This window comes from Vipera berus (genome assembly GCF_964194415.1).
Source record: "Vipera berus genome assembly, chromosome: 6".
In the NCBI taxonomy this organism is placed as follows: domain Eukaryota; kingdom Metazoa; phylum Chordata; class Lepidosauria; order Squamata; family Viperidae; genus Vipera; species Vipera berus.
The window spans coordinates 75,302,828-75,591,185 of NC_138208.1; the positions used below are offsets into that span (position 1 = coordinate 75,302,828).

Genomic DNA, 288,358 nt, shown 5'->3' on the forward strand with positions numbered 1-288,358 from the left:
AGATTTACTTGGAACAGTTTACATACTCTGACAACATCTCTAACATTATCAAACATCAACATCTGCCTATCCCAGGTCCTTGGGAAGCACTTGATAGGTGGATAAAAATGCCAAATCAAAATATCTGGCTGACTGTGCAATGAAGCAAAATGATTACATTCTACAATGTCTGTTTTTCAGCAAATCTGGGTGGGGTTTTGTAATACTTCCAATAAAATGTAATTCTTTACTGCAGGTGTTCCCGACTCTGGGACTCACAAGTCACAATTACTTTTGTATAGGGTGTGAATATTAATCAGATTTTTCCTAGGGGTATGGGGCATATAAAAGGATGGGAACCATTGCTTTGGTGCTTGTAATCCATATTTAAGAGAATGATTTTGGTGTACTGGTTAAGGCACTGGGCTAAAAACTGGGAGACCATACAGAGCCATCTGGGTGACCTTGTGCCAGTCCCTCTCTCTCAGCCCTAGGACGGAAGCAATGGCAAAGCACTTCTGAAATCTTGCCAAGAAAACTGCAGCCTGCAGTCTGGCAGTCATCAGGAGTCAACACTAATTTGAAGGAAACACCAAAAAACCCCAAAATACAATATATCATAGACATTTTGGGAGGGCAGAAAGTTTAATTACTTCTTTGGAAGATGAAAAACCCATCAAGTGACCCAACAATGGAAAGTAATTCTCTCGCTTACATGTTTTTTCCTGTCTGATTTGTGCAGTGTGGAGGAAATCGTAATCTGTTTCCAGCTCAGTGAATGCTGTGATTTTTTTTTCTGCCTTCAAGAAACGTGGAAAAAGAGAAGTGTCTACATCAAGAGATGATTTTCTCAAGGGATCTTTACCAAATGGTATGACTCAGCTTCCCCAAGGAGTCCTTCTGATGGCCTCTTGCGATGCTAAGTGTAAACTGCAAGCAGCACATTTAGTTACTGGAAAGAAATGCAAATACATAAAGTGACGTCAGAGCTAGATGAGATGTTAAAATGCAATACCCTCATTTTCTTTCCTCTCCTTCTCTGCAAGGTAGTTGTAAAGGTTGCGTCAGCACCAGGAGACCCTTTGTGGTCTAGTTCAGGGGTCTCCAACCCCCGGTCCGTGCACCAGTACCGGTCCGTGGCATGCCAGCAACCGGGCCGCACAAACAAGCAAAGCCCCATTCATGAGATGCAGGCACCACACAAAACCACGCACCATCCAGTCCATGGAAAAACCTCTTTCCACAAAACTGGTCCCTGGTGCCCAAAGGTTTGGGGACCTCTGCTCTAGTTGTTGTCTCATCATGTCTGTGCAGATGAAAAGATTGGTGATAAAGTAGCAGTTGTGTGAAAAGTCATTTCCTCATCTCTTCTAGTGGTAACACCTTTCCTGGCCTAAAATGGTGATATTTAACTTGCTCTGCTCTACTTTGAAGACAGATTCCTGTATATGAATCAATACCCCTGAAGGCCAAATCTTCACCTGAACAAATAATATTCCAAGTAAAAAGGAAATAAAGTGAAACTGAACCACAGCTTTCCATCCCTAAATATTAGAGCCAGTGGTAGGATTCAAATATGTGAACAACTGGTTCTCTGTGTGGAGGCCACTTCCGGAAGTCCATTCTAGGCCTCGGCAACAAAAAAATTAGCTACCGGTTCTGCCGAACTGGTGCGAACTGGCTGAATCCCACCACTGATTAGACCCCAAAATATTCCAAATTCCCCACTCTTTGTCTGTCTCCATTACTACATTCCTGGCAAATGGTATTTCCCATTTAGGGATGAATGATTTAGAAGAATTTCCCCCCCCCCAAAAAAAGAGTAAGCCTGTTTTTGAGACTGATCCCTGTAAGTTAGATGCATTAAACTGGTTCAGATATTGCACCAAGCTATAATATGACTTGTTTCCTTTTTGGCTTAATGTGTGACAGTTTCTAAGCCACAGTTAACAGCTTGGCATATGTATGTGTGAATCCCAAAAGTTGTGATTTCTTCAAGAAGGCAAGGCTTAACACCATGTGTGAACCATGTCTTTAAAAAAGACATTCACTACACTTGTAAATAATGCCAGCTGGACAAAATCAGAACAGAATAACAGGGTTGGAAGGGACGTTAGAGGTCTTTTAGTTCAGGAAAGGAAACCCTAAACACATTTCAGGAAAATGTTTGTCCAATCTCTTAAAAAAATTCCAGTGATGGGGCACCCACATCTTCTGGAGGCAAGTCATTCCACTGGTTGTTCTAACTGTCAGGAAATCCCTCCTTAGTTCTAGGTTGCTTCTCTCCTTGATCAGTTTCCATCCGTTGCTTCTTGTCCTGCTTTCAGGTGCTTTGGAGAGTAGCTTGACCCCCTCTTCTTTGTGGCAGCTCCTCAAATATTGGAGCACAAATCATGTCACCCCTCGTCCGTCTCTTCATTAAACTAGACATACCCAATTCCAGCAACTGTTCTTTACATGTTTAAGCCTCCAGTGCCCTAATCATCTTTGTTTCTCTTCAGGGAGTGAGTGACTTATAAATTGACTGACAAATCCTAGGACAGAGGTTAGTGACGAGATTCCCATATTTAGCTGGCAATATCCAAACAGACAATATTGTTTGTAAGTTCAATTGCTATTGTGTCACCTACAGAGCAAAGAAACAAACAAATTGATCACCCCAGGCTTCTTCTCCACTCTACCTGTGGACAGTTTTGAACAGCTACTTCACAGCTACACTGTGCCTAGGTAGGCACAGCCGACAACCAATCACTGTGAGAAAGAGATTGCAGAGAATATTCTTGACAGCTCCGGTGGGAAGCAGAGCTTCAGCACTGTCCTTAGGTCATAAAACACTTAGTGCAGCTTGAATTTTCTTTTTAAGGAAGGGAGTAAGAGCTATGATTGAATCACTGTAGACACAGCTATCCCTCAGAAGTACTGAGCATGAGATTAGTTGGTTCTAATCAGGGAAGGATTAGTAATGGACACCTTGATTTGCCAGAAGGTATCTTGTTGAAGAGGAGACACATCTATATCTACATCTACATCTACATCTACATCTACATCTACATCTACATCTACATCTAATCTATATCTATCTATATCTATATCTATATCTATATCTATATCTATATCTGTCTGTCTGTCTGTCTGTCTGTCTGTCTCTACCTATCTATCTATCTATCTATCTATCTATCTATCTATCTATCTATCTATCTATCTATCTATCTCTATCTATCTATCTATCTATCTATCTATCTATCTATCTATCTATCTATCTATCTATCTATCTATCATCTATCTATCTATCTATATTGTGGGATAAATCTTTCCCATATTACCTCCTGGCTGAGTTTGCATATCATGTTACAGTATGATGCTGTTTGCAATTCAAATATATTTCTTTGATAAGAGCATGAATCCCAGAGGACTATCCAATTAGTACCATACAACTAGAAGAGGGAGAAGGAGGGAGGTGGCTTTGATATTGTTGCAAGGGCCAATCAGTCAGCAATCTAGGCTACGTGCACTGCCTTTTACTAGAAATAGGAGGAAGCAATTGCTGTTCCATAACCTGAAAAAGTTACAGTTTGTTATGCTTTTCTCTCCAAAGCAGAAAGTGCATATAGGTTTGTAGTAGGCCAGTGTTTCTGAAACTTGGCAACATATGTAATCCAAGATATGTGGATTACAATGTCTATGCTGAATGGGGAATTCTGGGTGTTGAAGTTCACTCATCTTAAAGTTGCCATGTTTGACTAATGCTGTGGTAGACCTTTGAATGGTCTACCGAATGATGGAATGGCACAAATACTACTAGACCACATAGATCAGACAACCAAATTTGAGCCTAGTTGGAGTGGTTAGCTTATGACTCAGTTTATTTATTTATATCACTTTTTAAATTTTTTACAAATAGCTCAAGGCAGTGAACAAACTATATCCAACACACCTCCCTCCCTGTATAGTCCCCATAACAAGAACCCTGTGAGGTGGCTTGGGCTGAGAGGGGATGATTGGTCCAAAGTCACCCCACTGGCTTTCATGGCCAAGGCAGGGCTTGAACTCGTGGTGTCTTGTTTTCTAGGTTGGTGTTTTAACCACTAGACCAAACTGGCTCTCCATCCAGTTGCATCACACAAACCCAAAACACTGAAGTAAGTAAACCGTGGTTCAGTTAACCATGAATAATCATGTCATACAAATAGATCAGCAACAATGCACTGGCAAACTCCTTTGAGGGTAACTTCAGAATAATTTATGGGACGCGGTGGCTCAGTGGGTTAGGACGCTGAGCTTGTTGATCAGAAGGTTGGCAGTTTGGCGGGTCGAATCCCGAGTGCCGCGTAACAGAGTGAGCACCTGTTACTCGTCCCAGCTTCTGCCAACCTAGCAGTTCAAAAGCACGTAAAAATGCAAGTAGAAAAATAGGGACCACTACGGTGGGAAGGTAACAGCGTTCCGTGCGCCTTTGGCGTCTAGTCATGCCGGCCACATGACCATGGAGACGTCCTCGGACAAGCGCTGGCTCTTCGGCTTTGAAACGGAGATGAGCACCAGCCCCTAGAGTTGGAAACGACTCGCACGCATGTGCAGGGGAACCTTTACCTTTACCTTTTTACCTCAGAATTATTGCATAAGCAGAATGCTTTGAAGTACCATCTAATGTGATTTTGTTGGGTGACTTTCAAATTTTACAGCTTGAGGATGTGAACAGAGCTGATTATTTGCACGGTGAACCTTTGCAGCTTACCAAATCTAAACACAAGGAGTTATCAGCCCAGCTTCTTTTACAAAAGCCTTCTCTCAACTTTTAGTGAAGAAACATAGGCAGCAACTACACTATTTTATTCTGCTGTGACATTGGCTCACACAAGCCTGTTATAACTCATTCCCCAATTGGTTCTCCTGCACCACTTTTCCGTCCCTGTTTGTTTTGTTTTTATGCGAATGATCACACATTTATTTTTAAACCTGCGTTCCAGCTGTAGAGACTCATTCATTTTCAACAGATCTATAATAATAGTTTTATAAGCTAACTCAATGAAATCCACTTGGGAGACTGAATTCATTCAATTCTGCTGTAGGTTCTTGGGCTAGCGCAGAGGGACTTTAAAGCTTGCACAGCATGGTTTATTACCATGTATACTCACACTATAACTAGCCATGATAAACCATGAGTGACCTTTCTAATTCCTTGTTCTTTTTCTGCAATTGTATTTGTGTGTGGTGCAACCTTGCATTATAAATAAAAAGGATCAAAAATGGGTTTCATTTTTGAAACAACATAAATACAAGTAAAAACACAAATAATAATAAATGCAAAAACCCAAAGCAGAGCCACCTCACACCTTAATTTGGATCACAAACTCACTTACTTAAGGCTTTACTAACAAGCTAGCCCAAAGAGTGAGGAAAGCCAGGTTTTATAGCCTTCTGGACAGGCAGCAGGATCAGAGTGATCTAAAACTCAAGAATGGGAACTGTGGGATTTGCAAAACACTTATTAATATTCAGAAGGCTTACATTTTTCTACAGTGCAGAAAATTCTGGATATTGTGCCATTCCAGGTAGTGTTTTGGAAGTCTCAGAAATAAATCTTGAAAAGAGCCAGTTTGGTCTAGTAGTTAAAGTACCAGCATAGAATCCAGGAGATTGTGAGTTCTAGTCTTGCCTTAGGAATGAAAACCATTTGGGTGTCTTGGGCCAAGTCACTCCCTTTCAGCCCAACCCACCTCCCAGGCTTGTTGTGGGGAAAACAAGAGAAAGTGGTGTTAGATATGTTCATGGTCTTATTTATATATATACAAAATGGAAGTGGCTTCCAAAGCATAGCATTGAGGATGAAACCGTCAACCAGTAATGGTTGAGTGACTTCTAGCACTCTTAAGAAACAGATGATGTAGATCCATTTCAATCAAGTTGTAAGCCTGGAGTGAGATGCAAATTGTTTTAGCTGTTATTTGGAATTGACTTTGCCCATTCCTTTCCCGTAGACCAATGTTTCTCCATCTGAGCAACTTTAAGATGGGTGGACTTCCATTTCAGAATTCCCCAGCATGTCGAAGTTGAGAAACACTACCTTAGACCTTTTAATGTGGCTTGTTTAAGGACACCCTGCCATTTTATTTCACAACTTAATGTAGCTTTCCTACATAGTTACTTAATTTGCTTACAATGGAGATGGTAGGAGTTGGGGTCCAATACATCTGGCAGTATATCTGGATTTGCTTTTAAAAGCTGAAAAATGGAATGCCTTTAGGAAGTACCATCATCACCAACCAGAGTGACAGTAATAGCACTGATCAGGTCAGTGGCAATTGTTAGTCAGCACATTATTTGCTTGTCTACTTCAGGCTGGTGCTCAAAGTGATTCTTCTAAGGATTAGGAACCAACAGAATTGGATGGCTTCTCTTTCCCTTCCAGAGAAAAATTGTTGTTGTTAGCTGCGAAGTTGTGTCCGACCCATCGCGACCCTATGGACAACGTTCCTCCAGGCCTTCCTATCTCTACCATCTTCTGGAGTCCATTTAAGCTCACGCCTACTGCTTCAGTGACTCCATCCAGCCACCTCATTCTCTGTCGTCCCCTTCTTCTTTTGCCCTCAATCTTTCCCAGCATTAGGCTCTTCTCCAGTGAGTCCTTCCTTCTCATTAGGTGGCCAAAGTATTTGAGTTTTAGCTTCAGGATCTGGCCTTCTAAAGAGCAGTCAGGGTTGATCTCCTCTAGGACTGACTGGTTTGATCGCCTTGCAGTCCAAGGGACTTGCAGGAGTCTTCTCCAGCACCATAGTTGCCTCAATTCTTTAGTGCTCAGCCTTTCTTATGGTCCAACTTTCACTGCCATACATTGCAACCAGAGAAAAATAAAAATAAAATAAAGTCAATGCTATCCTTTCAGGAATGAGTGTTTTACAGACTTTCTGGAATGGTTCATGTTGTGTATGTAAATAGTTATTAACAAGGTACTTAACAGATTGCAAACAGATTGCAGCATAGCAGGGTTTAGAGCGGGAAATTAAGGTGCATTCATTGGTTGCAATAACCTAGGAGCGGGAAAATAGACTCCATTGATTGGTTACCGTTCACACACTTCTCATATAAAAGGTTGCAACAATTGACAGTTGGCAGTTGACTTTGTGTATTCAATAAACTCGTTCATTGTTAAACCACTCTGAGTCCTCGTCTATCAGAACCAAACAATTGGCGACGAAGGTGGGATAGACAGAAGACCAGAGAATCGGCGGAATTGTTGCGTAAAGGCGGCAAATTCAGAACGAGTCACAGTCAACCGAGCGGCCGCGGCAGAATAAAAAAAAAAATTCTCCGAATGGCGCAAATCGGGTCATTGAAGGAATTCGACCCAAACTTCCCCGAGGATTGGGAAGAATACATCGGACAAGTCGAAGGGTTCCTGTTAGTGAACGGAATCACAGACGACCGTAAAAAAGCGGCAGCTTTACTAACGATTTGTGGCACACCGGTTTACCGAATCGCTGTCAGACTGTGTCAACCGCAACCGGTCTCAAGTGTGCCTTACGCCGACCTCCTAGCCAAACTAAAGGTCCACTTTACACCCAGGAGATCCGAGCTCTTCTGGCGGCGCATCTTTGAAAAGAGGAACCAGAGACCGGGAGAATCCATACAAAAGTTTGTCGCTGCCGTCAGGGAAGCCGCAGTACGATGTAAATACGATAATTTAGAAATTAGAATTCGGGACCGAGTAGTACTGGGCTTGCGTGATGAGCAGCTGCAAAACAGAATAATCGCCAAACCCACCGGCGATTTACAGGAAGTGATCGACGAACTTTTAACTTACGAGTCAACCGGGTATCGCGACCCCCCCCCGCAGCAGCATGGCAGCAACGTCTGAGATCAACCAAGAGGGCTATGTGGACTGCGGGGAGGTGGACCAGCAGTGGGAGGAAGATATCGCCGAAGTCTCCAGGCGATTCGGAAAATTGGCGCCAAGACAACCCAGAAGCGAAGGGCCTGAACCTGCCCACCGTCAACAAACCGCAACGCCGCAAAGACAAGCGACGGGGGCACAACGACCATGGAGGGACACCGCAACCAAACCGCGAGACATCGACAACCAGAACCGGTGCGGCAGCTGTGGCGGCAACCATCCCCGCGCCTCTTGCCGATTCCGAACCGCAAAGTGCAGGGCATGCGGCAAGACCGGCCACATCCAGGCCATCTGTAGGAGCCGTACTCGCGACAACCGCCTTCACGAAGTCGATGTGTGGCCCGAGGGTAAGGTAACCCCTAAGTTCAGTGGCAAGGAGACCCCTAAACCCCGGGTTAAAGTCCCAAATCTAGGGGAGGTGGCGCGAGTCAACCGGAGGAGACAGGGGAAAAGTCACAATTTTCCAATAGGAAAATTAAAAATTACAGTCCAGCTGCAAGGGGTCCCTTGCAGAATGGAAATTGACTCAGGGGCTTCAGTGTCAATAATTTCCACTGAAACCCTCGAGAGGATTGAACAAATAAGTGGAAGAAGAATTCCACTTAGTTCAACAAATATTCAATTAACTGACTTCCAAAAAAGCCCCATAAAAATAAAAGGGAAGACCAGCCTTAACGTTAAATTTAAGGGATTTAAGGGGGTCTTAGAATTAATTGTTACGGAGGGACATAGGACTAGTTTAATTGGACTTAACTGGTTCCCTGCCCTGGGCATTTGGATTGGGGGGATAAATTCAGTGATTAAGAAGAAGACCCTCGAATCAGTCTGCAATGAATTTGCAGACGTATTCGATGGATCTTTGGGAAAGTACAAAGGGGCCCCAATTAAATTTAACCTAGACCCCTCAGTAAAACCAATCAGGCTTAAGGCCCGAAGGGTACCTTTCGCCTTAAAGGGAAAAATCGAGGCCGAGCTCGACTGGCTTGTAGGCCAAGGGGTATTAGAACCTGTTGAGGGTGGTTTGTGGGAAACGCCGATTGTCACACCCCTAAAACCCAATGGGGATGTGAGAATCTGCGCTGACTACAAAGCCACCCTGAACATTGGAATGAAAAAGCATGCTTACCCGGTCCCGACGGTGAAGCAGGTCCTCGCGACGATCCAGGACGGCGCCATGTTTGCCAAGTTAGACTTGGCGCATGTGTACTTACAGTTGACTGTTTCTGAAGAGGCTGCAGAAGCACAGACGATAGTTACCCACAAGGGGGCGTTCCGGGTCCACAGACTGCAATTTGGTATTGCAGCTGCTCCAGGCATCTTCCAAGAAGTGATGGAGAGGACCTTAAAGGGCATACCTGGTGTATGCCCTTACTTTGATGATGTCCTGATAGCTGGAAAAGATGAAGAAATGTTAGTAGAGCGGCTGGAACAGGTACTGGGCAGATTTAGGAGGGCTGGATTGAAACTAAAAAAGGAAAAATGTAGTATAGGGGTTAAATCCACTGATTTTTTGGGGTTCAGGATTGACAAAAGTGGAATACACCCTACCCCTGACAAAATTAAAGCAATAAAATGGGCCCCAGAACCAAGGAACAAGGCGGAACTACAGGCCTTCCTTGGCTTGGTAAATTTTTACCACACGTTTGTGCCACACAAGGCTGCCATTGCAGAACCCCTCCACAGACTCTTAGATAAGAAGACTCCCTGGCAATGGCTGAACAAACACAAAGTGAGTTTCCAAACGTTAAAAGACATTCTTTCCAGTAAATCAACTGTAACCCACTTTATAGAAAACAAACCAATTTATCTGGCGTGCGATGCTTCGCCTTATGGTGTAGGGGCTGTGATCAGCCACTTAGACAACCAAGGAATACAAAGACCCATTGCATATTATTCCCGGACACTAACCAAGGCAGAGCGGAATTATGCCCAGATAGACAGGGAGGCATTAGCAATAGTGGCAGGAGTAAAAAAGTTCCACGACTACCTTTATGGTAGGAACTTTACCATACTGACTGACCACAAACCCCTGTTGGGACTGTTTACCACGGATAAACAGACTCCCCAAATTATGTCGCCCAGAATGCTGAGGTGGTCCATTTTCCTCTCAGCATACTCATTTTCCCTCCAATACAGACCGGGCAAGGACATGGGACACGCTGACGCCCTTAGCAGATTGCCCCTAAGCATAACAGAGGCGGACCCTGCACCTGTGGGACAAATAATGTCCCTACAGGATATTCCTGATTTACCCCTAACTGCTAAAGACATAGCTGAGGCAACAAATAAGGACCACACCTTAAAGAGAGTATTGGCCTGGGTCATGAGCGGGTGGCCAAATGCCAACCCGGACGAAAAATACAGGCCCTATTTTAGAAGGAAGGATGAATTATCAGTTCATTTGGGATGCTTACTCTGGGGAAATCGTGTGGTTATTCCAGGAATTCACAAATCAGCTATTTTACTAGAATTACATGAAGGACACCCTGGAATAGTACGGATGAAGGCGTTGGCTAGGAGTCACTTGTGGTGGCCAGGACTGGACAACGACATTGAGGAATGTGTGGCCAATTGCCATCTGTGCCAACGTTCTAGGCCTGAACAACAGCACATCCGTACGCATAAGTGGGAGTTAGCTAGGAATCCTTGGTCCAGGATTCATATTGACTTTGCTGGACCTTTCCAAGGGTTAACATTTCTAGTAGTGGTTGACAGCTTCTCTAGATGGCTAGAGGTAGTACCAGTCAGTTCAGTAACTTCAGGAAGAACAATACAGGCATTAAGGGGCCTCTTTGCCACTCATGGGTTGCCGGATTTAATTGTGTCTGATAATGGGCCACAATTCACATCTATTGAATTTCAGGATTTCCTCAAGGCCAACTCGATTAAGCATAAGACATCAGCACCCTTCCACCCATCCACCAACGGCTTGGCTGAACGAAACGTGCGGACCACGAAGGACGCTTTAAAAAGAATCATTCGGGGCGACTGGCATCAGAGACTGGCCGAGTTCTTGTTGGCCTAACACACGACCCCATGTTCTGCTACAGGAAAAAGTCCAGCTGAAATGAGGTGGGGCAGGAAACTGACTACCAAATTGGACAGATTACACCCTGACAGACTTCAATCAAACACTGAATGGGACATTCCTAACAGAACATTTAAAGTGGGGGATTTGATCTGGGCCAGGAACTACGGCCAAGGGGATAAATGGATTCCCGGGGTGGTGACTGAAATCTTAGGTCCCCTATCGTACACTGTTGAGGGGGAAGGGAATAGGATCTGTAAAAGACACATAGATCAGCTGAGGAAGAGATCCAGTGGATGCTTGCCAGTAGAGGGGGACCAAAGCATATCGGGGGGAAACAGTACATCCAGATTCAGGGATAACAACATGCTAGGAAGTGTGGTAGAGGAATGGCAAAACATCTCATCCCCTGGTTCCCAACAACAACAACATCAATTTAGTCAAATTGACTGGGAGGTACCCCTGCGAAGTAGGCCAGTGACCACTGATTTCCAAACACAAACTAATACACAAAACAGCAGCAGAGGAACATCAGAGCCTAGCAACCCAGAGCCCAGGTCCAATAGTGACATGCAGCCAAGCAATCAATCAGGAAGAGAGGTCCCTAGCAGCCAGAATAACAGATACCCTTCTAGAATACATAGGCCACCAAAATATTTAAAGGATTTTGTAAAGAAATAACATCAACTGGGGGGTAAGGGGTGTTGTGTATGTAAATAGTTATTAACAAGGTACTTAACAGATTGCAAACAGATTGCAGCATAGCAGGGTTTAGAGCGGGAAATTAAGGTGCATTCATTGGTTGCAATAACCTAGGAGCGGGAAAATAGACTCCATTGATTGGTTACCGTTCACACACTTCTCATATAAAAGGTTGCAACATTTGACAGTTGGCAGTTGACTTTGTGTATTCAATAAACTCATTCATTGTTAAACCACTCTGAGTCCTCGTCTATCAGAACCAAACAGTTCATTCAATCAATCAGAAGAAAGCTGGAAGAGACCTTGGAGGTCTTCTAGTCCCACCCCCTATTCAAGCAGGAGACCCTACACCGTTTCAGACAAGTGGCTGTCCAGGCTCTTCTTAAAGACCTCCAGTGATGAAGCACCCAAAACTTCTGAAGGCAAGCTGTTTCACTGTTTAATTGTCCTCACTGTTAGGAAGTTTCTCCTTAATTCCAGGTTGCTTCTCTCCTTGGTTAGCTTCCATCGTTTCTTGTCTTGCCTTCTGGTGCTTTGGAACATAAGTTTGACCCCCTCTTCTTTTGGGGCAGACCCTCAAATACTGGAATACTGCTATCACGTCACCCCTATTTCTTCTTTTCTCTAGACTGGCCATACCCAAATCTTGCAACCCTCCTTCATATGTTTTTCATCTCCAGGCCTTTAATCATCTTAGTTGCTCTTCTCTGCACTTTTTCCAAAGTCTCAACACCTTTTTTTCTTTCTTTCTTTTTTTAATAATGCGGCGACCAAAACTGGATCCTTTGGGTTAGAAAAGAGATGCTGACCGCCTGGATTCGATTTCTATCTGCTGGCGGGGAGCGTAGCGTCTGAATCCCGACACCGGAGGGAGAGAGCATCAGTATAAGGTTTCCTGCCTTAGCAGGGGGTTGGACTAGATCAGGGGTGTCAAACTCAATTTCATTGAGGGCCGCATCAGCATTGCGGTTGCCCTCAGGGGGCCGGGTGGGTATGGCCAGGGTGGGCGTGGCCTACTGGGTGGGCGTGGCTAGAATGCGTATGACCTACTGGATGGGCATGTGGCAAAAGGAGGGTCTCTGGGCCAGGGCCAAGACAGTGGGGGCCATTCCCTCACTGTTTCCAGGATGGCTTCGCGGGCCACATGAAACCACTTTACGGGCCTCATCTGGCCCCAGGGCCTTGTGTTTGACATGTCTGGACTAGATGACCTCCAAGGTCCCTTCCAACTTATTATTATTATTATTATTATTATTATTAATTATTATTAATTATTATTATTATTAACATGCTATGGTCAAAGGGGAAAAAGCAGCGAGTCTGAACTTTGAGGGAGAGCGCCGGCCACACCGCCCCTCCCGTCCCAGGTCCCCCTTCCAAGCAAGGGAGGACCGACTCGCGTGCCGCGCGGAGCATGCGCGCTGGGGTAGGAGGGAGGGGAGAGGGACGGAGGCGGGTTGGGGGCGGCCGCTGTTTATTTGCGGCCGGCCAGGCGGAGCGGCGGCAGAGCGCGAGCGAGCGAGCGAGCGAGGGCGGCGGGAGCGGCTGGCGTGTATTTCTCCGGCTATGCAGGCGCGGGGCGAAGATGAGCTCGGGGAACGCTCCGCGGAGCAAGGCGGTTAGCCGGCCGCCGTAGCGGGATGGGGTCGGCGAGCGGGAGCCGCAGCAGCCGAGAACCGCCAGCGCCGCCGCAGCCGCCACAGCCGCGGTGGTTAGCTTGGGCTGGCCGGCTCGGGCGCTGCGGGGCTGCGGCGAGCGCCGCGCTTTTGGCCGCTCTCTGCTACTGGAACTCGCTGCAGGGCGAGTTCGTGCACGACGACGTCTGGGCGATTGTCAACAACCCGGACGTGCGACCGGGAGCCTCCCCGCTGGCCGCCTTCTCCGACGACTTCTGGGGCAAAGGCATGGCCGAGAACACCAGCCACAAGTCTTACCGCCCGCTCTGCGTCCTCACCTTCAGGTAAGCCACCGCCGAGCCTCGCCACCGCGGCAGACCCGGCACTCTCTCGCGCAGGACTGGCCAGGGCGGCTCGCTCGCCTTCGTCCCTGAATCGCGGACCGGAGCCGAGTCTTAGATCAGTGTTTCCCAACCTTAGGAACTTGAAGATGCGTGGACTTCAACTCCCAGAATTCCCCAGCCAGCATAGCTGGCTGGGGAATTCTGGGAGTTAAAGTCCACGCATCTTCAAGTTCCTAAGGTTGGGAAACGCTGTCTTAGATAACCCCTCGGGCTCTTGCGGTTGAAGGTAGTCAACGCTGATCCGAGTATCTGCTCCGGGACTAAATGTCAGCCCTTTTTCCCCTCCTGCGGTTGATCGCTCTTTTCACAGGAAAAGGAAAGGGGCAACGTATTTTGGTTCCAGTTGTCTAGAGTGTAAACTACTTGGTGGGATAAACAGACCCGGTCTCCAACTTTAAAGTCTTTTGGTTTTGGAGGTAGCTGGCATGTGTCGGCATAAAAAAAAACCAACGGTTTGGATTCTGGGAATCGCTGGTTACTGTCTTGCCAACTTCATTCCTAGCAGTCTGCTATGGAGATTCTGAGTCATCCAGGTCATAGTTGTCCCAAAAGTCCTTTTTTCACTTGAGGCAACTGGACTTTTTAAAAAAAAATTCTTTGAAGACGTTTCGCTTCTCATCCAAGAAGCTTCTTCAGCTCTGACTGGATGGTGGGGAAACTCATTCCTCACCATCCAGTTAGATCTGAAGAAGCTTCTTGGATGAGGAGCAAAACGTGGTCCAAGAAAAACAAGAAAGTCCAATTGCCTCGTGAAAAAGCATCTTTGGTTCATTTCTAGCAGTGATTTCTGGAATGTTTGCTGAGAAAGCAGAAGTTCTCTTGAACACTGACCCAGCAAATCAGCGCAAACCTCTCCATCCTTGGTTTTCTCAAGAGAGGTGTTCATTGCACTCTGCACATGGTTAGAGGGCATTATTTTCCTCAGCCTGCTCTGCAAATCTCCTCTCTTCTTTTCCTGCACGAAACCTATCCCTGGAATGGAGCAACTGAAAGGCTTATTGATTTTGCACCAGAGATCAGCTGGCATCAAAGCTGGTTGCACATGTTTAATTTAATTTAATTTAATTTATTACATTTATATACCGCCCTTTCCCGAAGGACTCAGGGCGGTTTACAGGGCATTTTAAAATCACACCAATACAAAATACAAAAGTTAAAAGACAATTAAAAAGATTAAATTATCCCTGAAAATAAAACCCCAGTTAAAATTCTCAGCCTGGGTCAGAGAGCTCAAAGAGCCAAGTCTTCAGGTCCCGGCGGAATGAACGCAGGTCAGGGGCAGTCCTGAGCTCTACGGGCAGCTGGTTCCAGATGGTAGGCGCACCCATAGAGAAGGCCCTCCCCCTGCGTGTTATCCGCCGGCAATCTTTTACCGGTGGCACCCTGAGAATACCCTCCCTGTGCGAGCGCACTGGACGAAGGGAACTTGATGCTGGCAGCAGGTGTTCCCTCAAATATCCCGGACCCAAGCCATTCAGGGCTTTATAGGTCATCACCAGCACCTTGAATCTCACCCGGAGGGCAACTGGAAGCCAATGCAGCTCACGGAGTAGAGGTGTTACATTTAGGTGCCATTGAGAATTTTTTACATAAAATTGGGGTTGGTAGCTATGGATACTCAGATGAGACGGGGAGTGGGATGTATAGAATAATATGTTCTATATAAGTCTAGAAAGCATTGTATACATTTTATACAAATGTGTAGAATAGGTGGGATGGAGTAATGTAAGAAGGCTGTCTCTGCCTGGAATTACTCGAAGAGTAGAAAATGTTGACCAAATGTTGACCACAGAGAATGAAAGGAAGGGCATGGTGTCAGCTTTGTACCCAGGAGCTGGGATCATGAGGGTTGCAGTCTAACCAGCACCCAGAAAAGGATGGCTATTGACTTATTCAGAGAAAATTCTGTCTTGCCTTGAATATAAATCAGGAAAACACCCCGAGTGGCATAGAATATATTATAGATGCTACTGGCACCCATAAAATGAGTTGGGCCAAGGGCAAGCTCTTACTTCCCTGCCTCTCCCTCATGCCTCTTAGTTGACCTTCCTGTAGGTTTAAGGTGCTGCCCCAGCTCTGTTGTCTCTGACCTCCAACTCAGTGCTTGTGTTAGGAGTAGGACCGTTGCTCAGTGAAATCTCTTGGAAGGTTACCCCCCTCCTTTGCTACAGAATAAGCTCAACCGCATGCAGCCTAGTGTGTTGTGTGGTTCCAGTGTACACGTTTAATCCACGCTTTTGTTTGCACAATACTCTAAGCCACAAATTATTCAACCACATTTTAGTCCACGTGCAAAGGTCTATATGTGATGCAGTGTATTGTGCAAACCCAGAAAATTGTATTCGGTGGATATACCGTGGCTGTGTTGGGGATAAGGTGAACATGTTGTCCTGCAAAGGCAGCCTCTGCTTCATCCAGACTTTGAAACTGGATAATAACTGATAGCTTTTTTTTTTTTGCTCCCTCTTTATTCTTTGTTTCTGTCCCAGAGTTGGATAAAGAAGCGTTCTTTTAAGAAATGTGGTGACCTTTTCAGAACTATTGTGCGGCCTCGAATATTTTCCTTTGGGGAGACTTTTCTAAAAGATTAATGTCATTGTTTACTTTTTCTTTGTATAAAGATTCTTATCCATTTCCCCTTCATGCCAAAGGAGCCCTTCCTTTCTCTTAATTTCCATGGCTTTCTGTTTTTGCCTCAGAATGACTGATCTGTTTTCCATTTGTACCTTCTGGAGTCATAGCTTCTGACCATATTATCCTGACCGGTCTTCATTTTTAACAGTTGCCCACATTTGCCTCTATTCTCTAAGGAGCCAGGTAGTTAGTTGTATGTGCATCAGTGTGTTCAGCAAAATAGAATATTTATAAATATAAATGCAAGGCTATGAGTATTAAATAAATTAATATCTTTTTAGTCTTTCTCTAAAGCTGGCATTATTTTAGTTCTTTTCCCCCTGTTGCCTTCCTATTTAATGCACTCAGATTGTTTTGATTTAAGCTGAAAGTTTCTCACTGAGTAGAGTTTTGGATGAAGAAAACTGTTTTGCTTCTGATTATTGTTATTAGGCTAGCTTGACCACTTTTACATTCTCTGATTGACAACAGATATGTAGAGTATCAGACAGAGAAAAGGTTTTCCCATTATTTTTCACCTGTCAGGTGCAAGTTACCAAATCCCCATATGTAGAGTTCAAGCTAACTACTTCATTGCATTCTGCTTATAAGGACCCAGATTGTTGGGGGCAATAAGCTGACTTTGTAATAATGCCGCTTCGGGGGGGCGGCGAAAGCCCTAATAAGCAGGCATATACATAGAATGAAGGCTATTGCTAAGCACATTGGTTTGTGCTTAAATTGTAAGACGCCCTGAGTCTTCGGAGAAGGGCGGGATATAAATGGGATTAAAATAAAAAAAAATACAGGAATCTCCCCAGACTGTTTGCCTTCCCTTAGGAACAGACAGGTAAAGGTTCCATGGAACTTGTTTGTGGGTAGGTTAATTCTGGATCTCTTGCGGCTGTGCAGCAATTCAAAGCTAATTCCCTGCTTGACTTCTCCCTGCCTGGCTGGGCATTTCCCAACTTTACATGGTCTAATTATAAATACAACAAATATGTTGGCTGATAGTGCCAAATGGTTAAGGAAGGTTAAAATAAAAAAAGGAATACAGAGGATAGCTTCTGGTATTATTTTTAATCCCTTTATCAGCAACGGCCATATGTTTGGATGTACATGTACAGAAGCCTTCATTTAGCAACCACAGTTGGGACTGGCAACTTGGTCATTAAGTGAAGCAGTTGCTAAGTGAAGCTACAAGCATCCTTATATTCTTTCTTCAATTTGCCTTTGCTTTACCGACATGCGGAGATCATAAATGTAAAGATTGATTGTAAAGTTATTTTTTTATCACTGTTGGAAAAGGTTGCTAATCAAGGCAGTCAGTAAACAAAAACTTCCTGTGTGTGCGCCTTGCATGCATTCCAGTGTGGATCATAGAACTGGGGAGGAAGAGAATAGAAGGGACCAGTTGTGTATATTTGAACTTTTACCCAAATATCTTGTCCATGGGAATTGTTTAGGATTATTATTTTTTTCTGCACTCTCTGGCCTGATCCAGCTCCACTTCCTTTAAATAAATTTTCCATTATTTTATTGGGTTGGAAAGAATAACACAGAGTATCTTTTTGGTATCTCTTGAAAGCAGGTGAGTGGTCTTCAAATGTAGTTCGGAGGAACCTAATGCAAGGTGAAATGTGTTGGCACAAAAATGCACATTACACCTATACAGTATTCTAATAGAATCTGAGCTGGGAATGAACAGCTAGGAAGGAATCTTGCAATTACCATGGGCAGTTCAATGAAAATATCAATCCAGAGTGTAGCTGCGGTAAAAGGGTCAAATTCCAGGCTTGGAATCAAGAAAGCAATTGAAAATAGATTAAAAGAAAGGATATTACGGAGCTAAAAAAATACAGAGCACAACAAAAATGATTAGGGGACTATCTTATAAGGAAAAGAATGCAGCATTCAGAGCTCTTTAGTCTGGCAAAGAGGAAGGGAAGGGGAGATAGTGGTGTGTAAGTGAATGCATGCCTTAAATAATGAGAGAAGTTATTGTTTTTACAGAGCTTGAGATCATTCACTGCAGGGGAGATCCAGGATAGAAGGAAAGGCTTTTACACACAGCACATGAGAGATGTTCTGCATCTGGGGATTTAGCATCTTTGGTTCTGGATGGAATTGCACTGCCCCGGATGGACCTGGTACATATTCTCAGGATTTTCCTGGACTTACAGCTACTGCTATTGTGAGCGTGTCTTGGACATAGTCAGTGACAGCTTCTTGCAAAATCATCCGCAGAGTGGCAGTTTGCTTTCTTATGCCAGACAGAGAGCTTGCCGTACTTTGGGGAGCGATAGACAGGGCTAGTAAAACATTTTGTAAAAGTGCAGGTAAAGGTTGCATTCACTGGATTGTGGCTGAGGGGGATATGAATCCTTCAATCAACATCTACTTCAATTTCAGCCTATGCATTCTTGTGCTCACCTAGTCTTTTTTCCACCAGTATCTTCTCTCAAGTATAGGTGGGTTCACTTATTAGACGAAGAGAGATACTTTGGATATAGAATCATATTTTCAAAAAATTGTGTGGGTGACTGTTCTTGTCTGTTAGGCTTAGACCAGGGGTAGGCAACCTTGGCTCTTTTATGACTCGTGGACTTCAACTCCCAGAATTCCTGAGCCAGCCTGGCTCAGGAATTCTGGGAGTTGAAGTCTATGAGTCATAAAAGAGCCAAGGTTGCCTACCCCTGACTTAGACCATCTGCTATATATTCCATGGATCAATAGTGGAGCAGATGAACAGGTTTAGCAGCTGATACCTAAACCAGCTTGTTACCTTTCTTCTTGAATTACTAGACACAGTTCTCGAGTTCTAGAACCTGGAGAATTTGATGTGAGTTTAGTGGATGTTTCTGGCTGGCATAGACTTAACCTAGCTCATTTGTTGATATAAGCTGGGAAAATTGTAATCATATAATTTTGCTATTGATTGGGTTTCACAAAATCAAATATCTGTCATCATCTTCTTTGATCTGCGCCGTTCATTCCTTAAGTAGGTTTCCTCCATCTGTTCTTCTCAAGATGTGTATAATCTTATAACCCTCAGTCAACATAATGGCTAAGGATAATGGGAAATTGGCATCCAATAAATGTAAAGGGGATCAGATTGGAGGCAGCTGGTTTAATGCACGGACAACTTGTACTGATGTTGAACGCTAATCTATGGATTTACTTTTGTCCCATTGGTATCCAAGCAAGTCTGTAAATTTGTCTTTGATGGTTAGGATTCAGATTCTCTGTTTAATACATCTCATCTGGTAAATTGCTCTCATTTTGTCTTTTGGACAAGCGTATCCAACGACAAATTGCTGCTTTTGTCACGCTGTTGATAAATGCACAATAAGAGTAAAATCAGATGTAGAACTTTAGTCACAGGCATTCATGGATCAAAATGTGATTCATGATGTCATGACCCAAATTTCACCCCTTACGTATCTGGGTGTGACATCACAAAGCAAGTAAAAAAAAGTGTATTGTGATGTTATCATTGTGACTACCTGCGGAGGCTTCTGGTTTTTAGCACTAGCATAGCAATAGCACTTAGACTTATATATGCCCCATAGTCTTTACAGCACTCTCTGGGCAGTTTACAGAGTCAGCATATTGCTCTGCACAATCTGGGTCCTCGTTTTAGTGACTTTGGAAGGATGGAAGGCTGAGTCAACCTTGAGCAGGTCAGGATCAAACTCCTGGCTGTGGGCAGAGTCAACCTGCAATACTGCATTCCACCCACTGCTTCACCTGAATTTTTACTTAAATAATTGTGTATGCATTAATTATATATTTGAAGACATTTATCTTGTTCCTCCTACTGTTTTGGGAATCACCATCAAACATTACCACTGGAAAAACTATTGCTTCAACCCATCTTAGTTGTCACTGAAATACCCTTGCCTTTCATAATCCTGTTTAAACTTGTCACTAGCTTTATTCCTAGGATTAATTTTTTTAAATTCTTCACTACAGTGCCCATTTTTATTTATTCCTAAACCCAAGTAATTACTGCCTTCAGGGGTTTTGTTTTGTTTTGTTTTCAGCTGAAAATCTAAAAATTAAATGTTCAGGCTAATATCTTTGTTTCTTTAAAACTCAATTGAAGAGGAAGTTTTCTGAGGAGGCTGGCTGTTTAAACGAACCATATCTTAAATTTCCCACAGTTCTCCAGGACAGCAGTAGACATGAGAAAATTAAAATGGTGGCTCTAATAATGAGGCAATACTTCTCAGAGGGCCACTGAGGGGCCTCATCCTTGGCTCCTGGGATATGATGGTGCCTGTCATCAATCCACAGTTGGTGATGCAGTCTTCAGACTTACTGGAGAGGCTATATTGGTGTTCTTGCAGTTAACTGATCATGCCTCTTGAATTCATTTGTTAACAGTATTAGAACCTTACCAGTAGTTGGCAACAGTGTCAAGGATCCATAGAAGAATAAAGGGGAGACAGATATAGGCAGTCCTCGATTTACAACCATTTGTTTAGTGACTGTTCAAAGTTAAAACAGCTCTGAAAAAAGTGACTTAATGACCATTTTTCACCCTTTGTTGTAGCAAAGGAATGTTGTAGCATTCCCATGGTCACATGATCAAAATTTGGATGCTGGGCAACTGGTATGTATTTATGATGGCTACAGTGTCCCAGGGTCATGTGATCTCCTTTTGTGGTCTTCTGATAAGCAAAGTCAATGGGGAAGCCAGATTCACTTTACAACTGTGCTTGTTAACTGCAGTGATTCACAACAATTGTGGAAAGAGAGGGGTCGTAAAAAGGGGCAGAATTCACTTAACAATTGTCTTGCTTAGCAACAAAAATGTTGGGCTCAATTGTCGAGGACTCTGTGTGTGTGTGTGTGTGTGTGTGCGTGTGCATGTGTGTGTGAGAGAGAAAGAGACAGAGAGAGGGAGGGAGAGGGAGGGAGGGAGAGACAGAGAGAGAGAGAGGGAGAGATTTAACTGGAATTTTTCATTTCTCTGATTTATCTTTTTCTTGTGCCCAGGGAATTGACTTTTATTTTGTTTGTTGGCAGGAGAAGGAAGACTATTCCCCCCCCCATACTGTGTACTAATTACTATTTCTCTTTCTTTAAAGGAGAAATGGATTTATATTTTTGGCATCTCATCAGATTTTTTAATCCTGCCAAAAATGCATGCTGTTTTTTTTTTAAAAAAAAACAACAACCCCAAACTACATGACATGCACGTTGAGGTTTCCTTCTGTAGTTTCAGCACCATCAGGATAACATCTGGGCCACTAGAACAAGACTGGGCATTTGTACCAAGGTTCACTTTGTGCAATAAAAAGCAAGAAAGATACCACAGAAGTCTTAGGTCACAAATACGGTGAGGTAAGAGTTCTCTGTTTCTGGTGGGTTATTTGGCAACTGATTCATACAGTGGCAACCTTACCCCCAGGAAGTTTTCTGGAATAAGAAATGATTTTTCTAAGGTATGTCACTGTATGACAAGAGCTTCCACAGAACACAGTATCAGTGTTGCTATATAAATAGAATACTCTTCTGAACGCAGTCTTTACGTTTACAGTCTTAATTAGGAAGGAAGCACCATTAATTTCATTGAAACTCATTTCCTATTTTTTTATCTTAACTGAATTTAAAGTGCAGTTTCCTGGGCTGCCTATTTCTTGTGTCTTTTGAGTTCTTTCCTAGCTACTTCTTTGGTTTGTTTTGATTCTTAGCAGGTTTTTCAACTTCTAGAAGACATTCCAAAGAGTTTGCTACTCTCAAAACACCCCATCCATTTCCTCCTTATTTTCAAGTTCTCCTGTTTCTCTTATGAAGCCAGGTTGCTAAACCTTTCAAATCAGGTTTCCCACATGCGTCTCAGTGAATACTGTTGGTTCTCTCCAAAATATATGGCGAGCAGATGTCTTCTTAAAGGATGTGAGGATTGCCTAAAATGCATGACTCTTCCACAACCCAGTCCATCTTGCTCATTTGTTTTATTTTGTCCAGTATCGCTCACCATTTATCCTCTGTTCCCTTTCCTTCTTCCACTAAAACACAACTAGGAGACGTGGGGGCTTTAATATTATGGTGATAATATTGAACCAAGACAGTAGTGCTAATTGAATAAACAAATGAGTCATGGTTTTGTGTGATGTTTGGATCCAGCCCATTTAGCAATTTTGGATCAAGTTTCTTTCAGTAGTTCCTCTTTATTTCATCATCTGAAAATTTTAAAAAAATCCACTTAATTTCTGCATCATTCCCAAGAAAGAAAAGGAAAAAAAAGAGACTGTATTGGTGTGCAGGAAAGATCTTGTGACACAGGCGAAGAGATGCTGTCTAGGGCAGGGGTAGGCAACCTCGGCTCTTTTATGACTCATGGACTTCAAGTCCCAGAATTCCTGAGCCAGCTGGCTCAGGAATTCTGGGACTTGAAGTCCATGAGTCATAAAAGAGCCGAGGTTGCCTACCCCTGGTCTAGGGGAATGGTCAGATAAGAGGCAACATAGCCTGCAGCTGGATAGTGGTTGGGGAAAGAGGCCCAGAAAGTTCCTCCCTAATTTCTCAGATTGCAAGGAGATTTGTGTGTGTGTGTATGTGTGTGTGTGTGTGTGTGTGTGTGCTTTTCAGATCTGCAAGGTTTTGTCAATGCAGCTTTATAATAAACTAGAGTTAACTTACCAGTCATGTTACCTGTGTAGTCTACCTGGTAAGGGTGACAGAGGTTATGAGTTCTACAAAGCTATTTTGGTAGATCTGTCAGATAAATAAGATTTAATTTCAGTGGTATCTTGGTGCTCTTGGTACTCATTGTTTGTTGGCTACTCAACGGCTAGAACTTGATGTTGGCTGCCTTGTGACTCACTACATTATTCCATACGGGAAACATTTGTTTAGTACTCATTGTTTTTGGTATTCATCGCACCTCCTAGAACCAATTAACGATGAGTACCAAGGTACCACTGTAGTCCAAAATAACAGCATTTTAGAAGAATCTTACGTTTAGCTGCAATTCTCTATCTTCTCACATTATTCATCACATCCATCACATTATTTCTGAGCATAGCAGAAATTAAGAGCCTTTTTCAGTAAGTGCCAGGAGAGACAGATTTCATTCAGTTATCAGACTTTTCAGAAACAGCATGGAACAGCTCCCGGCTGGATTTGGAGGCTAAGCAGGATTGGACCTGGTTAGCACTTGGATGGGAAACCAACAGACAATGCCAGAACTGTGGGTTAGTTGGGAAATGGAAAAGCATCCTAGAAGACGGCACCTGTGATGGTTGGATATGTTCATGAAGTTGTGAGGAGCCTTTAAATATAAATTGTATTCATTCATAATTAGTTTAATTTAAAAAATGTATCAATTATCTCCCATCATTCTACTGCATATAATGATTCCCAATTTATGTCCAACTATATCTTTTAGATAGGGACGTGGTGGCTCAGTGGGTTAGGATGCTGAGCTTGTCGATCAGAAGGTCAGCAGTTTGGCGGGTCAAATCCCGAGTGCCGCGTAACAGAGTGAGCGCCTGTTACTCGTCCCAGCCTCTACCAACCTAGCAGTTCGAAAGCATGTAAAAATGCAAGTAGAAAAATAGGGACCACTACCGTGGGAAGATAACAGCGTTCCGTGCGCCTTTGGCGTCTAGTCATGCCGGCCACATGACCACGGAGACATCCTCGGCCAAACGCTGGCTCTTCGGCTTTGAAATGGAGATGAGCACCGGCCCCTACAGTCGGAAACGACTAGCACACATGTGCGGGGGAACCTTTACCTTTTACTTACCGTATATACTTGAGTATAAGCCGAATTTTTCAGCCCACTTTTTGGGCTGAAAAATTCCACTTCGGCTTATACTCCAGTCAACAAAAAAACTTACCGAGGACTTGTGCGCGGCCGAGGCTTTGGTGCTTCCGGGATCGCGCGCACCTCTCCCAAGCCACCGCAGTCCGAGACCTGCAGGTCTCCGTTCCTCCGCGCCCTGCCTGCCTGCTTCTTTCAGCTGTCTGCCCATCAGCTGTCCATAGGGATGCTGCAAAGCTCTCCTTCTCTAGGCCTTGGACTCCCTCCTGGCTGAAGAGTAGATGAACCAAGCCAGCAAGGAGACAAAATGTTTCTGCAGCTGTTTTTCCTCTGAAGGTTTTTTTTGTTTTTTTTTTTAAAGTAATCTCCGAAGGTTATGCCAGAAAATGGAGGACGCTGGGTCTTTGCAAGCTTTAGCTGTCCGCCTGGCTGCCTGAAGGCCGCCCTTTTCAGGCAGTCTGACAGACAGCTAAAACTTGCAAAGACCCAGCGTCCTCCATTTTCTGGCACAACTTTTAGGGATTTATTATTATTATTCCTACTACTACTATTACTACTACTACTACTTCAGGAGTAAAAAGTTGCAGAAAAAAATTCTCTCCTTACTAGCTTAGTTCCTCTACTCTTCCATCTGGAGCCAAGGTAAGATTTTAAAAAGGGATATTGGTTGGAAGGCAGAGGGAGAGTTTAGTTTTAGCATCTAAAAAAAAGGGGGGGGGGAAATCAGCGAGTACATCCCAACCAGCTTTTTATGTTTTTGTTATTGAAGAAATATGGGGGAGGGGGAGGGGTTCTGGGGTGGGTTGGGGAGGGGATAATATTGTAACTTCAATAAAAATTTTCAATAAAAAAAAAAGAAATATGGCTTTCTGGGGGAAGGTGGGGAGGGCGTTAAGGAAGGAAAGGGTTTTTGGAAGCTCGTCCTGAAGCTGCCTTTTGTGCAAGGGGCCTTTTCTCAAAGCCTAGAGAGGCAGCTTTGTTGCCTCCCCGTAGACAGCTGATGGGCGAACACCAAAAGCTCCAAAAGGCTAGGGAACTAGTCCCAGAACACCTTGGTAGGAGGAAGGGCAGAGGCAGAATTGGGAAAGAGGTAAGACAGGGTTTTCCTTCCCAGATGTTTCTCTTTGGCAAGACAGCCAGCTGTGCTGAAGCCCAGTATCTGGGGGTGGGGGAGACCTGAGGCAGGCGGGCTGGTGCTTGCATTAGGCCTCCCAGGATCCCAGAGGCTTGCAGAGCGCGGATCCAGCCTCCGAGGCATGCAGAACGGCGGATCGGCTTATACTCGAGTCAACAACTTTTCCCAGTTTTTGGGGGTGAAATTGGGGGTCTCGGCTTATACTCGAGTCGGCTTATACTCAAGTATATACGGTATATCTTTTAGGACAAACCCTAATCCTCTTTTGATTATCTTTGAGAAGTTCTGGAGAACTAGGGAAGTGTCAGAACTGGAGAGAAGCAAAAGTGACCCGCTCCATGAAGAAAGGAAAAAAGAGCCCTCTGAGTACCTAATAGTGGACTTATCAATAGCTGGAAAGACGTTAGAGGAAATAATAAAGCAGCCAAATTGCTACTCCTTGTTTGACAAGGATACAATTGTAATGGACAAGTGGAGTGTCTGCATAAAATTTGATTTCAGCAAAGCTTTTCACAGGGTTTCACATGGCATGTTCTCTTAAAAAGGTAAAGGTTCCCCCGCACATGTGTGCTAGTCGTTTCCGACTCTAGGGGCTGGTGCTCATCTCCGTTTCAAAGCCGAAGAGCCATGTGGTCATGTGGCCGGCATGACTAGACGCCAAAGGCGCACGGAGCGCTGTTACCTTCCCACGGTAGTGGTCCCTATTTTTCTACTTGCATTTTTACGTGCTTTCGAACTGCTAGGTTTTGGGTTGCAGTTTGGGCACTCAGTCTCTAAAAAGTTCGTCATCACTGCTCTATAAGAATAAACTTGGGATTTCAGTTTGAAGAAGATTTAGGGACATGGTAGTTTTGTTAAAGTACATAAAGAGAATTACAGGGAAGATGGCAAAGAACTATTTTTGGTGGCCTTAAAAACCAGGACCAGAAATAGGCTTGTATACATTGCAGCTACTTAAATTTCATTTAAATGTAAGAAAAACATCCTGATAATTAGATCAGTACATCAGTGGAACAATCTGTCTATGGAAGGGCTTTTCAACCAGTGGTACGGGTACCACCTGTGGTACATTGGCACCTGGCAGGTGGTACGCGACCATCCTAGAAAAGTGGTAGTTGGGGAGGGGAGTGAGCTGAACTGGTGGCAGCACCGCACAAGTCTGAGTGAGAGATGGCTGGAGCTGCAGGGCTGTCAGGGCTCAGTGGAATCGCCAGGATCAGCGCCAGGCTCTAGCTGCAGCTTGGTGCTGATCCTGGCGTTTCTGAGCCCAGAAGAAGCGCCAATCAGCTGGAATGTTGCAGCATCTCCAGGGTCTTGTGATTTACATTCAGATGCTTGGCAACTGATTCATATTTATGATGGTCACAGTGTCCCAGGGTCATGTGAAGTGACCAAAGCCTGCAGACAGGGGGAATAAAAACCAAACACCCCCCCATCCCACCCCCACTGCCAATCCTCAACAGAAATGCTCACAACAGTGAAAACCTCAGACAGGAGGAAGAGCGCCACTGGGTGGGCAGGCAGGTGTCTTGCTTGGCTGTGGCTTGGGGGGCACTTTTTTCAGTGCCATTGTAACTTCAAACAGTCACTAAGCAAACTGTTGTAAGTCAAGGACTACCTGTACTTCATCACTTTTTTTTTTGGTCATCAAGTTTTTGATACCTTGCTAGGCGACTGGTGGTACTCGGATGTTGCCATATCCTAAAAGTGGGTGAAAAGGTTGAAAAGCCCTGGTCTATGGCACTTGTGGGTTTTCAATTCTTTAAAAAGTAGTTGGACACCCATCTCTTGATGTTGGCCTACTGTATTTGATTTTCATGCACATTGCAGAGGGTTGATGATCTTCACAGTCACTTTCAACTCCACAATCTAGAATTCTATGAATCCTTATATTGAAATATTATACAAACAAGGGTACTTTGAGAATCTTGTTGGACACAATTTGTTGGCCTAGATGAGATTAAGTGGCATTTCAAAGTATTAAATTAAAAGGCAGATTATTTAGTTTGGAATTAGAAGGTTGCCAGTTTTGGCTTATAAATCATGCTCGATGGCTTAGCATGTTGTGCAAATCTATCCAGTTGTGATTTATTCATTAGACTATGGATTAGCATATCCATATCGATTAACAAATAGCACAATATACAAACTGAGAGAATATCAGGTGGTGTGTATTCTGTCTTGGAATCATTCTTGCATTCGAAAAAGATTTTGAACAGACTTCAAGAGTATTAATTGCTTGGCTTTATTTTTCTCCGTAAAAGCTGGTTTGATCCTTGAAAGGAATCTGACAGAATTACTCTTAGTTTCTCGTCATATCATATCTATCTATTGACTTTTACTAAGAATTACAGACTGGGTCGGTCTGGGATGTGCAATTCCATCTATGACCAGATGATAAATCCCAGATGTAGAGGGGGCCCCCTATCCACAGCCACTCCGTTTTACCAGGGTTCAGCTGAATTCTGTTGTCCCTCATCCATGCCACCACAGCTACCAGGCACCACAAGAGAGCATCCATAGCATCACACACACAGTGCACATGGTTTGGAGTAACAAGCTCTGAACTGCATATGAATATAAATGAGATGATGTGTAATTTGCTCACTAGGCAGTTTAATACCTGTCCTATTAACAATTTCTTTGTTTTTAAACTTATTTCCCTATGCAAAGACTCCTGCCCTTTCCAACCATTCTGAGGATAACCGACGAGAATAATAAAGATAGAATTCTTTTCTGTGGTAATGGAAGGCATCTATTGCTTTTACTCTTTCATTCTTTTTGGGACAACTATACAGGTAATCTTCCACTTATGACCGGTGTTCAGAGTTTCAACGGCCTTGGATGGGGTGCTTTATGGCCCATCGTAAAATATTGCACAAACCTCCCTGTGGGTCACAATATTGCATTTCAGATGTTTGGCAATCTTCAGATTTATGATTGGTTGCAGTATTCTGTAGTCACATGACCACAGTGTATTTTGCTGGTTTCTGGTGTCTTTTTGCCAATTTCTGGCAAACCCCCTCATTTATTTAGGAGAAGGGGTTGCACTTATGATTGTGTGATTCACTGTAAAAAATGGTCATAAAATCAGGTCTGGTCATGTGGGGTGCCTTGACTTGCAACCTTCATGACTTAACTCCTGAAATTCTGGTCCTATTTGCAGTTGTAAGTCAAGGACTACCTGTACATTCAAAAAGTATTATATAAGATTTTCCCAAGTTATTGCCCTCCCAAATATACATAATTTCAGTGCCTGTAATTCAGAACTGGAGTACTCTGCTGGATTCTTTAGTGAATTGAGCTAGCTGGATCTATTGATTTTTTTAAAAAAAATTCTCTACAGCTGGAAGGTCTTTAATCAGGGAGATCATGTAAATATTAGCCCCGTTTTGTTTGAATTGTTTTGTTAGTCTCCAGTCAGATGCAAGTTGACATTAGCTGTGTGCCCATATTGCACTAAGCTGCAGTTTGTTTAGCAATAATTTATTTCAGAGATGCTCACACTGAGTTCCAAATGCTGTATGTTTCCCCTTAAAGTCTTAATATTTTAATTTCTAAAGTGACAGAAGAGACTGATTAAGATGGGAATGTAATCATATTGAATATATATTTAAATTTTAATTTTAATAGAATAAAATAAGAATTACTCTTTATTGTTGCCCTATTATTTTGGGGGGGGGGAGGGGCGGGGGAGGCAGCCTTTTGCATGTCAGTCAAATATCTCAAGTATGCCCATTAGCCCAGAAAATCTGGGCACTCCTGGTTTGTTGCATAAATCATAATTGGCTGGCTTCATATACAGGTGAAACTTGAAAAATTAGAATATCGTGCAAAAGTTCATTTATTTCAGTAATGCAACTTAAAAGGGGAAACTAATATATGAGATTGACTCATTACATGCAAAGCAAGATAGTTCAAGCTGTGATTTGTCATAATTGTGATGATTATGGCTTACAGCTCATGAAAACCCCAAATCCACAATCCACAATCTCAGTAAATTAGAATATTGTGAAAAGGTGCAATATTCTAGGCTCAAAGTGTCCCACTCTAATCAGCTAATTAAGCCATAACACCTGCAAAGGGTTCCTGAGCCTTTAAATGGTCTCTCAGTCTGGTTCAGTAGGAATCACAATCATGGGGAAGACTGATGACCTGACAGTTGTGCAGAAAACCATCATTGACACCCTCCATAAGGAGGGAAAGCCTCAAAAGGTAATTGCAAAAGAAGTTGGATGTTCCCAAAGTACTGTATCAAAGCACATTAATAGAAAGTTATGTGGAAGGGAAAAGTGTGGAAGAAAAAGGTGCACAAGCAGCAGGGATGACTGCAGCCTGGAGAGGATTGTCAGGAAAAGGCCATTCAAAAGTGTTGGGGACTTTCACAAGGAGTGGACCGAGGCTGGAGTCAGTGCATCAAGAGCCACCACACATAGACATGGGCTTCAAATGTCGTATTCCTCTTGTCAAGCCACTCCTGAACAACAAACAACGTCAGAAGCGTCTTACCTGGGCTAAAGAAAAACAGACCTGGTCTGTTGCTCAGTGGTCCAAAGTCCTCTTTTCTGATGAGAGCAACTTTTGCATCTCATTTGGAAACCAAGGACCCAGAGTCTGGAGGAAGAATGGAGAGGCACACATTGCAAGATGCTTGAAGTCCAGTGTGAAGTTTCCACAGTCTGTGTTGATTTGGGGAGCCATGTCATCTGCTGGTGTTGGTCCACTGTGCTTCATTAAGTCCAGGGTCAACGCAGCCGTCTACCAGGAGATTTTGGAGCACTTCATGCTTCCTTCAGTAGACGAGCTTAATGGGGATGCTGACTTCATTTTCCAGCAGGACTTGGCACCTGCCTACACTGCCAAAAGCACCAAAACCTGGTTCAATGACCGTGGGATTACCGTGCTTGATTGGCCAGCAAACTCGCCTGACCTGAACCCCATAGAGAATCTATGGGGCATTGCCAAGAGAAAGATGAGAGATATGAGACCAAACAATGCAGAAGAGCTAAAGGCCGCTATTGAAGTATCCTGGTCTTCCATAACACCTCAGCAGTGCCACAGGCTGATAGCTTCCATGCCAGGCCGCATTGAGGCAGTAATTGCTGCAAAAGGGGCCCAAACCAAGTCCTGAGTACATATGCATGCTTATACTTTTCAGAGGTCCAATATTGTTCTAGGTACACTCGTTTTATTGATTGCATGTAATATTCTAATTTTCTGAGATTGTGGATTTGGGGTTTTCATGAGCTGTAAGCCATAATCATCACAATTATGACAAATCACGGCTTGAACTATCTTGCTTTGCATGTAATGAGTCTATCTCATATATTAGTTTCCCCTTTTAAGTTGCATTACTGAAATAAATGAACTTTTGCACGATATTCTAATTTTCCGAGTTTCACCTGTAACATGTTAAGTTGTAGTATCTAAATTACAGCGTCTCTGTTAAAAATCATATTAAACCCAAACCAGACAGACCACACTGTAGCCTAGTGAGATGATTAAGACAGTCATCTCAGCAGCTTAAAGAAGATTCAGGGTGAAACTATCTATTCTTTCTTTTACTGATAGGGCTCCAAAGGGCTCCCTTCCAAAACAGCTTAAACAGAAATCCTTGTGAGCCAGAACTGTCTTGCAATTCCCATCCTTGATCTTGTCATGTCTCATTTATTTATACTTGCAGAGTTCTCCGCCTCTGGAAATACCTTGAAGCAATTCTATAAAATGAGTAGGAGCAAAGATCAACCGATGTGCTGTAGTGGTTAAGAAGTTGGACTGAAGCCAGGGAGAATGAAATTCAAGGCCACCCTCAGTTATGGAAAACATTTGGATGACTTTCGGCCAGCTGTCACCAGCCCACGCACTTCATAAGTAGGGATGACCTATGAGTAGATCTGACACAACCACTTGTTGACAGAAAAGAGTTACATTTTTTCTGGCTTTCTTTCCTGCTATTTGGTGGGGAGTCAGATCTTATATAGACCAATCATAGGCTGATTGTGGAGAAAATTGTACACCACTTGTACCCCTGGACGAAAGGCAGGTTACAGAACTAATGAAGAAATAACACTAAGCCAGAATGCACTGCAGTAAGCCATAATGCAGTTTGCTTGGTTTGAGCTTAGATGTGTTCACTAAACCATGTTCAGAAATGTTAACATTATGTTTCAATCTTCTCAGAGCCTGGGAAAGACCTAATTCCCTTTCTTCTTCAATAAATCTGAACATAGGCATCTTGGTGAAAATTTTGTGTTCTCCTACTGAACGTTTGTTATGACTTTCCAGAGCTAGATGCTTTCATTTTTAGAATCCAGTTTCTTGGAGTGGCTGAGGTAGAGAGTTCTTATTTCTCTTGCTGTCCAACCTTTGATGGACAGGAGAGCTAGTTGGTCCATTTTCCTGATACCAGAGGAATGTGCTGATGTGTAATGCTTGTTTTGTTTTTCAACTTGCCTTCCTTTTTCCCAGGGTTGTTCCAGACCCTTTGGTGCAGCTATCTTCAAACAAAGAAGAGTAAAAAAAAAAATCCTGCCATGGGAAACGGCTAAATAACAGTTCATTAGCACATTCAGTGTAGCACCTTCAATTGGATTTATGTATTTCATCACACTAAATATTTTAATCAGATTACACATCACTGTGATAATTCAGTCACTAATACTCTCCTGTGAATTTCTGCAGTCACTACCATATTTTTATTCCAACATCGTAGTCTAGCCATTTTTGCATTTCGTTTCCCAGTCCTTTTCCTTTTGCAGCCACATGGTTATAGTTGTACTGCCTGGTTAGCAACCATTAAAGATACAACAGAGCATCAAATTGATTAATTAAAGGTAGATTTGGGGGAAAGGAGTTGCAGACAGGGTTGGTGTTTCAACAGCACAGCAGAGATTCAGGGAAGAACTGGACGTCCCCTATCCCATCCCAACTCCTTTTGTCTTATTCTTCAGCAGGAGTATCTCCAGGGAGGTGTCAAAAATTCCCAAAGAGGCCTACAGCCATGTGACCAAACCTCACTCCTTTTTTATCTAGGTCACAACACTCATGTCTTCCATCTTGACTTAGTTGATCTCCCTCAAACACCTTGCTCTTCAGACATTTAGACAAAGACATGAAATCTTTAAGGCAAAGTTGTATGCTTTCTCTTGATTCCATACTCTCCTCCTTCCTCCGAGGAGGCCCTCCTGTCCTCTGGATCCCACCACAGAAAGATGGGTTGCTGGGCTCACTTCCCGAGAGAACTGAATGTGCTGCTTCTTTGGCCTCGTTCTGTTTCATCCACAGAAGTAGAGAAACAAAAGAGTCTTCCCAGGGAAAGTCATATTTATATCATGCTTATTTGTAAATAGTTGCTGCTCTGTTAGCCAGGGTGGAGCTAAAATTAGTTCCATGTAACCAAGGAAAAAAGTACTTGTAAACTGAAAAGGAAATAATTTTTCCTCCGCCTTTCTAATTCAGGCTGAGGATTGGCAGAAGTGATTGACTCGGTGGTAGGGAACAAATAGTTTGGACCTTACAGATCTCTGGAAATCTCCAGCAGTTTTCTACCTAGATCTGACTGACTGGTTGACTAGAGATAGCCCTTGGATAGGCAGAGCAGTATGTGAATCAAGGGAACTTCATATATTTGTAGGTATATGGTGATCAGTCTGTAAATATTTGTAATCAACCCACTGAGTCATTGTTTTAGAGATATTTCCTTAGCTAAACAGAGAAATGGAATAGCCACAAGTGGGAAAAGAACAATTGGAGCAGGAGTAACTTCCAACTTCCTACCAGCTTCCCCATTGACTTCCCTTGTAAGAAGCTGGCAGGGGCCACTAGAAATGATGATCCCATAACTGCAGTTGACTGTACTGGACCAGCCACAACTTTGCCAAATTTAAATCCCTTCGGAATTGTGGGTCCCAGATTTGGATTCATTCTGTAAGTTAGCCCATTTGAGGTACATTGATTCAAAAACTGTGGTCCTGTGGTGCACCGTTTTGCCCACTTCAAGGTTACAAACAAACAGATATGAGAGTTTTAGCAGTATACAGGTTCTCTACATGGATTAATTTGAACTAGTTATGAGTTTATGTAGATCAGGGGTCTTCAAACCTGGCCCTTTCATGACTTGTGGACTGGCTAAGGAATTCTGGGAGTTGAAGTCCACAAGTCATAAAAGGGCCAGGTTTGAAGACCCTTGATGTAGATCAGGGGTGTCAAACTCAATTTCATTGAGGGCCGCATCAGCATTGCGGTTGCCCTCAGGGGGCCGGGTGGGTATGGCCAGGGTGGGCGTGGGCTACTGGGTGGGCGTGGCTAGAGTGCGTATGGCCTACTGGGTGGGCGTGGCCAGCTCTACATCGTTCGCATCAAGGGTGCCTATGGGGGCCTGGGCAGGAGTGGGACAGATCTGAGGGTCTCTGGCAGAAGGAGGGTCTCTGGGCCAGGGCCAAGGCAGTGGGGGCCGTTCCCTCACTGTTTCCAGGATGGCTTCGCGGGCCACATGAAACCACTTCGCGGGCCGGATCCGGGCCCTGGGCCTTGTGTTTGACATGTCTGATGTAGATGGATATTCTGTTTCCTCTAACACTGCATTTTTCCATTCAGTATCTATTACAATTCTGACTTTCAATATCTATTACAATTCTGCTTTCTTACAGGCTGAACATACTGTTGGCTGGGATGAATCCCTTCTACTTCCATGCCTTGAATGTAGTCCTGCATTGCCTTGTGACACTTGTGCTGATGTATACTTGTAACAAAACTGTTTTCAAGGATAGCGGCCTGGCTTTTGTCACAGCTCTATTTTTTGCTGCCCACCCCATTCACACTGAGGCCGTAAGTATGCGAGATCACTTCATGCTACAATTACAATCCAGCTTCATGAAAGTTTAGATCTTCCCAATCACTGACAATCTCTCCTATAAAGATGAGTGTAATGTTGGCTTCATTAAAGACAACTTCATATCTTCTCAATAGTTGTGATAGATCTTTGAGAGCACTTAAGACTTTAGATCTAATCTCATGTAGAGCAAGTTTTCTTAGAAATAAATCCTATGTATTTCAGTGAGACTTATTTCATACGAGTTTGCTTCTGATATGAATAATTTAAATAATTTGAGAATATTTTTAATTAACTGCCTCAATCAATACTGTTTAAAAAAAGGCTAAGTGTTTCATGGAAGAATAATGAGAAGTTTAAAAATCACACAATGTTTTTTAATATACTTTAATATACTGTTTTTTTAATATACTTAGGGTTTTAATATTTATATATATATATTATTGTTTTTATTGTGGGCAATAATTTAATTCTTTTTTAACTTTTGTACTTTTGTAGTTTTAAGATATGCCCTGTTCACCGCCCTGAGTCCTTCGGGAGAAGGGCGGTATAAAAAGTTAATTAAATAAATAAATAAATAAATAAAATAAATGAAGAGGTGCAAAAATTAGTACCATGGGAATAAACTGTTTTGGAAATTCTGAAACTTTCCACCCAATGCTGAATCTGAACCTTGCTGTTCCCAGGAGATGGTTTTGTGGTTTCTGGGAATAAATTATCTGAACCAGAAACAGCTCATAGTGTGTTAGATATAACATTTCAGATAAAAAAGGTCTATTCTGAATCTAGATCTCATTCAGATCATCTTGAATCACATTTGGTTTGGACAATTTACATCTGAAAAATCCTAAATGCCCCAAATGGCATCAATTATCATTTAGTTAGGTTTTGTTTTGGGAGATTAGCTTCATTAAAAGTACCCTGCAAAATGTTGGAAATATTCCTCATTCTGATTGATTTATAAATCTTAATTATTTTTTTAAATCCCATTTATATCCCGCCCTTCTCCGAAGACTCAAGGCAGCTTTACAATTTAAAGCACAAATCAATGTGCTTAGCAATTTTAAAAATGATTTGTCACTACGAGCTTATACAGGTAGTCCTCAATTTACAATGGTTCACTTAGTGATGTTCGCAGTTACAACGGTACTGAAAAAAGTGACTTATGATTTTTCACACTTATGGTCACGTGATTTACTTTGGATGCTTGTTAACTGACTCACATTTATGACGGTTGCAGTGTCCTGGGTCAAGTGGTCCCCTTTTGCAACCTTTTGATAAGCAAAGCTAATGGGGAAGCCAGATTCACTTAACAACCCTGTTACTAATTTAACAGCTGCAGTGATTCACTTCACAAATGTGGCAAGAGAATTCATAAAATGAGGCAAAACTCACTTAACAAATATTTCACTTAGCAACATGAATATTGGACTCAATTGTGATCGCACATTGAGGACTACCGTATTTTCCGGCGTATAAGACGACCCGGCGTATAAGACGACCCCCTACTTTTAAGAAGATTTTCAAGGTTTTGTCTTATACGCCGGAAAATACTTACATGCCCTGCCCGTCGCAGAGGAGGCGAAGGCCCGACTGGCCCCGCCGGCCCTCCCGCTGCTCCCGTGCTTCTGCCGGCCCCCAAGGCGCAACGTTTCCCAGGCGGCAGGCAGCGCTGGAGGGCAGCCGCCACCCCGCCACGGCCGGCGCCCCTCCTGCTTCCCCCCCAGGCCTTGAACCTCTCCCATTGGGCGCAGGGCGGGGCAGCTCCGCCCGCAGCCTCTTTTTTAGAACTCGTGCGCTTCCCTCTCACCGTCGGCCGAGGCGGTCCCTCTTCCCGGCCGGCTTCCCGCCCTGCCCCTCATGGAGCTGGACTGGGCGTGCATTGGAGTTGCAGCGCATTGGAGTAAGCGCCGGCAGAGGCTGCTCTTCGGTCACCCGCCGGGAAACTTGCCAAACCGGGAGAGCGACTGCCGCGCCCACGCCCCTCCTGGGACGCCGCGCCTGCCTGCCTCTTAAAGTGCCCACCCTGCATCCCTCTGGCCAAGGCAAAGGCGGCTGATGAGGACACCGACCTCGCTCCACGGGCGGCGGGAAGAGCTGCCACGTCTGGGGACTCCTCCTCCTCCTTCCCCCCTCCCGCCACCCTCTCGCCTCACGAAACGGCCTCTTAGTCCGGCGCGCAGCTCCGATCCCGGCTGCCTGCTGGCTCATCTCGGTTGCGCTGATGCGCCCGAGCGGCTGCTTCTCCCTCCTCGGCGGCTTGCCTTTCCCCGGCTTGCCCCCCACCCCCCTGAAATTCTCGCCCGCTTTCACAGACTTGTTCTTTTACACCGGCTGCAAGTACCAGGAGCCAAAGGCAGCCTCTCCGAAAGCCTCACACCCAAAGACGCAGGCATGCCCACACCGAGGAACGCCGCCGCTGGCGAGGCTCGCAGACGCCGCCGCTGCCGTTCTTTCTTTCTCGTTCGCGGGAGCGCACGGCGGCGTGCGCATACAGAGGCGTATATAGACCCAGGGAGCCGCCGAGCCTTCCCCCACCCGGAGAGAGAAGCGTTGCTGTGTCGGCGCAGGCACAGATACCCCTCGCTCGCGAGCAGCCTTGCCCTAGCCCGCCGGTCGCGCCCCCCCAGATGTTGCGCCCGGTGCGGCCGGCCCCCCCTGCACCCCCCACGCTACGCCACTGCCTTTTAAATCAAGCTCCCTTTCCTCCCTGCTCCCTGTTTCCCTCCCTGTTTCCCTGCTCCGCCTGCTCTGTGATTGGCCCAGCTTTGCTCCTTTCCCACCAAAGGGGCGCCTCGCCTTATTGTCTCTGAGCTCTCTCGCCTGCTGCGCTGCTGCTCTCAGTTCCGCACTCCAAGCAAGCAATTCTTGTGGTCAGCGCGAGTCAGGCGGTGCCTCGGCGGGAGCAAAGGCTCTCCCTTCCTACGGTCGAGCGGGGCGCCTCTGGGGACCACCTGCCCGTCCTCTCGTCGGGGACCTGACAGCCAAGCATTGGAGGCGCTAGCACGGCCAGTCCTTGAGAGAGCAACGGCAGCCGCTGCAGTAGCCGCCCCAGAAGCTGACGAGACCACGGGTCGCCATCGCCTGCCTCCATTCAGCCCAGGGCTCCAGCTGAGCGGGAGTCGTGTTTCTGCGAAGAGGCAGTGGCCGTGGCGGCGGCAAAGGACTCAAGAAAACTTCCTGTCGCTGGGGAAGGACGACGAAGTCACCCCCGGCAGCGGCTGCTCGAGACAACGGGCGCGGGCTAGTCCCGCTCCTCTCATCAGGGACCTGTCAGCCAGCATTGGAGGCGCTAGCACGGCCAGTCCTTGAGAGAGCAATGGCAGCAGCTGCAGTAGCCGCCCCAGAAGCAGACGAGAGTTTGCCCGTTCGCCGTTCGCCGTCGGCCGCTTAACCACGGGTCGCCATCGCCTGCCTCCATTCACCCAGTGATCCTGCCGCCCAGCAGAAAAAAGATCCGAAGGTGTTTTTTTTCCGGCGTATAAGACGACCCGGCGTATAAGACGACCCCCCAACTTTTGAGGTGATTTTTAGGGGTTCAAAAGTCGTCTTATACGCCGGAAAATACGGTACCTGTATCAAAATATAAGCATACTGAGCAGTTACATAATGATTTTCAAGATTACCTGAAATAAAATCTCCATTAACTCAGCCCTATTTTCCTAAAGGATTCAGAACAAGCCTTACAGTATATACAACAATTCTGTAGAATAGGTTAATATTATTATTGTCGTATAGGAGAAGAAGGAATGAAACTGAAGGAGCATGAAAGTCCACTGGGTGACCTTGGGCCAGTCCCTCCCTCTGAGCCCAACCCACCTCACAGGAGAATAGGAGGAGGAAGGAGCGTTGGATATGTTTGCTGCCTTGAGTTATTTATAAAAATGTTTTTAAAAATGATAATATAAAAAAGGAGAAACATTTGCATAAGGCCATGTCATGAATTCATTTTGGGGATGATATTTAAATCACAAAGTGATTTAAAACAGAGGATTTTATTTAGTACACTAAAACCTTACTAAGATTTTGTTATTTTTATTCAAGGATGACAAGAAAGCGGGGAAGTCAAATTCCAAAATAACCGAATACATTTCTGGGAATTCTGCCACGTTTTTAGGAGAGGGTTTTGTTTTGGGACTTAATCCAGAATTGTCTGTCAGGCCCTTCTGACTTGACCAGAAGCTGTGAATTCGTACATCTATCTCAATGATGGTTGAGCTGAAGAATCTGAGTTTCTCAATTTGTAGCCTAGACAGCAGGCGTCCTTAATTCAAGCAAATACTTGAGCTGTGTTCACAAATTTGGTATCATTTTTTTTAGCAAATTGTACATACACTTAACAATTTCTTTTGTCAACACAAACTGAGTATTGATTCTTCACTTGTGTAAAAAAAAATAAATTAAAGGAGCGTTTCCTCCACTCCTTTGAAAACAAATGGAAGACTTGCAAGATTTCTCCTCTTCTTTTCCAGTGAGGCAATAGGTAAGACACAATTAGACCAGTTGCAATATGCATTGCTCCATAATTAGGAATTCCAACCTAAATATGTCTTCTAGGTCAGGGGTCCCCAACCTTGGAAACTTTAAGACTTGCGGACTTCAATTCCCAGAATTCCTCATGCTGGTTGAGGAATTCTGGGAGTTGAAGTCCACAAGTCTTAAAGTTGCCAAGGTTGGGGACCCCTGTCCTAGGTTGATATAATTCTGGGATAAGAGAGCCGTGGACTTCTAAATGTTGTTGGTCCTCGATTCCCATCAGCCCTAGCTACAATAGAACAGTACCTGTTCTATTCCATTGTTTTCTTCTAACTTTTTCAATTTTCCTCCCAGTACAGGTAGTCCTTGACTTACAACCATTGGGACCAGAATTTCAGTTCCTAAGCAAGGCAGTTGTTAATTGAATTGTACCCAATTTTATGACATTTTCCGCTACAGTTGTTAAGCAAATCACTGCAGTTGTTAAGTGAGTCACACAGTTCTGCGAATCTGGCTTCTCCCATTGTCTTTGCTTATTAGAAAGCAGACTGTGAAGATAGCAACTGGGGATCATAGGACACTGGGATGCTGCAACACTGTAATTACAAGCTGGTTGCTAAGTGCCCAAATGTTGATCGTATGACTGTAGGATGCTGTTACGGTCATTAAGTGTGAGGACCAGTCATAAATCACTTTTCTCAGTGCCACTATAACTTTGAACAGTTGCTAAATGGTTGTGAGTTGAGGACTAAAATTAGAATTAGAATTCCTTGGTGTTGAGCAAATCTGGCACTCATTGGTTGTTTTGAGTGTTTCCTTTCCCATTTTTAACCCCCTTCCTGTAGCATATTGCTAATTTTTATTTCTAAATAGCATAATCTACCCTTGTTTCCTGATGCTGCTGTTTTGGCTTGAAGACCAAGTTCCTTCCACTGGGATTCTGCTAAAACCCCTCAGATAATAATAATAATAATAATAATAATAATAATAATAATAATAATAATAATAATAATAATAATAATAATAATAATAATAATAATAATAATAATAATAATAATTTTATTTGTATACCGCCCTTCTCCCGAAGGACTCAGGGCTGTGAACAGGGCAATAAATACTAAAATACAAAGATACAAAAATTAAGAAAAAATTAAACATAATGCCCAATACAATACAACAACAAATACGTTAAAAGCAATAATAAAACCCAAACCCATCAGACCTGGCCAGCTTGTTCAAACAAGTAGGTCTTTAGATCATGCCGGAAGGAGCGAAGGTGATGATGATGATGATGATGAAGACAACAACAGAGGAAGAGATCTTGGTTGTCCAATCTCTTCTTATGGTTCTATGCTGCCCCAAATAACAGAACCTAAAATACATTTTTGGAGAACAGAAACTTCTTGTATCTGGCTTCTGGTACTTGTATCTGGCTTCTGGTACTTTCTAGCTCTTTTCTGCCCTGACTTCTAAAAACAATGTTTGCCTTTAACTGCTTTGAAGATAATTAGGAGATATTCCTGTAAATTAAAAGGGATGTCTGCACAGCTGTTAATGAAATACTGCAAAAGGCTAATTGATATTTCTGTTTACTGGTGCTTGTTTTGGGATGGTGGGGTGGCAGATGTGGGCTAATTGTAATTGTGGAATGGCTTGAGAATGAGGGATCCCTAGAATGCCTAAAGTTATATAATATTAGGAGGGTGAAATTGAACTTTTCATTACAATGGAGTCTTGAGTTCTCTAAGTACTTCCTGGGATTAATCGAGCAGTTTTTACATTCTCCCACTACTTAAATAGGATTAAATGGATACTTATGTGTATGTCATTAGTTTTGGGGAAAGACTGCAGAGGTGTTTGTTGGAGAATACAACACACTTGGATTTTTTAAAGATAAAAATGAATAGAGTTCAGAGTGAAGATGAATGATCTTTAGCATAAGCCAAGTTTCAAAATAGATAATAATAATAATAATAATAATAATAATAATAATAATAATAATAATAATAATAATAATAATAATAATAATAATAATAATAATAATAATAATAATAATAATAAAAAGTTGGAAGGTACCTTGGAGGTCATCTAGTCCAACCCCCTGCTCAGGCAGGAAACCCTATACCATTTCAGGTGAAGTTATAATGAAGTGAATAAATTGTTACGAAATTTGCCAGTTTGGGGGAATTGACAAAACTCTCAGTGAGTGCATCTTTTGTAGTCATGAACATTTAGGAATTGCTTTGTCTTTCACAGGGAAGCGTCTGCAGAGGCAATGAAAAAAAATCATAATGGCAATCATAACGGTATCTCCTCCTTTTCCATATGTTGGGGGTAAAAAGAGGAGGGTTTTCAAACACAGAGTTGACATTTCCGACTGCCCCTGTAGCTAAGAATTACTGGGTTCACTTAAGTGGTCAATTAAGACCATCTCTGTAGTTATTTATATGTTACATTAGAAGAACATTGATAAATATTCAAGACTTCCCATTATAGTTTATGGATAGTCCTCGATTTACAACAGTTTGTTTAGTGGCCATTCAAAGTTACAACGGCACTGGAAAAAGTGACTTATGACTGTTTTTCACGCAGTTGCAGCCATCCCCATGGTGACACGATCAAAATTCAGATGCTTGGCAACTGACCCATCTCTACGACGGTTGCAGTGTCTCGAGATCTGTGACCTTCTGACAAGCAAAGTCAGTGAGGAAGCCAGCTTCACTTAACTGCGTGGCTAACTTAACAACTGCAGTGATTCATTTAACAGCTGTGGCACAAAAAGGTGGTAAAATGGGGCAAAACAACTGTTCCACTTAGCAACAGAAATTTTGGGCTCAACTGTGGGCATAAGTCAAGGATTACCTGTATTGAAAACAACAAGGGATAGATAAAGCTGTCTGAGGTAAAAACATTTATGAAAGCCTTCTCTAGAAAGCTAGCTGAACAACCTCATTTGTTCTTCTTTTTGATGCCATTCAGAAGAATCCACATTTTTACATGGTTTCAGCATAAAACATTCTACAGATTTTTATCACTATGACCAGACAGCAAGTTCACTAAATATCTTAGGCCAGGGATAGGCAACCTTGGATCTTTTATGACTTGTGGACTTCAACTCCCAGAATTCCTGAGCCAGCATGGCTCAGCTTGGAAATTCTCCTTTTCCCCTCAGCATGGCTGGCTCAGGAATTCTGGCAGTTGAAGTCCACAAGTCATAAAAGAGCCAAGGTTGCCTACCTGTATCTTAGGCAGTACTTATCCTACAGGTGGTCCTTGATTTATGGTCACAACAGGGGCAGAAAATTTGTTGTTAAGTGTTATGATTATTAAGTGAGGCAACAGATGGCTGCATTTGATTTTACAGCCTTTTTTGATGGGGACATTAAGCAAATCACTCTTGGTCATTAGGCGACACAAGAGACAACTGTGGCTTGCAGTCTTCCCTGCTGGCTCCCCATTGACTTTTCTTGTGGAAAGCCAGCTGGGAAGGTAGCAAATGGCAATCTCGAGACTGCAGGACACTGTCATGAGTGTCAGCTGCAAGGCAAATACCTGGATTGTGATTACATGACTGCGATGTCGTTGCAACACTCATAAGTTTGAGGACTGGTTGTAAAGTCACTTTTTTTCATTGCTCTTGTTACTTTGAACGGTTGCTAAATGAATGGTCATAAGTTGAAAACCATCTCTATATACACTTTCTTTGCAGGAGCTTTGACTTTTTGATTGCAACTGGTAACTTATTCTGCCTTTTTCCATTTTTTTTTTTTAGGTAACGGGTATAGTCGGCAGAGCAGATGTTCTGGCCTGTCTGTTATTTCTTTTGGCTTTTCTCTCCTATAATAGGTATCTTTTATCTTAGAATGCTTGTGGTTTTTAAATAAGATATGTGAACCTTTTGGATCTATTTTTTGTTGATAACCCCAACTCCTTCCTTCATAGTCTCCCTTCCCCCCGCTTCTTTTGTAGAATGACTGGGGAATTAAGGAAAACTGAATTATATTACACTGAAACTTTGATTTGATAGGCCCCAGTTTGAGGAACTTTGGATACAATGGACTGAATTTGCGTTTGGAGGTCAGCCTCATAATAATGCACAGGCCCATTGTTTCTGAAGTCTATCTTAGCAAATGCTTCTCTGTGTGTGCTGTAGCATTTTTTCATCTGTGCATTTACTGGCCTTCTTGCTTTAGAGGAGAAAAGGGAAGCATGCACTGCTACAAACCTTATCCATCTTGAACGTGGGAGAAGAGAGCAGCAACATCTGTGGTGGGGTCAAAAAAGTCAACATGGAGGCTGTGGCCATTTTTGAAAGCCTTACCCTTTCTGTACATTTGTTGTGCATTCAATGCATGTAAAAAGGAGGTGGGGCTTAAACCATAGGCCAGGGGTGTCAAACTCAATTTCATTGAGGGCCGCATCAGCATTGCAGTTGCCCTCAGGGGGCCGGGTGGGTGTGGCCAGGGTGGGCGTGGCCTGCTGGGTGGGTGTGGCTAGAGTGCGTGTGGCCTACTGGGTGGGCGTGGCCAGCTCTACATTGTTGGCATCAAGGGTGCCTATGGGGGCCTGGGCAGGAGTGGGACAGATCTGGGGGTCTCTGGGCCAGGGCCAAGGCTGTGGGGGCCGTTCCCTCACTGTTTCCAGGATGGCTTCGTGGGCCGCATGAAACCACTTCGCGGGCCGGATCCGGCCCCCGGGCCTTGTGTTTGACATGTCTGCCATAGGCCATCATCTGAACCTTTTTGTTCCCAACTATCCGCAGCTATCCCTGGGGAGTAGAGATCAGAAGTCAAGCGGCTTCTCTTTATACCACATTCTCTACTTCCTATATATTACTTTTCAATCACTTCCTGCTCCTTATCTATCATCATAAAATCCTCTAGCTCTGTTGCCTACTCTGTTGCCTACTGTTTCTCCACCTCTCTCTTGCGGCTCTCCACTTCTTACCCAGCTTGGCACAGGTAGTTCAAGTGGCTTCTTTGTTCCTCATCCTCCATTGTGTGAGAGTAAACACAAGAATTTTCCTTCTGTTCATCCCAGAAAAAAAAAGTAAAGTCACATGCTCCACTTTTTTATGGCTTTGGATTTAACAGACTCTTACTGTCTCTCCAAAATAATGAGTGACCTTACTGAAGATATATGATACAGCCAAATTTGCATCATAGTTGCCCCTGGTATATTTCTTGACCATCCCAAAAACTTTAAAGTCTACCCCTAGTCAACCAGAGTTATCCTCTTCTCTACATCCTGACAGTCTTTGAATAAAAATTATTGAAAGGAAAGAAAATTCCAGTTTCAATGTGAATGTATTGTAGGATAATAACTTGGCAATAAAGAGGAAATATAATTCTTCTCTGCCTATTTATACTGTGTTCCATATCTAACCCAGCCACTGATTTATTTATTCAATTTATAAAGCTACCTTTTCCTAAACAACTCTGGACAATTATATATATTCTTACAGACAGGAGTTGGTTTCTGGGTTCAAAACCTTTATTTCTGTTTTTTTTTAAATTTAGATTGAGTCTGTCTTAGGGGTTATAGGGTTTAAGAGCCATGGTAGCGCAGAGCTTAGAACACAGTATTGCAGGTAAACTCTGTCCACAGCCTGGAGTTTGATCCTGATGGGCAAAAGGTTGACTCAACCTTTCATCTTTCTAAGGTCGATAAAATGATGGTTGGGGTCAATATGCTGACATTGCAAACCACCCAGAGAGTTCTGTAAAGCGCGGGTCCCCAACCCTCGGTCCTTGGACCAGTACCAGGCCACAGCATGCTAGCAACTGGTCTGTACAAACAAGCAAAGCCCCATCCGTGGGATGCAGGTAGCACACAAAAGCATGCACCCTCCGGTCCGTGGAAAAACCTCTCTCCACGGAACCGGTCCCTGGTACCCAAAAGATTGGGGACCTCTGCTGTAAAGCAGTACGGGGTGATATAAAAGTCTAATTGCTATTGCTAGTACTGTAGGAAAATTTTCATTTCACAATTGGCTTTTCCTTCTGCCTTGCAGGAGTGTGGATCAGCTTTATGTTGGGGAACATTTTCCTCCCACTGCCTCCCCGTCCTTTTTGCTGCTTAGTTTATTTCTTGGGACTTGTGCAATGCTGGTAAAGGAAACGGGGATCACCGTATTTGGCGTCTGCTTAGTGTACGATGGCTTCCTGCTTTCACAAAATGGATCCAGAGAGTGAGTAGAGTGTGTACCTTACTGTTTTGGCCTTTTTATTGCAGAGACAGACTAGCCTGTTCCCAAAACTGTCCAATAGCATGCATGCCCATTTACATGTACGTTATATGTTTTACTTATTAATAGGATTTATGTAGTCATCCATCTTGTACAATAATTTCTGGCAGGTCACAACAATCCATAAAATTAGTACTATCCTTCCCTCAAGCACCAGACCAAACAACTTCCCCACTCAGCTTCCAGCTTAGCTATTTGTTAGATTTATATCACCTTTTTCTTCAAAAGCTTAAGGCAATTCACATGGGTTCCTCCTTCCTTTTATCTCCAGAGCAATCCTTTGAAGTAGGTTGGGGCTGAGAGAGTGTGAGTGGCCCAAGGCCACACAGTGACTTTTCATGGCTACAGGTGGACCTGAACCTAGGTCAGCATTCAGAAATGGGGCCAGAGTGTGGAGTGACCCTGTCTCTCTAAGGGGCACTGCAGCATATTGATTTGTGTCCTCGGTTGCTGGTGGTTTTTTTTCCCTTCGCTCCCTGATTTGCTTTGTGAATTGGGTAGCTGTGCAAGTCAAACGGGGCATGACGGCTCAGTGGTTAAAGACTCTGAGCTTGTCAGCTGGGTTCGAGGCCTGATGTCCGTGCAGTGGGATGAGTTCCAGTTCCTTGCCCCAGCTCCTGCCCACCTAGCAGTTTGAAAGCATGCAAATGTGAGCAGATTAATAGGTACCACTTCAGTGGGAAGGTTACAGAATTCCGTGCACCTTTGGTGTGTATAGTCATGCTGGCCACATGACCATGGAAATTGTTTTCGGACAATGCTAGCTCGGCCAAGAAACAGATACAGGGAAACCATTACCCTTACCTTTACAAGTTGAATGAACAAATAAACAAACAAGCAAAACACCTTAACTTCTACAACATACTGACTGTCTTAGGCATCTCGATAGTGTTGGACATAAAAGAAAACTCATTCTTTTGTGCAACAGTGAACAGATACTTGCTGTTCAAAAGCTTTAACGCTTTTCCATGCATACAATATACATATAATACAAAACAGTATGGCAAATATAAACATTTACAGTCTGGCTTCTAAAAGGTTCTGAATGTAAAAAGATATCACAAATTAGCAAAAGGACAAGAAGAGGGAAGCTAGAAAAGATTTTTCCCTTGTCTTCTTTTTCTTTTACTTGCTATTGCCAACTTTGCTTTGTTGTTTTTCTATTTTTCTCAGCATGCCCAAATAGTAATAAGTAACAATAGGGTAGAGAGCTCAGTATTAAGTATTAAGACAGAAATCTTCATTGTAGAACAGTAGTTCACTGTTTGTTAAAGTTATATTTCAGCTTTGAACATAAAAATGTATTTAATTTTACACTTGTTGGCATTGATTTTCCAAATTATAGTTAACGTTGATATAATATTTTTACTTTTTTCTAGCTTCAAAACTGTCAGTCATCTGAACATTAGATAACTGATAATCTTAATATCTTTCCTTTTTTATCTTTAAAAGTCTCAGTTAAATATTAGAGTATTAATAATCTCTAGTTGATATTGTATAAATATCACTATATCAAAATAATAAAATATCTTATAATTACACCACTTTTAAAAAAGCTTATAGTTAATCCCTACATTTAAAGTATAAGATAATCTAATTACCATCTACCTATGCTTCAGTAAATAATACGCTTCAGTAAATATTTTAAATTTTACCTGGTTTTATTTTTTTTGTTAGAAGAGGTGCTGATAATATTAAGTTCAATGTGTTTGGAATTGTGCTATAGCTTTGCGAGACCCATAGGAACCTAAATCAAAGGCTATCATTTTTAGAACAAGTGCTACACATTAGATTATGGTTGATCTCTGGAGAATTACATATAGCTCTCAAAATGAGAAACTCATTTTCATTTTCATGTTATTCCTTTGGGAAGCAATTCGTATGAAGACATTACCTGATTCTCATTTTTTGGGTCAGTGAAAGGGAAATAGAAGTTAAAGATTCGTTTTTTAATGCCTTTCCTGGTGACTGCCTGGACAAGACCCTGCAGTTTTTTGTTGGCAAGACTTTTTGGAAGTAATTTGCCCTTTCCATCTTCCTAAGTGACTGGCCCCAAGTCACCCAACTGGCTTTGTGTCCTAGGGCAGGATTACAACTTGCTGTCTCTGGGCAACTAACCTGATGCCATAAGCACTGTACAAAACCTTCTCTCAGAAGCTAAAGTAGGGTGGGAATAAGATTGGAGAAACTTTAAAGTCATCCTGAGTAATTAGAAAACTGGGGTGATAAAAATATAATCTATAATTAGTACAACAAGGGAAAATATAATGCTAATGGTATTAGCATTGGGTAGGTAAAGCTAAATGTGTCTAGTGATTTTATGTCCCATGAAGTTGTCATAGCAACAATATGGAGGTGGTTTACACTGTGTTCTTTCAACTTGGATCTAGCTGCGGGATTATAAGGTGATCTCCCATTCAGAGAATAACTAGACCTGATCCTGCTTAGCTTCCAACCTCTGATAAGGTTAGTCACATGCCATCACCTGCTAATAGTTTAGCAAACCCCTAGATAATAATAATTAGATACTAATTATTATGTTTGATTGCTTCAGGAACATATGGTACCCAATATCTGGACAATACAACTTGTAGAAGCCCTGACAAGGTTATCAAGCACAAGAGTTATAATTTATGCAGCTTAATGTCTGCATAAGTCCTTTTTATTTTGGGGTACTGATTTGAAGAGACAGGTTTTCTCACCATTTTTAAACAAGCAACGCTGCTACTATTGTTCTAACAGCTTAGACTAATAATGCAGTACTGTCAGAAACTGCAGCTGTCATCAGGGAGGATCAATGAAATAAGAACAAAAGAAGAGGAACAACAAAATATGAACAAAAGAAGACATCTGGTTGATCAGGACCTACATCCACAGCCGGTGTTCTGTGTCACACAATAGCCAGCCAAAAGCATTTGGGAAGCTCATAAGCTACAATGGAGAATGATAGTTCCTTTCAACTGTTGCTTCCCAAGATCCAGCATTTAGACTGTGTTACTCTAAGATTCAGAAGATAGTAAACAGCCATCAATTTTAGTTTTAACTGCTATTAGGAATAATTAATAGCTGATAGAATTGGCTGTCATCACTACAACTAATATTGCCGTAGCATCACAAAGTGTAATTGTGATCAGGTTCTCGCCAACATTTGCTTGGAGGCACAGATTCCGAGTGGATTAGATGATCAACCAAAATCACTTAGGGCTTAAGAGGTGACAACCAACACTATGAATTGTGCTTGGAAGCCAACCAACAGTCAATGCAGCCCCCATAGTAAGAGTTTTGAACCAGCTGAAGAGCATTGACATGTGGAATGAATTATAGTCACCTAGACAAGAGGTGACAAATTATGAATGACCATCAGTAACACCTCTCATTTAAGAAAAGGCCACACCTGGTGCATAAGTCAGAGATGTGTAAAGACTAATCTGACCAAAGTTTCCATTTGCTCTTCCAACAGGAGCCATGAATCTAGATGCTGATTTTGTCCTCTGCAAAGGAGCCAAATATCAGCTAGAGTCAAAGTGGGACTTCCTCTAAGAGTTAGAAGGCTTCTGAGTGCGCAGCCATTCTACCTGGATGAGATTAAGTCTAAATATGGTTAACTCCATTCAGGCCCTAATAACATCCAGGCCCTGGGGTGGGGCTTTGACTATACAGTATTTCCTGATCAGCTTGAGGTTGAGTTTAGGAATAATCAACATACTGATGATTCTTTACTACATAGTGATAGATGACCTCTCTAGCAGCTTCTTGTAAATATTAAACAGTAAGGGACACAGGGCCAAGTCCTGAGACATCTCGCATCAAAATGCTTGAGAGTTCAGCCTCTTTCCCTGACTTGAATGATCACCAAGGGAGGAGGAGAAACCACTGCAGCACAATGCTCCCAATTCCTGATCGTCATAGATGGTTCAATAAGATACCGTATTTTCCGGCGTATAAGACGACCCGGCGTATAAGACGACCCCCCAGCTTTTGAGGTGATTTTCATGGGTTAAAAAGTCGTCTTATACGCCGGAAAATACGGTACCATGAACAGTGGTACCAAAGGCTCCAGCAGGACCAGGAGGGTCATACTTCTCCTCCACAAAAACAACCAAAGCAATCTCAGCCCCATGCCTGGACCTGAATCCCAATGGAAAAGGATACATTTCATCCCAGAGCCCTCTGTATCTGCTATTTCACTACCTTCTGATCAGTTCTGTTTTCAGTTCCTTTCCTAAGGTTCCAAGCATAGATTGTTAGCAATAGTGGTGAATATCTGTAGCTCGGGTGTAGGATGAGCGTGAAGGTTCTTTCTCCAAGCTTATGGGTTGGTTTCTGAATGTTTCATTACCAGGCTAGGTAACATCTTCAGCGGCGTTTAGGGGATGTCGGTGTCCGTGTTTTTCTGTTTATAAGGGCTTCAGAAGAACACTGAAGAACATGGACACTGACATCCCCTAAATTCCGCTGAGGATGTTACCTAGCCTGGTAACAAAATGTTCAGAAACCAACCCACAAGCTCAGAGAACGAACCGTCACCCTCGTAGATTCTCGTTTTTTTAATCTGCTACATAATGGGTTGACATTTTTATCAAACTGACTGTTGTGATTCCAAAATCCCTTTCCTGATGAATTTTCATTAATGGATCCGTGAAGTTTGCTTTTTTTTGGAGGGGGGGGGCAACATGCATCTCTTTATACTTGCCTACCCTGATCCACCTTTTCCTTTTTTTGAATGCCGGTTCACTCGTTTTTGAGAGATCTTTCTGCAACTCTTCACAATCCTTTTTTTTATTACCTTGAATTGCAGACTCTAGAATGTTCATATACAAGTCAAAGGCACTGGCTCCAATGCCAATCCTTGGGGGTCTTATTTTGTGCATCTTGGTATGAGATCTGCTCTTTTCTTCCCATTTTCTGTTTCCTTGGTAGCTGAGTTTTCTCAGCAGCTTTTCATAGAGGATTTTTGTCAAAGGCTCTTTAAAAACTCAGGTGTACAATATCTACTGAATCATTTTTACCTGCATGACTGTTGACAACCTCAAAAAAATGAGTAAAAATGTGGTCTGACAAGACTTACCTTAGCAGACGTTCCCTTAATTCTTTTTTTTTTTAAGCAAATTTCATTTTTCTATATGTTTGCTTGTTTTTTTATTTAATAATTATTTCAACCAAATGGTTTCAACCAATAATTTCAACCAGTGGAACAGCTTGCATTCAGAAGTTGTGGGTGTCCCATCACTGGAGGCTTTTAAGAAGAGATTAGACAACTATTTGTCTGGAATGATATAGGGTCCCCTGCTTGAGTTGGACTAGAAGACTTCCAAGGTCTCTTCCAACTGTGTTGTTCTGTTATTCTGTTAAATACCTAGATAAAGGTTAGTGTTTGGGGAAATAAATGGAAAGAGAAAATGTGTAACCAAAAAGGGGTTTTTTATGTAACGTGTTACTTCTATTATTTGTTCTTGTTTATCTTCTTTATTTTTTATCATTATTTTTGTGTCATTTTTATGTCATTTCTGTTTAAATAATCTGTCAAAGCACATGCAATTAAACCAATCAACCAGCAAATAAATAACATTGAGCAGGTACATCTTCTAATAGTCTAATTTGCTTCTTAGTATTTATTCATTCTCAATTCTGGGCAGCCAGCTAGGTTGAAAATTAGTCTTTGGGTCAATTTGTGTTACCTCTCACATGGGTAGACTGCTAAATAAATATTGTTGCTAAGCTTTTTCTCCTTGAGAACAAGACAGAGGCAGAATTCTGTCTCACTAATGCAAACTTCTTATTCTTTTGTTAATTAGAAAAAATGGAGCACTACATGTGAAGCTGGTTCGGCAGCCAGCAGCTTCTCTTCAAAGCCCTTTACATTTTCCATCATCCAGCCGGGAGAACGGGAAGCACCACGTGGCTCACAAGGGGACGTGGAACTCCTGCCACCCTGCCTCACCTGAAGAACAACAGGGCAATGGCCTTTCTGTCTTGAGAAAAGCTCCATGGGCTGTACTTAGGTACCAGAGTCACACAATTGTTTAGAATATAAATGCTTACAGAATGGCAAAGAGATGTATAGGTAGGGGTAGGAGGAGAAGCATATACATGAGAGTATGCATCTGAACATATCCTATGTATCTAGTTGGGAATGTGCAGTGATAAGGCAGTAGCATAGGAGATGTCAGCGTGGATTGTATCATTACCTTGCGGGATGTTGTAGAGAATAAGGAAGTTGATCATGGCAAAGATATGCCAGGGTAAAACATATCTGAAATCCACAACAAACAGATGGTATTTAAAAGCAGTTGAGACAAACATCTTAGTAAGCCCTGGTGGTGCAATGGTTAAGTGCAAGATTGTGGGCAAACTCTGCCCACTGTCAGGAGTTCAATCCTGGCAGGGCTCAAGGTTGACTCAGCTTTCCATCCTTCCGAGGTCAGTAAAATGAGGACCCAAATTGTTAGGGGCCATATGCAATAATGCTTCTATACTGTAAGCTACCCAGAGAGTGCTGTAAAGCACTATGGGCCTGGATAGAAGCCTAAATGCTATTGCTATCTCTCTAATCCACTGAAGTACAAGAAGGGAAAAAGGTATAGCACAATCAGAGTTTCAAGATGGATGTCAGCCCCACTAGATAGACCAGACCAAGAAATCAATTCTGCAAGAAGGCTAAACCTACTGTCAGCCCTTCAAGGTAGTCCAGACCAGTGAATCAAAGCCCAGAATATTAATATTAGTTTTATTGTTCGGTCACAGTAACAGAATCTTGTAAATGTGAAAGCGCTTCAGAATGAGATGCCCTGCCTTTACCGTACAGAGAACTAGGCAGATCAATTCTGCGGTGCTATCTCCACTCCCATTCCGGCTTTGGACTCATATTTCTCTTATCAGACTATTGTCTAGGCTGCAGCATTGCCTCCTATCTGTTAAATTTATTTTCATAATCTATTACAATTACTATTACTGAGGTTGGCTATAATAATGGAATCATGCAAGTCTTCATCTCTTTTTCACCATTTAATAAAGATAATATCTTGTTTCTACCTTTTTTTGTCATGCAAGGTTTGTGTTGGTGTATGTGCGAAACACTATCTATTAATATCTTGTTATGGCATTCCTCCAGAGTCTATGAAATGTGTCATAGCTTTAAGAAATTTTCCTCCCATTAAACAGTGAATATGATAACCGTTCCTGTTTATGGAACTAGGTTGCTTTGGTCAAATACAACTAAAACCGGACCCACTTTGTTTTATTGCATTTGGTGACTTGCTTTTTAGAAGTAGGACTAAAGCAGGGGTGTCAAACTCAATTTCATTGAGGGCCGCATCAGCATTGCGGTTGCCCTCAAGGGGCCGGGTGGGTATGGCCAGGGTGGGCGTGGCCTACTGGGTGGGCGTGGCTAGAGTGTGTATGGCCTACTGGGTGGGCGTGGCCAGCTCTACATTGTTCGCATCAAGGGTGCCTATGGGGGCCTGGGCAGGAGTGGGACAGATCTGAGGGTCTCTGGCAGAAGGAGGGTCTCTGGGCCAGGGCCAAGGCAGCGGGGGCCGTTCCCTCACTGTTTCCAGGATGGCTTCGCGGGCCGCATGAAACCACTTCGCAGGCCGCATCCGGCCCCCGGGCCTTGTGTTTGACATGTCTGGACTAAAGGATTGAATGGGGTGAAACACATACACAAGTTGCGTTAAACATGACGATAAGCTATATGGTTGGTTTTTTTGTCTGTGCAATGTTGTGGTTATGCATCCTTTATTCCCGAGAGAAAGATTCAGCATTTCGTAATTTCTTATTGGATTGAGTTTGAATATTTACCCCTAAACACACAGCCATTTAGAAGAACAGGATATTCCTCTTGCAAACTTTAGGTTCTCTTCTTCTTATATTCCTTCCTTGTTTTAAAGCAAAGAATGGTTATTGTATTGTAACATATCCAGTGGATTACATAATAGATCATTCAGATCTAGATCTATGAGAAATGATTTTTTTTGTTTGCTTGTTCTATGCCTTTGGTCAGGATGTTAAATGTTGCAAGGCTGTAAAACTGATGTATTTGTTGTATCATTATTCAGAGACTTGACAATTCCACACTGCATTTGATTTATGCCGGGCATGTTCCTGAGGTCAGATATTGCTTATATTGTGCCTTTTTGTCTTGGGGCTAATAGACATGCAAGACTTTGCTGTTCTTGCTCCTTGGTTAATGCTGGAACCAGTAGAACAAAAGGTTAGGAGCACGAAAGCTGAACACTCTGGGGAAGCCGTAAGACTCTTTGCAATTAAAGCTCCAGGATTTGCCAGTTTCTGCTGCTTGTAATTTGTTAGAGACTCAAAGCCTCTGAAGGATACAAGGACACAGAAGGTCTTTTCAGTGCAATTGTGGCACAGGTAATCCTCCGCTTACAACCGGTCGCTTGGTAAATGTTTAAAGTTACAATAGACCCTGAAAAAAGATTTATGATTTGATTTTGAGGTTCCGATGTCCATCTCCCCCATGGTCATGTGATTATATTTTGGACTTGGCAACTGGACCATATTTGCAGCCATTTGTAGCATCCTGCAGTCATGTGGCCACAATTTATGACATTTTTGCCAGAAACTGGCATTTACTTCGTTTCCTGCAAAAACTGCCCCGTAGTGAACAAAGGGTTCACTTAATAACCATGGTGTTTGCTTAATGATTGCAAGTGCCACGGTGGTGCAGTGGTTAGAATGCAGTATTGCAGACTAATTCACTGCCTATTGCCAGGAGTTCAATCCTCACCGGCTCAAAGTTGATTCAGCCTTCCATCCTTCCAAGGTCAGTAAAAGGAGGACCCAGGTTATTGGGGACAATATACTGACTCTGTAAACTTCTTAGAGAAGGCTGTAAAGCACTGTGAAGCGGTATATATAAGTCTAAGTGCCATTGCTATTTGTTTTACCACCACCGATACAGTGCAAAAAAGGTCATGAAGCCATCACATGATGACCCACTTTAGGAATTTCACAACTTATTACCAAAATTGTGGGCTCAGTTATGATCATAAATTGTGAACTGCCTGCCATGCCATCCTAGCCTTCTCCATGTCTGTTGCCTTTTAGTAGAAATGGAGAACGTAGAGCTTCCTAATATGGCTAGGAGAGGTTATGGATGGTGAGTCACATATAAGATAAGATGAAATGAGATGAAATAACCTTTATTGTCATTTTTTTCTCTGAACATACTGGCACATATTAAAAATGAAATTCTGATGCCCGCTCTCAAAAGAAAAATATATATACGCACACCAATACCCATACACACACACACTTATACATACGTTGTACATATGCATATATGTGCATACAAACATACACATACAGTATATATTAATCACTGACCATTTTGAATGCATAACAAGAAGAGACTTGAGACCTCTTTTTCTTGGTTTATAGTTCTCATTATCCACAGCTGCTTACTGGTATAGAAGCATCTCTATGCTAATGCAGTTTGAAACTCTTGAAAGTTATACTAACCTTCTTTGTCATAGACTTAGTTCATGGATTGCTTACTTAATAATAACTGACTGAATATATTATGATGGCTATAAAATTGATATTGCACAAAACAAAACAATGTTTAAAAGTGGGTAGGTGAAAGGAAATGACAGATCAAGACAGAGGTAGCAGTATAAACAGTTTTTTTTTCTGAGATGTGTTTGGAAATTCTTTTTTTTAGCTTTTCTAAGCAAGAATGTTCTTTGTGTGTTTGTTCATTTAATAACATTTATACATGCTATCTGATTAGCTCTGGGCAGTGTATATAAACAAACCAAGGCAGATTATCCCAACCATTCAATCAATCCAATAAACAATAATATGTGTAATAGGAAATAATAATACCCATGGCTTGGATCATCCTAAGGTCCAAAAACCTATTGAAACAAAACTGTTTTAAAGACTTTCCTGAATATTTTTTAAAATTTTTCATTTGTTAAAATAGTGACACATAAATGGGTGTATATGAAATAGTGAAGGAGAAAGCCCTGAATATGAGGATGTAAAGAAGAGTAGTGCCTCCAAAGTTATAAATTGCCAGTTGATGGAAGCACTGATGCACAAGAAACTCTGATATGTTCTTAACACTTGTTCCTTCAATCCAGTTGATGGTAAATTGTTAGAAGAAACAGTTACGCTGCTATTGTGTGTGTAGTGGAAGCCTGCAGCAATACTTACCAGTGCATTTTTAAGCAATTGCATCATGTTTGGATGTTTGATTGCTGATTTCCACTTGAAAACCATTGCTGAATGCAGATTGTTTATGATAATGATGATGTTGACATGAGTACTGTGCATCACTGGGCCCAAAAATGTAAAATGGTGATGCAGGAGATGACCAGGCTGAGCCCAAAGGAGGGATCAAACACATTATCAGTCTCAAGTCCCTTCACAACCACAAGAGATCTAAGTCAAGCTCACCTTGAATTCCATTGACTTTTATCTACTGCCAATTTGCTTTGACTGTTAGTAGTTCAGATTCTTGTAAAGAGCATTAAACCTATATTCATTTGAACTTCCTGGACTCCTGATTTCCTGTGCTTGACAGATAAACTAGGGAAAAACTGACTGGATGACCTTTGACAGCAGCTGACAGCTTTTTCAGAGAATGGCTGATGAACTGATTTAGACAACTGGAGGATCACCCAAGGAGAAATTTTTGTTATGCTTGGCATAACTGCTAAGCTTGTAAGCCGCCCTGAGTCTTCGGAGAAGGGCGGGATATAAATGGAATTAAAATAAAAAAATAAATAAAATAAATTTTGTAGGCACACAGGGGCTGCAATATTGATATTCTTCCATATCTGAAGGTTTGTGTTAGATAGGTTGCTTGAATGCTGATGGCAAAGATGACAGCTTCAGGAGTTAAAATTTGGCAGCAGTTGGTGTCACGGTACAAAAATAAAGGTGAGGAATTTCTTCCCACATCATGACAGCTGTCGAAACATTGGCTTATAATTATGACCTAGAAATGAAATGGCAGTTCAAAGGATATCATCACACAGCTTCACCTGTGGGGGAAAAAAAAGAATAACAAGAACAGGTTTTGGCAAGAAAATTCATGATGACAGTTTTGAGGGATGCAGATGGTGTTTTTCTTATGAATTTCCTTCAGCTTGGCATTTCTGTCAACTTAGAGCATTACACTGCAATAGTCAACATTTTGAAGCAACTATTAAGTGGAGTTTGGGAGCACAAGAAGGAGTTGCTGCTGCAACATGACAAAGCTGAGACATCTAAGAGGATGTCCATCTAACCTTGAGAAGTTGGATATCGCCATCCTACCCAGATTTGCCCAGTTTCGTTGCCATTCCACGTTTTTTTTCCAAAATTGAAGGAATATGCTCGAGGATCTTTCTATGATGTGGTGGAAAAGACGCTCAGCACCTGATTGTGGAGGCAAAGTAGGGAATTCTCTCTTTTTAATAACTTTATTAAATTTTAAAATAAATAAAAACTAACAAAAAGTAACAATGAAATAGAAGAGAGGGAAAACAAAAGGAAAAGTGCAGAAAGAAAAGGAAAGAAATGGGAAATACAAAGACTTCTGACTTTTTTTTAATAGGTCCTCGTGACTGTAATTGGGCTGGCACTTTTGGTCATAAGTCATGATGATTGTACAATGGGTCACCACATGATTGTGCTTGATTATTATTATTATTATTATTTTGCAGTGGTTGTTAAGCAAATGTGGCAATCCTTAAGCAAATATGGCAGTTGTTAAGTGAAGCCATTTTTTCTCTCTCTCTCTCTCTCTCTTTTTTTTTTGGCCAGAAGCTGGAAGTAAATGCCAGTTTTTGGCAAAAATGGTGTAAAATCACGGTCAAATGACTGCTGGATGCTGCAAATTGCCATAAATGTGGGCTGGATGTTGAGTACCCCAAATTCAGTCATGTGACTGCAGGGGTGCAGACACTGGAATTTTGAATCCGTGTTGTAAGTCCTCTTTCGGGTCCATTATATCTTTGAACAATTGCTAAGTGACTGGTTGTAAGTCAAGGACTACAACATAGATAAGTATATATTAAGCTCTTACTCTAAGTTTGCAACATGACTTTCGTTTTTTCTGTTATCTGTTTTTTCTAATCATCAAATCCAGATATCGTAATTTCATCTTTTTCCAACTTTTTGGGAAAGAGTCCAGAAGAGGCTTTCAATCAGCATTAATGTCATTTCTCTGATTAAAGGTATCTTGCCATCTCATCCAACTCCATCAACTTCACCAAACTTCCATTGTAAATATAGTCAAATCTTTCCGCAGCTGTGGATATAAAAATCTTTCTGCTATTATCATATAGTACAACAAAGTTCCATGAGTCCTCCCCGCCCCACAACTGCTTATCCATCAGTCCCAAAAGGAATATTTCTGGTTTCAATTTCATGTTAGTCTTTAAAAAAAATTGAATTAATGTATGTATTTAAAACTAAAATTACAAAGTGTGGCATTCTTTTATGATTGCTTTTAGAAGCATGTCCATTGTTGGCAGAAGTGCGTAGCATATGGTGGTGATTGATTATGCGTTCATGAAATGATTTCTGGTCGTCAGTACAGTTCAAAGAACATTCAAAGATTGCTTTGAATGTAAACTTTGTTGCTGTAAATAACTTGATATGATTCATCTGTGGGATTACTAGCATATAACAAAAGTGAATCCACAACCATCTGTTCCAACTGTATAAAATGACAGTTTCTGTCTTTTGCTGCAGCCAAAGCACCAATATTTTAGATCCGATAATAAATGCCTTAAATGCATTCTACCATGTTAGAGTATTAATTGATTCCTGATTAATTTTAAAAAGACAGTTTTCCTTCTTAATATAATTCACAGGAAGAGTGTCTTTACACAGAGAAATAATTCAAGAACCACTTGGAATCAACTCACTTATAATTATTCATTTTCCGAGTTAAAGTCATGGGAGCACGATTTGCAATTGCAATAGGGCCTATAGAAGAGTCCATAACTTGATCCACCAAAACAGACGGGGGGAAAAAACCTTATCTAAAACAGTTTTGAGTAATGTATGAAAAAAGAATATGTTCCATGTTTTTAATTTAAAGGATGCCAAATATCTACTAAACAATTATTTCCAGTTTTGAGAAAAGAATTGTTTTGGAGCACTTCTGTCTAATTGAAAATCTTGAGTTTGGTTGAATATGGATAGCAGGCAGAAGACAGTTTTGTGAAACAACCACATATGAAATATTTCAGTGGTTTTTAGTAGGACAATCATAATAGTTTCCCAGTGTCCTTTAATTTTTTTCCTTTGTTTTTCTTTCTTTGTTCTCTCTGCTTTGTATTGCTGTTAGTCCTCAACTTGATTGCTTAGCAACCGTTCAAAATTATGATGAACCTCAAAAAAGGTCTTACATTTTTTAAATTTATAAAATTAGAATAAAACAAAATACCGTATTTTCTGGCGTATAAGATGACTTTTTAACCCATGAAAATCTTCTCAAACGTCAGGGGTCGTCTTATACGCCAGGTGCTGAAACTTTAGGGACAGGGCTGGCTGGAAAACCTGGAGCGGATCTCCCATTTGGTCTGCGCAGGGAAAGCGGGACCAATTGGAGAAGAAGCTGCAGTCTGTGATTTTTACAGGCTGGGGTCTGGGCGTCTTTCCTTCTAAAGTTGAAGAGCAGCTGCAGTCTATCCCAACTTGAAAGGCAGGTGGGGAATGCAGCAGCCAGAGCAGCTGCTTAGCTCTAAGGACACATTTGACTCAGGAACTGGTCGGGCTGGCTGGAAAACCTGGAGCGGATCTCCCATTTGGTCTGCGCAGGGAAAGCTTTAGAGTGAATTAGGAAAAGTTTAATCCACTTGCACTGTTTTATGTTTACATGTTTGATGACAAACAGCCTTATGTTTATAAGTGACAGTTTTCCTACTAAGTACCTGCATGTCATAAGCATTTGAATTAAAATTACCATATTAAAATCAAATCTGATGTTTTTTTAATTTTTATTTGGTGTGCATTGGAAGAGGGGTAGTCTTATACGGCGAGTATAGCCCAAACCCTATAATTTAACAGGAAATGTAGGGGGTCGTCTTATACGCCCAGTCGTCTTATATGCCAGAAAATACGGTAAATAGAATGTTCTAATATCCAGGGCCCCTGCAGTCAATTGACCACATTTTGGGTGCTTAACAATAACATCCCACATTTACCGCCATTTTGCAGCCTCCTGTGATTATGTGACCACGATTTATGATATTTTTCCAGAAATCATTGTTTATTTCCCATTTCTGGCAAAAAATGTCACCTAATGAATAGTGGATTTGCTTAAAAATCACAGTATATACTAAACAACTGTGGTATTCACTTAACACATCACAAAAGTCGTAAAATCTGGCATGGTCATGAGATGATCCGCTTTATAATTATCATGACTTATGACAGAAATTGCAGGCTCCATTATGGCTGTAAATTGAGGACTATTTGTGATTTGTGTTAGTTTATAATGTTTTTTTAAAACTTAGTACATTTTGTTTTAAAAAAATAAGATAGTGTGATTTGCTTCCTTAACTGTAAAAAAATATATTTCATTTGTGTAATGTTTATATTCAACATCCATTTTAAGATTCATAATAATAGCTCTTCTACATTGCTTTATTCAATATCCACTAATATGTTTGTTCATTCCAAGTCCTAGAACTGGCAATAAAACCATTCTTTAGGTAAAATGTGTATTTCTTGCAGCACAGTACAGTAATATAAGATTGCAATTTTTGCAGTTTGTTACAAATATACTGGCTTCTCCTTAGAAAATGTATTTTGCTTTTATTTTTGAGTTTAAATTTAGTAACCAGATGGACATATTACACAAATCTATTGTTTGTTTAGCTGTGATTTGTAAAAATTATGTTTTAGCTGACTTAGTGCAACAGTTTAGTGCATAAACCAAGGTTTGCAAACCACTATAGCTGAGTACATTCAATATGTTCAGTATAATTCACTCAATATAAGAGAATTATGTGGTCATTAAGAGAACTTTGCTTCTCCCTTTAACTTTGCTTGCTGGAAATGGTTGGTAAGGCCACAAATGGCAATTATATGAACCTGGGATACTGCAAGTATTGAAAATGGTTGCCAAGCTTCTGAAGTTTGATCAAGTGATTGTGGGGATGCTATCAAGGACCAGTCGTAAGTCACTTTTTTCAATTCAGTTCAATTGTAACTTCAAACAGTTGCTAAACAAATGGTTTTAAGTTGAGTATAGATGTAGTTAGTATGAGGAATTCATAATTTTCTCTCTGACCTGGGGACTTGTGTTGATTTGCAGGTATCATTAGATCTAAGCTATGGTTTTGCACTCTTGGATCTGTGAAACATTTGATTTTAATTTCTCATGCTTTTTCCCTTGTGTGGATTAATGTAAATTCAGTCATCTCTCCTATTGTTTAACCTGTGCTAAGGATATTCATGAGCCTTGTCAGATGAGTCATTTCTATTCTTGTACCTCAGTGCAAATCTGCATTCCAAATTGTAGCTACTTTGAAATTAGTTTGCTGCTAATGGCTTCTCTCTTTTCTCCCTTTTCCCCAAACTAGAGGAATTATCATTTTGTCAGAGTTGCAAAAGTGTTTTATTAAATGTCTTTTCACAACTTTGTCCTCAGATGTTGTTCTACTATTCTCAGAATATGCGGTGTGAATTTAGTTTCAGGAAGAATTACCGTTTATTGGTAAATGTTCTGTACTTCAGTAATTAAATGGGGAAATTGATACTTTTAAATTGACTTAAAAGATGAGAACTGTAATTTAGATGAGGAATTTTCTCTTCCATATTTATGCAACAGGAAGATGTTTTTATGTTATTTTTATTTATTTATCAAATTTTGAAAACTCCCTCATAGAGGGATTCTGGGCATTATACAAATAAAATATTAAAGCTTTAAAAACTGTATATAAAACTTAAAAAGAGGCAACAATTACTAAGATTCAACATTAAACATGAATTAAAAGATGGGGGGGCTTTGGGGCAGGTCTTCTGTGAGCCCCAAGCAAGACAGTGGAGCCTTGTTTTCAAACTTTTCTTAAAGGCAGGGAATTGGTGGGGGCCATCTCACCTCTGGGGAGGGCAAAGTGTTCGACAAGAGGAGGCAACAGCAGTGAAGTTTCTCTTCCTGGACTCCGCCAGTCAAAATTCTTTAATTGACAGGGTCTGCAACATACCTTCCTTACCTGACCAGGTGGACTGGGCTGTTGCAATGGGATGAAGACGATTCCATAGATAACCAGGCCCCATGTAATGTTGGGCTTTAAAGGTCATAGCCAACACCTTGAATTGGACCTGGAAACAAACGGACATATAATGCAGCTTGTGCAGCGAAGGTGTTGCATGCATTCTTTGGATATTCAAGTTTAAGGTGATCTCCACGGAGAAGAAAAAGAAATTGCTGGTAAAAATGTATGTTTATCTTCTTTTCTGGGTGAATAGATGTTGATCTCTTCTCATTTTAAGATAAATAATATTGGAAGAAAATGTTTCCCCCCCCCCAGGCGAATATGGTCTTTGCTGCACTGAAGATGCATTGGGTTAAAATTTCCATCATATCTAACTATTATACTTATCTAACTATTCTGGCATTTATTATTTATAATATTTTCAGTGTAGAGAAATATATACTACAAAAGACAGTTATGTATATACTGTACTTATTATACCTTGCATATTCAACTATGAAAGTTCTTTTTAAACCAAATGAACTAATAAAAATTTACAGAATAACATCAGAAATAGACTACATTATAATTATGACAACATGACAAGACTAGAGCAAAGAAATAATTAATGCAGCTTTAGAAGTTCTAATCCCTGTGTTAAAGTGATAAATAATAATCAGACTTTGTTTACATAAAGTCTAGTGGATTGTATCTATTTCAGATGTGATAAAATGCAGAAGCAGAACATTGTTTATTAAATCAGATGCCATTGAATTAATATGTCTTACTAACTGATTCTTAACACAGTATTATTGGTTTATAAGAGTTTCCTTAAATCATTTACTGAATCTATGGCATGATAATCGCTTCAAGGTTAGATGAAAGTTTCTTCTTGGACTCTACAAAAGAGAATGTGATATTTAATAGGGACTTGTTTTGACAATTTGGGGCTGTGGATTCATTTAGTTAAAGTCTCTTTTAAAGGTTTGATCCTTCCCTATTTCTGTCTTTCCATTTACCCCTTTATTAATCAGTCAGAATTCTGTGATTCTTAAGGTTGTTCTGTCCTTAAAAAACAAAATAAGATTTTTTTTCTCCTCTAGCTCTTTTGTTTTGTCTGCTTATCTTTTTCTTGCACTGTAATGTGACAGTTTTACTTGACTACACAAGGATACAGGTTGGGAAAATTACTTTTCTTTTAGTATACAACAGGTACAAGCAATACAGAATTGCCTTTATCTCAAGCAACCTTTTAGTGGCCCTCAGAGCATTTCAGAAAAGTTAGGGATGTGGTTAAGAGATAAAATACGATTCCCAAAACAATATATAAAAATACCAAGAAAAAAGAAGGGAAACTTGCTGTTCTTTGTGTACAGAAAGAACACATTACACCCCTCGAGGATAAGAAAAAGACTATGGTTTAAATAAGACATAGTATGCCAGGCATTTTGTTTAATTAACAAGACATAGTATGTCTTATTTAAGGTGCAAGAAACCAGGAGTCAGGATAGATTTCAGAAAGCATTGTGATTATATTCCATACAACCTACCGTATACTCAAGAATCTGACCTACTAACACTCTGATTTATATCATATTTACAAACAACATATGTATGAGGCGCAACATGGTCCTTTCTGGGTGTTTAGAACCATATTAACCCAACCTAAATCTTTTCAATGTAGGACAATGTTGTAATCCATTGTTCTCAAGTTCTTGCCATTCCTAATTGCTGTGCTGTACTAAAAACCCAGCCGAATCAATATGGACAAGAAAATATCTTTCCATGTAGAATACAATAACTGAACCAGATTTCACATATTCCCTATTTAGATATAGATTCCAATTTGATTCTGAAGAAAACAGAATAAATGGAAGGAGCGTGGCTCAGAATGCACTATTCATTTTTTCACATAGAAAGTCGTAACAGCAAAACCTCAGCACCTCAGGCAGCATTAACAACACTTAGTTTGCCAGGGATTGGAAATTTTCTTTAGATGCTTTACTTTATTACAACTAGAAAACTTTCCCAAAGGGGAAAACCCATTCACGGATTTTTTTAAAAAAATTCTTTCCTCAATTTCTTTTAAAAAAATCTTCCCCAAGGTTGTGAATGGGAGCGCACCTGTCATTTAAAAATGAGAGGTGATTCCCAAAATGATTTATAAAAATATCAAGAAAGAAGAAGAAGAAGGGAAACTTGTTAATTATTTTCTTTTAAAATGTTGCTGTGAAGTGCATGCAGGGTGTCTTTCACACTGGTGTGGGAGATCCTGTGAATGCCGAGGGTAGATTAGGTGCTTTTTGTTTCCTGCACAAAAAGAAAAATGGTGCTGTTTCTCTAATGGGATTTGGCACAGATCATTATTCAGCTGTGGATGTTGACATGATGAAATAATTTGTGGACAGAGGCAGAATCTTCATTTTTATCAAAGTTTTTGGCTTCTTCAAGGAGACTACTTAATGCGTGGTTGACAACCAGACAATTAAATGAATTAAAGACAGGAATAAAATGACAGGGAAATATGAAATCATACTCAGTAGTGGGAGATGAAGACCAGACAGCTTGAGAATTGTTTTGAGACAAACTGCAACCCACACCCACCCTGCCCCCGGTGTCAACACTGCAACGATCTTGGCTGAAGCCACTTTTGCTTCGTTTTCGGTTGCCACAGTAATGCGAGGGGGGATGAATAGTTTTAAGGTTAGACTAAACAATAAATTGTCCCGTGGGAACCAAGGTCATTGCTGCCTGACTTTTGGCGGGCTGAGCCTTCCGTTAGAAAGTCCGCCGAAGTATTCTATTGGGGAACGTGGATAATTACATAGTGCTAGTGTGGGAAGTTCAACTTTGTAACATGTAACACTTGGGAGGGAACTCCAGACATGGTTTCACTTTTGACTCTGCCGATATTTTGTAGCCAATAAATATGTTCTTTAAGGAGACCTCTTGCCTTGGAGTTCTGCTTTTACTGGTCTCATCTATTGGAACCATTACACCCGGCTAGATGTCTTCTATGAACCAGGAAGACAGGGTGAAATTTAGATTAACTTTCTTTCCAGCAGCTGGATTCAGAGCTCCTTGTTTCCCTGGGATGTACAGTAGAGGCTTTGCTGAGCATTTACTCTCTCTTTTCAATTTTCACAGGTTCAGGGGTGATACAGAGTAAGAAGGGGATGATAGCATAAGCCTCTCTTCATGCCACATCTAATCACACTCTTTTTTTAAACCCGGTGTTTCTCAGCCGTCGCAACTTTAAGATATGTAGACTGGGAGAGGCAATTCTGGGAGCTGAAGTCCACATATCTTAAAGTTGCCAAGGTTGAGAAACACACTAGGTTTTCCCATTTTTTAAAGGTACCAAATAAATATTTAGGGTGGGATACAGTTGGTTCCCATTCACAGATAGGTCTGCCAATGGTCTGCTATGGGTAGGTTGTAGCGATGGACAAGACTGAACAGCTTCTGTGTATGTAGAAATGGTGTTGAATTGTTTTCCGTCACTTAATAATACTATTTTGGCTTGTACTGACTTTGGACCGGTGCATCATCTAAAATTAAACTCAAGTGTAGCTGGAATAAAGGCTGTTGAAATTGTCTTTCTACTTGCCCTTTGCACTCAGAATTCTTTGGTGTAGGTAAAATCTAAAGTTGACCTTGGGAAATTATGAGGGAGCTGAAAGGCATTTCACTATGAGAATATGATGGACTTATTTAAGCCCATCATCAAGGTTATCTTATGAGATTTCCTGATTTTTAATACACATTTTATGGGAATTAAAGAAGAAAATTTAGAATACCTTGCAATTCCAGTAAAGTATCATTGTAAGTTTAACAGCCAAGGCACACTGTTCAGGCATCATGAACACCCTTGATGTAAACCTATGAAGAACTGGAGCATTGTTAAAATTGTAGTTTGTAAGTTAAGACTTATAAACATTCCTGTGTCCCCAGAAATGTTTTTGTTGTATTAACAAAAGCAAAAATAATTGCTATTTCTTAATCTGAATATGCTTGGATCTCAATAAAAGAAATACAGTCTAGTCCTGTATTGTCTTTTTCTGGTTTGTCCCCAGACTGATCAGGATTCAAGAGATGGTCTTATAAATAGCCCCTGAAAGCGTGTTCATCACCTACCGGTTTGCAGTTCACAAAAATTCAGTAATAAAAGAAAATGAAACAATTCTGCCATAATGTATATTATGAAATGCTGGTTGTTGATAGGAAATAGTTCAATTGTTATAATTATTGTAGCCTTGAGCCTTTCTTTTTAATCTTGCTACAGAGATTCCATAAAAATTGTGCTTGAAAAAGGAATTATTTCCAGTTTTAAATAGATAAGAAGAGCCTGACACCTTGAAACTTAAATGATTGAATTCAGATTCATGCAGAAGTTGGAAATCTAAGTAGATTATACAGGTGGCTATAATTATTCCTGGAGTTCTTTTTCAGGCAACACATGAATTATATGAAAAATTCTACCTGCCTTTTTGTATGTGTATAAAATACACAAAACTGTCCAAAAGTTGGCCTCCAAACAGAATCATGCACCAAAACCTATGGATACCTAAAAGTTTACTGTAGCATGCTCTTTATTTACCAATTATGGATAGGTAAAACTTCTGGTAGCATAGCTCTGGATAACCAGAGCCATTTGTTTAATGGCTACAGTCTACAGTAGGATGTTGCTGGTCCAAGAGAAATGACATTGATTTCTTCTTTATAGCAGGGTCTCCAACCTTGGCAACTTTAAGACTTGTGGCTGGCTAATTCTGGGAGTTGAAGTATACAAATCTTACACTTACCAAGGCTGGAGAGCCCTGCTTTAGAGAACAGTGCACATTAACTAGTTGTGGCTGAATATGACATCCAAGTCTACTTAACATATATTGCTCCCTTTTTATGACTCTGTAATCCCTTAATTTGGGGTAGAATCTGGCAACTGGTGGAAGTTGAGAGCTTACTGGCCAGATGCCCTTCCTGACACCACATGGAGTTCGTAGCAGATATTTTTTTGTTTGCACCCTAAGAGAGAAACATCTGCTGCTACCTAGGATTGAATTCTCAAGCTTCTGAGTGGGAGGTGAGAGTCTTTACCACCAGGCCACCACACTGCTCACTTCACATATATTGCTAATCCCAGATTAAACATGGTGCATTGAACAAGTAATAATGACCTCGTTTGCACATATCATTCAACTCTAACAGATGGCTTCATGCATCTTGCTAAACCACAAACAGAGTGTGGTTTAGCCATCTTGAATTCCCTTGGTCTGCTCCTTATTAATGTGCTAATGTAGCTGGAGTCTTTGTGTTCTGCTTGTAATTCAGAAACCAAATAGCATGGCTTGATTTACAAACACATGAACCATAATTTAGTGTGTTTGGTTTGGAGTTTAGTATTCTGTGGCCCAAGCCACTATGGCTTGTAAATCATGATTTATAATGTGACTTGCTTTGCAAACTCAGCCAATTTTGGTTTATTTAATAAAGCATAGGTAATATGAACAGGCATAGCATGATTTGTGAACTCAGCTAGTATGTGGGGGTAAAATAAAACCACATATCTCTTCAGAGTTGAACACTGGTGAGGAATGAGGTGGAAAGTAATGGTATCTTAACATCATTTTTAATAAAAATGGAAATAATTTTTTTTCTGCTTAGTTCCAAGTGGAGAAAAGTTACTTAAGTTAATTTTGCAATGTTTTCCAAGCCATTTATATGTGTGTACCTGGTATATTTCATTATGAATTCATTTATGGAATGTTTTTTATTGTTAACCACTCTGGAATAGATTTGTATGGAAGACTGTACACAAGTAGCTATAAATAACTGGAATTTCATTATAAGTAAAGGCAAACACACTTGGGGCTTTTTAACTTAGAATTATAGCATAATAGAATTCAAAACCAAGGCTCATTAAGTTTAATGGCATTTACTCCCAGGTAAGAGAATGTTATGAGATACTTTTATATAATTTTAGTGGCTATTAAGATTTCTTTTTTCTTTCTCGTGATAATAGAATTCAGAGTCAACACATCAAATTGTGCAGTATATGCATGTTTATGATATACTGAAAAGTAGGGACATATAACTCCCAATCTTACTCTTTTTTCAAAATTTCATTCCTTGCAAATACATAATGAATATTATTTTTCTTTCTGTAAATATTTCATGTGTATCACAAAATGTGGACAAATGTGAAAACTGAAAGATAACTACATCATGCTTTGCATATTAGTCAAAGAGTAGAAATCATATTTTATTTTAAAATAAAAATCAGAAACACTTTTCAAAATTGCTCCTGAAAAATAACTTGCTCAAAATAAGCTATTAAAAATATTCACACTATTTTTCTTTGAGCTTGAGGTGACAAAACAACCCTTTCCCCCCCACAAAACCCCATGGCATCAAATTAAATTAATACTCCTGTGAAAATTCTCAAATCTCGCAATAAAGCCTGATTGTGAAAATCAGATCTAAGTTGTTTTGTAGACTCCCACAATTTCATCCTGGTTAGGTTCACACATGAGACTATTGTTTTTATCTTGCTGTATTACTTATTCCATGGTTTATGGTTTGCTGTGTTGTGCAAGCCTATCAAATTATTGTTTATTCAAAAAACTATTATTTGGACCATGTGAACAGTACTATCCTCCTTTTGCAGAGCGCTGCTCTTGCTGATTTGGTGACATTTTAAGATCTTTTTCTCACTCTTAGAAGTCTCTTTCTGAAAGTTCAGAGTCTCGTATACTATGCAAAATTCTGTACCTTTATGTTTCCAAAATTACATATAGATTCCAGAATCTTCAGTGTTGTGGTATCACTGTTGCATTCTCTTTCTCTCAGTATCATGTAAATAGAGAATGGATATCTCTCAACCATTATATTTTTCTTGAAGCCCCAGGATTCCTCCAGAATGTTGATTACTTATATTGCTTTTCATAATTTTCTGAATGTAGCACTTACCTTGTGGCCTCGTTGTCTTAACAGATATCAGATTATAAATAGATGATAAAACAGCCCATCTTTTATCCCCCTTTTGAAAATGGAAAAAATTTTTTTGCCTTTTGATCAGCTTGGATTAGTTGTACATAACGTTGTAGATAGAGATTGTATTTTGCTCTGTTTCTTGTGTTAGAATTCAAGGCTGTGATGGCTTAACATCCTACCAAGCTGGTGTTGTCTAGTTTAACCATTGTTAAGCTTTGATCTTTTTTATTTGGCTTGTTTGCAAACTATCTCTAGTTACCATGTTCACAAATTCTGGTTTATAAAGACCGGAGCAGACAGGAATTTGAAGTAGGAGTTCAGGTTCCGGCTTCAAAGAATGAACTGAAGATATAATTTGGCCAGTTTGCTGCTTTTGGAAACCCATGAAATCAGTTATAGGTAGTCCTCGACTTAAAACAGTTCGTTTAGTGACTGTTTGAAGTTACAATGGCAATGAAAAAAGTGACTTATGACAGTTTTTCACACTTATGGCTGTTTGCAGCATCCCCATGGTCACATGATCAAATTCAGATGTTTGGCAATTGACTCATATTTATGATGGTTGCATTGTCCTGGGATCATGTGATCATCTTTTGTGATCTTTTGATAAGCAAAGTCAATGGGGAAGCCAACCATGTTATTAATTTAACAATTGAAGTAATTCACTTAAAAACTGTGACAAAGAAAGTCACAGTAAAATGAAGCAAAACTCACTTAACAAAAGTCTCACTTAGCAACAGAAATTTGGGGCTGATTTGTGGTCGTAAGTCAAGGATTACCTGTACCGTTTTCTCAACTCCCCCCCATGAGTAGCAAGATTTTAAGTTCAGAGTCTGATACTCTCTGACTAATAGGGGTTTGATTGCGACGATCCCACTTTCTTTATAGGCTTCTTACTTTTCATCTTGACAAAGATAAGGTTTCTTTTTGTCCAAGATGCTGATTTACGCAATTCTAGGCAGACCAGAAACTTTTAACACCATTGTAAGATTCAAGACACAAGGTCTTGAATTTTATTTGGCTATCTTCCCGGGTGTCTTTGGTAATAAAATTAGTCCTTGAAGCAATAATCACTACCACCATTTTGGGGTAATCTTTTCAAGAAAGCTACACATCTTCATATATGTCCCCTTGTGTTTGAAATCTCCTTGTTTTTTGTATGTCTCCATGTTTGTCTATGTCTGTGTAATGATTCAAGTGTATCAGAGAAGTTATTGGCTTATTAAGCATCTCTTAGTGATTCTGACAAGGGGTAATTTGTAGAAGTATAAGTTTCTTTTTTTTAACTCTTTTGAAATTCCTTTTTAAGGATTTTTTAAAAGTATTCCTTAATGAATTGTTCATCGTAGAAGTACTTACCATGTTGTTATGAAGACCAATTAAATATTTTTGCAATGCTTATCTGTGAATTAGCTGTGAATTAGAGACACTAAAATACAGCTACAGTAGTCCTTGACTTACAACCTCAGTTGAACCCAAAATTTCTGTTGTTAAGTGAGACATTTGTTAAGTGAGTTTTGCCCCATTTTATGACATTTCTTGCCAAAGTTGTTAAGTGAATCACTTTAACAGTTGATAATTTATTAACCTGGTTGTTAAGAGAATCTGGCTTCCCCATTGACTTTGCCTGTCAGAAGGTTGCGAAAGAGGATCACATGACTCTGGGACGTTGCAATGTTCATAAGTTTGAACAAATTGGAAAGCATCTGAACCACATGATCACATGGGGATGATGCAAAGGTTGTAACACTGAAAAATGGTCATAAATCGCTATTTTCCGTGTCGTTGTAACTTCTAGCAGTCACTAAATGAACAGTTGTAATTCAAGGATTACCTGTATGGGGAGCAGCCTAGGTCTCAGTACTAGAGACTAGATGTCAGAGAGAAAACCAAAATACAGGTAAAATACAAGACGACCAGGATTCTTTGTGTGTATAAAAGGTAAAGGTAAAGGTTCCCCCGCACATGCGTGCTAGTCGTTTCCAACTCTAGGGGCTGGTGCTCATCTCTGTTTCAAAGCCGAAGAGCCAGCGCTTGTCCGAGGACGTCTCCATGGTCATGTGGCCAGCATGACTAGACACCAAAGGCGCATGAAACGCTGTTACCTTCCCACCGTAGTGGTCCCTATTTTTCTACTTGCATTTTTACGTGCTTTCGAACTGCTAGGTTGGCAGAAGCTGGGATGAGTAACAGGTGCTCACTCTGTTACGCGGCACTCGGGATTCGACCCGCCAAACTGCCGACCTTCAGATCGACAAGCTTGGAGTCCTAACCCACTGAGCCACCGCATCCCTTTTGTGTGTATAGTATGACGTAAATCTACCTGACACAGATGCAGTATCTTGCCTGCCTATCACAAAGGCTTGTGCTATACATCCTACTTTTTCCATGAAAGAGACTCAGAGCAAGCTATAAGGGGAAATACTTTCCCAGCCTTCTTTACCTGCTACCTAGACTCCAGTCTAACTCTCTACCTCACACACAATTACTTTTATTACCAAACGTCCATTGGCCCCAGTGGAGATTTTTAACAAGTTCAGTTGCTGCATTTTTTGAAAGTCCGAGATTTCTGAGAAGGATTTTCAAAAGACTTCCTCTGGTTGCTGCTGAGGAGACGGCAGTAAGAAAGCAGCAGTGCTCGTGTGGATCATGCCAGGGATTGACTCACTAAATCTTAAGACACTGGATTTCCATGTGGATGCTCCAGGTTAGTGAAGGCCGGATGTAATTTCCTCTTCAGAGAGACAATCATCTGCCACACTTGATCTCTGCTTCAAGTGCCTGATTCATAGAAAATACTTACATTTTCAAGGAGATAGTGAGCTTCACCTAGTAAATATGCCATTCAAAGTAACCAGGACACTAGGCTGGGTTTCTGGAAACACCCAAGGTATTTATTTGTAGATTGCAAAATCTGTAGGGCAGAGATTGCAAGGTTGTATCCCCCTCTCATGTATTTGTAGAGAACTTAAGGAGCTACCTGGTGCTTAAAAAGGGGACAAGTTTGACAGAAGTGACAGAGAGCATTTCATGGTACATTCTCAACTAGAATAAATGATGCCATTGATGGGGGAGAACATTTTGCAATGTTTCTCATTCACTTTGTTCAATGTCTATGGAGATTCTCAGTCATTCCAGGTCATACATATCCCAAAGGTGCTTTTTCACGAGGCAACTAGACTTTCTTGTTTTTTCTTTGAAGACGTTTTATTCTCGTCCAAGAAGCTTCTTCAGCTCTGACTGGATGGTGGGGAATGGAAGGATTTATATGACACAGATGACACAGATAAACCTCCAGTTGGTCTCAAAGACTCTCTAAAAGAATGCAAATGACCAGCTGTCTGCCAGGAGTATAAATCCTTCCGTTCCCCACCATCCACTCAGAGCTGAAAAAGCTTTTTAGATGAGAAGCGAAACATCTTCAAAGAAAAGAAAGTCCAGTTGCTCATGAAAAAGCACCTTTGGGACTCACTTTGTTCTTTTTCCACCTGCAATTCTGATAGGATAGAGTAGTCCTTGCTGGAATTAGTTCTTGTAAGAGAAAAAGCCTAGAACTAAGGAGAAATTTCCTGACAGTGAGACAATTAACCAGTGGAATAATTTGTCTCCAGAAGTTGTGGGTGTTCCAACACTGGAAATTATTAAGAAGAGATTGGACAGCCAGTCTGTCCAACCCTGTATAGAGTTTCCTGCCTGAGCAGGGGGTTGGACTAGAAGACCTCTAAGACCACTTTCAACTCTATTATTATTCTGGTTGCTTAAGTCATAAAAATGTGTAAGGTTTTACAGAATACAGTTTATTTTGGGTGCCCATTTAAAAAGCACACAGAGGAGAAATGGTGGAGAAGGATCTGTTCAGATTGATTCCTCTAATAATTCTGCACCCAAAATAGTAAGACTTGCTAGAAATAATCTTAAAATGGGAGCTATTGATTGCCTGACAAAAGCAGACTTTTGAATTTTGTACGTTAAGAGCATTTCAGTCTAATGAGATACTTGACAAAGATGCCAGGATCAAATGCAAACATGTACTGTAATATGATGCTTAAATATTGATTCATTGAAAAGGAATCTGAGTGTTTTTATAGAATCAGGAATCATTTGTCCAGCATCAGAATAAATTCACGGTATGCTACCTTATAATTCCAGGAGACTACCAGTAAAATTTAAAAGCTTTATTTTAGCAACATAAACATATTACATTTTTTTCTCTTTATTTCTCTGTCATTCAAATCTCGCATATATTTGAGATTCTTCTTTGGATTGGCCAGGTGACAAAAGGACATGGAAAGTCCCCTGACAGTGCAGTTTGAGAGGAACTTTAATGGAGTGGAAGATGGAACTTTGTTTTTTTATTTCCTTCCAGCATTCTTTTTATACATCATGCTGGATTGCTTCAGTCTGATTGCTAGGTTACCCCATACGTCATGTCATGAGCATTTGGCAGTTGTTCATTGGACCAAGGTGTTCTCTCCCATAACCATTCGGTGGCCAAAGGGAATACAAACACTTTCAAAGAATTCTCGATCCATTCCTGACTTGACCTGGAACATCTCAGATCTTGATAGAGTCTTGTGCACATATAATTTCTTCTCCAGTTCAACAACAAAGATCAGAATTTTGCAAGCCATGGTATTTCCTATGATATTCTTTGTTAGACTTTGAAGAAACAGGATTATTATTTATTTATTGAGCATATGGCATAAAGGGCCAAGGAGTTTACAGTGTTTACTCACTTCTGGGGCCTTCTGGCCCTTCTGAAGAATACACTTCAATTATTTTTTTATAATATATTTTTATTAGTTTATCAAAATATAAAATACAAATTATTGAGTGAAAACATAAATCTAGCCCATGTGATATGCACTGTTGAACTATAGATATTACTTATATGACTGCTGGTTCTGCCTAAAGATTCAGAGATATACTATGAATGCTTAAGAAGTGAGAAGCAAGAGCACTCAGCAATCTGGCTGTTACTAATTGCTGTTTGACTCCTTCATACTTTGAGAATTGTCTTATGTGTTGCTATGATAATGAAGCCTACTTTTTTTTTCTACTTATGTTCCTTGATATTGGCCTGAGAGCCATTATTTTAAACTGTGAATATCTTACATTCGTCAGTGGAAAAACCACTCTATAAATAAATTAGCAAAGTATTAATGTCCACGAATTCTGAAACTTATAAAAATCATAATCTTCTTTTTCTTCTGCTGTGTTTTAGTTACCTGACAGAGAGTAACAAGCAGAAATTCTTATACTCCACAAGACCTTTTTTAAAGAGGGCTGCCTTGGTACTTACCTATGTAAGTATTGCTATAAATCATTTTCTTGCTTCTTGAATGTCTTCAGTTGAATTATGTTCTATTAGTACCTGAGTGTGAAGAATAAACGAATTCAGCAGGACTGTCATAACTCAAAGACATGCTGATTAGAACAGGTTAAGATGAAGATACTTTCAGCATCACAAATCTTTTTTGATTAACGGAAGCTCAGGTAGAAGTTCCTTTTGCTAGCTGATCAAACTTTGCTCCACTCTAGAAACAGCTCATTAATTCACCCAATAAAATATATGTAAGATTACTTGGCAGTTTTTCAATGATTAACCAACCTTCAAATTATTCTCTTCTCCACCCCACCCCACCCCCATTTTTCTATTTTGGAAATAATAAAGAATCGCCATTTAAGTTTGGAATGATAGCTTATCACTTGATACTGGTGATGCAATGGGGTAACCAGTAACAATGAAGTGTTGTAATAGATTTAGGTTTTCTGGCCATATACAATTGGGTTTCTCTCTAATAATCCAAGAATTTACTCTTCTTATCTGAAGGGGATCCTACTTATGTATTTTCGCCTATGGATAATGGGAGGTTCCATGCCAGCCTTTTCAGAGCAGGACAATCCAGCTTCATTCTCACCGTATCTTCTTACAAGGTACTCAATTGGGATTTACTTCTTTTTCAATATAAAACAAATATAAACCAAATGTAGTCTATATGCCTTGTCACTTTTCTCCTCAAAAAGTGGATATATTAAAATGAACTCAGCAGTTCTGTTATTCCTAGGAGTTTAAGCTCATTGCCATTAAATCATCTCAGTGTAAATATTTCAGGAACTCTCCCAAAGGTGACATTTGGAGACTTTTGCATGTGAATAGTGCCAGTTCCAAAATATATCTTGAATGCTTTGAAATTCATAATTACACTAGTATATTTTCATAATGTGTTAAATGTGATTATCAGCCACCTGCTCCTACTGCAATTATCTGTTTGTTTCATTCCAATTTAGCCTTCAAGAATGGGCTGTGTAATCCTCTATATCACATTATTGATTTTATCAATCTTTATTTTGGGGATTCTTGGATGTTTTATATAAATCAGAGATCCCCAAATCTTTTTAGCCTGGTGGTGTTTTAAGAGCATACTCTGAATGTCCTCAGAAAAAGATTTATTAGAAAAGTGGACTTTCTCATTCACAGGAGAATTTAATATGGGGGGGAAAGCCTAGTTCAAAGACTTTGATTATGCAGAATATTTAGTAAGCTTTGCAAAGTACAGATCTGATGTTCAAGGCCATCCAAATATTAATCAGGATCCATCCTGCTTATTTACCAGGATTTGAAAAGACCATCTGGGTGCTGTCCCTGCTAAGTGATACAAGACATATAAGTACTATCAGCTTGGATAAATGCTTAATAAATGCTTTGCTGTATATTGGTGGGATTGTGCACCACCATCTCCCCATGGAATTCAGAGAATAAAAAGCAGAGTTATTTGCCCTCTTCAGAGCAAGCCAGCAAGGCAGTTAAGCTATGATTGCTGCAGCAAGGGAGGAAGCTAGAACATAAACAATTTTTCCCCAAATTTAGGGCAGGCATTTGTAAACTTAAAAGAGGAAGCAATGTATGTCAAAATACCCAAGAGATTTTGGAAATTGGATCTCTTGAGAAGAAGCAACACATCTTTGCAGGTTTTTCCCCCTGATCTTTTCCCTATCTTTTGTTTTCTTTCTTTGCCTCAAATTTGTAGTAGCTTAAGTTCCATTACCACAGGTAACTCTTGCAGCTTCAGAAAATTGCCTAGTGTATTATCCCCAGGTAATAATTCTTCACATTAAAACCATGCAACTGCTGGTTTTGTTAAATACCTGTTAGGATTCCTCTCAAAAGGCTGTTTTAGGGGATGGTCCTATTGGGTCCTTTGTTTAAATTAGGCATTTCTATGAAAGAAGAGGAAAATCCATGCTAAGCTATCATGTTTTAAATTCGCACTCTGTGAAAATGATCACGGGGAAGCCTTTTTCCAGGCTAATCCTGAGAATACAATTGAAGTCCCATCTCTGGAGGACAGAAGGCATTGCAATGCAAACCTTCAGTATTCTGAGTTCTTTGACCTGATTTGAACAGGTTTATCCTGATATCTCCTTCCGAAAAGAAGCAAGGCCTCTTTAAGGAAAAGGTGGAAGAGTCAGGATCAGAATAAGGAAAGAAGGCGAAGTTGTCAGAATACAAGCAAATTTGAGGGCTAATCCACATGGAGCCCCATTTCCATCTGTCCTGTGTGCCATCGTTCACTCCCTAGAGACTAAAATGGACAATGTGAAATTTGAGCGGGCCATGAACAAGAAGCATATATCGGAGGTGGTGACCCTTTGAGAGCTGTATGCAACGAAATTTCATTTTGATGTATGCCGATTGGTGTACATTCAAAGTGACAATAAAGTTATCATCATCATTAAAGATCCACGTGTTTCCTTTCTTAGATAACCAACAGAATCTTAACGCTACCTAACACAGGAAGACTACTGTAATGGCTTTCAGTCAGAATAATATTCTTTGCTACTTAACACTGAGAGCTTTTTTTCCTCAGCGGTGCTTTTATCTTTTGCGTAGGCTCTAAATCAACTGCGTCTGATAAAGCACTTTATAATAAGGTTATAAAGCACTGTGGCTGCAATTGTAACCAAGTTCTGTTATTTATGGGCTTTCTATCTTAGCTGAGTTGGTTTATGTTGAGACACTGCTTAGATAACCCAGCTTTCTCTTCCTTGGTATTGCTGGCATACTTGCCTTGGTCAAATAAATCATTTGCAAAAGTTAATCATCATAGCTTCTCCTGTATGTGTATGTAGATGCGGGTATATCTGCACTGGTATATTGTTCTGTTAATCTGCATATAGGCACACAAACACACAGATGGGATGTGTCAGAGCAGTGCAAACCTTTTGCAAGGGATCCATAATGTACACAGGATCTCTCTTTTTTTTAATCTTACGCTCTTATTGTTTTATCAATGTATAAAATACGAAGAAAAAAAATAGGAAATTAAGGGAAGAAAAAAGAAAAGGGGAAAGAAAATATGAAGTACAAGGGAAGAAAGAAAAAGGCATTGACTTCTGACTCTTTTTAGCACAGTACAAGATAACAACATTACAGCCCCAAGTTTTTACTTTTATACACTAGTATATAACTAGCCATTTCTATAACAAATCTTATCTAATCAGCATAACCAAAGTCAAAGTTTCATTTTTTTAATCACAGGCACAAAATCCAGAAGTGATAACCAAATAAAAAAACATAAATATTGTATATTCTTCTCTTTGAATAGAATAATCAATTTAACCATTTCCATTCTTGAAATAATATTATGCTTAATAATCTTTATAAACTATCATCATTTATATTAACAAAATTCACTGTATTCTTTCAGTTTCCTTTACCTTAAAGGGGAAAAAATACCTTTTTTCACCCATTTTAAAACACTAAGCTTTTCTTTAAAAACATTTCTGAAATCAAAACATTCTAATACATGTCTTTTTTCAAGTGGTTACAATTGTTACCTCTTTTTTCATTTTTGTGTGTCCTTTGTGCGTCCCTTCTGGGACCACAGTTGGGGCCATAATTTCCATAATTGTTAAGTGAGTCAAACTTGATTTTATGATTATTATTTTTTTGCTACAGTTGTTAAGTAAACTACTGTAGCAATCAAGTGAGTGGATCCAGCTTCCCCTGTTGACTTCACTTGTCAGAAACCAGCTAGCAAAGTTGCCAATGGCTGATTGCTTGACGCATTGCCCATTGCCAAGAGCTGAAATTTTGATCATGAGACGATGGGATTTTGCGATGGTTGTAAATGTAAGAACTGATGCTACGTTACCTTTTCAGTGCTGCTGTATAAATGTTCGCTAAAAGAATGATTGAAAGTCGAGGACTCCCTGGAGTCTCTATCAGTACAGATTTCAGGATATTTGTTCAAAGGCTCTAGAAATATTTGGGTAATGTTTTCCAGCCAATAAAGATATTGAGCTTGTCACCTGGAGAGCTGACAGGCTGGGTTCAAGACCCAAGCTCTGTGCAATGGGGTGAGCTCCTGTCCTTCCCTCAGCTTCTGCCCACTTAGCAGCTTGAAAGGATGCAAATGCGAGTAGATTAATAGGTACCACTCCAGTGGGAAAGTAACAGTGTTCCGTGTGCCTTCAGCGTATAGCCATGCTGGCCACATGACCACAGAAGTGTCTTCAGACAATTGCTGGCTCCCTCAGCCAAGAAACCTGGAGATAAGCACCATGCTCTAGAGCAGACATGTCAAACACAAGGCCCGGGGGCCGGATCTGGCCCGCGAAGTGGTTTCATGTGGCCCGTGAAGCCATCCTGGAAACAGTGAGAGAACAGCCCCCACTGCCTTGGCCCTGGCCCAGAGACCCTCCTCCTGCCAGAGACCCTCAGATTGTCCCACTCCTGCCCAGGCCCCCATAGGCACCCTTGATTCGAATGATGTATAGCTGGCCATGCCCATCCAGTAGGCCATACACACTTTAGCCACGCCCACCCAGTAGGCCACGCCCACCCTGGCCATACCCACCCGGCCCCCTGAGGGCAACCGCAATGCTGATGCGGCCCTCAATGAAATTGAGTTTGACACCCCTGCTCTAGAGCCAGGCACGACTTATCTTTTTACAAACAGAAAAAAGCAGCGTCCAATTAGATTAGACCTGCATCTCTGGAATATGTAATCCAGCAGTCAAATTTCTCAAGTATCTGTAGATCATCCCAGGAAAACCGCCTGTGCTGGAAGCTATTATAAAGCTTTTCTCTATATTATTCTCTCTATAGTAATTAGTTTTTTTTGTGTTTCTTGTCCAGAGGCAGGTGGGAGTATGTACAGATTTTATATTCATTTTCAAACATGCATTTGTTATTTTCCATATCCAATTATAGCTCTGTGTCCTTAGCAGACCTCAATTTATTGTGTTTTTTTCCTTAGGTTGCTTATATCAGTGATACCAAATGCATTAGCCATGAAGATATGCTTCAAGTCTTCAATATGTTTTGCAAAGCAATGGAAGAGGCACTAAGGAAAGCCTCATGTAGTAATTCTTAGGGTCTTGGTTCTCTGGCTCTCGGTTTAGTACCCTTGTTGTAGACAATCTTAGATTTTGATCCACCACAATTAAAACAGGAAGGTAGTTCACAAATAGAATTCATGAGTTTTCAAACAGGCTTGCAGTGAATCAATATGAGCTTTCTTTGGTTCCTACTGTAATGTTTGGCAAATAAATTCTAAATTGTTGAAATTTAACAAGAACTTTCATTATTTGGCAAAAAGTAATGTAATCAAGAAATTTCCTGTTGTGATGAGCTGAGACGTGAACCAGACAGTTATGAACAGCGTGTGATGAATGTTTTAGAATCTGGGAAATAAGTCAATCAACAGAAGTTGACAGATGGTATGAGAGGAATTTAAGAGGTCCCAAGACCCAACAAAACAATGAAAAGGCATTGAGTTGATATCTATATTTTTCATGTTTTTATTAAGTACAATTTCTGGGAAGATGTATAAAGTATTGAACAAATCTAATATCACTTTTCACAAACAACGGAAAGAAGAGAAACTCTGGATATCGTGTTTTTATATTTATATGATGAGTACATAAGAACATTTGCAGAACTCAGACACTTGCTGGTTTCACATAATATAGCGCTGTCTCAACTATATTTAAAAGTTTTAATTACATAGGAGACTTTCTCTGATTACCTGGTTCCTGTAATGTTTCCCGTGTGTTGCTGGGATTAACACTGCAATCTTTGCTTCCTCTTCAGTTTGCATATACTATATTACCACACCATATGAAATTGGTTTTTAATATAAAACATAAGTAGCCTAGCTAGCCCATAAGGAAAACATCCAATATTTATGTGCTCTGGCACCATTTCCAGTGCTGAATGGGAAGAAGGAACCCAAGACCTGGGTTGCTGAAGAACTCAAGATACACATGTGTCATGATGAATTGCCTCTCCCACCACTGTCCTGTCTGTCCTGTATGAATGGGGCAAGAGGCCCCCTGTGTAAATATACGGTTTCTATTACCTTAGAATAGCTTTGGATTGTATTGTAATTGTAATTGTGGTATCTATTGTTTATTATTTCTCTGAGATCTCCCCTGTGGTGATTCTTATCCCTATGTTGGCTAATATTTTTATAAAAAAGTATTTTAAAATCACTGTATACCTTAAGTTTTAAATTTAAAGAAAAATAATGTATGAATAATATGTTTTCACACTTTCTTTATGCGCATACCATGTATTTTCTCCAAGAAGCTCAATGTGATGTAGGTCTACAGTATGCTAAGCTGTCATGTGCTTGACTTAGCATAGTATATGAACGCAGGCATTGGGACGGATCCAGTACCCCATGATTAACATTAACTCAGTCAGTATGTGCTTAGAACCTGAACAGTAGGGCTAGGCATTCTTTGGAGCCAGTCTCCTAAAAATTTTGGAACATGCAGGATCCTGAACATACAGTTAATCCTTGATTTGTGACCACTCATTTAGCAACCCTTCAAAGTTAAGACATCGTTGAAAGTGGTGACTTATGAGTGGTCCTTCCGCTTATGACCATTTCAGCGTCCCAACAGTCATGCCATCACTATTTGGGTTCTTGGTAACCAGCATGTATTTATGATGATTGCAGCATCCCGGGATCATGTAGTCATTTGCGACTTTTCCATTGACAAGCAAAGTTAACGGGGGAAGCTGGAGTCACTTAATGACTGTGTGATTTGTTTAATGACTGCAGCAGAAAGATTGTAAAATCATTTGTGGCTCCCTTAATGACTGCTTAGCTTAGTGATGGAAGTTCTGGCCCAATTGTGGCCATCAGATGGGACAATCTGCAGCATCTCTCTGCAACATTTTAAAGCATTTGTGTCTCTTCCCTCCCCTTCCACCCCCCATCAGGTAGTGCATACTTGGAATCAGTTTTGGGGGGCTGAATCTGAAGTATTGCATGGCCCTATTGAACTTTCTGCCTTCCACTGAAGAAACATGCAGATTGTTTAATTGTGTATTTGTTTTTGCAGGTTTCTTACTTATTCCTACCTCCTGGCCTTCAATGCCTGGCTTCTACTAGCCCCGATTACGCTGTGCTATGACTGGCAGGTTGGGAGTATTCCTCTGGTTGAATCAATTTGGGATCTGAGGAATTTTGCTACCCTGATCCTCGCATTTGTGATGTTTGTCCTTTGTCTACATTGTTTTGTAGCATTTAAGGTACATAAACTTTTCTCCACACTGAAGTTTACATTTGCGTTTCAAACACATGTAGTATGTTCTTTTTATGGAAGATTTTGGTTAGACAGACACTTGACTAATGCTAAACCATGCTCGTTCATGCTGCCCTAGTATACTGTATGACTCTAGACCAGGGGTAGGCAACCTTGGCTCTTTTATGACTCGTGGACTTCAACTCCCAGTATTCCTGAGCCAGCCATGCTGAGGGGAAAGGGAGAGGTTTCCAAGCTGAGCCATGCTGGCTCAGGAATTCTGGGAGTTGAAGTCCACGAGTCATAAAAGAGCCAAAGTTGCCTACCCCTGTGCTAGACACTGTGTTTTAAAACCATGATTTATGCCTTAATGGATTACCCCAAATAATTGCAGATTATTCAAGAAATCTTGATAAATTAGGGAGAAGGAACCTCCAACCAGCTCTTCCTTTTTCTGGAATTTAAAGCAAACAAATTAAGTTTTAAGTTAATTTCTCCTCCAAATTTTCTTCAAAATTTGACAGCTGAATTTTGGTGATGTGATTTGGAATCAAAGAGGTTTAATGAGGCGGAAGTGATTATTTATTTATCCATTTAAGTGAACTTTGGCAGAACCCAATTCCACCCTGATGTTGGGTGGCCTACTATGTAAAAATAATCTAAACACAACAAATAAATAGAAATGCAGCAAGAGAAATAAACAACATGGCAATCCAGACAACTAACATCAGTATTAATCCACTCACGTATTGCAAGGGAATTAAACAGTACCTTTCTTCTTTGAAATAAATTGACAGAATTGCTTTGGTAGAAGGTATTTGTATCAGGTATTATGTATCCATGAAATAGGACGCTGTGAATACAACATTTCTGCAAAATCAGTTTTTTTCCTGGACTTCTAGCTGTTGGGTTTTGTGGGGAATATGTTAGAACTTTGCTTGGCAGGACCATTTTTTACTTACTGTTGTTCTTAGCATCTCTCTTGATTACTTAGCTCACTGCAATCTAAATAGAAAACTGGCAAAAGATTAACTTCCTCTTGCTTAGAATCCCTCCGTAACCAAGTTTGATAGGAGGATAAAGAGAGAGGTCCGCAGGGGAAACGAGTGGGTTAAAAAAAGAAGTAAGAGTGATGTATTAGGCTGTGCCCAAGGCTTCTTAACTTATCATTGTGGAAGATTTGGACTTTCTTAGTTCCAGCTATTTCTGATTTCTTTTTTTACTAAAAAAATCTTAATCCTTTTTCTTATAACCTTATTTATGCTCCCCTTAAATGTACTTGCTTAGAGGTCACCTAAGACACAAAGCAAGTGCTCACCAAATGCTTTCCATTGTTAGTAAATGCAAGTTATTTAGAAAACATCTGACAATTTCGCCTACACCTTGAGTGCAAACACAAGCAAAATCCAGTGTTGGCAATGAAACTTGAAAGATGAGCTGTGTGTAAATTTATTCACGAGTACTTTATAATGCTCTAGAGCAGGGATGTCAAACTGCCGGCCCACGGGCCGGACACGTCACGATGAAACTGCGCTCACTCCATTGCCGGCAATTAGGAAAAAGCTCTGATACATCATGGGACGTCAAGTGACGTCGTGAGTTTGACATGTCTGCCCTAGAGATTCAGATTACACAAAGTAATACAACTAGCAGTTAGAAATATTATGAGACTCTACTGTAAGGAGACAAAGGAATTGCTTGTTCTTAGACATGTTTTTTTTTCTCATAAAGCAAAACACTCAGGTGGTTGTTGCTATCTTCTGTGTGAGTGAGTGGGTTTGTATTTCTAAAGTATTTTATATCTTGCTCCAAAGCTGCTATGTTGCCTTATGCTCTATTTGGAGAGGTGCCCATATAAATCAAATAAGGAATAATGTTTGTGCTTTTTTTTAAAAAAAAAGGTAGGCAAATCTATGACACACACACACACACACACACACACACACACTCTGTATTTCACTGAATTAGTGTCATTCATTCTATAGCAGATTTACACATGCAAACCTCCCTCCCCATTAAAAATAAGAATTTGATCAAACCTAAACTGTGTCTGCAGCTGTGCAAGGTCTATAGAGGAGAAGGTATAGTTAGACGTATAACATAACACATTATTTGAACTATATGTTTGAGTTTTTATCAACCCTTGTTCAAACACAACGGAAGCCTTAATCATATTTTGCCATTTTTCCAAGTTAGAGACAAAAAGATGTAGTTTGACTGACAAGTCAGCAACTGCAGTCACACAGATTTAAGTATAAATCACAGTTAATTGGTTTTCACAATGCATTAAGTCATAAATGATGTTTTATGAACCATGGCAGCTGGATTCACACATCACGTGATACCAAAATCAAGGCAATCCCATTATCCCTTGGTGCAATACAGAAGAAAAGATGCATCCCAGTTTGATGATGATGATGTTATCCATTCAGTTGTGTCTGACTCGGCAATTCTATGGGGCAGGTTTTTCCACATCTTCCGATATTGCACTGTTTCTCTGAGTTTCTCTATCCTCTGGCTGGTGTCAGCTTTGATGGTGTCCAGCCATCATGTTCTTTGGCAGCCTGGTTTCCTTTTACTGCTAACTTTTTCCAACATAATTGGTTTCTCTAGTGAGCATCCCACTGAGTACAGATTACACTTAGTCCAAGTAATTTCATACCTATAAAGAAGTCATGGTTATGCACTGTTCTGCTATAGCTCTACTCCAGTTAGGTAAATTAATCATGCAGACTATCCTTATATTTTCATTTAAAGAGACATCTAGGTTTAGTGCTATATAGAGCAAATTTTAAGAGTTTGCCCAACAATTAAATATTTCTTCAGTTGTACACATGAAGGGTTGTTTTCACACATATTTCATCTCTGAAAAGCTGAAATAAAGCTCCATGTGGGATAAATTCCATATTGCCTAGGCCATATCATGTTTAGTGAACTGAGAGTACGTGCATGGAGTGAAGCTGGGGAATCTTAGATTATGTATGAGTTGAAAAACAAATAAGATGCAAATAAGACTCCAGTTGCTGGAACAAATTTGATTTACAGCATTATTTCTCAATCTTGGAACTTTTAAGATGTGTGAACTTCAACTCCCAGAATTCCTTAGCCAGTGCATGCTAGACAGGGAATTCTGGGAGTTGAAGTTCATACGTCTTAAAATTGCAGAGATTGAGAAACACTGCTCTACAGAAATCACTCTATTATCATCTCCTATGTCTCAAAAGTGCACTAATCCTTTCTCCTTCTTGAGGATCCTATATTCAGAGTTCATGTTTTGTGTTTCATTGAGCATTAGATGGGCCGAAGCATTGCAAGGAATAGCCTGCTTCTATGATTCCATTACAAAAAAAAATCATCTGGGTAGCTGTGGTGTAGCTGCCTAATTTTCATTTTGCATGAAGTGGTTTAGTCATGTACTAAAATGAATACAGGAAAAGCAAGAATATGACTCGGGAATGATGAGCGGAACAATTCACATAGTTAAACTGACAAATTGAAAAGTTATTTCAGAGAGTATTCAGTGTGGATGACTACAGCTGGGTAATTGCTAAACCAGATGCATCACTCTGCAAGGAGCAATTCTGTCCATGCTCTTAACTTGTCAGTGTGGCTGTATGAATTTCTCTTAAATCAGAAAGACAGATTCAGGGCATCAGTTTGCCTGTACTTTTCATTTTATTGGTGCCAGTCAGGGCTTCTCTCACAGGAAAACTTAGGTATGGAATCTTTTTATGAGAGAGAAAGGAATAAATCTTCCTACTTATGCAACTTGCCTCTTTTTGATTTGGAATGGGACAACTCACCATGGCCCACTCACTGCAGGACAATTCAACAAATGCAAAGGTTAAATTAATTTCAATGGAAATGTGTCCAATCATAATAAAATAAAGTCAATCCAGAAATAATAATTACAATATTATTTACAATAATTCAATGAAAACCTGGTCACCAATAATAATAAAAATAATTGAATGAAACAATATAGCATTGAATTGTTCCTTGGCGAGTTGTACCTTGGCAAGTTGGCCATGCCTGTTGTTCTGCAATGAGTTGTCTGGGGCGAACTGACCAAAGCAATGTGGCTGTAGTGAGTTGGCCATGGCGATTTGTCCTAGATCCTTTCTGATTAACTCTCCAGAAGCAGCTCCTATTTGAGAGAACGAGGGAGACTCTGTGTTCTGTTTAGTTGCCTGAACTGTTTGGGAACACAAAACATTTTTGAGGGGAGGATATGATTGCCATGAAGCCATTGAAAGGCTGTGTTCACATAGCATTCTAAACCATAATGTGGTTCTATTGGTTTTAGGTTACTATGTTTTGTGAATGGTAATTCACTCAGTAAGCCATGTCTAAAACAAACCAAGGCTGAACTCAGAAATGGGCAACTGCAGGCCTTCTTTAACCTGAAAACTTCCTTTTAGAGGTTCCCAGATTCAAGTCTGACTGTGGTCCATGAAAATTGATAGGTTTCCTGCCATTTTGAAGAGAGAAGCACTAAAAACAATGGCATAACATTTAAAGCAGGCCTAAAATAATTTTAAAAATAAATGTTCATCTCTGGTATTTAAGAAGAAAAAACAGGAGTCATTTACAACATACAGTGTAAGGACTGCACCAGCACTATGTATAACAAACAGGCAGAAGACTGGCAGAGTGCATCCATGAACTAACTAGCAGTCAGAAGACATGATGGAAACTCCTTAGTTTCACAACATGTAGACAGACTTAATCATAGTTTCAGCTGGGAAACTGACCATCCTAGACCAAGCCAAGCCCGAAATGCTAGGGAATTCTTGGAAACCTGGCACTCTGACAAATCAGCCATCAATGGGCACATAGACATAAATGACATCTACATACCATTCAAAAGAGACAATCAACAAGCCAAAAAGGGGAAAAGACCAGCAATCAACACCCAGAGGAGCAGTGATTGACACCAAGATTAACATCAGACCGACAAACAAGAAGTAAACAATACCCCACTAAAGGAACTGCCAAATAAGCTAACAGTAAACGATCCAACCGAAGTACTACCAAACCCATTCCTACCAACGCTGACAGGGCAGACCACCAGAATATGAAATGAGAGCAAACCTCACTCCCTACTAGCACTGATGATCCTACCTAGTTGGATAATGAAACGTCTGCAAGAAAACAAGCAAGCTCAGAGAGCACCAAGGACCCCTCATATAGAATATGTCTACTGGATCGTTTCCTTTCCTATCAACGGGGGTTAAAGTGACACTAATTTCTTGCTCACTGGTAATTTGGATAATTGCATTGTTGGAAAGAGTGCACAGTGTTGAAAAAAAAGACATTTAAGTTATGAAGATGGGTGGTTTCGTTGCTGAACATTTCTGCATTTATATAGATCAGCTATTCTCTCTCCCCCTCCCTCCCTCCCTCTCCTGACTCTCTCATTCTCTGTCTCTCATTTTCTTTTGTTTTTTATGCTGTTATTGGACCGTTTGCTAGAGGAGAGGGAGCCTAGAAGGGAAAAACAGCTTTCCACTATTATTGCTTTGCTTGTTTCAGGAAATTACGGTGCTCTTGTTCTGTAGCTCACTTGTTCTTTCTGATGGCTCTTTTTCTCATAATGAGGGAAATATAACATTCATTTCCCCACAGCCAGCGTAGGCATCCTATGGTATTCCCAGAAGTTCTGTTCCTCCTTGTATATGGGTCACAGTTCTTGAGAATACTGTACGTAATTTCTTTCCAATTCATAAGACGCAAAGAGGAAAAAGAATGACTAGGTTTTTTTTTAATTCCCTACTTTGGTTTCTAAACGTTTTTTAATTAGATAAAAGGTTAACCCCAATATGTAAAATAATTAGAATATTCTGCATAATAATTGTTAGTTAATTCCCTCACCTGGTGCTTAACCAGTAAGTTGACAGATTCTAGTGCAAACTCTGTCTCTTCAGAAGCAAGCTTCCAAGGAATGTGTATCAGATTGCAGCCTAAGTTCAGATGGTATACAGATAGTCCTCGACTTGCAACGATTTCATTCAGTGACCATTCGAAGTTACAGCAGCATTGAAAAAAGTGACTTATTACTGGTTCTTGCACTTACAGCCACTGCAGCCTCCCCACGGTCATGTCTCGGGTCATGGGATGACTACTTCTGACCTTCCCAGCTGACTTCTGAGAGGCAGAGTCAAAGGGGGAAGCCAGATTTGCTTAATGACCGCATGATTCACTAACAACTACAGCGATCTGCTTAATAACTATGGCAAAAGTTTGCAAAAGAGGGTGCAACTCTCTTTGGAAGTCTTCTAGTCCAGAGTTCCCCAACCTTTCCGGCTTGGCAGCCCGGAAGGAAAGGGAGCAGCAGGAAAATGTACGCATGCAGATCTGCGATGCATGCATAAACAGATGTGTGCATGACAGCGGCGCTAGTGTGTGTGTGTGTGTGCGTGCACAAGTGGGCAGCCCACACCCATGGCATGTGTGCTGGTGTACCGCTGGCGCCCATGTGACATTGGTGGTGGACTTAGCTTCCCTGTGCATGTGCAAATGGGGCTGCTAGTACCCAAGCGGCTGTGCTACCTTGAGTGGGGCAGGGCTCGTCAGCTATTCCAGGGGCCTGGTGGCCAACAGGCCATGGCCCGGTACCGGGCTGCAGACCATAGGTTGGGGACCCCTGTTCTAGTCCAACTGCTTGCACTGGCAGGAAACCCTATACCATTTCAGACAAATGGCTGTCCAATCTCTTCTTAAAAACCTCCAGTGTTAGAGCAACCACAATTTCTGGAGGCAAGACTTTCCATTGATTAATTGTTCTAACTGTCAGGAAAAATGGTACTAGTACTTGATCTTTATTCTATCCCTCTGGGATGGATCATCTTGCAAGTCTGAAACTCTCCCCTCCCTTGCTTTACTCTCCTGAAAACTAGGAGACCTTCTGATATGCTTTCATCACCCCCTCCTTTTTAGCCAAATTTTGTTTATTAGACTGTTGCTCCTCCTCCTATCTCCCAGTGTCAGTCCCACATACCATTACATGAAAGACAAAAGTCTCTTATTTTTTCATGGCCCTCCTTCATACAATTAGATTGCAAGCCTCATTAGTTTTAATTGATGAAGAGTTCTGTTTCATGTACCTGTTCTAAGGACTCTGAAAACAGAGGGAGAGTGAGAATTAAAGAGATGGGAATCATGAACTATGTTCAGGGAGCTGTCTTTATTTGGCAAACGTGGATATACTGGCAGAAGAAGAATGGTGGAAAATATCTTCTGTAGACTCTCATTGATTAATTATTATACTTGGGCCATCTCTTCCTCAGATGTCGTGCAGGGTTAATGAATTGGAGCTTGAGCTCCATGAAGTTTGTGGATTCTACAGTTGCACAAACCCAGGTCCAGGTCCCCACTTCAGTCAAATTGTTCTTATCTGGATGCATCAAATTTTGCACTCAAGTCAGAAGCGCCAAGGCACATCCGGGTTGAAAGGATTAGCCGGTAATATCACCACTGCCCTGGGGGAATGTCCCATTGGAGGCTCCTTTCATGTCTTTTGCAGGAGCTGGACTGAAGGATCAGAGCTCATCCCCACCCCACGGCAGCTCTTGGGTCTCAAACACGAGCTTGCTAACCTCCTGCTTAGCATGCCATCCATTTGAATCACGGTGCTGCCGATGCATCAAATGAGCTGCCTGCATTTGTGGAGCTTCCACATTTGACTGTTCAGAAGTAAATTGCATTTTTTTTCCATTTTGTGTGAAAAATCATTTCATTTTTTCATATGAAATCATTTTCATAAAAGATCCATTTTGAATGTTTGACTTATTCAAAGTCCCTTCCTTATGTTGCTGCTAAGGTTAATGTTGTTCAGGGGTTTTGTAATGCTGCTTCTGAATCTGTTGCCTTAGTATTTAATTCTGGATGTAAAATCTTTGGCTGGCTAAAAGGATATTGCTGTTTAAATTATATGTTTGATCTGTTTAATTACCTTAAAAGAGAACAGGAACTACTTAGATAATCTTTTGCCATTGTTAATTGCAACTGGAGAAGATGCAAATCTTCACTGTTGTATATCTTCAGATGGAGTAACAAACCCACAACATTGGATTCAAACAGTTTTCCCCTCTATTATGCTTTCTGCCTTTAATCAGAATTATTTCATATTCATGTACAGCCTCTATTCCATCATTTTCCTTCATCATCTTATGTAGTTTCAAATAAAAAAAATTACAAAAGTAAAATGATTAGGAAAAAAGATTGTCTCTTCAGTGTTTTATCTCAATAAGGCTATTATGTCATCATCCACATTTTGTTCAGCAAGATTGTCAAGTGCAATTAAAACCTGTAAGGATTAAAGTTTAAAACATCAAAGCAATTCTTTGTAGTGCTGCTAAAAACAAAAAAGAGAGTCCACAATCCAAGAATGAAGTTAAGGCTCTGATGAATTGATCCAACATAGATCTTGATGAGAAGCTGATAAAATAATATAGTAGAATATTTTCCTAACTGTTAACAATTTACTGGTGTTTTGACACTGAATGGATAGAAGGACCTGCCTTGTACTAAGGTTTCCACAAAGAAGAGGGGGTCAACTTATTTTCCAAATTACCAGAAAGCAGGACAAGAAGCAATGGATGGAAACTAACCAAGCAGAGAAGCAACTTGGAACTAAGGAGAAATTTCTTGTCAGTGAGAACAATCAACCAGTGAAATGGCTTGCCTTCAAAAGTTGTGAGTGCTCCATCACTGGAGGCTTTTAAGAAGAGACTGGACAGCCATTTGTCTGGAATAGTATAGGGCAGGGGTAGGCAACCTTGGCTCTTTTATGACTCGTGGACTTCAACTCCCAGTATTCCTGAGCCAGCCATGCTGAGGGGAAAGGGAGATGTTTCCAAGCTGAGCCAAGCTGGCTCAGGAATTCTGGGAGTTGAAGTCCACGAGTCGTAAAAGAGCCAAGGTTGTCTACCCCTAGTATAGGGTTTCCTGCTTGAGCAGGGAGTTGGACTAGAAGACCTCCAAGATCCCTTCCAACTCTGATGATTATGATGATAATGATGAGGCCTCTCTATGCCTCACCTATGGCACTCTTGTCAGCCATGATAGAAAATAGATCAAATTCTCAAGGCCTTATAGCTTTTTCTTCAGGATGTCTTTAATTGAGATGGCAGTGCTAGAGCTGGGCTCTTGCACACTATAAACATTGGATGTGCTGTGGCTGGTGAGTTTCTTTGTACTTAGGTTGGACGTAGGATTAGAAAAGATGAAAGTGGAATGCTGGGATTACATGAATAAGTAACCTATGCAGTGTTTAATTTGGAATGTCTGATTTCTACCTCCCCTTAGCATACTAAGAAACTGCAACCAAGACTATACAGATCCTCTACTTACAACTTAATACAGCCTGGAAATTCTGTCATGACTATTGTGAGTTGAGGCACCCATGTGACCGGACCTGATTTTATGACCTTTTTTGCCTCAGTTGTTAAGCAAACGCTGTGGGTTTTAAGCAAACTCTGTGATTGTTAATTGAATCAATGTATTCCTATGGGGGGAAACTGGCAAAAAACATGGTAAATCATGTTCACCTGACTATAGAATGCTGCAACTGGATGTAAAGGTGAGACAGTTGCCAAGCACCTGAAATGCGGTCATGTGACTGTGGAGGGATGAGGTTTCGCAGCCACTGGAAGACCAGAACTGGTTGTAAGTAGCTTTTGGTGGGTCTGTCATAACTTTGAATGGTTGTTAGGTGACTGGTTGTTAAGTGAGGACTACTTGTATAAGTAACTGAAGTTCCAGTGTAAATAAGATGTTGGATATATGCAAGACTGCCTGGGAGACTTTTTTTCTGCCCATCCACCACACCAACCTGGTTAAATTGCTTCTTACTGAAAGTGCTTAATGTTTTGGCTAAACCAGTTTCCCAAATCTGGATAAATAAGGGTGAAATTGGATAAAAATGGTTATTCTTTGGCTAATTACAAACTCATTAACCAGTCATAACAGGAACCTTTAAATAAGTAACTTCAGATTAGCAGTAAAACATATTTACAGATGTGGTTTTTGGGAAACCCTGGGCTAAACTGTCATTTCAAGCTTCACTGCAGTCAGCCTTTTGAGGTTGGCCACGTTAAGAAACAGCATGGAATCTTTTTATTGTTTTATGGCAGGATGGCAGAATCTTGGAATCTTAGAATTTCTGATCTATCATATATATATTTCTCCTCACTTAACTTTTCCTTGTACTCTCCCTTCTTTCTAGTGACAAATCTACATTCATTGACAAGTCCCCAGTCATGGAATGGGACAACTTGCCACGGTCAACTTGCTATGGCCAATTCACTGTGGCCAACTTGCTGCAGCCAACTCACAGCAGGACAACTCACCGTGGGACAATTCAACAAATACAAAAGTTGAATTGATTTTGACAGAACCATGGCCAATAATAATAAAAAAATGAAGAGTGTCAATCCATTAAATACATTACAATAATTTCAACAAAATTGTGATCACCAATAATAAAAGTAACTGAATGAAATGATTAATGCAGCAGTGAATTGTCTTGCAGCACATTATCCTGCAGTAAGTTGGCCATAGTGAGTTGGCCATGGTGATTTGTTCTAGACCCCCCCCTGGACAGGATATGGTCACTTAATTAGTGGAAAAAATGTAGGGTTTAATAAAGTGTAAATCTTAATATAGAGCAGGCATGTCAAACTTGCGACGTCACGTGATGTCGCACAACTTATCAGAGCTTTTTCGCCATTGCCAGCAATGGGGTGGGCGTGGTTTCCCAATGACACGTTTAGCCTGTGGGCCGGCAGTTTGACACCCCTGATATAGAGTAATTAGTTTCAGACCAAAACTATTCTTATGTATTAAAAATTAGGATTGAAAATGACTTTACTTAGCAAAGTGGTTCTCAATGGATAGTCAACCTGTATGAACCTAAATATAAATGAATCTGAACATAAGCGTGAACATAGTTTTCTTAGTGTCAGAATACATTAGAGGGGGATTTTTTTCCACTGCCTTTCTCTATTAAAATATTATTATTATTTCCCAGTCTAAAAATTTAATACTACAGATTTCCTATTAAAATACTAACCAGGACTGACTCTGCTTAGCTTTTTCAAGATCAGCCAGGTTGGTTAGTTGGAGCCATCTTCTGTGATGACTGGTGACTACATGAACAATTTTCACAGCACAGAAGTTGTTGTTGCTTTCTTCTAGGGATAACTTTCAACTTAGTCTAATATCTAGATTTAGATTGGAGATTTGTGTTGCAGTTAAGCTTTTTTATGTATATATTTAATAGATCTGTGAGAGTTAGTACTGTATACCAATGATGAAGTGCGGAAAAATTTATCCTGGGGATTTGAGGGCTATAAAATGCTCTGTAGGCTGAAAAATGCTTATAAAAATAACACTGTGCAGTTTCAGTTTCAAACTGCTTAGTGACGCCTGTCACATCTTAGTTTTATTGGGCATCAAATATAGAAACCTGTGAATAAGTGGTAGAATGGAGTTCTCAAGAGAAAACCTAAATGTTACAAGAAGAAGGTTGATTGCAAGAAGTTGCTAAACTAATACTCAATTACAGTAAGCTTCAACAATCTCAAGGAAGGCCTATTAAGCTGAAAAGTATGAATTTTGGATTGCTGTTAAGGCAGGTAGTAACAAATTTAGCAATGATAATCTTTAAGTCAGCAACTAAACATTCTAGTTCAGTTCTCCATAGGGCAATTCAATTACATTTCCCCCCCAGTATCTTTATTTTATGAATAGGATCACCCAAAAATGCTTTTCCCAAAAGAACTGGACTTTTCTTTGTTTTTTCCTTCAAGGGAAAAAAATTCCAGTTGCCTTTTGAAAAGCACCTTTGGGACAACCATGACCTGGATGACTGGGAATCTCCATAGACATATGAATAGGATGGTAATTTTTAGGAGAAAACTGTTATTATTATTTTAGATGGTTTCTGTGAAATTATGCGAATGTAATTTCAAAGAAATGTAAAATCCAGTACATGCAAACCAAACTCAATTTATTCTTCTGACTGTGGCAATTTATCCCCAGAGTTCAGATTTGCTCACTATTGGACTTTTATGTATTTAATCCAATTGTGTTGATAAGAAAAATCAACACGATTAGATGAAATACAGCTGCCTTGATTTCATAGACAAGACTTTGAGAATCACATAAGGAAGAATATCATTCAAACATAACTTGTAAATGATACGGCCACCTGGTTTTCCATTCCAATCCTTTCTGCTTTTCCCTAGTTATTTGGACATGCTGAATTTCTCAGTTCCTTTAAATAGCATGTGGTGAGGTATAGCAGAAAGAGGCCATTCACACAGAACACCTTTTCTCAATGTTGGCTACTATTGGGACTTTAGCTCCGGGGAATTGAAAATGCTGCCTGGGGAATTCTGGGATTTAAAATGGACAAGGATGAGAAACACTGACTTAGAGTGTACTTTCTATGGAGCTATTCCAGTCTATCACTCTGCACAGAGTTTGGTATCTAGACTCAAAATAAGAGAGGGCCACATATTAAAAATTACAGTTTGATGCTGTCGCGATGCAGATCTAAGTGTCAAACATTAAAAAGAGTAGGAAGACAAATATCTAATTCCATCCAAAATTAGCTGTGTCCCTCACCAAGTGCAGTAATGCTTGTAAATCCAAAATAACGAGTATGTAGTCAACCCGTCCACTTGTGTTGTGCTTCAAATCTCAGAATCCCTGTTTTAAAAACTACATGCGGCACTATATAAAAGCAAACTAAATAAAACTAGATTCAAATTGCTATTTTTAACCAGATAATTACAAGAAACGAATATTTATATACGCAAGGCATAAGGTAGTCCTTGATTTACAACCGTTTATTTAGCAACTGTTCGAAATTACAACAGCACTGGAAAAAGTGACATATGACCAGTTTTCACAATTACGACCGTTGAGGCATCCTCGCATTCATTTTTTAAAAAAAATGTTTCTGTAACATCTCAGGGAAGAAGAAAAAACAAAAACATCAGCCCAATTTGTCTGCTGACAGTGTTCTCTTGTGAAATCTTCTTTTTTTTTTATGCTCTACTCAACATCTTTTTTTCTTTTCCATTGAACACACCAAAATGACTGTTTATCATGCAAGCTAATTTGCTAAATGCCAGCCAGCACGTCTCGCTGCCCCTTTTAGTAATTTCTTACCACATGAACAGTTTTTGGACAGATCGTGATGTCCCTTTTTGAAACGGGTGGAGCAGGGGGCTGTGGCTTATTTTCATGTGATCACAATTTGGGCCCTTAGCAACCAGCACGTATCCACAACAGTTGCAGTGTCCAGGGATAGTGTGATTACCGTTTGCGACCTTCTCAGCTGGTTTCTGACAAACAAAGACAATAGGGGAGACTACATTCACTGAACCACGACATGATTTACTAACCTCACTTAACAATCTTTACAAAAGAAAGAAAAAAGAAAAAAGATTGGGTGTGGGTTACTTAACAATTACCATTGGCTTGCTTAGCAATGGAAATTCTGATCTCAGTACGGGTCGTAAGCTGAGGACTGCCTGTATTTTGGGCTACCATGTCTGTGATGCAAAAATTGAGGCCCCCACCTAGATTCAAAAAATCTTTGCTCCCATTTAGTGGTTGTTCAGATTTTTGCACATGAATAAGCGCAACTATTGTAATCTTGGAACTGGATCTCTGATCTTGCCTGATTTCGGCTAATTCTTTTTCACATGTGTTTCTTGTTGCAGAAACTGGAACACAGAGAAATTCTAGTTGGCCTGTTGTTCCTGATTTTCCCCTTCATACCTGCTAGCAACCTCTTCTTCAGGGTGGGATTTGTTGTAGCAGAACGCATCCTGTATATGCCTAGGTAATTTTCATACATTTTAATTCTTGTACGATGCAATACTCAAGCACGAGTTTTGAAATTATACTCTTTATTACACTGGTTTTCCACAAGCTACCACTTCTGAAATTTCCCAAGATGTAAAAAAAAAGAAAAGAAAAAGGAAGTGGTAAAAACACCCCCAATTTGACATACTTTGTTCTGTTGAGCCCCATCATCTTCAGCCAGGTAGGTCAAAATATTCAAAGGAATTATGGCAGGTTGCCATAATAGTTTTCTTTAGCTGTATGTGGTGATTTCATATAAAGCTGTTCATATATTGCTCCATCTTTTTTAAAAAATAATCTTGGCTCACCAGGGTTAAAATAATCTATAGGTTGAGCTTGAGATGAACATATTCTCTAGGTCTAGGACAGTGATGGCGAACCTTTTAGAGACTGAGTGCCCAAAAACCGCCCCACCCACCCCGCTCCACCCACCCACCCCCACCCTCACCCCATCCACCCTCAGGGCCATCCACGGCGTATCACAGATTGCCCAGGCAGCCCTGCAGCGCCATGGTGGCCATGCCCTCCACCCGTGCCCCGCAGCATCATCTGCTGCCCAGCTGCCATGTGCTTGACTGCGCTGCTCTGTGCAGGCTGCACCCGGGGCAACTCTCCTCTGGGGGGGGCTGCTGGTGAGGAAGGGGCTGTGGGGGGAGGCGGGGCTGGGGTGACAGCATGTGTGCCCACAGAGAGGGCTCCCGAGTGCCGCCTCTGGCACTCGTGCCATAGGTTCGCCACCACTGGTCTAGGACTTTACTGAAATAGGTGCTGCATGGACATTAATTCTCAAATGGCTCAGCTGAGTTTTCAGTTAGTAGAAACCTGATCTAGGTGGGCATTTCTGGATAGACAATTATGTTCTATAAACCAGCCTTCTCTGAAAAGAGTTTAGTATAAGATCAAAGACGTTGCCTTGGGTTGTAATTATTGGCTTAGTGTGTGTGTGTGTGCGCGCTTGCGCATATTTAAGAGAGAAGATTAAAAACCAAACTAATATAAGAAAGAGAAAAAAAGAAAAAAGGAAAGCAAAACAAGTCAGAAAGAAAAAAGTTGAGAAAAATAGGAAAGGAAGAATAGAGACGCAAAGAAGTGGCTTCTGATATTCCTCACAATAATTATAGGTTTTATTGGGGTTTGTTATATTGGAAATGATTTGATAGAATCACCCTGTTTCTTATGGAGTGGACGAGTAAATGGCAGACTTAAGTTTATCAGATTGATCCATGTTTTCCCCAAGAATAACTTTGAAGAGATGTTGAGTTTTACTTAATAAAGCAAAGACATTATGCTAGGGCAGGGGTCGGCAACCTCGGCTCTTTTATGACTCGTGGACTTCAACTCCCAGAATTCCTGAGCCAGCTATGCTGGCTCAGGAATTCTGGGAGTTGAAGTCCACGAGTCATAAAAGAGCCGAGGTTGCCGACCCCTGTGCTAGGGGGTACATCTGTAGATGATGTTAAGAATGAACAATAACGTTAAAAAAAAATCACTCCATTACTATAGGGCAGGCATGTCAAACTGCCGGCCCGCAAGCTGGGTGCATCACGTTGAAACCGCGCCCACCCCATTGCCGGCAATGGGGAAAAAGTTCCAATACGTCACGCGACGTCACGTGACATTGTGAGTTTGACATGCCTGCTATAGGGTGTTTGTTGTTTGTTTGTTTTGATCATTTCCAGTTCAGTTCATCTCTGTCATGAGAGTTTGAGGTAAAAGGTTAAGGTGGCAGGCTAGAAATCAGGAGACGGTGAGTTCTAGTTCTGCCTTAGGCACAAAGCCAGCTTTGGGTGACCTTGGGCTAGTCACTTTCTCTGAAGCGTAGGAAGAAAGCAATGGAGAAACCACTTCTTAAACCTTGCCAAGAAAACTGCAGGGATTAGTCCAGGCAGTCACTAGAAGTCAACACTGACTTGAAGGCACGCACGCACGAACACATGCACATACACACACACACACACACAAATGTCTGTCACAGGATGCTGGTCTGTTTTTGTTTTTGTTTTTTTGTTTTTTTTGAGGGCATGTTCAGTTCATCATGGGAACTGACTTGATCATATAGAAGAGTATTTGTGGACACTACTCATATTTTTCATGGGAGCTTGCCTGACATTTTTGATTTCCTAACTAAAGAACCCATTATAATGTACATTTGTAAAGGAATTTGCTAAAAGAACAAATTTGAAAACAACTTTCTTGTTCAAAAGAGTTCATTATTCAGTAGTGCTTCAGAATTATTTCATTATCTTGTCATCTATAAGCACTATATCTAGGACCATTGATTTAAGTGACTTAATTAGTAGATATTTTAATTGCTTACTGGAAGTGACTGAGATTGCTGAATGTATTTATGTACACTCAGACATTTTTAGCTTTTTTATAAACATGGAATGAGAAAAGAAAATATGATTGAATGAATAATGATTGTATGAATAATGTATGAATAAATATATCATTATTATATTTATTAATAAGAAAAAGCTGATAGAATGGTATCATCCAGGAGATTAATGGGCTTGTGATAACTCCAGATTTTGGAGAAACACAAGAGGAAGAAATCTTATGGGAAAACCCAACATATAGGTAGTCCTCAACTTACAACAATTCATGTAGTGATCTTTCAACCTTATAATGGCACTGGAAAAAAGTAATTTATTACCTTTTTCACACTTACGACATTGCAGAATCCCCATGGTCTCGTGATCAAAATTCGGATGCTTGGCCATTGCTTCATATTTACAGCAATTGCAGTGTCTCAGGTTCATGTGATCAGCTTTTGCAACCTTCTGACAAGCAAAGTGAATTGGAAAACCAAATTCCTTTAACAACCGTGTCACTAGCTTAACAACTGCAGTGATTCACTTAACTACTATGGCAAGAAAGGTTGCAAAATGGGGGAAAACTCACTTAACAAATGTCTCACTTAGCAATAGAAATTTTGGGCTCAATTGTGATTGTACGTCGAAGACAACTTGTATCCCAATGAGAATTTATTTATTTATAGAATATATTAACACCCCCCCCCCATCTTATCATAAGGTAATTCCGGGCAGCTTACAATTATAACTCGACATATTTGTTGGTATGTATGTTCACTGACCTTTCAAAGCCAGAAAATGAAAACAATTGAGATGAGGCAGGGATGGGATCAAGGATGCTGGTCCTGAACAGAAGCAGTTTGCATTATGGGTTCCATGCAGGAGGCTTGAATTTATCACTAATCCCTGTAGAAGTGGTTGCATTATCATATCAATGGTGCTTACTGGGAATCTAGACATCATTGTTTCCCAGTTGTAATCTCAAATGTTTTCTCATTATTTCTTCCATCTTTTTTTCTTTTTGCACGTATGCATCCATGATGTGTGATTCTACAAAGACACATACACAGAATCTACTAAGGAGGAATGGATAGATCTAGGACTCTTTGTCTACCACCCAAAAAAGTGCCAAGTTAATAAAATCCTAGACATGTAATCCTGAAGACGGTGGGACTGACTCTCTTTCATATTTTCTTGCCCAAAGCTTATTAAGCTTTGGTTGTTTGATCTACTAATGAAAGCCTGCAGTCCTGCTTCATAATGTATAGTAAGACTTATGATTTTTCTCATGCTTCATGTTCTGTAATAGTTTTTACTTAGTGACAGAAGTGTAATCCTGGCAATTTGGCAGCATGCTTCAAAACTTCCTACCAATTCATATTCCCTTACCGTTTGGCTCAAAATACCTTGTGATATTACAGAAGAACTTTTAGTTTGAAAGGAGAAAAATACTTTTTCTAGGAGGGGACAGATTATATATTACTGCTAACCAGAAGAGAAGGTTAATTCAGAGGGCCTTCTTGTGGTTGTCAGCCTTCCTTGCTGATAAGCAAGAAACCAAGGAGAGTAAAATGAAAACAAACAATGGCTGCAATCTGAGGTAGGATCTGACAGAAAGGAGTCAGATGCTATCTCAAATTGTAGTTATTGCCTGTTCTTATTTTGTTTAAGATTATCATCTGAAGTATATCTTCCTTAATTTTTTAGCATGCTGCTGGGAGTTTGAAACTCTATATCTTTCCCATTTGAAAATTTGATTCTGAATTTTCAACTATAAAAATTGTGCTATGGTTTCAGTACTGTAATTTAAATCTCAGATGAAAAAGTACAAGATCTAATCTGTAAAATGAGGTAGTCTTGTGATTTTTTTAAAAAAATTCTGAGGCCTCTCTGGTACATATTCTAGTTAAAAAAATTGGAGCATTGAGAAAACTAAATATGACTGCTTTCCAAAATATTAATTACTGCTAAATATTCTGTTGTGTTTTTTAAACAATGGTGTCTTGAATCTTCTATCAAGAAAACTTGAGAATAACAACCTCTCCTCCTCCTCCTTTCCTGAAATTTGGAGGGCTTGAAGTGAGCAACAGTTGAATACTTACATCATTGCCATCTCTGGCCTAAGAAGCACTGGTTCTTGCTTTGTTTCCCACAGTTGATATTGCCTCAATAATTTGAGGTTCAAAAGTAATTTTGAAAAGAAAAATAATAGGTAGTCCTTGACTTGCAACCGTAATGGAGCCTGCCATTATGGTTGTAAGTCCTGAAGGTCGTTTATCAGATCACCTATTTGACCAACCGGATTTTATGACCTTTTTTGCAGTAGTCCTTAAGTGATTGCTACAATCATAAAGTGACTGCTGCGATTGTTAAATGAATCAGTTGTTCACTCTGGCTATTTATACCAATAACTGGATATAAATGTCTGTTTTCAGAAAAACATTTTAAAATGTAGTCAGGTGACAGCAGGATGTGGCAAGTAGCCATAAATGTATGACCAGGGTGGGGTAGTTAAGCAACTGGTCATAAGTCAAGGACTTCCTGTAATTTTTTTAAAAGACAGAAAAGAGGTCTTGTATGTTAGAACAATATAGGTATTTCTGTATCTCCACAGATACTATTGTTTTAGCAACTATGCAGAGATATGTTGTATGTGAGACTGTTTTTATTCTACTGCACAGGTTTTACAATCCTAACCATTTTTATTAAGAATTAAATATCCGTTTTTGAGAACAAGAGGATAATGATCTGGAAATTTTTTTAGGAGCAGATGAGATATTTCCCCAGATGATACACAACGAATGAGAAGTTTCACAATAGAGGATGATAATTATTGGTCACCACTGTATATTTCAAAGCATCAGCAAAATTCATGCATATTATCTGTTATTTCTCAAAAGCATCTGAGGAAATTGCTTAGAAGTCACAGTATATTGTTATGCACCTGGCTAGAAGCCAGGACACTCTTAAATTCTAATCCCAGTTAGGTATGAAAGCTGGCTAGGTAACTTTGGGCCAGTCACTCTCTCTCAGCCTAGGAAGCCGATTGGTCAATTCCTATCCCAAACACGGTTGATTTGAAGGGGGGAAAAGCAGACTCTGCACTTGTGAGAAAAATTAAAGGCTCAAAAGGTTTTTGCTATCATTTTATTTCATCTTGTCAAAAGTGTAGGATTTTGTTTCATTCTCTCTCTGTCTCAGTCTCCTCCACAGCCTAGTATTTATTTCAGAGAAGATATTATTATTCTCTTGCTTTTAGCGTTATTTCCCTTTTTTTAAATTTTCTGTTAATGAACATTATTTGATGCTCTCTTTGCCGGGTTACATTTCATGCTATTTTATTTAATGTATCAATCTTGAAGAATTTCTATTGCTTAGGCATAGCAATTGATAATAATATATAGACAGAACAAAATCCCTATATTTATTAGACTTCATGCCGATACAGCTTCCTTTAGCCATTTGGTTCCTTCTGTGCTCAGTAACCACCTCACAGCAGAATCTTCCTCAGCACAGTTTGATATAAGCTTTATTGCAAACTAGAAGAAGTCATGCTTATGCAAATGATTCATTACGACGGATTGCAGGAAGATAGCCACATTGGTTATATAGTCAATGCTATCAATTTCTCAGCGGTAATGTACGGCTGTGAGAGGTGGACCCTAAGGGGAAGGCTGACCCCCGAAGAATTGATGCTTTCAATCTGTGGTGCTGGAGGAGGCTCTTGAGAGTCCCTTGGACTGCAAGGAGATCAAATCAGTCAATCGTAAAGAATCCAGCCTGACTGTTATTTGGAAGGACGAGGGCTTTTTTTTTTGTCATAGAATGCCCAGAATGGAGTTCCGGCACCATTTTTGGATGGAACCTTGTAGGGTAGGCAAGGCGGGTTGTATGATGTGGTGAGTTCCGGCACCTTTTTTTTTAATTTTTACAAAAAAAGCACTGGGAAGGACAGATACTAAAGCTGGAGCTCAAATACTTTGGCCATCTAATGAGAGGATTCATTGGAAAAGGTCCTGATGTTAAGAAAGATGGAAGGCAAAAGGAGAAGGGGACGGCAGAGGAAAAGATGGTTAGATAGTGTCATCCACTCAACGAACAGGAATTTGGGCAAACTCCGGGAGACAGACGAGAGGGAGCCTAGTGTGCTGTGGTCCATGTGATCGCAAAAAGTCAGATATGACTTAACCACTGAACAACAACAACAAAGTCACATAATGTTTGCATATGTGTCAATTACCAAGGTTTAAATCCCCAATTTCTTTCTTTTTCCCCCCTCCCCAAGTGGTGATAATTGGTTTTCTGCTGTACTTTTGTTAGTTCAGAACTTGGGAACTCCCCTTATATAAACACCTCCTAGTACACCTCCAAGATCCCTTCCCGCTCTGTTCTGTAACCCTTTATCTAATGATCTTGCCTGGACTTTTTCTTCACAGTTTGTCAGTATCGGCCCTCACAATATTAGGAGAAGCTTGTTTGTTTATTTGATTGTTGTTTTTTTCTTATGGCCCTGCAGCTGTGGCTGAATCCAGGACCTACTTCTTTATATGCAATATCAAATTTCTAAGGGATAACTGCTTACATCAGAACAGGATTTGAGAATAGCGAGATTATTATTTATTATTATTATTATTTATTTGACTTATATACCGCCCTATTCCCATAGGACTCAGGGCGGTTTACAGGGCAATTAAAACCATACAATACAAAAGTTAAAATAAATTTCAAACAATTAATTAAATTTAAGCCCAAAAGTTAAAACTTTAAAACCCAATTAAAAACCCCTCAGTCTAGGCCAGACAGCTCGAAGAGCCAAGTTTTTAGGTCCCGGCGAAATGAACGGAGGTCGGGGGCAGTCCTAAGTTCCATAGGAAGTTGGTTCCAAAGGGCAGGCGCACCCACAGAGAATGCCCTCTCTCTGGGAGTCACCCGCCGGCAATCCTTCACCGGCGGTACCCTAAGAAGGCCCTCCCTGTGGGAGCGCACAGGACGATGGGGAGTTAATGTCGGCAGCAGGTGTTCCCTCAGATAATTATCAATGTTCAATACTAGATAGTCTTCAACTTACGACTGTAACTGAGCCCCGAATTATGGCAATAGGTCATGCCATTCATTAAGCAGGTCATCACATGGCTGACCTGATTTTACAACTTTTTTTTGCAGTGGTCGTTAAATAAACCCATTGTCTGCAATGGGTGGGTTTTTTTGCTGGAAACTGGAAGAAAACACCAGCTTCAGGCAAAAAAGTCATAACTCACAGTCACATGACTGTGGCATGCTGCAAATGGCTGTAATTGGATTGAAAATATTTTTGGGGGGTTTGTCATAATATCAGAACATCTCTAAGTGACAGGTCATAAGTCGAGGACACTATCTGTACATATTTCATTTGCAAATGGCCAGGATGCAATTATTTAGGCAAATTGTTCAAATGTAGAGGTTTTCAGTCAACTGACTAACGGAGCTGAAAGGATCAACCTAGTGAGAAAGTAGAACTGAAAAATCTTCCCTTCTCTCTTTTGGGAGGACCGCCTTTATTTATTTATTTGTTTGTTTATTAAATTTGTATAGCCATCAACAAATGTGATTCTGGTATACCTCTGGCATACAATAAAATATACAATTCTGGGTACATCTTTGGTAGACAATAAAAACAGAAACTTATCTTAAAATAACCATAAAACAAGAAACATGCATATAACCCTGAGAGAGTTTACAAACTGAGAAAATAATGGAGCCATCATATGGGCTTCCTGGTCCCAGAGAATCCCCAGGTTGAAAAATGTCTTGAGTGGGGTGGAAGAGATAGTATATAGTATTTGTTTGCCTCCAATGAGACTTGATGTGGGACAATTTCTCACTGAAGGTCCACCATCTCACTTTCTCTGAAGGAGACCTTCCATTGAAGTAAAAGCCAGCAAGCTGATTAGATACATTCCTTCCTATTAAAATCAGTGGGTTTACAATTGCCTAGGTTTTCCAAGATACTGTTGTGGGTAACTGCACTTAGTCTCTTTTGTACATAAAAATTCATTTTACCTTATCATAGAATTTCCAAATAGCTGTTTACAGTAGTTTTAATGGGTCATCTATTCAATATAAAGTGCTATAAAACATTTGTTTATGTAATTTTACACTGCACAGCTCAAAACAGCTCCAGATGGTTTATGTGATTAAATGTACTAGCTGTGATCTAGTCTGCCTTTGAAAATACAGTTTCACTAGCCTATTTGCAAGGGATCTGCCACCTGATCCTTTCAATGGGACATTCCAGGGGTTGAACTTTGGGAACCTCTTCTACAATACTTTCATTTTCTGTGCAACTGCTTTGAGGCAATGAATTTCCATAAGCTATTTTATGGTGCCTGAAAAAGCTGTTTCTCATTGCCATTCCTGAACCTACTGCCAGTCACCTTAATTAGATGATCCTGAATTCAAGTATTGTGTAATTGGCAGAAAGAAATATCGCTCTCCCAATCTTCCATGTCACTTGTAATTATATAAAACTCTCATAGTCTCTCCCCCAGAGGCACTTCTTTTTTAAGCTACCAAGAGACAGTGCCTCAGCCTGCCAGTCATTGTGAAAATTAGATGCAGTATTAACTGTTCAGTACAGGCTACTGCCATAGAGTACTTCTCTCCGAGATGGATTTCCTGCCCCAAGGCAGGGTAAGCTGGGTCTGTGGTTCCATAAGAGGGCAATTCAGCTGCTTAGCAAGGAAGAAATGCCTTTGCTTTCAAGGGATATTTCTCAAGTTCGCTCTGTCTGGCATTTACACGTCCCATCACTGACCAGCAAGGCAAGAACACTTTTGGCTTCATCAAGATTGTTGAGGGGGATTTTTAAGAAGGAGATGTTTTAAGCTACTTCCTGGAGACCGCTGAGATTTGTGGGGAGAAGAGGTTAAAGTGTGTGTGGGGTGTGTGTGTGTTCATGATGCTCTCTGAGCTTGGTTGTTTTCTTGCAGATGTTTCATTACCCAAGCCCAGTGCACAACCAAGCTCAGAGAGCACCAAGGCCCCTTCATTTCAACTCTGAGCTACAAACATTCTCCTTTATAAGTTAAAGACTAGCTCTTGGAGAACTTGGTATAGAATGATGGGAGGAGAAGCTTAATCTTGAATGCTGAGTTTTGCACCAGCTCCCTAGTTAGTACCAGGCCTTTAAGGTTAAAAAGATTATTAATTCCTGCTATTCTACATAGAGCTATAATTAGGTAGTCTAGTGCAAGTGGCTTGGGAGGGGGGCAAGGGAAAGAGACAATGACATGTGTCTTGATAGCAGCACACAAACAACTTACATACTTTCATCAGCTGATAATATCATTATAATCATTTACATGATGTGATATATGGGTTATGATTTTAATGTCATCACAACTTGTTAAGATGTCACTGCAGTAAAGAGAACAGGTAATAGCCTTGTGAAAATCTTAATGATCGGGATGCTACAGAAAATCATCATCAGAAATACATATTCAGGATTATTTTAGGGCTTAAGGAAAATCATAGCATTGTTTTAATTTCAATGCTGGTTTTTTTTGAATTGTAGGTTTTACTAACTCTGCTTTACTAGTTTTTTTCTTTTAAAGCTACTTATGCATTGCCCAGAAGTAAAAAATTTAATACTATAATTTTAAATACTGAGCGTGTTCAATGCCAATAATGGGTCTGAATGCATTTGTGCATCATGCTAAACCTTTGTTTGTTGAACAAATCATAGTTACCTGATTTACTTGTAATGCTAAGTCATAAACTATGATTACAAGCTACAATGGCTAGATTCACACATCACACAAATAAACCAAGCATACTGTTGTGTACTGGGTTCGTTGCGCAGGAATGAAGACGAGGCGAGTGAGTTCAGCAAAGATCACGGTTTATTGCTTGCAGGATCTGAACTAGAGAACTGGGCTGCAGATGCAGCAATTTATACCCTGGCCCCTAGGCGGCGGCCAATAGGTTTGAAGCAACCTATTGCCGCCCTAGGGGCAACCAATAGCAGCACTGGAGACGGGTTGTCTGAGGCGCTGGGAGCCGTTAGCTAGCTCCCTGCTCAAACAGCCTTCCAGCCGTTACCACATGGTGTTACAAAACAAGCACAATACATTACACATACTGTGACAATATAAACCTGTGCTGAGGAGAATAGAATAACCCTGTCTGGAAACCAATAGGGCCTGGTGGTGGAGCCCTCCGGCAAACAGCCTACTTAGAGTAATTGACAGTGGCTTCCCAGTGAAGGTGGTGAATATTTATCCATTTAGATGTGGCATCCACTAAGCATGTCCCTCTGGCAGTTCTTTAAAAAATCTTGTTAAGTACCAAAAACTTTGTGATTAGAGCTGGGCCTTTTCTACCATTTATTATTTAAGGCATAGTCAATTCTTCTCTTCAGCCAGGGGGAGAATAGAAAGATTTAAATTTTCAGTGCATGAGCTCAAAGAAAGTTACGGTACAAGCTGTTGAACTAGTACATGCAGTAATACAGCTGGGGAGATTTCTCTGCTCCAAATGTCCCTCAATAGACAGTAGTATGACCTGGCATAATAAAATGTGGTCTGATGGAGCAGCCATGATTGTTAAAAAAAGACCTGCTGAGTACATTTCTGCCTGACTGTCGGCTACACAGTGTTATATATAAGAGTATTCAAATGTAATTGCATGGAGAATAGAATCCTTCAGGAGATAGCAGTAAAGCAGAATTAATTTGCTCACATTAAAAAAAAGAAGAATAAATTGACATTAGAGCTAAATGTTTCCTTGCTCTGTACCAAGGGTAGGCAACCTTGGCTCTTTTATGACTCGTGGACTTCAACTCCCAGCATGGCTGGCTCAGGAATTCTGGGAGCTGAAGTTCACGAGTCATAAAAGAGCCAAGGTCCTTCCCAAATATGCTATTCTGTAATTTTGACCTCTGTACCTGGAGACTTTGTGCTCATAGTCATGTAGTTTTCTGGACAACAATATAGAAATGGCATCGCTGCCTTTTTTCCAGGATCTTTCTTTGACTTCTTGTCTAGTCTTCTGCACTGATGGTCTCCCATCCTGTACGAATCAGATCTGACCTAATTAGCTTTTTCAGATCAGCTAGAATGTTGCCATTTATCCTGCCTTTAAAACATATTAGGTTATCATTAGAAAGGGTTATTAAGAAGGCACGCTGGTTGTTGTACTGTCTGTAAATTGAAGTATAACATCTTCCCTCACCCTTTTCCCCCCCTCCAGTATGGGCTACTGCATCCTATTGGTCCACGGCTTAAACAGGCTTTGCCTGTGGCTACATAAATGGGGAATCACCGCAGTGTCCTTCTCGGCTTTGCTGCTGCTTCTGTTCTCTTGGAAAACAGTGAAACAGAATGAAATCTGGTTGTCAAGAGAATCTCTTTTCAGGTAGGATGGCTTTAAAAGAGCTAGTGGATGGAAAAGCCATGTTGGCTTTGTATGAGTATTCCAGTGCCTTTCTATTCTGTATGTTTTTGAAACTGAAAAAAGGATTTATTGGATTATGAGCTGGACAACATGTATTTTGATTACTGTATAAGCAGTCACAATAGCTAGTCTGGTACAGTGGTTAAAAGCACCATATTAGAAATCAGTAAATCCCGAGATTCCTTAGCTACAAAGGCAGCTCTGGGACCTTGGGTCTAGGTTAGGCATGTCCAACCCGTGGCACATGGGCCACATATGGCCCTGGACAGCTAGTAATGCCCCTCTTACAAGATTGTGAACTTTTAACATTATTATGTGACTTGTGATGATAGTTACTATATTATATATTTTATATGCAGCCCAAGACAATTCCTCTTCACTCAAAGTGACCCAGGCAAGCCAAAAAGTCCTAGGATCAGGCAAGGACAAACTACTTCTGAAAATCTGGCCAAGAAAACTACAGAGACCAGACCAGGCAGTCACTAGGAGTCAAGACTGACTGACCTAAAGTCACACAATCAGACATACGCGGACACAATCTGTAGCAAGGGAGTAGAAAGAAACTTGAGTGATGCAATCAGACATTTAAAATGCTGCCTTTTAAGTCTGTTCTAGTTTCTCCTTTATTCCTCATTTTTTTCTTTGAGCCAAATGACCCAACTGGGAATGTGACGATCACCCAGTCCCCACTAAGTGTTTTTTTTTACTGTGCTTTTATGCATACATGGCAAACACATTTATTTAATAAGCACCTCATACAAATACTTGAAAAAAATCAATGGCAGGAAATTTAATCAGAGGTTGCATGGGAGACAGTTTGTTATGGTAGAGCACTGTATTAATGTAGATTCTCAAGGCAATCGAGAAAAAATAATTTTTTTTTCTCTTTATGATGTGATTCATACATGATAAATTAGCATTTTGGCTTGTTCCTCTTCAAATAAACCAGCACCACTTAAAATTTCAATTTGTTAAGAAAACATCAAAGACCTTATGGAGAAGCTTCATGGTTGGTTATTGGCTGTCAGGAGGGCATCATCTGAAGCCTCAGGAGATACTCCAAGAGTTTCTACCAAATTATTTTTTTAATGCAATAGAAGTGGAAAACCTAAATATGTGTAGACTAATGACAATAAAAGCAATTTGGTAACTTGAAGGCATGTGTAGTTTTCATGGCAATCGAATGGAAATGATTAATATTTGCTTTCTTCAGGATGTTTTTTGACTTCCCAGTCTAGTCTACAATCTTCCCCTTCTGCCTGCCAAACAGGTCCAATTTAAAGTAATTTCTTTTCATAGCCCCAACTGCTTTTTTCCACCATCCTCCTCCACTTTTCGCAGTGTGCCTATCAACACACCACTCAAAAGCTAAGCGTGCTTCATTTACCTCCATCCCTAATTTAATTTTCCCCCTAGATAGGAGAAGCAAAATCAGGGAATATGTGAATTGTTCATAATAACCTCTAGAACCAAGTGATTTCAGAACTGACCTACTATTTCATCATATAAAGGATCCCACCAAAAAAGGTGCCAAGCTACCACGTCAGCAATGGACAACCCTGAATAGAATTCGCACTTCACATGGCATCTGCCAGGACTCTGTATAAATGGGGCATAGCATCCTCCCCTCTGTGTGACTGCGTGATCCCACGACAAACTGTAGACGACATCATGACCGGCTGTAAACTGGGGGCATATACCAGTCCAGTATCTGATTTTTTAAATATAAACGATGCTGCACTTCAATGGTTAGAAGGCCTAGAGATTGAACATAGATCTTTTTAACATTTATATTTTATTGTGTTCTACTAATCTAGATGAAACGTTAATATATATTGCTAGTCCATGTATGATATGCCATGTGCTAAATAAATAATTTCATCAGGTCTACCTACTTGTTGAAACACTACCACTTCTCTTAGTCCTAAAATGGGAGTTTTATGGGAAGCTGGTAATGTGTATTCTGTGTGGACAATCTGTGTCCTAAAAAATAAACATATTCTTGACCCATAGCAGTTCCATCTCAAGTGGACCGTTTATGCATGGCACTGCATTATAGGTTGGTCTGTGAGAAAGGCCATAGTAACCTATTAGGAAGGAAATCATATTGTTCTCAAACAGTATAATTGTGAGTTTTCCCCCCTTTATTTCCTATTCTCAACTAGTTCAATTGTTATATATTTTCTACAGGGAACAGTATCAGATTTTATTGGGCAAATGTTCATGGAAACTATGAGTTGTATTATTCAACGAGAAATGGAAAACATGTTTCATTATTGTTCCTCACATTTCCCTACCTGGCTATGTTATGCATACTTATTATTTCCTATTTTAATTAGAAAAATGATTTTCCAGGTAAAATCTGGCACCAGATTTCAGGCTTTTCAGGGCAATTTGACAAAATACTTAGAAATTTCCTGAGTATCAAAATGTCAGATTTTGCTTGTGTTGATTACATGAGGAAGACTAGCATCATCCAATTAAATTTAAGCCTGGGATTTTTGAGTTATTATAGCCCTCCCTGAATATAACTTTTGGACAAAAGTCTATTAAACTTTTATTTGGCCCTCACCTCCATCTGAATGGTGTTTATAAGAGTTTCCTTGTTCTTTTCAGTTTCACATGTGCTTTTTGTTGCACGTTCAGAACGGTTTGTGTTAATTGAAGGGAGGAGCTTCTGAGTTTAAGAAAGCTGTGTGGGTACTATTTGGAAAATGTTCTAGAGCAGTGTTTCTTAACCTTGGCACCTTTGAGATATGTGGATTTTATTCCCAGAATTCCCCAGCCAGCATGATGGAGAAATACTGCTCTAAGCAGAGTTCTGCAAAGTACAGACCCAAGCATTAATAAACCTTTCTAATGTGGGAGTATTTTTATTCAACCGCTTTTTGGAAAAGTTGACCCTTATTGTTCTCTCTCGTACTTCAGAAATCTTGGTAGTTGGAGATTCTGCAAAAAGAAACCAAAGGACAGCAAAAGTAGTAGAAGCACCCAAACTCCACCTCTTGTTTTCTACATCAGAGGTCCCCAGCCTTTTGGGCACCAGGGACCCGTTCCGTGGAGAGAGGTTTTTCCGCGGACCAGATAGTGTGTGTGGTTTTGTGTGCTGCCTGCATCCCACAGATGGGGTTTTGCTTGTTTGTGCGGCCCAGTTGCTGGCATGCCACAGACTGGTACTGGCCCAGGGGATCCCTGTTCTACATCACCATCACCACCATCTCCTCATTGTTTATACTTGGCATTGCTTTTTCTCAGACATTTCATAGCTGAGGCAGTCTTGGGCTGTTTTGGGGTTCACTGTCCATTGCCATAGTGATCTGATAGTTGTTCTAAGGCAGCTCTCGTTGAAGAGAACAGGACTACTGAATCAACCAAGGTCATATTACAGTCATATTTATCAGTATTATTAGGGGAAGGTGTGTGTGAGAGAGAGGGGGATAATGGACAATAAAAAAGAAATGGAAAAAATAAGGAGCAAGGAAAAGGAAATACATTTCCTTAGCCACTGAGAGCTGTGTCTATGTCCTTACTAGCTGTATGCCATCTTAGCTACTTTCTCCTTCTGGGAATGGAGCTGACCATCCTGACACTGATGTCCATCCCTATTCCTTGGCTCCAATAAGTCTGTGTCAGAGCAGGGATTTCTTTAGAGACAAAGCTGCAAGCTTGACTTTTTATACAGTGTGTTCTTTTCCCATTATGGTGAAATACCATGAATTTGTCCTTCATTTAGTATTCCCCACATGTACTAGCACTACAAGTCCCAGAATTCTTAGCTAATATGAATCACCAGTATAAAATTCTGCATGATATGATCATTTCATGTATTTATGTTTGAGCAGGCTTCTTTCTCATTTGATGTTCTTTGAGACAGAATAAGAAGTAAGTGAAAAGTCAATAATGTTTAAACCAAGTAATTCACATTGCTGTTCCTGTGTGGTTTGTTTTCCATAGATCAGGAGTCCAAACTCTACCCCATAATGCCAAGGTTCACTACAACTATGCCAATTTTCTGAAAGACCAAGGCCGTGATAGAGAAGCCATCTACCACTACAAAACAGCACTCCAGTAAGTTCTCAGAAATATTCGTAACATTCATTTGTCCTTCTTCCATCATGAAAAAAAATGACTGATGAAAATTTGATAAAGCAAATTAGAAATCAGGGACCAGCACATATTAAACGGATATATCTTGCGTTGATAGAGATCGACTCAGAAACAGAACTTGTTAAGGATTGTATGATAAAATGGGCCCAAAACATCCAGGAAGTTATTACAATGGACACGTGGGAAAAGATCTGGGTGAGGAATGTAAAATTTACACAAGCTCAAAACTTAAGAGAGAATTTTTATAAAATGTTTTATAGATGGCATTTAGATCCTAAAAAGCTTGCAAGTATGTATCCGAATTATCAGCCTAAATGTTGGAGGTGTGGTGATGAAGATGCAACATATTTTCATATATGGTGGACTTGTAAAAAGGTTAAGGCTTTTTGGATAAAAGTCTGGTGGAATATGCAGAAGATTTTTAAACAGAGGATAAAGTTTTGTCCGCAACTTTTTTTGTTGGGAATAATTACTGATGCTACAGTTGTGGACACTAAGTTGATGTTGAATTTAATTACGGCAGCAAGACTTTTGATAGGCCAGTATTGGAAGAAAGAGGAACTGCCGACCATAGAAGAGTGGACTTTAAAGGTTTCCGACCTGGCAGAGATGGCGAAGATTTCGGCCTATTTGAAAGATCATTCGCAAGAACGCTATATTATGGAATGGAGAAAATGGATTGAGTTTATCCAGAACAAGTATAGGGTTAAGAAGTTTTATGTAGCATTCGAATAAGTCTTCTTTCGTTTTTTTTTTCTTCTTTATTCTAGTTTTTTATATATAGTTAATATTGTTAAGGTGTGTCTTATCCTATATAAGCTAGAGAGTAATGGATTTTTGATTTTATAGTGGGTAGTATATGGTTGTTTATGATTGCCTTTTTATAGATATATACCTTGTATTTAGCTCTGGGAAGTCGGGGGGGGAGGGGGGGATGGAGGGAGGGGAGCAGGGAGGGAGGTTGGGGGGAGGTAGGGGGGGGAGCAGGGAGGGGGAAGGGGGGTTTTTTAAAGGAAAACTGTATTTTAAAACTTTTCAATAAAAAAAAAAGAAAAAAACGACAACAGCCTGATAGCTGGGACATAGGGCTGATTTATCCAGGTTGCAAAATTGAAGGGAAGTTTGGGGCTGCATATAACTCTTTAATTTCCACTTTCATGAGGCCTATCTCAAATCTCTAGAGTTGCTTTAGACACACATTTTGAGATCTGAAGTATCAAGCTTAGAAATTTGAATTGAACAAGTTCTAATGAGTACAAAGTTGCAGAAGGGGGTCTAGCTGGGCACCCTAAAAATTTTGTTCTATTGTTTTAGCTTTGAATAATTTGAGTGCTGAAGGATATAGTGTCCACCTCTTGTCTTGAGTAATTTGACAACGGCAGATGAGATACAGATGAATATTTCCTTTAAATTATCCAGTTGATCAATTAATTCCCAGATATTTTTACTTTCTGGATTGGAGTTCATGCATTCCTTTGGAGAGAGTTTAGGATTAATGCACTTCCTTGTCATAATCTCCATGCTTATTGTCAAAGGATGTCAAGTTTACAACTAGCCTGGTAAGAGGATGTTTATGTTTAAATATAACATATTGGCAAGGCTTTGCGGTTCTGGTTGCATAAATACATATATAATGCTATCAACATGCATAATCATTACCAGTGGGTATTTTTATGTTTCTTTAGAGAATGCTTTGTGGGCAAATGAAACGTATGAATGTATTGCATTGGAAACAGAAAACTAACATCAGCACAAAAGAGATTGAGAAAGAAAAGAGGGGGAAACATTTTTCTTTAGTCCATTTACCTATTCAAAGTTGGCTGAAAATAATTTTTCAGCTCCAACAGATCTCTTGCACATGTTGTGAAAAGCTGTAATGTAATTTGATTTTAGCATAGTGGATTATTTTAATACAGCCATTGTGGATTTTGTAAATCATAATTTATGTTTGCGCGCAGGAAGTCCTTGACTTACAATCATGCATTTAACAACCATTTAAATTATAGCAGCACTGGAAAAAGGTACTGACAGTCAGTCCTCACACGTACAACCATTGCAGCATCTCTACAGTCACGTGATCAAAATCTGGGTGCTTAGCTGTTGGCATGTATTTACATCGGTAGCCCTGTCCCAGAAACATGGGATCCCCCTTTGCACCTTCACAGCCAGCTTCCAAGAAGCAGAGTCAGTGGGGAAGCTGGATTCTCCTAATGACCACATGATTCACTTAACTGCAGTGATTTGCTTAACAAACATGGTAAAAAAGATCATAAAATTGGGTGTGATTCACTTAATCATTGGGTGTGATTCACCTTGCTTATTATATGGAAATTCTGGTTCCAGTTGTGGTCCTATGTGGAGGGCTACCTGCACACATCCCCTCTGTGTGTGTGTGTGTGTGTATCTCCTGTCTGTCTGTCTGTCTGTCTGTATATCTATCTATCTATCTATCTATCTATCTATCTATCTATCTATCTATCTATCTATCTATCTATCTATCTATCGTAACTATATCTGTCTATCTGTGTCTATCTGTCTGTCTATCCATCCACTGTAACTATGTCTGTCTGTCTGTCTGTCTGTCTGTCTGTCTGTCTATCTATCTATCTATCTATCTATCTATCTATCTATCTATCTATCTATCTATATCTATCGTAACTATATCTGTCTATCTGTGTCTATCTGTCTGTCTATCTATCCATCCACTGTAACTATGTCTGTCTGTCTGTCTGTCTGTCTGTCTGTCTGTCTGTCTGTCTGTCTGTCTATCTATCTATCTATCTATCTATCTATCTATCTATCTATCTATCTATCTATCTATCTATCTATCTATCTGTTGTGATTCAGTGTCAGCCTGTGCTCCCAGCAGCTGAGTCCAATGAATCTGAGGAGGAGGAGGAGGGGTTTGGAGAGCCTTTGGTATCGGAGGGAGGTTCTGATGCACTGCAGGACTCTCAGCCTGGCCCCTCCAGTCATGTTCCTCATGAGGCCCAGCTGTGTGAGCATGAGGTGTCTGACTTAGAAGAGTCACAGCTGAATCTGTTCAGAGATGCTAGAAGCAGAAGGCAATCCAGCATAGCAGAGCAGAGAAAATCAATGAGGCAACTCAGTGAGAGGAGGAGAAGGCAGTGAGAAGCCACGCCTTGGGACTGATAATAAAAGGGGAAGGTGTGGGTGGGTCTGGTTGCTGAAGGCAACCATTTGAAGACATTCTGAGAGAGTCCTGGCCTGTTCTTGTTACTTCTGTTTAACTCTTATTTGATATTTTGATTCATTTATTCTATTGCTTTTTTGTTTGAACTGTAAATAAATTTGGGTTGGGTTTTTCCAGCCTATTGACTGTAAAAAGGAAAAAGGGGTTGTCCCTGATACACAAACAGGGCCAGTCGTAGGCTGGAACAGAACACTATCTATCTATCTATCTATCTATCTATCTATCTATCTATCTATCTATCTATCTATCTATCTATCTATCTATCCCTATCTGTCTAGCTACTGTAACTCTATCTATTTACTGTAACTATGTCTGTCCGTGCATCCGTCCGTCCGTCCATCCATCCATCCATCCATCCATCCATCCATCCATCCATCCATCCATCTATCTATCTATCTATCTATCTATCTATCTATCTATCTATCTATCTATCTATCTATCTATCATAACCCTATCTACTGTGTCTGTCTGTCTGTCTGTCTGTCTATCTATCTATCTATCTATCTATCTATCTATCTATCTATCTATCTATCTATCTATCTATCTATCTATCTATCTATCTATCTATGTTGTTTCCCATGAAAGCAATGCTAGATAACAAGGACTACCTCTACATGAACCAAGTTATGATTCATGTAATAAACTTTGCATAAGAAAATCTGATTTTCTTTTCTCACATCAAAGCCCAACCACGGAATCTCTACCTTTGCTCTTCTAGGGAAAAAAGCATCTTGAAAAGATTTGACCAACTTGCTCTCTGATGTTTCTGGCAGAGCTTATTGTACCCACAGCCTGGGCCATCTTTCAGCCACCTTTTCAGCATTCCAAAATGCCAAAGTTTTAAACATACACAACAAAAAGGGAAATATGGGACAGACTCACAGGGTCTGAATTTGATTAATGCAAATTGCATTAAAGTAAAACCTACAAGAAACTTAGTCTTGCCCTGCTTCACTGACTTTAGCATGAGGCCCCTGCATGGAATGGGTAGCCACTGCCTTCCCTTGGGGTATTAAGCAGAATGGAACCAATTTGGAGACAGATTGTAACCGAGGGGCAAGGTCTCTGCATAACTGGTTTTGCCACGTGTTATCCTTCTCACCAATTCCTTGTAGCACTCCCTTCTTTGGCATTATAAGCTCCCAAGGACGTAATAAATTCGGAGCTGGCCCTTGGTTATAATACCATTTTTGTCAGCTGTCTTCAGGTAACTTGGTGCATTATGGCATTTATTCTTGTATTTTTACTGACTAGGAGGCAGAGAAATGCACATCAGGATGTTCTACTTTTACCCTTCAAGTTAGACCTGGACATTTAAATTTTGATAAGGAAGCTTGGGAGTCAAACTCCACACATCTTAAATTTGCTAAGGTTGAGAGACATTATTATAGATGTAAGTATGGCCCAATGAGTCAAGGACAACTCACCACAGTCAACTCGCCACAGTCAATTCACCACAGGACAACTCGCTGCAGGGTAATTCAATGCTGTAGTAATCATTTCATTCAGGATCTTTTGTTATTGGTGACCATGTTTTCTTCAAAATTATTTTAACTCTTGTATTTCTGGTTAGACTTTATTTTATGATTATTGGCCACGGTTCTGTCGAAATTCATTTAACTTTTGTATTTGTTGAGTTGTCCCATGTGGTGAGTTGGCCCTGGCATGTTTTCCCATTCCATGGTCCAATATAGACAAAAATAATAACTGGGAGACAGTTAGCAGGTTTTTTTATTGAACTCTTACTCTTGCAGAATGCAATCTCTCTATTATCTCTAGACAGGAAGATGCAGCCCTCTTCAACTGGCACTTAAGTTCAGTCAATTTGTTTGGGAATTAGGCTAAGCACCCAGTAATTGCTGTCAGAGACTTTCTTCTCCCTTTCTCCCCCCTCCCCCAACTCCATAAGCATCAAGTGGCTGGGAAGAGCTTTAATTATAAAGAAGGTTGTTTTTTAGGATTGATTTGCTAGGAGGATTAATTAAGCCTCATTAGGTGTGTAGACTGGAGAGCAAAGCTCTTTTCAGAGCACTTTTGCAGGTATGAAGGACTGGCAGTGAATCTTCTAAAGTTGCTGCTAGCTACACTAAGGGATTTCTGGTTGCTTGGCAACATGAAATTAAGTTGTGATCACATCTGTCATCTTTTCAACTCCAGCAATTCAGGTGGGCAAAACTAGACATGGTTTCATGTTAGGGCATTGCTCTTCTTGCTGCTAAAAAATCTTTGGCACTTGTCTCTTTGATAATAGGCAACTAGATAACCATAAGGTATTTTTAGAAAATGAAAGTGGAGGATAGTTAGCCAGTGCTTTGCTTGGAAATGACCATGTTGTCTTGCCCAGAAAAAAATATAAAGGAAAGCAAGGGTGTATGTGTGTATTGGGGGGGTTCCTACGGGGCAGGAGGCTAAAGAAAGGGGGCATATAACTTTCTGGGGCTTTGCACATGGAGATGTCCCTCATAGCAACCATTTTGGGAAGCCCCTGCTCCAGCCTTTTTATTGGAACACCATGACATGTCTTTAAAATTCCAAATGCATCTCTTGGCCTTGAAAGACTCAGGATCTCAGGCCTATATATTTTCCATGGTGACCAGCACAGAAATAAATTCAGGGAGAAAAATGTAAGGTTGAGACAAATAGGAAAATGGGACATGTTGGTAAATAGTGGTTTGTGACTGGTTATGCTCCCCCTCTAGTTAGATTTTTTTTTGTCAGTGGTGAAGTCCACCCCTAAGAGGTTTTCTATGCATGCCCCTGACATGTTTTTATAATTGCATCTCAGCTCAGAAGCCCAGAAAAATTAGTAACACCTATCTGTGCTGTAGGACAGTTTTTCAAACTTGGCAATTTTAAGATGGGTAGACTTCAACTGGCACGGGAATTCTAGGAGTTGATGTCCATGCATCTTAAAAGCTGCCAAATTTTAAAAAATCGCTACTATATATCAATTCTATGTGGGAGAAAGGGCAGGGAGGTAAGTCATGAAATAATAGGAGAAATGAATTAACTTGATATCCAGAGTGCAGTGCTCTGTGAACAATAAAAAACAAGCTGAGATCATCCTGTAGGTGATACCACTTCCCTTTTTCTGGGTTCTGATAAACAAAAATTTACATGATAAGTAGAAAAAAGTGCAGTTCTTTTATAGAAGCAAAAGCTTGACACTGAATTCCAGTATTATCAAATGCAGAATGGTGGCTACTATAGATTTGGACAGCTCTTAGGGAAGCCTTGTTTAGATAAATTTTCAACGATGACTGAACAAGGCAATGTTGGATGGTGCCATATAAACCTTGTTACCTCTTTACCATAGCCAACACAGTCAATATGCTTTGGTTCCTGTGTGTATAATTTGAGTTTTGGCAGGAATTTTAGACAATGTAAGAGAGGTAGAAGGAAAGATGACATTAACATATTAACATACATTTGTAAAACATTAACATAATTTTTAAAATGTAAACTCTCCCTTGATTTGAGCATGATTTGTCGTACCTCCATGTTATATTTACTTTGTTTACTTGAAAAGAGCATCAAAGTGGTTTGACATCCAAAGGAGATGGACGGTTAAGAATATATAAATATATGTATGTATGTATGTATGTATGTATATGTATATGTATATGTATATTATGTATATGTATATGTATATGTATATGTATATGTATATGCATATGTATATGTATATGTATATGTATATAAAAATGTTTCTTAAATATTTAGATTACCTTGCTAGGCCCCAAACATGGGACAAATCTAATTTCCTGTTTCAGCCTAACCCAAGGCCATCCACAGGCAGTGGTCACAGTAGTGACAGCTCATATTTGTGTATTTTTTTTGGGATTGCTAACAAAGAATTAAAGGGAGACTGATATGCATTTCAAACTTATTTGTTCTCATCAGTCAGCTCATACACAAATATGAGCTGTCACTACTGTGACCACTGCCTGTGGACGGCCTTGGGTTAGGCTGAAACAGGAAATAAGATTTGTCCCATGTTTGGGGCCTAGCAAGGTAATCTAAATACTTAACAAACATTTAACTCATATCTCCCTTGCTTCTCAGCTAACAAGGAGAGAGAGAGCGAGCCTGTGGCCTAGGGGTTAAAACAATTGCCTAATGTGCAATCAGCCCAGGTTTGAATTTCAGAAGGGTGTGGCTGACTGATGAGAACAAATAAGTTTGAAATGCATATCAGTCTCCCTTTAATTCTTTGTTAGCAATCCAAAAAAAATTTACACACACACACACACACACACACACACACACACAGATATATATATATATGAGAGAGAGAGAGAGAATTATAATAGGTATAAAAATTCCATCTTTAAAAAAATCACAGTAAGAATCTTCAAGCTTCCTTCACAGAAGAAAAATCTATTTTGCTCAGCAGTGACTCTCAAGCAGGGTATTTCCAAAGGAAAAAGGTGGGTCCAAAATGATGCGTTGATGCCTATATCAGCCCTATTGTAAATTGCAGCCAGAAAGCTGGCCATTTCCACAGCCAGAAGCCACAGGGGAGGCGGTCATAAGCAAAATAAAATAAACTTCTCTATTTGTCTGGGCAGAAATTCTTTTCTTTGTGCCAAGCACAGATGGAGGACATTAACCTTAGCTTGAAAGGGTCATTCTTTTGGGGAATGCAAACTGAGCGGTATCTAAACCAGAGTTCACAAGCGATTGATATTCTGGAATGGTGATAATGTTTAAAAACCTTTAAGCATACTTGCAGCAAAGCAATAAAGATAAATTGCTACAACAGAGATCTTTGGAAGCGTTCCAATCATGTTGGAGCCAGGGAAAAAAGTCATGCTGTTTGGCAGAAGTGTTTTTAGGGAAATCAACAGAAAAAGTAAGATCCTTGATGTTGCAAGAGACTGGTGATTATGGAGAGTTGACGTTTATCCCCAGATGTTTAATTTTTAAATATTTGCCATTAAAGCAGAATTGTGCTTTCCACGAGACATCTAGCTGGAAGGAATATCAAAGAATGTTAATCTTGCAGGAAATAAAGTACAGCTTATTATTGCTACATGGGTGTATTAATATGTGGGAGCTACAGCAAGAAAATTGGGGTATTTAGTTTCTGGTACTATGCTTAATGGCCTATTAGAGTCTGTCTTATTAAAATGTACACATACGCACTCTTTCTTCTCTTTGATGTTCAGGTTTTCTAGTCCGCAAAATTTATTTTGCTTTCTATTGTTCGCCCTTGCAGAGTCTGTTTCTCTGGTTGTCTGTGGTCTTGCTTTCGTGGTCATTCTTCAGTGCTGGAGATGGACCAAACCCGCGTGTTTTGCATGCAGACATGTCCATAATCAAATCCTAGTTTTATCATTGTTGGCTTTTTCAGGGTAGTTTTTTTTTTTTGGTCAGGCGATGCAAAGAAATCTCTCCATTGATAGGTACAAGCAAGCCACAGGGTGTCATTGTGGACACTACTCCAGTGAGATAATCCAAATTGGATGCAATTGGATTATTTGGGTGAGGATGTCAAGGGGCTCATATGATCCATGCAGATTGTGCCTGGCTAAAGGAGCTAAAAGATTAGGTGCACAGCATTGTGTGCCAAATCATAATGGAGTTGGCTTGCACTGCACATGGCACAAAAGGAGCCATTGATGATGATGATGATAACTTTATTGTCACTTTGAATGTACACCAATCGGCATACATCAAAATGAAATTTCGTTGCATACAGCTCTCAAAGGGTCACCACCTCCGATATATACTCCTTGTTTGGGGCCCGCTCAAATTTCACATTGTCCATTTTAGTCTGTAGGGAGTGAACGATGGCAAACAGGACAGATGGAAATGGGGCTCCATGTGGATTAGCCCTCAAGTTAGCTTGTATTCTGACAACCTCGCCTTCTTTCCTTTTTCTGATCCTGACTCTTCCATCCTTTCCTTAAAGAGGCCTTGCTTCTTTTCGCCCCTGGAGCACGCTGCTGCCGCCGCCACCAACTCCTCCAAAAGCCTCTCTCTCTTCCTCTGGGCCTGCCGACAGCCTCATCCAGTTCCTTCGCCCCATAAGCTCCAGGTCCTCTGCCTCCTCTGGAAACAGCCCTGATTTGCAGTAGAATCCATCACTGGGCCAGCAGTCAGATCTTGCTGCTGGTAGAACAAATTCAAACAGCGCCAACGACTTTTAACGGTCTCACCAACAGTTTCAAAACAACTAGAAACTTGCCAGGCCAGCAAAGATTGTCGGTCGTATGTCATATGTTACCTTAGTTCCACCATGTTGCTCAAACACATTAAAATCTTCCTGATCATGTGGCCTATAGCCCTTACTATCCCTCCCAAAACTATTCACCTTCAAGAGCCAATGCAGCCGCAGCCATTCCAGGCGCCGCCATCTTAGAACATTGTGGTTTATTCAAAAAGCCATGGTTCTATAAGATGTGGTTTGACATATAGGAACAGCAATTATGGTCAAATATTGGATCCTACAGCAATTATGGTGTCTCCCATCTATTCTGGTTCTTTAGCTACAAAGAATAGGCAAAATTTTGGGACCGACTCATGAGGGAGGCCACACCCTGGACCTAGTTTTCTTATCTGGACGGTGGTTAGATGATCTTGGTGGGGGCTCCCCAATTGTTATGCCCCTGTCATGGACCGATCATCATCTCCTGCGGCTGGTCTTCCATTTTGCCACCCCCCACCGTGGGTGTGTGGAACCAATTAAATGGTACCGCCCCAGACGCTTAATGGATCCCCAGAGGTTCCAGGCGGCGCTGGGGTCCCCACCTGCCTCCCTTGCTCACAGCTCGGCAGATGCCTTAGTGGAAGCCTGGGAAAGGGCAGCCACTGAGGCTCTTGACCGAGTTGTACCCCTGCGGCCCCTGACCCAGTGCAGATCCCGCCGAGCTCCATGGTTCTCCGTGGAGCTCCGGGAGATGAAGCGTCGGAGACGGGGCCTAGAGAGCAGTTGGAGATCCAGCCGATCCGAATCCGACCGATTGCGACTAAGAGCCTATACTAGGTCTTATCTCGCTGCGATAAGGGAGGCGAGGTCTAACCACTTTGCCACCCTTATCGCGTCCGCAGATAATCGCCCGGCCGCCCTGTTTAGGGTGACTCGCTCCCTCCTGAATCAAGAGGTAAGGGAAGAACCCTTGCAGGGTCGTGCCGAGGAGTTTAACCAACATCTGTCGGACAAAATCGCTCGGATTCGGACCAGTCTGGACTCTGACTGGGCAGAGTCTGGCAAGCAGGACGCGGGCGGTCTTGTCGATATTACCTGGGAGGAGTTTTATTCTGTGACTCCGGAGGAAGTGGACAGGATCATGGGGAGGCTAAGCTCCACCACATGTTTATTGGACCCGTGCCCTTCCTGGCTGGTTTATGCAGCCCGGGAGAGGACACGCAGCTGGTTCCAGGCAGTTATATCGGCTTCTTTGAACGAGGGTAGCTTCCCCGCCGTCTTGAAAGAGGCGGTGGTGAGGCCTCTCCTCAAGAAGCCTGCCTTGGACCCAGCTGTATTGAACAACTTTCGTCCCGTCTCCAACCTTCGCTTTCTTGCGAAGGTTGTTGAGAGTGTGGTGGCGCATCAGCTCCCTCTGGTCCTGGATGAAGCGGATTATCTAGACCCGTACCAATCGGGTTTCAGGCCCGGGCACAGCACGGAGACGGCATTGGTCGCGCTGGTGAATGATCTCTGGAGGGCTTGGGACAGGGGACATTCCTCTGTTCTAGTCCTATTAGACCTCTCAGCGGCTTTCGATACCATCGACCATGGTATCTTGCTGCGGCGTCTCAGGGGATTGGGAGTGGGAGGCACGGTCTTACAGTGGTTCTCCTCCTATCTCCAGGGACGTTCGCAGTCGGTGTTGGCAGGGGGGCAGAGGTCGACCGCGAGGTCTCTCGTTTGTGGAGTTCCTCAGGGGTCGGTCCTCTCGCCTCTCCTGTTCAACATCTATATGAAACCGCTGGGTGAGATCATTCGTGGTTTTGGAGTTGGGTATCATCAGTATGCTGATGATACCCAACTTTTCCTTTTGACCCCAAACCACCCCAGTGATGCCCTCAACGTGATGTCCCATTGCCTGGAGGCGGTTCGGGTCTGGATGGGGAGGAACAGACTTCAACTCAACCCCGACAAGACTGAGTGGCTTTGCATACCTTCATCCCGGGTTGATTTGGATATTCCACCTCTCTCTATGGGGGGTGAACTATTACCCCCCGTAGATAGGGCTCGCAACTTGGGAGTCCTCCTAGATTCACGGCTCACCTTGGAAGACCACATAGGGGCTGTGACTAGGGGGGCTTTCGCCCAGGTTCGCCTGGTGCGCCAGTTGCGGCCCTATCTAAGCCGGGATGATCTATGCACGGTCACTCACGCGCTCGTGACCTCTCGACTAGACTACTGCAACGCTCTCTACATGGGGCTGCCCTTGAGGACCACCCGGAAGCTCCAACTGGTACAGAATGCAGCCGCGAGAGTTGTGTTGGGAGTCTCCCGATACTCCCATGTCACACCTCTGCTCCGTGAGCTGCATTGGTTACCAGTTGTCTTCCGGGTGAGATTCAAGGTACTAGTACTGGTGTTCAAAGCCCTACATGGCAGGGGGCCGGAGTACCTTAGGGAACACCTGCTGCCGGCATCAACTTCCCTCCGCCCTGTGCGTTCCCACAGAGAGGGTCTCCTCAGGGTGCCACTGGTCAGAGAATGTCGATTGGTGGCCCCCAGGGGGAGATCCTTCTCTGTGGGCGCCCCGGAGCTATGGAATCAGCTACTGGTGGAGCTCCGGACGGCACCCGATCTTTGCTCCTTTCGCCGCGAGCTAAAAACATACCTTTTTGAACAAGCTGGCCTGGCCTGATGAGGGGACTGGGGGGGGTTGTTATTGTCATTTTACTGGGGTTTTAAGATGTATTTTTAGTATATGGGCATGTATTTAATTATTTTTTAACTTTTGTAATCCTGTATTTTTATTCTTGCCCTGTTCACCGCCCTGAGTCCTTCGGGAGAAGGGCGGTATAGAAATATTATTAAATTAAATTAAAATTAAAATTAAAAGTATTTGTGAAGCATATTTTTATTTTTCTAATGCGGTTGGGTTGTTTTTTTTCTTAGAAGTGGTAAGTGTGTGAGTATGATAAATATTAGGAGGAGGATATTTTTTTTAAAAAAAAAACCTATGTCCTATGGCCTTTGTACAAAAGTAATCTGAAACCACTACAGGTAGACCTCAACTTATGACTGGTCACTTAGTGACTGAAATTATGACGAACCCCACTAGGACTGGATTCAAAGTTCTGATGCCTCCCCTCCACACCCATGATCATGTGACTGTACTTTGGGCATTCAGCAGCTGGTTTTCATTTATGGCCATTTGCAGTGCCCTGCATCATGTATTCTCATTTTTGACATTTTTGGCAAAAGAATTGGCAAAAGTTACTTCTGGTTTTTAGCAAAAATGCCCCATAGCAAACAATTGGTTAACAACTGCAAAAATGGTTGTAAAATTGGGTCAGTCACATGGGTGACCCCTTTTACGATTGTCACAACTTATGATCACGATGGACAACTTATGATCGTTAAGGTCGTAACTCAAGGTCTACCTGTACAATTGAATGAAGAAATGCCACTGATCCAATGAAACTTTCCTCCTGAATTTAATTGTAGCTGTGGAGGACAATGTTGTCTTTGGGACTCCAGTACAGAGAATCTGTTTTCAATGCACACTATAATCCTGCTAATTTTTGTTTAGAAAAAAATACTAAACGTGCTAAAGGCAGTCAGGCATTTAACAGCAAACAGCCCAGGTTATTTGGTTTTAAAGGGGAAAACATAATGTAACATGCCCTATCCAACTACCCTAACATGTTCAAATTTACCATTGGAATGGCTTTCCTAATACTGTAAACAGTTAAATAAATGGTCCATGTGAGTCATAACCATGATGAAGCCCAGATATGGTAAACATTGTCAAAAGAATTAATGTACGGTTGTTGGTTTAAATGAGGTTTGTTTTGAATGGCTCAGGCTTGGAATGGCACGTAAAGCAACCCAGGATTGTTTACGGGCTGTTTCCTTTGTTCTTTTACAGCTTTTTAATGCTTTTATATTTGTTAATGGTAATGATGTTAAATACTGTTTTAGTTTTGTTGTATGCTGCCCAGAGTTGCTTGCTTGTGAAATGGGCAACTATATAAATTAGATAAATAAAATACTTTACTTTTGCTTGGAGCACAATGTGATGTTTTAAAGATGCAATTCTAAACTTCATAATGATCTAGAATCATAGAGTCATAGAATTCTATGATTCTAGATCATTATGAGGTCTAGAATTGTAACCTTAAAATATCACTAAGCTAAACCTGGTGAAGGTTTGAAGTAAAGATGTTTGGTTATGCTAATTAAAAATGTATGAAAGAGTATCTTTGTGCAAATGTTGAGATATGGTTTTGCTTATGCAATTTCCACATATTTTCCTTGCTCCAATATACAGCCTTGTTCCAAATAATTGAAGCAGAAGATGATGTATCTCTTCTATCTCTAGCCAAAAAAAAATTGCAATAGCTTGTGGAATTTCATCTCTCTTACATACCTACAGTATATTGATGCAAACACACCAACATTCTGTGTATTTTCAATTCTGGGATAAATGATAGAATTTAGCTATAACTCGTTGGCTCAGGTTATCAGCCATTTACACTCTTCCTGTATAAAGAGCCAAATCTCCCTGGAGTTTGGCTACAGTCACTATAATGCTGTGTCAGGAACATTCGTAGCCATCAATCAATCCAGAAATGAGCAAAAGAGCTGCATTTTCTTAAATAGATACAGCAATAAAGAAAAAGTTCCAGGAGGTAAGCAATTCCATGAGCTTTTGACATAGACCATTTAATGAGCTCCTTAGGGCAGGCCTTCTCTTTGGCTTTGGAGAAACTTGTGATGAACAGAACATTACAGAAATTTCTCATCCTTTTTCTGCTTGTTTCTTTTTTTCCTGTGCATATACTTATAGATTGTAGTTTTTTTTTATCATTCATAGCTTATAACCACAGGTGACTGGTTTCACAGAACACAGGAAGCGAAGTGTATTCACCTACTGCTTAATATAAATCCTGACATGTGTAGATGGGGTTTGTCCATCATATTCAACCATATTATCTTATTTACTTTGGGCTTATGAACAGTGAAACCCCAGCCATTGTAGCATGCAAGTGGTCTAATGTTTTGCTTCATTCAGTTATGATTTATTTAATAAACTATGGTTAAGGAAACTATGGTTTGATAAGTTGGGAACATCTGACATAATATACTTATCTTGGATTTCTTCCTTGTCTTGGAAGGACAGCACAAGACTCCCACTTTCCCACTCTTGCAAATGTTCAACCATTTTAAATGATCTGCTTGACCATATATTTTATAAACGGATACATTGAAATGGGCCTTCATCTTATCCCATTTCTGCAGAAGTGTTTGTACTTTTATGACTTGATAGGACAGTGTTTCTCAAACTTGGCAACTTGATGTGTGGACTTCAGCTCCCAGAATTCCCCAGCCAGGAATTCTGGGAGTTGAAGTCCACACATTTTCAAGCTGCCAAGATTGTGGAATAAATAGGAGAAAAAACTTTATTCTTGCTGACTGGCCATGTGTGATGGGTCAGAAAGAAAAATGATGAGTTTAGTTAGAGTTATTAAGGAACATAGCTTTGCAATACAGTAGTGGTGAATATCTGTTGCTTGGGTGTAGGATGAGGGTGAAGGTTTGTTCTCTGAGCTTGTGGGTTGGTTTCCAAACTGTCTGTGAATATTCTAGATCAGAATTTCTCAACTTTAGCAGCTTGAAGATGTGTGGACTTCAACCCAGAATTCCCCAGCCAGCATATAGCTGGCTGACGAATTCTGGGAGTTGATGTCCACCCATCTTCAAGCTGCCAAGGTTGAGAAACACTGGAGATGTTCGTAGAATCAAAATGCTGATAGGTTGAATTATCATTCAGCATAATGTAACCTGGTGCAATAGGATTCCAACTTTCCACACAGAGTGAACACTATAAACTATAAGCTATTTTGGCAAAGTGTGATGTCAAAATTGTGGCCCTGTTTCTGGGAACATAGAGCAGCCACTGATCACCACAGCTAACTCCTGGAATTCTCGTGCTGTTTACTTTTTTTTAAAAAAATATGCTATATTGCTCATCATAGACAAATTACAGACCAAAAGAAAATGCAGTGTCTGATTCTAGGTTTGTTAGCTAAAAAAATAGAGCCCAAAATACAAACAGGTGGAGATGTTACCTCTCCTTTTTGCTAGTGTGAACAGAATCACACAAGCCATCTGTTGGGAACAGGCAAGCTCTGAACTAATGTTATGATCTCTCCTTTGTTTCTCTCTGAATCTCTTGTCTAGGCTAGTATCTTGGAGGAGAGATTTGGACTATACTGAGGCTCAAAAATTAAACAGTCTCTTTGTGCCCCCCTCTACAAGAACATTTATTTCATGAGGATTGAGAGGGATGACAGGTGGCACCTGTGTGCCCTTTAATAGGAAGACAACAATGTCTGTAAATGCCTTCTGGACCTCTTCCATTTGTAATTTCCTACCTGAGTTGTTGGCACCTGTTAGAACTTTCTACCCCAGCTTATTCTTTCATTCAGTTTGATTTAATTTCTGCACTGATGATTTCTACCAGCTTCAGAGTCCACCTTTAAAAACCTGTTGGACTCTAAAACAGCCTCTGAAACTGATGACCTTGTAAATAACTCTTTTGGATTTTGGTCTCAGCATAGAATCTGGGCTTTAGTCCCCATAGGCCTTGACTTTGCTGATTGTGCAGCCATTTCAATTTACTGAGTTTCCTTGTAAACTGACCTTCTTACTGAAAGACAGAATGTAGCATCAGGTAGAAAATTCCCCCTTCCATTTTTTTTCTCATGTGTTTTTAGTTGTATATTGAATTGTCTTGGTGTCACTCAAATAACTGGGACAACCAGTGAGGCTCAAAGTTCAAGAATATTTATAAAAATGTGTCTCAAAAGAAAAGATTGGTTATATTTCTCTTGAAATCCATTTCTGCCTTCTATTTTTGTATTGAAGCTATAATTAATCTTTTGCAATTCTTTTTAAAAACTCTGATCTTATTATGTCATAGTTGAAGACTTCTTCTAAGCAAGGTGGTTCCTACCAGTTTTGCTGACAGCAGTGTTACTGTAGCTTTTCATAGCTTTCTTTAATTATAGCTCTGATTTTCACAGGATATCTTCCACCCAAGAAGTTAACCATACCTGACTCTGCTTAGCTTCCAAGACCAGACAGGTGTTTCCACTTCCTGAAGACTTTGTTATAGACTCACTAGGAATCAGGATAATCTAATAATATTTCTGGGGAATAGAAGGGAAGGCAGTAAGTTTTCAAAGCCGAGCTATCTAAATGGGTTCTGACTACTGAAGAGGCACTGTTGAAGGAGTTTTTGAATAATTTATCTGATCTCCAAAAAACATCCGGCTTCTTATTTAAACAAAACTCAAAGCCAAACTTAATCTAAAGTATTACGGTACTTCCGTTCTCTCTCTCTCTCTTCCCCCCCCCTCTCTCTCTCCTCCCTTTTTTTGGCAATTGGAATCAGCTTTCAGGTTTTTTATATAACTATGAAGGAAAGGCTATTTTTTGTAAAAATGCCTAGAATTTTGGAAAGATGGTAACAATATATTTTTTTTTAAAAAAATAGAATCTGGCGGCCCTAGTGAGAATTTAATGAAATTCATTTTCTTTCATAAATAATGTAGTAGTTGGCGCTTGATTAGGTGAAGCGAGGAGGACTTGGTGGTTAATGAGATGCATAGCAGAAGAGATATTGCTTGCAGATGGTTGCCATTTCCAACGACACACACACACACACACACACACATATATATATATATATATATATATATATATATATATATATATATATATATATATACTGTATATATATATACTGTATATATATATATATATATATACTGTATATATATATATATTATACTGGTGTGTTTGAACCTACACATGGGCTTTGTAAGAAAGACTGCAAACTGGAAGTCTGTATTTTATTAAAAATCCAAACAAAAAAACCCCCGTAAGATTAAATGCACTCTGTTTAAACGCTGATATTGTTTACGGGAACAAAGACTGTGCTCTTCACATTCATAAGTAAAAAAGGTGAGATGGGACAGGAAGAATGCTTATCACTTCCCTCTGGGAAACTGCAGTCAGAGAAGTGGGGCAGGGTGGGGAGCAGAACCCTATTTTTTCCTCCTGGAGCCTTTCCCCCATGGGTTCCAGATGTTTCCCTTCCTTGATTTGGGGGTACAGTCCAACGAAAGAGGGCTCAGCATCTGTCTGTTCTGCCACCCAGTACAGAATTCTCCCTGCCACACTTTGAGAGGAAGGCAACATTCCATGGATGTGTTTTTTTAACCCACAGGCCATGGGTCAGCCCCACTGATTGATGAAGGCCTTCAAATCAGGGCTTGTTGCTGTTCCCTGATAGTCCCAAGTCTTCAGGAAGAAATGAAAGAATTAAACCATGTCATAGGAAGGTCTAATAAGAAGCAACGAACATGAAATGGTTTGGATTTTTTTTGTATTCAGTAAGATGATCTGATTATATTTTTTTTTGCTCAACAGACTATATCCACGTCATGCAAGTGCCCTCAACAACCTTGGGACGCTGACCAAAGATGTGGCACAAGCAAAGGAATACTACAGTAAAGCTCTCCAGCTGAATCCTCAGCACAATAGAGTCCTCTTCAATCTTGGAAATCTTCTCAAGTAGGTTTCCGGACTCCTTCAAGTATTATACAATTACAGTTGAGATACAGCTATATACAATTTTGCTGCTTTCAAGTCAGTCTGATAACTGCCTAGACAAGTCTCTGCAATTTCTCTGGCAAGATTTCAGAAGTGGTTTGCCCTTTGCCTTCTTCCTAGGACTGAGAGAGACCCCAAGTGTCCCAGCTGGCTACATGCCTAAGGTGGGACTAGAACTCATAGTCTCCTGGTTTCTATCCAGGCACCTTTAACCACTGCACCAAACTGCCATGTATGTGTTTCTCCATGCATGCATTCATATATAGTATATATAATCCACCACACTGGTCCAATTCAGAAAGTTTTTCAATTTCCCAGTCTACAGTAGAGACAGAATAACTGGCCAAAGTCACCCAGCTGGTTTTCAAGGCCAAGGAAATACCAGAACCCTCACCCAACATTTAATTACTATGGCTCTGAGAGAGAGAGAGTGAGGGAGAGAGTGTGTGAGAGAAAGAGAGAACCAATCCAATGGAGGTCTAACTGGGCAACTGTTTAGCTTTTGTAATGCAGAAACTAAGTCCTTCCTTGGTCCCTTCCATTGTTTCAGAGTGCCTTGCTTGAGTTTTTGACTTAATGTTATCTGTATGGCTTAGTGTGAACACAGCCAGTTAGATATTTGGGGCACTGCAGTAAACTATTTTCCATTGTGATGGGTGAGAATCACAACTTACTATTTGATTGAAACAAGTCAACCTACATTATGGATTATGAGATTTAACAATAAACCATTGCTAAGATTAATCTCAGTCCAGTGGCGTAGCGTGGGTTGTCAGCACCCGGGGCAAGGCAAGTAATTTGCGCCCCCTAACCTGTGGATTTTAGCACTCAAGTCTCTTCCACTAGCTCAGGAATTCTGGGAGTTGAAGTCCATGAGTCATAAAAGAGCCAAGGTTGCCTACCCCTGAGTTAGGTTCAAGGCAAAAAAGGGTCTCTGGAGAAGAGGGAAAATGCTAGTTTAAAACTGAAACAAGGCAACTTTAAGGTGCCTCAGCTGTGATTTAGGATGAAACAAAGAGAGGACATGGCGTTGAAAATGGTTAATGGGGCATGTTTGTTCCACTCTTAGTGGACGTCAGGATAAACCCCACGAGAGAATGACCTTACAACAGATGTGAATAGGCTTGGACCACGTTTGTAGATTGAGTGCATACATCACATGGAGCGATGATGGGCTTCATCAAGATTTATGATCCCACAATTGGCTAGTTTTCTCCATCTTGTCCTAAACCCTGGATACCAACCACGGTTTATGGCTTAGCATGTGGCGTGGGGTTGACCCAACATGTTAGGCGACAAACAATGACTTCCAACTTACAATGCCTCAGCTTCCCAAGGTTATTCCAAAGCCGGAAAAGCCAACCAACCCACCCTGCAGCTTTGCCTGCTTAGGCTGAACCCCAGGAATTCATACTTGCTGCGGCGCCCGACCTATTTTCTGCCCAGACGCTGCTTATCCAAGCCAAGCCGCCTCCTTCTCTTTGGCACCTCGCCCCAAAGATTCACCGGCCTGGCTGGAGAATCTCGCTGCTGGCGACGTGTGTCGGGGGGGCGGTCCCGATCGCCTCCTGCAGGGGGAACCGAGTGGCCGCAGAGAGTCAATACGGCAGGAGGAGGAGCAGCAGCAGCAGCAAGCAGCCGCAGGTGCGGCGGCTGCAGTTGTTACCTTTACCTCCGGGAAAGGAGGAGACGGGGGCAGGAGCTGGGTCAGGGGGGCCGGGCTTGCAGGTTGAGAGCCAAGCAGAGGAGAGCCATGGCGGGAGAAAGAGAGGGAGGCAAGATGCCGCCAAGCCTCCCCACCCCCACCCGAGAAAGGAGGCGATCCGCAGCCGCGAGAGGACGGGATCCCGCTCTGGCTGGGCGCAGCGAATGCGGTTGCTTTCTACGCTCCGCCCGCTCGCTCGCTCGCTCCTCCGACCCTCGGCGAAGCGGAATCGTCCCCCTCCGGCGAGCTTAATGGGCGCCCCCCCAGATGTTGCGGCCGGCCCCCCCTGCACCCCCACGCTACGCCACTGTCTCAGTCTAAGGTTTAGCTGTAAGACTAAACTGTAGTTAATCAAGAATTAAAGTGAAAGTGAAATCTCCTTATTGCCACGCCAAGAAGAATGAGAAACAGAATGGAAAGCACGCTAAAGCTTGTTTCAATTAGGATAACTGTAGCTTGAACTTTCTTGTAACATCAAAACTGAGCTAATGTTAGAATTAACTACAGAAGTAAGAGAAAAAGGTATGCAAGTGTATTATTATAATGGTTCTCAGATACAGTAAAGTATTTTATTATGTTTTAATGTTCTATCTTTCTGTCTGTCTATCTATATCTGTCTGTTTGTCTGTCTGTCTATCTATCTATCTATCTATCTATCTATCTATCTATCTATCTATCTATCTAATTGTTCTTGACTTACAACCATTCATTTAATGACTGTCTGAAGTTACAAAGGTACTTAAAGAAGTGACTTATGACCAGCTGTCGGACTCATGACTGTTGCAGCATCCCCACGGTCACGTGATCAAAATGTAGATACTTAGCAACTAGCATGTATTTATGATGGTTGCAGCACCCCGAGGTCATGTAATTGCCATTTGCCAACTTTCCAGATGGCTTCTAACTAGTAAGGTCAATGGGGAAAGTCAGTTTTACTTAATGACCACATGATTTATTTAACAACTGCTTAATGAGCATGGCAAAAAAGGTCATACAATTGGTGTGATTCACTTAACCACCACCTCACTTAACACTGGAAATTCTGGTCCCTATTGTGGTATTATATCAAGTATTACCCCCCCTCTCTCCCTCCCTCCCTCTCTCTGTCTCTCTCTCTCTATCATCTATCTATCATCTATCTATATATCATCTATCTATCTATCTATCTATCTATCTATCTATCTATCTATCGGTATTGTTTCCTATGAACAGCTAGATTATGCTAAATAACAGCAACTTTGTGCAGCTCTCCCTTATTTATCTACTCTTTGATATTGATGTTTTTCTAAAAGATAAATCATCCTTGATACATAGCCTTTAATACAAGGTTCATGTAATAGAGCTATATCATCTAAACTCCAATATCAATTGCTATTAATCATGCTCACCAACTGCTTTGTATACTTGCCTACAATATTTGAGGAGAAATACAATAATATTCAGAAATCCAATTTGAATCATACTGCTTATCCAATAACAGTTTGCTACTTTTTGAAGGCAGCAAATATAATTTGGTTCAAGCCACTCTCTAAACAATAATAGAAAAATGGATCTAAAATACCAGGTAGACTTTAAAAAAATCCAAGTTTGGGGTAGATGCACATGGCACGTTAATTTATTTGTATGGCAGTAATCTGACTACATGAAAATAAATGTTAATATAATAAACATTTCAAATGTCCAGACAGTATAATAACTAGACAACCCTTGCCAGTTGTGTCATCATTTCAGAGCTATTTCCTTACCTAAACAGAAAACCAGAATGGCCACAGATTGGCAAAAAAACAAGTGGGAGCAAGAGAGACTTTTCATTTCCCGCTGGCTTCCCCACTGACTTTCCTTCTGGGAATCTGGCAGGGAGCATCAGAAATCTTCTGTCCCCTCCCCTTTATCTCTCTTCTCCTCCCCTTCCCTCCCCTCCCCACAGGTAAGTGGCCACTGCTGTGTGAGAAACAGAGTAACAAATTATGAGACTGGTTGGGAAACTGTCATGGAACATTAAAAATGAAGATCAGATGACCATAGCAGCAGCATAACTGCAGCCAGTAATACTGAAGCAACCACATTTCCCCCAAATTTCATTGAGCCATGAATCTTGGATTTTGGATACATTTTGTAAGTTAGCCCATTTGAGATACCTTGGTTCAAAAATGGTTACCTTGTGATGTACCAGTTAAAGTTAACAGTCATGACAGTGAGTATTTTAGTAGTATATAGACAGATTACAGTCATAATGTAATATAATGTCCCAAAGGTGCTTTTCAAAAGACAACTGGACTTTTTCCTTGAAGATGTTTTGCTTCTAATCCAAGAAGCTTCTTCAGTTCGGACTGAATGAGGGAGGATGGATTTATATTCATTGCAGTCATATGGTCATTAGCACTCTTTCTGAGAGTCTTTGAGGGCACTTGGAGGTTTATCTGTGCCTTAATAAAGCTTAGAAAGAGTGCTAATAACCAGATAACTGCAAGGAATATAAATTCTTCCATCCTCCACTATTTAGCCAGAACTGTAGAAGTTTCTTGGATGAAAAGCGAAATGCCTTCAAGAAAAAACAAAGTCCGATTGCCTTTTGACAAAAGTATCTTTGGGACAACGATGACCTGGATGACAGAGAACCTTCATAGACAAATGTAATCAGGGATACTCAACAGCTAATTGCTGTTTTTAGCTTTTAAGGCTGCATTGTAAAAATAATGGGCGGAGCCAGAACAAAAGCTGAATTTGATTTCATTTACATTTTATGAATACAGTTGTATTCCATTGCCCTTGTTTTCTTCCTCCCAGATTGCTAAGCACATTGATTTGTGCTTTAGATTGTAAGCCGCCCTGAGTCTTCGGAGAAGGGCGGGATATAAATGGGATTTAAAAAAAAGATTGCAGGCAGCTGTTTCTTCAGATTTGAACTATACAGGAACAACTTAGTTTGCATCTTTTGCACTTCTCAGAAGAACATTTTCTTTTACAAATAAATGGGTGTCATGTTCAAATAGTCTTCTAGTCCAGGGGTCCCTGACCCCTAGTCCGTGGACCAGTACCGGGCTGTGGCATTCCAGCACCCAGTCCACACAAACAAACAAAGCCCCATCTGTGGGATGCAGGCAACACACAAAACTACGTACTCTTAGGTCCGTGGAAAAACCTTTCTCCACGGAACCGGTCCCTAGTGCCCAAAAGGTTCGGGACCTGTGTTCTAGTCTATTTACGATGCATGTGTTTATGATGCTATTTATTTAGTCTAGCCTGTGAATGATGTACCAAATGAAAGGATGATCAGAGAATACATGCAACACACATAGCTATGGTTGCATTTTTGTGGGTGTCCCAAATGTTGTAGCTGTTGCTGTAGGGCAGTGCTTCCCAAACCTGGATAAAGTAACTCAAACTTGGGTAAATGTATTTTTTTAGGGGGGGGGGGGTAATGACCCACAAATCCATTAACCATCACAACAGAGACATTTAAATTGATTTCCATAGATTTCTTTAGATTTCCATGTATACTAACATATATTCAAAAATCTCCCAAAGTATTCCTAATAAAACAAAAATCAATAAAATTACTGATGGTAATTTGTTCAAATGACATAAATATCATTCAGTAATATTGTTTTTAGAATACAGGTAGTCCTCAAGTTATGACAATTTGTTCAATGACCATTCAAGGTTACGAAGATGCTGAAGGAAGGTCCTTGAAGTTTGATAAGACTTTATGATGAGTGGTTTGGGGTAATGAAGGAAAAGGTTTAGGAAGCACTGCTATTAAGTTTAGACAGCTTGAACATTTAGGACTGAGCTGGTGTGTGCTTTTGATTAAATTTTTCATATTCATCCAGATAATAATCTTTCATAATGAAATAAGATTCCAGAGAGAGTTATTCACTGTCATTAGATTTGTTTTTGAGCCCACAAAATAGGATATTTCTTACTTCCTATATTCTTTTAATAAGCAAAGCAACCCCCCCCCCCCAATTCTTCTAGCTTTCTATTTTAGCCAGGGAGTTTTTGATATGATATCATATTTTGATAGGAGACATGTAATGAATATTTGTTTTTTCCCCCAGTTTTGAGATAACATGTGATAATTTTCTGGTTATTTCCCCTCTCTATATAAAAATAAAAATAATGCAGTGAGACATAGAGCTGGTGCAAAATATTATTGTGCTGCATAAAAAACCCCAGGGGTCTTGTAGATGACCTAGCTGAGACCAAAGGTGGGGTCAATTGTGTCATCATTTTGGAGTTGCTATGCTCCCACAGGAGATCTAAGTCCAGCCCCCAGTGAATCCCATTGACTCTTACCTAGTGTCAGGACCCACCCCAAACCACGTCTTAGGAAGACAAAATTCTTGGAGTCAAATCTATTCCAAAAAGAATCTTTACTATGACATGCTTGGTTGTAGGAACGAGACAGGACTTAATATTATTCCACGAAGTAAACCCTTATAAAGAGTTCCCGGTTTAACCCCCCTTAACCCCCATTTGGTCAGTCCCCCATCCTTTCTCTCGTATCATCCATCTCGTGGGAAAAAGGAACTTAGGACTCTTCCTGTTTATTGCTGTCTTCCATGACAAAAACCAGATGCTAGCCCCCCCCCCTTTTGTTTCCCCAGTTCAAAAGGCTTCTCCTATTGCCGGTTCAATACACATGTATTCTCTTCTCTTCGGGAGATGGCAGAATCCATGGGATAATGTTTGAAACATTCCATTTATGAATATGATATAAATGGATTCTGACACCTAGCTCCAATTTGCCTTGGCTCCTCGTACTTTTCTACTTAATCTTGGCTCCTGGTTTCTTGACAACTTGGATTTTTGCATATTTTTCTCTAAGAGCAAATGAGAAATATAAAAATACCAGAGATTGGATATTAGAAGAAATAGCTGTCAAAAGCTCAGTAATATAGGTATATATTGCACCTGAAGGGGCAAATCAATGCCCATTCTCTTCATATTGCTTTTCCTTGAGCTTGATCTATGCAAACAAGCAGAACAATATGGTTAAATGGACTATTGCCATTTGAGAATGTGTATCAGAAAGACAGGCAGGGGTTTAGGAAAAAAATAAATGTTTGTATTGTAGCTGCTTTATTCACAAAGTCTTGAGGAGCAAACTTGAAACTTCCGTCTCTGTTTCAAAATTAATACTTTTTTTTTCTTTTATATACCTAGTTTGGAAAAACTGATTATTTTTCACTGTAGCTAATTTTTATAAATCCATGATCAAAATTATGGCTCATGACCAGGCTTCAGTTTATGCCAGGCAGCAGTAGCATGTGCGAGGAATATGCACAGGTAGTCTTCGACTTACGACCACAACTGAGCCCAAAATTTCTGTTGCTAAGTGAGGTGAGTTGTTAGGTGAGTTTTGCCCCATTTTATGAACTATCCTGCCACAGTTGTTAAGTGAATCACTGCAGTTGTTAAATTAGTAACACGGTTGTTCAGTGAATCTGGCTTCCCCATTGACTTTGCTTATCAGAAGGTCACAAAAGGTGATCACATGACCCCAGGACACTGCAACCATCATAAATATGAATCAGTTGCCAAGCGTCCGAATTTTGATCAGGTGACCATGAGGATGCTGCAACAGTCATAAGTGTGAAAAACAGTCATAAGTCTCTTTGTAACTTTGAACAGATAACAACAACAACAACAACAACAAAAGCAGTTGGAAGGGACCTTGGAGGTCATCTAGTCCAAAGCTCTTCGGCTTTGAAATGGAGATGAGCACCGGCCCCTAGAGTCGGAAACGACTAGCACGCATGTGCAGGGGGAACCTTTACCTTTACTAGCTCCTTAAGTTCTCTACAGATACATGAGAGGGGGATACAACCTTGCAATCTCTGCCCTACCGATTATGCAATCTACAAATACATACCTTGGGTGTTTCCAGAAACCCAGCCTAGTGTCCTGGTTACTTTGCATGGCATATTTACTAGGTGAAGCTCACTATCTCCTTGAAAATGTAAGTATTTTCTATGAATCAGGCACTTGAAGCAGAGATCAAGTGTGGCAGATGATTGTCTCTCTGAAGAGGAAATTACATCCGGCCTTCACTAACCTGGAGCATCCACATGGAAATCCAGTGTCTTAAGATTTAGTGAGTCAATCCCTGGCATGATCCACACGAGCACTGCTGCTTTCTTGCTGCCGTCTCCTCAGTAGCAACCAGAGGAAATCTTTTGAAAATCCTTCTCAGAAATCTCGGACTTTCAAAAAATGCAGCAACTGAACTTGTTAAAAATCTCCACTGGGGCCAATGGACGTTTGGTAATAAAAGTAATTGTGTGTGAGGTAGAGAGTTAGACTGGAGTCTAGGTAGCAGGTAAAGAAGGCTGGGAAAGTATTTCCCCTTATAGCTTGCTCTGAGTCTCTTTCATGGAAAAAAGTAGGATGTGTAGCACAAGCCTTTATGATAGGCAGGCAAGATACCGCATCTGTGTCAGGTAGATTTACGTTGTACTATACACACAAAGAATCCTGGTCGTCTTGTATTTTACCTGTATTTTGGTTTTCTCTCTGACATCTAGTCTCTAGTACTGAGACCTAGGCTGCTCCCCATACAGGTAATCCTTGAATTACAACTGTTCATTTAGTGACTGCTAGAAGTTACAACGGCACGGAAAATAGCAATTTATGACCATTTTTCAGTGTTACAACCTTTGCATCATCCCCATGTGATCATGTGGTCAAAATTCAGATGCTTTCCAATTTGTTCAAACATATGACCATTGCAGCGTCCCAGAGTCATGTGATCCTCTTTCGCAACCTTCTGACAGGCAAAGTCAATGGGGAAGCCAGATTCACTTAACAACCAGGTTCATAAATTATCAACTGTTAAAGTGATTCACTTAACAACTTTGGCAAGAAATGTCATAAAATGGGGCAAAACTCACTTAACAAATGTCTCACTTAACAACAGAAATTTTGGGTTCAACTGAGGTTGTAAGTCAAGGACTACTGTAGTTGTATTTTAGTATCTCTAATTCACAGCTAATTCACAGATAAGCATTGCAAAAATATTTAATTGGTCTTCATAACAACATGGTAAGTACTTCTACGATGAAACATTCATTAAGGAATACTTTTAAAAATCCTTAAAAAGGAATTTCAAAAGAGTTAAAAAAAAGAAACTTATACTTCTACAAATTACCCCTTGTCAGAATCACTAAGAAATGCTTAATAAGCCAATAACTTCTCTGATATAACTGATACAAATTACTTCAGTTGTTAAATTAATAACATGGTTGGCTTCCCCATTGACTTTGCTTATCAAAAGATCACAAAAGGTGATCACATGATCCCGGGACAATGCAACCATCATAAATATGAGTCAATTGCCAAGCATCTGAATTTGATCATGTGACCATGGGGATGCTGCAAACAGCCATAAGTGTGAAAAACAGTCATAAGTCACTTTGTAACTTTGAACAGATAATAATAATAATAACAACAACAACAACAATAAAAGCAGTTGGAAGGGACCTTGGAGGTCATCTAGTCCAACAGTTGTAAATGTGAACAATGGTCATAAGTCACTTTTTCCAGTGCTGTTGTAACTTTGAACGGTTGTATGTCAAGGGCTACCTGCATCACCATCATAATTTTGGCCATTGTCTATCCCCTGCAGGATGAAGGCCTCTTCTGCATGTTTTCAACCAACACAGTCCTGAGCTTTCCTTTGCCAATTGGGCCTGCCATTCTTGCTGATGTCGTCAATCCATGTTGTTTTAGGTCTCTTTCATGGATGCTTTTTGTCAAGTGGAATCCATTCTATGACTGCCTTGGTTCTGGCTATGTGACCAGCCCATTTCCATTTCAATTCTTTTACTCTTTTGATGATCCCATATACTTTTGTTTGTTCTCTAATACATGTGCAGGTCTTTCTATCTTGTCTTGTAATGCCAAGCATCTCTCTTTTCATGCCGAGCATCTCTCTTTCTCTTTGCGCCACTTGTAGCTTTTGTGCCGATTGTGAGGTTAGTGTCCATCTTTCACCGGAATATGTTAGAGCAGGTAGTACACACTGATCGAAAACAGGCATAGGGGGAGGTTGTTCTTGAAAATTATGGTTAGCTTGCCGAATGCCTGCCAACCACATTTAACATGCCATTCAATTTCCTTTATTGTATCACCTTTCATTGAGATCCGTTGGCCAAGGTATATGTAGTGGTCTACTACTTCTAGTTCTTCTCCAGATGTAAACATTTTTTCTTTCTTTGGTGAATTTATTAAACACAACCTGGTTCTTTTTCAGGTATACTACCTGTGTATCTGTCAAAAAGAGGCAAGATGGTGAAGTGGCATGCTGAGGGAAGCTGGGTCCATTTTCTATGATTGCACAAAAGGAGTGAGGTTGACATCACAATGCTGCTCCTGTCATTTGACCTTTCTTGACACATCCACACACTCCCCATTCTGAACATATGAAAAAGCTCTAGTTTATTCCCACCCATTTCTTTCAATGATCTTAGAGTTGATAGGGATCTTGGAGGTCTTCTAGTCTACCCCCCCTCGCCCAGTCCAGCTTCTCTGAAAGAGGAAAGAAAATATAGCACCCTTCCAATCCCTATTATGTCCCGAAACACACAGGTTCAGAGCCTTTCTTTTCTCGATCTGTCTTCCAATCATTACATTGATTGTTGTTTACTGTCTTCATTTTTAACCAAAGAAGTTGATATGATCAATCCTGTCTAATACAGAACCAGGGCCTATCTGGATTAAGGCCAAAATATTCTTCCTTTCATTAGATCAAGTCTCATATACAGTTCAAGATATCATCTACAAAATGTTGTAATCATTTTATTATCCTGACAAAATCTGCGCATTGTTCTCTATTTTTTTTTAAAAAAACAAACTCTTAACAGAAAAAGGGGATAATTCATGCTGTGAATAATGAAGATATTTATTGCTGTTGCTGAGTTGATTTTTAACAAACCTTTTAACTGATACTAGCATTTCCTCTACTCTTCCTGGATCCTGATTGTTTCAGCAGATTTTAGGTTCTAAAAAATAGGTACTAAAATCTTGTATTCAGAAGAAGTTCAAATGTTCTGTAAATTCATACATTAGCTGACCTTTTGCTGCTGAGCAAAGCAGGAGAAAACAGGGATTTATAGTTACGGCTCTTTTATATTAATTAAAGTGTTGGCATTTTTGTCTCCAAAGCAGAACTATTTTTTTCTTCCTGTATGCAGAAAGACATTTTCCAGTTGCATAATAGTCCAATATTTGCTGGGAGCACATTTGTTGAAATCGACAAAGCCACAAGTATAACCTTCCAAATCCCTCATTTTGCCATGCTGCCATGGCACCTCCAATTCCATGTGGAGCTAAAACATCAAATTAATACAGATTTCATGCAATAGCTGCAGCCAGCAGTTTTGATTATGCCCTCTTTAAATGCCAACTTTTCAGATGCGCTTGCATTTTGAAATTCTGCTTTTTAGTGCCAAGTTTATATTCTCTTCTATAACTTTGGAAAAATCCTTTGAATTGTTCAAGGTTCAAACATGCAGCCATTGTCATTTCCTGTTTTAATTGGTGAGAGAGTGTACCTGTGGTTTGCCTTTTTAGGAATGAATGTAAGAAAAAAAATTGGCTCTTCAACTTTGATGCCCACAGGTATATGTCCTGTAATCACACCCAAAATATATAATTTGTGAAAAACCCACTTCAGAAATTAGTTAGCAGGGTTTCATTCGCTTTGCTATTCTGTGGATGAGAATATTCACAGGAAAAAAAACATGAAAAGGAGGAATAATGAAAGCTATACTATTATAAGACTGGGACTTTTGTTTCAGGGTATCTCAAAACAAGATGGAAGCTATTTTGTTGAATGTGATATTGAAATTGGGAGTCGTCTGAACAGTTGGACCCTTTGCCTGATATTCCAGCCTTCACTGAATAATTGGTTTAACCTTTACATGTCTTCTAGCATAAAACTATCTGAATTATCCTTGTGCTCTTTCATCATGAAGTGTTTAAAATGGTGACATGTACATGTAGTCCTTGATTTGCATTCATGGTTGGGACCAGAATTTCCGTATTTAAGCAAGGCAGTTGTGAAGTGAATCAGGTCTGATTTTACAACCATTTTTGCCATAGTTGTTAAGTGAATCATTCAGTCATTCAGTGAATCCACTTCTTCCATTGATTTTGCTTTTCAAAAGCCACCTGGGGAAGTCATATGACCAGGGATGCTGCAACCATTGTAAATACATGTCAGGTGCCTGAATTTTGATCATGTGAGCTTGGTGATGCTGCCATAGTTATAAATACAAGTGCCAAAATCCAGCTCAAGAATCCAGATAAAACTCCAGCAATAATTCTGTTTCCAAAAAATCTTACATTTTATTGAATACACTGCATGGTTATGATGAAGCAAAACTAATTCTGAGGTTCCAACACCAATTCATAGACTTAAACAATAGTTTTCCCAGCCAAACTCCCAACATCTCATGTAATCCATATCAACAAGTCCGCTTTGTTATGGGAACCATCTGCTTCAAATCCACACCTGTTCTGGTGTCCTTGACAAGACTTCAGGCTCCCACATCCACAACTGAATCAAAGAAGGCTTGTTTCGCCATCTACCTACTTAAAAGTAACACTCCCCCCCACCTTTATCTAAAGGCAAGTTGAAATGCGGAGACACGTTGCTGCCAAAGTTTCATCCTTGACATACTGGTTGTAAGTTACTTTTCAGTGCCATTGTAACTTTGAATTGTTGCTAAATGGATGGTTAGAAGTTGAGGACTACCCGTATGTGATGGTATTATTTAATTTAATCTTACTGCTTTTTTCCTATCTGCGTCAAAGTTAGAAAAAAGGACACCCCCCCCCTCTTTTTGGCATACCATGTTCCTGTGTTTTAGTTCTATAATATGAAAATGAAAGAGATGGAAACTACTAATAAGTGACTTTATTTCAAAGAACAAAGTTCCCAGAGGGGAACTATTACCTTAATTAGTGTTTCTAGGAAAGCTTTTCATTAGCCAAACCATCTGCAGTTGCTACAGTTAAGGTCCACCTCTCTCTGAGCTGTTAATATTTCAGTCTTCTCAGGGAGCTTGAAATTCCAAGTCAAATATCATCACTGATTTTTTTTTATGAAGCAAATTTAGAGACAGTAATAATATTTTTACAAAGCAAATTTAGAGACAGTATTAATATGAGTATTGATTAGGTCTGCATAATAGAGCGTGGTCTCCTGGAGAACCTTAAAACAGACTTCAGTCCAAACCCCTGCTCAAGCAGGAGACCCTATACCAGGGGTAGGCAACCTCGGCTCTTTTATGACTCATGGACTTCAACTCCCAGAATTCCTGAGTCAGCTATGCTACCCCTGCCCTATACTATTCCAGACAAGTGATTGTCCAATGTCTTCTTTAAAACCTCCAGTGACAGAGCACCCACAACTTCTGAAGGCAAGTCGTTCCACTGGTTAATTGTTCTCACTGTTAGGAAAGTTCTAGGTTGCTTCTCTCCTTGATTAGTTTCCATCCATTGTTTCTTGTTGTGCCTTCTGGTGCTTTGGAGAATAGCTGGTTTCCCTCTTCTTTGTGGCAGCCCCACAAATATTGGAACACTGCTCTCGTGTCACCCCTGGTCCTTCTTTTTACTAGATTAGACAAGTTCAATTCCTGCAACCGTTCTTCATATGTTTTAGCCTCCAGCCCACTAGTCATCTTTGTGGCTTTTTTTTCTGCACTCTTTTCAGAGTCTGTACACCTACCTTCTACCATCTTGACACTGCACTGCAAATGTTATTCCCAGGTTGCTCCACCTTCATAACTTTTCGTAGACCATCTAAAGGGCACCAAGTTGCAGAAAGTTGACTGTAGAATGAAAACGATACTAGCTGAGTTGATGTTTTAAAGTAAATTATAGTAGGGGTGGGGAACCTGGTCTCTTATGAGCATACACCTGGTCAACATGGCCAGTGGTGAAGGTTGTTCGGGGTATAGTTCAGTAGCATATAAAGAACCACAGATTCGCCATCCTTGCTTTATTTTTAACCATGACTTCCTGCTTCTTGTGCTCTGGCTACTAAAGCAAGAAATGGCACCTGTTGGTGGACTGGGAGGGCAAGAATCAAATGTGAGAGGAATGTCTGTTTACTGTCAAGAGCAACATCAACAAATGTCTTTCTCTCTGTCTGAATTCTTTCTCTCGGCAGTCCTAATGGACATTTCTCCTGTCCTTGAGTTGGCAGATAAGTAGGCCACCCTAAATTGCTTTGCCTTCTTTGTCGAGCTCTATTCTCCTTCAATAGTGAAACCAGGCAGAAGTGTTCTCCTGATATATTAGGCGTGCAGAAGATGAAAGGACATTCAACTCAGCCAGTATTTTTGGAAGTGAGCTTGAAATGGGGGTAAATAATACTGGCTTGGAAACATTTCTCCAGTCTAAAAGATACTTATTTTGAACACTCTTTAGTGCTTGTGATAGTCATTCTTAGTAAGAGGCAACAGTAGTTATGTTGTGCTCTGCATGCTGGGCTGTGTTTTGATTTTTTTATGTAGACTTCTAAAGTAGCTTCTCATTTCCACCCATCTGGTCCAGAAATAATAGAATAACAGAGTTGGAAGGGAAATTGGAGGTCTTCTAGTCCAACCTCCTGCTCAGGCAGAAAACCCTATAATCACTTCAGACAAATGGTTGTCCAATCTTTTCTTAAAAACTTCCAGTGTTAGAGCATCCACAACTTCTGGAGGCAAGTCATTCCACTGATTAATTATTCTAACTGTCAGGAAATTTCTCCTTGATTAGTTTCTCCAAGTTCTCTCCTTGATTAGTTTCCATCCATTGCTTCTTGTCCCTTGGAGAATAGGTTGACTCCCTCTTCTTTGTGGCAACCCCTGACATATGGGAACACTGCTATCATGTCGCCTCTCGTCCTTCTCTTCATTAAACTAGACATACCCAATTCCAGCAATTCATATGTTTCAGCCTACAGTCCCCTGATCATCTTTTTTGCTCTTCTCTTCATTCTTTCTAGAGTTTTAATATCTTTTTTATATTGTGGTGACCAAAACTGCATGCAGTATTCCAAGTGTGGTCTTACCAGTGTGTGATCTTCATTCTATCCCTCTGTTCAAAACAGGTTAAGCGATGGGTCCTGCCTGCCCCTGCCTCAGCAGGTACCAAGGAGGCTGCACAGTGTTGAAAAACTTGGTTGCTAATGTCAGATACGATCAGATGCTGGCTCTCTTACACATATATGCAAAATAATTATTGAATATCATAAAACAAGTGGATGGGAGCTTACATCCTGTGTGACCTTTAATGGTATTTTCTACTCTGCCATTTCAGGATTATATTCCCCTATCTTTTTTTTTTAATCCCATTTATATCCCGCCCTTCTCCGAAGACTCAGGGCGGCTTACAATTTAAGCACAAACCAATGTGCTTAGCAATAGCCTTCATTCTATGTATATGCCTGCTTATTAGGGCTTTCGCCCCCACCCCCCCAAGCGGCATTATTACAAAGACAGCTTATTGCCCCCAACAATCTGGGTCCTCATTTTACCTACCTGGATGGAAGGCTGAGTCAACCTTGAGCCTGATGGGATGTGAACCTGCACTAATTGCAGGCAGCTGGTGTTACTTAAGGAGGCATTAGCCCACTGCTCCACCAAGGCTCTTGTTCTCCAGACCTTCGTTGATTGAAATGGAGATATTTGTAGCAAGTGGCCTAATTCTGTGAAAGAGGGCATAATGTTGGGGCCTAGTTTAAGTAACATGGTGAATAAGGTACATGCAAACTAATCACCTGAGCTTTGTATAGAACAGAGGCCCCCAGCCTTTTGGGCACCAGGGAACGGTTCCGTGGAAAAGAGGTTTCCTGTGGACCGCAGGGAGTGTGGTTTCACATGCTAACTGCAGCCCACAGGTGGGGCTTCACTTGTTTGCATGTCCCAGTTTCTGGCATGCCGTGGACTGATGCCGGTCCACGGACTGGGGGGTTGGGGACCCCTGTTATGGAACACTGTTGCTAAAGTTTTAGATCCTGGCAAGATGATTTAGCTCCTTAATATCCACTGTCTTCTTAGGGTGTGTGACTTAAGCAGAATTCAGAATCCTGAAGACTTTTGAACTTGCTGTTATCTCATAATAAGCTTCATTTAGTACCTCTTGCTTTTAAAATAATAAAAACCTCATTCATTGTAGACTGATATAAGGCTGTATGTGCCTTCAAGTGTCTTAAAGAACAAATAGGTATGTTTGTGGTGAAATTAAAGCAATAGCAATAGCACTTAGACTTATATAAGTGCTTTGCAGCCCTCTATAAGCAGTTTACAGAGGCAGCATATTTCCCCCAACAATCTGGGTCATCAGTTTACTGACCTCGGAAGGATGGAAGCCTGAGTCAACCTTGAGCCCTGTCATGATCGAACTCCTGGCTGTGGGCAGAGTTAGGCTGCAATACTGCATTCTAACCACTGAGCCAGTAGGGTTCCTCCAGCAATTATGGACATTCATGAATTTGATTGTTTTAGTTTGCCATAGTTATTGATTGTGGTTTCAAAAATGTGTTTAGTTATGTAAAATGAATGGAAAGGATACAGCTGTAACAGAGGCAGACGCCTTAAACAACTTTAATTTATCCATCTGTAACTGGGACCAGCTCTGCAAAATATATGGCAAAAAAAAAAAAATCCTATCAGATGTTACTTACTTCTTTTAGCTGGAAATGTCAGGGATTCAGTTCGAAGCACATCTGTAATGTGTTGTAGATTCTTTCTGTGTTAACATTCATCATGCTTTCTTTGCTTAAGAAATACACAGTGGAAACATCTACTTTTTTCACTGATTTGGATTGATTTAGATTGAATGATACCAACTTAGGGGAAAAAATCCTAGAAAAGGAGTAACCTGCAGTTTTTGCTCCACTAGTTGTTTTATATTATAGGAGCTTAAATGTATATTTCTGAAAAATAAACTTGTAAGTATAAAATTAAGTCCATCATCTATCTGACTGTTGTTAACATATGAAATAAACAGTATGAAATTATCTCAAAGTAGTCTTGATGTGCAAAATGCCTGTGACTTATTGCTTTCAATTATTCTGTTCTATTAGCGTCCCAGATGTTAACCTGTCATTATCCATGAAAAACTTATTTTATTAATTTTCAGTGCCTTGTTGTCACAGATTTAGCGTCCATTCATAGAAAGAATTTACTTTATTTTTATTTCATATATTTATCAAATTACTATGCCACCCATCACACTTCTGTGAGACTGTAATTCTGGTATTAAGCAATGCAGTGTATATATTGAGAGAATCTGGATTTGAAAGAAAACAGGTGTGGTTTTAAAACTGGAGGAAGAAACAAAGTAATCGGAACTATGCTGAGGACACTACTTTGACACCTGAATATGCAAATGAAGTGCATATTCATTAACTTTCTAGTGGAAAAATGGGACTCAAATTAAATTTAATAAAGACCATCCTAATAACAACAGTATAACAACCAACTTTAGAACAGACAATGGACATACTGAACTGGAGGTAAATAAATACCTTATAGGGTCAACTGTCACTACTATGGAGGTAGTGACAGATTTTATTTTCCTGTGCTCCAAGATCACCGCAGATGGGGACTGCAGCCAAGAAGTTAAAAGACGCTTGCTCCTGGGGAGGAAAGCCATGGCAAATATAGACAGCACACTAAAAAGCAGAGACATCACCCTGCCAACAAAAGTGCGTATAGTCAAGGCTATGGTCTTCCCAGTTGAAATGTATGGGTGTGAAAGTTGGACCATAAGAAAGGCTGAGCGCCAAAGAATTGAGGCCTTTGAACTATGGTGCTGGAGAAGACTCCTGCGAGTCCCTTGGACTGCAAGGCGATCAAACCAGTCAGTCCTAGAGGAGATCAACCCTGACTGCTCTTTAGAAGGCCAGATCCTGAAGTTGGAACTCAAATACTTTGGCCACCTAATGAGAAGGAAGGGCTCACTGGAGAAGAGCCTAATGCTGGGAAAGGTTGAGGGCAAGAGAAGAAGGGGATGACAGAGAATGAGGTGGCTGGATGGAGTCACTGAAGCAGTAGGCGTGAGCCTAAATGGACTCCAGAAGATGGTAGAGGACAGGAAGGCCTGGAGAAACGTTGTCCATGGGGTCGCGATGGGTCGGACACGACTTCGCAACTAACAACAACAGGGTCAACTATCAACAGCAGTCAAGCAGTCAAGAATTAAGCAGCAGACAAACTCTAGGTAGAACAGCAGTAAACCTTGGGGGGAAAGTATTCAGGTGTTGTGACATGTTTATGTCTAAAGAGATCAGAGTCATGTAGACAATGGTTTTCCTTGTGACTCTGAAAATGAAAAGTTGGACTTTGAGAAAGTAGGAGACAAAGATTACTGTACTGATGCCTTGGAATCTTGGTGTGGTCAATGGACTCAGTTATAGCAGCAATGGTTCACTGTTGAAAACGGAAAGACCCATTGGGAACAGTTCCCCCTGGAGAAAATTTGTCCATGTCAATTTAGGTCCACATAGCTGGAGCTCATGCTCCATTAAACTAAGAATCAACATTGACTTGATGACATGTCATCACCAATGAAAGATATTTTTGCACGATTTGTTTTCTATTCCAGCATAGTTAAATAATGCTGTCTGCAGCATTTTTGAAAGTTAGGAGAATTGCCTTTTCTCTTCTTCTTGAAGTACCAGACAGATTGCTTGAGAACAAAAGATTTAGGTAAATTACTGAACTGAATCGCTCATGCAGTCTTTTCTCCCTCTCCCTTTCCGTTTCCCTCTCTCCATCCCTCCCTCTTTCCCACCCCCTCTCCCCCTCTCCTTTTGTCTCTCTCTCTCTCTCCTTTCCTCCCTCTTCAAATTCCCCTAGTCTTCTGTTTGGACTGAGATTCTCTGGGCAATTCATGTTGCCTGGTTTAATTAAAAAAAAAGCAGGAAAGGGGGATTTTGTGAATATTTCATAGGCCAGTGATGGCAAACCTTTTAGAGTCCGAGTGCCCAGACTGCAACCCCAAACCCTCTTATGTATTGTCGGGTGCCGGGTGGAATTGGCCCATTGGGTGGGTGTGGCCCATTGGGTGGGTGTGGCTGCAGTGGTAACAGCAGACTGGGTGGGACTAAAAAGTTCAATCAATCAATTCCAACTTTGCAAGATCTTTTTTTTACCTGTGAGAAGTTGAGATTGATTGATTGATTGATTGATTGATTGATTGATTGATTGATTGATTGAACCTTTTTTTTTGCATATGGCAGTGGAGGCCTAAATTGAAAAAGTTTTATAAAACCCAGCTGAAGGCCTAGGACTGGGGCGACAGTGCGCGTGCCCACAGAGAGGGCTCTGAGTGCCACCTATGGCATGCGTGCCATAGGTTCGCCACCACGGTCATAGGCTATCCAACAGAAGGGAACAGAAGCATTTGCCAACAGATGTCAAGGCACAAGACATTCACGTATCCAACCACCTCTCCCACTTCCATTCGCCGATTCACCCAGCCAGGATCTAGAATCTAATACTGTCCCACAAGACACTCAATAGAAGAACTTAATTATTTAGCCTTTTCTGAAAACAGGACAGGCTGTTTTGAGTATGTTAACTGTGTGATTTAATCAATAGGCAAGCTGAGTAAATTATTCAAAAAGCTGTCTTTGCCATCTACTCCTTGTTGTTTGACTTTCAGGACCCAAGGGAAGAAAGAGGAAGCGCTTCTCCTCCTGAGAAGTTCCATTCAGTATGGACCAGATTTTGCCGATGCCTATTCTAGTCTCGCTTCACTCTTGGCTGAACAGGTAACTGGAAAAATTCAGAATCATCTATCCCAGCTTTTCCCAATCTGAGCCTTTCTGATATGCTGCATTTCCATTTGGGTTCTGGTGTTTTAGATAATTTTGCACCTTTCATCAGGCTATTTTTTTCATGCCAGAAAATTGGCTTGTCATTCTTGTACACTTCAAAGTAACACTGCAGACTTCTTTTTAAAAATGTTTACTGTCTCCTTCCTCAGAAAAAACTGTTTCCATGGAAATGCTTAGGAGACTAAAATGTTCCAAAGGTAGCAGTTGATTTAGTTGTACATTTGATGTAGCTCATTGTCTTTGTGTCAGATTATGTATACAATAATCACCGACTTACGATCCCAAATGGGATCAGAATTTCTGTGGCTAAGCAAGGAAGTTTTTAAGTGATCCCCAGGTGGTGTGGAAATGTTGTACTCTGTAGTGGCTGCCTGTCTTCCTAGCACCTGACTGTGGCACCAGTCTCACCCACCCATAGCTCTCACTCACTGGCCTGCTTGTCTGGAACACAGTTTCAGTGGTGTAAGCAAACACTTATGGATTTCCATCTCTTTGTACATCGTGGTCATGTGAAGTCCTCACTTAACAACCCACATGATTTTTGCTTAACAATGGCAGTGGAGACTGATGGGGTTGTCAGTGCTAAGTGATGCGGGCACGTGACATTTTCCTTTATGACCGTATCCTTTAGTGATGGAAATTCTAGTCCCAATTATTATTGTAACCTGAGGACTATCCAGAAGCCTTTCTCTTCACCTGTAACTAACAATTAAAGGCACCGTCTTTATTGTGTAGTGGGTTCTGGACCGCATGGAAGACAGCAGGCAGATGAGTACAGCAACAGCTCTTTATTGTGGGTAGGACTGTACTGAACAAAGGGGGCTACCTGTACCCCTTATATACCTTGCCAGGTACGCTCTTAGCCAATCCATTCATCTGAATCTCCCGCCGAAAGCTAACCAGCCAATACGGTAGCAGTACAGCGCCACCTGGTGGTATTTGTTGAGCTGCTGCTTAAACCCCATAGATAACAGTCTTCAAAACACATGCTCTGTTGTTGATAGACAGCATTTCAAATATCACCAGTGTAATGACTGGCGGTGGGTGGGGAGCAGCCTCAAGAAATGCTCTTTGCTTTTTCAAAAGCACCACAAAACAGAGTGGACCCACAAACAGCAAAAAGCCCGATAGGAAGTGTTTGCTTTATGAATTGTGGTTGACAGAGCATTGGAAACGTAATTACAAGGAATGAGGCAGGAACCAACACTAGTTCTGTTATGATAGAGAGAATGTTATGCCAGCATAGGTCAGGTCTTCCAAGGCCATTAGGAGAATGGCCAAATTCCATTATCTTGGAAAGATGGAAGGAAAAATCCTAGGATTTAAATTCAGAAACATAGAGGTGTGTGAGGGCTTTGATTTCTTTCTATATGTGGCTTCATTCTTATTTTCAATAAAGAGAACTAATTTTGCTAAGTTGTGTCAGTGAGCTTTTCACCAAATAAGACAAATAAGACAATCCTTGAATATGGGGTAAAGTATTTGGAGAGCTAAGTTCTACTACTGTGCCTGATGGGAAGCCTGATATTAATTTTTTTTTGTCATTCTGATCATATCATCCTTTTCTTACATACCAGTGTTTCTCATCCTAGGCAACTTTAAGATATGTGGGCTTCAACTCCCAGAATTCCATGCTGGCTGGGGAATTCTGGGAGTTGAAGTCCACAAATCTTAAAATTCCCTAGGTTGAGAAACCCTGGTATATACCTTTACAGGCTTTCTGCCTACTTCCAGAGCATGCACACACTCTTTCTCCATGTTTTCTCTGCTTTGCCTTACCCCTCTGTACTGAAAACCCAAAACGTCGCTGTAATGTATTGGGGTTTTTCTTGTGTGCTGCTGCTAACGGTTGCCTGTGTAACAGCTTGGGGGTTTTAGCCAGACTTAGAGTCTCCTGCTCAGCTATTGGCTGATTTATGCGAGAACTGTAGTACTTTAAACCTGTTGGCTGCCACCTAGTGGCCATCCTGATAAATAGCACTGCGGACAGCTCTCTTCTGTTCCAGCAGCTCAATAAAGCATGTTCCTGTTTTCACCTGCTCGTCTCGCCTCGTGCTTCGAACCAACGCAATACATAACAATTGCCTTTTCTGACCTTCCCCAATTTTAATCATCCCAAAGTCTTCCTATTCCGTGAATTAATCCCTATTGTTCCTCCCAGAATGATGTCTCCAGATAACTGCCTCTCTTGCTTCCCTTTTTGTCTTTTTCTCAATCTCTGTTGTGTGTAGGAAGTCTTTGGCTCACTCTTTAATGCCTTTGCTTTATGATATAAATGTGTAATTGAAATTCTTTTCTCCCTGCGCAGATATGAAAAAGAAAACTGCTGTGATCTTCCTTACTCTCATATATCAGTAGTTCTGTAAAATTTATGATGTCTGCATGTGTGTCACATAGAAATTAATAGGAGAGAGAGGGCCAGAATTCTATTCCAAGCAACCAGCTAGAGTCCTGAAATTGTAATAATGGTAGACTAATGATGTCTGGGGCCCCAGTGCAAGAAGAATTCTCTAGATTACTGGAAACATATGCTTATCTTAGACTACGGTTCTCTGTTGTCAAAGTGCTGGCAACCTTTCTTTTCTGCCATCAGAATTTTGTATCCACTTCAGGCTCCAGCAGATAAAATTCCATTCTTCCAGGGCAATATCTAAGCTGGGTTGGTTGATTTTCCACTTGACTTTTAAGAGATTCTTTTAAGTAACATAAATCAGTAGCAAATTGGCATGCCTCATATTTACATCTAACAATGGAATGCCTAATTCCTGTTTACCAAGCCTTATGAAGGATTCCTTGTCTTCAAAGGATGCCCTGGATGTTAACCCTACTTGAATTTGAATGCACACATTCCCATTAGGGTCTATGATTATTATTATTTTTTGCAAGCCCCAAATACAAATTTGGCCTTGTTTTGTCAAATTTGGGAAGTGTTTGTTTTGAAAAGCTAATTAAATCAATTCAGAATATGTAGCTGTGTAACAGTCTTGGAGATTAACTCACAGAATTCTAAAAAGGCCCTTGCTTCTTGTTTCTTAACAAAAGCGAGAAGATACCGGTAATTCTATACAAATTTACCTGCCGTTAAGTCCCACAGAAAAAAAACAGTTTCACTATAGATAGAGATGGAATTGCCCTATGAAAGGGGCCATCTACTGCAATTGACTCCACATGAGGCTTTGAAGATTACTTAGAAGCTAGACCTGTCCAGAATGCAGAGGTCTGTTTATTGGCTGTTGATGTTGTTGTTGTTAGTTGCAAAGTTGTGTCTGACCCATCGCTACCCCATGGACAACGTTCCTCCAGGCCTTCCTGTCCTCTACCATCTTCTTGATTCCATTTAAGCTCATGCCTACTGCTTCAGTTACTCCATCCAGCCACCTCATTCTCTGTCGTCCCCTTCTTCTCTTGCCCTCAACCTTCCCCAGCTTTAGGCTCTTCTCCAGTGAATTAGGTGGCCAAAGTATTTGAGTTTCCACTTCAGGATCTGGCCTTCGAAAGAGCAGTCAGGGTTGATCTCCTCTAGGACTGACTGGTTTGATCGCCTTGCAGTCCAAGGGACTCGCAGGAGTCTTCTCCAGCACCATAGTTCAAAGGCCTCAATTCTTTGGCGCTCAGCCTTTCTTATGGTCCAACTTTCACACCCATACATTGCAACTGGGAGGACCATAGCCTTGACTATACGCACTTTTGTTGGCAGAGTGATGTCTCTGCTTTTTAGTGTGCTGTCTAGATTTGCCATGGCTTTCCTCCCTAGGAGCAAGCATCTTTTAATTTCTTGGCTGCAGTCCTCATCTGTGGTGATCTTGGAGCCCAGGTAAATAAAATCTTTCACTACCCCCATTTCTTCCCCATCTATTTGCCAGGAATTGAGAGGGCTGGATGACATGATCTTGTTTTTTTTGATGTTTAGTTTCAACCCAACTTTTGCACTCTCCTTCACTCGCAACAAGAGGCTCTTTAGTTCCTCTTCACTTTCTGCCATTAGAGTGGTATCATCTGCATATCTTAGGTTGTTGATATTTCTCCTGGCAATCTTAATGCCAACTTTTGATTCATTTAGCCCTGCCTTTCTCATGATGTGCTCTGCATATAAGTTAAACAGGCAGGGTGACAGTATACAGCCTTGCCAGACTCCTTTCCCAATTTTGAACCAATCAGTGGTTCCGTGTCCACTTCTCACTGTTGCTTCTTGACCCGCATATAGGTTTCTCAAGAGACAAATAAGATGGTCTGGTACTCCCATCTCTTTAAGAACTTCCACAGTTTGTTGTGATCCACACAATCTAATGCTTTAGCATAGTCAATGAAGCAGAAATAGATGTTTTTCTAGAACTCCTTAGCTTTCTCCATGATCCAGCGTATGTTGGCAATTTGATCTCTAGTTCCTCTGCCTCTTCGAAATCCTGCCTGTACTTCTGGTAGTTCTCGATCCACATACTGCTGGTGTCTAGCTTGGCTAGACTTATTGGCTGTGTACCCTGACAATAGCACATTACTATAGTACCCATTAGCAATGATTCAGTTGTTAAAGCCACTGAGCTTGTCAGCTGGAAAGCTGACAGCTTGGGTTCAAGACCAAGTGCCACATGACGGGGTGAGCTCCTGTGACTTGCTCCAGCTCCTGCCAACCTAGCATTCCAAAGCATGCAAATGTGAGTAGATAAATAGGCACCACTTTGGGGGGAAGGTAACAGCATTCCATACACCTCGGTATATAGTCATGCTGGTCACATGACCACGGAAGTGACTTTGAACAACGGTGGCTCTCTCGGCTAAGAACCAGAGATGAACACTGCTCCCTAGAGTCAGACATGACTGGACAGGTGGAAACCTTTATCTTTATAGTACATTATTGTAGCACATTGCTTTGGTTCCTTATCAGCTTCCGGGTATGAATCAAATACAGTATGTTTCCAATAATTTTCAATAATCAATTGTGTTTTTGCTGATAGTCCTCAAAGAACAACTGTAATGAAGCCTGCCTATTACATTCATAAGTTGTGACAGTCGTAAAGTGGCTCACCCAAGTGACTGACCTAATTTTACAACCTTTTTCTGGTGGTCATTAGATGAATCCAGTGTTTAATATGGGGCATTTTTGCCAAAACTCAGAAATAAATGCTGGTTTCTGGTGAAAATGTTGTAAATCACAGTCATGTGACCAGAGGAGGCTGCAAACAGCCATAAAATGAGCTCCTGCCATTGGAACTTCAGAATGTGTCATAAGTTCCTTTTTTGGGGGGGTGGGGGGGTGAGGTTCATCATAACTTTGAATGGTTGTCTAAGTGACTAATCATACGTTGAGGACTATTTGTATAGTACTACTACTACACTTCTTCCAAACAGGTCATATCAGCTTTCAGATATTCCAAAACAATTGATTCTTTGCCATATAGGTTTATTGTAGCTGTCTGTCTAGTTAAGTATTGTGAGAGTGTGCTGCCCCACTCACTCACACATGCATAGTAACTGTGTTGTAGTGCGTTTATTAATATTCCCCAGCAATTCCCTTCACCAAAAACTCAGAACTGTCCCAATTAAGTCCAGCCATCAGCAGGCCAAGATTAGTCCACAGAGCAATGGCCTAATAGTCCACAAAGCAAATAACTCCACCAGGCAAAATTCAAATTCATACACGTGGCAAAAAAAGTTCAGAGTCTTCAAGGCACAATTCAAAACATGGTGTCAATCCAGAGTGAAGAAGAAATCATGGCAATCAAACAAACAGCTAAAAAACCAACTTGTTCCCAGCAATGCCTCCATCTGTGATAAACAGCCAGCTTTCCAGTGCAGTCCGTCAAGACGGGTGGGGTCTTCTCCTCGCAAGTAGTCTGGCTGATCTCAGCTGCTCTGGTCATTTCTCGACCCTGCATGTTCTCAGATCAGGTGTAGGAGGCAATTCCTCCTCCTGTTCACTGGTTGTCTTCCACTGCAAACTTTCCCCAGTTGAAGTCTCCTCTAAATCTCTTTCGGTCTTCAGAGCCATCAATCAACCCAGTTCCATCAATCAACCCAGTTCTTGACGTGCCAGAAATGGTCTCAACCTTCTCTGAACTGACATCTGAGGAGGAATCTGGGGAGTTGCCCAAGGGAGACATCACAGAAAGTTATAGCCAATTGGTTTTTGAGAGTGAGTGGAATAATAAGAAAGTTGGAGTGGAATAAAGGAGAGCCATATTCAAGTCTGTCCTCACCGGCTGACTGTGGGCCAGTGTCTGTCTCTTGACCATACTGACCTTACAGGATGCTGGTTGTGAGGATTTAATTGAAAGAGAGAGTACTATGTGTGTGGCCTTGAGGTTCTGGAGGGAAGGCAAGGATATGATAAAACTAATAAATAAATAAACTTTTGTAAGCTACACATATCTGGAGTCTTCTAGTTTAGGAAAGACAGTCTTAATGGTTTAATTCTGCTTTGTGTCAAAATGTAGAATGTATCATTTAATTTTTGGCTGTTGTCGGGACCTTGTTAAACAGGACCTGATAAATAGACAGCAGTTTGCATAATATCTAGGCCTCCCACATTAAAGGGATTGCAGTTCACCATTTAAAATTTCCCAAAGTGTGTCTTAGTTATCATTTTAGAGGTATGTATTTTAACTGATTCATTTTAACTATGTATTCATATAGTTATATATTAGTTGCATGCCCTAGTTGTCTTCCAGGAGCAAAAGGTGCCATGGACCTGCTGGTTTCTGCTGCCTCAAGGACTTGGAGTAAAGCAACGGCAGCTAATGCCAGTGTTTGTGGTGGATCATAATATGGTCATCTAAATCAGCGTTTCCCAACCTTAGGAACTTGAAGATGCGTGGACTTCAACTCCCAGAATTCCCCAGCCAGCATAGCTGGCTGGGGAATTCTGGGAGTTGAAGTCCACGCATCTTCAAGTTCCTAAGGTTGGGAAACGCTGATCTAAATAGTGGCTGGCCACTGAATAACAGCATTTGCTTCCTTTTTTGCCTTTAGGAACAGTTAAAAGAAGCCGAGGAAGTATATCAGGCTGGCATCGAGAATTGTCCTGAAAGCTCTGATCTGCATAATAACTACGGGGTTTTTTTAGTCGATACTGGTAAGTAAAAACAAGACAAAACCTGAAGGACTAAGAACTAATCTGGACAAATTAAAATGTTACTAGCCCAGCAATTTATCTCAAGTCTGCTCTGGGAAGATTTTTTTCTTATTTTCCAAAAGCTCAGCCCATTCTGTTGCATTATGTGTTGCATCATTTTTATTATTTACTGTTTACTATTTATTATTATTTATTATGCGCATTGTAAAGCTGTTCTTCCTCTCCTAGAACCACATTTGTGGCCCAACACCCTCAACTGCCAAGTGTGGCTTTAGCCCAGGGGTCTCCAAACTTGGCCGCTTTAAGACTTGTGGACTTCAACTCCCAGAATTCCTCAGCCACTAAATTCTGGGAATTGAAGTCCACAAGTCTTAAAGTGGCCAAGTTTGAAAACCTCTACTTTAGCCCTTATATCAGCTTCTCCAAGATGAGGAGCTTTAGCACCCCCTCTGGGCAGCTGCAGCAAAGCAAGGGAAGAGGCTGCAAAACCTGAGGTCCAAATGCATCAGAGTTCAGATGCAAAAATACACACACACCAGAGGCATCCCAGACTGGACTTCAAGGACTTCAATTCCCAGAATTTTTCACAATGGCCATGATGGATTGCGAAATCCTAGAACAAGTCTGTACATCTGGAGGGCACCCAGGTTGTGAGAAGGCTGACAAGAGCATTTAAGCTCAGTTGAAAAGACAGATGTTGCTATTATTACAGGTTTTTCCATTCAAACATTTCTGACAGTAGAATCAGACATTATTTATTTGCGGAATTATCTTAGATGTGTTTATGCAAGTAAGTTCCAGTTCAATGGACATACCGGTAATCCTTGACTTATGACCTTAATGGAGCCTGCGCATCATAGTTGTAAGTTGTGATGGTCATAAATTGGGCCACCCATGTGATTGACCTGATTTTATGACCTTTTTGCAGTGGCTGTTAAGCAAAGGCTGCAGTCATTAAGTGAAACAAGTTTGCTATGGGCCAGTTTTGCCAAACTTTACTGGAAGTAAACGTCAGTTTTCAGCAAAAATGTTATAACACGTAGTTTTGTGACTGCGGGGCACTGAAATGACTGTAAATATGGGCTGGTTGTTGAACATCTGACATGCAGTCACATGACCATGGGTTGGGGGGTGGCTATTGGAACTTCAGAAATGGGGTTGCAAGCCCCTCCCATCGGAAGGTCTGTTGTAACTTTGAATGGTTGCTATGCATCTGGTCATAAGTCAAGAACTGCCAATATTTCCAGGAAAATCTGCATAGGTTTCCAGTTTTGCTTGTCCAGCTAAGTGGCAACATTTAGTTTATTTCAGCTGAGCTTTGAATGGATTTGACTAGGAGGCAACAGCAGCCTGAAGGAGACCTGACTTTAGGCCATGAGCCAGGGATTATTTATCCTGCTTCGTATTAATACATGGTGACCTTGAAAAGATGTTTGTACATTTTGAACCATGTAAACTAGCAACCAGCAAATCTCGTCTCTCCTTGCTTTAAATCTTAAATCAAAATTGTGGTTATTTTTAATCTTTGGTTTTATTTGCATTTCACGTGCAGATTGCTCTACTCTGTTGTGGTGGAATATATGTGATACGGGATATATGTGAATGTGTGACAAGCTGTATAAAATTTATCTTTAAAAGCTGTTTGCTTTCCTGTGCTAGCGATCTGTCACTTTTCTCAAGGATGAAATTAATGTCAACACATTGATTGTTGTTTTTGCTTAACATAAGACACCGACAAATTATCCTACTTAATCAGTTCACACAGCTTGTAGTTCTCACTGCTTTCTTGTAATGGGTTGTTCTGCCACATACCCGTGGAAAATGTAATAGACCAGCTCCATCTTGTGGAAAAAGAAATATCACATTTGCTATTTGGTTTGGTATTGGTTTTAGATTATGCATGGCTCTCCTCCCTTATTTAATGTTAATAGGGTTACTTTAGCTGGGCTGCAAAAATTCTAGATGACTTAATACTGTCCTCTGGATATTTTACAGCATGTGTGTGTGTATGTGTATGTATACATGTATGTATCTGTGTAATATATATAAATATATAACTAATATTAACGCTTTTAATTTTATGCCCGTAAACTGCTGGAAGCATCTTTTAAAACATATGGCATCTATTTTTGAAATTCTAATTAGAATTAATCTTACCTCTGCCATACTGGGAAAATAATTCCCTTCTCCCTAGATTTTCAAAAGTAGATTAGGGAATTCAGTTGTTACTACAGCCCAGTGAAGTCATTTAAAAGAGCCGGTGATGTGCTTAACATTAATTGTGTAGTTTGCACATTGCAAAGTAACCAACTGTTGGTTGATTCTGGGAGTGATTGTTTATATTTTTTATATTTGCAGATATGCCTCCCTTTGAATGAACTTGAGTTCCTCTTGAATGTTCTATATGGGGTTGTCCCTCCTTTTTCCATATGCATTTCTTTTTTCCCCAGATATTTATCTATTAAACTTGTATATCTCCTGACTCCCAACATCTCTCAAGCAGCTCATAAGATACTTTCAGAGATATTAATTTTGAAATGGCTTTGGGTGACCCTGGGCCAGTCACCCTCTCCCAGCCTAACCCTCATCGCTGGCTTGTTGTGATGGAGAAAATAGGAGGAGGAGGGTGTGTTGGATATGTTCACTGCCTTGAGTTATTTGTAAAAATAATAATAGGGTAAAAGGTAAAGGTAAAGGTTCCCCCACACATGCGTGCTAGTCGTTTCCAACTCTAGGGGCCGGTGCTCATCTCCGTTTCAAAGCCAAAGAGCCAGCGCTTGTCCGAGGATGTCTCCGTGGTCATGTGGCTGGCATGACTAGACGCCAAAGGCGCACGGAACGCTGTTACCTTCCCACTGTAGTGGTCCCTATTTTTCTACTTGCATTTTTACGTGCTTTCGAACTGCTAGGTTGGCAGAAGCTGGGACGAGTAACAGGCGCTCACTCTGCTACGCGGCACTCGGGATTCGACCCACCAAACTGCCGACCTTCTGATCGACAAGCTCAGCGTCCTAACCCACTGAGCCACCGCGTCCCTTTAATAATAGGGTACAAACAAACACATTTTGTGAGCCCTCTTAAGAGCAACCCTAACCCAGCCTTCTTTTTTTCCAGGATCTCCAGAGACTGCAGTCTCCCATTATCAGAAAGCCATTGAACTTAGCCCCGGTCATCACGTGGCCATGGTGAATCTGGGCAGACTCTACCGCTCCTTGGGGCAGAACAAGGATGCTGAAATTTGGTACAAGCGGTAAGCATCTGGGCGTCTCATGTTCTTGGCAAGGCTACAAGAAAGCCTTGGCTTTTAGAAGGGAAATAATTTTGAAAGGGTTATGCCAACATTTTATGCCCATTTTGCTCTTGACGTTTAGGAAGAATTTGAATGTTACCTGAATTCCAGGTTCTTTTTAGTAAGGGCTGGGCATAATGGGAGACAGTAGAAGAAAAGATGAGGAACCGTTGGGGAACTTGAAAGAGGTACGGAAAATTATTATTTTATTTTATCCTTTAGGGCACTTAAAGTAGCATGGAAAACTGAAATCCTGTCCCCGCTCGGAGCGTTGTATTATAACACAGGTCGCTATGAAGATGCATTAAAGATTTACAGGGAAGCTGCCTCATTACAGCCATCCAACAAAGAGACTCGGCTGGCTCTGGTCAGTTCAGACTCTTCTGATAGTATCAACTTTGCATGTTTCTTTTTTGCTTGCAGATGTGAGAACATGAGACTGGGCTGTGTGAGAATGTGAGACTATACAGAAGCTGTTTTAAACTAAAATGGAACAGGCATGTAGTCAGGGAGGACAAAAGTCAGGAATCATGACAAAAAGATTTTCAGGAGGTAGTTAAGGAACCAAGTCACGAAGGATCAACCCAGAAACGTTAGCAGAGAATAGGCAAAAGAGACTGACTAGACTAAAGGGCTGTCACAAAGAAGAGGGAGTGAGCTATTCTCCAAAGCACCTGAAGGAAGAACAAGAAGCAATGGATGGAAACTAATCAAGGAGAGAAGCAACCTAGCAACTAAGAAGCTCCTTAGCAACTAAGGAGAAATTTCCTGACAGTTAGAACAATTAATCAGTGGAATGACTTGCCTCCAGAAGTTGTGAATGCTCCAACTTTGGAAGTCTTTACGAAGAGATTGGGCAACCATTTGTCTGAAATGGTATATGGTTTCCTGCCTAAGCAGGGGGTTGGACTAGAAGACCTTCAGGGTCCCTTTCAACTCTGTTATTCTGTTATTCAGACACCCGTGAACCACAATGGGCAATCAATAGTGACCAGATTTGTGAATTAACAAAGTAAGGACTTTGGGGGATAAAAGGGGTTCCGATGGCCACCCACATTGTGGATCTGGATTTGATAGCTTTCATCCCTCTAGCTAGTGCCAGGCAGTCTCCTTAAGAAGGATGTGGCTAAGTGGGGATGAGTGTGTATATGCATATGCATGAGAGTGAGCAAGCGTACATTATAATCAGTAAAGTTTTGCTGCCGCTTTGAATTCATTGGTTCTCCATGTACTGCTTTGCTATAGAGCGTGATTTGCATGTATTTCTAATTATTTCCTAGCTGATGACCAGGGCTATGGATCTTGTGTGCTCTAACCACACCTATCTAGAAAACACAGATAGAGATTAAAGGGGGCGGAGGGGCTGCAAGATCCATGTGCTTTGACAAACTGCATGAGATGAGTGAGTGATGAACTTGGGAGTGCACATAACACAGGTGGAGGTGGCAGAAGGAGTGAGGAAGGAAGAGTCAAGGCGATGAAGTGGTTAAGCAGTTGGACTAAAGGAAGCACACCGATTTTCTAGCTTACTTTTAGCCATGGAAACACTCTCTCAGCCCAACATAGAGCTCCACAGAAGCTTCTGTTTGCTCCTGCATGAAAATAATCAGTAAAAATTAGGAAAAAAATGACTAATTTCAGTACTCCTCGGATTATATCTGTTTCTTCAATGATCTTTCAAAGTTGGGGTAGCGCTGAAAAAAATGGACATAGGATTGGCATTTGACGTTCTGACCATCACAATGTCACCATATTCCCAGGTCATAGCACTGAACTACAAGCTTTTTAATACTTAAGCCAGTAGGATATATGATCCACAGGTAATCATCAGGCTACGATAGCAGTTGGGACTGGGACCAGGTTTCCTGTGGCTAAGTGAAGCAGTAATAAATTGCAATGTCATGTGATCACATTGCTTAGTGATGACAGTCTCTGGAGTCCTGGTTCTTGTCATAAACCAAGGACACACAGGCTGTTAAGTGGGAAGAGGTGGGATCCCAGGTGAGGAATGTAGAGGTGCTGCAGGAGGGCGGGAGAAGTCCTGGGAGGGCAATGCGGGCGGCAGGTGAGTTGGAGGTGGGAGAGCTTGGGAGGCATCTTGTAGGCCACATGTGACCTAGGCATGGACAGTGCTGCCGGGCGTGGGATGAATGTTGCAGTGTGAGTGCGGAAAAGCTGGGATGAATGCTGCAGTAGCGCGCAAGGGCAGGAAGGCCAGGAGGGTGGACAGCAGAGCAGGGCTTGAGGATAGAAGGCTGGATGGACTTGCCAGGGTGACCTGCAACCTTCCCTTGCTGGTCTCCCCATTGACTTGGCTTGTGGGAACTGTCAGGGAAGGTTGCAATGGCAATTCTGTTAGCTCTGGACACTGCATCTGTCATAAGTGCAAGCCAGTTGCCAAGCTTCCAGTTCACAATCGCATAACCACAAAAGATGGCCAGAACTCCAAGGATCTGTTATAAGTTCCACTCATTCAACCTCAAATAGTCGCTGAACAAGTGGTTGATAAATGTATTTCTAAGGCATAAGAAGGAACATGTGAAGTAGACTCCCACAACTGTATTTTCTATTTTTTGTGAATAGGGAATGATGGGAGCAGTAGTCCATCTCATAAGAAGTGACACCTGGTGAGAGAAAGATAAACTGTTTGAAAGACCAGCTGCAAACATCATTGTTCAACGATAAAGCAGAATATTTGTAGCTCAGGGCTGAAATGGGTGTGTGTGTGTGTGTGTGTCCTTGGTGCGCTCTGAGCTTGGTTGATGCTGCTGATGTTACTTATGTTGGGTAATGAACTGCCTGCAAGAAAACAACCAGGTTCGGCAAACATCATGGGCTCTTCATCATCATCATTCAGCCAGATGCTTTCTCTTCTCAGATATGAGATGAGAGGCTATTAAACAAAAAAGCCTTCTTGAGGGAACCACCTCATACAATGCCTTTAGTGTCCTTAGGCTGCTTTACCGAGGGGGACCAACTGAATATTCTCCTGGATTCTAGGGAGGGAGAATTGTTTCCTTTACTTCTTTTTTCTCTTAATAGGCTCAGGTTTTAACAATGATGGGACAAGCAAAGGAAGCAGAGCAAATGTTGAGCCATATTGTGACTGAAGGGGCCGAGTGCCTGGAGTGCTACCGCTTGCTATCTGCCATCTACAGCAAGCAAGAGAACTACAACAAGGTAAAGTTACCACTCTAGTCCAAAAGCCGGCAAGCAGAGCACCTGGTTAAGAGGGACAACTTTAAACAATCTTGAAAGAATGCAGAGAGCAATAAGGCAGAGATCCATCCAGTACTTCCAGGTGAATTTGTGTGGCTGGCTGCCTTGGCTGGATAGTGCTGACCTATTTAAATGTCAGAAATCAATCCCAAATGTGGTTTTTTCCCCAAAAGGCAATTGGAGTTTGTTTGTTTGTTTTTTTAATCCCATTTATATCCCGCCCTTCTCCGAAGACTCAGGGCGGCTTACAATCTAAGCACAAATCAATGTGCTTAGCAATAGCCTTCATTCTATGTATATGCCTGCTTATTAGGGCTTTTGCCCCCCCCCCAAGCGGCATTATTACAAAGTCAGCTTATTGCCCCCAACAATCTGGGTCCTCATTTTACCTACCTCGGAAGGATGGAAGGCTGAGTCAACCTTGAGCCTGGTGGGATGCGAACCTGCACTAATTGCAGGCAGCTGGTGTTACTTAAGGAGGCATTAGCCCACTGCTTCACCAAGGCTCTTTGTTTGTTTTTCCTTGAAGACGTTCTGCTTCTCATCCAAGAAGCTTCTTCAGTTCTTACTGATTGGTGGGGAATGGAAGGATTTATATTCTTTGCAGTCATCTCTGCAGTCATTCAGATGACTGTAAAGAATATAAATCATTCCATCCTCCACCATTCCATCAGAACTGAAGAAACTATTTGGATTAGCAGCAAAACATCTTCAAGGAAAAACAAAGTCCAGTTGCCTTTTGAAAAAGCACTTTTGGGATAACCATGATCTGGATGACTGAGAATTGCCATAGACTTCAGAAATCAGATTCTGATTTTCAGAAGATTCTGAAGTGATGGGTCCTGTTTTGCTGAAACAGTCCCCAGCAGAGACCAATTTCATTTCTCCATCCATAGGTACATTCAGTAACTTGTCAGGGTATTAAAGAACCCTAGTGTCAACTCTACAAATGAGCATGGCTGCAGCCATTGCTCCTACTCATTTTCAGTTGCCACATAGAACGGAGGGAGGGGGGTTGTCCAGGTGCTTCGCTAGTCTAAATAATCTTTTGTCCTGTGGGAACCAAGGTCATCGGCTGCTCCCAAGACTGCAGGCTGGGCGTTGCATAAAAACCCCACCGCGAAGATGTATTGGGGAACGTAGTTGCTTGCATAGTTTTAGGGGTGGGATTTTCTAACTTTGTTTTGGGGAATTGTTACATGTATCTCCAGACATGGTTTCACTTTTGATGTGCTGATAGTTTGTAATTAATAAACATATTCTTTGAGGAATTTGCAAGCCTCAGAGTTCTGCTTTATTTGTCTCTGTCTGTCAGAACTATGACATTTAATTGAGGGCAGGAGTGTCAAACTGCCGGCCTGTGGGCAAGATGTGTCATGCTGAAACTGTGCCCACCCGATTGCCAGCAATGGAAAAAAGTTGCAATACATTGCAACACATCATGTGACGTTGCAAGTTTGATACCCCTGATCTAGGGGAACTTTCTGGGTCTTCTCTGAACATCCAAAATTCCTTGGTAGAAGATCCTTCTGAACTGAATTATTGGCTATATTAGCAAAACATAGATGACAACTGCCCAGTTTCAATCCATTCCTTCTTGTCTGTGCAACTCTTGTGGCATGCAGCCCAATCTATATGTGAGCATCTTTCCACTTCTGATGCACAAAGGAGTAAAAGATGGGCAAGTCTTTTTTTTTCCTAGGAAGCAGATAATTTTTGTGGCCAGAATAAAAATGGTGATGCAAATAAAATGTTGTTTTTCCTAATAATAAAAGGACAAAAAGACAGAGGTATTAGCAAAATATAATGGAAGTTCAGCAAGACATTTTCATTCGTGTCCCCTGTTAACTTAAGGCCTTTCCAAATGTGGCAGATCTTGATGGTTGAAGTATATAAGAATTGAAATCTATCCACATCTGGAAGGCCACAGTTGGAAAAGGCCATGTCAAAATAGCTATTGAGGTGCAGTAAGATTTTTTATTTATTGTGTATGTGCAGGCACTTGAAGCCATAGACAAAGCTTTACAATTGAAACCAAAGGACCCCAAAATCATATCAGAGCTCTTTTTCACCAAAGGAAACCAGCTAAGAGAACAAAACCACCTGGATAAAGCTTTTGAGGTACTCACTTATATATGAACACATAGATTGCTTATTTCATTAAATTTAAGTGATGCTCTTCGAGTTGCTTACTTGAACACATGCATCTGAAAATCACGGAGCAGAAAGGCTGCCACAGGAGAAATTCATTTAGCTGAATGTATATCTATATCAAGGGGTATCTATATCTGAAAGTTCTAGAGAAACAATATTTTGAAACTTAAAATTTAATAGGTGACTATTTGCTTATTTCCAGTAATTATTTTAAAATTTAACAGGTAACCATATGCTAATTTCCAGTAATTATGGATCAATTTCTGTGATGTTGCCAAAGTTCCCAGTTCCTTAATTTGGAACAGCAGTTTCTGTGATCCAAAATACTCAGTTCATATCCAAGAATTCATCTCCACTTGAACTGTATTCCTTTCACTTCCCCTCTCATAAGAACATTTTCATTAGCTGGCTGTCTCCAAGATAACAGCTCTAGTTTCCCCTTTGTTTCTCCTCCCTCCCCCAAAAAACTTTTACAGAGGATAGTCTTTCAAAGTCTTTGCAGAATGGTACCCTTCTCTTGGGAACACATGCCAGTTGTATTAAATATATTAATAGTTCTAAGGAAATTACAATTATTGGAAAACATATCATTAACACACTATCCTGTCCTTCTCAATTTGGGGCTCCTGTTTATGGTTTGGCTACAACCCCCAGCAGTCTTCATCCAGTAAAGCCATGGAATTAGTAATCTGGAACATCTAAAAACCCAAGTGTGGGAAAAGCTATTCCTTGTGTGCATTAAGATCTCCACAATATAGTTTCAGGTCTTCTAATGTTGAGTTTTCATTTTCATGTTAATATAGAGCTATAAAGTGTCTGTAGACTTCAACCCAGAACAAGCACAAGCATGGATGAATATGGGTGGCATTGAACATATCAAGGTAAGAAAATGCAGAAATTATTTCAGTGTTTGTTGTTAAAATATTTTAAAATATTTTTATTTTAATAAAATAAGAGTCACCCGTATGATTTATGATCCTTTACATAATGTGTGGTCACCAGATCATGTTGGATTACATGATGTTGGATTATCTAGGTCCCCTAAGTCTACTTAAAACAATATTTATTATTAAATATTAAATAATTAAATATTAAAAGTCAAAAGATCTTTACATTGTCCAATTAAAAGCATTACAAGCAACATTAGATTTCCCAAGTGGACTTGTTCTATTCTAGTTTAATTAGAGCTGCAACAAAATGTATCTGGTTTTCAATTAAACTTCTTATTATTTTAAGTTATTATTTAAAGAAGCATAGGAAACTGTTGGGCCTCCAGATAACTGAACGGAATGTTCTCTCAGCCTCAGTCAACTCAAATACTTTGGCCACCTAATGAGAAGGAAGGACTCACTGGAGAAGAGCCTAATGCTGGGAAAGATTGAGGGCAATAGAAGAAGGGGACAACAGAGAATGAGGTGGCTGGATGGATCACTGAAGCAGTAGGCGTGAGGTTAAATGGACTCCAGAAGATGGTAGAGGACAGAAAGGCCTGGAGGAACGTTGTCCATAGGGTTGCGATGGGTCGGATACAACTTCGCAGCTAACAACAACAACAAATAGTAGAAGTCTACCTAAATACCATCACAGATGGCCTGTCCCAAAAGGTCCAAAAGGGTCCCAAAAGGCGATCATACGATCCTGGGATTCTGCAGCCTTCATAAATGTGAGACTGTTGCGAACAGTCTGAACTTTGATCATGTGGCCAAAGGAATGTTGCAACGGTCACGTGAAAAATGGGTCATAAATCCCTTTTTTCAGTGCTGTAACCTTGTTGTAAGTCGAGGACTACCTGTACTGCAAAAACAACCATCCATGATGACGTGGAGTTGATAGAATGCTGACATTTAAAAGAAATCTGTAGAACCTACCTGTGAAGTTATGGCTGGCAATACTGTGCAAAATGTGTTTTGATTTGTTTCCCCTCTTGTTCCATGGTCTTATTTTTTGCAGGGTAACTATATCACTGCACGTCAATATTACGAGAAGGCTTTACAGCTGGTTCCAAACAGCAAGCTGCTGAAAGAAAATCTGGCAAAACTGGACCGCTTAGAGAGACGGCTGCAGGAAGGGCGGGGAAGAGGGTAACAGGATTGGCAAGGCAAATCACGCACCTCTTGGTTAATGACTGCCTGTTGTGGAAGCCCCGTCTTTCCCTCAAGAGAAAAGCGAACGGAACAGATTTATGGGGCAGTGGGGACCCGTCTAGGAGGGGATCATAGAGGAGTCGCCAAAGCTTCAGGAGCCCTCCTGGAGGTGTTGTAGGACAGGTGAAATCCTAACCTTAATCCAGAGAGGACGTTGAGGAAATGCTTCAAAAATGGCTAAAATTAAATGCATTGCTGGGATGACTGTTGGAAGGGAGGCAAGGACTTGTTTTAACAAAAATCAGAGAAAGGATTCACCTTGCAAGAGAAATGCTCTTGAAACCAGGTGCCTGATTAGCGAAGAATGTAGCTGCATGAGTCAGTGAGGAAGCGAGAGAAGAGACAGAGAGAGCTGTCACAGAGGGAAATAGCACTCGCCCCAGGCACTTGTAAATTCTTGGTAATAAATCTTGAAGAAGAATTGACTGTTATCTCAATGAAAGTGATGTAGCTCATTCTTCTCTAAACACTTAGATCCTGAGAGTGATTTCAAGAAAAGAAAAAAAGCAAAAACCTCTGAAACATTTGTGACAATTTACACTCGTGTTATCACAGCAGCAGTAGGAATTGAGATAGGGATATGCTTTGGCCAACATGATTCCTCATTTGTTTTTCTGGATTATGAAAACTGGATCATCGGATGAAAAGAGACAGCTTAAAAACAAAAAGCTGAATGGATTTGGGAATATTAAGGGGTCAGAGCTGTTCAGAACAGCTTCTCCCTAAAAGAACAGAACAGTCTCTCCCTAAAAGTTCCCTTCATGCTCGCAGTGGGTTTCTTTTGCAAATATCTCTGATCCTATGTGATCTCAGAGGATGATTTGGGAGGATCTTGACTGCTGATTGTCAGGAATTGGTAGAAGGAGCTGCTAAGTGCCTCAGAATGCCTTCTAAACCCCAGAACCTCCTTGAATGACACATTAATGAATCTTGGCTAAGATACATGATACAGCTACATCTTGCTGGCTCCAAAGCCTTTGGATTTGCTAATGTTTTGAGACCTGGGAAATGAATAATTTCTGAGGCATTTTTTTCCCTAATGGAAGTTTCTAGTAGTTTCACTTCTTCTCCCTCCCCTCTCAGATGAGAAAAAATCAGGTTTATTAAATATGATAGAGGAGAAGAGAACTCGTGTCACAGATAGTGTTTATTTTTGAATATTTGTTTGGCATAACCCAAAAAATAAGTTTATTTTTTTCTGCTTTAGATGGCTTAGACCTGCGCTTCTTATTTTATGAAGCCAAATATGGTAGAATTTCTAGGGACGGGGATAATACTCTAAGGGTAGTGGGTGCCTCTGAGAAGGATTTGAAAATATTCTCTCTCGGAAAAGGAATGTGGACCAACCATGAAACTGAAGTAGAAATAGAATCATAGGGCTGAAAGGGATCTTGTAGGTCTTCTAGCCCAACACCCTGCACACGCCAGGGGTCCTTATTCCATCCTGGACAAATGGTTGTCCAGTCTTTTCTTTAAACCCTCCAGCAATGGGTCACCCTCAATTCCAGGAGGCAAGCTGTTCCATTGACTAAATTGTTCTCACTAAGAAATTTCTTCTTAGTTTGATCACAGCTTAGTTAGAAAGCAGTTTGTATCTGTTTGATTAAGTTCTTAAGGGTAAGCTCTGCTAACACAAATCTGCCTTGGGCTCAGGCCTTATGTGAATTGATGGGGATCATGACGATAAAGAAAGAAACCTGAGCTTTGGAAAAGCAGGAGTAACCCCATGTTGGCTGCAACTGGATAATATGCTATTAACATCTCCAGCTTGGTAATCCAGTTTGATCCTGTCTCTCCCTAGCTTTGGATCTGTGGTTTGGGCTTGCCTTACCATATTCACTGACAGGGGATCTGTCAAGCAGGAGGGAAGATAGTTCATCATTTCCAAAAATGTGGGGAAGAGTAAAGGCTCCTAACCATTTAGCTCAACTAGGATCTCCAAATTTGGCAACTTTAAGACTTGTGGACCTCAACTCCCAAAATTCCTCAGCCAGCCATTAAGTTGCCAAGTTCGGAGAGCCCTGGGCAAGACAATAACTATCCATTACAGTTACTTTGGCAACTGACTGGAGAGATTTATCTGCTGTTGCTATTAGAACAATTTGGGAAAACTTGGATGTACATATCGAATGGGGCAACCCATTCAGGAATCACAAAGAAGCAGATCTAAAGTCTTTGCTTTAGTGGGGCAGTTGTCCATTCACAGAAGCCATCCCATGTTTTCCTATTTGTTCTTATTGGTTAGTTTATCTCACAGCATCCATTAACAAGAGAAAGGCATAACAGCTCCATAGTATGTTTTGCATAGTAGCCTTCAAATCATCTACAGGTATTCCTCAACTTACAACCAATTGTTTAGTGAGCATTTGAAGTTACAATGGCACTGAAAAAAGCGACTTATGACTGTTTTTCACACTTATGACCATTGCAGCATCCCCATGGTCACATGATCAAAATTCAGATGCTTGGCAACTGGTTCATATTTAGGACAGTTGCAGTGTCTTGGGGTCATTTGATCACCTTTTGCGACCTTCTGACAAGTAAAGTCAATGGGGTAGCCAGATTCACTTAACAACCATGTTACTAACTTAACAACTGTAGTGATTCACTGAACAACTGTGGCAAGAAATGTCGTAAAATGGGGCAATGCTCACTTAACAACTGTGTTGCTTAGCAACAGAACTATTGCATTCAATTGTGGTTGTAAGTAAAAAACTACCTGTATCGAAAACTAGAGAGTTTTGAGTTATTTTTTTAACAGGTAGTATAATTCTGAGGTTGTATGGCAGTCTTGGATTCAAGTCCCAATTCTTCCTTGGACTTGTGAAGGCAGTTAATGCCTATCTGTGAAATGGCGTGGTATTTATATTAATGTGATGGAAAGTCAAGATTTTAAATGCTTAATAAGGTAATGAAGCATCAAATGATAGAGTAACAGATCTGACTATACAAATAGCACTTTCTAGATAATAAGCTCTTGTTATCATTCTGAACTTTCAGGATGTGGTAATGCAGAAATCTGAAATTTGGCTGTCAGCTGTTAAAGGTGGGCCCTCAGCAGCTCAGCATGCAAAAATAAGTTAGCTTGTAACAGAAACACATTGTATCTTCCGCATTTTAAATCAAAATTTATTAGCCAGATGTGGATTTTTTGATTTTTTTCCCCCCTGATGGATCAACATGGCTATGATTCAGGGCTTTTTGGTAAAATGTAAGCCCATTGACAATAAATATTTACAATAAATCCATTGTGCCAAATATATGATAATCCACCAGAGTATATACTTTTAGCATACCCAATTGATGTGTTTGGAGGAACATGAAGCAGGCTGACATCCACATCTGGAGATCATCTGATTTGGTAAAGCTATCATAAATAAGCACATTTTTAATCTTGTACCCACCAGTGTGTTCAGCTCTGCACAGCTATGAATATTTCACATACTATTTCCTCATGAATAAATGTATGAAGGATGCCTCAACTGTTTCATCCATAAATATTTCTATCTTTGTTGAAAATAGCATGTTCAGGGTCAGGTTTTATTAATGTCATAGACCATGATTTCCCTTTGCCTCTCAGTTTAATGAAACTGACACAATTTGTTTAAGGGAGGTTCAACTTTTGTCAATTTCATCAATGCTGAAAAAATTCTCTACTAATCCTGACCTGAAGAGGAAATAGAGGGAGTTTCTGATATATTTATTTCCCTTCAAAAAAGTGTGTATGCATAACCGTATTTACTTATTAGTTTTACTGAGGAATAGCAAAGATAATGGTGCAAGAGATTAGACGATATGTGGAGTTATATCTGCATCTAGTTGGAAATCTGCAGAGCAGCCAGAAATAGGAGAGTATTCTCTCTTGCACAAGCTGGAGGAGCTGTGGTGTCATTTATAAGAAGAAAATATTCATTTGTGAATGTTGAAATGTACATCAGCTAAAATGAGGGAAAAACTCTGAAGTTACCTATTTGTTTTAAATGCTTTAAACGTATGTGATTTTGACCTTAGGCATAAATGAGATATACTGAAAAACAATGGAACAATTTATTTATGACCTTTCAAAGGAAATTGATCACAGCCAATTAAGCTGAAACCGCACCTTAGTCCATTAAAGGATATCACAAATTGCAGCTCACTGAATCTCAAGCATGGATATACGATATGGTAAAAATATCTTACAAATTTAATGGCAACATAAATTTGTAAATCGGGTACATGTAGTCATTTAGGTTTGTATATATCATCTTTATGGATCCAAAATGCAGATGCTGAAATTTATTGTTTATTATTCACAATTTAATGAAAAAAAATGTATACTTTCTGGAAAATTAGCCTTTGAACTGAGATGATAACAAGTTATCTGAAAACGCCAATGGTTGAAATACTATCATATTTAAATAGAGTTGCTATTTTTCTTACCAGGAAACTATTTCTTCAAGTATTTACAGATTTATCTTTGCTGGGCATTAAAGGAAGCAATGGGGAATGAAGTCACAACAAGTGGATAGATAAATCAGGTTGGCTGATTTATTGGGCAGATTGAACACAGGGGCATTATTTTCCCATTTTGATTTCTATGTGTTTCAGCTGAAATGTACTCAGAGGAAAGGGTCATGATTGCCTCTATCAGCCATTCTGACTTCCTTTTTTAATAAATTTTGGCTTTTCAATTTGAGGAGCAAAAAGCAGTTCAATTCCAGCTTGGTCAGAACTGGCTCTATTATTTTGTGGTTTTTTTTAAAAAAATAATCCTGTCCTTGAAAATGGGCTGCATTTCAAGCCATGTGTTTTTCCCAGATGGCATCTAAATTTTGAGTTTTGAAATGAAAATAGTTCTTATTCCTTTTTACCTTTACCTTCCCCTCTCAAAAATCTCAAAAATTCAGCATTAGCATGACCATTTCTCTTTCTATGAGCAGCACTTCCTCTGTTGCACACTTGTGCAAATGTACACAATGTGGATCCTTTTCCAGCTGAATTGGGCCCATCTTGGGGAAGACTCAGTTTAGTGATTATGCATATTGATCTAACACCATCCCAGGGCATTTCATTCCTGATTTGATCACTTTTCCTTTTTTTTTGCTGCTTGTAGATTAAATGTAGTTATAAATATCTTAGTTCTCTTCTTCTGGCATATATTAGCCCTGTATGATGAACAACTTTTTTAAAAAATTCCAAGAAAAATAGTGGAACAACTCCTTTTCTGAAAATTTGAGTTGTTTTGTATACAGACCTTTATGAAGAGAGGTCAGCTGAACCTAAAACAAACTGGGTTTTAAGAGCTTCCCCCATTCATTCCAATGGGACCAATGCAAAGGGTTTAACATCTGTGCAAAGGACCCACTCCACTGAAGTGAATGGGAAAGTCCTGAATTGCACGAACTCTAGAAATATTGTTAGGCATGATGATAAGTTATTCTACTTCTGGTAAAAACAAAGACTGTGTTCACATTTTGAATTAAGATATACTTAGCTATATTCTATTTTGATTGCTTTACAAACCACAGTGGCTAGACTCATATAATATACTAAGACAAAGTAACTGAATATAGTTTGCAATTAGCTATTGTCTGTGACTATTTCTATTGACACAATACTATACAATATCATTAAAAATATGTATCTTAGCATCTTTGGCGAACACAGTCAGCTGTAGTTATTCAGCAAACCTTAATTTAACATGAAGCATGAGTGGATTCATTTCCACACAGTGTAAAATTGAGCCCTTGGCCAAATATTTTGTGCATTTGTTTCCTAGTGATCAACAATAACCTTCTTTTAAAGACAGATTTAAAAAAAGTCATTGTATTAAGATGATTTGCTGTCAAACTGCAGAATTCAGTGTACTTTTCAGAGGTTGTTAGAAGCTTTTGAATGGACCTTTGAAATGAAGCTGAGGGAGATGGAGGCGCACCCACAGCTGAGCAATGGGCATTTCCCTAACTCACTTCTAGAAACAGAAAAGGGATTCTCTACATGGTAGAACACCTCCTTTCCATGCTGGACACTTCCATTTTCATCTGAGTTTGATGTTCTGCCTTGGATAGCCACTATAAATCAGAATAGGCAATATTGGGCTAGCTAGACCAAACAAATAAGCTGACTTATCTAAAGCAAGGAAACTTCCCATCTCTCCTTTGCTGTATGGTGGATTTGTGATTCTTTTTAGAAGCAATTTGTGCTGTAGAGTAGAAGTCAACATCTTTTGGTTCCAAGCTGTGTATTTTGCAGTCTCTGGAGCCCCATCTGACCACAATTGCTGAAAATAATGAAATATAGAAATATATGTAATATACTGGAGAATAATGATTCCTTTGTTGAAAGAATGTGGTGAAATGGAGGGAGATGACACTGCTATCAGAATGGCAAAAGTGATTACTTTGTGTTACTTCCCTTGTTTCAAAGACTGTTCATATACTTATATAACCATGTGGCAAGGGCCTCTCCTTCACATGTTAAATAAAAACAGAAAGTATGGATTTTCAGCACTGCTTCAAATATCTACAAGCACTATTTATATGATTATAGGAACCTGATCTTATTCCAGCTAGATCATCAATCTGGGCAGCCCAGTATTGTCCTTTAAGATCCCCAAAATATTAAAAGCCCAATTTATTTCAAATTGTTTTTCACCATCTGTTATCTGATCTTTGCTTTAACCAAAATATGAATCTGGGATCTTTTGCATGTAAAACAGGTATTCTGTCACTGAACTTTAGTCTCTCTAAAAGGGGATATTGACAATCACATACAGTTTAGGATGCCAGCAATGATCAGACTTCTGGGGATTAAGAATAATTAAATATGACCATAAATGAAAATTATAAAGCCTTACCAGACCAGGACTACAGCTGGAGTCATGGAATTGCAATTACATGGTTCAGATGGTTTTCTTAACAGCAGCTCTGATCTTTAATTTGAAAGCCTGCCGATATCCTTGCACACTTAAGCTCCCTTCTTACAGTTGCACTATGTGTTTAGCTTATTGCTTGCACACTTTTCCTTTGTGAAAATCTGGCCCTTTAGGGCTTTTTGCCTAGAGTATGTGCAATAGTTAGCAGCTTGCTTCTACATATACAAGGAGCAACAAGAAAACTTGGTTAAAAAAATGTCAACTTATGGTAATCTCTGCAAATATGTGCCAATGTTCTTTGTGGTGTAGATCTGAGTTCCTTGAAAAATCTTCTTGTGAAGACACTGATGGTAACTGATGACTTCTATGAACATTCAGAATTCTCTTTGCCAAATCTGGATGCTATTGAAATTCTATAAGTTGAGGTTAATTGCATAGATGTGGAATTTTTTGTTTTCACTTTTGCCTTTCTCAGTTTTGGGGTATATAAGTCTAATATATATAAGTCTATATATATATTAGGCGGTATACAAGTCTAATAAAATAAAAAATAAATAAATAAAATATTGCTTTTGTTCATTGGATTTAAATGCACAATTTAGCTGTGAATTGTATGCCACTGGTAACAAGATTTGGAAAGATCCTTTATTTTCATTGTCAAATTAGGGATGGGTTCTGACCTCAGAAATTATTATCAAAGAAGTCTTTGGACAAAACAGATGTATATAAATGTCTATTTTATATAAAAATGATAAAAGTATTGGTGTGGTTTTTTTTCCTGAGTGTTTGCTTTGGAATGTGTGTGGTGCAACTGATTCTTTCATTTTAGTCCGTGTGTTTCTGTGCATTTATGGAGAAGTGTTTCAATCAGCTGAAGGTAACAAATCACAAAATAGAATAACATATTTTTAAATCCCAATAAAATGAAAAATAAACTTCGTAAAAAGAAGGAACTTCTTAAAACAATTTTGACTCCCAAGCAACCATTGTTCCAGAAAAGTTTGTTTTTTAAGCCTTATCAAACAAATCTCGCAAACATTGAATGCATTTTTACAACACAATCATAATTATAAATTAATCAATTTTCCATCTTTGTACCTCATACCTTGAAATTAAGCAGTTGGGTTGATGTCACACAGCATACTAGAATGCTAATAAAGATTAACACCAATAAGCATAGCATGTTGCATAAATGCAGCTGCTGGATTTGTAACTGATTTGATCAAGTGTATTGTGTGAACAAAGACACAAGATGGGGAGGGACATACAAGCTCATCTTTGCCCTAGCAAGCGATAGGCTTTAGAAATGCTTTAGCGAATATCCTCAATGGATATAACTCTCAGGTTGGCAGCATACAGAAGAGAAATAGTCCAGTTTAGCCTTGTTCGTATAATAATGTATACTGTTAACCACCTACCAGATTTATTTATTTATTTTAATTCCATTTATATCCCGCCCTTCTCCGAAGACTCAGGGTGGCTTACAAGATTAGATTAATCCTTTCTCCGAAGACTCAGGGTGGCTTACAAGATTAGATTAATCCTATGTATATATATATATATATATATATATATATATATATATATATATATATATATATATATATATATATATATATATATATATATATATGGCTTAACTAACAAAAGCATTTTCTTTAGTTAACCACAGGAAAACACTATACCAGGGGTCAGCAACCTGAAACAGTGAAAGAGCCACTCGGAACCGGTTCCCTCACAAAAGGAAAAACGGAGCCGCAAAAAAATGTGTGCACATGCGCATACATGCACGCATGCGCAGAACAGGGTTTGACTGAAGAGTGGAGCCAAGGCGAGATATGCACCTACCCTGCATATTTGAATTGATTGGTTGAACTTTTTTAGTCCCACTTTTTTTTTTTGGACTGCACATGGCAGAGGACTGGGAGCCGCATGCGGCTCTGGAGCCGCGGGTTCCAGACCTGTGCATTATACTATATGTATACCCAATTACTTATAGTTTGAATGTGTTCTTATGATGTTGTAAATCTCAATACAGAACATATTGTTACAGTACAGTGATATCTGTACAAATTATTAGCCTAATGTTTACATCACTTGGAGTGTTGATTAAAAAAAGATATATATATATATATATATCAATATTAATGACAATTTAGGATGTCAATAAGGATAAGATTAGGCTCCCCCCCCAGAACTTAATATAACATTAAAAAAACTAGAGATTGGGTCAATGTATTTGTTGTACAATAAAAATTTGCAATTTAAGTTGATCGCTTAGCATAGGGTCTCCATTGTGCTGCTACTTAATGTTTTTTGTATATGTTGATAAAGGAAAAAAGATAAAGCAAGTTTAAGAATAATTAAAAAGAAAACAAAAGAAGGAAAGAAAGAAAGAAAGAAAGAAAGAAAGAAAGAAAGAAAGAAAGAAAGAAAGAAAGAAAGAAATTCTAACTTCCCCCTTTCTGAAAAATCTTATTCACAAAGTTTGTAAGTTTTTTTTAGTTTACATTCAGCAACGTCTCTCTCAATGAGTCTTACCTAATAAATGCTTGCCCATGCCTTTTAAACTACAATTCCCAGATTCCCTTGGAAAAAGGCAGGTATTAAATCGTTAAGGACAAAGTGCTCATTTGTCCTGTTTCTGCCAAGAGGATCTTGACTAATAGAACAGGATGTCAAGAATCTTTTCCTCACTTTTCCTTTTTCTTGATAAATGTGGTGGGTTGTAAAAAAAAAGCCTTTGGAAGCCTATTTTTTGTTTTTATCCTTTCTTAATCTCCCAATTGTTGCTAAAAGGGTTTGGCTGTGATTTACGTGAACCATGCAAATATCACAGTGGTTCCTCTCTCCCATTGTCTGTCTCCATCTACATGGTAAGTTGTTTGAGAACACTCTCCCCTTCCAAAATTGAGTGATTATGTTTGTTTTGAGCAGAGGCGTTGCCTGCTGTGCTATTGTAGTCACAAGGAAGCATCTGATTTGGCTTTCTAAAAATATTCTAGGAAGTGGGAGCTGTTAATGAGAGAAACAGGGTTGTGTCCAAAACGCCTTTCTGAACTTCCAGGTGTATCGTATTGAAAGTGGTCCAGTCTGTTATCTACTTGGTAGTAAGCAATATCAGACCCAGGGGGCTTTACTACTGAGTAACACCCATCTATGGCCCTTTTTGCATTAACTGGCTTTGTTTCAGAAAGGACATCTCCAAACCTGGGAAGCAACTCACAAACAAACCAACTTCCCTCTTTTCCTAACAGTATTCAAGAGGGATTAGTCAGCCTTCCTTAAGGAAATGAAAGAGTCCAGATGGCATGGAACAAAAAGAGTCAAAATATAAAAATTGCATTTTGACTGCCCTTGTATTTAAAATGTCCTTTTTTTCATTAAAACCATAATTACTGCCAAGGGACAGCTCTTGGCTGTAGTTGTTTATAAACTGGCTTGTGAAATATTGATTCTTCTGCATCGCAATGGCTGAAAGGCCTTTCACTTTCCCAGTCTTGAGTTTTCCCCTCTCGAAAGCAAGTCTGAATTTATCCCAGTGGTCCTTCAATTATTGTATTACACCATGTTTCCGATTTAGGTAATTCAAGTAGTAGCATTTGTCTTATTCCCTCCTAAGTGCTTAGCAAAAGCTTTGCAGGTGACTAAACATGACTCTTCTCACCCTCTATAATTCCCTTTCACCCCATGGACTCTCTGGCTAGTTATCAAAAGCATCTCTTACATCTGGAAATCCAAGTCACCTGATGTTTCTGGAGAATAAAGGTAGTTCTCCTTTGGTGATCATATTGAGGCCGGCAACTCAGTCATTAAGCATTGCTGTCATTAAGTGAAACCGTGACTCTGCTTATGATCATACTTCAGCTTTTCTTGGCTTGCCACAGACCTGCGAGGATCATAAATGCAAGAATTGGTTGAAAAGTTACTTTTTCATCACTATCGTTAACTGTGAAGGGTTGCTAAATGATGACCTGTATCTTTAATGACTGCACAAATTTGCCAGTGCATTTTGCTCTGTCCAGTGAAATGTAAAAAGTTCACTAAGCCCCACCTAATTTTTATTTTTTAATTTATTTTAATTTAAAAAATGACTAGGATGTTACCATTTTGGGAATCTAAGCCCTAGCCTCAAGCATAACTTGTTATTTCAACTAAGTTTCTGGGTCTTACATAAACATAAACTTTAGATGTGTTCTTAGAAAACTGAATAGGTAGTCCTCAACTTATGACGACAATTAAGCCCAAAACTTGTTAAGTGAGTTTTTATGACTTTTCTTGCCACAGTAAAGTGAATCATTGCAGTTATTAAGATAGTAACAAGGTTGTTAAGTGAATCTGGTTTCCCCATTGACTTTGCTTGTCAGAAGGGCAAAAAAGGGGATCCACATGGCCCTGGGATACTGCAACCATCATAAATATGAACCAATTGCCAAGCATCTGAATTCTGACCATGTGACCATGGGGATGCTGCAACGGGTGTAAGTGTGAAAAATGGTCATAAGTCTCCTTTTTCAGTGCTGTCGTAACATCGAACGATCACTAAATGAACAACAGCCTAGCCAGATTTGCATGTCTTCTAGTAAATGTATGCTTAGTGATTAGCCACCATGGTCAACATTGTGTGAAATTACCCATAATGTAGTGAATGATTGCTTTATATTCTTATTTTTTGAATCTTTCACTTTTAGTTAAGGCTTAACATTTTCAGTCTTGGAAATAGCATTAGCCTTCCTGGAGAACATTTTTAAATTTTATTTTTTAGATTTTTTTTTAATCTTGCATTTATATTTTTGTGAATAATTTCAAGGTGGCGAACATACTTTCCTCTTTCTATTTTCCCCACCAAAAAAAAGCCAACAGCCCTGTGAGGTGGGTTGCCTCCTTCCTAGGGCCGAGAGAGAGTGACTGGTCCAAGGTCACCTATCTGACTTCATGCCTAATGCAGAACTAGAACTCACAGCCTCCTGGTTTTTAGCTTGGTGCCTTCACCCCTACACCAAACTGACTCTCATCTTTATAATTGTATATGGTATATTCCTAAGGTTGTTTTCTATAAAGGTCATTTTATGATGGCAATTGGGACTAGTATTTCCATCGCTAAGCAATACGGTTGTAAGGCATGACATCATGTGATACATTGCTTAGCAATGGCAATTCCGGCACTCCCGGTTGCCATTGTTAAACGAGGATCATTGGCTATTAAGCAAAGACTTCCTCAAAACTTTCTCTCAGTTTCCAATGAGCAGAGTCAATGGGGAAGCCAGCAGGAAGCCAACAGGGCAGTGAGCAGGTAAATGGCTGCTGACAGGTGGTGGAAGGTGCAGGCGCCATTATGATGTGAGCACAGTGTGACTGGGGGTGACCACCGTTGGGTACATGAGGGTTCATGAGGATGTGCAGGTAGCCAGCATGAGCAGGGTATATGCAGGCAGGTTTCCCACTGACATTGCTTGTGGGAAGCTGGCAGGGAAGGTTGCAATGGATGATCACATGACATGGAACATTGCAACCGTTTAAGTATGAGCCAATTGCTGAGTACCTGGATTGCAATCTTGTGACTGGGGGCGGGGCTGAGATGGCCAGACCTTTGAGGAACAATCATAAATATTCACTCAGTGCCGTTGCAACATTGAATGGTTGCTGAATGAGTGATTATTAACCGAGGACTACATACAATTCAAATCAAACACTCACTATTCCTTCGACAATGTGCGCAATGCTTTTTTTCCCCTGTCACTTTCAGTCTGTCAATCTGAGAATCACACTAGGAAAGTGTGATCTTTACACCCTTCATTTCTTTCCCCTGAGTCCAGTGATTTGGTGTTACCAGAGTCCCCAGCCAGCATAAGGAACGTGGGCACGTCCTATCATCTTCAATTTCAGCTTTTTTTCTTAAGAAGTCCTTTAGTTTTATTGGCCTTTGTGATGAAATGCTTGTTCTAATTGCAAAATGCTTAGCAAGTTTAGCTGGTTCATCCCCATTCACTGTGTGTGCGGTGCTTCCTCTATCATTGCACACTCTCATGGTTTGTCATGGACAATTTATTTGTTTCATTCAATTTCCATTGATCTCATTCATACAATGAGTGGTTTAGAAAGATTAGGAAATTTTCTAAAATGTATTCTATTTTCCTGGCACATTGGTGGTTTATTGTATATCAGAAATTGGGGCACCTACAAATGCCTAGAGAGGAACAAAAAATATGTAGACTCCCATAGTGAAGCTACAGTCATAGTTTTGGAAGTGATCTTAACACTTCAAGCATCTCAGAGTACAAATTGTTTAAGAACCCTCCCTGTCAGTTAGTTGGTCCCAGACTTCCCACAAAAAATTACTTTTGCAGTCTTCTGGAGTTCAGAAATGGACAAGTTAAGTGGATCAGAGGAATGGCAGCCAATATCGTCTCATGAACAGCTGTTTGAGTACTCTGCTCCTTCTAAGCCACTGGACTTTGAGAGGACAGAAAGAGGTAAGATTGTCCTTCTTAATATCTTTTAATATCTATTTATCCAAGCACATCTATGGGTGTGAATGTGCCCAAAAATCAAGATGGAAGTCATAACTGCAATTGAAGTCTATAGGTAGTTCTCAACTTACAGTCATCTGTCTAGTGACTGTGTGAAGTTATAAGAGCACTAAAATAACTGAGATATGACCAGTTGCCACCCTTCCGGCCCCATGGCATCCTCATGGTAATATGGTGAAAACTTGGGTGCTTGGCAACCAGCATGTATTTACAATGGTTGTGGGTGTCCCAGGGGTTATGTGACTGCCATTTGCAACCTTTCCGGCTGGCTTCTGGTAAGCAAAGTCAATGGGGGGAGCTTGATTCACTTAACAATTGTATGATTCACAAAACAACTGCAGTGATTCACTTAAGTACTCTGACAAAAAAGTGGCACAATTGGGTGCAAATGCACTTAACAACTGCCTTGCTTAACAATGGAAATTCTGATCTCATTTGTGGTCATAAGTCAAGGACTACCTGTATTTACTAGACTTCAATGCTGCTCTAATCCAAGACTGACTTTGGGTGGCTTAGAGACCTCAATGCACTAATGATTCAACAACATGGCTGGTGTTCAAAAATGTGTTGGAGCTGCCAAAAAAGCCAATGCAGTCCTGGGCTGCATTAACAGAGGGATAGAATCAAGATCACATGAAGTGTTAATACCACTTTACAATGCTTGGTAAGGCCGCTCTTGGAATACTGCATCCAGTTTTGGTTGCCACAATGTAAAAAAGATGTTGAGACTCTGGATAAAGTACAGAGAAGAGCAACAAAGATGATTAGGTGACTGGAGGCTAAAACATATAAGGAACGTTTGCTGGAATTGGGTATGTCTAGTTCAGTGGTGGCGAACCTTTTAGAGACCGAGTGCCCAAAACCTGCACCACCCCCTGGACTGCCCACCTGCTCTGCCGCCTGCCCCTGCTCCACCCCCTGCTCCACCTCGCCCATTCACAGGGCTGCCCACCACCTCCACGGCCCGCTGATCACCCAGGCAGCCCTGTAGCACCATGGCAGCCACGCCCTCCACCCGCACCCAGCAGCATCATCTGTGCGCTTGGGGGCATGAAGGTAGAGTCTTGTCCCTGCTGCCTGGCTGCCATGTTCTTGGCTGTGCTGCTCCACACAGGCCACGCCCGGGGTTGACTCTCCGGGGGGGGGGCTTCTGGTGATGAGGGGACTGCGGGGGGAGGTGGGGCTGGGGCAATGGCATGCGTGCCCACAGAGAGGGCTCTGAGTGCCTCCTCTGGCATGCGTACCATAGGTTCGCCACCACTGGTCTAGTTTAATGAAGAGAAGGATGAGGGGGTGACATGATAGCAGTGTTCCAATATCTCAGGGGCTGCCACAAAGAAGAGGGAGTCAACCTATTCTTCAAAGCACCTGAAGGCAGGACAAGAAGCAATGGGTGGAAACTAATCAAAGAGAGAAGCAACTTGGAACTAAGGAGACAGTTAGAACAATTAATCAGTGGAACAACTTGCCTCCAGCAGTTATGAATGCTCCAACACTGGAAACAGATTGGACAACCATTTGTCTGAATGGTATAGGGCAGTGATGGCGAACCTTTTAGAGACCGAGTGCCCGAACTGCAACCCAAAACCCACTTATGTATCGTCGGGTGCCGGGTGGGCGTGGCCCACTGGGTGGTTGTGGCCCATTGGGTGGGTGTGGCAATTGCGTGGGCGTGGCCCATTGGGTGGGCATGGCTGCGGTGGTAATGGCAGACTGGGTGGGATTAAAAAGTTCAATCAATCAATTCCAACTTTGTGAGATCTTTTTTTTTCCCATGAGAAGTTGAAATTGATTGAACCTATTTTTTTTTTTTGCACATGGTGGCAGAGGCCTAAAGCGAAAAGGTTTTATAAAACCCAGCCGAAGGCCTAGGACTGGGGCGACAGTACCCGTGCCCACAGAGAGGGCTTTGCATTCTACCTCTGGCACACGTGCCATAGGTTCGCCACCACGGGTATAGGGTTTCCTGCCTGAGTAGGACATTGACTAGAAGACTTCTAAGGTCCCTTCCAACTCTGTTATTCTGCATTCTGTAAATACTAAGGAAGATTCCACTTGCATTCATTCATCCCCTGCAGGAGAGCAAAATGCAAGACATGAGACCCCAAAGTCTTGCTGAAAAGCAAAGTCTCAGTCATCTTATTAAAACCCAGCAGGATTGGGACCAACCTAATATCTGGGAGATGATGTTCCATAGAAAGGGGCAGCTTCTCACCCCAAATGGTACAGCTGCAAAATGCGATATTTGCTTTTTATGCAGCCAGCAAAGGTCAGTTTTGTCATTCATTTCATTACTGCTGTGGAAATTTATTTATTCAAATAAACAGCAGTAAAGAAGTGCTAAATTTGTCCTTGAGTCTTGAAGTGAAGCCTGGGGGCTGCAGGATGCTCACTAGAACATTTCAAGCACTACGAAAAAATTTTTCTTTTTTTTCCAAGTCAACAGCTGGATTTTAAACCATATGTCATATACCATTTCTTTATTAATTAAAGCATTCAGATAGCTGTCCACCTTTCAACCAACTCTGGGCAGCTCCCAATCAAATCATAATTCCCAGTCAATCATAAATCATGGTTTGAAAACTTCAGGTATATGCTAAGCCAATGCCTACCAGTGCTCTGCAGAACCCAAGGTCTTCCAGGACACAGATAGAGGCACTGGCGTATGCTAGTGCAAAATATCCCAATATTACTTGGAAGGCAGTGTTTGGCCTCATGTAAGACTGCAAGAATAGTGGAACCTCAAATTCCCCTGCTTTCTGCTTCTTTAAGGAAGAAAATGTGGATTCCGCTTCATGGATCTGGAGGACGATTTACAACTTGGGTCCTTTTCAAGAATTATTGGAGGAAGAATGTCTGTACCAGGAGGGCAACCCTGGCAGGTATCTGTGGTTTTTTAAAAAAAGTTTGCTTATTGCTATTCCCAGGAACTGTAGTTCATCTTTTTTAAAAAAAACAACAACAAAGTTTAGCATTTATAGGTAACCCTTGTTGAGTGATTGTGGCCATACAGTGACCGTTTTGCAGCTGTGATGGTGACGACAGAACAATTTGGAACCAATTCTTGCATTTTTGACCTTCACGGGTCTGTAAAGCAAAGGCAAGCTGAAGTAAGATTGTAAGCTCAGTTGCGGTTTCACTTACTGACTGAGTTGTGGGCCCCAGCTGTGTTTGGTAAAGAAGGACTAGCTGCATAGCTAAACCAGAAATAGCAGATGTCCCTCAGCAAGTTCTCTAACAACTTCCAAATGCATGTATCAGCTGCACAGTAGAATGGTCAAGGGAAATGTTTTGTAGTCCAGGACTCACTGACTGGTACCTATTGTTGTGATTCAGGGTCAGCCTGTGGGTTCGGGAGTTGGGTCGGACGACTCAGAGGAGGAGGAGGGGGGTGTTGAAGAGCTTGCTGAGGGGATTGGACAGCTTGATGAGAGCCCCCAGCAAGGCCCCTCTCATCTGGTCACGATGCAGACCCAGCTGTGTGAGCCTGACAGCGTGGATGAAGATGACCCACAGCTGGCCCTGTTCAAGGACACCCGACACAGGAGGCAGTCAGTCAGGAGTAAACAGAGGGAGGCAATGGGGCACCTCGGAAGGAGGCACAGAGAGGCCACGCCCTGAACTGTATTTAAGGGGAATGTGTGGGAGGGCTGGTTTGCTGAAGGCAACCGCTTGGATTGTTCCTGCTTCTTAGCTCGTGTTTTATGGTTGGTGTCTTGTCTTGCTTTTGTTTTATGTGAATAAATTTGGCAGGCTTTATTCCAGCCTCTTGCCGTTTGTAAAGGGGTCGTCCCTGCTTTTGCTGCAGGGCCGGTAGCAGGCTGGTACAGAACACCTATATTAAATACCAGTGAAGTTCTAATAATGCTTTGGCAAGACAAACTCGTTTGTATCAGTTCTATGATTGATGTCCCTAGAATACAAGGACAAACTTTTGCTGCTGTTCACAACTCCCTTGTCTAATCAAACTTCTAATTGGCCAGGCTGGCTTATGGCAGCCACTTAAAACAAAATCTGTACATTTGCGAAACTCTTTTTTTTCCCCAGTCATCTGGTTTCTGTCTTCTGCCATCCTCCCTCTCTCCACTTAATAGGTCTCCATCAAGCGAGGCCGGTCTCATTTCTGCGGTGGCAGTTTGATTGGTGATGATGTGGTGGTCACTGCAGCTCACTGCGTCATAGATTTCGATCTGTAAGTTATATTTTATATAAATTGCTTGGAGAGGAACCAAAAGCAATTGAAGAAGATGCCTGGTTACTTGTCTGCTGAGATACGGTGGCAGCTTCTGGAGTAGCATGTGCATAAAGCTTGTGGAATCTGCAGGCAGAATGTAAACTAAGGCTGAAGGGAGGAAGTGTTAGTGCAATATTTATTAACCTTGGCGACTTTGAGATGATGGTCTTCAGTTCCCAAAATTCCCTAGACATCCCAGGGAGTCTGGGAAAGGAATAGAGGAGAGAGAGAGAAAGAGCAGACATAAACAATCAGGAGACAGTAGATTAGTTAGATGTCAACTTATCACATAAATGATAGTTTAATCCAGATGGGGGGAAAATCTGGGGAGAAGCATTTCAAACATTCAAAAAGGTTCTCCCATAATTATCTAATTATAAACAAGAATGAGAAATTTATCCCAACTTTCCAAAATGTCATGACCAGCATTGTACATAACACTGAAATTTTGGTCATTCTTGAATTTTTAATCTTGTCCACTTGTGTGGCAAGATCAAACTAATGCTGTAGGTACCAATGGTGACTAGTCTATTTCTTGGATGCTTACCCAATAGCAATTGCATTTGAAGCAAAATACTGTGGCTGTGAGGCATGAGGGCCCAGTGGTTAAAGACACTGAGCTTGTTGGCTGGAAAGCTGACAGCCCAGGTTCGAGGCCCAAGAGCTGTGCAACGGGATGAGTTCCCGTTCCTTGCTCCAGCTCCTGCCCATCTAGCAGTTTGAAAGCAGGCAAATATTAAGTAGATTAACAGATACCATTTCAGTGGGAAAGTAATAGTGTTCCATGTGCCTTTGGTATATGCTGGCTATGCTGGCCACATGACCACAGAAAATGTCTTTGGAAAATGCTGGCTCCCTCAGCCAAGAAACTGAGATGAGCATCACACCTTAGAGTTGGACACGACTGGACAGGGAAACTTTTATCTTCACTGCATGCTTTGCACATTAAAGTGGCTCTGTCTGGGTGCTTGCCAGGCGTGTTGTGAATTCCAGTTTCTAAGAAGGAAGCCTTGGAATTCTGGGATTCTGGCTAGAAATTCTGGGAGTTGCAAACCCCAGAAAAAGGCTGTTTGTAAGTCCATGAGAGCTGATGATAAAAATGAATTTGCTAATAGGTTTCAGTACATTAATTTGACTACTTTGTTGTAGAATTTGCTGGGTATCACCTCTGCAAGTTTAGGGATTTTTTCTCCTGTGTAGAAGAATCAAGGAATCATAACTTTGGTTTTACTACATTGGATGTCTAATTTGTGCAAAAGCCAACTGGCTGAATAATAATTCTTTCCACTCTTTTTAAGAAAAGTTGTGAAGAATCTGATTGTGACTGTTGGTGAGTTTGATCTTGGCAGTGTGGATGAAGAAGAACAGAGCGTCCCAGTCTCTGAAATTGTTGTCCATCCTGACTTCAACAGATTTGGGTATATGGATTCAGATATAGCACTGCTGTATTTGCAACACCAGGTACAATATGGTAAGAAGAGATTTGAGTGAAGCACTATTAAAGAAAATGGTTGGAATGTATGCCAAAAATGGGGAAGGCTTGAGAGAGGAAGGTTGTAACTCAATCTCCCAACTTTGGGAAAGCCTATGACCTCAGTAGAAGGGGTGTGGCCAAGATTTTTTTTTGTGTGTGCAAAAGTAAAGGAAGTTAAGGATGGGGATAGGAGCAAGAGAGTTTGTAGAGGCAAACTATACTCTGGAACCTAGGAACAAATTTTTGATTTCTCATTGGATTCTTTTTTTAAAAGGGGAGGGGAAAAAACTGGAGATCAAATCTGGAAACTTCTACATGCAGCATTTCTGTATCATTGAGCTATTCTTTGGGCATAAAAATGTAGAAATGAAATCTTCTCTGTGAAATTCATGGGCGTTCATCAAAAGAAAACATTGATTTAAAATTTCCTTCTTTTAGGCTATGAAGTACAGCCTATCTGTCTTCCCCACAAGGAAGATTTATTTGAAGCTGGAACACTTTGTGTTGTGAGTGGATGGGGCAAAACCTCTGAGGGTGAGTATTTTGTCCTGAGCTTCCTAAGGAGAGTGGCATGTGAAGTTTGCTATTGACTTACTTTTTAATTATTCCAGAATGAACCTGCAGAACTACAAAACATAGTGGGACTCACTATTAGCTTTGTTGCCTAGAGCTGCTGAGAGCCATTGTACTGGACCTTATAAAGGCCAGTTTCTCCTCCATACTGGCTCACCATCTTTCTCCTATTATCTCATGGATTTTCCTCACTAATGAATTGAAATGCTTCATATAAAACTCTATCAGCATGGACCATCTCAATGCTACACTCCATCCTGCTTCTAATGCCTCTGTTTGAAGTCACAGTGGTTATCTGGCTTCTCTCTAAGGCAGGGTCTCCCAACTTTGGCAACTTTAAGAGGCATGGACTTCAACTACCCAGATTTCCCAGCAAGGGGAATTCTGAAAGTTGATGTCCACACATCTTAAAGTTGCCAGTTTTACCCTCTGCTCTAGGTAATAGAGGCAAGACCCAACAGATTTTACAGTTTGAAATTACCCCTGGACAGTGTTAGCTGAAGGACAACATAAGACTGACTCACACAGGGTCCAGGGACAAGTTATAGGCAACATTGTGAGACCTTATGGAAAAGAGATTTTGGGGTTATGGATTTGTTCCAAGGTTTAAGTGCAAGTGGGGAAAGACCATCAATCATATTTCATTCTGTGGCATCTTCTGCTCTACATTTCCACCCTCAATATGAGCATTTGGTAGTGACCCAGCCCAACATCTAGTCATCTGGAATGATGAGCACTTAAGGGATTGTATGGCACATCAAAGTAATTGGGAAGAGCATGAACAACCTTGCTACTTGGGCACCCTCCAGAGATATTGGTCTGTATGACAACAATTATGGCCAGTACACTATGAGAGAGGTCATTAATCTTCTTTGAAGGAAAAGCCTTGAAGCTGCTTGGAGCTTTGAAGTTTCCTTGCCAATTACAGTATAAAAGTAGGAAAGATCTATTTTTCTCAGGAAGGCTTGAAAGAGGCAGAGTGGATGTTAAAGGAAACTATAGCTCTATAGACATTGAACACTGAAGAAAGTTCTAGGATTGCATTGGCTGTTTTAACTAGGAGGATGGAGTGATTTTGGCTGGGTAATCTTAACATATCCTACCTTGAGGTGGATGCATAAGTTGCCTAGAATTTTGCACTGAGAGAATCAGCAGATTTGTAAAACACTTTAGGGCAATGTTTTTCAACCTTGGCAACTATGAGATGTCTGGACTTCAACTCCCAGAATTCCCCAGTCAACTGGGGAACTGCCTGGGGAATTCTGGGAGTTTGAAGTCCACACATCTCAGAATTGCCAAGGTTGAAAGCACACCTTTCTTGCCTGCTTCAGGACTAATGGAAAAGTTCATTGAGATCTGTGTTCAAACAGTAGAGAAAATGCCTTAAGATGCATGAACTTGCTGCCTCTTAATTAGCATTTTGAAAAACAGGGATTTTCCTTTTATCATGTGCCATTATTTCTGTTATATACTGGGTTCTTTGCTTGATTGATGAGATGAGGCAAGTGAGCTCAGCAAGAATCATTCTTTATTTGCTTACAGGAGCTGAACTGAGAAACAGGGCTGCAAATAAAACTATTTATACCCTGGCCTCTAGGTGGCAGCCAATAGGTTTAAAGCAACCTATTGCCACCCTAGAAGCAGCCAATGGTGGCGCTGGAGACGGGTTGTCTGAGGAGCTGGGAGCCGTTAGCCAGCTTCCCTGCTTAAACAACCTTCCAGCGATTAACCCCACATGATACTCTTTAGTAAGACAAAACCCAATACATTACAATTTCCATTATTAAAAAAAATCATAATCTAAAATTTATTTTAGGGTGATTATTTCAGGGCATTAAATTTTATATTAAGGTTTTTGTTAAAAAATATTGTTTATATTTTTAATACAAACTGAAAGATGGTTTACTACCTGAATGTTACCACCTGCCCTAGGGCACAGTAGACCCCACAAAATTAGGATGGCTCCAGACATTAGGCCAGGAAGTTGAGGGAGCCGTCTTTATTATCTTTTGCTAAACTTCTATAACCTGGGTAAGACATGTCTTCTCCTTGTTATCTTTTTTTTCCTTTGGAATTTTGTGAGCCACTCAGAGTTGTCTGCGAGGAGGCTGCAGTATAGTCTGAATAAATGAATAGATAAATAAAATTAATGTTCCTTATCACCGTTTCTTTGGGTTTTTAACTGCTGCATTAAGAAGTCATTTGGAATGCCGAGATGTTGTTTGGGGTTTCAACATCACAATAGTTTCACTCGTTTAGTTTTATTTGGCTTATTGTATGAACCCAGCCACTGTGGGAATGTGTGGATTGATCAACAAACCAAGTCAGAGCAAATTAAATCAAAACTTTATGATAGTTATTGACCAAAAATTCAATAAGATAAATGAAATTTGATACATAATGAAATGTATTCAAAAGAGACAATAAAAAAATGAAAAGGAAACAAAAAGACTAAAATACCTCCTCACCAGTCAATTGACACTCAGATAAGAAGATTAACACCAAAGTTAACATTAGACAAACAATCAAGGAATTACCAAACAAGCTAATGATAAACAACAGCCCAATCAAAGAACCACCAAGACCATCCCACCAATACTAACAGAGCAAACCACTAGTTTATAAAATAAGAGTAAACCGCTTCCCTACTAGCACTGATGATGTTACCTAGTTTGGTAATCAAACGTCTGCAGGAAAACAGCCAAGTTCAGAGAGCGCACATAATGAAATATTCAACGTTTTTTTAGAATGTAAGCATGGTTACCAAAGACATCCTGTCCATTAATGGTGACCTTCTCATGGCAAAGTGATGTCACTAAGTAGCAACATTTTGCCATAAGATAAGTGAATTTAGGATTTCTATCAACTATAAAGTAGCTTTCATACAATTCTTCCAATGCAAATAGGACTTTTCTTTAAACCGATGGTTGGAGTAGCTGTCTCTCTCTCTCAAAAAACAGAGGCCCAATCAAATTTTAGTGTGATAGTGAGGATATGCAAACTATTAGCTTGGGTATGCTTTCCTGTTCTGAGATTTCTTGGAAAATACTTTTTTTGGATCCCGAAGATTTGTTTTCTTTTGCAGCTGGGTCCCTGTCAAACATCCTACAGGAAGTGGCACTCCCCCTCGTTGACAGCCTAACCTGCAGTGAACTGTTGAAAGCTTTAAATTTGCCTCCAATACCGAGGTCCATGCTGTGTGCTGGTTTTCCAGATGGTGGAAGAGATGCGTGCAAGGTAGAAACCATACCACAAGGGTTTAAAGCACCCCAGAAAAAGAATTTGCAAGCTGTCCCAAATCAATTTTGTTCTTTCAATGTTAGGACGATCCCCCATGTTTCTCATGGTGTCCTTTATTTTTTTCCCTCTAATTAAGGGCAATGCACCAATACGGTGAAATAATTGCTGGAATTGTACTTCTAGTTTTATTGCCTTGATGAAAATACTGACCCATCTGATAATTTGAATCATAACTTACAAGGGTCCACTCAATGCCAGGATCTTAAACAGTTGTCTCCCATATTTTTTTTAAAGCTAGAAAAGAAGAATAGATGCACAAAATGTGCTTGCAGCCTTGGTTTATGTGATACTCTTTTTTATCTTTGTGATTGAGACAAATTTGAATTTAGTGTATTTGCTGGATTTCTTTTCTTTCAAGATAATACAATACAATCGGGCAATACAGTATTGAAATGGTGTTGATTAGAAAGTAGGACATTTTGGTCTATGCCAGTGTTTTTCAACATTGGCAACTTTAAGAGATATGGACTTCATCCCCCAACCTACTTCACAGGGTTGATATGGGGAGGGGGGAAATGGACGAAGAAATGTTGTATATCCTCCTTGAGCTCCAGAATGGAAGGCAAGCTCTAAATTCAATACATCCAATAAAATAATGTGGAGAGGGCATCACGTTCTTGGCATTTTTCTAAAAATGTGGATTGTGCTACCACTTGCTTATCTGGAAGGGTTCTTCTCATATTATGTTGTATATCAGGGTGATTCTGGAGGCCCTCTGGCATGTAGGAAAGCCAGTGGCATCTGGACATTGGCAGGCATCACCTCATGGGGAATTGGCTGTGGAAAAGGCTGGCTTATGGACAAGAGGATCAATGGCAGTAGAGGTTCTCCAGGCATTTTCTCTAAAGTGGATGAGCTCCTGGATTTCATTACTCAACATATGATCAGTAGTGAGTATTGCTTTGAACTCATCCTTCTTTCACCATTGATAATCCTCTAGGATTACATGATTCTTTGGCCCCATAGCAAAAAGTGGAGGGATGGGGGTGGTTGTTCTCTCTGGAATCTTTCAATTTCTAAGGGTTCTCCCTTTAGTAATCTTTAATACACTCTATGGTGACCAAGTCAGAAAACAGTAGAGTTAATGAAGATGGGATGGGACTGGTGTTTAGTGGCTTTCTTTTTAGACATCTAGGCATTCAAAGGGAGAGTGCTTCTCATGTATTTTTTCCAAATTGAAGAGAGAGAGGTACAGTTCCTTGCTCCCCTATGATCATAGTGTTCATGTGGTCAACCTCTAGATGAAAATATAAAGTGATATTTGGTAAATCAGTGGCAGAAAGTACACAATTACTGGGTCAAGTGATGCTTTGTTCTGAAAACGTTTTACTGTACTCTGCCAATAATAATCTGGAATGAGCACCTGCATTACAGAGGGAGAAATTTTGCCGCTCAGAACTTCCCCAGAAGGAGACCTGGATCAAGAGATTCTGCAGGGGGAAGGGAGAAAAGGGTTCTGGGCAACCACACCCTAGAAGCTGATAAAGAAGAATATTTGTAGCTCAGGGTTGAAATGAGGGGTCCTTGGTGCGCTCTGAGCTTGAAACCAAGCTCAGAGAGGACCAAGTACACCTCATCCTAGAATCTCTCAGAATATATCTAGTAGCTTAGGAAGTTATAGTTTTAGTTTGGCAACATTGATCTTAGGCTCATGCCCAGAGATGAGACTGAGATCCAGTCAAGTGCAATCTTTGTTTGCTTACATCTAATACAGGGCTCCTCAACCCCCGGTCCGTGGACCAATACCGGGCCAAGGAATGCCAGCAACTGGTCCTCACAAACAAGCAAAGCCCCATCCATGGGATGCAGGCAGCACACAAAACCACGCACCCTCCGATCCGTGGAAAAACCTTTCTCTACGGAACCAGTTCCCAGTGCCCAAAAGGTTGGGGACCACTGATCTAATAGACTGAATCTTGCTTTCTGTAACTTTCTAAGGTAATGGATACTTAGAGATTCTAAGATGTAGTTACCCTGAACCTCTTCCCCTTCCCCCCCTCCAGCTCAGGATTGCTCAGTTTCTTGATCTGGGTTTCCTGAGAAAGTTCTGAGTTGGCAAAATCTTCCCCCTCTGCTGCTGCAGGTGCACATTCCATTACATCTTGTTGCTGACAATATTTCACAGGTACCTTTTTGCTTTCTTTGGCTCAGAACCTGGGCCAAGCTTTCTGCCTGCATCCAGCCTAGAAGAATGCAATCCCCATGGAAAGCTGGTGTTTGGGGAAAGTGGCCTTGTTCAGTACCCCCACCTGAGTGAACACAACTACCTTGATAACAGGTATGTATTTATTACAGGTGCTGAGTTTCCTTGAGGGACATTACTAAATGAGCTGCAATGACAGGATTTTGTGAAACCAAAGGAGAGTTGATAGATGCAACAGAATATTAAATTGCACATGCACAGTAAATGTCACCGAGTTAAATAATATTCTGAATGCAATTCCTAACCATAAAGAAATAAATTAAATATAATGTGCTTTGCCATTCTAGTCCTTCACTGCTTCTTTGACAAATAGATAGGGGCGGTAGATTCCTAGGGAACTTGACGCAATCGCTTATCTGTACATAGATGCCTTCTTAGCAGTCAAATGCTAGCAATCCTGCAAATAATGTAATTATTATTTAATTATTCAATAATTATTTGAATTACTTGTTAGCAATTTAATTTCTTATTCAGTGGTTTTGATATATTTGTTAGCCATTCTATAATAAGGCAATTGGCTACACCAAAGATCCTCAGTGTTTTTGGAGTTGGCCTAGTAGTAGTAGAGGTAGTCCTTGTCTTACAACCACAACTGAGCCCAAAATTTCCGTTGTTAAGCAAGACAGTTGTTAAATGAATTTTACCTCATTTTATGACCTTTCTTGCCATCATTGTTAAGTGAATCGCTGCAGTCGTTAACTTAGTAACAGGTTTGTTAAGTGACTCTGGTTTCCCAGGTCGCAAAAGGTATTCACCCCAGGACACTGCAACCGTCATAAATAGAAGTCATAGAGGTGCTGGTTATTACCTATAAAGCCCTACATGGCCTGGGTCCGGGCTATTTGAGGGAACACCTGCTGCCGGCATCAAACGCCCTTCGCCCAGTGCGCTCCCACAGGGAGGGTCTGCTCAGGGTGCCGCCGGTGAGAGATTGCCGGCGGGTGACACCCAGGGATAGGGCCTTCTCAGTGGGAGCGCCTGCCCTCTGGAACCAGCTGCCGGTGGAGCTGAGGACTGCCCCCGACCTCCGATCATTCCGCCGGGGCCTGAAGACCTGGCTCTTTGAGCTCTCGGGCCCAGGCTGAGGAGAAATTTTAATTGGGGTTTTAAGTATACAGGGTCAATTTAATATTTTTTAATTTGGTTTTTTAACTTTTGTATGGTGGATTTTTTAATTTCCTGTAAACCGCCCTGAGTCCTCAGGGAATAGGGCGGTATATAAATGTAACTAAATAAATAAAATAAATAAATAAATTTGCCAAGCAGCTGAATTTTGATCATGTGACCCTGGAGATGCTGCAATGGTGATAAGTCCCTTTTCTTTCACTACTTTGTAACTTTGAACAGTCACTAAATAAATGGTTGTAATTCAAGGACTACCTGTATTCCAGGATCAGGTGTCCAAAAAGTGGGCAGGGGCAAACTAAGATTAGATTAGATTAGATTTAATTTAAATTGCACTCAAATTAAATATAGTTGCCTATTTAATAATTTCCCCATTCTGTTGGAACCCTAGACTTGTTCAATGTAAGGATTGGGTGTGGTACTGCCGATAATCTATTCTAACCCTCCGTTCAATGCAGGAATAAAGATTAAAATTTGGAGGTAACTTTGGAAGAGGAACTGGGGAGGGGGGGCATAGCTTAAGGTACAATAGGGAATAGATTTATTTTTTATTTATTTTAATCCCATTTATATCCCGCCCTTCTCCGAAGACTCAGGGCGGCTTACAATTTAAGCACAACCTAATGTGCTTAGCAATAGCCTTCATTCTATGTATATGCCTGCTTATTAGGGCTTTCACCACCACCACCCAAGCGGCATTATTACAAAGTCAGCTTATTGCCCCCAACAATCTGGGTCCTCATTTTACCTACCTCGGAAGGATGGAAGACTGAGTCAACCTTGAGCCTGGTGGGATGCGAACCTGCAATAATTGCAGGCAGCTGGTGTTACTTAAGGAGGCATTAGCCCACTGCTCCACCAAGACCAGGTCCTCAAATTACATTCCCTTTTGTTACACTTTGAATCAATACCTGTGATTCCTCTTTTATGCCAACTTTTCCACTCAGTGGAAGTGAGTCACTCAGCTAGGAATTTTAAGAGATATAGGATTTATATTTTCCAGAAAAACTCTGTTACGAAGCCAGGAACTTGTAGTGAAGTGTTTTCCAATCTTAGCAACTTTCAAAGGTGTGGACTTCAACCCCTAGAATTCCCCAACCAGCAGTTCTTGTCCACCCCACCCCTCTCTTATCCATGACAGCTCACTGGGAGATCGTGGTCCAGTCTGTCTGTCTCAGTCATCTGAGTCACGCTCTTGCTATTGTCAGGGAATGATGAAGAGGGGGCTTTATATATGCTGTCTTAGGTTTCTAGATAAAAGGCAGGATCTAAAAGCCACAATTACAGATCATTTATGTCAGCGTTCCCCAAACGTTCCGGCTTTGCGGACAGGGGTGGTGGTGTTCCATGTGATCAATGTGCAAGCGTGCGTGCACAAATGGACTGCACGCTTGCCCGCTGCTCACACAACTGCAGCTGCATGCACATGTGTGCTCACTCACCACTTCTGCTGTCTGGTTCCAAATGGGCCACGGCCCAGGGATTGGGGACCCCTGCTTTATGTTTGTATTTTCTCTCTGTGGTTCAATCTGCCCATTCACTTTGTGTGCAAACAAATAAAAGTTGGGGGAGATGAGTTCGTTGCTCTGTTGCTTTGGGAGTACATTTGTAGGCAGTAGAAGAAGACACAGTGCAAGGCATTTTCATCTGAGAAGTCCATGACAGTTCCTGACTTCAGGTGCTCAGCAATATCATGTCTTCTGCCCAAGCCATACTTTAAATGGTCTATTTCCAGCTGGTGCATTTGGAACCTAACTGTGTCTGAAGACAAGATCATTCTGGTAGAATTCATCAAACTAGATGTAGAAGATCAGATTGAATGTGACCATGACTACGTTGCTTTCCATTCAAGCAAGAAGGAATTAATTGGTAGGTTTGAAGGTCTCTCGTGTGATTCCTTGTGAAGTTTCAATCTAAGATTTAGGAAACTGCCCTTGGCTGAGTTGGCCACTTCTCCATTTGGCCAAGTACATTAATTATGATTAGCAGATGCTCTGTGGACTGGTGTTATGTCCCTGGTTACCTAGGCAGAGCCAGGCTTCACTAGAGTCCTTTATTGCTGTGCTAATTGTACAACGAATGGCCCTGCAATGGCCGGTAAAGCTCCACCCCAAACTTTCCTGAAGGCAGCCATCTACATTTCCACAAACAAAGTCAATAGTCACCAGGGCCAAATTGCAAAGGCAGAGAGGAAGTTCAAAAAGAAGGTGCAAATCCACACAGCAAGCTCTGTAAGTCATACACAGGATTCCAGGTCCAGAGGGCAAGGTCAAGAGTCCAGAAGTAAGGGACAAATTCCACAGGTTTTTCCAAGGTCGGGGGAGTGGATGCCAAAGCAAAGCAATTGTTCCTGACAAAGGCTAACTCCCCCAGCCTCTGCTTAAGCCAGGTGTTCCTTGTGAGGAGGAGTGGGGCGACTTTCTCCCGAGCAGCCTCGCAGACCCTCTTTGTGCTTGCCTCTGCTCGACTCTCTGTGCTCTTGGATCTAGTGGGGGAGGCAGCTGTTTTTCATCAGAGTGGATCTGGTGCCTCTCAACACCACTGCCTGTCTGCAGCTGATACTCCACCCATGTCTATGAGGGCAGGCAGATCCCCGTTGTTCACTTCCCCCAATGTTTGAGGGGCTTGGGACAGCATCATTCTCAGCCTCTGGCCTCTCCAAACATTTCCCAGGGAGACGTGCTATCTCCTTCAGATGGTCCTGGTTCCAACTCCTCCTCCTCCTCCAAACTGGGATTGGATGGGGCCAGGACAACTGATGGCTTTTCTGACCTAAAGGAAAATTTTAAGGATTGAATCTGGGAAATGTGTCTAACTGAGCACCATACTAGCTGGGCATTCTGGAAGCGATCATCTTAGTAGAGCTAGATCAGGGGTGTCAAACTGCCAGCCCATGGGCCGGATGCATCATCTGGCGCCCACCCCATTGCCAGCAATGGCAAAACTGTCTTGATATATTGCGCGATGTCACGTGACTTTCAACTTGACTTTCTTCTCTTATAACAGGTAAAATCTGTGGTGATGTCTTGCCTTCCCCCTTGCTGATAGAGTCTGACCAAGCCATTGTTATCTTTGTGTCGGATGGCAGCATTCATGGCAGAGGCTTTGAATTTACCTTCAGTGCTGTGCATCCAGCATCTGAAGCAGGTAACTTCACCTTTGCCTCTGGACCTCTCTGTGGAGGACAGTTGGGGGAAGAGGCAGCTTCTTGCTCTCTACTTATTTTCCAAAAAGCAGGTAGTCATTCTGCCTCCATTTGCATATTTTAAGTATATTGAGGTGGAAAAAGAACTTAATGTTGATTTGCCAGTTAATAAGGTGCAGATGGTGCATAACATCTTTGCTTATTTGCTGCTGCCTCTCTTGCTCTAATGTTGTAGGCTCTGGCTGTGGCAGTGTTGCAATGCTGGTGGAAGAAGGAAAGATTGACACGGCTAATTACCCTGGTTTATATCCCAGCAGCACAAAATGCCACTGGCTCATTGAAGCCCCAGTGGACTGTGTCATCAAGGTAATAAGGAGCAATGACCTAGGTTGGAATACAACCAACTTTTTTGTAATGCCTATGACAGGCAGTCACAAATCACTCTTGAGGCAACACTCTTACTTATCTGTGTTCTCAAAGAACTTAAAATTGCTTCATACAAGAGTCGTAATATTGGCAGAGTAAGGCAGCTGCCTCGAGCTGATGATTTTGGAGGTCAAGAAAATAGGTTATTATTTAATTTGATGTTACTGAATTCTTTTTCGGCCAGACATAGAAAGAGAAGTTGAAAGGATTTCTTGTCTCATGAATCAAAATCATGTCTTGATTTGCTTTACTGGGCTCCTTGATTCAGTTGGGATAGAGTTTTTTTGCTATGGCCTCAGATATGCTGTTTCATTAGATGCCCTTCAGATAAGCTAGGGCAGACACAAGGCCCGGGGGCCAGATCCGGCCCGCGAAGTGGTTTCATGCGGCCCACGAAGCCATCCTGGAAACAGTGAGGGAACGGCCCCCACTGCCTTGGCCCTGGCCCAGAGACCCTCCTTCTGCCAGAGACCCTCAGATCTGTCCCACTCCTGCCCAGGCCCCCATAGGCACCCTTGATGCGAACGATGTAGAGCTGGCCACGCCCACCCAGTAGGCCATACACAATCTAGCCATGCCCACCCAGTAGGCCACGCCCACCCAGGCCATACCCACCCGGCCCCCTAAGGGCAACCTCAATGCTGATGTGGCTCTCAATGAAATTGAGTTTGACACCCCTGAACTAGGGCCACAATTTCTAGAATGTACCATCGAAGGTCCTAGAGGACATAAGAATGGGAATGCTATTATGTAAGTTCTATGGGAGTGAATGCTAATGTTTTCCCTTTCAGTTGGAGTTTGAAGACTTTGCAATTGAAAACAGCCAGGACTGCATTTATGATGCTGTTGTTGTTTATGGTGACATTGAAGAAGAGCAACAGCTAGGTAATAACTGGAAGATTGTAATGGCTGTCTGAACCAAAAAATTGAAAGAGTGCACTTAGTGTCTCAGCAATGGTCTACATACAGCTCTCAAAATTCCTAGGCAATGTGGCATTGACCATGTCCACTTACTCTTGAAGATGGTGTGGATTATATTCTGAAAGGAAGTCAAGCAAATGGGCAGTGGTGGTGGAGAAGAGATAGTAGACCAAACCAAAATGTCTCTGGTTTAAAACATTTGTCCCAAAATCTTGAATAAACTTTCCTGAGGTGATTTAGACTGAGGGAGCTCTTTCCCCTTATTTGGGATATGGCCCCTGTAGAGAAGTACTTGACTGCTGATGGCAGGAGTTGTGTTCTATTTTCCCTTATAGCTCTCCTGTGTGGTTTCTCAATTCCTTCACCTGTGTGGAGCCCAGGGAACATCATGCTGATCCACTTTGAGAGTGATGAAGAAAATAACTTCAGAGGATTCAAGGCCAAGTTTGCTTTTTTATCTTCAGGTTAGCTGGGAATGTTCTCTTCAACATCTCCTTCCACTAAATAAAAGATTCACGTGTCTTTTGTATCCAGAGTCAATGGGAGTGCAGAGAAATTAGAGAGACTCACCTAACTTTAGGGCCTCACCTGAATGTACAAATCAGGCTGGGGAATTTCTTGATGGCATTGGGTTCTACATAGTATCAATTCCAGGCAAAGGTAAAAGGTATGGCTATAAATGTTATACCATTGACATAAATAATTGAAGTAATCTATTGGGGCAGGAGTGTTTTTGTGGTCAAGTACTCATTGTCTTTCAGAGTCATCTGCAACTGGACCATTCTGATCCTTAACAGAGAGTGCTTTGGGATTATCCAGTGTATCTGAGGTTCTAAATTGAATTGTCCTATGGAGTGCAATAAGCATTTAACAGGTCAATTTTCAACCTTTTATCTGTTTCATCCATCATGATCTTTTTTTTTGAAGCCCCTTAGGTCAAACTATGTACAAAGACAAAGACAAAATTTTTTGGATGCAAGAAAACATAGGCTATTCTCAGAAGACATAGTGAATTTTGTTTTGAGTGGTACATGCAGGCCTTGAGCATTGTCTGATCAAGGGCATATGCATATAGCATTAGTACTTAGATTTATATACCAATTCACAGTGCTTTGCAGCCCTTTCTAAGCAGTTTACAGAGTCAGCATATTGCCCCCAACAATCTGGATCCACATTTTACCAACCTCAGAAGAGTGGAAGGCTGAGTCAACTTTCAGCGGGTCAGGATCGAACTCCTGGCAGTGGAATGCAGAATTAGCCTGCAATACTGCATTGTAACCATTGCACCCCCATGGTTCTTCTGAGTTGTGCCGCTATGTTGATTTTGGGATCTTCCACATTCCTATAAAAGATTAATGCATACATCTCATGAGATATAGAGGTTAACTATTTCAGATGACAAAATGTGTTCAGGTGGTCCAATCATAGCTTTCTGTCTGAACGAGAATAGCAGGAAAAATACTTTTGGAGTGGAAAAATAAAAAGGAAAACTTGGACAGGTTCTGTTGTGTACTTTGTAGTGTGTAAAGCACTCTGGTGGCAAAAGATTTTGAAAAAGCAATTTGTTGTTCATTAGACTCATGACAAAAGAGGAGCACAATATCTGCTACTTTCAGACCCTGATCTTAAGGAATATAACTTATTCCCTCTGGAAATGTTAAGAAGGCTAAATGTTTATGATAATGAATAACACTGCAACTGCAGGCTTCAACATTATAGCTGTGAATGTTAGACTTATTTTGTGCATTACCTTGCACACTTTGAGCTATCATTTTATTATTTCTATGTAATTAGTGTGAATTTTTGAAAGTAGAAATTGATCCTTTTATGCAAATTTTTTTTGGAAAGTTGAAGTCATTGGGTGCCTCTGCCTGCCTATCTTCCTCTTAGCATTTTACCTGCCTTCCAGTCACTTTGAATCTGATTTTATTCTCATGAATGAAGACAAATATATGTATTCCAGGATAATGTTGCAGGATCCAATCTGGGTCGGTCACTGGGAAGAGATGTTTTGTCTTCTGAGCTTTTGGACTGGTGCTGGAGCCCATCTTCAGGGAATTTCTCTCTAGCAGAGGGTGTGCTGTTCTGTGTGTGGTATTTTTTAGTGCCTGTTGTAAGTGGCTTTTTAGATGCTGATTGGGATGCGTTAATGGCTGTTTTTGTTGGTTGTTGTTTGCTTGTGTTTCCCAGCCCAGTACTTGATAGGCTGGTGGTAAATCAGCACTCCTGTTGACTGACATGGGGCCTGTTTCCCAGGCTTCAATCACTTCTCTGGCTGTTTTTGTGCTTGCTCATCCAGCAATCTTAGTAGCTGCGAAATTGAATGTATGTTGTTGTTCATTGCAATGTGAGGCTACCAATGAATTCGGGTCTCCTTGTCTGACCACTCACTTGTGCTCTTGCAATCTGGTGGTTAGCTTCTTCCCCATTTGTCCTACTTAGTCACAGAGGCAATCCATGCAGAGGATTCAGTAGATTACATTGGAAGTATCTGTCACCTCCAAAGGATCTTTACAATGCATAATTTGTATGGTAGCCTCTGGGCGGTGTGCAGTGCCCACTTGCAGATCTCAGAAGCTGTGTTCTACAGCTTCCAAAATGTTTTTGATGTATGGCAGGCTGTTTTTATTCTATACTACCCAGCTTTGCAATGCTTATGAAATCTTCACTGATTTTTCTCCCCTGTTAATTCAGTATAACAAGCATGACTTTCCATGCAAGGGAAACTAGTAATACTTCCATTTCAAAATACTTTAGAAGTCAAGAGAGAGCGCATCAGAAAAATAGGAATAAGTTCTATGAGTGGAGCAATGAATACTGAACTGTGTAGATTTGACCCCTTTGTGTCACATGGTTGAGAAATAACTTTTTGCTGAACTAAAGCTTTGTTTCTTCCTTACAGCAACATCTAAAATGGAATATGAAGGGCTGTTTTCTGTATCTGCATTTGAACCAAAAGATATCCCACTGGGTAAGCGAGTTCCTCAGGATTAATAATAGCTCCACTCTCAGATTTCCTAGGAAACAACCTGAATGTGAAAAAGGATTACTAAAACCCAGCAGTCTTACCTTTTATTTGACTTCGGCACTTCCAGACAGTGCTGTTGTTATTGTAACATCACTCTGCCTAATTCATTCATAAAATGATACGGGAATTGGGAAAACTCCAGGTTGTAACACTTCCTCTTCTATCTGTGCTGAATCTTCCTATCATTATTGCTGTCTTCTTTGCATAGAAAGAATCTATTAAGAAAAAGAATAATTAACTTTATGATATCTTTTGTCAGCTAACACCAAAATTGGTCTGTCTGGAAGTATTCCCTTTTGAGCTGTCTGTTCTCTCATGCCTGAAGGTTTATGGATTCCATTGTTGCCCATTATCAACATAAAATGTGCAGTGGCTGTCATGGTTACATTTGAAATGCTTCATTTTTGCATTTGGCAAACACTGCTAGAGAAATTTTAAGATACTCTAACTTTTGTATGGACTAAAGTAGCTAACCATGGATTCTTCAAGTCTGAGGTGTGTTGTTAAATGCAAAATGTGCTTTGGATTTTAGAAGAAATATTAGTTCTAGGAAGATATATACCAGAGAGGCGCATGTATGTTTGCGTGCATGTTCACAGTATCATGTGAACATACACATATGTTCTAGAGCTATGAGAGGAAAAATGATGGTTATAAAATCTTGAAACTTCACTTGCCAAGCAATGAATTATTGAACTCTCCTGGATGTCCTCTAGCATTTGGTTCCTCTCCTCCTCCTCCTCTTGCTGCAGATATCTGTGGTTTCCCCCCCTTTGGTCCTCAGAGGCTGTCAACACTTATCTTTGGGGGAGAAGAAGCTTGTCCTCACTGCTGGCCCTGGCATGTGAGTTTGCACTTTCTGGGTGATTACAGGTGTGGAGGTGCCATCATCAACTTGACTTGGGTGCTCACAGCCGCTCACTGTGTAAAGATGTAAGTACATATGTAAGATGTTAAGCAGGGCAAAGCAGCCTTTTGTAAAAAGGTAAAGGTAAAGGTTCCCCCGCACATGCGTGCTAGTCGTTTCCAACTCTAGGGGGCGGTGCTCATCTCCGTTTCAAAGCCGAAGAGCCAGCGCTTGTCTGAGGACGTCTCCGTGGTCATGTGGCCGGCATGACTAGACGCCAAAGGCGCACGGAACGCTGTTACCTTCCCACCGTAGTGGTCCCTATTTTTCTACTTGCATTTTTACGTGCTTTCGAACTGCTAGGTTGGCAGAAGCTGGGACGAGTAACAGGCGCTCACTCTGTTACGCGGCACTCAGGATTCGATCCGCCAAACTGCCGACCTTCTGATAGACAAGCTCAGCATCCTAACCCACTGAGCCACTGCGTCCCTTAGCCTTTTGTAGACACCGGTTATTTGGAATAAAGTAGGTAAGAGTGATTTTAGACCTGGGAAGAATGCTATCATGCTTCAGTTCCTGCAGGGTCCTGAAACATTTTGAATCATCTCTGCAATTTAATTTATTCTGCAAAGTGGATATGAATATAATGAAGACATTATCAGCTTTCACACAAACATTCCTACGTGTTGTTTTTTTTGCAGGAATGTTAAATAAAACGTTGAATAAGTTAAACTGAAAATTAAAGTATATTTTGTTAACATTTTTCATTTACGTAAAAAACGTGATTTAACAGCAAAGGAACACCTTTTTTTTAGAACAAATAATCCATCATATTGGACTGTTGTTGCTGGAAAACATGACAGAATGCTGAAAGAAGCTGCTGAGCAGGTAGAGACAAACGTAGCTTTATGTTTCTTTTTCCTCACTGGTGGAGCACCTATTTTTATCCCCACGTGGTCCTTGGTTCAGTCCCTCTTCAGCATCTTCAGATATGGCTGGCAAAATTCTTGTAGAACGGAGAGATTACTAAAACTAGTGAGGGGAGGAAAAAAGAAAACTGAAAAAAAAACACCCTTAAGCAATCTCTACTGTGTCTGATCCATTTCTATCTACCACACCCACTTGCAGAGTTGAAGAGATCGAAGAAGGGATTACAAGAGAGTAAGCAGGCAGACAATGGGGAATACACTGAGCTGTTTGCACAGTGCGCTTGCAGTTCCTAACTCTAGTTCCTAGCTGCTGGTACCACCACTTTCTTTTAATGTGTATTCCTGTCAGAATCCATTTATATCACATTTCATAAATGTATAGGTAGAACAATGTGCTTATTCTGGGGATTCTGCCATCTCTCCGAAGGGGGGGGGGAGAGGATAGACTTAAGGTGATCTTCTAACAACAGGGAACATTTGAACTGGGGGAGGGAGGGGGAGAGACAGATCTGGATTGCATCTTCATTTACAACTGAAAAAGGAAAGCAATAACCATAAACCAAGGAGAGTTCCCTTTCCCACGGAAGGGCCTGACACCTAAGCAAATGATGAGAGCCTGACCAAATGGATGAAGGGAGGGGGCTGAAATGGGAATGCTTTATATAGGATTGAAATGTAACTTTGTTAGATTCCGTCTTGTATTGCCACAATCGATTCCATCCTAGTAAACATTTTCCTTTTGGACTAAACTTGCATCCAAGAGTTCTTATTTCCTAAGATGTGGGTTGAGGTGGGTCCTGACAATTCCCCATTGTCTGCCTGCTTACTCTTTTCTAATCCTGTTCTCTCCAGTCTATGCAAATAAAACATTAGTTTCCTTCTTGTTAGTTATATCAGAGAAGTGGTTAGGAGGCAAACCAAAGCGGAAAGTGTAAAGTTGATTACCTTTTTTGAGCCAACTACCCCAGCACCCTGGGGCACTTTATTTTAAAAAATGGGGAGTGAGGAAAGGGAAGCATAGTTGGGGGGTCAAGCGATTTTCCTCTTAATAACTGTTTCACTTAATGACAGGTCCACTGATTCCAATTGTCGTTCTTCAGCCAAAATTATACATAGGTTTGTTTCTACAGAAAGTAAAATTTGATTTCCTATGCTTCCTAAGAGAATCAGTCTCTCCATTATATGAAATTGTATTATAAGACCATAGCAGGGATGAGAGAACTTGTTGAAGATATGTTCTTTTACAAGTAATATTTTAGCAACTGCATATTAACTGTAGGTGTGGAGGGGCAAGTCTAGGACAGGATGACAAGCTGCTACCAAGGCAAGAGTCAGATAAACAGAGATTAAGCCCAGGTTAAGAAACTAGATTCAGAAAACATCTCAGACAACCCCTTCTCTGGTTCACACAAATATAAAGGATATATTCAGCGTTGCAAGATTCTGTTACTATAGCTTTTAAAATAAAGCTATCTTGTAGGCCCGACAATGTCAAGTGCAAAGAACCAGGAACACTTGCTGAGTTCAAAGCACTGAAGAAATTATTATTGCTATCTATATACAAGAACCTGGTCAACTAATGGTCAAAGCTAAACTGATGCAAGATGAGAGTCAATGAAATTCACAGGGGCTGGACTGCATGACGATTCTAGACTGATGACACATTTAATCCCGCCATCCAACCCAGCCTGCTCAGGAACTCTGGAGTGAAGTCATCTGCCAAGATGGCACAAAAAAGCAGAAAGAGGATTGGAATCCTTCTCTCTTTCTTCTTTCTCTATGGCCATTTTGATTACGATGGCATAAATTGTTTTTGCTGAAAGCACAAACATATTGTATCCTGAGCTGATTATTTATCATTGTATTGAAGACTACATGAAGTTGGGATTAAGGGCTGCAGATTAGTCATTCCAGCTCTGAAATCCCCAAAGAAACAAGTCTACCCATGTTTTGTTAATTCATGGGCTTCCATAGCAAAGCACAATTTGAAACAATGGTTTGTTTTAAAAAAATGCTGCTTTGATGCAATCAACTCTTTTTTTTGTTTGTCCTGGATAAATAAACCATGATTTTTATCATTTTTTTGGGTGGCAGGGAAATAAGCCAGGATGAAACTGATTCTAGCATGGGCAACAAATTTGGGTTTAACCAATCTTAGCAGTAAATTAAAAAAACATATACTTCTAAGAGTTCTCTCCAAAAAGGCAGAATGGAAATGTTAATGAAAGTAATGGGCAGATTGTGTGGTATTTATTTATTTATTTATTTATTTATTTATTTATTTATTTATTTATTTGTTTGTTTGTTTGTTTGTTTATTTGTTTGTTTATTTATTTGTTTGTTTGTTTGTTTGTTTTATACACCGCCCTTCTCCCGGAGGACTCAGGGCGGTGTACAGAGCAATAAAGTAAGAATACAATAAAGCAATAAAGTGAGAAAATTTTAAAACCCAAATCCATCAGGCCAGGCCGGCTTGTTGGAATAGATAAGTTTTTAGATCACGCCGGAAGGAGCGAAGGTCGGGGGCCATCCGGATTTCAGCTGGTAAGCGGTTCCAAAGGAATGGAGAATGCTCTCCCCCTGGGGGTCACCAGCCGACATTCTCTGACCGGTGGCACCCTGAGGAGGCCCTCTCTGTGGGAGCGCACAGGACGGAGGGATGTTGACGCTGGCAGTAGGTGCTCCCGTAGGTAATCCGGACCCACGCCATGTAGGGCTTTGTATGTCATCACTAGCACCTTGAATTTCACCCGGAAGGCAACTGGAAGCCAGTGCAGCTCACGGAGCAGAGGTGTAATATGGGAGTATCGGGAGACCCCCAAAAGCACTCGTGCAGCTGCACTCTGCACCAGCTGAACCTTCCGAGTGGTTCTCAAGGGCAGCCCCATGTAAAGAGCGTTGCAGTAGTCAATATATATATATTTGCTCAGAGGGAAATGCTGGCAGGAAGAAGGAATTACATTGCAGCAAGGATGAAAGGGAGTAATTTATATCAAGGGTGGGCTAAAATAAGGACGTTCATAGCTTATCGGACAAAGGCAGCACTACAGTAGTGGCGCTGGCAGCAATTCCTATCTCAGTTCAGCCTTTGCTACAACCTAAAAAAGGATAGAAACAATTCTTGCTGCAGGCACATCTATTGAATAGGGACAGCCCTGAAGAGGAAGTGGCTGATTATTTTGCAAAGAGATGCTGGCTAAAAATGTAATTTGTAGCTAAACTGGTATTTCCCCTCCTCACCCCCTCCTCCTTTTTTCCTCCCAAATGGCTACTACCGAGTGAAAAGGGCTGATGACTGATTCTCTTGCTTTCTCTTGATGCAGGTGAGAAGAGTCAAGGGCATTACAGTGCACCCAGCCTTTGATGTTGCAAGTTATGATTCTGATATTGCCCTTGTCCAGTTGCAAACACCTCTGATCTATAGCGCAGCGGTGAGGCCAGTATGCTTGCCAAGTTCCATGGAGCTGTTGCCGTCCTTTGTGCTTTGTACTGTGACTGGCTGGGCAAGTTTCCAAGAAGGTTAAGTTCATTTTGATCCTCGAACATCATTGACCCCTTTTTAAGGGACTTTCTCCACCTTAGTTAAATCTTAGCAAAAATAGGATAGAACCAATTGAAAACTAAAGAAGAACTTTCCTGACAGTGAGAACAATTAATCGAATGGATTTGCTTGCCTCCAGAAGTTGTAGATGCTCCATCACTGGAGATTTTTAAAAAGAGATTGGACAGCCATTTGTCCGGAATGATGTAGTAAGGTCTCCTGCTTGAGCAGGGCATGAGAGTAGAAGGCATCCAAAGTATGTTCCTATTCTGTTATTCTTATATTTCAGGCTTTGTCCATGGCTAGTTTCTACAGTAATCTAGCCAAATTCTGTCTGGGAGTTTGCTGCAAAATCTAACTAAAGCAATTCAGATTAAAGCATTTAGAGACCTATGATTTACCACCAAACCCTGATATGAAATGTGGCAATCTCCTTTTATTGTTCTCCTCCATTTAGAGCAGTGATTCTTAAACTGGGGATAATTATCCAAGGGAGTAATTTGGAAATATCCTAGGGGGGGGCAGTGGAGCAATTTGTAATTGCTTGTTTGTGAATTTAGGACTGCTGCCGCCAAGATATTTATGTAAAACAAGAAGGGGTGTTTTTTTTAAATGGAAGTAATGACATAATTCAGAAGCAGGAAAAGGAATAATAAGGTCAGTTTTAAGAACTAATAATTTAGAGGGACACACCATGACATTTAATAAAAAGAGAGTTTCTGCAGTTTGAGATCAACGTACAAACTGAACACACATCTTAGGTAAATATAATTAAGGATATGAATATTTGATTTGGGAATTCAATTTGAAAATGCATCAGTTGAATCTCTGAACCAAATTAGATCTTTTAATCAAGTTAGTAAAGTTCATTTATATCAACTTGAATGCATCCAAATCAATTTACATAGCTTTTATACCCATGCAGAAATGTTTATTCTGTAGCACTTCGGAATTCAGAATCAAATGAACCTATTCTTAGATCTAGTTTTTGCTCACGTCCCAGCTCCCTAGAAAGCATTTTCTTTGATAGATGTTGTTTTCTTTTGATTTTTTAAAAATTGTAAGTTGCTCAGAGTCACTGTGGAGTTGGATGGCCCTGAAACTGAAAGAATAAATGTATGTTGAGATAGAAATAGAGAATATGAATTTTGCAAAAGTCACAGTTAATTTTGTGAATTCTTATGACTTGAAATGTAGTATATGAATGGGATTGGATTTTTCATTGGCTACTAATATTTTCTAGCTGGTTTGAGGTAGGTGCTCTTGATGTTCCTCACTAGAAACAACATGCGTGCGCATGAATATCTGTTGCTCATGCGAGTGGGGCCATGAGCACTCATGTGAGTGGGGCTGTGAATGCCCAGGATGCTCATGTGAGTGGCGCCATGAACGCCAGTGACGATGCTCATGCAAGTGTGGCCGTGAACACCCACGACCCCTGTGGTGAAGCTTATGCGAGTGGGGCCACAAACATGTGTGACACTTGTGGCGATGTTCACATGAGTTGGGCCACAACGCCAGCAATGCTCACAGCAGTGCTCATGCGAGTGAGCCTGTGCACACACGCACATGCACACTGGCCAACTATTCACGCAGCCTGGTGGGCAATAGACCGTGGCCGCAGCCCACAGTTTGGGGACCCCTGCTATACAGTATGAATAAGTTTTAAACACTGAGCAAACTGCTTTGTGGTAGCCAGGAAATCGTCCTTGGGAGTGTTGTGAATGGTCAGGTAGATGAGAAAAAAGAATGCTTAAATGTAAAGCTGTTAAGCATCAGGGGCTAAAGGTGAGGATAGGAATCTCTGCACACCAAGATACCTTGATCCTATATCAGGGGTGTCAAACTGCTGGCCCGCGGGCCGGAGCATCACGGAGAAACCACGCCCATCCCATTGCCACCAATGGGAAAAAGTTCCAATACGTCGTGTGACGTCACGTGGCATCACGAGTTTGACATGTCTGTCCTATATTATTTTAGCATTATGAAGCTAGAAGGAACTTGGAGCCAGCTTGTTCTATGCCAGGGGTCTCCAAACGTAGCAATTTTAAGACTTCTGGAATTCAGTTTTCAGAATTCCTCAGCCAGCCATGCTAGATGGGGGATTCTGGGAGTTGAAGTCTACAAGTCTTAAAGTTTTATGCCAGTGTTTCTTAAACTTTTAGGTCTCTCAGAATCCATCCCCACTTTTAAAAATTATACGTAGACGACTTCAAAAGAGCTTTGATTTGTTTATGCGGGTTATACTTATCAATATTTACTATATTAAAAATTAAAAATGATACATTTGTAGAATATTTATTGACTCATAATAGCAATACTAAACCTATTAGGTAAAATATTTTTCATGAAAAACTGTATTTTAAGTGATTAAAAACTAATAATGAGAAGGGTGACATTTTTTAAATGTTTGAAATATTTTCAATATCTGGCCAAAAATTGGATTTCACGTACCCCTAATGGGGTCTTGGGGGAACCCTTGGGTTCTCTGCCATACTTGTTCTATGCTTTAGCATCAGTGATATATCTGGTTTTCAGTTTCTTCTTTTTTATATATAATAGTTTACTGATTTTCTGTTATTACATTTCATTAGTGCTTAATGAACAGCGTGTTGTCTGGGTTGATTTGTTTTGCTTAATAATACAAGTTAAGTTCTTACTCTCTATCCCATTTTTCCAGCCACTGATAAAATAAGTTCCATGTTTGGAAATATTTTGTATCTTCTTTTTCTTTGATCCTCATAGTAAGTCTGTCCATTTCAGCACAGACCTGTATTTTCTTGATTATCTCTTCGTCCAATGGTGTTTCTTCATTTTTCCAGTGCTGAGCAAATACAATCTTCGCTGCTGTTAATACATGTAATGTTAGCTATACACTTTGTTCATCATTTTTTTCTGGAATTATGCCTAATAAAAAAAGTTCAGGTTTCGGATTTCAGTTTCTAATGCAATATTTCTCAACAGTTTAAGATGGGTGACTTTAACCTCCACAATCCCCCAGATAGTTTTGCTGTTTGGGGAATTCTGGGAGTTGAAGTCCACCCATCTCAAACTGCCACTCATCTTAAACTGCCAGTGTTGAGAAAAAACTGTTCTAATGCAAGAAGGATTGCATACCCAAGGAGGTAATAGGGGCCTATCTAAATTTGGGTAGGCAATGTTCTGGAATTCAAATTCTTTCAGTTCCAGCTAGTATAAATAGTGAGAAGGGATTGTGTGCCATTTTGTTCAAAACATCTGGATGCCATCAGGTTGCATATTCTTTATTTGGATCAAAGTATCAATAGAGCCTATTTCTTCTACTGCAGCCTCTTTTTCTGACCTTTTTTTTTAGGCCCAACGCAGATGTAGCCCAAACCTTAGTAATATGTTTTGAGCAAGATTTTCCCCCTAGTCCATCAACGAAATAAAAAACATGCATTACTCTGAAATGTTGTTCTACTGTTTTATAGCTGGAGGCCTTGCTACTCGTCTACAGCAAATGCATGTCCCACTGGTGGCCAATGACCTCTGTGAGCAAAACTACTACTTTAATCACCCTGGAGGGATTACACCTCGGATGCTCTGTGCTGGGTTTGCATCTTTGGAAGGCCACGATTCCTGCCAGGTATCAAGAGAGCAGACAAGAAAAAAACTGCAGCATAGAAGGGTAAACTAGGACAAGGAAAGTATGCTCAAGCTATCAAAAATGGATCATCTGCATCTTGTTTTGTTAAATATTTTACAGTTATAGACCAAAGAGAATCTGTAGCTTATAGGCTGAATTTGGAACTCCTTCACACTTTTACAAGAAGGGAAGAATAATAGATTGGGGGTTGGGTCATCTGTATTCTTCGTGGGGCATAACATGATTCCTTTTGGTCAGGTACTTTACTGGTACCAAGAGAAAAGAATACTCTTCTAGCTCAGGGTTCGACTGTGGTGTTTCTTAGCTTGGTGGGTTTTTCCCCCAGGTGTTTCATTACCAAACTAGGTAACATCATCAGTGCTAAAAGAGACATGGGTTTGCTCTTATTTTTATATAAGGTAAAGGTAAAGTTTCCCCCACACATGCGTGCTAGTCGTTTCCGACTCTAGGGGCCGGTGCTCATCTCCGTTTCAAAGCCGAAGAGCCAGCGCTTGTCCGAGGACATCTCCGTGGTCATGTGGCCGGCATGACTAGACGCCAAAGGCGCACGGAACGCTGTTACCTTCCCACCGTAGTGGTCCCTATTTTTCTACTTGCATTTTTACGTGCTTTCGAACTGCTAGGTTGGCAGAAGCTGGGACGAGTAACAGGCACTCACTCTGTTACGCGGCACTCGGGATTCGACCCATCAAACTGCCGACCTTCCGATCGACAAGCTCAGCGTCCTAACCCACTGAGCCACCGCGTCCCTTTTATTTTTATATACTAGTGGCTTATTCTATCAATGTTATAATAATAATAATAAGTTGGAAGGGACCTTGGAGGTCATCTAGTCCAACCCCCTGCTAAGGCAGGAAACCCTATACCATTTCAGACAAATGGCTGTCCAGCCTCTTCTTAAAAACTTCCAGTATTGGAGCATTCACCACTTCTGGAGGCAGGTTGTTCCACTGATTAATTGTTCTAACTGTCAGGAAATTTCTCCTTGCTTCTCTCCTTGATTAGTTTCCATCCATTGCTTCTTGTCCTGCTCTCAGGTGCTCTGGAGAACAGCCTGGCTCCCTCTTCTTTGTGGCAGCCCATGAGATATTGGAACACTGCTATCATGTCACCCCTCACCCTTCGCTTCATTAAACTACACATACCCAATTCCAGCAACCGTTCCCTATATGTTTTAGCCTCCAGTCCCCCAATCATCTTTGTTGCTCTTCTCTGTACTCTTTCTAGAGTCTCGACATCTTTTTTACATCGTGGTGACCAAAACTGGATGCAGTATTCCAGGTGTGGCCTTACCAAGGCATTGTAAAGTGGTATTCACGTGATCTTGATTCTATCCCTCTGTTAATGCAGCCTAGCACTGTGTTGGCTTTTTTGGCAGCTGCAGCACACTGCTGGCTCATATTTAAGTGATTGTCCACTAGGGCTCCGAGATCCCTCTCAGAGTTACTACTATCGAGCAAGGTACCCCCTATACTATACCTGTGCATTTGATTTTTCCTGCCTAAATGCAGAACCTTACTTTTTTCACCATTGAATTTCATTTTTTTTAGATAGTGCCCAGTGTTCGAGTTGATGGGATTGTTCTTGGTGGTCCCTTGATTAAGCTGTTGTTTACTATTAGCTTGTTTATTTGTGTTGGTAGCTCCTTGATTGGGGTATTGTTTACTTGTTCTATTGTTAACCTTTTGTTAATCTTTGTGCATACAGATGTTGATTATTCACGAGGAGGTGTTTGGGGTTTTTTGTTTTCCTTTTGGGCTTTTTGATTGTCTCTTTTGAGTGGTATGTAGATCACGGAACCACCAAGAACAACACTGACAGGGCAAGCTGCTAGTATATACAGTAAAAATAAGAGCAAATCCCACTCCATTCTAGCAATGATGATCTTACCTACTTTGGTAATGAAACACCTGCAAGAAAACCATCAAGCTCAGAATGCATCAAGGACTCTACTGCTGCTGAAGACCATAACTCTATTACACAGATCACACAGCCATTCTGTTTACTGCCCTTGCTGCAACTCAGCTTATGAAAGAAATTCCATGCCTGCATGGAAAAGTTATGGATTTATTTTTTTTAATTATTATTTTTATTATTAAATTTATATACCGCCCTTCCCGAAGGACTCAGGGCAGTTTACAGGGCATTTAAAACAACCAATACAAAAGTTAAAAACAAATTTAAAAAGATTAAATCATCCCTAGAATTAAAACCCCAGTTAAAAATTGCGAAGGTCGGGGGCAGTCCTAAGCTCCACGGGCAGCTGGTTCCAGAGGGCACCCACAGAGAAGGCCCTTCCCCTGGGTGTTATCCGCCGGCAATCTTTTATCGGCGGCATCCTGAGAAGGCATGTACATTAGAAATATTACTGTAAATATAAAGCTATGTGTTCTTTGTTTACATTTTGCAAACACTGTGACTTTGTGTGCCTGTTTTTTTCAGGGGGATTCAGGTCTGCTGGTTTGCCAAAATGAAAACAAGCCATTTATACTCCACGGAATTGCTAGCTGGGGTGTGGGTTGCGCCCAGCCCAAGAGACCAGGTGTTTATTCAAGAGTGAGCACCTTTTTTGACTGGATTGTATCCGTCATGAAAGGTAAGCATAGTCCTATATCTTGCCCATGGTCTCTCTTTGGTTCTAAACGCTAAGCAATACAGCCTTCTGATATTTGAGTGGCATCGTCTGCTTGGATTAGAGTTCCCAAACGGTGAGGTGATTTGAAGATTTTTATGCCTTTATTAAAAATAGAGTTTCATCATATTAATAAATCTTTATTGTCAAAGTACAACATGTGTACATTGAGATTAGCTGAGCCTCCCCCCCCCCGTGCTCTCACCCCCCAACACACAGTGACAACAAACCCTCCATCCTACCACACCATGTGAACCAACTACACCACACACCGGCCTCCCAAGTCAATTCTGCATAAGTTCACAGAGATTATGTCCCATTTAAAAGCCTAACAGCCCATGGATAAAAGCTATTTTTCAGCCTGTTGGTATGGCTGGCTATATTCCTATATCTCCATTGTTCACTCATTTTCATTTTGATCTTTGGATTGTTAGGGGAGGTAGAAACATAAAGATTACACTAAAGGGAGATCTGATGGCAAGAAGTTTAGGAACTTCTAGATTTGAGCAAAGCAAGCAGCATGTGAATGTATTTTCCAATTCTTTGGAATGTCAGAATTTTTTGCCAACACTCAAGTTACTACAAGTTTACTGTAAAATTGGCACAGTAATTAGCACAAATGTGTGGAAAATATAATTTGGGGAAAGTAGCTTTGATTGTTTGCATTTCAGTATTTTAGCATATTTTTTACCCCTTTCAGCTAAAAGGGCTAGCAGAACAATTGGTGTAAATCATAATCAATACAGGCATTCCTAGAGATTTGTAATATAAAAGACATGAAATCAAAAGGGAGAAGGATGACATAAACAGGGAAACAAGCCAAGTCAGACGCCGCTTTTTAAAAGTTATTTAACTTTGTATAGTATGTTTGCACCTCATTGGGCTTAGCGCAGCTAATTTTATTTCACAGAAGTTGTGGGTGCTCCATCGCTGTAGGTTTTCAAGAAAAGATCGGACAGCCATTTGTATGGGATGCAATAAAATATTTCTCCTTGGGCAGGGAGCTGGACTAGAAAAACTCCAAGGTCCATTCCTGCTCCATGATTCTATGATTACATTTTTTTTCAGTACCTCTTATTGCTCTTTCTCTCTGTCTCCTTCCCTCCCTCCTTCTTCACAATAGAGAAGGGACCAGCGGAGATGCCACTCAGTAACTTTGGTCTTGAAACTTCAGTACGGTCATTGGAGTCACCCATGAACCTCCTCCAAGCTGTTGATGGACAAGGTACATAGCGTCAACAAGCCTGATATCCTAAAAGGGTTGCTATTCCAATTCCTAGAAAGCTGTGCTAACTATTCTGTTAATTACCATACTAATGCATTTGGAAGGTGTCACACAGCAAAGGTTGTCAAGTAGTTATGGACATTTTCTGATCACCACACATAACACTTGAAGAGCTCACTACTCAGAGAGCTGCTTTGATGGCCAATTGTTTTCTGGGTGAAATTCAGAATGATGTTTGTCACCTTTAAATCCCTCCCTGGCTCAGGACTTGGTACCTGAAGATAACCTTCTCCCGAAGATGCTTTTTCACAAGGCAGCTGGACTTTCTTGTTTTTCTTTGTTTTTCACTTCTCATCCAAGATGTTTCTTCAGCTATGACTGGATGGTGGAGAATGTAAGGATTTATACTCCTTGCAGAGAGCTGGCTATTTGCATTGTTTTAGAATTCATCAACTGGTGGAGAATTTTTTAAGGTTATGTGACGAATCGTGGTAGAATTTAGCCACTATCACCTTCTGAAATTTGTAAAGCCATATTTGGATTTGCCTTTGCAAAGGTGGATAACTTATAGGCTCCATATGGTGCACAGTCTTGTTCCAGTGGTGGGATACAAATAAGTAAACAACCGGTTTTCTGTGTGGATGCTGCTTCTGGAAGTCCATTCTGGGCCTGGACAACAAAAAATTAGCTACTGGTTATGTCGACCTGGTGAGAACTGGCTGAATCCCACCACTGCCTTGTTCTATTAGCCTGTGAAAATTCAGTGGCAAAATTACATTTTTCAACGGTGCTGTTTTTCTGTTTAAACAGAATATCTACCCCTAGCTTCTGCATCTACCAATGATCAAGTTGCTTCATCATTGCCTCATTCCTGAAGCCCTTTGAAAACTTTTCTTTTAAATGCAGTTATAGGCTGTGAAAAGGCTGCCTGCCATTGACATCTAGGCTGGTACACTTTACACGTTCAACATGATGACAGGTCATTTATATGCAGTATGTAAATGACCTGAAACAACTGTTATCTTTGCCTAGGTATATACTTTGTATGTATGTTTAAAATAATTACCCTATAAATATGATTTTAGTACCATTTAAATTATAAAGTGATTTTATTTTAACAGTTCTCTTGGAGTTATTTACAACACAAATTGGAGGGAAAAAATATGGTAGGTGCTGCAGGGCCCTTGACAAAAGAGCCACCTATAGCATTTGCTGCTTCCTTTCTTCCCATTATAGAATCTAAGATAGGACGTATCATTAAAGAATCCAGTGACTTGAGCCAGCAATTGTCCTCTTGCAGAGATGTGATCCTTACAGCCCAGGAAGGAATAATCCAGACTCTGAGTTTTCCTAATGGCTGTTCCAATGCCACCAGGTAAGGTTGAAATAAGATTCTGTTGGGGGTCCATTTTGAATATGGCATGCTTTTCCAAGTGGATATTCCCCAACTGGGCTGTTTTGTGTTCATCTTCACAATCTCTTTTCCACACAAATGAATGACTTGTGATAATCACACTATTACTAATTAGGCTTAGCCTTGACCAGCTCTTTAATGAGTTAAGAAATACTTTATTTTTTCTCTTTGCTTTATATTTCATGACTTTATAATGTAATCTTTTTTGTTGCAATAGAATATATGAGTTGGATGGGAGCTTGTAGATCTTCTAGTCCAACCCTCTGCTCAAGCAGGGGACAAATGGCTGTCCAATCTCTTCTTTAAAACCTCCAGTGATGGAGCACCCAAAATGTCTGGAGGTGTCTCTGAATCATTTATACTCCCTAGATCTTGCCAGACTTGGCTTAATAAAGCAACCTGGAATGATTTATCCCTCTTCATGGTTTGATGGTTAATTCACATGTCAAGATTAAACAGCAGTTCCTTGTTCAGAAGATAATGAAAAGCTTGCTTTCTAACTGGGTGATTCTGGCACTGAAGTACAACATCTGGAAGTCCCATATTGGAGAAGGTAGATCTCTATCTACCCTCTCCAATATGAGACTTCCATATGTTGTATTTCAATGCCAGAATCACCCAGTTAGAAAGCAAATGCTAGACTTCCGGTTTTGCACCATAGTGGGACAGCCAAGGGATTGCGGAGCTCCGCATCTCATGGCTGGTTTCGTCCGGCCAGGGGACCCTAAATTGGTCTAAAGTCACCACAGAGAGCCAACAAAGAAAGAGGCCGCCCTGTAGATCACGGAAAGATGGCTGTCGATCCGTTTGATCTGGGGGAAGCCCTCCAACCCAAAAGGAGAAAGGCTAGCTGCACATCAGTGACTAGCCCAAGCTACCAACAGCTGAAGTCCCAAAGCACTAACTAGAACTGTGAACAGCGCACTTGGAAATGGATGAGAATATCGATTGTCTCTCTTCTATTTTGTAATTGATTTCTTAGAAAAGACCCCCAAGAAGAAAAAAAATCCTCCAAAAGTGAGAAGGGAGGGGATCACACCCCCACCCTTCCATAGATGGAATCAGTGATTTAATTTTTATGGGGGACAGAAATATATTGAAATGAGGTTAATAATACTACAGTCTGGATAAATCTGAAAATTATGAAAACTGTTAAGATTTCACATCTGAAAGAGTATTGATGAAATTACAAAAAAAATAATTCATTGTTTTAAAAAGTTAGAAAATGAATAGCTACTGATATCTAGTGGAGGATTAGAGCATAGAACAACAGCTGCATTGACTCAGAAATTGGCAAGGTGCCCAGAAATAAAGAACAACTTGTTTCTTTGAACCTCAGTGATGTCTAGCCAAATAGAGAACAGCTGGGAACAAAAGAAAGAAAATACACTGGGCCACCTATTAAAGATTGAGAACAATATTTGTTTGAAAAACTGCTGACTTTCTGAGATTATAAACACTTATTGCATACCTTTCTAAAAGTGGCAGGAAACCACACCTAATATCTCCTTCTGAAGGCCCCAGCCTGGAACATCAGAGATCTGCAAGAGCAATACTCCAAGACAAGGCAAATATTTTTCAGGAGGAAATGTACAGTATGCAATGCTGCGACAGATTCAAATGACAATGGTTTCAAATCATAATGAAATTAAAAACAACATTGATGACATAAATGAGCATATCTTTAACCTAAGGTAAAGGTAATGGTTCCCCCGCACATGCGTGCTAGTCATTTCCGACTCTAGGGGCCGGTGCTCATCTCCGTTTCAAAGCCGAAGAGCCAGCGCTTGTCTGAGGACGTCTCCGTGGTCATGTGGCCGGCATGACTAGACACCAAAGGCGCACAGAATGCTGTTACCTTCCCACCGGAGTGGTCCCTATTTTTCTACTTGCATTTTTACGTGCTTTCGAACTGCTAGGTTGGCAGAAGCTGGGACGAGTAACAGGTGCTCACTCTGTTACGCGGCACTCGGGATTTGACCTGCCAAACTGCTGACCTTCTGATCGACAAGCTCAGCATCCTAACCTACACCTACAATTAAAAAACTCTCAGAAAATGACAACAAAGAATGAACAAACAAACCAGATAACAGAACATAAACCAGAGGACATTGACCCAAAGTGGGAAGCTACAGATGAAGAGATCTCAGCTTAATACAAACAAAAGAAAACTTGCAAGATTTTGCCACAACAATGGAAATGGAAAAGATATCTTATTTTTCAGGACTTCAAAACAAACTTGAAGATAGGAAAGAAGATCTAACAAAATGGATTATAGAGCAGCCAGGAGAATCATTAGAGTTTGGGAGACAAAAAACGCACACTCTACCTAACTTGTCTTTCCTATTCCCAACAATATTTACAAAAATACAGGAGGAATCCCCTGGCAAGTTGAACACACTGACTTGGAAAGCTACTTGGCAAAAGAAGAAGGCTAGAGTTAGACCCAAGAGATTTGATTTGACTTACCAGATGGAATACTATATGATCAAACACTTATTTGAATATGGTTAAAAGAATAGATAAATTATGGATATAAAGAGGTCCCTACAGTAAAAGGGATAAGATATACAAATAGTATAGTACTTTTTACAATATATGAAATGTAAAAATATTGGGATGGTGTACATGAATGAAAAGTTTAGATATTTAAAGGTAATTAACTTTGAGAAAATTATGACTGATAAGAATGGTATGAATACAGAGGGGAAATTAAGCTTAAATAAGAATCTTGAAAACAGGACATATAGTGATTTAATAAGATGACTTTTATAAATACAATTGAAACAAGCTGATCAGAAAAGATGTTATATGCTGATGTTACTGTTATTTGTACAAACACAAGAAAAATGTTTATATCCAACTTTGTATGAATCGAAAATATTAAGACCTATATTTGTTTGACAAAAGGAGAATACTACTGAAAGAAGAAAAGATCAAAGAAATATATCATTAATTAATATATTGACAATTACTGATTGTTTTTCAAATACATGAACCCAGACAACCTGCTGTTTACTAAGCACTAAAGATTGTTATTTTTAAAAATCAATAAAATATATTTAAAAATTCTGGTTGTGGAAACCATCCATTTTTTAGGGGTTTGAGTGGGAGGCTGGTTTATTAGGATAATGTGAAGGGATGCCATTTTGCAGCACTCCCTTCAAGCCACTCTCGATGCAATGCGATGTTGAATTGGCAGCTTTAGTACATAGAAGAGAAAGAAAAGACAGGAAAATGGTCCAGTGTTTAGGTCTGAAACTTTCCTATTATTGATTTATTGCTCTAGTTGCTGTTGGAGGATTGTTGCCCCATTAAGTGCCATCATTCGATTGGATTTCCTGAACTTTGTGCTTGAGAATTCTGTCCCCAAATGTCATGGTGGACTTACACTTTATGAAGGATTTGGACCTACAAGAGAGATGCTTGGTGAGAGATTTAACATTACAGTGGATTGTTATAAGGATGTGTGATATCCTTCCTGCCCACCCTTGTTCACCCCTATTGCTTTTCATGCAAAAACTATTCAAGGTTGATACATCTGAGATGACAATGTCCTAAGGATCTACAATGAAAATGAAGTTTGGATTGTTGCCATTCTTAAGGAAGCTACCTTTACATAGGTAGACCTCGAATTACAACAGTTCATTTAGTGATGGTTCGAAGTTACAAAAGCACTGAAAAAAGTGACTTGGGACGCTTTTTCACACTTACGACTGTTGCAGCATCCCAACAGTCACAGGGTCAAAATTCAGATGCTTGGCCACTGACTCACATTTATGACCGTTGCAGTATCCCGAGGTCATGCGATCACCTTTTGCGACCTTCTGACAATCAAAGTCAATGGGAAAGCCAGGTTCACGTAACAGCTGTATCACTAATTTAACAACTGCAGTGATTCGCTTAACAAATGTGGAAAGAAAGGTCGTAAAATGGGGTAAAATTCACTTAACAACTGTCTCACATAGCAACAGAAATTGTGGGCTGATTTGTGGTTGTAAGTCGAGGACTACATGTACTGTATACTTTATACTTTGTGCTTTATACTTCTTCTTCTTCTTCTTATTATTATTATTATTATTATTATTATTATTATTATTATTATTATTATTATTATTATTATTATTATTATTATTATTATTATATTTTTATACCGCCCTTCTCCCGAAGGACTCAGGGCGGTGTACAGGGCAATAAATATAAAAACGAAATACAAAAGTTAAAAAACAATTAAATATTATGCCCAGATTTAAAACAGTAATTAAAAGACATATTAAAACCCCAACCCTAACCCATCAAACCAGGTCAGATTGCTCGAATAGATAAGTTTTTAGATCGCGCCGGAAGGAGCGGAGGTCGGGGGCCATCCGGAGCTAAACCGGCAAGCGGTTCCACAGGTCTGGCGCGCCCACAGAGAACGCCCTCCCCCTGGGGGCCACCAATCGGCATTCTTTGATCGGAGGCACCCTGAGGAGGCCCTCTCTGTGGGAGCGCACTGGACGGAGGGAAGTTGACGCCGGAAGTTGACGCCGGCCGCAGGTGTTGCCGTAGGTAATCCGGACCCATGCCATGTAGGGCTTTGTAAGTCATTACCAACACCTTGAATCTCACCCGGAGGGCAACCGGCAGCCAATGCAGCTCGTGGAGCAAAGGGGTAACACGGGAGTATCGGGAGACTCCCAGCACAACTCGCACGGCTGCATTCTGCACCAGTTGGAGCCTCCGAGTGGTCTTCAAGGGCAGCCCCATGTAGAGAGCATTACAGTAGTCCAGACGAGAGGTCACGAGCGCATGAGTGACTGTACGCAAGGCATCCCGGTCCAGATAGGGCCGCAACTGGCGCACCAGGCGAATCTGGGCAAAGGCCCCCCTAGTCACAGCTCCAATATGCTCTTCTAAAGAGAGCTGTGAGTCTAGAAGGACCCCCAAGTTGCGCGCCCTATCTACTTAGAGCATATGTGTACTCATCTAGGTATTGTCTGCACCAGAGGCAAAGGATTTTCAGTGGCTTACAGTTATACCTATCGTTTTCTATCACTACAATGGGTGAAGGCTACTTTAAAAAAAAATAGGAAGGTTTTCTTGGGGGGGGAAGGTAGTTTAATGTGTTAAGCCCATTCTAATTTAATCAATAGTTGTAAATTTATCATTAATTCCTGGGAATCTGGAACCACAAAAAAAAAAGAGTTCACATAGCCTGTGTATCATGAGTGGAAGCTGGCTTCTTTCCCTCTTAGCCATATTCAAGAATCCTTGGTGACTGAATCCACCTTTTTATGCACAAAGCCAGTGGTGGGGTTCAGTCAGTCCACACCAGTTCAGCAGAACCTGTAGCTAATTTTTTGTTGCCCAGGTCCAGAATGGACTTCTGGAAGGCGCAGAAGTCCACACAGAGAACCGGTTGTTCACATATTTGAACCCCACCACTGCACAAAGCATATGCTTTGCCACATAACTACTGTGGCTTCCGTTGTTCAGTGACCTATTTACCCTTTTGTGTGCATAAAAACAGGAAACATGCCGAAGTATGTTCAGATGTTCCGGTCATCATTCAAGCGAACTATGATCGGTGTGTCCAATGTCTTGTCCCATTTTGTTTCATGACTTATTGGGCTTCACACAACTTTGGTTCATGCACCAGTTGCAGACCTGCAGGAAACAGGTGAAAGATGTCTTGGAAATAATGACCCATCCTCTCACCACTATTATTCTGAATTATTGCAATATGCTTCATATGGCATTGCCACTGAAGACTGATCAGATGCTAGTACTGGTGCTAAATGCAGCAGTCCACATGTTAGGTGAGAATTACTGCACATGTAAAATATATACTGTAGATCAGGGTTCCTCAAACTCAGCCCTTTTATGATTCATGGACTTCAACTCCCAGAATTCCTCAGGCAGGCACACTGGCTGAGGAATTCTGGGAGTTGAAGTCCACAAGGGCCAAGTTTGAAGACCCCTGCTGTAGATACTGCATTGGCTTCCAATATGTTTCAGGGTACAGTTTAAGAAGTTGGCTTGAACTTTAAAAGTTCTAGCTAGACTGGCTCTTTGGGGCTGCACATTTCATGTGGAGATGGCCTATGCAATGTCTTCCTTTAAGTCAGGGTACCTTCAGTTCCTATATATTGAAGTGAGAAGAGTGGGGTCCAGAGGCAGTACTTCTCCATGAGACCTCCCTTTACAAGTAGTCCTTGACTTACGACCACAACTGAGCCCAAAATTTGCATTGGTAAGTGAGACATTTGTTAAGTAAGTTTTGCCCCATTTTACAACCTTTCTTGCCACAGTTATTAAGTGAATCACTGCGGTTGTTAAGTTAGTAACACGGTTGTTAAGTGAATCTGGCTTCCCCATTGACTTTGCTTGTCAGACAGTCAGAAAACGCAATACATGACCCCGGGACACTGCAGCGGTCATAAACAGGAACCAGTTGCCAAGCGTCTGAATTTTGATCATGTGATCATGGGGATGCTGCAGTGGTCATAAGTGTGAAAAATGGTCATAAGTCACTTTTTGCCGTTCCGTTGTAACTTCAAAAGGTCAGTAAATGAATAGTTGTAAGTCAGGACTACATAGATATGTCTAGTGGGCATTGTCCTTGAAATCAGGGGTCTTCAAACTTGGCAACTTTAAGACTTGTGGACTTCAACTCCCAGAATTCCTCAGCCAGGTATAATGGTGATTAATGAATGATGCTCTTTTTTGTAAATAGTTTCTTCTTTTTTATGCAATCTGTTTGAATATGTCAACTGTTCTACTATTTTTATAATTTTTATTGAGAATTGGATGTTTATACTGTGGTAGTTCTTGCAACTGTTAGATCTTGTTTGGTTGTAACGATGTATAAACATGAAAAATATTGCTTGTGGCTTTTGAAGGTTCCCTTGCTTTCTCAGAGGGCTTGCTAGAGATCACGAAAAGCAGGTCTTTGAGAAGAAATAAATAAAAAGTGAAAATTAATGAAACCGAAGAGGCAGAATGGTCAAATTTCTTTTTTTATGTATGTCTGAAAGGTAACTTCTGTAATGAAACTCCACATTATCCAATAAAGTCACGCACCTCCATGATGATGCTGAACTTCACTTCTGGCACCGATACAAATATGAAAGGTTTCGCTCTGGCCTACAAAATCCAAGAAACAGAATCAGGTGAGTAGAAGGCTTTGGAGAAAAGGCATAAGTGCAAACTAAACTAAACTAAACTAAACTAAACTAAACTAAACTAAACTAAACTAAACTAAAAGAGAATTGGCCCAAATTAGAAGATGCGTATTTTCTTCTTGATGGGAAATAGAATTCAAATTCGAATGGCCTGCTGTATTTATTTAGTGACCTATTTGTAGTTAGGTTCCCATCTGAAATAAATGAAATAATACAAATAATATATCCACCCAGAACCAAAGAAGAGGCTGTCCAGAAATTTCTGCATGATTTATTGCTTTGGTCGTGTTCCATCCCATCACTGGTCTTGGAGGGCGTGTTTCACTGGGTGTGATGAGAACAGGTTTTCAATTGTCGTTTCTACTGGTTTCCAATGATCAAGGAAAACTGGAGATGTCTAAAACATCTGGAGAAAACCAGTTTGAGGGATATCTAAAGGTAAAAAGAAAGGTTTCCCCCTGTCCAGTCATGTCTGATTGTAGGGGGCGGTGCTCACATCCATTTCTTAGCTGAGGGAGCCAGTGTTGTTCAAAGACGCTTCCGTGGTCATGTGGCCAGCATGACTATATGCTGAAGGTGCACAGAGTGCTGTTACTTTCTCACTAAATTGGTACCTACTCGCATTTGCAAGCTGTTGAACTGCTAGGTTGGCAGGAGCTGCAGCAAGTAACGGGAGCTCACCCCATCACGTGGTGCTTGGGTCTTGAACCTGGGCTGTCAGCTTTCCAGCTGACAAGCTCAGCGTCTTTAACTGCTGAACCATTGTGTCCCCAAGTGATATCAACAGAGGCTACAAAACCAAAATCTCACAGAAGGGCGTCCATTTATCTCTTCTATCACTTCATGAACAACTGCTCTACTCTGGCTACTTTCCAGCTAGAAAATACGCTTAGATTAGTGATGTATGAATAATAAAGAAGTGAGCTCCATTTATCACATACTCAACTTTTCCACCCCCAAATTTGGGGTTATATTTCTCAGTTTTAATTCAGAAAAGCTCTCTTCTTGCCCTAAAAAATAGACTCATCCGGTGAAGCTGAATGATGAAGTAGGACAGATCAAGGGAAGCATTTATTCACTTACCGCATGATTAGAGTTGGAATTTGTTTTTCTTAGGTGCATGAGTATTGACTTAGTTGGTTTTAAAGCAGAATTAGATCAATTCATGGAAGATAAAACAGTTAAAAAGTACTACTCATAAAGATTTGTTTTCCCGAATACCTCCAGTGTCATAGATGAAATGTTTTTAGTACTAGTTAGTTTAATATTCATGCCCCATAAAGTTCTCAGAGGATGTTTGCTTCTTGCAGGAACAGGACACTGAAGGTTGCTGTTGTGTTATTATAGGGAGATACTCTTCACCTAAGCTGATTTTTTCCTGAAAGTCCATTTAATATGTGATGCATTATGTGTGTGCATGTAGAATCCTTAGTTCAGAGTAATGATGGACCCCTTCAAAGCTACTTGCAGTCCAGTTTCAAAGTTTTTACATCAGTTTCCCTCTTGCAGTCACATGACCATATTCTGGGTATTCAACAACTACCCTGCATTTATGGCCCTTTGCAGCACCCTGTAGTCATGTGACTGCAATTTATGATGGTTTTGCTGGAACCCAGTGTTTACTTTGTGGCAAAAACTTGCCTGTAGTAAACAATGGGTTAGTTTAATGATCACGGCATTCACTTAATGACTGCTGTGAAAAATGTCACAAAATTGGGTCTGGTCATGTGGGGACCTGCTTTACAACCATCACAACTTACGGTCATAACTGCTGGGATCCATTATGGTTGTAACTCGAGGACTACCTGTATATGTGTATGCGTGTATAAGTTGTGTGTTAGTAGAGTACAGGAATGAGACAGTTCTCTAGCCAGAGAACAAACAGAATTTATTTTTTTGAAAGATTGGAAACCTTTTGTGGACTTTTTGCTGAAAGATGAAAAAAATGAGGATTAATGGAATTGAAGATTGAGAGCGTTGAAGTTAAATGAGGGAATGAACAGATTTGCAAAATATTTAAGATGAAGAAGGGACAATAAGATTGTAATTATCTGTTGAAAAGAAGGTCAGAAATCAATTATCTTAACTTTAGTAATTTTTTTCTGTTCTTGCACCTTGTTTTTTTCCTTTTAATTGTCTTTTATTATATGGAAATTATTAATAAGTATAAATAATAAAAAAGGAATGAGACAGTTTTAAATTTTACTATTTATACATAAATCTCTACTTGCTGAACCATCAACTACCTTTGTGTTAGCTCAGAAAAATAAAGATGTATCATGATATCCTTTTTTTTCCTTTTTCCAATAAGGTCCTGTACAAGATAGAGATATTCGAAAAGGTATGACAGCTGTGTTTCTGTATGAAAAATGTACTGAAGTAGGAAGGAGTAGGCAGGGAATCAAACCATCAACATGTAGGTAATTTTCTAGGTAGCCTGAACCAAAAGAAATAGTGACATATCAACGTTTAATGCTAGCACAGTTTTGTGCTGTGTTGGAGGAAGACAGTGTCTCCGTGTGCAAACATTTATTGATATCTTATTTATTGATCAATCCATTTTTTACATCTGCCAATCTATCCAGGAGGCTCTAGATCAGGGGTGTCAAACTGCCAGCCCGCAGGCTGGATGCATCAACCGGAAGCCATGCCCACCCCATTGCCAGCAATGGCAAAACCGTCCCGATACGTTGCGTGACGTCACGTGACGTCGCGAGTTTGACATGTCTGCTCTAGAAGGTGAACAAGATAAAAGTAAAGAATTCCATTCAACCAACCAGCCAAATAAAATTGTACTAAAGCCCGGTAAAATCACAAAATTCTAATCACACCTACCCATGCTGGACTCCCTGTGCCAGAGCATCTATTGTGACATCTTGATTACAATCCCTGGGCCCAGCCTTCTTAAAGACCAATAGGACTGTTTGTTCTTCAGGAGTAGGCTGTTTTCTAGGGCAGGTGGCCTAATAGAAATGGCATGATGCCTCGTGCTGCAACTGAAAAAGGCCCAGTTCAAGAATGTATTGAGTTTTTAAAAATACACTTTTAAATACTCTTTCTGCAATCTATTGAAATTACAGTTCCCAGCATTCTAGATCTAGAAGCTTCAAACTGTTGGGTGGAAACTTTGTGCATTGCAGTATAAACTCAACTGCCAGATGTCAAGTTAATGAAGGCTACTCTGGATAACAGAGGGGCTGGTTTGCTTGTTTGTTTCTATTGTATAATGGGCAAAATAAAAAAAAAAATCCAGAAATATAAGAAGCCTTCTTTCCCCTTTCTTCAAGGATGTCCACTCTTGGATTTGATCCCAGTCGGTGTTGCAGAAATAGTTTCTCCAAATTATCCAGACATCTATCCTAATTTGCTAAACTGCACTTGGACAATCTATTCTGCTTCAGGAAGCAAACTAAAAACTGTGATACGAGATGTTGTTATTGAGGATGCTAAAGATTGCATTTGGGATTCCCTGGACTTTTATGATGGACCAGATCAACATTCACAATTGCTTGGTGCGTTGTCCTCTGTTTTTTAGTTCATAGCCCTAAATATTGTTCCCTTTCCTGACTGTGGACTGGAATTACCAAACTGATGATTTAGCCCAGATGGTTGGCAAGCCTACAAATAGGGAAGAAATTGTATTTTTTGTTTGATTAGGCTTAGAAACGCATCAGAGAGTTTCAGAATGGAGCTGTATACTATTAACTGCTGCCTTTCCCTCTATGAATATGTATTCATTTTAGTCATTTCTCACTGAAAATCTGATCCTTTGGTTTGGATGATGGTGGTCTCAGAAAGACAGAGACAAGATATGGGACATTTGCATTGTACTTCTGGGTCCCCATACCAAGGTCCTTGATGGGTAGCTCAAACAATTTTCCTCCAGCTCAGCTACTCAAAAGTTGTAATTGCAAAATATCTGCTTTGTGATTTGATGCTGCTTGTCCATTTATAAGGACTTCCGGCAAGTCCCATCTCCTAAAGCTGCAGGTCTTCCCTTGGCTGCAAAGTCCCATTGTACCATGAAATCCTTTTTCCAGACTAAGGGGTCAAGCCTCTTTCAGATTAACTGCCTTTTATTTTCTTCAGTGTGACCAATGCAGCGTGACAAGGGCAGGTAAGGAGCTGACCAGGCTGTTTGTGATGTCCCCTTGTTGGATAAGCAGAGAAAGGGCCCAGGTTATAATGGTGTGATTAGGACAATCATCACAGGAGTAGGAGTTGCTCTGATGAGCATTTTTGGGGTGGTAACACTGACCATGTGGAAGTGCCTTCACTCTGGTGCAGCAACTAAGAGGCTGACTTATGAAAAGTCCAGTGTTAAAGTCCACACTCTGTCCTGGCAGCTTATTATGGGATATTGAGCAATTACAATCTCTTAACCCGAAGCTATCCCACAGGGTTGTTTCGCAGTACTTAAGTACTTAGAAGATAAGCACTATATATGCCATCTGGAGTTCCTGCAGGAAAGTCAGAAAATAAATCCTGAAAATAAAAAGTTGGATAAATCATAGAGGGGAGACTAGCTACATGGTTAATGTAGGCAGCAACAATTCACATTCTCTGGCTCTTCCCCAACCATATGGTAAATTGAAACCCTTTGGCTTGGCATCTTATTTGTCTTATGGTTTGCAGGAACACTGTGTGGCCACAAAAGGAACCTTCAGCTGTTTTCGAGCAGCAGCTACTTGACAATGCATTTCAGAACAGATGGCTCGGTTGGGGCCAAGGGCTTCAAGATCAGTTTTGAAGAGTTGAATCAAGGAGCGGTTCAGAGAAGCAAGAATGGGATAGAACTCAACAGTCCATGTAATAATTTTAAGCTGGAGAAGGGTGTGTGTGTGTGTGTGTGTGTGTGTGTGTGTGTGTGTGTGAGTCTTTTTCCCAGACTGTAGGCTTCCCAACAGACCTTCCGATTATAGTATTTTTCTCCTATTCATTTAGAAAGTTTATTGGTCACCTTTTTATGATACATCAGAAATCTCAATCTGTTTTACAGATAAAACAAAAATCCAGCATTGGAACAAGAGACATATTTTGAAAACAAATTTAGAAGTCTGTGCAGTGTGCATATGTCTATAGATTTCTGGCCAAGTTGCCTCCTATAAAGAGACATCTTAGGAAAAATTGAGCAATAAATTACTGTACATTTGTTTTAATGTTGTGTGTGGAGGATTTGTTTTTTTTATTTTTATTTTTACCTTCGAGTCAGTCATGACTCCTGGCAACTGCCTGGACTAATCTGTGCTGTTTTTTGGGGTCAATGTTTCTAGATGTGGTTTGCCATTGCCTTCTTCCTAGGGTTGAGAGACAGGGATTGGCCCAAGGTCACTGAGTTGGCTTCATGCCTAAGGTGGGAATGGAACTTACAATCACCTGCCTTTTATAGTTGCCGGGTACCTTAACCACTACATCAAACTGGCTCTCTTTGATATGTTACATATATACAGTATATTTTATTTTGGTAACATCTGAGACAGACTGCTTGGTAAAACTTAATGGAATTGCAGGTTTTCAGGTCTTCATTTGCATGGTATGGCTGCCATCTTGACTTTTTGAATCTCTCCTGCAAACACTTCTGATATGTTGAGCTCTTAAAACATTTCCATGTTCTCATCTGAGAACATCAACTATGGCTTTGGTGATATGTTTAAAAATTTAACTTTAACTGGCAGGTGTTGGAGCTAATTACTGTAAATCAGGGGTAGGTAACCTTGGCTCTTTTATGACTCGTGGACTTCACGCTGGCTCAGGAATTCTGGGAGTTGAAGTCCACAGGTCATAAAAGAGCCAAAGTTGCCTACCCCTGCTGTAAGTGAAATACTTTGCTAAAATAGAAGTGACCAATAATACTAATAGCGTAACAATAACAATGTGAACTTTTAGCTGATACCTGTTTTTCCTTTTGCAGATTCGCCTGATAAACAAATTGCTATTGAAGAAAGTAAATAATATCCCATAAATGCACATTATTGTAAAACTTGGGAGTTGGACAAGGAAAGTTTAGTCATCCAATTTTGGTCAGATTTATACTTTATTAATTAACGTGGAGGTGATATGTTGGGAATGAAACAGCAATTATTTCTTAATACATATTTGTATTGGAGGTTATTCAGAATAGTTCTACTTATTTGCCACTTCTCTCAGCAAATTTAATGCTTATTTTGGAAAAAATATGGTAGTTGGAAGGGGCTTAAAAGAAACATAGTAAAAATATTGTAAGTTTTGCACAAGGTTATGGAATTATCACTTGCATGCTAGAATGTCTAATACAGAATTAATAGTGGATCTTGCTCTGGCACTAGGGAAATGTGGAATTCCAGTGGAAGATCCATTCCCCATGGAGACAATGCCCGCAAACACCTCACTGGAAGGACAGGGCAAAGTGGAAATGTTTAGTGGCAACCTAGCATCTTGGCCATGGCTTGTGAGCCTACAGTTTGAAAACAAGCACTTTTGTGTAGGCATTTTGATTGAGAAAACTTGGGTTCTGACTGCTGGACATTGTAATGTAAGGTAAGCAAATACTGGAATTATTTCTCAAAAGATTGTATCCCTGCCTAGCATCTAACCCTAGTCCTTTACTTACTATCATCATTAAGCATGCAATGATGATTGTAAGTCATGATGGTCATTAAGTGGGTTATCACGTGACTGTGATTTTATGACCTTTTTTACAGCAATCTTTAAGAACACATCATGCTTATTCAGCGAACGTCACCATCATTAAGTGAACCCATTGTTTGCTGGCTTTTTTTTTTTTGCTGAAAGCTGATTTACAGCAAAAATGTCATAAATCATGGTCACGTGACCGTGGGACACTTGCCAGTTGCCGAGTATCCAAAATGCAATCATGTGATGGGGGAAGGGCTGTCATAACTTTGAAAGGTCGCTAAATGACCGATTGTAAATCTAGGACTACATGTACTTCATATATACTTTTATGTATATTACTCAGATATATATTTTCCCTAAATGGACACACATTGTGCGAATTGCTTCCCCTATATTTTTTGTGTGCTTACTATCCTCTGATATATGCATCTGTAGACAAACATTTTGAGCAACAAACTGAAATGCGATATAGTAAATATAGTATTGCTATATAACAGGTGCTCCAGGTGTTGCTAAACTACAATTCCCAGTATTCCTCTGTACTGTTCATATTAGGAGTTGTAGTTCAGCAACTTCCAGTGCACAGATCTGGGAAGTGCACATTGGATGAGTTTACCTTAAACTATGTACTCTATAGATTTTTACTACAGCCATAGGTGTTTCAATTATTAATGGTTTTATAAACTAGCCATACAAATTTGCTAAGTACAATGTATTGTAGAATCCTTCAAGAGCATCAAAAGGCTGTATTATTTATTTATTTTGTCCAATTTATATCTTACTGTCTTCCAGGGGCTCAAGATTGTCTTCATAGCAAAAAGAGGGAGTTAGGGATGTGAGTTTCTGGACTTGGATCCAGGTCTCAGTGTATAGATAATGTGCAACATTGCTCTTTGCAAAAAAGAAACATGCTATTGCCATGACTACATTGTGCATGTTGTGAACTCAGCATGTTGTTTTTTTAGCACTCAAACAGACAAAGCTGTCCTAGGGATCACTGATCTGCTTCCTGGTACAGAAGGTGGCACTCAGATCTCAGTGAAAGCTGTCTACTTTCATACCAACTTCTTCGGTGGTTTCCCTCCCAGCAATGACATCAGTCTGTTAGAACTGGAGATCCCCGTTGAGACAGGTACTATAATGGGGGAAATAACTTTCTTGGTTCAAAACCTTTATCTAGAATTTCATTGCAAAGAAGCTTGACCTGGAATCAACCTGGAGTTGAATTGGAGTTGCTGAATTAAAGAAACTTTATGGACCAGAACCAAGCCAAAGTTCTTGTAACCATGGTCATATTGAGCCCCATTAATTTGTATCTTCTGGGAACTGACCAGTGTGTAAATGGACAAGAAAGTGCTCTTTAGACTGTAAAAATGCTGTTTTGCAGATGATTCATCTTATCAGACTGAAGTAGTCCAGTATTTGTCATGTGTGAATTCATTGCTATCTGCATAAATAGGAGAATAGCAGTAGCAATAGCACTTAGACCTATATACTGTTTCGCGGTGCTTTACAGCCCTCTCTAACTGGTTTACAGAGTCAGCATTTTGACCCCAACAATCTGGGTCCTCATTTTACTAACCTCAGAAGGATGGAAGGCTGAGTCAACTTCCAGGTGGTCAGGATCGAACTGTTGGCAGTCGGCAGAGTTTAGCCTGCAATACTGCATTCTAACCACTGTGCCACCATGGCTTAGAATAACCCTGGCTTAATTTTATTAATTTAAGATGAGACAAAGGGGACAAGCTCTCAAGACTTTGTTGTTTTAACTTAAATCAATAAAGAGTTTTCTCGAAATCCCTGCTGTAACTGTTTCTTAATCTGGCCTACTTTGAAGGAACGATATCAATTTTAAGATCTTTGGATACCTTTCCTAGAATATACCATAATCCAGTTATGCCTTATTTTCTCTTTTTTGAGGAGATAACATAGGACTTATCTGTCTACCAGAACAGGATGAGAAAATAGCCACTGATGCAAACTGCTTGACTGCAGGATGGAACATAACAGGTGAGGGTGATTGCTGCTATATAGCCAGTGTTGTGTTTCTGAAAGTACACATTTATGAAAAATGGCTATGCATTGCCACAAATGAGAGTTGAAAAAAATATTGCAGTATGGAAAGCTGGCATTCAGGATTCCTACAAGTCCATTATTGTGTTCCTTTCTGTATTATGTTTCTCCCCATAATGTAATAGTATATGGAAGTGACTTTTGGAGATGGGGGAAGAGCCACAGCCAGGGGAATGGCTCAATAAGAGCAGCCTAGCCCGTGAAAGGAATGTGAGCATGGCAAACATCTCAGGACCCTTCCTGGTTTGTTGGGCTGCAAAGGTGACAGAGAAAAAAAAAGTACTTTCAGACTTACAAGATTCTGTTAATGTAACCTTACAATAAAGTAGAATTAGTCTATTTATCATGCTTCCTGTCTGGATTACCTTGCTAGGCTGATAGATAGTGGTGCCACTGGGCACAAATCCTCACTTTTATTTGGGATACTTGAATCCTGTCCTGCTGCACTGATTGCTTATGTGCTGTCAAGTTGGTGTTGACTGTTAGTGATCACGTAGATTTTCTGTCAGGCACAAGTAAACAGGAACAGGAGATTAATTCAAAGCACTTCAGGTTTGTTACATGCTACCTATACACAAGAATCTGATCTACTAAGACAGGGGTCCCCAACCTATGGGCTGCGCCCCACTACCAGGCTGTGGCATACTGGCCACCAGGCTGTGGGACAGGCTGGCCAGAGCGTGCATGTGTGTGCACACACTCACCCCCACTCACACTAGCACCCGGGGAACTGTTTGCACATGTGCATGGGGCTAGCAGTGGCACCTAGCGCCTGTGCAAATGGGGCTGCTAGCATATGCAGGGGCTGCACAGCCCACTTGCGCATGCATGTGGTTGCTAGCAACGGTGGCTAGTGCCTGCGTGCCTACACAAATGGGGCTGCTAGCTACATGCAGGTGTGCACAGCCCTGTTCACGCACAGCCCTGCACACGTGCACGCAAATTGCCCAGCTGCTCCCTTTCCCTCCAGGCCACCAGCATGAAAAGGTTAGTGACCTCTGTACTAAGGGCCAAGGGAAATTGGCATTAGATAAGAGTGAACAGGATTCACAGAGGGCGGGATGTAAGTTTCTTGTGGAAGTGTAGTGATTCCAAACTGATGAAGCATTCGACACCACCTTCAGGCTCCATCTGTTAGTATATCTTCTCCATGATGATCTGACCCTTATTTATTCAGCATATGGCATACAATGTCAGGGAAATCTCTACATGCTAGACACAATGTAGTTCTGACAACCTAGGTTGCTAGTTCATTCCATTCAGCGCTTGTGCAGCTACCCTTGGTGCACAGCGGAGGGCGAACTAGCTTTACACCAATTAGCTAGCGTTGCTTGGGTTGCTAGCTCTTCTACGCTCCTCCACCAGTTTCGCCTTGCCTCATGTCACGAAGCCTCATTTCTGGCCATGTCCAGCATCAGGCTCCACTCTCCACATACACACAAAGGCAGCTAGGGGAGGGTTTCCCACCAAAGTGATGCCCATTTATCTTCTTGCAATATTGCCTGCTTTCAAACTGCTGGGTGGGCAGGAGCTAGGGATCGATCGACGGGAACTGACTCTGTCTCACAAAGCTGGGCTCAAACCACTGGAGCACAGACCATGTCTGGCCAGCAGTTCCAGAGTTATTAAGCCTTTGCGTCACTGTGTCCCCTCTGATCTGACCCTATCTTGGTCCTTTAGCTCTTCCAATGGTGCCCCCATTGCCACTGTAACAGAGCCCATCATCTTTGTCTTCTCTTTCATTTTCCCCAGCATTACTCCAGAGAGCTAGGTTCCAGGTGGGTTAGCACTTAGTTTAAGTTCTTTTGTCCCTTAAGAAAAGCTTACATTTTCTACTACATCTGCTGGAACACCTTGAGCACTATAGATCTCATTTTGAGGCTATAAGCAACGGTATGTGAAGTCTGCACACCAAAAACCAAGGATTGTGTAAGGGATCATTTCAGGCCATCAGCGAGGGAAAAGATCTTTCTTCCCTGTAACTTGTTATTCAGTAGAGAGTTAAATTACAGAGAGAAATAGAGGAGGTCAGAGAGGAAAGAAGAAAGGATAGCTATCCATCTACTCCTTTTAAATTCCATCTACTGTTCTGAACAAGTTCTCCTAGGGGAATGAGTTCTCAGTAGGAAAAATGAGGGAAACACCCCCCCCACACACACACACACTCCTAAATAATCTCAGGAAAAGCTTGAGAAGAGTGTTTATAGAAATATGTGCATCTAAGCCTTCCATAAGGATTGTTTGCTTTGAACAAGCATTTGGAGTATGTTTTGCTTGGTGACTCATATTCTTATTTTCACTGACAGAAAGTTATACCTGGGCTGTAGGGAACTGTTTGATAAAAAACAACTTAATCAGTCTTTTTCCACAGTTGCATGTATCAAATAATATTTGTCTGATTGCTTGTTTTCCATCTAGAGGGTTGGTTTTCCAGAAGACTGCAACAAATGCAAATATCACTCCTCACAAATGATGCCTGTGCCAGATTCTGGAGTGAAGACATTAAAAACACTAATATATGTGGAAGTGCTACAGGGACAACTTCATGTGATGTACGTAACGGGTGTGGAATATTGTCATTAAATAGGAGAAGTGTAATCTTACATTTGGGACCAGTTAACTGAAGAGGCTTTGATCATACTGAAATTTCTAATGTCATCAGTAAGTTTATCCATAAAAAAGATGGGCAATGTGATCCCAGGGCTATATTTGACACCAGAAAGCTTTCTGTCTGCATTGCCACAAATCAGCATTGTAGCTGTAGAGAATCAGTGGAGCAATTCCCTGCCATTTTAAAGAAGGAAGCATACAGAATATGTTTCTCCAGAAACAAACAAAATAAGCTTTGCCTACGGATATGATACGGTCCTACTTTTTTTGAATCATTGTCCCCAAATGTTATAAGGACTTAAGACACTCAGCAGTATGGGTACTCTATAACCTATAGGATTATGGATTGATTTTAAGCTATGTATTATTATGGCTGAAAATGCTTATTATTTTACATCCTATTCATTCTGTCCCTTCTTCTGTTTACAGCAAGACTTGGGGAGACCTCTTATATGCAAGATTGATGGACACTATAAGCTTATTGGTCTTGTAAGCTGGGGTAGTGATCATTGTGAACCAGAGTCTCCAACAGTCTACACACAAATCTCTGTTTATAAAAATTGGATTACAACAGTGATTACTGGAAAATTGTGAAAAATGAACTTTAAAAACCACAACTGTAATAAATATTGTGCTTCAGAAGGGCTAATTGCTAATTGCCAAACCTTCATGTATTTTCTTGGAATCAGCTCTGAAGAAACTAATGCAATCATGCTATTGAAGGCATAATGCCCAGGACTGCATATCTTTAAGTAGAAACATATATGTTTTCTAAAATCCTCTGAATGTTAGATACATCTGCTTCTAGCATGTTTCCTAATATTTCTGTATTAAACATATTCTAATATTAAAGAATCAGAGAATGCATGTAGAACATGGATTCTTGAATTTTTGAAACTCCTTACTGAAGAAAGCATTTATATTTTCTTCTGTGCAAGAAAATAACGTCTATGTGTTTATGCTTTCCCCTCATCTTGTATCTGTATGTACTTGTATGCAATGAGAAGCTTAGGGTAACCTGCTTATGTGCGTTGTATCATGCAACAAGGAATCAGCAGGCAACATCTGGATTTATATCTATTGCTTATTCTCAATAAGAGATTTCTGACATAATGGTTTTTAAAATCTATATTAATTTTAATTTCATCTAACTATAGAAAACCATGCCATCCAAACCTCAGTTTGTGCTTTTCTAATTCTAAAATACTGTTTCTCAGTTGCATTCCACTCTTTCATCCAGACCAAATGGGTGGCTACAAAATAGAGTTTTAAATCAGGCAATCCCAGTCCTTCCGGATGCTTTGCATCTTGGAGAATATTATATTCTCTGACAATAGGGACCAGAATTTCCATTGCTAACACAATACACAATACCTTTTTAATCTTGATAACTGCCCTGACTTATTTTGCTTAAGATAGAAATGTATATGATAAATACATTGTGGTCAAGAGGTCTGCTCTGAGAGATATTATAACTTTTCCCCCAAACATACAGGTAGAGACGTGGTGGCGCAGTGCTTAGAATGCAGTATTACAGGCTAATTCTGCTTACTGCCAACAGTTTGATTCTCACTAGTTCAAGGTTGACTCAGCTTCCATTCTTCCGAGGTCAGTAAAATGAGGACCTAGATTGTTGGGGGCATGATGCTGACTCTGAGAGAGGGCTATAAAGCACTGTGAAGCAGTATATAAGTCTAAGTGCTATCACTATTGCTAATAAAAATGAATCGGATGCAAGTAACTTAAACATTTTTCAGAGAACTGCTTTGCTTAAGAATCTGACTTAGGAAAGGCTGGTGCAATGTCTGGCAGTTCATTTCCCACTCATTCATTTGACATATGCCCGTATGCCTAACTCTCTTTCTCTCTCTCTCTCTCTCTCTCTCTCTCTCTCTCTCTCTCCACGCAGATGTAAATGTGTGTACAGAGATCCTTTGATAGAGCCAAAATGCTCTTTCGTGAATGTTTAAAATCCAAGCCTATATGATCTTTATCAAATGAATAGCATTCTATATGAGTGTATGAAAAACTCCATCAATGCTGGCTAAGTACATTGAGAAGTAGTTGCGCTGTGCATATTCATGCCAAACTGACCGGACAACTTTAATGAAATTGCTATTCTTTCCAGTCTCCAAATGTTTTCTGACCACCTCCTTCCCTTCAGCTGGCAGTCATTCAGCAGCAACCACGATGATTGGTTGACTGCAGAAAAATGGAAGGTTTTTTCCACTTCCTGGTCTCTGTGGCCCTTGCAGTTTTGGCTTAGGTGAAGAAGGTCACGGGAAATGAAGTTTTCCAAAGATTCCCACAAGGAAAATAAACTACAGATAGTCCTTAAGACTATTCATTTAACAACCATTCAAAGTTATGACAACACTGAAAAAAAGGTCTTATGACCAGTCTTCATACTTATGACCATCACAGTATCCCCGCATTCATGTGAACAAAACCCAGAGGTTTGGCAACTGGTATGTATTTATCATAATTGAAGCTTCCTGGGGCCACAAGATCATCATTTACGATCTTCCCAGGAGGCTTCTAACAAATAAAGTCAATGGGAAAAGATGGATTCACTTAACAAACACATGATTTACTTATTGATTACTTATTGTCCATGGCATGAAAGGTGATAAAATTGAGCCTGACTCAATGACAGCCTTGCTTAGCAACCTCAGTTCCCATCCCAATTGTGGTCATAAATCAATGACTATCTATACTTGCAGATAACCTCTATGGTGGTGGTGGGGCAGAATTTGCGAACTAACTGTGCTCAGTTCTGCAAAATGTTTCTTTAATGTCCAATCTCAAACTGAAATTAAGAATAAATAATCTGTCCTCCTCTGTTCAGAAATCAGAGAGGGCTTTCAATTAAAGGAAGGCCCAGTTAACAATGAGATTCTTCATTTTAACAGAGATTAAAGTGGGGTCTGAAAGCACCCTCCTTAGTGCAGTTTCAAAGAATTCCAAGTCCCGCAGTCCTTCAAATCTGCAGAGGAAAGTCTTTCTGCTTTGATCCCATCATCTCAAAGGGATAGGGAACATCTTAGAAAGAATTCAGGAATGGAATCAGGTAAACCACAAGCAAGTGTACTGAAAGATCTCATGTAATGGTGCTGCAAGACATCTGGCCATTAGCATCCTGCTTACTGTACAAAAGAGGTGGTCGGCTTATGTGGCTATGTCATCTTTGAAGTTGCTTCTTGGGTACTAATGAAACCGCAGACTTTTGTTTGGCATTTTTCAGGGCAGCCAGCAGTTGCAGAGAGGTGAACTGCAACAGCTGTTTGTTTACATCTTTCCCTTTAGCTATCAACTCTCGCATATTCTGGATCAGCTGTTGCACTCTCTTATCCTGCAGCTGTGATAAGAAGCTCTCCCATTTTGCAGCAGTTGGCGGCTTTGTTTGTAAGAAGAATTTCTCCCATTTTGCAGCAGTTGGCGGCTTTGTTTGTAAGAAGAATTTCTCCCATTTTGCAGCAGTTGGTAAGTTCATTTGGGGTTTAGGAATTATTTTCTTTTGCCAAATATTAGCAGGCCCTGCTCCAAATGGAAGCAGAGAAGAGATGGCAATTGCTTGAGGTTTTGACTTCCTAGGACCAAAGCCAGGAGGAAGGAGAAGAAGCTGCATGACGGAGGTAGGCTGCAAGGGATACTGTCCAAGAACAGCAGAGATTGGGACACCAGGCCATTCAGCAACTCTGGCAGGAGGCAATACATGAGCAGGACTTTTAGGGATGATGGGCTTGGTCAATAACACAGACGTTTTGGAAGCAGTAGAAGATGAGGGAGAAGGGGAAGAAGAACAGGGAGATGTAGATGTGGCAGTGCCAGTGACAACGGAAGTTGGGCTACTGGCTGAGGTAACAGTAGTGGCAGGATTTGTGGGAACAGAACCCACTGATGGTGTAGTGGCTTCAGTGGCAGTGGGACTAGGAGATGCCGAAGTTGGGCTACTGGCTGAGGTAACAGTAGTGGCAGCATTTGTGGGAACAGAACCCACTGATGGTGTAGTGGCTTCAGTGGCAGTGGGACTAGGAGATGCCGAAGTTGGGCTACTGGCTGAGGTAACAGTAGTGGCAGCATTTGTGGGAACAGAACCCACTGATGGTGTAGTGGCTTCAGTGGCAGTGGGACTAGGAGATGCCGAAGTTGGGCTACTGGCTGAGGCAACAGTAATGGTAGGATTTGTAGGAACAGAGCCCACTGGTGTAGTGGCTTCCGTAGGGGTAGGCTTAGATGAGGATTCAGTGCCGATTGATACAGAAGTAACTGGAGTAGCTGTCATAGCATTGGTAGTGGAAGTAAGTGTAGGAACAGGGGTTGGAGAAGGCATATCAAACGTAAGGTGCTGGGAAAAATCTACCTCTGTGTTAGGAGTGGTGGTAAATAATTCAGGAAAACTTTGCTCAGCTATCACTGCATCAAGGCTGGTGAGAAGCTCAAGCAAGGATTCCGAGTCAGTTGTGGCAGGACTGGAAGAGGTGGGCAGATCAAGCAAAGGATTTGAGAAAGGAAGATCAGAAATAATATTGGGAAGTTCAGGAGCAGTTGTGATTGTTTCTCTTGCTGCTGTGGGAGTGTGCGATGCAGAGGTGAGATGTGTAGGAGATGTTGTGATAGGGAGAGTGCTGGTAAGCGGCGTCTCTTGTACGGTAGATGGTGATTCAGTATTTTCTGGTTCTTGATTGGTGTTTTGTGTTGAAGATGTTTCACTGATCTCATCTGGACACTGAATCCGCTACATAGGGGAAATAATGCAAAGCAGAAGTCACACCTTTGGGATGCTATGGTTTTTCTAAGCTATCATTTCTCTCATTTTCTTCTGCATGAGAGAAGACTGTGCTGTGACATCTCTAGAGGTGTTCTAAAGTGTTGTCCAGAAATGTCAAGTGCTTCTGATTGTGCTATTTTTTTCACTCCCATGCTGTCAAGCATTTCCCTTCCTCCACTCAAGAAGCAAACTATTAACTGATTCAGGTCCCCACCTGTTTCCTATAACAACTAAAAGGCAGGTACTCACAAGGTACCATTTATTTCACACAAGGAACCAGTGGCGGATACTTTCCTGACTGAATTACACAGCTTTGCAAAACAGAGGACTTCTGCCAAGGATAAAATGTGGAATAGGAGATAAGGAGATGACCAAGACAGGTTGGGGCTTGCGGTAATTTCTACTGACCTTTTTTTTTTCCTTTTTCCTTTTCCATTTAAAAAACAACAACATTTTTCTGCTTTTGGAATCAAATGAGGTGCGGTAATAATCTCATTAGTCTTTGTGCAATATAATATTTGAAAGAAGAAAATAATGTTTCTCAAGAGGAAAATTTCTGTTAGTGCCCATAAAAGCTCCCCTTCCAATGCAAATTGTAGATGCAGGACAGCTGGTAGGTGTGTATGTGCGGATGGCAAACACCTGTGTAAGATCATAACGGATTAAGGAAAGCTGCTACTAATTTTTCTGAAACTGATGCCAAAGCGAATGCCATAAACAACTTCACCTCTAGCATTCTCCTTAATGGCATTCCAAGACTTATCCTCAAGGCAAATTGCTATCTTGCTTCACTTAATGATATGGCTGACCTCACCCTTCGCTTGTTGGTCCTTCTCCTAGTTCTTCTCTTCATTCTCAAAAAAAATAATAATTCCTTAAACCCTTGTCATTCGTAAAGCTGCTTTACCCTTGGTCATAAATGGGGACTTGGATTTGTTCCCCATGAGCAGAAAGTGATGCTTATGCCTAGCGTGGACAGAATCACCTTGGAAGCCAGTGATGCAGAAACTGACAACTCCTCCTGACTGCAAATATAATGATGCCATGTGGAAACAATGCTGTACAGCTTATAATATTCTGTATGCTTAAAAGTTATATCTGGTTTCTGACATTTTTCAGGAGGACCTAGACTCAGCTTCTCCACACTGGTCCTTCCAAGGAAGAGAGGGTACAATGGCCAGGGATGATGCTGGTCCAGAATTCTCAAACATAAGGTCCCCTATTCATGTAAAGGAGTCTGCAGAGTAAAATGAGGCATAGGGGGCAATGCTCATCTCTGTTCCAAGGTGACTGAGCCAATGCTCTCTGAAAACATTTCTTCGGTCATGTGATCGGCATGACCTCATGGAGCGCTATTACCTTCCCACTCAAGGGATACCTATTTATCTACTCACATTTGCATGCTTTCGAACTGCTAGGTTGGCAGGAGCTGGGGCGAGGACAGGAGCTCATCCTATCACTTGGCGCTCAGGTCTCAAATGTGGGTTGCCAGTTTACCAGCCAGCAAGCCCAGCATCTTAACTGCTGAGTCACCATACTGCCCTCCCTACTCACGTGGAGGGTGGAAAAAACAGCGGGTACCCTCCGGATATATGGTTTTCGACTACAGAATGGTCAGGGCTGAGAATTCTGTGAAGTGGCATCCATGTATTCAGATAGACTGTATTGGTATGTGGGAATGAACCTGGGAGAAAGAAGGAGAGCCATAGCCAGGGGAACAATTGGATAAAAGACAGGTAATCCTCAACAAGAATGCGAGAGGATTCCTCTCTAGTCTCGGGCTGTAAAGATGATAAGGGAGAAGTGCACATTCACACTTGCAAAATTCTTCTAAAGTAACCTTACACTAAAGCAGAAATAGTTTATTTAGGTGTGTTTCTTGTCTGGACTATCTCACAAAGCTGAAAATGATCCAAGTTTAGTAAACGAAGTTGAATCAGAGTAAATAGATATGAGTGAAACAATGTTCTATATTCCTGTTATAATATTATAATATATAATTATAATATATAATTATAATTCTTTATTCAGGGTAGATGGAACTCTGGTGCTATATTAAAATGTGAAATACTTGGAGCATTTTGATGAAGTGGGGTGGTGAGAACTTTCAGCCCCTGCCATAAAGAGTGTTAGATTGCATTGTCATGGCCACGAAAAATAGACTAGACAGGTGTAGGACAGTGATGTTGAAACATGGGGATGAGTGACAAGCAGAGGGAATCTTGCCACTCATGCTATGCAGCCAAAGGAGGAGTTGGAGTGCTGGATACAGGTGGCTGAGGTCTCAATTTAAACAACTCTACTCACTTACATAACTAGCCTGATCCTCTTGGAAATAAAGTAAATACAATGCAATGAAAATCATATTTGCAAATATTCTCAATTAGACCTAGCTGCCTCCATTCCCTTTTCTGTTGGTATTCCTGTGCTGGTTTTTATGGTTATTTTTTGCCTTCAGTAAACCTTTCAGCCCCTTCTACTTCTAACACTAAAAGTGCTGTCTTTCCAGATCACTGGAAAAGAAATACCTCAGACCAATCAACAACGGCTTCTTCCTTTTTCTTAGGTAAAGGTAAAAGGTAAAGGTTCCCCCGCACGTGCGTGCTAGTCGTTTCCAACTCTAGAGGCTGGTGCTCATCTCCGTTTCAAAGCTGAAGAGCCAGCGCTTGTCCGAGGACGTCTCCGTGGTCATGTGGCCGGCATGACTAGATGCCAAAGGCGCACGGAATGCTGTTACCTTCCCACCGTAGTGGTCCCTATTTTTCTACTTGCATTTTTATGTGCTTTTGAACTGCTAGGTTGGCAGAAGCTGGGACGAGTAACAGGTGCTCACTCTGCTACGCGACACTCGGGATTCAACCCACCAAACTGCCGACCATCTGATCGACAAGCTCAGCGTCCTAACCCACTGAGCCACCGCGCCCCTTTCCTTTTTCTTACCTTCACAAAATACTTCTTCAAGGTGCAGCGATAAAAAGTGAGGGTGCAGAAATCAGGAAAGCTGGGCATTTCTGCCAAGTCAGAACATACCCTCCCTAGGAGAGAAGTTGAGGGTTAGAGAAAAAGCACCAAGGCCTTCGGGTTACTTCCATTAATTTTCACTGAGATCCAGTATATCCCATAGAGTTGCTATAATTACTGTTGTACCATTATAGTCTCGGCCGGATTTTGAGAATTCAAAGGAGTGGGCTTTGGTTTCCCACCAAATGGGTTACCAAACATTGCAGCAATTCCATGAAGTCCTGCCAGGTTGCAACTTCAGCATCTGCCACTGGTTACTTCGAACTGTAAAAAATTGTGTTGGAGGAGGATCTTTTGGAAAGAAGCCTTTGGAAGTTCTTGGCACTTTATAACATTTGATTTCTTTACAAACACAGTAGAGGTTTTTTTTTCCCCCAGATCAGTTTGGTCCTCAGGGTTCTCTCTACTTTTGTTTAGGTGAGGCCTAGACTAGAATCAGGACTGGTCATAAGTCACTTTTTTCAGTGTTGTTGTAACTTTAAAGGTCACTAAATGAAAGGTTATAAGTTGAGGTCACTATGTAATTTGCATTTTCTTATCTTCAGTGTCAAACAATACGAATAAATGAATGGAGATAGATGATAGATAGAGAGATAGAGAGAGACCTTTATATAATTATTTTAGAGACTGAGATTATATTCAGTAAATCAGTTCTGAGAAGAAACACATGAACATATATGGGTTGCCTTGAACAGGGATTGGAAACTACCTTTTATCTTACTTACTATATATCAATGAGAATAATAGCAAGAAGAATCTACCAAACGGGTTTGGCAAAAATTATTTTAATTGCCTTGCAAGAGAGCCACAGGTTTGCACGCATGTAAGTAACACTTTCCAAATTGAGCTTTAATGAAGTTTAAAAGAGGAGTAAGAGCAATTCTGTAATTGCAAGTACCGTGATAGACTTTACCTTCTGGGACAATTCCGTGATTTTCGTACAGGTCTAAAGTCTGGACCAAAGCGTTCTGGCAGCCATACATGGATCTCAAGAAGCAAACTGCGCTGACTCGATGTGGACTGTTCAGAGTTTTGAAGAAATGGTTGTATTCGGCATCTGAGAGTGGCATGCCAGCTAGCGATGGATCTTGTATCTGTATGTCTGTTGCAAGAAGCCATTTTGAGAGTGCTGCGTAAAAGAAACAAGAACAAGAATGCAAACTGTGACCGTTTCCAAAAAGGCATATACATTGCAAGGAAAGGGACTTTGTTCTACATGGGTTTTAGGTTGGTTATTTATCAATTGTGCTTATCTGCCAAGAATCTATCTTGTCTCTGCATCATGTGCTGAAACATAACTTTGGCCCTGGAAATGGGATGAATGAAGCATTAAGTTTCGTTTGTTTTCTGAATGGGAAAGGAAAATATATGAGAGAAAAAAATTCAGAATAACCCTGCCTTGATTTGGTTTAATTTAAGATGTGGTAGCAAGAAACTGTTATAACATCCTACAACTTTGAAAATCATTGCTAAATTCACTGCTGTTCCTCTTGACTTCGCCCACTTCAAAAGACTGACACTTGCTTGGAAATAAGTCTCTTCGGACTGTAGGAGTGTAAGAACAACATTCATTTCAGAAAGCAAAGAAACTGGGAAGATAGGCAGGTAGTCCTCGACTTATGACCACAGTTGAGTCCCCAATTTTTGTTGCTAAGTGAGACAGTTGTAAGTTTTGCCCTATTTTATGATCTTTCTTGCCATAGTTGTTAATCACCTCAGTTGCTAGTTAGCAATACGGTTGTAAAGTGAATCTAGCTTTGCCTGTCAGAAGGTCGCAAAAGGGGGTCACATGACTCCAGGACACTGCAACTGTCATAAATACATAACAGTTCCCAAGCACCTGAATTTTGATCACATGACCCATGGGGATGTTGCAACGGTCATGTGAAAAACGGTCATTAGTCACTTTTTTTCAGTGCTGTTGTAACTTTGAGCAGACACTAAATGAAATGTTGTAAGTCGAGGACTACCTGTATCCATTTGACTATTCCTCTTCTTCCCCATTCACTGAGCTGTTGCGTCAAGAGTGCCAAAAGACCAGTTTTACTTCGTTTCTTTTCTAGTATACCTCATTGTTTGTTATAATAAAGATTGGGTAATTTGAAGGATTGGTACCTGATTTTGTTTTCCTTTTCCCTCCTCATCCTCTCTTCATTTTATATATATTTTAGATGATCACCCTACCCTGCAGGCTCTGCCTTGCTTATTATAATTGAGAGCCTACTTAGTTCTTTTCCTTTATGACCAGATAAAATGTTTTTAACACGGCAGCAATAACACAGGAACACAGAGCATAGAAACACATAAAACCCAGCCTCAAAGACCAACAAATGCAGCCTAGTTTAAACCAGGAAATTCTCTCCATTGTTTCTGCCACAACCTTTGCCTCCTCTTTAATCTTTCTGTAAGGAACAAGTTACACAAGATTCATAAAAATGCTGAGCTGTGTAGGTAGCTTTCAGTGCATGTTTTTCTTTTTTCCTTGATTGCATACATACAGTACAATTAACATTTTTGACTTTCCAAGGGCATCTTTTTGTATAAGAGTATTCAAAATTCCTGAAGAGAAAAGGAGATTTCTCTTGTCTTAGCCTAATCCTGGGAGCAGAGGTTTCCATAGATAAGATAGTAAAAAAGTCAACACATTGGCCCTGACAATGAAAGTGAAGTTCCTCTGAAAAAAGAGACCAGAGTAAGGAGGAGGCTACACTAATGTTCTAACTCAGAGGTCCCCAACCTTTTGGGCACCAGGGACTGGTTCAGTGGAGAAAGGTTTTTTCCCATGCACTGGAGACTGTGTGCTTTTGTGTGCTGCCTGCATCCCACGGACACGGATTTGCTTGTTTATGTGGACTGGTTGCGGGCATGCTGCGGCCCAGTACAGGTCCACGGACCGGGGGTTGGGGACCCCTGTTCTAACTTACCACAAATAAGAAGGAGAACAAGAATGGCTGGATGCCCCCTCATTTTCTTGGTGGAGTCGTTGGGCACAGACTTGTTTTAATGGAGAAACCATTAGCAGGTATGCAGATAAAGGTAAGGCCTCAAACTCTTTCAATCTCTACTTTATTCTGCTTGCCAGGTGGCATCTTTGTTCAGACATACTGGAGGGAAAAGAGAAAATAGCATGGGAAGGATGAATGAAGAAGAGCCACCCCAATAGGCTAGGTCACAAGAGATGCTTGTGACATCATTGGGTGGCAAGATTCTTTCCAATATACTTTGCTGAAAACAGAGCAAAATCCTTCCATTATATAATGTAAATCAACTGCTAGAGATAATCCTGGCAATCTGTTGGCTATCCCGTACGAAGTTTTAAGTGATTCCCTTGTGTTAGAAGACAAAGCTCTCTGTGTTAAATTAGGTCATGCGTACATAAATTATATTGCTCTAGTATTATGGAAAACATTACCCAATCATCACTATTGTAATAAAATGCAGCTACTAATCCAGCTGGCTTCTCTGGGGAGATTTCAGTTGTCTCTCAGTTTCATGGCTCTGAATAGCTTTGGAGCTACTTATGGAAGAACCATGGAAGATGGTAATGTATGAATTTAATCTATTTCAAATAGGAAATGATTACTGCTGTGTGTTCCTTTGCATTAAAGGAGGCCTTATTGGATCAAACAATTACAATTTTAATGCAACCTCATTGTTAAAACCCGCAAGGACAATCTTTAATTGGTGGCTGAGAGCCATTCGTTTTCAAACGGCTCAATTATGATATGTTATTGTAACAAGGCATGAAAAATAAAAATATAAAAGGAAATAGGCATGTTTCATTGCCAAAGGGGAGAAAAAAATGAGCTAAGTGGTAGGCATTTATTGCATATAGAATGTTTGTCAGTATCCTAGTTTGAACATTAACTAGATGTTTCTCACTCTGAGCTGTACAAGTTTGTAAAATCTAGTGTCTCATTTTTACAATTGATGTTAATGAAACTCACAGTCCATGTGTCACATATGGCCATCCACACAGTTTTTGTGGCTCACAATACTGCTTTGTAGTCATTAAGACACTGTTCAGTTTAAGATTAATACTGCCAGAAAATCCTACATAAGATTGCCAAACAGTGGATCTGCAAGCACTTAAAAAAACCACAAGATTATGATCAGAAGCCAGCATGGATGCATTAAAAAGAAGTTAAATCGTACTGCTTTCTTTGACAATGCAACTAGATTAGTGAATCAAGGGAATGGTCTATAGTATATTTAGACTTCAATAAAATAGACCATGACCAACTTCTCGATAAATTGGAACAATATGTGATGGATGGTCCCGCCATGAGATGGATTTGCAGTTTTTTTTTTATTATTATTTTAATGCCATTTATATCCCGCCCTTCTCCGAAGACTCAGGGCGGCTTTACAAGCTTAGCAGTAGCCTTCATTCTATGTATATGCCTGCTTATTAGGGCTTTCACACACACACCCAAGCGGCATTATTACAAAGTCAGCTTAATTGCCCCCAACAATCTGGGTCCTCATTTTACCTACCTCGGAAGGATGGAAGGCTGAGTCAACCTTGAGCCTGGTGGGAACTGAACAATTGTTTCCAAACATAAAGTTCTTAATGGTTCTACATCCACATAGACATAGAGGGACATATGCAGTGTGGTACCACAGAGTTCTGTCCTGGGCCAGGTATTCTTTATTTTATATTCAGAAATATCTTGGATGAAAAATAGGAAAGATGCTCATGAAATTTGTGGATGATACAAAGCTGGAGGCATTGTCAATATCTCAGAAGATAGGTTCAAGACTGAAAAGAATCTTAACAGATTTGAATGTTGGGCCTTATCCAACAGTATGTTGCTCAATGGTGAAAAATGTAAGGTTCTCTACATGCAGGCACCAGACAGGTGGTACCCGGCTGAGCAGTAGTACTTGAAGGATCTGGGTGTCCTGGTAGTCCACAGATTAAACATGACTACCAGTGTGCCAAGAGTGCTGTGTGCCAATGCAGTTTTGAGATGAATCAACAGAGGTATATTATCAAGATCATGGGAAGAGATAGTATTGCCTTCTGTTGCACTGCTCAAATTGTATCTTGAATACTGTGTCCAGTTCTGGTAATTACAATACCAACAGGATGCTCAGAAACTGGAAAAAGTGCAGAGAAGAGTGACAAAATGGTAAGGGTCTTGAAGGCTAAAGCTTATGAAAAGCAGTTAAAGGAACGGGTTACATATTTAATCTAAAAAAAAGAGAGAGGAAGGCTTAAGGGAAGAGATTGTATTTTTCCACTGGATGCAGAGATGTCACAGGGCAAAGAGCTGGATTTACACGATTTTTTTTTGGTAATTTATTTATTTATTTATTTATTTATTTATTAATGGGACTTATATCCCGCCCTATCTCCCGAAGGACTCAGGGCGGCTAACAACAATAACATATAATAAGTACAGAAATTAAGATAAAATTAAAATTAAAGTCATCTGTGCAATAAATTTAAATTAAAAATTAAAAATAAATTAAAAATTGTAAACATAATTAAAATGCCTGTCAGTCCAGGTCAGCCAGGTGGAAAAGGAGTGTTTTGAGGCCGCGGCGAAAGGACTGGAGATCTTGGGCCATCCGAAGCTCAGGGGGGAGCTGATTCCATAGGACTGGCGCTCCCACAGAGAAGGCCCTTCCCCTGGGGTTCGCCAGCCGACATTGTCTAGCCGATGGTACCCTGAGGAGGCCTTCTCTGTGTGAGTGTACTGGGCGATGGGAATTCGTTCCCGGTAGCAGATGGTCCTGCAAGTATCCCGGGCCTAAGCCATGTAGGGCTTTAAAGGTAAGTACCAGCACCTTAAATCTCACCCGGAGGGCAACCGGTAACCAATGCAGCTCATGGAGCAGAGGTGTTATATGGGAGTATCGGGGGGCTCCCATCACTACCCGTGCAGCCGCATTCTGCACCAGCTGAAGCCTCCGGGTGGTTTTCAAGGGCAGCCCCATGTAGAGAGCATTGCAGTAGTCTATACGGGAGGTAACGAGTGCGTGGGTGACTGTACGTAGGGCATCTCGGTCCAGAAAGGGGCGCAATTGGTATAGTAGGCGAATCTGGGCAAATGCCCCCCTAGCTACGACTCCAATATGATCTTCAAAACTGAGTCGTGAATCTAGGAGGACGCCCAGATTGCGTGCTCTATCAACGGGAGGTAACATCTCTCCTCCTATAATCAAAGATGGAACCTCTTGGACTAAACGAGATGACGGTACGTAAAGCCACTCAGTCTTGGCCGGGTTGAGCCGAAGCCTGTTCTTTCCCATCCAAATCTGTACCGCTTCCAGGCAATGGGACATCACATCGAGGGCATCACTGGGTTGGTTCGGGGTGGAGATGAAAAGCTGGGTATCATCAGCATATTGATGATACTTCACCCTGAAGCCACGGATGATCTCTCCCAGCGGCTTCATATGGATGTTGAACAGGAAGGGCGAGAGCACTGACCCCTGAGGCACTCCACAACTAAGGGGTCTAGGGCTTGACCTCTGCCCCCCTGCTAACACCGTCTGCGAACGGCCCAAGGGGTAGGAGGAGAACCACCGCAGAACGGTGCCTCCCACTCCCAACCCCTCAAGACGACGCAGTAAGATACCGTGGTCGATGGTATCAAAAGCCGCTGAGAGATCTAATAGGACCAGGACAGAGGAATAACCTCTATCTTGGGCCCGCCAGAGATCATTCACCAGCGCGACCAATGCCGTCTCCGTGCTATACCCGGGTCTGAAACCCGATTGGTACGGATCTAGATACTCAGCTTCCTCCAGGACCAAAGGGAGCTGCCGTGCCACCACGCTCTCAACGACCTTTGCAAGAAAGCGAAGGTTGGAGACAGGATGGAAGTTGTTTAAAATAGCTGGATCCAATGCAGGTTTCTTAAGGAGGGGCCTTACCACCGCCTCTTTCAAGGCGGCAGGGAAGTACCCTTCACTCAGTGAGGCATTGATAACTGCTAGGAGCCAGCCTCGTGTAACCTCCCGAGATGCATAGACCAGCCAGGAGGGACACGGGTCCAACAAACATGTGGCGGCACTTAATTTCCCCATGATCTTGTCCACTTCATCCGGAGTCACAGGATCAAACTCTTCCCAAATGTTCTCGGCCAAATTCATCGTTTTCCTCTCGTCAGATACTGCCCAGTCAGAGTCCAGACCAGCCCGAATCTGAGCAATTTTGTCCACCAGATATTTACTAAATTCCTCAGCCCGTCCTCGTAGGGGGTCCTCTCCCGTCCCTTGATTTAAAAGGGAGCGGACCACTCTAAATAGGGCGGCCAGGCGGTTATCTGCGGACGCAATGAGGGTGGTGAAGTAAGCGCACTTTGCCACCTCCATTGCCACAAGATAAGATCTAGAAAAGGATCTTAACTGTGTTCGGTCAGACTCGGACCGACTAGTTCTCCAAATGCTCTCTAGGCCCCTTCTCCGGCGTTTCATCTCCCGCAGGTCCTTGGAGAACCAAGGAGCGAGTCGGGACCTGCACCGGGTCAGAGGCCGCAAAGGGACAACGCGGTCGAGAGCCTCCGAAGCAGCCTGTTGCCAGGCATTAACTAAGGACTTGACCGGGCTGTGGGAGAGGGAGGTGGGAATCAATCCAAGCGCCATCTGAAATTTATCTGGGTCCATCAGGCGCCTGGGGCAGAACCATCTGGTCGGTTCCGCCTCCTGACAGCGGGGGGTGACGTAACGGAGGCCCAACCGCAGGAGATAATGGTCTGTCCATGAAAGGGGTTGAGATGTTGGAGTAACCCCACCCAGCCCATTAAGCCATTGCCCAGAGATAAAAATAAGATCAGGTATGTTTCCTCCCTCGTGATTCGGGACCTGAATAATTTGGGTCAGGTCCATGGCCGTCATGGAAGCCATGAACTCTCGGGCCACTTCCGATGCACTGCCCAGGGAAGGTAGATTAAAGTCTCCCAGAACCATAAGTATTGGAAATTCAACCGCCAATCCTGAGAGGGCGTCAAGTAGCCTGGGTAGAACCGTTGCTGCGCAGCTTGGAGAGAGGTATACCAGAAATAGGCCCAACTGACCACCAGGACCCCACCTTAAGAGGAGGGATTCACATCTGTCTATCTGAGGGGCAGTGGCCTCCCGTGGATGGAGGGTCTCTCTGATAACGACCGCCACACCACCTCCCCTACCCTGAGCTCGAGGTTGATGCAGCACACGGAAACCTGGAGGGCATAAATCAGTCAGAGGGACCCCTCCCTCCAGGCCCAACCAGGTTTCCGTGATGCACGCCAGGTCTGCGTCTTCCTCCTCGATCAAATCATGGATGAGGGGAGCTTTATTCACAACAGACCTGGCATTAAAATAGATCAGCCTGAGCTCAGGTGTCTGCCCTCCCTCTTCCCCAGGACAGCAGGTGAGAGCCAGAGGGTCGGAGCGCGCCACAGTTCGAAAATAGCGGGGGCGTGATCTCAGATTACGATATGGCCCTCTGCTCATCCATCTGCTGCCATTCCCAATCACCGTGGGGATCGGTATCCCTACCCCATCCCCCTGGGTCCCAAGACTCTCCCCGGCCCCCATATTGCTGAGGGAACAACCACCTGCGGATGAAAAACTTAACAGGGAGAAAACCAAATTTGAAACAAGAAATTTCTTGACTGGGGTAACTATCCAGAATCACGGATGCGCCAGCGGTCAAGTTTTTCAAGCAAAATTTGGACGCTCTTTGAGATGATATGAGGATTCCTCTTCAGGGCATCCATTGCATTAGGCTAGAAGACCTCCAAGGACCCTTCCAACCCTGTGCTTTTAAAAGTTCGGGGCATCAATTGCCTCATATACATGCAAGCCGGCCATAGGAGGCAGTCGAGAAAAAAATGGTGGAACAGCTGCTCCCTGGGCCCCATTCAGCAGGTCTCTTGGCTACAGTGGTACCGAGTGGGCCAGGATGCCAGCACCCACAAGACTTCTCAGACTGAATTGCTCTGCGCTCCCAAACACCTGGCTCTTGTACACTTTGGTGGGTGACGTTTCTGAGGCAATCCTGCGTGAGAGGCCAGCAGGGAGAAATAGCCTCTGCCGGGAAGATGGTTAAATAAGCTGGAGCCACCCAAAGGAAGGAAGAATATACTCAAGAAATATGTGTATTTTTGAACAGTGTAACAAAAATATTCTAATTGTGTAAAACTATTAATAATCAGTGTGGATGTTCCAGGCTCCTATGTGCGTACAAGGACGCTCTAGGCCAGGGGTAGGCAACCTCGTCTCTTTTATGACTCATGGACTTCAACTCCCAGAATTCCTGAGTCAGCATAGCTGACTCAGGAATTCTGGGAGTTGAAGTCCATGAGTCATAAAAGAGCCGAGGTTGCCTACCCCTGCTCTAGGCAAACCTGTCCAAAAACAAGCCTGCACGCAGTAAGGATTAACCCTCGAGTAAATTTAACTTCCTAACCCTCGAGTAAATTTAACTTCAACGCAAAGCCTATTCGAACTACATGGAACTGAAACGCCTGTTGGCAGACGAGCATCCCCCTCCCCAACTCGCCGCACAAAGCCAACCGGAAGCGGGCGTAAGACGCACGCTCGCTCTGGAGAAGGCGTCCTTCGTATTCTTGTCCTCTGATTGGTTACGCGTTGAGCTGCAGCAGGTTGTCTAGCCAATAGCGTTCGGGCGCGCGTTTTTAGCGGAAAGTTCTAAAAACGGGGTGGGGTTGTTTGTGCAGCGAGCTCCCCCACCCTTTTTTTTGCCGACACGAGGGAGAAGCCAGTGACGTCATCTCGAGGAGAGAGAGTTGGGTCGGCAGAAGCGCTTTTCGATCAATTCGAAGTCACTTCGCTTTTAGAGGGGCAGCAGCGACCTAAGGTAGATGACGCTAACGGGGAATTACGGAGAGATCCTGGGAAATGAGAGAACTTTCTATGGTCAGTCGTGGGCATGTTGGAAGCCAAACTCAGTTTATCCCATAAATTTCACCTGGAAATTGCAAAAGATCTAGAAAACGTTTTCCAGCTTGCCTTTTCCCGAGGTACAGGGACTACCTGTCCCAAAATTCCCAGCCAATTTGAACTATGGTCGTCATCGTCAACCATTCAGTCGTGTCTGACCGGCCGCTGTGGACTATAGACTTCTAAATCTGCTATAATTTGGCATTTATTGGAAGTCAGGCAGTGCATAAATGTAATAAATTGAATTAAAATTTTATATATATATATACACACACACACACATATATATATATACACACACACACATGTATACACACACACACACACATATACACACACATATATGTATACACACACACACACACACACACACACACATATACACACACACACACACATATGTGTGTGTGTGTGTGTGTGTGTGTGTGTATATTTCTGTAACCTAGGCTGTCCACTGGCCTAAATTATAGTTGATAATAGTTAATTAGTTGATGCGAACATAGAAAACACTTGTTTAAACAATGAGACTAATGTATAAAGAGCAAGAAAAATGAATAAAGTGAAAAACAATAAAAAAGCTTAGAATTTAGCAGATGTACATATAATTTCCACAAAAGAGGTCCTCTACTGGTTTTGAAGACTAGGTCCTTGCAGGGATTAAAACAATCAGATTTATTGAGAATTGCAGAGAGTCAGTTTGGTTCTCTTTGTGTTTGTTTAATACTTTCTTTTGCAGTTGTGCTAACAATTACATCTGTTTTAGGATTTATTTTTCTTTACATCTTTCCCCCCCCCCCCACCCTTCCAGGCAGGAGATGACAGAAGACACTGAAGAAAAGGTTAGAGTGAACTTTCCCTTTCCTTACACACCATATCCCATTCAAGAGCAATTTATGACTAAACTTTATCAGGTCTTGGAGACGGGAAAGATTGGCATATTTGAGAGCCCAACTGGCACAGTAAGTCTCTTTTTTATTTTAACATACCAACACCTCTAGCCTACAAAAACTGTCAAAAATAACACAAATGTAAATATTAAAATCTTCTAGAATTTTATTTTGAAATGTTAACAGCCTGTTTATGTAATGGTATAAAGATATATCTGAACTTCCTCTTCCCTGTTAGGGTAAATCATTAAGTTTGATTTGTGGTGCTCTCTCGTGGCTCCGGGATTTTGAAGAGAAAAAGAAACTGGAGGAGACCCGGCTATTAGCAAATAACGTTAGTGGAAAAGATGCGGAAGATGAACTCAAAAAAAGCAATACAAAGCCTTTAGCCAGCCAGCTAATGACCAATGAACCAGACTGGATAATGCAATTTGTGCAGGAGAAAAAAGAGCAAGAAATGATACATAGACTGAAGGTAAAAATAGGTTGATTATTGGTCTGTCTTTATTCAATCCTGATGATGTATTCACCGATATAAATAGAAAAGAATGTATTATTGACACTTGCCCCATTGTAACTCCTGTTCTTTTAACTGCAACCATCAAACGCCACTCTTATACCTTTTGCATGTGCTGTATTTTTAATAAAAAGAGCAAAGTCAAAGGAGGAATCACCAGCTATTATACTCTAAGAAGAAAACGGCATCTAAGAAAATAAAATTGATGCTTGATACTTTAAAATTTCACAGATGAACATATTTGGCGGCACACCAGTATTTTATTTAAAAAAAACGTATAATGTATTTTTCGCTCAGATGAACAAAAGACAACGGTGGTATGTGGGCCCTTAAAAAGAGCAAAAGAGTTGCAGTTATAATTTAAAAATGTTTGGTAGATGATTTAATGCTTTTAAATTAGACAAAATCTGGTATTCCTTTGTTTATCTAGAGGCTTGCTAACAGATCTCATTTTACACAGAACATTTTAAAATGAGAAATGTAAAATAACGTCTGCTTAAAACAGAGTTTGGGCCTTTGCCTAGCAAATATTTGACAACATATGAATTGTTCAGAACTTCTGTAAAGACACATTTAATGTTATATGTTGTGAAGTAATTTTACAGCAATATTTTTGACACCAAATTTCAGGATCCAGGTGGTTGAACTTTCCATGTAATTCTCTGATTTCTTTAGGAAGAGCAGGTCAAGAGGAAGAAACGAGAAGCATACCTTGAGCAAATTCGACACAATGTGAAACTGAAATATGTGTCTAAAAGGAAGGTGAGCATTTCCAGTGCTGTGAATAAAAATTAAAATAGTTTTCCCACAAATAAAATTGGAGATTATTGGAATGTAATGAAAGAAGTTGATTGAAAGTTATCTTAAAATGCCTCAAAGAAAACTACATGAAAAATGCATAAGTTGAGGATAATGGATAAAGGAGGAATTTACGAATTGTAAATCTGTAATTAGATAACAATTGCTCTTTTGGAAATGGCTTCTGTGTTGATCGTTATTTGCAATGACTACCCAATACTGTAGGCAAAAAATATTTCGACAAGTATTGAAAAATAAATTATATTTATTATCCCTCTGTCTATCCAGCCATCCATTTCCCTCAGGTCTCCTGCATGAACTAATTCCTCATTGAGAAAGGTGGGGGCTCAAAAGACTTCCTGGGTATGACAGATTAACCTGGCTTGGATTGACAGATGTCTCCTTTGTGCTTATTTCAGCGAACGGAGGAAAAGGAGGCAGAGCACCTGCTTCAGCTCAGTAAGGACAGTTTATCTACCACGGCTAAGCCTGGTTCTTTGGAGCTTTCAGATACGAGTGAGGAAGATCTGATCCTTACAGAGTACGAGAGTGACGAGGAGCAGAAAACAGAAAATAGGTATGAATACTAGTATGACTATAAGAGGTTGAAGTGAGGAATTAAATTCTCTAGGGAAATATGTATCTCTCTTGCAAGTTTTCTAAAAAGGTTGGGTCAGAATCCATGAAAGCCTTTGCTTTAGGTAGGAGCTGAGCTCAGTTCAGACTTGGCAACTGGTATTCCATCAGGTTTTCCTCCCAAGAGGTGACAGAGTCCTCCAGTTATTAAATCCAGAAGCCAAAGTTTGGGTGGGTGCGTATTACTAGTACAATAATGGTGACCCTATGACATGCATGTCGGCGGTGGCGTGCCATGACATTTTGGGTGACACGTCAGCATTCACTAGCACTTGACAACAAATCTCAAAAGAATGCTCCATTCCTAGGTGATTTTTCAGAAGCTGCGGAGTCCTCATGAGAATGAGGTGTGCATTCTGAGTTGCAGGAGGCTGTGGATCTGAAGCAGCTTTAGAGAATGCTCTTCTGCAGCCTCCAAAAATCTTATGAAAGCAAGCCCTGTTTTTGCACGATTTTCAGAGGCTCTGGAGGCTACATGAGCACAGTCCTCTTGCACGACTTCCAAAGATTTCAGAAGCTGTGGAGGCCTCGTGAGAATGGGGGGGTGCTCTCACACAGCTTCCAGAGCCTCTGAAAATCGTGCAAGAACAGGGCTTGATTTCATACGATTTTTGGAGAGCTGCTTCAAGAACAAAGGCCTTGGGCAACCCAGAGCTTCCTTGGATAGGCCATGGGGGCTGTCCATAGAAGGAGCACTGCTTGAAGGTAAGCAGCACACCCGGGGAATCACTCACATGACTGGATTGTATTTTTTGTAAAAATAAAGTAATATATAAAGAATTATGGCTGTGAAAGTTGGACCATAAGAAAGGCTGAGCGCCAAAGAATTGAGGCCTTTGAACTATGGTGCTGGAGAAGACTCCTGCGAGTCCCTTGGACTGCAAGGCGATCAAACCGGTCAGTCCTAGAGGAGATCAACCCTGACTGCTCTTTAGAAGGCCAGATCTTGAAGTGGAAACTCAAATACTTTGGCCACCTAATGAGAAGGAAGGACTCACTGGAGAAGAGCCTAATGCTGGGAAAGATTGAGGGCAATAGAAGAAGGGGACGACAGAGAATGAGGTGGCTGGATGGAGTCACTGAAGCAGTAGGCACGAGCCTAAATGGACTCCAGAAGATGGCAGAGGACAGGAAGGCCTGGAGGAACGTTGTCCATGTGGTCGCGATGGGTGGGACACGACTTCGCAACTAACAACGACAACATAAAGAATTAGTTCTCTTTTATTCAGGGGGTGGGCTCTGTGTATGTGTGTGACACATCTGCAGAGTCAGGTTAGGCGTTTTCTAAATTTTTGATAGACTGAGCCTGAAAGTTTCGCCATCACTGGGCTACAAGAAACTACTGGGCCATCCTGAAATTTGTTGTTTAGAAGATACAGTATCTGATTGGCTAGCGTATGGCAAAAATGTTTCTGAGCATTACTTTTCTGTTTTCGCTCTTTAGGTTAACAGGAGTGGATAGTGATGGTGATGATGATGACCTACAGGAAGAGCATGTTACAAAGGCAAGTTGTAAGGGGTAGATGTTTCTTCCTACAACTGCTTTGCAAACCCATCCATGGGAGTTAATAGTAAACTGTTTGGACACCTCCTTTCTCCCCTCCCGTAGCCTGCCAATTTTCCTTTATCTGTTTTAATCCTTTCCTGTTTCTTCAGTTAAAATTAACGGCTTGTTTCATTTTCAAACAGGTAGTTAAATCAAAAAGCCAATCTTTTTTTTGAAAAGAAGCCCCGAAGCAGCCCAATATCACATTGCCAATATTTGCTGGCAAAATATGGAATTAAGTGATTCAGTATTTGTAATTTTCTTTTCTCACTGTTTAAATGGCGCGCCAGTTGTCAAAACAGGCATTGTCTGAAACAAAAACATCGTTCTAGGCAAGGCATTCATTTTTACCACAGAAATACTGTGATAAAACTAAATGACAGTTTAGTTTTTCCCATCCAAACATGTCTTTTTAATCCTCATTCCATGTCTTAGCTTAATTGTTTTGAAATAGCATAGTTCATCTTTGTAATAATGTTACTCAGATAATAATTTACTTCTTAAAACCCATTTCATTCATCAATTCAGTTTTGATCTGTTTGAATATTTTTGTTAATATCTTCATCTTTGGTTTGTCTGTCTTGAAACCTGCTAAGAAACCAAATTCTTTTAGTTTTCCCATAATTGTTTCAGTTCCCTGTAAAGGATCTTCCAAAAGCAACACCAAGTTATCTGCAAGACCCTTTAACTTTTATCTTAAAATCTTTACTCCAACAATCCTCTCATCTTGTAATCTTTATTCAGTATTTCAAGAATCAAAAAAACAAAAGACAAGAAAGGAGACAGTAGACAAGAAACCACCGATTCTGTATTGCTGTGACAACCAAACTCTCCCAATATCTAGCCAGCCAGCATTCTGACCTGGGAATTCTGGGAGTTGAAGTCCACACATGTTAAAGTTGTCAAGCTTGAGAAGCACTGCTCTTCATAAATAGGATTTTCAGATCTTCTCAAACTCTTTTGCAGATTTATTACTGCAGCCGGACACATTCCCAGCTGGCTCAATTTATCCATGAAGTTCAGAAGAGCCCTTTTAGTAAGGAGACCCGTCTGGTGTCCTTGGGCTCTAGGCAGGTAGGTATTTTTCCTCAAATCCATAGAATGGAATGGAATGGAATACTTTATTTGGCCAAGAGTGATTAGACGCACAAAGAATTTGTCTGGTACAGAAGCTGTCGGCGTACATACAAACCAACAGAATAAAAGCAATAACAGCAACAACAACAACAACATTAATAAAAGGGGGAGTAAAGAATTCTGACATTCCTTCAAGGAGCCACCAAAATTAGCAATTGCCACCAAAATTAGCAATTGCCACCAAAATTAGCAATTGCCACCAAAATTAGCAAGCTTGTGTTTGGTTTCCTTGTGTCGCCTCATATTTTTATTCTCAAGCAGTACGTTTTCCCTTCTGTTATCAGTCTGTAGTGAGGTGGGAATGCATAAAAAGCAAAAGCCTAATGCTTGAACATTAGTATGAAAGAGGAGATAAAAGGAGCTAAATGCTTTGCTGTGGTAGTCCTCTGACTCGAGTTCCAAGATGCCAACTAAAAGAATAATTTGAAAAGTAATTTTAGGAATCCGAATTCAACGTAAAGTATGCAGTAGCCAAACAATGCATCTTATTAGCAGCCTTGGAGACAATGCATTATTTTCATTGTGAATTTATATACTTGTGAATCTTTACAGCTTTTGGGGTTGTTGAAAGAAATTATACTGAAGGGAACATGGGGAAACGTCTTAACTATCGTCTCTCTCCCTCTCCCTCCCCTCCCCTCCCCTTTATTATTTTTATAATAATCCAAGGTGGCAAACCTATGCAACACACCTTCCTCCTATTTTTCCTACAACAACTCTGTAAGGTGAGTTGTGCTGAGAGAAAGTGATTGGCCCAGAGTCACCCAGCTGATTTTCCTGCCTATGGCGGGACTTGAACTCATGGTTTCCCACTTTCTAGCCTAGTGCCTTGACACAGGGGTGCCCAACCTCCAGGCCATGGCCCACCACTGAGCTGTCAGCCATTCGGAAATGAGCTGCAGAAGTGGAGGGTGAACGTGTGCCCATGTGCATCCCCACTTGCCTGAGCAGCAGGCCAAGCGTGTGCACTCCCATTTGTGTGAGCGGCGGGTGAACATGCTGGCCACTCACACAAAAGTAGCTGCATGCGTGCAGGCACTTGCTGGCCGCTCATGCGGAACCATTTGTCTCCCCTCCCCCAGCCCGAAAAGCCAGAAAGATTGGGGAACTCTGCCTTAACCGCTAGAGCCGGGGATAGGCAACCTCGGCTTTTTTATGACTCATGGACTTCAACTCCCAGAATTCCTGAGTCAGGAATTGCCTACCCCTGGCTCTAGCGGTTAGTGGGCCATGGTCTGGAGGTTGGGGACCCCTGTGTCAAAGCACTAGGCTAGAAAGTGGGAAACCATGAGTTCAAGTCCCGCCATAGACAGGAAAATCAGCTGGGTGACTCTGGGCCAATCACTTTCTCTCAGCACAACTCACCTTACAAAGTAGTTGTAGGAAAAATAGGAGGAAGGTGTGTTGCATATGTTTGCCACCTTGGATAATTATAAAAATAATAAAGGGGAGGGGAGGGAGGGAGAGAGAGAGACGATAGACAAGCTATGCTGACTCAGGAATTCTGGGAGTTGAAGTCCTTGAGTCATAAAAGAGCCGAGGTTGCCTACCCCTGCGCTAGACCAAACTGGCTCTCTGGTTTAATAATTGATCTCTGTTTGTACCTGTCAATTTATTTTAGAATTTATGTGTGAACGAGGAAGTACGATGCTTGGGATCTGTCCAGCTCATCAATGATCGTTGTATGGAGATGCAGAAGAATAAACGTGGTATGTCAAGGTATCCTGATGGATCAATGTAATAACTTTGGTAAAGCAAAGTAAATGGAGGCTATGTGTGTTAAAGTGATGGTGGCAACTATCTTGGACCAGAAGGAACTGTAAAATATTTTATAGAGGCAGTCCTTGACTTAGGACCGTAATGGAGCCTGCCAGTTGCAGTCATAAGTTGTGATGGTCGTAAAATGGGTCATCACATCGCCGACCAATTTTACAATCTTTTTCTGTGGCAGTGGTTAAGTTAACTCTCAAAATTTTGGAACCAGGTCATAAGTATCTTTGGAACTTTGTTGACTACTGTAGTCTGGAATGCTGCCACCCAGGGTTCCAACCAGTTAATTTCCTATTTTAGGATATTTCATTTGGTTCTGCTTTCTTGGCTTTCTGTTTGGTTTTTTTTTCAGCCCAACAGTAAACGTTCCGTGCCGTCCATGCACGTGGGACAGATAATGGGGTTTATCCCACTTTAGAAGTTTTTTTCGTGGTAGTTTGCTAATGTTGGGATTCTTCTGTACCTGTGGTTAGGTTTTCTTTTGACGTGCAGACTTATTTGGTGGTTGAAATATTATGGGTGAAACTGCTATTTTGCTTACATTAGAGTTCGATTGGATATCACTGTAAGTAGCAGGCACCAGTGAACAATTAGTGGGTGCTTGCATCCAGTGCGTAAAAGTTTCTCCAAAGTTCCTCTTTGGGTTGTGAAAGTGGCTGTTTTCAGTGTATTTAAAATGCTTTTGAGTATAAAACAAGAGTGTTGTAGTGAAAAAAATCTGTTTGGATGCAAAACTCTTCTAAAATTCTTGGAACAGTCAATTTTTGTACTCAATACAGTAATTTCATGCTTGAAATGAAATGTGTTGTGCTTGAACCAGTTTGAATGGAAGCTTTTGTACACCCTGAGGCACTGGTATTTGATCCCATGCAACGTCAGGAGCACATGAAAATATTTTTTGAAATTACTTTTTTAATTAAAAACCTCAAATCTCATGAAATGTTTATGCAAGCATACCGTTCCTACAGTGTCTCACAATTTTAACTTCTTTCAGTGTTGGGTTGCCCTGATACCCTTATAGAGAGTAGTAATGGTTACATTATATTTAGTCCTTCTCCAAAGGCAATCAGAGTGACATGTGTGTTGATTTTGATTTTATACTTACAATCACCCTCGAAAGCTCAATCAAGAGACTTTGGCTACAGTTGCTAAACAATGGGTTGTTTTAACCTTAGATTTGTAAACAATGGTTTCTGAAAGGTTCAGTCAAATGCATACATGCAAAAACATGACTGCAATTGGAGTCAGAATTTCCCCTACTAAGCAAAACAGTTGTTAACAGAGTGATGTATGATTTTTACAATCTTTTTTGCCTTGGTTGTTAAACAAATCACTGCAGTTATTAAGTGAATCATTTGGTTGTTAAGCAAATCTGGCTTTCCCCCCTCATTGACTTTGTTGGAAGACAGCTGGGAAGGTCGCAAATGGTGATCACATGAACTTGGGATGCTGCAACTGTCATAAATACATGCCGGTTGCCAATTGCTGAATTTTGATCATGTGACTGTGGAGATGTGCTAACAGTCGTAAGTATGAGGACTAGTCATAAGTCCCTTTTTTCTGTGCTGTTATAATTTTGAATGGTCACTAAATGAATGATTGTTAAGTCGAGGACTACGTGTTGCATGGCAGTTCCTGCAGTGAGCAGATCCTCTCTGATGGTTGACTCTGGTCACTTTTGGTGTGAACCAAATATTCCTGCCTATCTCCAGCTACATGTTGGTTCAGGGATGTCTACGTCCTTGTACATTTACAATACAGGTAGTCCTTGACTTACAACCCTTCCTTTAGTTAGGGTTGTTAGAACAATTAACCAGTGGAACAACCTGCCTCCAGAAGCTGTGAATGCTCCAACACTGGAAGTTTTTAAGAAGAGACTGGACAGACGTTTGTCTGAAATGGTATAGGGTTTCCTTCCTGAGCAAGGTCCCTTCCAGCTGTTTTTTTTGTTTTGTTATTATTATCTGTTCAAAGTTACAAAGTGACTTATGACTGTTTTTCACACTTATGACTGTTGCAGCATCCTCATGGTCACCTGATCAAAATTCAGATACTTGGCAACGGGTGTATTTATGACGGTCGCAGTGTCCCGGGGTCGTGTGATCACCTTTTGCGACCTTCTGACAAGCAAAGTCAATGGGGAGGCCAGGTTCACTTAACAACTGTGTTATTAGGAGCCGTCGTGGCACAGTGGTTAGAATGCAGTATTGCAGGCTAACTCTGCTGACTGCCAGAGGTTCAAGGTTGACTCAGCCTTCCATTCTTCCGAGGTCGGTAAAATGAGGACCCAGATTATTGGGGGCAAAATGCTGGCTCTGTAAACGCTTAGAGAGGGCTGAAAAGCTCTGTATATAAGTCAGACATGTCAAACACAAGGCCTGGGGGCCGGATCCGGCCCGCGAAGTGGTTTCATGTGGCCCGCGAAGCCATCCTGGAAACAGTGAGGGAATGGCCCCCACTGCCTTGGCCCTGGCCCAGAGGCCCTCCTTCTTCCAGAGACCCTCAGATCTGTCCCACTCCTGCCCAGGCCCCCATAGGCCCCCTTGATGCGAACGATGTAGAGCTGGCCACGCCCACCCAGTAGGCCATACGCACTCTAGCCACGCCCACCCAGTAGGCCACGCCCTTCCTGGCCAAACCCACCTGGCCCCTTGAGGGCAACCGCAATGCTGATGCGGCCCTCAATGAAATTGAGTTTGACACCCCTGATATAAGTCTTAAGTGCTAATGCTAGTGCTACTAACTAACATCTGCATTGATTCACTTAATATCTGTGGCAAGAAAGGCTGTAAATTGGGGCAAAACCCACTTAATATCTGCCTCGCATAGCAGCACAAATTTTGGGCTTGATTGTGGTCGCAAGCCGAAGACTGTCGATACTGGGAAAAAGGACAAAGAAATAAAAAAGGGGCACATGCTGTCACAGAAACACTCTGAAGCCTGACTGAGGCTGGCGGGATTTGTGGCGTAAAGCATAAAATATCTCTGGGGGGAAAAGGATGGTCCCTGTACACCCATCACAAATCAGTCTTAACGGCAAACTGTTTGGCTCTGAAATTTCCCCCCTCTGATGATTTGCCTTCAGAAAAGAATACAGGAGCAGAGACGGAGGGCAAGAAGAGACGCGTGAGCCGAACGGTGTGTCCTTTTAACTCCTATGAGCCGGTGCAGTTGCTTCGGGACGAAGTGTTAGTCGAAGTGAAAGATATAGAGCAGCTGGTTTCTCTGGGAAAAGAAATGAAGGCCTGTCCTTATTACGGAAGCCGATATGCCATCCCAGCTGCTCAGGTAGATATTTGTGGATCTCCTCTTGAAGCCTTGCTGACGTCTGAAAACAGTTGGCTTCGTTTTCTTTGTGTCTAGCCTTGTATCCTTTTGCTAAATCACACTGGGATGATTAGGCTGGGTGCTTATTCATGCCTCAAAATGTTGACCAACCTCTTGGATAAAGAAAGCATTTTTTCCCCCAGTTTTCCTAGTTTTCCTCCCCTTTTGTAAACACTTCGTCCTTGGGACCATTTACGTATTCCTTGGAATCACCTGGCTTTGTCTGAAGTGACAGACGATAGGAATTTAAATGGTTTCTCAATTTTTGAGGAGCAAATTTCATATTTGCACGGCCAACCAGGTGCAGTGGTGAAGCTGGTGGACTATAGAGACGCTCCACGAGGGAGATGGATGATCTCTAAGTATGATATGATATAAATAAATATAAATATCTGCTCATCTTTTTAATTTCATAGTATTGTACTTCCGCTGTTTATTTTTATTGTGTTATTCCTTTACTATTCTTTTTTAACTTTTTTTTATCACTTTCCCCATTTTATTGTTAAAAGCTGCCCAGAGTATTCCCACAGTGAGATGGGAATTTGATAGACAGACAGACAGGCAGACAATGGATAGACAGATAGAGGTGGACAGACAGATATAAATAGAAGATTTTTAGCTAAGGAAACAGGGTGATTTTGAGCCTGTGATTATTTTCCAGCTCAGCCTATTTTGTAGACTTGGAACATATACGCCCCTTTGAACTTCTAGAAATATAAATCTAACAAGTAAGATTGAATAAATGAGACCCAGCTCACTCATATTCTGCGTGTCAAAAAAAATGTATAAACATTCTCTGGGTTCTCCAACAATCTGTTTTGCAAATAAAGGTCTGAGTGGTGGACTTCCCATTGAATTAATGCCTCTGTCTGTCCCACAGTTGGTGGTGCTGCCATACCAAATGCTTCTGCATGAAGCTACTCGAAATGCATCTGGGATCCAACTGAAGGATCAGGTAGTGATAATTGATGAAGCTCACAATCTGATCGATACCATTGCTTCCATCTACAGCACTCAGGTGACAGGCTCACAGGTGAGTCAGCCTGAGGGCCGCTCTGCTACTACCTACAGCTTTCTTGTGGTCTCTTTACCCACTGCTGTCAGCGTAAAGCTTTTATAAGAGACTGTAAATTACTCTAGTCTCTGAGACAGGTGTTCCAGAATACTGGTTAACATAACACACAGATGGAATTATGTCGCTACCTGTCTTGCTTGTGGGCTTCTCAGAAGCCTTTTTTGGTGATAGCCCTCATTATTGTCTTATGCTTTATTTAGCTCTGCTGTGCCCACTCTCAGCTACTGCAGTATATGGAACGGTATAGGTGAGTGTTTATGATTAGAAATTCTGATGGAATTGGGGGAAATAAGTTGGCCATGTGTGCATACTACGGTAAATTAAGGCTTGCTACAAACTACCTGGCAATTTCTAACTTTCCACTCTTAAATGGAGAGGAGGAGAAAATAGTTTTATGGTCTAGATTGGACCTGCACAACATATAGGTAGTCCTTGACTTATGACGGTAATGGAGCATGCCCGTTGTGGTTGTAAGTCAAGATAGTCCACATGACTGACCCAACTTTATGAAATTTTAGGGGCAGTCATGAAGTGACTGTGGCAGTCATTAAACTAATCAATAGTTAGCTATTTATTTATTTATTTATTTATTTATTTATTTATTTATTTATTTATTTATTTGATTGATTGATTGATTGATTGATTGATTGATTGATTGATTGATTGATTGATTGATTGATTGATTGATTTATATACCGCCCTTCTCCCGAAGGACTCAGGGCGGTGTACAGGGCAATAAAAATAAGAATACAGGATACAAGATTTAAAATTAAATGATTGTGCCCGATGCAGTAAGTTAGTTAAAAACAATGTTAAAACCCCAAACCCATCAGACCAGGCCGGCTTGTTCGAATAGATAAGTTTTTAGATCACTGGCTATGGGCCAGTTTTGCCAAAAACTGTAAGTAAAAGCTGATTTTTGCCAAAACCATAGTCATGTGGCCATACTTGATTGGATCTTTGGAACCAAGTCATAAGTACCCCCAGGAAGTTTTATGATAACTTTGAACGGTTGTTAAGCAACCAGTCCTAAATTGAGGACTATCTATAAAGGCTAGGAATATGAAATATAGGTGTTCCTCATCTTACAACCTTTTGTTTAGCGACCATTCAAAGTTATAACAGCATTGGAAAAAGTTATTTATGACTGTATTTCACATTTATGACCATTGCAGCATCCTCATGCTCATGTAATCCAAATTCAGATGCTTGGAAACTGACTCGTGTTTAAGACCGCTGCAGTGTCTCATGTAATCACCTTTTGGGCACCTTCTGACGAGCAAAGTCATTGGGGAAGCCAGATTCGTTTTACAACTGTGCTACTAACTTAACAACTGAAGTGATTCACTTAACAACAGTGGCAAGAAAGGTTGTAACATGGGGCAAAGCTCTCTTAATAACTGTTTCGTTTAGCAACAGAAATTTTGGGCTGAATTATGGTTGTAAATTGAGAGCTGCCTGTATAAATAATAAATATAGTCCGCGGGTCCATACAGCCTGCAGAATAGCCTTGTGGAGTCTGCCAACGTTTTCTGAAAACTTTGCCACTAATCATGACTGCTGCCACCTAGTTTTGCACAGCCACCTCTGCCCTAAAAACATGCTTGCCAAGTACTTCCAGTGCCTCCAGGTCTCACCAACTCTACCAGCTCCAAGGCTACTGCTATACCACCAGCCACTATTTGGCATGCCAGTTATTCCTTTGTGACCCACCATCATTTTTAAGGTCTCCATGTGTCCATTTTGATCTATGGAGTTGTGCAGCTCTTGTCTAGACAATGGAGAAGTTCTGATGCAAAGCTTATCTTCTTAGGCTGTTCATGGCAGAAAGTTGATTATTGATGCTTTTGCTGAAGAAACTCTATGGCAAAGATACTAAAATGCCAATCATTTCAGTATATGGCTATATATGTTCTTTGTGCCTCATCATTCACGTAATTCCCTCCATGGGCCTTACCAGTTATAGTCTTAAGCTCAGCTTGGCTGTCTTGCATTGTGCTATCCTTCTGCATTCATATATCATCTGATTTGTCTTAGGAAACGCTTGAAGGCCAAGAATTTGATGTATATCAAACAGATTTTGTTTTTGCTGGAGAGGTTTGTGGCTGTTCTAGGAGGTAAGGCCAGGGTTCTGAGTATCATCTTTTCAATACTGGCTACCTTCTGAAGTGGAATGTCCCATCAAGCTCAGTTCCATTGTTTATATCAGGGGTCTTCAAACTTGGCCCTTTTACGACTTGTGGACTTCAACTCCCAGAATTCCTCAGCCTGGCTGTCCACAAGTCATAAAAGGGCCAAGTTTGAAGACTCCTGGTTTATATGCCAGACTTGCATCAAAGAATGTAACATTAATTAATGTGACATTATATGGACTGCATTCTGTCTTTAGGAAATACAATCGATTCTAGAAAAACAAAACGGGGTTTCAGCAACCCTGTTTCATCTCTTTCCCTCTAGCCAATCTTCCTTTGATCATTGCCATCTTTAACTTTTCCAACAGTTCTTTGTCTTTTTTTTTCATTTTTGCTTATCCCAAACAGAATAGATACAAGCACAAAGCAAATGAAGGATGAAAATTTGATTTTTAAGCATTGCTGTAATGGAATTACTGCTTGCCTTCTGATGCATATTTTTCCTCAGGTGTATACTTGTGCTTTAGATAGATGCTTTATAATTGCATTAGTGCTGTATATTTACAGATCTTGCTACCAGCTTAATGTACTCAAAGTCTAAATTGCTTGTTTTAATTTTTCAAAATGCATGTACCAATGCAGTAAATGTAATTACAAGCAAATTGGAAACTATTTGAAGTGGAAGTTTAAATTAACATAGCAGAAAAAGAATACTTCCCTCTTAGGGGATGACGTTATGTTAAAAACAGAACAAAATATAAGACTAAAATGTAAAAGCCAGTCTTGTGCTTGTGTAGTTGCTTATTAGCCAAAAACCTACAGTTGATTTCTGCTATGCGTTCTTTGAATGGATTCATATAACATGCTTAACTAACCCAATTAAAAGACCTAGCGGTTCATTTTTACAAGCTCTTATGTTTTTCTTTGTTTTTGTTTTTTTAAACTTGGCCAATTTGATACTATAGCTTGAGTTGATATACCACAGCTAGTCCTTGAGTTATGACCATTTGTTCAATGACTGTTCGAAATTATGATGGTAGTAACAGAATTGACTTTCAGCTGGGTCTCAAAGTTCTGGCCATTGCAGGACCCCCTCAGTTAGGTGCACAAAATTTGGGTGGTTGGCAGCTAGCTCGCCCTTATGACTGGTTGCAGCATCCCATATTATGTGATTCCATTCCTGACCTTCTCTGCCAACTTCCTAGAAGCAAAGTCAAAGGGGAAGCTGGCAGCGAAGGTCACAAGTTGCTTAGGTAAGTCTCCCCCCCACCATTCCTATGCTTATACACAGGTGTCTACCAGCATTCTTCTTCCCTGCCCCTTCTTGCATTGGTGCACATGTGTGCGCACGCACACACCCACACCCCTTGTGTTTCCCTGGCATGCCTCTGCTCATGTGTACACACACCCTGGGGTGCACCCTCTTTTTTGTGGCATCCCTGAGCTCGTGTTGCACTTCAGCACCCCACCAACTTGAGTGCAGCCTGTGCTGGACCTTCCGAGGACTCCCCCACCCCCCTTCTGTATCCCTGCACTCTTTACTTGGGACTTTTTGCTTCCCACATAACAACCTGTGTATTTTGGGGTCATAATGACAGCCGGGACTCTTTGGCTTGCTGTTGCTAAGCGATACGGTCACATGCCGTTGGCCATGTTGTAACTGGAGGATTAGCTGTATATAAATTTGGAAAATGGATTAGTTCAGCAGCGAGGTTGAAGAGTCGTGTACGAAATTATGGCTTTGGGAATGGAGTGGATGCTATCAGATTACTGTGGGTGTAAACAATGCATTGAATAATCAGCATTGCGCCAGGAAAAACAAAGTCCAGTTGCCTTTTGGAAAAAAAAGCACTTCGAGACAACCATGACTGAGAATCTCCATGGACATGCAGCGTTGCAGTTTCCCTTTTGTTTTTGCTGACATAAGTATAAAATGCATTCAGACCCGTTTCTGATCAAAGCTTTGTAAAGTTCCTGGAGAAAGTAGATTTTTTTTTTAAAAAAAGGAAGTTCCTATGTGGAATATGGGCTACTTGCTAATCAATTAGCTCCAATATTAGTATTCTATATTTTATATAGGATATCCTATAGTACAGGTAGTCCTCGACTTACAGCAGTTCATTTAGTGACTGAAGTTACAATGGCACTGAAAAAGTGACATGACTGCTTTCAGAAGTCCGTTGAAACATCCCCATGATCACATGATGCTTAGCCACTGACTCATATTTATGTGTCCCGGGGTCATGTGATTCCCCTTTAACAACTTAATACCTGGAGTGGTTCACTTAACAACTGTGACAAGAAAGGTCATAAAATGGGGCAAAACTCACTTGATAACTGTCTCACTTAGCAATAGACATTTGGGGGTCAATTGTGGTCGTAAGTCAAGGACTGCCTGTACACTGGTATTGTAGTTTAGCCCATAGTGATAAATTGTATAGTCCATAGTGATTTGTAGCTTAGCCTATTTTATCACATGGAAATAATTTCTTTTTTTTTATTAAAAAGTTTTATAAAAGTTACAATACAAACCCACCCCCAAACCACCCCCCTCCCCCTCCCCCACTTCCCAGAACTGAATACAGGGTTACAAAAATAACAATCAAAATCTAAATAACATTAACAAACTATATATGTAACCAAGTTCCTAACGCACTTTAACTCCCCTTTAACATGAACACAAGCAAGATAAAAGTAAACATAATAATAATAAGAACATAAAAACAAAATAATATCCATATTCTTAAACAATACTAATAAAAATAATAATAAAATATAATAAAAACTAATAAAAATACCATAAAAACATACTAATATTAATATCATTCTATATTGCTAAGCACATTGGTTTGTGCTTAAAATTGCAAGCCGCCCTGAGTCTTCGGAGAAGGGCGGGATATAAATGGGATTAAATAAATAAATAAAATAAATAAATAATTCATTCATAAGCTAGATGAAACTTTTTAGTCCCATATTTGTTCTGAATATAATCTATCCATCTTCTCCAGACCGAAATGTATCTTTCTTGTGAATGATCCTTCAAATAAGCAGAAATCTTAGCCATTTCTGCCAAATTTGACACCTTAAGTGACCAATCTTCTATAGTAGGCAAACTATCTTTCTTCCAATATTGACCTACCAAGAGCCTTGCTGCTGTTATCAAATTCAACATCAAATTTGTTTCTTTAGTATCACAATCTTTAACAATACCCAATAAAAACAATTGTGGAGAAAAATTTATCTTTCTCTTAAAAATCTTTTGAATGTTCCACCAAACATGGAAATAATTTCATAATCACCGTTGTTCTGCTTTTTATGTCCTCTAGGAAATGTAAATCAGAATCCAAATACACAGAGCATACCAGAAGCAGGTAAGTTGTGGGTGTGATTGCAGAAAATAGGTAAATTGGCATGGTTTGGCCAGCATAGGGTTAAGAAGGTGATTGTATTGATCTGAAAAACTTGTCTTTATCTGGTGTAAGCAAACCAGATTTTTTATTGCTTTTCCCCACTTTGTCTCTCTAAGGGGTGCAGCTGAAATCCATCAATGACTTTCTGTTCCAGTGTCAAGTTGACAACATCAATCTCTTCAAGGTAAAGAACTGCCCAACTTGCACCAAAGTCTAGAATTTGGTAGGGAGCCAAAACTTAGGTTGGAGCCTCCAAAGAGGTGTTTACTTTTTCTTTTACGCTCTGACCAGACTTTGCTTGGATTAATTTTTTATTAAATTTTTATTAATAGCTAAGTCGTACTTATATGTATATGCAAAATATCATAGTATTGGAACCAAGGACATCCCTGGAAAGTAATTTGGAAAAAGCAATTTGTCCATTGTGTGAATCCGGGACTGTTGATTAGCACAGGCTCCTTTTCTCAGGATGCAGTACAACCAGGAGAAATTTTCAGTTCCATTAAAACCTCACTCTTAATGAATCTCTTGAAGAAACTTCAGTATTTTTTTAGGCTGGATTAGAAGGCTGAAAATGATGGTAATACTGATGCTAATGAATAGCAGAATTGTGTTGTGATTCAGGGTCAGCCTGTGGGTTTGGCAGTTGGGTCGGACCATTCAGAGGAGGAGGAGGGGGTTGTTGGAGAGGTTGCTGAGGGTGTTGGAGAGCTTGCTGATGAGAGCCCTCAGCCAGGCCCCTCCCATCTGGTTACGACGCAGACCCAGCTGTGTGAGCCTGACAGCGCGGATGAAGATGATCCACAGCTGGCTCTGTTCAAGGACGCCCGACGTAGGAGGCAGTCAATCAGGAGTAAACAGAGGAAGGCAATGGGGCACCTCGGAAGGAGGCAGAGAGAAGCCACGCCCTGAACTGTTTAAAAGGGGAATGCGTGGGAGGGCTGGTTTGCTGAAGGCAACCGTTTGAATAGCTCCTGTTTCATGGTTCGTGTCTTGTTTTGCTCTGTTTTATGTTAATAAATTTGGCAGGCTTAGTTCCAGCCTCTTGCCGTTTGTAAAGGGGTTGTCCCTGCCTTTTCTGCAGGGCCGGTAGTAGGCTGGTACAGAACAAATTGCTCTGGAGCTACTTGAGATCAGTAGCATATGTGTTATTGTGAATACACACACAAACATGGATAACGTTTATATAATATGAATGTAGAATATTCTTAAACTGAACTGAGTTTGTTCAGGGTGACTTAGCTGTAAAGATTAGAGGGCACTATTTCATCCTTGTTGTCTTGGGGCAACAACCCAATACTTCAAGAACTGGGATAGGTTACTTTAAACTCTTCAGTTCCCTGGGATTATGATTCTTGTAATACCAGATATTAGTCATGATATCTATACTTTATGGAAGTTGTAATACAAAATATCCAGAACTTTTTCATCATATGCCTTCTGATTATCTGTACCTAGGACTATTCAAGCTGCAAACTGCCAACAGTCCACCGACTGTTCAAAATTAGGATGGTCCTGAATTAGGGAGACTTGGGGTAGGAGAAAACAGTTACAACGGGTCCTCATAAGTATGGCCGTTGCAGGGTCTCCACAGTCACATGAATTACAACAATTACAATGTCCTGCAGTCACATGATCGCTACTGTCAGCTTTGAACAAGCAAATTAATGGGGAAGCTGGCAGGAAATCACAAGCGGTGATCACGTGACTGCAGGATGTTGCAGCTGCGCGAGATTTACCTAACAGCAATTGGGACTGCCACAACTGCCTTCTTAAGTTAGAGCAGTCATGAGTTACTTAGCAACAAAGTTGCTGATCCATAGTTAAGCAAGAACTAAATTATTTTCAAGTTAGATTTCAGCTTAATTTTGAATATAATTTTAAAAACAATTATTTTCTCTGCACCTGAATAATCAAATCACTGTGGCTTCCTTAATGCAACTTCTATTTCTTATGATCTTCTGGCCTGAAGATCTTTGTTAGCCAAGGCATTGTTAGCCTCCCCTCCCATCGTAGAAATTGCCAATCTATAGGAAATGTACTGATTCCACAGTTTCAGGGTGAGTCTTTGACTGATTGACCAAATAACTAAAAAGTTATCAGATATACTCTGCCCAGTCCAGTTGCAGAACAGGCCTTGAATCGTTGCAGTGGCTTGAAAGCTACCAGTTTGTGTTGAGATGCCTGGGTTATCAGCCAGACATCTTGGATAGAAAGGGAAGAGAAAGGTTAAGCAAAATGATGCAGGGAAGATGGTCCTCTTGTGTAATGTGTGGGAGTTTCTGTAAGGAGTCATGAAGGAGTCCCATCCTAGGACAACTGCATACTCTGCTTCTAAATGGTGTAGTAGATTGAATGATAAATTGTGATAATCTGGCAAAGAAGGCTAAAATTGTAGATAACCTGTTAAGACAATTAGAGCTGGGAACCTTTTATATTGTGCATGTTCTCTCTTTTCAACAGGTTCAGCGGTACTGTGAGAAAAGTTGCATCAGCAAGAAGGTAGGGCATCAACAGAGAAGAATAAAATTCTGGTTCAATGTTCTTTAGGTGTACAAACCATGGCTTTTTGTGTGTTGGGTTCTGTTTTCAGGAATTTTCCATGGGATATGGGAATATAGGAAGTTCCCTTAGACCAGGGGTTCCCAACCAGACGTGCTCGCACCCCCTGGGGGTGCAAGACGATATTCCACACAGGGTGTGAAAACTTGGCTTTTCAAAATTATAGTGTAAATGCATAATTCGTTGGTGTTATTTTGAACTTTTGTAAGGGGTGTGAGAATATATCAGAAGCATTCTAGGGGTGCGGAGGATAGAAAAGGTTGGGAACCGCTGGGTTTGATTGAGTCAGACCAGTTGGATTAATCTGGTTAGCTATTGCCTACACAGACATGCAAGAACAAACAGCGTGGCTTGTGAATGGATGGCATATGGCTGCCCCAAATTTTCAAAAGATGTTACCTTACTGTAACTTACTGTATCGAGTAGAAGTGAATATTTATTAAATCTGTGGTAGGTGAATAATTATACTAAAATTAAAATTAAAGGTAAGCTAAATTAATCAAACTTACAGAGTACAGATTGTCCTCGGCTTGCAACCACAATTGAGCCCCAAATTTATGTTCCTAAGCAAGACCTTTATTAAGTTTTGCTCATTTTACGACCTTTCTTGCCACGCTGGTTAAGTGAACCACTGCAGTTGTTAACTGAATCTAACTTCCCCATTGACTCTGCTTGTCAGAAGTTCGCAAAAGGTGATCACGTGACCCCGGGACACCGGAACTGTCATAAATAGGAACCAGTGGCCAAGCATCTGAATTTTGATCACATGACCATGGTGTCATGGTTCCGACAGATGAAACCCTTCAAAAGAACTTCGAGGCATTGTTAAAGAATGTTTTATTCGGGAAACAAAGTATCAGCACTACATAGCTAGCTGAACCCAAAAACTATATTCCCCTCCCCTGGATACAAACTTAACAAAGTACAATTTCCACCCCCAATAAACAGTCATAAAGCACATCCCCAAATTAGCTTGAAGCACAGGCTTTCTCTTCAGCTCTCTAGCCTGCCAAAACGTTATCATCTCTGGGCCCAGTTTGTCCTTGGATTCCCACGGCAGAGTTATTATTATTATGACTAACTGAACTCTCATTCCAATCCCCCCTGCCAGCACCAACTAATTCTAAAAGCATAGAGAAAATGGCTGCATTTTCATCTGTTGTCAAAGCAAGAACATCCGATGTTAGCAGCGTTGACACATGGGGAGGCTGCAACTATTGTAAGGGTGAAAAATGGTCATAAGTCACTTTTTTCAGTTCCATTGTAACTTTGAATGGTCACTAAATGAGTAGTTGTAAATTGAGGACTACCTGCATGGCCATTAAGAAACCAACTGAGGCTCTTCATGTTCCTGGGGTATGTAATGCTAGATAGATTACCTGCATGTTTTCATCTTTCCCGTCTTTGAGGGAATGATTAATAAGCAGGAAATTTTACGGACAATATTTAAATCATATTTTCTGATCCTTTTTCCTGTCTTGAAGCTATTAGGTTTTGTGGAAAGATACGGAGTTTTCAAAACCAGGAAAGATGAGCAAAAGTTGACTGGTTTGCAGAACTTTCTGCAAACCTTGAGCAAGAGACCAGAAAAAGAAGGTGAGTTTGGCTACAAAGCAATTTTTGGCAGTTTTAAGAATTGGAAGGAGGTGAGTCGGAAGAGGCAGGGCAGTGCAATGTCAGTAGATTTGGAAATGGGGTGTGTGTATGTGTCTATAGAGCTTCCCTGTTTTTGAGTTCTTTCTATTAATTTCAGTGGAAGTAGCGCATCCATGTATTTGCTCCTGTGTTGATCTTGACATTAGATTTCATGTGGAGTTGTGTCTTAGAACAATTATATTGTTTTCCCTTAGAAGAAAAAGTCATTTTTTCTATCTTCAAAATCAATGAAGAATCATAGTTTGGCTTTTCTTGCTACAATAATTCCGTTTTTGCAAGATTGGACAATATATGAGCCATATGTCATAGTTGTCTTGATAAACTGACCTGGAACGAGAATGCAAAAACGTCCTTGGCAAGAATCTTGATTCAGCCTGTTGTTTGCAGCCTTTTTTTTTGTATTAACATACATTTAGACATAGCCCAAGTGAAAATAAATTAGACATGTTCCTTGTTTCATTGTTGAAGTAAGGGATTGGGAGATTATGTTCTGCAGGGGAGCAGTTGGCTTTCCAAATGAGAAATTGATTTTTGATTTTCAGGGGCTTTGCAAAATTCTCCCGGGGAAGCTGAAGATGACCACCCCAAAATGGCATCTCCGCTAATGCACATTGAAAGTTTCTTAGCCGCACTCACAAATGCAAACCAAGACGGGAGAGTCATTCTCAGCAGGCAAGGTATTTAATATTTGCATTTTATTTAAAAATAAGTACATCTATATACATTTAATTATTTAAAGATAATTCTATTACAAGTGGCAATAGCGCTTAGACTTATATACCGCTTCATACTGCTTATGAAGCAGTTTTACAGAGTCAACTGCTTATGAAGCAGTTTTACAGAGTCAACTGCTTATGAAGCAGTTTACAGAGTCAACATATTGCTCCGCACAATCTGGGTCCTCATTTTACTGACCTTGGAAAGCTGGAAGTCTAAGTCAACCTTGAGTCTGTCAGGATCGAACTCTTGGCAGTGGGCAGGGAGTTAGCCTGCAATATTGCATTCTGACCACTGTGCCACCACACAGCAACCACAATTGGGATTGGCAACTCCATCACTAAGCAACAGGATCACTAAATAATCTTTTGCATGATTGCAACAGGCTTACAACATTGCTTCCCATTTGGTCATTAAGCAAGTCACTAGAGGTTGTTAAGTGAGAAATCATGGGACTGTGCTTGTGATTTTACTGCTGACTTCTCTATTGACTCTGTTGGAAGTTGGCTGTGAAGCACATAGATAGCAATTATGTGACCATAGGATGCTAGAGTTGTCATAAATGGGAGGACTGGTTGTAAAGTGTATTTATTTTTATTTATTTAGAAAACTGCCCATCCACCTCACCAAGTATTTTTCTCAGAACTATTGTGATTTGAACAGTTGCTAAACAGGGCAGTCATTATGTGAGGTCTATCTGTATCTCCTCAGGTGCCTTTCTTGAAGGAAACGTCTGAAAACAAACAAAAAAAATGATTTTTATGTAAATGTTTTATGCTTTTTTTCATAGGAGCACATACCTAAACAATTTGATTGCAATTTGAGTCGTGGAAATGTTATTCTCCAGGCATTGCTAAATTACAGCACCTAATTCATTTTGGATCCTGGGATTGTGGCAAGATTAAGGAGGGGATGGGATTTATCGCTACTTACTAAACTACTTTATTAAGTATTGTCATAAGTTAATCAAGTTATGTTACCATATTAGCCCATGGGAACCAACAGCACTTGCATTTGTTGTCATCTTTCTTTAAGAACATTTTGACTGTTTAATTTGAAGTACCCTGCAAATTGACAGTAGCAAGGCCAGGGGTGAGGTGGGATGGAGTGGAAAGCCCCCCTCCATGTTTTTAATTGTTTATTTGCCAATTCTCTCAATGTACTGATTTTTCTAGGTACTTTAACCCACAGCAGCCTCAAGTTCCTTTTGCTCAATCCAGCTGTGCATTTTGCCACAGTGCTGAAAGAATGTCGGGCTGTGGTCATCGCTGGGGGCACCATGCAGCCGGTGAGGAATGAATCAGACATCTTCTTACTTCACTTGGATGATGAGTAACCACTTTTAAATAGCAAATGATTGAGTTTTTGGCTCATTCTGCACCTTCTCCTTGACACCATTTTGTGTTTAGCACACCTGGCAAGCCTATCATAGTGTTTACAGCCATAGTCACATACATTGCTATATATGTGCCTCACAGCCAGCTTCCTACGAGCAGAACAACCTTGGGAACTTTAAGGTGGGTGGTCTTCAATTCCCAGAATTCCCTGACCAACAAGGCTGGCTGGAGAATTCTGGGAGTTGATGTCTACCCATCTTAAAATTCCCAAAGTTGAGAAACATTGATTTTGGAGGTTGAGCTTCTTGGTCTATTTCTTCAATATGCCTGCTGTTTTCCCCTAGAAATGTCCTTTTTGCATTCAATAATAAACAGTTTAGTTTTCCCATAAAGAAACAGGATTTTAGTAACAGGTTAGTGGCAGTTTCCATCACGCTAGACTACTGACATTTAGGCTTGAGTCTGGTGGCATCTGGGTGGTGGCCTAGAGGAAAGGTTATAAAGAGTAACTCTTAGCATACAGATCCAGTGATTTGTTGGCCATGAAAATTCAGGTTGTATCATGAACTTGGGTGGTTTATCCTTTAGCCAGCAATCTTTTTTTCACTGAATAGAGAGAGAGAGAGAGGTACCGTCTTTCTGTAAACCATCTTTTGTCAGGGACGTAATGTGGGAAGTGAGATCAACTTGAATATTTGCTGTCCTTTTTGGGGGGTTATTCACAAAAATCCCAGACTCACTTTGGTTTGTTAACCACATGAAATCAATCAGTACTATTATCCCACAAACGTGGTAGCTTATCAAGAAATAAATTCAGGAGGCAGGATCTGGTCAAGTGGCCTTTGAGAAACACCACACAACATGGTTCCTCCCTTCCATTCCTTTCCCCCCCCTCCCCCGGTAGTTTGAACATTCACTGAGACTTCCTCCCCCCCCCCTTGCCTTCTCTGATTTAAAGCAACCCCTGTAACGGGCATTTCTAATCTACTTTAGTGAGCTCTGTATGTATGGACTAAAACATGTGGCAATCATATGACTGAGGGATGCCGCAATGATTGTGAATGCGATTGTCAAACCTTCAAAACGACTCTGGCTGCAGCCATCTTTGTTTTTCGGTTGCCACAGCAATGGGAGGGGGAGATGCATTCTTTTAGTCTAGTCATAACAATAACTTTCTTGTGGGAACCAAAGTCAAGCCGTCTAAGTCTTTGGTGGGCTGGAGCTACCGTTAATTGGGGATTGTGATTTATGACACACTTGGGGGTGGGGAGTTCAACTTCTACTTTGTAACTTTTGTGTGTGTGTGGGACTTTCAGTCTTGGTTTCACCTTTGTTCGTGCTGATATTATGTAGCCATTAAAATTGTTCTTTGAGGAAAACGAAATGCCTCAGAGTTCTCATTTCTACTGGTCTCATCTATCGGAACCATGACAGAACCATGACTGGTCACAACGTTATTTTTTAGCACTATCATAACTTCAAATGTTTGCTGTCTGAGGCAGTCGGTGGTCCTCACTTGCTGAGTGCCTCATGCAGCAACCATGTGAAAGTATGACAGTACTAAAAAAATAACTTTGTGACCAGCCGTCGCATTCACAATTTTTTTATTTTTTTTATTTTAATTCCATTTAGATCCCGCCCTTCTCCGAAGACTCAGGGCGGCTTACAAGCTTAGCAGTAGCCTTCATTCTATGTATATGCCTGCTTATTAGGGCTTTTCACACACCCCCAAGCGGCATTATTACAAAGTCAGCTTAATTGCCCCCAACAATCTGGGTCCTCATTTTACCTACCTCGGAAGGATGGAAGGCTGAGTCAACCTTGAGCCTGGTGGGATGCGAACCTGCACTAATTGCAGGCAGCTGGTGTTACTTAAGGAGGCATTAGCCCACTGCTCCACCAAGGCTCCCTCAGTCATAGGACTTCCGTGTATTTTAGCCCAACACAACATAGTCCTAGTTGTGGTTGCTAAGTGAAGACTACCTGCATGTGTGTGGAAAAGATTGTGTCTCTTATGTAAGAGATATTTTTGAGTTCAGCTCTCAGGCATGGAACTCTAGAGGTTTTCTGTCCCTGATGGCATATTTGACACTGTGGGACACATCCATAGCTTGGTTGCAAAAATGCTGTTTTCTATGCAGTAGGTTCCAGTGTTAATCACTGCTACATGCAGCTCTGATTATACTGACTCAGCCTGACTTTATCAAAGGCACCTTTCTGTGCCTGTAGAATTTGTCTGTAAATATTTTTGCTTGCATTTTTGTACAACCCTGTTTGAAACCTATGTCTATTAAAATTTCAACCGGGGTAGTTCGGATAGCGGAGAAGTAGCTGTAAAGTTATTACTGTACTGAAGTAAAATGAAAGCATCTAGTGATGCTACTGCCCTTAATTTGTGATGCTTAAAGCAAGGGGTCTTCTTGGAGGGGGAAGGCTAATGAATGAAGTTTATTTTCTCTTTGTGAATAAATGGCAGAAAAGAGATGGAGTCAATTTTCTTCCTCTGCATCTTACACCGAGGTAGGCTTGGGAAAGGATCTTAGCCAGTGGTAAGAGCAGTTCTGTTATGTGCAGAACCTCTCAAGTATACTTGAAATGGTACTTCTAGCTTTGAGATTCAGACTGCAAAGGACTTTCTACCTGAGAAGCTTCTAATACCAAATAGGATGAGTAATGTTGAGTTAAAGGTCCAAATAGTCAGACCTGGCATATGTCGGCATGTTATGGGGTCCCCAGAAAAACAAAGTTGATTCTCTTGCTACAGATCTGAGGCTACAAGGGCAGAATTTGGATCTTTTCCTCCCCAAGAGTTGAACATTGAGCACAGCATACTGTTTAAGCCTTCTAAAGAATGATTTTCACTTTCTGCCTTGCAGGTGGCTGATTTCCGGGAACAGCTGCTTTTGGGTGCCGGTGTTGATGCTGACAGAATCGAGGAATTTTCCTGTGGTGAGTCCTGGGGAGCGGCGGTAACCCCTGATCACTTGATTCTTCCTTGATGTTGATGATGTTGGCATGGTCAAACTTTCAAAATGGAGGACAATATTGGATGTATTAAGTGCAGGTTAACTAGATGCTGTGAAAGTTTTTATCAACATATACCAGACTAAGAAATTAACGCCAAAGAGGTCAGGACTATTTTCATTGTAAGAACTGTAGGACAGAAGTTTGTAAATCTGAATGTGCTTTCCCCTTCCCTCACTTTATTTTCCTGTGAACTAGCGGGGGGAGGGGGGACTTGTCTGAGATGTTTTCTCAAGGTATATTCTTGGCCTTGGCTCAAGTCCTGCCTATTTGACCATTGTCTTGCTAGTGCGTCTCCCTTCTGTCATTTAAGGCTATTCCCTATGCCCTTGCAGTTTCAAATTGCACTGAGTGTTGCTCAGAAGAAGAAACAAGATGATCTCATGGGACCATATTTGTTCAGTCGTTATGGTTGAGTATCTGGTTAGTTGTACAAGAGCCAGGAAGTTTAGCTTTTCAGCTTCTTAAACAGAACAGCAGCTTCTTCATTTCTTCCTTTGATTCTTGTGTTATCAGGTCATGTGATTCCCCCTGACAACATTTTACCCATCATCCTCTGCAGTGGTCCGTCCAATCAGCTGCTGGAATTTACTTATGAAAAAAGAGGCTTGCCACAGTTGGTCAGTGATTTTTCTTTACACTTCGTTGCTTCTTCAGGCAATGGAGTTTCATAGCTTGAGTTCACTGGGTGACCATATCTGGATTGTCCCTTTGCTATTGCCTGGGCCCGTGGTGGCGAACCTATGGCACGTGTGCCACAGGTGGCACACAGAGCCCTCTCTCTGGGCACGCACACTGTTGCCCCAGTCTTAGGCCTTCAGCTAAGGCTTTAGGCCTCCACCGCTGTGTGCAAAAACAAAAAAGGTTGAATCAATCAATCAATTTCAACTTCTCGTGGGGAAAAAAAAGATCTCGCAAAGCTGGAATTGATTGATTGAACTTTTTAATCCCACCCAGTCTGCTGTTACCACCGCAGCCATGCCCACCCAATGGGCCATGCCCACTCAATGGGCCACACCCACCCAATTGGCCACACCCACCCGGCACCCAAAGATACATAAGTGGGTTTTGGGTTGCAGTTTGGGCACTCCGTCTCTAAAAGGTTTGCCATCACTGGCCTAGGCTCTTCCTGCTTGGTTTCTGTCATTTGGTTAGACCAGGGGTTGGCGACCTTAAATACTCAAAGAGCCACTTGGACCTGTTTCCCACAGGAAAAAAAGCACTGGGAGCCGCTGTGCATGAGTTTTCTCTCTCTCTCCTCTCTCTCTCTCCCTCCCTCCCTGTCCCTGTCCCTCTCTTTCTCTCCCTCCCTCTCCCACCCCTGTCCGATCTTCTGCTCACCTGGCAAGCTGGCTTCATGCTGTTCTTGGACAAGCTGACACAGATTCTTATTGGGCTGGCTCTCCTGCCCTTGAGAGCTGCTGCTTCCTGTGGAGACGCAGCAAAAGCAGGAGCCCCCCCCCCAATAAGCTTGTCACCTTCTCGGAGAACAGCATGAGTTTTACACACAGACACAGACACACACAGACACAGAGAGAGAGAGAGAGGAAGCGCAAGTGCCTCTCTCTGTCTCTGTTTCTCTTTGCAAACTAGGAGCCGCAGGAGAAGGCTGAAAGAGCCGCATGTGGCTCCAGAGCCGCGGGTTGCCGACCCGTGGGTTAGACAGTTGCAAAGGAAATGGATCCTCTTTGTGGTTTCTGTTGCAGTTAACCTGTTACTGGACTCCACAGGTAGTTGTGGTGATCTGGTTTACTGCATTTCCATGTCAAGAGAGAAGCCATCGCTAGAGTATTGAAGCATAGATGCTCACAAGTGGGAAAGGTCATTAAGAGGGAATCGGGTGTTGTGTAGTGTGGATTGGGAAAGTACCAAGTTGTCCTTGACTTATGGTCATCTGTTTAATGACAGTTAGAAGTTATGACCTCAGAAAAAGTGATTTACAACATGATGTCAAAGTTATGACTGCTGCATCACTATGGGTGTGTGTGTGTGTGTGTGTATGAGACATGATCACAATTCAGATACTTAGCAACCGGCTCACATTTATGATGGCTGCAGTGTTTTCCAGTTATCTGCAACCTTCCCAGCAAAATTCTGACAAGCCAATTCAATTGGGAAAGTTGGATTCACTTAGTGACTGTGATAGAAATCCTTGTAAACATGAGCCTGGTCATGTGACAGCTTGCTTAATAGGACTGCGTCATTTAGCGGCTGAAATTCCAGTCCCAATTTTGGTCATAAGACCAGGAATACTATACAGGATCTCTCATCTTTGTTTTGACAGTTGGACATGGAGCTTTGAAGCAAGGCAGGCCACCTTTTCTTAGGATTAATTTCAAAAACCTTCTGAAAGAGATCAGCACAGACCTCTTGAGTAGAGGAGATGTCTGCTCCTTCCTAGCAGCCTGTAATTGTGGGAAAGAAGGAATCAAGCAGAAAAAGAGAAGAAAGATGGTGTTAGAAAGTGTAGGATATCCTGTAACATCAGATTCTGGACCTGCTTGCTTCAGATTTGCCTACCCCTGTATCCCCCAACTGATTCTTTCTAAGCATAAGTGTACAGCCTTTGGGTTCATGAACTCCCAGCCCAGCCCAGCCCATTTCACCCCAGGAAGGAAGTTGTGTTCTCAAAGAGAACACAGCCTTCGATAGAAGAAAAAAAATTCTTTTGTGTCTAAAGATAGAAATTGTTTTTCCCCCCTCCATTTTTCAGATAGAGGAGACAGGGCGGATTCTTTCAAACTTGTGCAACATTGTCCCGGGAGGTGTGGTGTGCTTCTTCCCTTCCTATGACTATGAAAACCAGGTATACTTGCACTGGGAAAAGACAGGATTGCTTAACCGGCTGGCTACTAAGAAAAAGGTAATTCTGCAGCCCAGTGCGGCTGGTGAAATCAAACATTGCACAATTATTGGCTGATTCCTCTCCTTTGCTCTTCTGCCTCATACTAATCCTGCTGCCTGCACAGTGAAGTGAGGAGAGGCAATCCTTAGCTGTTAACCTATCCACGATACTTGCTGGATGGCTGATTGTTATACCTGAACCATAAAGATTAAATATTGCTTCATCATTTCCCAAAGCTAAGCGAGTTACGGCTTATTTGTGTAGGAGAGGGGAAGAACTGTACAAGCCAATCTGAAATTTGGCTGGGGACACCACCAAGCCAACCTTGACTGATTAGAAAAAGGGAAGCAGGGTCAGATATAGTTAGTCTTTGGATGGGAGAAATCGCTGGGCTGTAGGCTAGACTGGGAAGTTGAAAAGCATCCAGGAAGGTTACTATTCTCATAGATTTCTAAGAAATTCTAATGAACTTACACCAGCAAGTCAAGACTGACTTAAGAGAGTCTTTATCTTTATCTTACCATCAGGGTTATTCTTTAGAAATTGAAAACCAGCATTCTGTAAACTGGAAAACCTAATCCAGCAATTTCCATTTCTTCTTTTGTAGGCACACCAGTTGTGCCAAGTACCACAATAACTGGGAGCCTGAAGAATCTTTTAGTCTCTTAGTGATCTGCAACGTGGGCTTGTCTGTGATAATATGGTTAAAGTTGTAAGATGAACCCAGCTAGATCTGGCCAATGGCTCCTCAAGGAGCATCCTGTGTCTTCATGTGGCCAGCTAGATACATTTAGGAAGCTCACAACATGGACAGCATGGCAATCAAAAACACTCCTATTCCACCAGGCTGACCTGGACTGACAGGCATTTTAATTAATTATATTTACAATTTTTAATTTATTTTTAGTTTTTAATTTTAATTTATTGCAAAGATGATTTTAATTTTATTTTTATCTTAATTTCTGTACTTATTATATGTTTTGTTGTTAGCCGCCCTGAGTCCTTCGGGAGATAGGGCGGGATATAAATCCCATCAATAAATAAATAAATAAATAATCATCCTTTTCCATTGTGGTTTCCCAGCCACAGTGTTGTGACTCAGGGCCAGCCTGTGGGTCCGGCAGCCGGCTCAGATGTCTCGGATGACTCAGATGAGGGGGAGGAGGTGTGTGTGGAAGACGAACCGGCTGATGATGGTTTGGAGGCTTCGCAGAGCCCCCAGCCGGGGCCCTCTTCTCAGCTGCGTGAGCCCGATAGTGCGGAGGATGATGACCCACAGCTGGCCCTGTTCAAGGACGCCCGACGCAGGAGGCAGTCGAGCAGGACCAAACAGAGAAAGGCTGTGGGACTCCTCGGGAGGAGGCACAGGGAGGCCACGCCCTGATCTCTAAATAAAAGGAGTGTTTGGGGAAGGGCTGGTTGCTGAAAGCAACCCTTCCGTTTGAGGATTCAAGTTCCAGTGTTTTTGTTTCTTGTTCTGTTATTTGAGTAATAAATCTTGGCAGACGCTTTCCAGCCTTAGACGCTCTCCAGTCTCTACTGTTTGAACAGGGGTTTGCCTTATTGCAAGGCCGGTAGCAGGCTGGTTCAGAACACACAGGTATTGATGGCATGCCGCCCATTACTTAGTAAACCTAGAGAAATGGGGAGCATACGTCATCCGTTACTCCTCAGTGTCCGTTAATTCCCAAATGCTTCCCCAAGAAGCTTCTTTTGAGAAGCGAAACGTCTTCAGAGAAAAACAAGAAAGTCCAATTGCCTCTTGAAAAATTCCCTTTGGGACAACCATGACCTGGATGACGGAGAATCTCCATAGACATTTAGAGGGATGTCTGGATGGAAATTCTGTCCACTGTATTCAAAATTTGTTAAATGTTGTTAAATCAGTGTTCTTCAGATTTGGCAACTTTAAGATGTGCGGACTTCAATTCTGCTGCCGGGAACGAATTCCCATCGCCCAATACGCTCACACAGAGAAGGCCTCCTCGGTACCGTCGGCTAGACAATGTCGGCTGGCGACCCCCAGGGGGAGAGCCTTCTCTGTGGGAGCGCCAGCCCTATGGAACCAGCTCCCCCCTGAGATTTGGATGGCGCCAGATCTCCAGTCCTTTCGCCGCGGCCTCAAAGTACTCCTTTTTCACCTGACTGACCTGGACTAACAGGGATCTTAATTATGTTTTTAATTTTTTAACTCTAATTTTTAATTTATTTTAATTTTAATTTATTGTACAGGGGCCTTTAATTTTAATTTTATCTTAACTTCTGTATTTATTGTATGTTATTGTTGTTAGCCGCCCTGAGTCCTTCGGGAGACAGGGCGGCATATAAGTCCCAATAATAAATAAATAAATAAATAAATAAATTTCCAGAATTCTCCTGACTGAGGAATTCTGGGGTGGGTGGGTTGGAAGTCCACACATCTTAAAGTTGCCAGGTTTAAGAAACACTAATTTAAATCAAGGTTTTACTGGAGGTGAAGCCAATGTCATCGTTTTTCAGTTTGGTCTGTAGAAAAGCCACAAAGCTTTACAGCTCCTAAGATCTTACTATTCATATGGTGTGAATGATGTTCTTCATGTAATTAATGCATGATGCCATTTACAGATATTTCAAGAACCCAAGAAAGCTAATCAAGTGGAGCAGGTCTTGGCAGAATATGCCAAATGTATCAAGGTATGAAACAGAAGATTTTGAAATTATTGAGGAGTTGGGAAGAGGTACTAAGCTGATTTTAGAGGTACTCCAGCTTTTAACCATGCATTGTGGACTTCCTTTGACACAGCGCTGCAACCTAGCAGATGGCCCCATGACAGGAGCACTGCTGTTTTCAGTAGTCGGTGGGAAAATGAGCGAAGGAATCAATTTTTCGGATGATCTCGGAAGGTAAAAATGACTCCCTGGGGTGATGGTGGGAGTGGAATTATTAACTGGAATATTTTCTTCTAACAGCTATTTAGAATCTAGAGAATTATAAAATACTGATAGAGTAAGGGCAGCGTACTTAGTTTGAGCTAATACAAACTGAAGTCTTAATTTTTGGAAGGGCCATACAAATGCTGATTTCTGGCTTTAGCTTTTAGCACAGAATGTTTGACTTTAATGAGACATATTCCCCATTGTGCAACAGACTGAAGGCCAAAATAGAAGGTATTAGGATGAGAGAGAGAGAAGCTTGTATGACAAGTGGGCAAAGCTGTCAGTTCCTTCTTTAAGGCAAATTTGTTGTTTCATATATGTTCCAATTTTTCATTTTTAACATCAAGAGTTATTCTTCACACCCTGCTCTCTGCACCTGCCTTAGTGGGCAGCTATACAGCTTGACATGCAGAATGGCAGAAAGAAACTGCTGTAAATCAGCTGCCCCATGTTGTCACAAGCAGGTTGTGAAGGCAACTAGATGGGAGGGTTTTGTAAATTGCAATGCCTAGCCACGCTTTCAGAGACAAAGCCATTTCTTCATACAAATGAATCCAAAATAAAACAGGCCTCTTCTCCATCAAATAATGCAATAGATCCATAAAGAGGCACAGGCCTTGTACCATAAACCATGCCTGTAGGAGGCCAATTTGTATGCAGAATATTATTCCTAAATTGCTTCTTTCCCCCCATTTTACTTAAAGCTCCCTCAAATTGCTGTTTAAGATTCCAAGGGTAAAAACATTAGGCTAACTTGAATGCACTCCATATACCAGCCTATCCACTGCAGGGGCCTTAGATTGAAATTGTAATCTGTTTTTGAAAAGGCAATTTTACCTGCTAATCAAAAAATGGTGTAGTATGTTTCTCCTTGGCATAGGTTTTCACCTTACTTTGCCAGAACAGTGTATTTTTTGTTTCTTTTCTTTAGTTTAAAGAAAGCTTTATACACTGGATATTGCTTTATATGTGACATGCTTGGATTGTAAATTTGTCTGATTGGGTTTTTGCATTTCTTTTCTTTCTAATTTTTGTGTATCTTTATGTAAAACATGTAATAAACTAAAATTACATGGAGCAAAAGAACCCCTTAGATTGAAAGAGTCTGTTTGGCACTGCAGGATTATTACGCAAGTTAAAGAGATGGTTCTGGGTGGCTTATGTGTTTCTTACTACTATTCCCCATTTTCTCTTTTCCCAGGTGTGTAATTATGGTGGGCATGCCCTACCCCAACATAAAATCTCCAGAACTTCGGGAGAAAATGGCTTACCTGGATAAAACCATGGTAAAAGGTCCAGTGTTTTCCTCTTAGCTTGATCTACGGCACTGTTTCCCAATCTTGGCCACTTTAAGAGGAGTAGACTTCAACTCCCAGCATCCCCTAGCCAGCATGTGCTGGCTGGGGAATGCTGGGAGTTGAAGTCTGCTCATCTTAAAGATATCAAAGTTTAGGAACACTGAACTTACACTATTCCTATGTTTTTTTTGGTCAACGTACACAATTTCTACATAGTGGTCTGCTGTGCTTTTTTCCCCTCTCTCATTGTAGTCATGCAACTTAGAACGTTTGCACAGAGCCCCGGTGGCACAGTGGTTAGAATGCAGCACTGCAGGCTACTTCTGTTGGCTGCCAGCTGCGTCATTTGGCATTTAGAGTCTCACTGGGCCCAAGGTTGACTCAGCCTTCCGTCCTTCCGAGGTCGGTCAAACGAGGACCCAGATTGTTGAGGGCAAGAGGCTGACTCTAAACCGCTTAGAGAGGGCTGAAAAGCACTATGAGTAGTATATACGTTTAACTGCTACTGCTATTTGTTCTGCTTACAAATGCTTTTCATAAGTGAGAGAAGCAGCAATTAGTTCTCATTCTTAGGTTAACTGAGATGGCATTTAACTACAGGTACTCCTAGATTTTACAACCATTCATTTAGTGACTGAAGTTAAAACAGTCACTGAAAGAAGTGACCGATGACCGTTTTTCGCACTTACGACCAAAATTCGGGCGGTTGGCAACTGGCATGTACTTAATGACAGTTTCACTGTCCTGGGGGTGTGTGTCACGTGATCACCATTTGTAACCTTCGCAACTGGCTTCCAACAAACAAAAAATCAATAGGGGAAGCCTGATTTGCTTAGCAACTGCACGATTCATTTAACTGCAGTGATTTGCTTAACGACTCTGGCAAAAAAAAAGTCGTAAGATGGGGTGCAACTCATTAACAACAGTCTTGCTTCTCAGTGGAAATCTTGGGACTCAATTGTGGTCGTAAGTCAAGGACTGCCTGTATGGCAAGTCCCAAGAGAGTGAGTAGTAACAGACTCGGCATCAGGCCTTAGGCCTCGTGCAGCACAATGCCCCCTCCTGGGCTTGCCGTAGCTGAAACTGTTGGGAGTTGATAACAGCTACGCGCAGCCCTCCTCTGACCTTAATGCAGATGTGGCTAATTTATCACTAAATGAGGTAAGAGAGATCATTCGTTACAGATGGAAGAACTTGTCCTTAATGAGAACGCTGACTGTTCATTTCTTTGGAAAAAGGCTGCAGTCACAAACGACAGTCACCAAAGAGTGTGACTGCTTCCCTGTCTCAAAGGCGTTTCTGTTTTGCTGGTCAGGGGTCTAAACATATCTCAGCTTCTCCATTTACTTTACTTGGTTACCTCCTGTTGCTATAAATTCTGCACTGCTTGCAACTAGCAAAGGTAGAGTTGTAGATTGCCGTGCCTGGCCATGTAACCATTGGAGCTGGGAAAGTCATCTGACTAGATCGGAGGTCTGCAACCTTGACAACTTTAAGACTTGTGGACTTCAGCTCTCAGAATTCCTCAGCCAGCTATAGCTTGTGGACTTCAGCTCTCAGAATTCCTCAGCCAGCTATAGCTTGTGAACTTCAGCTCTCAGAATTCTGAGAGCTGAAGTCCACAAGTCTTAAAGTTGTCAAGGTTGCAGACCCCTGGACTAGATAATTGCACCATATGATTGTCTCCGACACAGCTACAGGCAGTCCTCAACTTACAACATTTCATTTAGTGATCTAAGTTACAACGGCACGGAAAAATGTGACTTTCGACCGTGTTTCACACTGGCGGCTTGTCGCAGCATTGTGGTCACATGATCAAATGCAGGCACTTGGCAACTGACTCATATTTACGACGGTGGCATTGTCCCAGGATCATGCGGTCCCCTTTTGCAACCTTCTGACAGGCAAAGTTAGTAGGCTCGCCAGATTCACTTAACAACCATGTTACTTAAGTTCAGTGATTCACTTAACTGTGGCAAAAAACGTAAAATGGGGCAAAATCATTTAACAATTGTCTCACTTAGCAACAGAAATTTGGGGCCCAATTACGGTCGTAAGTCGAGGACTTCCTTGGGGTAGCAGTTACTAAGACTAGATTTATCTACTCTAAATATGCTATGTCACACCTATCCTTGAATAGAATTAAGGAACTTCTATGTAACCTATGTTGGAGCACTTCAGTATTTTTTGGCTAGAAAGCTAGGGTTTAAATCAAATAAATAATAATAGTGGCATCATTTGTAGGGGATGGCTGGATTATTGGGTGACTTGAGATGAGTATTCTTGAGAGTCAGTTTGGCCTACTGGTTAAGGCACCAGGTTAAAAAGTAGGAGTCTGTAAATTCAGGTCCTGCTTTAGCCATGAAAGCCAACTGGGTGACTTTGGGCAAGTCATTCTCTCTCACCCCAACCCACCTCACAAGGTGGTTGTTGTGGGGAAAATTGGAGGAAGGTGTGTTTGATAAGTTATTTGCAAAAATCATAAAGATAGGACACAAATAAAATAAAAAATTTTAAAAAAATACCTTAGCTTCTATCCCCACTCATATATCCCACTTGTCTTGGTTTTCTCTAGCCAAAGTCTGCAGGCCAATCTCCAGGAAATTTGCTCATTGAAAATCTATGCATGAAAGCAGTCAACCAATCAATAGGTAAGGAGGCAGTTGGTGCTTAAAATACCCCTCTGGCAATCAAGAGTTTTGTGTTTGGTCAGATGGGACCTGCTTACCTCATTGTCAGTTTTAAACATGTGATCACTCCCAAGCAACTGATCAGGGAAGTTTTGATAAGGCAGCAGAGAAATTAGGAATGGGTGGTCTTTTCAGTTACATGTTTACAATGCAGTAGTACTGTAAGTACATTTTTCATACAAGCTTCTGTGCAAAGTTGGCTCATCACCATGACAGTAATGAAGTATAATGGCAAGTGATGGTTTAGGTCATGGTTTGCACATAAGAGGATCCTAGATTCATTCCTGTGCAATGCTTGAGTAACATGAGAGCAGAAAGACCTCTGCTTCTGATTATGGACAACTGCTATGGGCAAGATGGATCTTCGGATTGGATATGAAAGTGTCCTTTGGAATTAAGCTGTGAGGAGGCATTTTTAACCGACTTGCCAAAATGCTAGAGAGAGCAGTTTGTGAGAAGATATTAGGAGGAATCTCTGCCACTTTCTCCTAGTTTCATACGTTCATAATCTAGGTTCCCGTTTTGCTAAGTTTGGTAAAAGATATACCAGTAAGGTTATCAGTATAAAATATCGAGTCCTTAGATCAAAATTTATTTTATTAAGGAATAGCTCACACAGCTGTTTCAGTTTTAACAACTTTCTGCAACCTGAGAGCCTTCCACATGCATAGATTTCAACTTCCAGAATTCTCAAGAGTTATTCTGGCTGGGAAATTTTGAGAGCTGAAGTTCACATGTCTGAAGAACAGACAGGTTGCTGAAGGTCGTACCTAGGCATCTTGAGGGAGGAAATATTTGTATGTCAATCTCATTCTTGCTCCAAGCTTGGGTGTCTTTGGAAGGGAAGAGAAGATTTTCCTGGAAATTCTAGCACAGTGTTCCTCAACCCTGGCAAATGGAAGTTGTATAGACTTCAGTTCCCAGAATTCCCTAGGCAGCTATGCTGGCTGGAGAATTCTGGGCGCTGAAGACCGTCTTCAAGTTGTCAAGGTTGAGAAATACTGCTGTTTGCCAGCGCTCAGTGACTTCTCATTTTGTATTGAATTTAATCCTATGTTAGCCATTCAGGGTGACAAGGACAAGTTGGGTGGCCACATAAATGGATTAAATAAGACGGTTTGTTTTTTATAGGAAGAGCAATTCGGCATCAAAAGGACTTTGCCAGTATTGTGCTTTTAGATCACAGATACACTCGTCCAGCTGTTCTCAACAAACTTCCTCAATGGATTAAAAGCAGAACCCTAATCAAGGATAGGTTTGGACCGGCTTTTGCAGCGCTAAGAAAAGTAAGTCCCAAATTAGACTCCATTTGTAAATTCCTATGAAGTGATACCATCCTAGAGAATCCAAGCATCGATCAATTAAAGCTAGACTCTCTTAAGATTTATTTTCCTGCTGTTGAAATGTGCTCATTATTATTTCTGTTGACTGTCGTCACTATGTGCCTCATCTAATTCCTAATTTCTGTCTTGCAGTTCCACTGGGAAAAGAAATCCAATTCCAAGTCTGTCTCTTTGTGAAGACCAAGACATCTATTCAAAGCTGCTACCTCCGCCTGTGCAAAATGTCTCCTGTGTATTTAAATGCGTTATACTTTGATTGTGTGATCTTAATTTTGAGTGTGTTTTTCTTCCAGTCTCTAAAATAGTTTTTCTGAACTCACCATGCGAAACTAAATTAAGGTTGGAAAAGGGGTGCTTTCTTCTGTTTATGGTAGAATTGAGTTCTCCGCTGAAAAGCTTTGGATAAAAACATTGTTTTCCCCCTATTTCATTCTGAACACGAGTGCCTCTTGGACTTTAAAGATTATAATATATGCTGTTCAAAGTTCAAGGCAGGTGGTGAATAAGGATGTGCAAACATTTTGACATTGGACCAGAGCTTGAAGTGGTTATTTCAAGCTTAAATTAGCTTGTTCCAACCATTCTGAATGAATTTCACTTAGAAACAGCTATTTCAATTTCAAAATGTTTTCCGTGCCACCAGCAGTCATCATTGCTAAAATCTCTGTGTGGGATATAATCGGTTATAGACTCCAGGTTCTCATTTTTACTGAACCATGAGACATTTGAGTTTTCTCTTTCTTCCTGCCGGCATCAAAACGGGGCTCACTACAAAGTAAAAGGAAAACATCCGCTCTGGCAGCGTTTCTCAATTTTGGCCATTGCAAGATGCATAGCCTTCAACTCCCAGAATTCCCCAGCCAGCAAGGCTGCTGGCTGGAGAATTTTAAGAGTTGAAGTCCATGCATCTTGCAGTGGCCAAAATTGAGAAACGCTGCCATAGCGGT

The 288,358-nt window shown here is 41.0% G+C and overlaps 3 protein-coding genes across 3 annotated transcripts; all 3 read left to right on the forward strand.

Moving 5' to 3' along the window:
* The first annotated feature begins 13,128 nt into the window (after positions 1 to 13,128).
* On the forward strand, positions 13,129 to 166,141 carry TMTC1 (transmembrane O-mannosyltransferase targeting cadherins 1). The gene is made up of 20 exons (XM_081330245.1): positions 13,129 to 13,560; positions 33,797 to 33,974; positions 42,227 to 42,300; positions 44,468 to 44,644; positions 50,497 to 50,703; positions 73,088 to 73,169; positions 73,697 to 73,800; positions 80,227 to 80,416; positions 94,149 to 94,270; positions 105,837 to 106,001; positions 109,995 to 110,108; positions 127,994 to 128,137; positions 147,552 to 147,660; positions 154,693 to 154,795; positions 157,910 to 158,045; positions 158,307 to 158,451; positions 161,127 to 161,264; positions 163,302 to 163,424; positions 164,261 to 164,338; positions 165,408 to 166,141. The coding sequence occupies exons 1-20, from the start codon at positions 13,241 to 13,243 to the stop codon at positions 165,540 to 165,542; spliced, it is 2,844 nt and encodes a 947-aa protein (XP_081186371.1). The 5' UTR covers positions 13,129 to 13,240; the 3' UTR covers positions 165,543 to 166,141.
* Positions 166,142 to 178,821: 12,680 nt separating this feature from the next.
* On the forward strand, positions 178,822 to 232,690 carry OVCH1 (ovochymase 1; the record flags this gene model as incomplete). Its single annotated transcript, XM_081330655.1, has 32 exons — positions 178,822 to 178,930; positions 181,760 to 181,869; positions 183,082 to 183,179; positions 184,520 to 184,692; positions 185,134 to 185,229; positions 188,354 to 188,505; positions 189,266 to 189,458; positions 190,720 to 190,846; positions 193,632 to 193,765; positions 194,903 to 195,043; positions 195,277 to 195,407; positions 196,259 to 196,352; positions 196,724 to 196,852; positions 199,291 to 199,359; positions 200,133 to 200,349; positions 201,079 to 201,151; positions 204,516 to 204,695; positions 206,098 to 206,191; positions 208,186 to 208,340; positions 210,804 to 210,957; positions 213,455 to 213,593; positions 216,922 to 217,061; positions 220,652 to 220,786; positions 223,110 to 223,139; positions 224,086 to 224,310; positions 225,434 to 225,607; positions 226,710 to 226,742; positions 227,104 to 227,314; positions 228,379 to 228,545; positions 229,334 to 229,423; positions 231,905 to 232,038; positions 232,526 to 232,690. 32 exons carry the CDS (start codon positions 178,822 to 178,824, stop codon positions 232,688 to 232,690), a joined length of 4,272 nt encoding a protein of 1,423 aa, XP_081186781.1.
* Positions 232,691 to 250,616: 17,926 nt separating this feature from the next.
* DDX11 (DEAD/H-box helicase 11) lies at positions 250,617 to 287,663 on the forward strand. Its single transcript, XM_081330616.1, has 26 exons — positions 250,617 to 250,747; positions 250,914 to 251,150; positions 251,868 to 251,954; positions 252,410 to 252,579; positions 254,089 to 254,131; positions 255,139 to 255,246; positions 256,931 to 257,018; positions 260,165 to 260,367; positions 261,287 to 261,439; positions 261,682 to 261,728; positions 263,519 to 263,598; positions 266,940 to 266,984; positions 267,140 to 267,207; positions 269,487 to 269,525; positions 271,070 to 271,181; positions 271,784 to 271,918; positions 273,134 to 273,246; positions 276,172 to 276,244; positions 276,836 to 276,939; positions 279,033 to 279,182; positions 281,769 to 281,837; positions 281,947 to 282,047; positions 283,282 to 283,366; positions 285,954 to 286,029; positions 287,200 to 287,354; positions 287,544 to 287,663. Exons 1-26 carry the CDS (start codon positions 250,682 to 250,684, stop codon positions 287,586 to 287,588), a joined length of 2,652 nt encoding a protein of 883 aa, XP_081186742.1. The 5' UTR covers positions 250,617 to 250,681; the 3' UTR covers positions 287,589 to 287,663.
* Positions 287,664 to 288,358: the final 695 nt, after the last annotated feature.

What these genes read in the sequence shown, in the direction of transcription:
- TMTC1 (XM_081330245.1), top strand. Translation starts at nt 13,241, where the DNA reads ATGGGGTCGGCGAGCGGGAGCCGCAGCAGCCGAGAACCGCCAGCGCCG. An exon ending in GGTTTTTTTAGTCGATACTG is followed by an intron (nt 154,796 to 157,909) that starts GTAAGTAAAAAC and finishes CTTTTTTTCCAG; the next exon opens with GATCTCCAGAGACTGCAGTC. An exon ending in AGCAAGAGAACTACAACAAG is followed by an intron (nt 161,265 to 163,301) that starts GTAAAGTTACCA and finishes GTGTATGTGCAG; the next exon opens with GCACTTGAAGCCATAGACAA.
- DDX11 (XM_081330616.1), top strand. Translation starts at nt 250,682, where the DNA reads ATGACTAAACTTTATCAGGTCTTGGAGACGGGAAAGATTGGCATATTT. An exon ending in TTGAGAGCCCAACTGGCACA is followed by an intron (nt 250,748 to 250,913) that starts GTAAGTCTCTTT and finishes CTTCCCTGTTAG; the next exon opens with GGTAAATCATTAAGTTTGAT. An exon ending in GGCTGGCTACTAAGAAAAAG is followed by an intron (nt 279,183 to 281,768) that starts GTAATTCTGCAG and finishes TGCCATTTACAG; the next exon opens with ATATTTCAAGAACCCAAGAA.